The following is a 233,175-nucleotide window of genomic DNA, read 5'->3' on the forward strand; positions in this document are numbered from 1 at the left end:
ATGAATTTTTCAAAGCCTATAGCCTTAGTTTTTGATGAAAAAACGCCATGATATTCGACCCCTTTCTTCTTTTTTGCTTTTCAAGATACGATTCTACTACATTGACAACATCGTTTTTATCACAAATTCCATCTCTAGAAGTCATAAAATTGATCAAAAATTTTTTGTCAAAAACCATGAATTTTTCAAAGCCTATAGCCTTAGTTTTTGATGAAAAATCGCCATGATATTCGACCCCTTTCTTCTTCCTTGCTTTTCAAGATACTATTCTATTACATTGACAACATCGTTTTTATCACAAATTCCATCTATAGAAGTCATAAAATTGATCAAAAATTTTTTGTCAAAAACCATGAATTTTTCAAAGCCTATAGCCTTAGTTTTTGATGAAAAATCACCATGATATTCGACCCCTTTCTTTTGCTTGCTTTTCAAGATACCATTCTACTACATTGACAACATCGTTTTTATCACAAATTCCATCTATAGAAGTCATAAAATTGATCAAAACATTTTTGTCAAAAACCATGAATTTTTCAAAGCCTATTGCCTTAGTTTTTGATTAAAAATTCACCATGATATTCGACCCCTCTCTTCTTCCTTGCTTTTCAAGATACGATTCTACTACATTGACAACATCGTTATTATCATAAATTCCATCTCTAGAAGTCATAAAATTGATCAAAATATCTTTCTCAAAAACCATGAATTTTTCAAAGCCTATAGCCTTAGTTTTTGATGAAAAATCACCATGATATTCGACCCCTTTCTTCTTCCTTGATTTTCAAGATACCATTCTACTACATTGACAACATCGTTTTTATCATAAATTCCATCTCTAGAAGTCATAAAATTAATCAAAAAATTTTTGTCAAAAACCATGAATTTTTCAAAGCCTATAGCCTTAGTTTTTGATGAAAAATCACCATGATATTCGACCCCTTTCTTTTGCTTGCTTTTCAAGATACCATTCTACTACATTGACAACATCGTTATTATCATAAATTCCATCTCTAGAAGTCATAAAATTGATCAAAAATTTTTTGTCAAAAACCATGAATTTTTCAAAGCCTATAGCCTTAGTTTTTGATGAAAAATCGCCATGATATTCGACCCCTTTCTTCTTCCTTGCTTTTCAAGATACCATTCTACTACATTGACAACATCGTTTTTATCACAAATTCCATCTATAGAAGTCATAAAATTGATCAAAAATTTTTTGTCAAAAACCATGAATTTTTCAAAGCCTATAGCCTTAGTTTTTGATGAAAAATCACCATGATATTCGACCCCTTTCTTCTTCCTTGATTTTCAAGATACCATTCTACTACATTGGCAACATCGTTTTTATCATAAATTCCATCTCTAGAAGTCATAAAATTAATCAAAAAATTTTTGTCAAAAACCATGAATTTTTCAAAGGCTATAGCCTTAGTTTTTGATGAAAAATCACCATGATATTCGACCCCTTTCTTTTGCTTGCTTTTCAAGATACCATTCTACTACATTGACAACATCGTTATTATCATAAATTCCATCTCTAGAAGTCATAAAATTGATCAAAAATTTTTTGTCAAAAACCATGAATTTTTCAAAGCCTATAGCCTTAGTTTTTGATGAAAAATCGCCATGATATTCGACCCCTTTCTTCTTCCTTGCTTTTCAAGATACCATTCTACTACATTGACAACATCGTTTTTATCACAAATTCCATCTATAGAAGTCATAAAATTGATCAAAAATTTTTTGTCAAAAACCATGAATTTTTCAAAGCCTATAGCCTTAGTTTTTGATGAAAAATCACCATGATATTCGACCCCTTTCTTCTTCCTTGATTTTCAAGATACCATTCTACTACATTGACAACATCGTTTTTATCATAAATTCCATCTCTAGAAGTCATAAAATTAATCAAAAAATTTTTGTCAAAAACCATGAATTTTTCAAAGCCTATAGCCTTAGTTTTTGATGAAAAATCACCATGATATTCGACCCCTTTCTTTTGCTTGCTTTTCAAGATACCATTCTACTACATTGACAACATCGTTATTATCATAAATTCCATCTCTAGAAGTCATAAAATTGATCAAAAATTTTTTGTCAAAAACCATGAATTTTTCAAAGCCTATAGCCTTAGTTTTTGATGAAAAATCGCCATGATATTCGACCCCTTTCTTCTTCCTTGCTTTTCAAGATACCATTCTACTACATTGACAACATCGTTTTTATCACAAATTCCATCTATAGAAGTCATAAAATTGATCAAAAATTTTTTGTCAAAAACCATGAATTTTTCAAAGCCTATAGCCTTAGTTTTTGATGAAAAATCACCATGATATTCGACCCCTTTCTTTTGCTTGCTTTTCAAGATACCATTCTACTACATTGACAACATCGTCATTATCATAAATTCCATCACTAGAAGTCATAAAATTAATCAAAAAATTTTTGTCAAAAACCATGAATTTTTCAAAGGCTATAGCCTTAGTTTTTGATGAAAAATCACCATGATATTCGACCCCTAACTTCTTCCTTGCTTTTCAAGATACGATTCTACTACATTGACAACATCGTTATTATCATAAATTCCATCTCTAGAAGTCATAAAATTGATCAAAATATTTTTGTCAAAAACCATGAATTTTTCAAAGCCTATAGCCTTAGTTTTTGATGAAAAATCACCATCATATTCGACCCCTTTCTTCTTCCTTGATTTTCAAGATACCATTCTACTACATTGACAACATCGTTTTTATCATAAATTCCATCTCTAGAAGTCATAAAATTAATCAAAAAATTTTTGTCAAAAACCATGAATTTTTCAAAGCCTATAGCCTTAGTTTTTGATGAAAAATCACCATGATACTCGACCCCTTTCTTTTGCTTGCTTTTCAAGATACCATTCTACTACATTGACAACATCGTCATTATCATAAATTCCATCTCTAGAAGTCATAAAATTAATCAAAAATTTTTTGTCAAAAACCATGAATTTTTCAAAGCCTATAGCCTTAGTTTTTGATGAAAAATCGCCATGATATTCGACCCCTTTCTTCTTCCTTGCTTTTCAAGATACCATTCTACTACATTGACAACATCGTTTTTATCACAAATTCCATCTATAGAAGTCATAAAATTGATCAAAAATTTTTTGTCAAAAACCATGAATTTTTCAAAGCCTATAGCCTTAGTTTTTGATGAAAAATCACCATGATATTCGACCCCTTTCTTCTTCCTTGATTTTCAAGATACCATTCTACTACATTGACAACATCGTTTTTATCATAAATTCCATCTCTAGAAGTCATAAAATTAATCAAAAAATTTTTGTCAAAAACCATGAATTTTTCAAAGCCTATAGCCTTAGTTTTTGATGAAAAATCACCATGATATTCGACCCCTTTCTTTTGCTTGCTTTTCAAGATACCATTCTACTACATTGACAACATCGTTATTATCATAAATTCCATCTCTAGAAGTCATAAAATTGATCAAAAATTTTTTGTCAAAAACCATGAATTTTTCAAAGCCTATAGCCTTAGTTTTTGATGAAAAATCGCCATGATATTCGACCCCTTTCTTCTTCCTTGCTTTTCAAGATACCATTCTACTACATTGACAACATCGTTTTTATCATAAATTCCATCTCTAGAAGTCATAAAATTAATCAAAAAATTTTTGTCAAAAACCATGAATTTTTCAAAGCCTATAGCCTTAGTTTTTGATGAAAAATCACCATGATATTCGACCCCTTTCTTTTGCTTGCTTTTCAAGATACCATTCTACTACATTGACAACATCGTTATTATCATAAATTCCATCTCTAGAAGTCATAAAATTGATCAAAAATTTTTTGTCAAAAACCATGAATTTTTCAAAGCCTATAGCCTTAGTTTTTGATGAAAAATCGCCATGATATTCGACCCCTTTCTTCTTCCTTGCTTTTCAAGATACCATTCTACTACATTGACAACATCGTTTTTATCACAAATTCCATCTATAGAAGTCATAAAATTGATCAAAAATTTTTTGTCAAAAACCATGAATTTTTCAAAGCCTATAGCCTTAGTTTTTGATGAAAAATCACCATGATATTCGACCCCTTTCTTTTGCTTGCTTTTCAAGATACCATTCTACTACATTGACAACATCGTCATTATCATAAATTCCATCTCTAGAAGTCATAAAATTAATCAAAAAATTTTTGTCAAAAACCATGAATTTTTCAAAGGCTATAGCCTTAGTTTTTGATGAAAAATCACCATGATATTCGACCCCTAACTTCTTCCTTGCTTTTCAAGATACGATTCTACTACATTGACAACATCGTTATTATCATAAATTCCATCTCTAGAAGTCATAAAATTGATCAAAATATTTTTGTCAAAAACCATGAATTTTTCAAAGCCTATAGCCTTAGTTTTTGATGAAAAATCACCATCATATTCGACCCCTTTCTTCTTCCTTGATTTTCAAGATACCATTCTACTACATTGACAACATCGTTTTTATCATAAATTCCATCTCTAGAAGTCATAAAATTAATCAAAAAATTTTTGTCAAAAACCATGAATTTTTCAAAGCCTATAGCCTTAGTTTTTGATGAAAAATCACCATGATACTCGACCCCTTTCTTTTGCTTGCTTTTCAAGATACCATTCTACTACATTGACAACATCGTCATTATCATAAATTCCATCTCTAGAAGTCATAAAATTAATCAAAAATTTTTTGTCAAAAACCATGAATTTTTCAAAGCCTATAGCCTTAGTTTTTGATGAAAAATCGCCATGATATTCGACCCCTTTCTTCTTCCTTGCTTTTCAAGATACCATTCTACTACATTGACAACATCGTTTTTATCACAAATTCCATCTATAGAAGTCATAAAATTGATCAAAAATTTTTTGTCAAAAACCATGAATTTTTCAAAGCCTATAGCCTTAGTTTTTGATGAAAAATCACCATGATATTCGACCCCTTTCTTCTTCCTTGATTTTCAAGATACCATTCTACTACATTGACAACATCGTTTTTATCATAAATTCCATCTCTAGAAGTCATAAAATTAATCAAAAAATTTTTGTCAAAAACCATGAATTTTTCAAAGCCTATAGCCTTAGTTTTTGATGAAAAATCACCATGATATTCGACCCCTTTCTTTTGCTTGCTTTTCAAGATACCATTCTACTACATTGACAACATCGTTATTATCATAAATTCCATCTCTAGAAGTCATAAAATTGATCAAAAATTTTTTGTCAAAAACCATGAATTTTTCAAAGCCTATAGCCTTAGTTTTTGATGAAAAATCGCCATGATATTCGACCCCTTTCTTCTTCCTTGCTTTTCAAGATACCATTCTACTACATTGACAACATCGTTTTTATCACAAATTCCATCTATAGAAGTCATAAAATTGATCAAAAATTTTTTGTCAAAAACCATGAATTTTTCAAAGCCTATAGCCTTAGTTTTTGATGAAAAATCACCATGATATTCGACCCCTTTCTTCTTCCTTGATTTTCAAGATACCATTCTACTACATTGACAACATCGTTTTTATCATAAATTCCATCTCTAGAAGTCATAAAATTAATCAAAAAATTTTTGTCAAAAACCATGAATTTTTCAAAGCCTATAGCCTTAGTTTTTGATGAAAAATCACCATGATATTCGACCCCTTTCTTTTGCTTGCTTTTCAAGATACCATTCTACTACATTGACAACATCGTTATTATCATAAATTCCATCTCTAGAAGTCATAAAATTGATCAAAAATTTTTTGTCAAAAACCATGAATTTTTCAAAGCCTATAGCCTTAGTTTTTGATGAAAAATCGCCATGATATTCGACCCCTTTCTTCTTCCTTGCTTTTCAAGATACCATTCTACTACATTGACAACATCGTTTTTATCACAAATTCCATCTATAGAAGTCATAAAATTGATCAAAAATTTTTTGTCAAAAACCATGAATTTTTCAAAGCCTATAGCCTTAGTTTTTGATGAAAAATCACCATGATATTCGACCCCTTTCTTTTGCTTGCTTTTCAAGATACCATTCTACTACATTGACAACATCGTTTTTATCACAAAATCCATCTCTAGAAGTCATAAAATTAATCAAAAAATTTTTGTCAAAAACCATGAATTTTTCAAAGCCTATAGCCTTAGTTTTTGATGAAAAATCACCATGATATTCGACCCCTAACTTCTTCCTTGCTTTTCAAGATACGATTCTACTACATTGACAACATCGTTATTATCATAAATTCCATCTCTAGAAGTCATAAAATTGATCAAAACATTTTTGTCAAAAACCATGAATTTTTCAAAGCCTATAGCCTTAGTTTTTGATGAAAAATCACCATGATATTCGACCCCTTTCTTTTGCTTGCTTTTCAAGATACCATTCTACTACATTGACAACATCGTTTTTATCACAAATTCCATCTCTAGAAGTCATAAAATTAATCAAAAAATTTTTGTCAAAAACCATGAATTTTTCAAAGCCTATAGCCTTAGTTTTTGATTAAAAATTCACCATGATATTCGACCCCTCTCTTCTTCCTTGCTTTTCAAGATACGATTCTACTACATTGACAACATCGTTATTATCATAAATTCCATCTCTAGAAGTCATAAAATTGATCAAAATATCTTTCTCAAAAACCATGAATTTTTCAAAGCCTATAGCCTTAGTTTTTGATGAAAAATCACCATGATATTCGACCCCTTTCTTCTTCCTTGATTTTCAAGATACCATTCTACTACATTGACAACATCGTTTTTATCATAAATTCCATCTCTAGAAGTCATAAAATTAATCAAAAAATTTTTGTCAAAAACCATGAATTTTTCAAAGCCTATAGCCTTAGTTTTTGATGAAAAATCACCATGATATTCGACCCCTTTCTTTTGCTTGCTTTTCAAGATACCATTCTACTACATTGACAACATCGTCATTATCATAAATTCCATCTCTAGAAGTCATAAAATTAATCAAAAAATTTTTGTCAAAAACCATGAATTTTTCAAAGGCTATAGCCTTAGTTTTTGATGAAAAATCACCATGATATTCGACCCCTAACTTCTTCCTTGCTTTTCAAGATACGATTCTACTACATTGACAACATCGTTATTATCATAAATTCCATCTCTAGAAGTCATAAAATTGATCAAAATATTTTTGTCAAAAACCATGAATTTTTCAAAGCCTATAGCCTTAGTTTTTGATGAAAAATCACCATCATATTCGACCCCTTTCTTCTTCCTTGATTTTCAAGATACCATTCTACTACATTGACAACATCGTTTTTATCATAAATTCCATCTCTAGAAGTCATAAAATTAATCAAAAAATTTTTGTCAAAAACCATGAATTTTTCAAAGCCTATAGCCTTAGTTTTTGATGAAAAATCACCATGATACTCGACCCCTTTCTTTTGCTTGCTTTTCAAGATACCATTCTACTACATTGACAACATCGTCATTATCATAAATTCCATCTCTAGAAGTCATAAAATTAATCAAAAATTTTTTGTCAAAAACCATGAATTTTTCAAAGCCTATAGCCTTAGTTTTTGATGAAAAATCGCCATGATATTCGACCCCTTTCTTCTTCCTTGCTTTTCAAGATACCATTCTACTACATTGACAACATCGTTTTTATCACAAATTCCATCTATAGAAGTCATAAAATTGATCAAAAATTTTTTGTCAAAAACCATGAATTTTTCAAAGCCTATAGCCTTAGTTTTTGATGAAAAATCACCATGATATTCGACCCCTTTCTTCTTCCTTGATTTTCAAGATACCATTCTACTACATTGACAACATCGTTTTTATCATAAATTCCATCTCTAGAAGTCATAAAATTAATCAAAAAATTTTTGTCAAAAACCATGAATTTTTCAAAGCCTATAGCCTTAGTTTTTGATGAAAAATCACCATGATATTCGACCCCTTTCTTTTGCTTGCTTTTCAAGATACCATTCTACTACATTGACAACATCGTTATTATCATAAATTCCATCTCTAGAAGTCATAAAATTGATCAAAAATTTTTTGTCAAAAACCATGAATTTTTCAAAGCCTATAGCCTTAGTTTTTGATGAAAAATCGCCATGATATTCGACCCCTTTCTTCTTCCTTGCTTTTCAAGATACCATTCTACTACATTGACAACATCGTTTTTATCACAAATTCCATCTATAGAAGTCATAAAGTTGATCAAAAATTTTTTGTCAAAAACCATGAATTTTTCAAAGCCTATAGCCTTAGTTTTTGATGAAAAATCACCATGATATTCGACCCCTTTCTTCTTCCTTGATTTTCAAGATACCATTCTACTACATTGACAACATCGTTTTTATCATAAATTCCATCTCTAGAAGTCATAAAATTAATCAAAAAATTTTTGTCAAAAACCATGAATTTTTCAAAGCCTATAGCCTTAGTTTTTGATGAAAAATCACCATGATATTCGACCCCTTTCTTTTGCTTGCTTTTCAAGATACCATTCTACTACATTGACAACATCGTTATTATCATAAATTCCATCTCTAGAAGTCATAAAATTGATCAAAAATTTTTTGTCAAAAACCATGAATTTTTCAAAGCCTATAGCCTTAGTTTTTGATGAAAAATCGCCATGATATTCGACCCCTTTCTTCTTCCTTGCTTTTCAAGATACCATTCTACTACATTGACAACATCGTTTTTATCACAAATTCCATCTATAGAAGTCATAAAATTGATCAAAAATTTTTTGTCAAAAACCATGAATTTTTCAAAGCCTATAGCCTTAGTTTTTGATGAAAAATCACCATGATATTCGACCCCTTTCTTTTGCTTGCTTTTCAAGATACCATTCTACTACATTGACAACATCGTTTTTATCACAAAATCCATCTCTAGAAGTCATAAAATTAATCAAAAAATTTTTGTCAAAAACCATGAATTTTTCAAAGGCTATAGCCTTAGTTTTTGATGAAAAATCACCATGATATTCGACCCCTAACTTCTTCCTTGCTTTTCAAGATACGATTCTACTACATTGACAACATCGTTATTATCATAAATTCCATCTCTAGAAGTCATAAAATTGATCAAAACATTTTTGTCAAAAACCATGAATTTTTCAAAGCCTATAGCCTTAGTTTTTGATGAAAAATCACCATGATATTCGACCCCTTTCTTTTGCTTGCTTTTCAAGATACCATTCTACTACATTGACAACATCGTTTTTATCACAAATTCCATCTCTAGAAGTCATAAAATTAATCAAAAAATTTTTGTCAAAAACCATGAATTTTTCAAAGCCTATAGCCTTAGTTTTTGATTAAAAATTCACCATGATATTCGACCCCTCTCTTCTTCCTTGCTTTTCAAGATACGATTCTACTACATTGACAACATCGTTATTATCATAAATTCCATCTCTAGAAGTCATAAAATTGATCAAAATATCTTTCTCAAAAACCATGAATTTTTCAAAGCCTATAGCCTTAGTTTTTGATGAAAAATCACCATGATATTCGACCCCTTTCTTCTTCCTTGATTTTCAAGATACCATTCTACTACATTGACAACATCGTTTTTATCATAAATTCCATCTCTAGAAGTCATAAAATTAATCAAAAAATTTTTGTCAAAAACCATGAATTTTTCAAAGCCTATAGCCTTAGTTTTTGATGAAAAATCACCATGATATTCGACCCCTCTCTTCTTCCTTGCTTTTCAAGATACCATTCTACTACATTGACAACATCGTTGTTATCATAAATTCCATCTCTAGAAGTCATAAATTTGATCAAAAACTTTTTGTCAAAAACTATGAATTTTTCAAAGCCTATAGCCTTAGTTTTTGATGAAAAATCACCATGTTATTCGACCCCTTTCTTCTTCCTTGATTTTCAAGATACCATTCTACTACATTGACAACATCGTTATCATCATAAATTCCATCTCTAGAAGTCATAAAATTGATCAAACATTTTTTGTCAAAAACCATGAATTTTTCAAAGCCTATAGCCTTAGTTTTTGATGAAAAATCACCATGATATTCGACCCTTTTCTTTTGCTTGCTTTTCAAGATACCATTCTACTACATTGACAACATCGTTTTTATAACAAATTCCATCTCTAGAAGTCATAAAATTAATCAAAAAATTTTTGTCAAAAACCATGAATTTTTCAAAGCCTATAGCCTTAGTTTTTGATGAAAAATCGCCATGATATTCGACCCCTCTCTTCTTCCTTGCTTTTCAAGATACGATTCTACTACATTGACAACATCGTTATTATCATAAATTCCATCTCTAGAAGTCATAAAATTGATCAAAATATTTTTGTCAAAAACCATGAATTTTTCAAAGCCTATAGCCTTAGTTTTTGATGAAAAATCACCATGATATTCTACCCCTTTCTTCTTCCTTGATTTTCAAGATACCATTCTACTACATTGACAACATCGTTTTTATCATAAATTCCTACTCTAGAAGTCATAAAATTAATCAAAAAATTTTTGTCAAAAACCATGAATTTTTCAAAGCCTATAGCCTTATTTTTTGATGAAAAATCACCATGATATTCGACCCCTTTCTTTTGCTTGCTTTTCAAGATACGATTCTACTACATTGACAACATCGTTATTATCATAAATTCCATCTCTAGAAGTCATGAAATTGATCAAAATATTTTTGTCAAAAACCATGAATTTTTCAAAGCCTATAGCCTTAGTTTTTGATGAAAAATCACCATGATATTCGACCCCTTTCTTCTTCCTTGATTTTCAAGATACCATTCTACTACATTGACAACATCGTTTTTATCACAAATTCCATCTATAGAAGTCATAAAATTGATCAAAAATTTTTTGTCAAAAACCATGAATTTTTCAAAGCCTATAGCCTTAGTTTTTGATGAAAAATCGCCATGATATTCGACCCCTTTCTTCTTCCTTGCTTTTCAAGATACCATTCTACTACATTGACAACATCGTTTTTATCACAAATTCCATCTATAGAAGTCATAAAATTGATCAAACATTTTTTGTTAAAAACCATGAATTTTTCAAAGCCTATAGCCTTAGTTTTTGATGAAAAATCACCATGATATTCGACCCCTCTCTTCTTCCTTGCTTTTCAAGATACGATTCTACTACATTGACAACATCGTTATTATCATAAATTCCATCTCTAGAAGTCATAAAATTGATCAAAATATCTTTGTCAAAAACCATGAATTTTTCAAAGCCTATAGCCTTAGTTTTTGATGAAAAATCACCATGATATTCGACCCCTTTCTTCTTCCTTGATTTTCAAGATACCATTCTACTACATTGACAACATCGTTTTTATCATAAATTCCATCTCTAGAAGTCATAAAATTAATCAAAAAATTTTTGTCAAAAACCATGAATTTTTCAAAGCCTATAGCCTTAGTTTTTGATGAAAAATCACCATGATATTCGACCCCTCTCTTCTTCCTTGCTTTTCAAGATACCATTCTACTACATTGACAACATCGTTATTATCATAAATTCCATCTCTAGAAGTCATAAAATTAATCAAAAAATTTTTGTCAAAAACCATGAATTTTTCAAAGCCTATAGCCTTAGTTTTTGATGAAAAATCACCATGATATTCGACCCCTCTCTTCTTCCTTGCTTTTCAAGATACCATTCTACTACATTGACAACATCGTTATTATCATAAATTCCATCTCTAGAAGTCATGAAATTGATCAAAATATTTTTGTCAAAAACCATGAATTTTTCAAAGCCTATAGCCTTAGTTTTTGATGAAAAATCACCATGATATTCGACCCCTTTCTTTTGCTTGCTTTTCAAGATACCATTCTACTACATTGACAACATCGTTATTATCACAAATTCCATCTCTCGAAGTCATAAAATTAATCAAAAACTTTTTGTCAAAAACTATGAATTTTTCAAAGCCTATAGCCTTAGTTTTTGATGAAAAATCACCATGATATTCGACCCCTTTCTTTTGCTTGCTTTTCAAGATACCATTCTACTACATTGACAACATCGTTATTATCATAAATTCCATCTCTAGAAGTCATAAAATTGATCAAAAATTCTTTGTCAAAAACCATGAATTTTTCAAAGCCTATAGCCTTAGTTTTTGATGAAAAATCACCATGATATTCGACCCCTCTCTTCTTCCTTGCTTTTCAAGATACGATTCTACTACATTGACAACATCGTTATTATCATAAATTCCATCTCTAGAAGTCATAAAATTGATCAAAATATTTTTGTCAAAAACCATGAATTTTTCAAAGCCTATAGCCTTAGTTTTTGATGAAAAATCACCATGATATATTATTACCATGATGATATATTATTCAGCCTTGCTGCTAAAGAGATTTTATTGGTATTGTTGATCAAAAATAGATATTTTTTACCAACACATTCTTGAGTGGTTGAACTTCTAGTGCATTTTTGATTGCAATGTGATTTTTTTGTCTTCGAATGTGAAGCAGGGTAGAGAAACTCAGTGATGACCGTTTTTGTTTTGTGACAGAATCAGATAGCAAGTATTCTGAAATGCAAGGTCTAAAAAATTTATAACTTTTATAAAAGATAAAACATGAAACAGTCTAAGAAAGGTAACAAATAAATGTCTTCAAATAAAAATCACGTAACAGCAACTAAAATTTGTGATACTTGATTACATGAATGTTCGTATGAGATCTAAAATGTGACTGCATCTGAGAACGAAATCTTTTAATCTCTAAAGCTATTACAAGCATACACAGTTGCTGGTGGAACCGTCATTCATCGTGCTATCATCAAGTCGGCTGAGGTATGTCAGGGCATAACACTGGCAGGGCCTAACAGTAACTTGGCCTAGCAATAACTGGGCCTAACAATAACTGGGCCTAACAGTGGCAGGGCTCGAAATTTGTAACTAGGCCAATCTTTAAATAGCGAAGAGGAAAATACAGAAGCAGGACAGAAATGGAAAGACTTGCAAACTTTCTGTAAAAGTACCAAAAAAGATCTAGGCATAGAGTAACTGCCACTACAAAATCCATCTAAGTAAGTGTTTGTAAAACTACCTGTTTGAGTTACTAGCATGAACCGATGTAGCAAGAGACGGCCCAGAATCCAGCTTATTGCCCAGCATGACACTTTTTTGACTCGGTATAAACTTGCATTAAAAAATTAAAGCAAGCCTAATTTGTGAAAACACGGGTACATTTCTGACCCTATCGGATCTTCTTACTTTACTCACCCAGTTCTTTGTACACCATTCGATTTAATTCTAGATATTTAACGCAGCAAATAATATACTTAGGCTACGGGCCCACAACCCTTAGGCGTTTGTATTTCATTTCGATGCAGCCGAGGTTGAGAGTGTGGGTTCTTTACCATCAACAACATTGTTACTGCTAGCGACGATTGGACAGTGTCCCCGCTGGCCTTGATTTTGCGAACTTATGTACAGAACAGTAGAAGGAGCTGCATCACTTGAAGCAACGGATGGGCAGGATGTTACTGTAGGAACAACAACAAGGCGCGGATGTGCAGGCAGGATAGTCATCACTGAATTTCTGTAGACCACGCGATCACTGGCATTTGCTACGTCTTGCCTTCCCGTCAGTTTTGTAGATGTTTTAGTGACGCTTTCGCTCTTTTTAGCAGCTGCGGCAATTTTAGTACTAGCCTTAGGTTTTCGTGATGATTTTGTCACAGATGCTCTCCCTGGTTTGTAAATAGTTACATTTGATAATGACTGGCCATCACTTTTCGAAACGATCAAATCCGATGATATTTTGAATGTAGATGGAACGGGGGGCTTGGCCTCCCATGTTTGCAATGCGGCTGAACCGACGTGCCTTTGAGAGTGATCAACAGTTGCAGCTGTGCCCTTGGCAGATGCTTCGTATCCCGTGCCTCCCTTTGCCTGCCCGGCAACAGCAGCGGTCCCTAGAACTATTGTTTTCTTGGTCTGCGCTGCCATTGCCAAGGTTTTCTCTTTATCACTGCTCGGTACGTGCATTATTTGGTTGTAGGTCATTATTGGCGGGGAAAACAGCTTCGGTGATATTGGTAATGACAGATCGCTTAACAACACCTTTGTGCGCATTGTCCCATTTTTTAGTGCGATTTGCTTTCCTAATTGTTTTAAAACATTATAATCTGTGGCTGACTGCGCTGTAGAAACTCCTAAAGTATCCTTCAATACAGACTTACTTGCTACAACATCATTACTACCCTTAGTCATCGCCAAGCCTTGCTCATTGGAAGTCAAAATCGGATTCATAGTCGAGGAGGACTTTGGCGATTGTTGTGGTGTTGATTTCAACTGTCCCCTTTCAGCGACCTTGTCTTCTGTCAATTTCTGAGAAGCAAGAGCTGTATTTACAGAACTGCCTTGCACGCCCACTTTCTTGGCAAAATGAGGAAATGAGGAAATTGCCGACTGAGTAAAATAATGTTTGGTAGACGCTTCTGCTTTAAATGGAGGTGGCTTTTTCAATGCATGCGCAAATTCAGTTGGCCCTGACTGCTGTTTTATGCTATTGACTTTCGAGTTATGGTCGCTGCTCCCCTTTTTTATTTTGCTTGGCACGCCTCCTGCATTTGGAGTTGAAGATTTCAATGGATCTTTGAACGACCGTTCAGATTTCGTCACTGGCAAAGAGTGTGTCGAAGACGGGCGTCGTCGCTTCGAAGAGCTTGGAGATTTGAGCGAGTCACGTGTGCTGAGCTCTTCTTGTGACGAAATTGAAGCGGTATCTGTGCAGCTTCCATCAGATTGTTTTGATTCCGAAAATGCGCTTGAAGGTGCGGGGGCATCCTTACTGGTGAAAGACTTGGCAAGGTTTGCATACTGTTGCCAGAAAGGTGCAGTAGACGAAACCTGTTGAGGGAAACTCGAATTGAGGCTCTCAGAGTTGTTCGAGTTCATCTTCGCAATTGAATGGCCATCGCCATTGTTCATCTCCAACAACGAACGAGTAGCATTGTAAAAAGCACTGTTACCTTGGGTATAAGCACGGTTCAGCTCATGATCAAAGTAATAACCACGTGATTCAGGCCTAGGTAAGTCCTGGTTGTATGTATCAACGCTTGGATATCGGTCGAAAGGAGGCCCATGTTCTGGTTTGTAGCTATGAGTTGATATCTGGTCTTGATTTTGAGGATAGTAACGCAGCGATGACCGATAAACTGCATAAGCACGATCATCTGGCATAAAACGTGGAACATGAGGCGAATTCACGGGATAGTCACGATCGAAAAAGCGAGATGCCATATCTGGTGGAAATGAATGCCTATGGTTACTTATCTGTGTGGGTTCCTCTGATCTTTCTGGACCATGAAGAGGAGGAGTGCACGCGTCTTTATTTTTCCTTTTTTGCTTGCTCCGTTTTCCAGGCTGTGCGGCTTCGTAAAATACATCTGAACTGGCGGCGTGCATTCTAGGTGGAACTAAAGCAACAGGTTTCGTCTTGGCTTTATCATCATCAACATCCTTCTTTCGCTTTGAAACAGGCTCATCGACACCAACAGCTATCTTTCTCTTGCTGTCGCGATTGCCAGTGTGATCAGAAACCTTTTCCAGGAGGGACACTTGTTCTTTGACATCTTTAAACTCATCCAGTAAACTTCTTCTGTGATTCAACGAGTCAATAATTGCACTACAGAGCTTGGTTGGAAGATTTGCACCATCTGGATCGACCTACAGATGGAAAGTTCAATGAAGCAAAAGGAATACCAAGAAATTGATGTCACCTTAAGAAAAATATAAACAAGAAAATGTAAAGAACTAAGCACCCAAACAACAAAGGTAAATGGATGTAAGAAAAGTTTAAACACTAAGTTATATACATCGTTCATAAACCTTGTTACTAGGTTTATAAAAAATACACTTGAGTAAACTGTATAGTTGCTGACCAAAGTCAACCTGTATAAATATGATGTTATTATTATTATTATTTTTATTATTATAACATTGGTTAGACACAAAAAAAGAATCTGAAAGAAAAGCATACGCAAGTGGCTTACCGTATCTGCTGAGACCTCTGGTTTGACAACAAGACTATTTTCAAAGCCCGTGTCAATGTCCTTTTGCCGACACTTTGGGAGAAAACAAACACATCTCAAACATTGGAGACAGTACAACTTGAGGCTGAATGATAAACTGTAACTATATGGATCTCATACAACACCAAACATTTTTCAAGAGGTGACTGGGACAAATAGTTGCGAGCTATATTGCTGAATCAAATAAGCAAGACATCTTGACAGTGCTTTGTATACAGTTTGGCAAAGAAAGATTATAAACACATATACGGAAGATAAGTGTTTTGCTGGCTGAGGAAACCTACCCTGAGGCACAAAGACATTTTGTGTACTTTGAGTTAAATAATAATGACCTTTTCCTATCTTGCCTGGAGACCCTTCGTTCTAAGGATTTACAACCACATCAGAGTTTCGAGGACAGGTCGAAACAAGCTAATCAGAAGAACCACTGGTTTACCTCGATCATCACTTTGGCAAAGATCTAGTCCCTTTTTAAACAGCATTAACTTTTTCCTACCCGAAGAAGGAAGGAAGTCGAAAATATCTTTCAGTTTGGTCACAAAACTTTTCCAAACTTCGAGCAAGTATATTGTACAGGACTTCTTCTGTCTTGCTAATATCATTTAACATCTATATAGACTAACGAATTGTAAAACAATGTAAAATAATGTTTGATATTTACCATTTTCTTGTACTTGTCCTCGAGGAAGAAAACATCAGACTCCATCGCGAGCATTTGGTCTTGAAGGCTACGCTGTTTGACGGACAATGCTTTCGATTTATTTAAAAGATCTTTGGGAGTCTCTACTGCGATGTTTAACTGAAAAAGAATAGAGAAAAAATTAGTGAAGGTAAACAGCTAAATGTGGCTCTGACTGAAGAGAAAATGCCCCATGTAAAATCATTTGAATTCAGCACGAAACTGACAAATGTAAGATCGCTAAATAAAATTATAAAGGAACAATAGTTTGTTATGCTACGTTCCCACTTGTGTTAAGTTTAAAATTAACGAATTACCTCGTCTATTCTTTTTGTGAACAACTGTAGACCATCGTTTATTAGCCCTTGTACCTGCAAGAGAATCATTTTAATAAAACGTGATATCATAACAGTTTAATTTAAAAAAAACACTGAAAATAATTTTAAACCTTTTAAACAAGAAGTTATGTTTTCTAATTCCTACTTTTCGCACTTCAGCGTTGCATTGAAAAGCGGAAGAATTTTCATTGCCTAGCTTTTAAAGGGGTTTGGTTGGATAATACTGAACTACTCCTGTAGAGTTCGCCAAATATCCTCCAAAAAATGATCAAGATGGGATCATGCCATGCGAGCAGAAAAAATATCCACAAACATCTTTAAAATTCAAGCACCAAAATCTAAACAGAAGGGTTTTCTTTAAAAATTGCGCATTCATTATCTTCTAACGAGCATTGTGTTTTGGCTAGAAATGAAAAATGCAACTTAATTTGAAGACAATGTGAAAATGTCTTGCGCTTACTTAATGAGAAAAATGAAAGAATAACTCAAATCAAATGCGATTAGTTTGCATTTACTAGCTTAAAAGTTAGTGTCATCTAATTTAAAAATTTAGGTATCAGCTAACCGGCAAAGCTTAAGTGCTCAGTGACTAAACAAATTCAAGACTCTTTAAGTTTAATCGACTTTAAAACGTCAAACAAAACCTATATTATAATTACCTGACGTTCTGTTTTCGAGACTTCTTCTTGGAGAAGACTTCTCTTCATCTGGAATTCGAAAGAAACAACACTTTTAGACAAGAAGACCTTGTTAACAGGATGCGAAAAGAGGAATCGAGGAAAAATGGGTTTGTGTAATTTTGCCCTGTAACTCTCGTTAAACACTTTATTTAAAGGATTGTTCATCTATGTAGCACCTCTTTTTCTTAGAGCCAAAAATGATGGGGATAATGGAATCAAACTATTAAATGTACCAACGATGGCGCAAGATTCAACAACCAAGACAATGGATCGCGTGCTACTTCAACAACATAGTCGTACCAACATACAGTTTCGAAGCACAAAAACTATATCCCAAAAACAAGTTGATACATCAGATTAGAAAGCAACAGTTAATAGAGGATATGTATGAGAGTTCCAAAAGCATGTACCAGAAATTTGACATTATGGTACACTTGAAACATTATGAAAGAACGCAATATGGACAGAAAATGTACTGGAAGCAAGGCTTACTGAAAAAATTAACAAGGTTCATCCACTTGCAATGTATTTTTGATGTGCTTGTTATAACCAATATTAAACACTTCCTGTGCGCCATAATCAAATAAACAAGAGCGTGCTTGCCAAACGCTGAGTTAATCATTTGTATCTTAAACTTTGAGATTTGAAACGAAAATACGTTTGTTATTTTCATTTTGTTACAACGGTCTAAATAGATTGAAGTTTGTCTTCAATGAATCTTGTAAACTGTCCTTTTCTATTTGTAGTGTTCATACTGAGTTATTTGTTTTTGCTATTCATTCAGTATTTGTTTTGAAACACATAAATTACAAATGTCAAAAATATGGTCTTTATGGTATAATCACCATTTTATGCGTAAAAATCATGGTTTTTGAACGCAAAATCGTATGGCAAGACCCTACATAAGCTCGACTGGTATGGTAATAAAACTATTATATTGTACACTGCTATATTACATACTTAGGTCTATATTTTCTTTGGATGAACATATATATACAAACAATGTGCATAAAATGTCCTTTACAAACTATACCTTTTCGTATTCAATCATGACGCTGACTTTATGAGCATACTCTTTCGTATTCATCCTTTTGATAAACGCCATGTACTGTTCTTTCATTGATGCTGCAAAATATAAAATGAAGAATGAATTTTTTGCCTGCGTGGACCAACTCTCGTGACAGAAATGACTTTTAAGTCCAACTGTCAACAAACAAAGCAGCTCCTGTGTTTTGTAGGGGTCTTCTCTAGAATATAAACATTGCTATTTGCTCAATGTACGATTTTGTGCTGTAAAACGCGGATGCCCACCGGAAGATTCAATTGAAAGGGACAGTTTATAACCAGTAGCAAAACTTGAAATTAAGATGTGCCGCAATTTAGCAGATGCTGAGCATTCTAATCTAAATCTTTGAAGAACAAAATTTTTACACTCACCAAAATACTGATCAAGGTCATCACTTATTGTGCTTTCATCTATGGCCAGCAATTTCTAGGCAGAGAAAAGACATTTTCTTTCAAATATCCATTTCTTTCAAATTTCTTTCACAAAAAGTAAGTACGGCGTTTGCATATTACATTCTTGCACTTTTACTTTGAACTTAAGAAACTAGACTATCAAAGGTGGAATAATTCTTCCATGCCTTTTTTATGTCAAATGTTTTTTGTGTCTCGCATGAATTGCTATTACATTGTACATGAGTAGTTATAATAAGAATTTCTGGGCAAACAATTTTCCCCAAAAAAACATTTGTTGAACAAATATCATCATAAATGTCTAAAATATTCACATTGCTCATATTAAGCATTAGGAAAATATCTAGCATTTTTACAACATTTTCGATGTCCCAGCATTCGCTACTCCAAAAATATAATCCAATTTTGAAATTAATATACTTGCTATACTTTTAATTTACTTCAAACCGTGAAAGTTCAGAGACCAAGGTTTTCTAAATCTGAGTTCACCTTTCATCATAAATTGGTCGAAAAATTGTTTGGTACACATTTGAGCAGTGAGACTGGAAATATTGAAAGACGAAAGACATTTCGTCGAAAGATGTATTCTTAGAAAACTACGCGATGCAGTTTTTAAGTTTGCAAGATGAAACGGTTCTATTTGAAAAGGAAAACTTGTTATAAATACAAAAACAAAATAAACATTGAATTCAAAGTTTTCAACAATCAAATTTCCAAAAACTTAAATAAAACCAAAACATGTAATAATTACGAGGCTTTGAGGAAAATCATTCGAAAATGTGTGACTTTCGCAACAGAATGAAGAAACTTATTACATACCGGACGGCCAACTGGACGCTTTTTAACTTCATCTGGTTTTCTCTTCGATGGCCTTCCAGGACCGGGTTTCAAGTGCGAAGGATTCTCTCTAAGTATTTCTTTCTTTCGTTTCTGTTTCTCGTATTTCTCGATTATCTTTTTCTTCAGTTTCCCTTGCTGCCAAATAATTTTAAGTATATGAAAGCGAAGAATAATCAAATAAGCAGAAAATCACAAAAAGAGCTACATTGGCTTAAAATTAAACTTTTCCAATAATGGAGATGAGAATCATATTTCACCTTTTCTGTAATTCTTACTAAACCTAATTTGTACTTTAGAAAGTGAGAAAACTCAATGCAGACGAAAGTATAATAAAGTCTTACCAAAGAAAGGTTAAATAAAACTTGAAGAACAAAAACATGAAAACATGAAACTTGGAAGCAGAAATGACAAATCAGCTGAAGATGGTTTCAAAGATTTACTCAAACTTACCAAATTCTGTGGATGACTCCTGTTCAACTTCAGCAGCTTCTTATTAAGTTTAATGCCTTTAGACAATTCTAAGTCCCTCTTATCCTTTGCTTTCTTCTCCGCGTGTTCCTTTTTGCTTGCAGCAAGGGTTGATACAAGTACTTGCCACTGGTGCCTCGTCGTGGCGCCGAGGTACAACGCATCTAAGTTGTCTTCTAGTCTCTCAGGCTCATCGGTCCCATCGACTCCATTTTCAAACATGCTACTGTTGTTTGACTCAGAGCAAATTGATCTTTCGTCATCGTCAAGCGGAAGTCCTTGCTGAAAATTTATTAATAAAAAACTATTGATGCCTTGAATTGATACGCAACGCAGCCTAACCGAAACAATACACGAAGGATATGGGTAGGCTGCATATATAGAGGTCAAAAATCAGGTTATGCCTTCTTCTATCAAAACTAGTCACGTGGCAACATGTGCCTATTAATCAACTGCAATAGCAAGTGTACAAGCATGTTTGAGGAAAACTGGCGCACAGATTTAGAAATATCATAGATACGATTCCCTATAGGCAGGTCTTCCCATCCGTATCAACACTTTTTTTGCTAAACAAGCCTCAAAACACTTTAGATACTTCCCCTTTTAGATTTCATTTAAATTCAATGCCAACGTAATTATTTGTGCGTATATAGAGCGGCAAAAAACTTTAAAGGGGAAAAAATAATTGAAAATACTAATTTTGAATGGGTTTTACATCTTAGGTTTTATACATGTAATCGAAGTAATCTCATTCAATTCGTTTCTTCAGTACTATGATAACTTATGCAAGGGCTCCGGCATCAAAGCGGTGATATGTCATGAGTAGCGTTTTAAATCTTTCGATGACTGAAGAAGATAAAGCCAGGATTCTTCATGATGTCACCAAAACATGCAAACATAAGTGGAAGTTCTCTTTACTTTGTTATCGATACCAAAGCTTATTTTAACAAATCATTCCTTTTGGTGTTCTTAAAGAGCAAGGAGAGCAGAGAGAAGTTACATACCTTTTTCTTCTTCAATATACTGAAATATTTTTCAAGCTAGAAAATAAAAAAGTGCAACATGAATACAAAAACAGAAGAGACAAGCGGTGAAGATTGAAGACCAAAATGAGAGCAAAGTGAAACAAAAAGTGGAGAACAAGTTTGTTGTGGAAAGAAAAGGTTAGAATAGGGCCACAGAACCATCTTCTTTGGCCATGGTTCTGGCCTAAATTTTTCGTTTCCATAACAAACATCTTTCTAACGATTGTTTATCTTTTGTTTCCGAAAAAGTGAAAAAACGTTAAGCATGGTGCAGTAAATGTATGAGACTCTTAATAACAAGAATTAAAAGAGGTGTAATTACATTGAAAGAGAGTTTTAAAGAATTTAAAAGTATCGAATGTATCGTTTAAACACTGATAGATTTCAAAACACTGAAATTAACAAAAAACCTGGTTATGAGTGGAACCATACTGGGAACAGCCAAACCCCCAGCGTAATATTACCGACTACAAAAGTATAATCAATAAATACAAGTGTTTAGCAATCTCTTACAAATATATATATGTTTAGTTCATACTCGTCTCGGTGTCAGACATTATTTTTCTTACCCGTGTTCTGTCTACGATGTGCAAATAATACGATACGCCTTTCCCAGTCCATGAAACAGAGGCTGACTGATTTCGAGGCTTGAGTTCTGTGACTCTCATCATTGCTCCTAGCTCTACGGTAAATAAAATCGGTTTTAACTTTTAAACAATGTATGAGTCTAAGTACGCTATCAAAACAGATGGCTTCAAGTCTTCTAAATCTATATGATATATCTTGAATAATCGAACATTAAACGAGTAAAGGATGCTATTTGACTTCAGTTTTCTATATGAATATACAAACAACTTTCCATAAGTTGAAATGTCGTCGGCTTTGACGTAATTTGACTTATACATACACAAAACATACAATTTGAACCTTTTTTCAAATAATATTAGTGAGAGAATGACTGTATATTTAAATAAAGGATAAGATACTCGACTTAACTTACTTAATTTTGTAGTGTAGATAATAATTGGACTGGTACATGGAATTTTATACGAAGCAGCCAAAATTCGACCTTCTCGGGTAATACAAGCATAGATTTCAATGAATGTAAATAAAACAAAAGGTTTAACTTTGATATGGAGGATTTTTGTCTTCAAGGCACAATCTCTAGACATCACGCCAACAGTAGGCTTTGTGGCATGACTAGAATTTGAAAACTAAATGGCGGGTGTTGATTGGAAGATTGAACATCAGTCTATTGTATAACTTACCCAATGAGAATTTAGATGATTGCCGAAATTCATCACGACATAGCACCGTCAAGCGACTTAGATGCAACGTGTTCATATTAAAAATGGATACAAATGAGCATTCATGAATGAACAAAACTCGATGGTTGGATTTTAACTGGGGTGTTCTTCTCTTTTTCTTTCTCCTATAAAATCGTAATGGAAAAGCTCCTGATGAAATAGAGATAAAAACCTGAAAGATTCCGGCTATTGAATTTGAAGTTGATGGGGCAGAATTCACGTGAAGAGACAACTTTGGCACCTAAAAGCAGAAAAAAAACACACATTCAAAACTCTGCAATATTAAAAGAAATTAATCAAAATCATTCAACCTGTTGCTGAAGTGTTTAATATACACAATTGGTAATGCTTACCTTCCTTTAAACTTTGAAATCGAATTTTGAGTTGATGGTCGACTTTTGGGCCGAACGCAAAGTTGTTTACAAAGATCACACTGCAATTCAGATAGAAAGAATTATAGCAATCTAAACAAAAAAATCACATGGATGTTTTATGATGGTTAACTAGTGCATGAGTGGTCAAGGATAGGTAAAAATCAAAGGCACTAAGAAGATAGCTTGTGTAACAACCACACTTAACAGTTGGTAAAGTAACTAAATGATAGTTCGAGGATGGCACAGTTGTTAGAGGCGCTGACTACAGACCCAAGAGTCCGTGGCTCGACCTTGGCATGACCAAACTTTCACCCAGAGTGAGGAGAGTTGCCAGCTCTCTGTAATTCCAGGCGTGGGAATCACGAGGTGTGGTCACATCGAGAGGAAGGACCAGAACACTGCTCGATGAGCATAAGCTTCTCAGTGTCCTAAAAACTACTTTTGGCTGTTAGGTAGAAACAAATACAACAAACACTAAATATACAATGAAATATATATACTCAATATGCATTCAAATGTATATTATATGCACAGCTAGAATCATCTGCTTTAAAGAAAGAATACAAAAATCTAAACATACTTTGTCTCTACAATACGAGTCTTTGTCTCGTCTCTCAAGAAATCGCCTTTCTCAAGCTGAAATCAAAATTTATAAACATTCGTTATATATTCAACTGTGAGGTATAACCAAGTCGTCAGTGTAATTAGAAAACCAAGCAAAAAATGGTTCATCACTACCACTTTTATTTGGCAAGAAAATATACACTAAATTTATGCAAGATAGCATAATGGAAATACTGAAAACCACTTACACATGAAAAGTCATAAGAATTTTATTCGATTATTAGTCGCTTAAAGATTAAGCAATAGCTGATCATTTGAAATTATTTGCAAATTATGTAACTAAGCACAACAAATTCAACACTCATTACAATTCTTAAAATGTTTAGTCACATGATTTAAATGTTTCGTACTGTTCTTCTTTATTAATTTAAAAATTACTTAGAAACAACAAGCGTATTAACTACGCGCCATCCATAGTGGGAAATGACTTTTGGTCAGCGAGTTCCCACTATGTATGACACTTACAATTCAATTTAAACTATTCCAAAACAGTTGTAACAGCGTCATCGTCGCAATTGTCTTCGGTACTTAAGGTTTAACGAGCAATATCGAGAACTCACAGATACACAGTCATACACCCTCCGAGGTCCAGGCTCAAGCTAAAACGTTTTTCAGTACTTGCCTTGAATGGAGAATAAATTTTCCCAAACCAGCTCATCCACTTTTTGAATTCTTTTTCCATAGCAACAGCAAAGTCTGCCGGTGTGTCAGCCTTCTCGATTCCGTAGCATTCTTTGCAATTTATTGACGCAGCAACTTGGAGCACAACTTGACCAACTCCTGGTAATTTCCAAAAAAAAGAAAATTTTATAAAAAATGATAAAATTATATTAATGATAATTTTATCATTAATAAATTTTTTAGACAAGAAACAACAAATTTTATGGGGGGTTTTTACAAATTTTTGTTCACTGATCTTTCAAAAAAACTAGATGCAAATTTGAAAGCTACGTTAAAAATATTTAAAACAATACACAATATATATATATCAGCTTCAAGTTTTTAAATCTCGTATCAAATCATCCATGACAATAAGTTTTACTGTTCACGAAAGGATAAGTAAAGTTTACAAATTTGAAAAAAGCAGAGTTTATGCCCTTCAAACCTGACATCAACAGAATATGCAGGGTAAAGAAAACTGGGATTTTATTTCTTAGTTGGTGGATCTGCTTTTAATAACAGTAAGGTGGAAAAACATTTTGGACATACCACTTCCTAGATCCATAAATGTGTCTTGAGGTCTAATATTGGCTTCATCTAGCATTTGGCAAATCATGTCAAACGATGTTTCACCATATACCTAGAATACATTATGCCATAGTAAAGATCATTGAATAGGCCGCTGTGTACGGGTCTTGACAAGTAACATTATTTAACAAATAGGTTGCCAATACTCTATCAATAACTGGGAATTATCAGTGTAATTCCCATACTATCAGGCCTTGCCCGGAAAGGCGCTGTAAAACGATATTGCCACAAAGTAAAAATTGTTTTGAAATAATGTTGATCAAACTTAAACCATCTTCTCAAACTTGACCACAATATTATCATTAATAAGACTTGTACAAGAGTTTATACCACTAATATTTTGTGCTGTTTTGTATACAGAATTTTGTAATCGATTTTATATCAGGTTCCTTTAAGGCCATGTCTACAAGAATACGTTTTCAAAACAAACGTAATTTTCCATGCTTCGAAAATACAAACGTATAAAAACAATTTGAGAGTTGAATCATTTGAAAAAGCAATGATTTTGAAAGTGCTTCATTTCCGTTTGGATGCAAAACGTTTGATTTGTTTTCATTAAGAAGATACACTGAATTTACCCTCTCCCCCGACTGTTTCGAGTTTGCCACAACTTTTGTGCGTACAACCTGATAATACATTCACGCAGGAGCCAGAAAATATCAGGGCTGCTTTGCTCTACCATGGGTAGGGGTATCTCGAGATCTAAGCTTAATTCATGCCAGTCTATATTAAAACGTATGTGTGTAGATATCGGCGGAGACTTGTTCACATGATACTGTATACAAACAAATACCATATGATATCATACCAACGACAAAGGGGTGTAGTGCTATGGGAGCTCAACCCCCATTATCAATCCCAAAAAAGTGCCAGTTTCTAACTTTGCTACTATTTTGCAACATTATGCACTTCTCCTAATGATGCATTAAAGGCAATTTTATTTGGCTGCTTGACAAAAAGCGCGTTGAGTTTTCTAGCAGCGCATTTTATGGAACACATTCATTTTGCTTAGAGCAAGGCAGGATATCATCTGCAAAGAAATATGTTATCCGCTAAACAACAATGCCTTCCCAAAAGCGTACTTTATGTTCAACCAAAACAGCGCAGATTTATATTTCAGAAAGGGAATTAACATACCTCAGGTGAGAACGGTTCATAAATGTTCAGTTTCTCTGGTTCACAAACTGCATGATTATAGCACAGATTGATAACATGCCTCAGGAGCTCTCTTCCAGGTCTTTTGAACATCTTCGGGGGTGGTGCCCTGCCTTTCCACTGCAAAAAACATCAGGGTGCAAAAAATCATTAAAAAATAAACAAAAGCAAGCACCTATTCAACCTGTCAATAAAAAATGTTCAATGACAGTTTCTAGCCTTTATACACTTAGTTACATGGTTTATTTTTTGCTTTTTTGCTGTAGTGATTGACTTAGCAGTACAATTTTGATTTTGAAGCATAATGCAATAATCATTATAAAACGCAGCCTACTTGTGTCTGATGTGTTTGTGTTTGTTTACAGTGTGTTTGTAAATTGGTCAAGATATGGGAGATCCAGCATGCATCTGCCCACATTCAAATGGCTTTGCAAGAACAAAAAACCACACAGCAGCACAAGCTGATGATGTTGCTTATATTTCACATTTTTTGGTTATTTGTTTTTAGAATTAATTTTTAAGTTAGACTGGTTTCTTTCACGATATCTATGTTAAAATTAAGTAAAAATTAGGATTTGAAATGATAAATGGAACTAAGCTGAAAGAGTGATTGGATTAGTAGACCCTTGGTTTTAAAAAAGACAGGCAACAAAGCAGAATGCTCACCCTTTGTTTTATATGGAAAAAGCTACATAATTGGTAGAGAGAAAGCAGAGGAGATTGTTGGAACATGTTATTAAAGATGAACTGGACACTGCCTTTATCTCATTTTAAAAATTACAAAGTACAAATTGAAAATCAAAGGGCAAAATCAAAATAAAAAATTTATAGCTTTGGTGCTATAAAAACAATGGCAAACTTCTTTCCTGAATTTGTAAAAACATTGAATTTGTAAGATGGTTGTGACCTTCCAGCATATATGAAGCTGGCCTTTTTATGCCACATGTTCAAAATTATTTAAGAATACTTCAATTAGAAAAACAAATCAACAACCATTCCCTTCTATGCACGATTATTAACTGACATTATAAACCTGTGTTGACTGTAATTTTCTTTGTCTAGGGGCTCCCTTTTTTGATTTATTGCTAATTTATTGCTGGTTTGCCATAAAATGTTTAATTTTGTTTCATATAACTCAATTTTGCAATAAGGGACCAACAAAATTATGATCTGAGCAGAAAAGATAACATATTTAACTGCATTTCATACTTAGCTTTTTTGTTAAAAGAGAAATGAAGCAAGATTCTATTGGCAGATAGATTTGTGTGTATTTAGAGTTTTAAAAAAAACAATTAAATGAATCCCAAATCTTCATTAGACACACTCAGTTCAGTTCAGTTCAGTTCTATTTGTTTAATTTTAAAATTCTGCTACAATACAATTTCACAAATATAACTTTCAATTAAAAAACAAAAGCTTTACAAAATTTATAAAATACAATTCTGCAAAACAAAGTACAATACAACACAAAGTAGGGATTTTCATGTAGGGAATTTCTTACAGAAGGAGCTCTCTCACTAGATAAACTAAGTGAGGAGAGAGCACCCCCTTAGTTAAAATAATATTTATGTTTGGAAAAAAGTGTGCATCAAATCAATTTGCAGAAAGTCATCACTTGAAAATATGAAGATCTTGCGACAGATATTTGATGGAAAACAAATGCAGTTTAACTTGCCGACAGAAGGTAATAATAGAATTGGCTTGTTTGATCAAGGTACGGATGCCGTTCCAAGATCTTGCATCTGCATTATCTGACAGATTTTGAGCCATATTGAAAAGTGTGTCAGAAAAATGTCACTTTTACAAGCCTGCCTGGTATCATGTTGATGAACATTGGAAAGTAAATAAAAAAACTCATGAAAACAATAAGAGGAGATCTCATTTACAGATTCATAAACGAAAAGTCAATAGTTTCAATTCAAATAAATCCTGCAGCTTACAAAGTTGGAGAGTGTAAAAAAATAGGAGAAGATTAAGCAGAACAATTTGCAAAGGCAATAGCTCTTACAGCTTTCTTTGTAGGATGAAAATCAGTTTAATGTATGAATCACAAACATTCAATGCAAGCTTGTTTGCATCAAGCCACTTCTTAACATACTTCATTTCGTTGTTTACAACCTTTGAAGCTGCTCTAAATTGCATCAAACAATAAGAACAAACGATTGATTTTTAATAAAAATTTACTAAAATATATATTTGAAAGTTTGTTCTTGTTTGATTGAGAGCATTTCTATTAAAAAAATGTCATTAATCAGCTGCCTTTTAAAATCATGAAATCAAATAAAATCAAATCATAAAATCATTTTGATAAAGAAAATGCTGTCTACTTACCAATTGCAATATGCTATCAATTGCTTTGTTGTATCTATTACAAAGTTGTGTCATACTTTCGAAGCTAAATAGAAAATAAATTCTCATTAAGGATAGAAAACAGGAGCTTCAGTATGTATTTATATATTTCTAGATCTAGAAAAAGATAATAAACATAAGCCATGAAAACATTACAATACGTACAAAGTGAATGAACAGGAACAATAAAAAGGGGCCCATGCATCACATTGATTATTCCAGTGCCTTCTTGATGAGTAAACAAATGTGGAAAACTGTATAGCTTGCCTAGCTAGCATTGCTATTTAGGATTGGTTTGGCATGACCAGGGCAGTTTTTAAAATCCTTACATTTGAGCTAAAGTTAAAAAGCTGCAAAAAACTGTCTGTTGCTATTTTTTGACCTAGCCACAGCAGCAATGATTATTATACTGAGACCTCACAGTGGAAGATGGAAAGAAAGTTGCACCTTACTAGTTAACCGCTTACTTACTATTTATCTAATTGATTTAAGATATCTTTTTACAAAAACAGAACACATTGTTGAAAACATAGTTGGCTGCAATATGGAGACACCCTCTCTCTAGGTTTCAAATTATGTCACAACATTAATTGCAATGTTTCAAGGCCTGGGCAAAACTTTGAGAGGCCAGGCAAAGAAGATGGATACATTCGAATTGAATTCAGCTTGATTAAATGTATCCTTGGCTTGTAGTTTAGTCCATATATCAGCAATTGTTTATATATCCGGCTAATTAGACTCCTGTATCAGCAAAACTTACATTGTTAATATTAACCCCTCCCACTTTAGCTGCTGGCATGTTTTCTATTTTCTTCATTTCTCTTTCGCTGTAGATGGAAAACCCGTCTGGACTGAATACGTAGCCCAGTTTCAAAACCTCTTTTGATATTTTCCCATGCTCCTAATTCGTTTTCATATCTGATCATTGCACTTTGATCCAAATAAATGTTTCTTTATTAATCTCCAGCTTTTCCCTTCGGTGTTGAGATTTTTTAGAATTTCCATAAATGTTTCATATTGTACTTTGTCAAATGCTTTTATATAATCAATCATGCAGACATAAATGTCCTGTTTCATTTTAATGCTTCTTTTGATAGTGTTCTCATCATGTAAATTGCCTTCCGAGTTCCTTTCTCTTGTACAAACCTGCATTGGCTGTTCGAGATTTCTGGCTTAATTTGCGCACTTCCTCTTTTCATGAGAATTCTGAGGAGCATTTTTGTTGTGTGGCTCATCAAACTAATTGTTAGATGGAGTTTACATTCATTTGCTTCTATATACCAGGAATTGTTCATAGTGTAAATGTTATTAGAAAGACTTTGATTATGTAATATATATGTACAAGAAAAAATTTTGCTGGGGTCAATTCAACATTACAAAATCTCATTATTAAGTGGGAATTATTTGTTGAGCCAGCCAAGTTAAAGAAGTGAACTTAGAGGTAGGATGGTGTGTTATTCTAAGGTCGTAATGTTGCTATTTTGAGGAATGGTATATCTGTTTTGTGGTGTTGTGATTTCAATTTGGCTGTTTTGCAAAATATCTACCACCTTAAATAATTTTTCTGCACATTGCTGGGTATTCCAACTTTAACATTTTTCATTACATCATCTGCATAACTTAACACAGGTTTGGTGCTCTAATGCCAGTTATGTAATGTTCAGATTCAAGCATATTTTTCATGTACTTTTTACTATTTTGAGCCAATTCTTACTGATTTTAATGTTTATTTCCTTATTGGGTAAAATCACACCACCCTCTATATCCCTCACATATGCTAGGTCTTCAACACCAATAACAATAACTAAGGCAAACAAAAGACTTATTTTTCTGACTTTAGTGAATCTCATTCTAAAGTTGTTTTTGTTCATTTTTTCATCAATAGAATTATAACATTTGTACAGGGGAACCTCTTGATAATGGTTACCTCTGTGCAATAACAACCAACAGATCTGCAGCCAATGGAGAAAGCCCCTGCCAATTTTATTGCTAAACTCATCATCAAAAACCTCTGCAATCAACGACCAAATGGCCAATTTGGAGTGCCCCAATGCCTAATTTTACCCCCATTAACATTCAAGTAGGTAACATAGGAAAACAAAAATACAAAAAAATTGTTTCTAAATTTAGAAAGTATGTACAGTGTTTTAAAAATCATTAGTTTTCCAATTTTTCAGGTGAGGTCATCAACTTTCAAATTTAGCTGGCTGTTTTTTCTAGCCACTGTATAGCCTTTTCATGTTCCCTTGCTTGATACATCACATGTCATAATCTACCCCTGTGATTTATTTGTATTCAGTGACAGTCACCTCTAGAACAACAACCACTAAGCTTGTTAGATGTCCCATTGTTTTTGGACTTGTGGTGTTGTAAAGTTTTCTTAGAATAACCATTGATAGTGATGGATGACACGTACAACAAAGTATTCAAAAATAGAACTTACCAGCTGGAATCATATTCCTTCATGATGATGTTTTGAAAGGCAAATCTCAGCTCTGGAAAGTCTTCACAGACCCACCTGGAAAATCAATAAAACATTTGCAAAATAGGCCAGTTATTAATACATTATATAGTAATTTCAGATACAAAACATGCTTCTTATGAAAGTGCTTCTTAGGTCAAAAATTCATCACATCACTTTTTGCTTGCAACTTATGTGAAATGAATTAAATGCATTCAATGAAAGAATTTGAATATACTGTTAAAAGGCTAGGAAAGTTCCAAAAGCAAAGCAAAACATCACCTAGTGATGTCAGAAGATGTTGCTTATGTTCATCTCAATATGTTTTAACCAGGATTATAAAGCTGCCCTCATAACAAACTCTCTGCGACAATGATTTGGCCTAGCCTACCCACTTAAAAAAAATGATGATCATACTTAGGGGGCAATGAGTGAACTGTGCTTTTTTTAATAACCTTTATTGTATATATATAGCATCTCCTAGTACTTTTTATCCATTAATCTATTATTTCTTGCACTCTGAGCATTATACCGATACTCTGTCCTGCTCAGTATCGATGTAGGAGTAGAAATGTTTAAAACCCATTCTCCAAATGACACATTGGCAGTCTTTGGAAATATATGCCTGTCTTTCTTTCTTCACACAAAAATTCAAATTTATCAGAGCTTAGAAGCTGAGAATTGTATCTGCTTTATTTTTCAAGATTTTTGTGGTCAGAAAAGATATTAAAGTTCTATGTTTTGAACCACTATTAATCTAGGTCAGATCAGCAATGTTGCTTTGCTTTGCTTTGATGAATCTTTCCCTTGACATTCTTTTTTATTAGAAATGGTGACATGTCTTCTAAGTGAATTGCATCTATGTCGTGCCTTTGGTCCGAAAACAACAACACGGAAATATTTCACGCTACCCTGCGGTATCTTCATAATATATGCATTTAAATATAAGAGTTCAATTGGTAAACAGCATTGTCAAGATGCGAAATCAAATAAGGGCCACAGAAAAATTCACGCATCATCTGACTGGTTTGTTTTGGATTCCAATCTATTTTCAACGCGTTAAAATGGTAACCAGTCGGCTCCCAAAATTAAAAACTTAAGTCTTGCACTGAGTTATAAAATGGTTTGAATCAAAACCTTAAAATTCAACTAAAGTAACTCAAAAATTGGTACCGTATTTGTTCTTGTTGAAATTTTGAACAAGGCCGGTGAAAGTACCGAGCTCCCTAAGGTTAGCCCCCTCCCTATTTTCTATAATGTTTTAGGAGACACGGCCTGACATACGATGTGAACTTGATTTATATAAGGAAAAATATAATTGCAAGGGCACGGCAATAAATGAAAGGCCAACTGCGGCAGCCCAAGCATAATCAACATATTTATAAGCTGTGGGCCTAAGCCACCATACAAAAAACTAAATCAGACCTTATAGATTCGATTATTTCAGCGGCTTCATCGCGTGTATTCTATGAAGAAAAACATTAATTCTTTATAAATTCATTTATCATAACAGAGTATAGATCATATGAACGAAAAATAAATAAGCAAATTCATTCAGATAATAAATTCCTCTGAAGAGGCAGAAACATACTGTTATAACCAGCGGCCATTCATAATAGATTGGATCCGAGCCAGCCGGACTATGCAGCTTCAAACACTTTTCCATGATTTTGTTTCTTGAGATAATATAAAACGCAAGAAGTTATGTTTTATTTCTCATCATTGCTTCCTTGGGAAGCGGCCGTCGGCTTCCATCTTTCGATTTCCCTCCCCGATCGAACACCCTGTCACCTCGCCGCGCGAGGCCTTTGTTGTTGCTACACCACGTGACATAATCATCGGGTTGACCACCAAAGGGTTTTCTGGTTGACGCTGTTTGCTTTGAACATAAAAATTCTATAGCTTTGAATTAATCTCAGTGTGCTTCTTAGATAGACATAAAAACAACAAAATATTGAATTTCCACAGGGATATTGTGCTAGGGGGCTCAGGGGGTGCAGCCCCTTTTGTTACAATTTTCAAGAAATTGGGGGCTCAGCCCCTCTCAACGTTTGTGCTTGGATACAGCCAAAAATCATGCAATGCAATCTGTGAAGAATTGTTACCTCACCACAGGTCAGCCATTGACGACTAAACCAGAAAAAGGAAAAAGAGGAAAAACAGACAGATTTAAACGCATTGCAAGTTTCATGTGCATGAAAATGTACACAAAGTTTGACATATGCAGATAGAAAATTTTTAAACAATTTCTTACTGAATACGTTTAGTTGCAGTTTTGTATAGGGTTGTTTGTTTTTATTGTTGCATTTGTAAATTGGGTTAATTGGCTGAATCTACAACCGGTTGCTATTACTTAACTGTGACTTGCCTACTTTCAATATTTGATGCACTACACTTTCTTTTAAGAGCAATACAATTTTTGCTAACGCTCAATGTTCTTATTTTCGAATAATTTTAGGCTCGGGTGTTCTTGATGTTGTACTTATTTCAAACTTGATTTGTCTATATCTGCAAGCTATGAATTCTTTCTAAGTCCACTGAATAAAATTTTTGCATGTCATTTCGAAAGGTTATTTCAAAGATTTTTATCACACCAGACTGCGCCACAAAGTTAAAATGAGTTTCTTCTACGGCTTTAGCAAGGCAACTAGGCTACCACATAGTGGTCTTGAATTTTTTTGGGAATTTTCTGAAAAATTTTGACCAGTTTAAATGAAACTAAAAGCATAGGTAAAATCGCTTGCTAGTCACCCGACACATTTAAAGTTGCTGGCATTTCCTGAAGCAGCTAAGAGAACGCTGATGAGGCACCCCTTTTCCAGGAGCTTTTGTTTATACTGTCGTAGGAAAGAAAGCGTTGTAGCCTTGTACGGGAAAATTTTGTCGTTAGCCCCATCTTAATGCAGAGAGCTGCCTGGACTTGCTACCAGTCTCCCTTTCTCTCTCTTTATTTTTAAGATTAATAAATAAATAGAGAAATAGAGATAAAGACTTGTAGAAACTTCAAATGTGTCCAGAGTCGAGAGATTTGAGTCACTGAGCAATACCCACCCCCCGCCCTTCTCCCTTCTTCATTATCTTAATCTTATGGTTAAAATTTCAATGTCTTGAACACCTGGTGTTTCTGTACATTAGTGAAGCGCTTTTGTTGATTATTGACAGAAAGACCATTGCATTTTTGCCAAAAGCGTTATCTTGCTTGTGGAGGTGATAAGGATGGGTCGTTGATATCAACTGTAAATATATCTATCCAAGCAAACAAAATAAAAAGTACATATAATGGGTAGCACAAAATCTTTAAAAAGATTTATTTGTCCAAATAACAACATTCATGGCCCATATTGTTTTCATTCTCTTTCAGTGTCTGTTCTAATCTCAATTATCAATAATCTCAAGAGATATCTGAAAGAAAAAAATTCTTATCTAGCCTTCGAGGAGCTATTTGGACAGTCCTTGTCACCTAATAGTTGACAAAGCTGTCTGATTTTTTAGGCGAGGGGAGTTGGTGTTGTCAAAAGTGGGCATCGATATAAAGACTAACATTTATAAATTCAAACCGTTACTATTCTTGCAAACAAAAATATGCAAGGTAAAATTTTTGAGCATTGAAAATTGCTGTTCATTTCTGTACCTAGAAGTATACTTATGAATGAAAAAACTTAATTTAGATTTTGTTCACGCCTGATCTAGCCTGTGCTCCAGACACCTAACTCTACTTTCATGTTAGGGGTCTGGGACACAAACTAGCCTGACCCTACTTCGTTTCTTGTCTGTCCCGTCATCTTAAAGATGTTTCCTCGCAGTTGCCTTTCATCATATCATATAATGTTTCTTTGATTTTTTTATGAAACCATCAGATTAACGGTTAAACAGAATCCAAAGGCCACTAATTTGAATTTAAGCAGATTGTCAAGGAAATACAGTATAACTCACCTCAATTCTTACAAGACGAGTACGAAAGATTGTCGTAAGACTTTGCATTTTGACATCCAAATAACATCATATATGTCAAAAATACGCCAATGCCATTTTCTAATTAGAGAGTACTGAAGTGATGACGTTACAAAAATCTTTTTTTTAGATTTTTTTAATTTTGATCATCCCAAAACCGAGAAAAGCATATTAAAATACCTCTAAATATGCAAAATCAGTTATATAGGTATAATGAATTGGCTGAGATATAGCCACTTGAGCATAGGCTCTTGCCCCATCAAACCTCTGTTATTTAGTCCTTCATTTCTTTATGAACCAAGCTAGAATAACAGTAATCTGTTAGCAAACTTGAAATCTTTCATTGCCCATATCACACAATTTTGAATACATCTAACTGATTTTTCATATGGTGAGGTGTTTTTTGGCGTTCTTTCACATCATGTTGTCAAATTTAAGAAATTCTAAAAAAATATTTTCGATGATGTCACACTTCGGTACTGTACACAACTGTCTCCTGGATATATTATTCGAATTTTGCACACACTGATTCTCACTTTTCTTGATTTTCGTGCAGCCAATGAAAACAGAATGGCATTCCACTTTTTATTTCAAGGACATTAAAAAAGGAACCAGGTCTACTTGCTATCTGGGTTTTTTGTCAAGAAAAAGACTAAGATATAGTATAGAATTTGATAAACAGTTTTCAATTCCACCATCAACAAATACTACTCTAATGAAGTGTTACTGTACTACAAATTTTTTCCTTTATATATAACAATCGTCTCTGACAAAGAAGAAGACCAGGGGGCATGCCCCTCACATTTTTACAGAACAATAATACTTTTATCGAAATATTTTGTCATAGGTGTGAAATTTTGCTTTTAACGTCCCCTTCGTAATGCCAAAGAGACAGAGTCCCATTTTTTAAATTTCTCCTTCAATAAAAAAACCCTCTCGTCTAAATTAGGCATTTGTCAGAGGATATTAAAGACATACTTTGTCTCCAATAACCCAAGAAAATTATTCAGCACTTCGCAAAGCAAACCTACTCAGCGATATATACAGTACCCATTGTGGTACGACAACATGGAAAAAACTAAATATGTCTACATTTTTCTACCTAAAAATACTTTGACATTGCCAATTATAAGATCATGCTAGAGAAACTAGAGGCATACGGGATAAAAGGCATCAAAGGGTTTTGATTTACCTCTTACATTAGCAAAAGGAAACAGTATTGCCGTTCAATAGTCCAATGTTGGCAAAATGACCTGTCATCTAACTCATGGATCCTGTCTGGGCCCATTTCTATTCATAATGTGTTTGAACGACTTCGAAAACTTGTAGAGCTCGTAAAAGCTGCAGTGTATGCAGATCATACACGTAACTTTTGCATTAATCAACATTGAAGAATCAATCCAAAATGCATAAGATGAATTTGGTAACATTTTAGAATGGATAAAGCTAAAAAAGTAAGTCTTAATCGAAAGAAAAAAATTGAGCATCCGAATAGAATTAATAAAATTGGGATTATCATACAATGATACTATATGAATCAGAAAAGAAGGGGACTGGAAAAGACCATGCCTTTTGGGAAATGATGATGAATTTCCCAAGCAAAATGACCTGAACGTAAATCTTGGTACTGGATAAGCCTGGAATTTCTAGAGCAAATAGGTCAGCCAATTGTATGATGCCGATTTTGAACGGATTAAGAATGAAAACAGTGAATATAATATTACATGGCCGTTGACAAACTTAATAATCTTCATGCAAGTCCAAACTGAAACTAAACTTTCAAATGTTATCAATCCTTTTAAGCCTTTCCCTAGAAAAACGTCATGGGTCAATCTATATTTGGGCACAGCCCCGCTGCAGCGTCAAAGAGATAACTGTGTCAGCCAATTTATCCCTTAACTCTGTCATTTGACCCACTTTCAAGTTTTAATTTGATGTATATGATTTAATTTGGTATAAGGATATGCCTTGATTGGTACTGAACCAGGGGTGCCGTGAAAGGATCTCGGGGGTCAGCTCCTCTTAACATGCCAGTATTGTTTGGTTGGGCTAATTCCTTACTTGACAATGTGAGCTAACCTTTTACAAGGCTATTGGTTTTCCATCACTAAGTAATTACAATCAATTGTTTACAGTAGTAAATAGTTTGAATGATTTCAGATACATAACAGAGAATCTTAAACACAAAATGCAACGGTATTAGGTGCGACCATGATTGTGCTCGTGGGTGTGGTTGTATCAGTTGTCATCAGTCCAGCCCCCCTTACTAAATTTTTAGGAGGACACCCCTATACTAAAGCACATGCATAATGATGAATCGGTACAACCAACGCCGTGATTATTGGGGTCCTAAACCAAAGTCTTGTAATTAAAAAGAAAAAATAGCAAATTTAGAAACTTGTTCAAAGATGTATGTTTCTGGCCTTTTTCTGGTATATTTCCCATTAAACCTGCTACAAGAGTGATTTCCTCCGAATCACAGATGCTACCTTCAAACTTTGAAGGAACCACCAAATACAGGCCTCTGTCAGAATGATAGAAAACTGTCACAGACGCAGCGCGGTCGGATCAAGATTTTTCTACACAAAAGCTATTATCATGATGCAGACCATCCAAGAGAATGCAAGCTACGATACAAAAAGTTTGCATTATTGTGGTGCGGTTTTGGCTGTAAAATTCAATGTTTGATCTAAATATGTTATAAGATATTCATAGCTTCGAGTTATCTAAGGTCCTAAAACCAGAACCTGAAGTTAGTGGGAAAAATTGGAGGCGCGCGCGTCCCAGTCAATTTGCGTTTCTGTCAGAAAATTTGGGCTTTAAACACCTGATAGATTGTAAAGTCTGTCTTTTTGTTGAAAAATCGTGGGCCTGAAATCCTCCCAAATGAAACCGGATTCTCAAACAACTGGTAATGACTTAAAATCGTCAAAACTCTCTCATTCATAAAAGTCTTGAAAAACGTTTCTGCTCTGTCTGAATTTTTCCTCGAAATGCCCCCTTTTCAACGAATATATGTCCAACAATTACAAGCTATTAATCTGTTTCATAAATATACTAAAATGCGTGCGGTACAATATGATGAATAGAAATAACGATCAATGAAAGTAAATTGTACCAGGAAAAAAATTTTGTTTTGACTTGATAACGGGCTATGCTCGAAACGTCGTTAATCATTTTAAAAAAATTTTCCTGGTACAATTTACTTACATTGGTCGTTATTTCTATTAATCTGTTTGCCAGAAAAGTTACGGATCCATGTGAAAGTAATAGATAAGAGCAATGTCAGTCTTTTGAGGTGACCCTTCTTGGATTCCAAATTGATAATCGCTTGAAATTTGATTCACATTTCGATAAACTCTGTGAAAAAGCTGCTTTGCAACACAATTGTCTCAATTGAAACACATTTCTATTAGGTCATTTTAGCTATTGCTCTATGGTGTGGTTATTGTGCAGCAATGAAAGCCCTCTCATGTGATTCCTTGAATGACATTTGATCACAGTACATTTACCCTAGTACACATGCATTCAACCAACCTTAAACTCTTGGGGTGTTGAAAGCTGTGCAAAATTTGATCCCCAAAATCATATTTCATGACCTACCTCTGAACAAAAACCTTTTTATTGGTGAAACTACCAATTGCAGTCGTAACAGTGGTGGTGCCAGCCACTAGATTATGTGGGGGGGGGGGAAGCAAATTAGAAATGTTTAGGCCACGCCTACTTTACTGTCGGAAAACGCCCTTTGCTAACAAGGAACACCCGTGACTAACTTTTGGCTACGTTAACTTTCAAAATCTCAATATTAAATCACCAAAATATATCGCTAAATTATTATTACGAATTTAGACGAATTGCAAAACTTATCCTACCGAGAATGTGTCCCACCAAGTATTCCAAACCAAATGGTGCCACAATTGTGTACCCTGTGCTCATAACCCCTACTATCAAGTCGCTTACTTAAGTCCAAAGATCTGGAATCTTCCTCCAAACAGAATCAAATCATCCACAAATATAAATGAACAGCAGAGGATCAACTATTTCTTTTTCTCTCGGTGTTTTTTGGTCAACAAAGCAGTTGACCTTTTGGTACAACTAAGGACTGTAGACCAACACTTCTACTCTGACACTCTCGCTAAGGCTATGAAATAACACGGTTAAGGAAAACTGAATTTACTCTTCTCATTAAATCAGGTGTCAAAGAAAACAACTTCAATATTTACCCACTTTTTATTCACACTATTACTGACTTTAATTATCCACTAGATAATTGCTTAATTTTAAGCACTAATGCTTCAACGCATACTTTTTTCAATAAAGTTTGGGTTGCATAATAAATAGCGTAATTAAAACACTCTTTCAGTATACATACGCTTATCAAACAGTGGCATGGTGATCGGGGTATTTAGTTTACATAGAAACCAAGAAACTACGCGAAAAGCCATGATTCATTTACACGAAATAAAGTTCTCTCCAACTCTAACTAAAGAAAGAAAGAAAATGAATTTGTCTTCATTTATTGTATTGGTTTTGGTCAGCTTTTACATCACTGTCAGGGGCGGCCCCAAGCCCCAAAATAGTGGGGTGGACAATGAAGGGGTGAAGCTGATAAAGGGGTCTGGGTGAGAAACCGGCGTAACACCGTAGAGAAATCGCTCTCGTTATTGATAACCAAGTTTGACAAATTTTGAAACCCTCAATAGAAGAGTTAAATTTATAGGCAACAGTATACACACATGAAATTATTTCAAAAGCTCATTTCAGAGTGGTATTCTTTAGATAGCAATGATTTTAAACTTATTAACGAGGCTTCTTTTGTCTATTCTATGTGCCATATCTCGATCAACTCTAATGCAATGAGAGCAATGAATGCAATGTAAACCACAATTTCGCATATTTGTACAAAAATGTCCTTATACTTAATTTGCTTCACAAAATATTTACCTTACTTCTAGAGCTGACATATAATAACAAATACCTTTATTTATAATGAGCACTTTAAAATATGTCAGGTGTTAATAAAGATTAGTCAATGAAACATGGTTTAAGCAAGGTACACACACAGTTAACGAAATGATTTCATGGGACACTTTAATTAGCCTCTTGGATATTTTTAAATGTTGACTGAGACTTTTGTCTTAGGCTGGATTGAATTTTAATGGAAATTTTTCACAGCACTTAGTAAAAAGTTACATGCATAAATATGATAAACGTAATTACACTTAATTTTCTGTGTCAGGGCTATTGGTTGGTTCAGCCCATGGGCTTTGTGACAGCTTAATTCTGGTTGCTTCATTCTTCCCTTGGGCTATACGAAATCTTTATATGCTTTTAAGCTTATGGTAATAAGTTTGTGGAAGATGATAGGTGGTTTCCCAATTAAATTGATACGAGACTTTTCATTAATTAGCGAAAGGTTAATTGGTGCAAATACCACAAATTATTTCGAAGTTAGCAAAATTAATGGCTAAAGAAACCAATTCCTCGTCTCCAGGTATCGATCCAGTTTCATTTAAATCATTACCAGAGGAAATCAGAACTATTCATGTCCAATAGAGGTAGACTACGAAAGCTTGACCGGTCTGTATTTGAAGAGGTTTAAAACTGGCTTTGACTTTCAGGGCCGTGCCAAAGAGGCTGCCTGGGAGCAGATCCACTAAGGGTGTGAACAGGTACTGACACCCAGGGACAACCGATCAAAATATGATGTAGAAGAGGGTGGCTTAAGAATTTTCAAACATGAGGAGAGCTTAGGCCATATTTATTGATAAGATAGTTAATGTAAATTCTAAAGGCACTAATCAAAAGCAAACTGCCCTTGCTGCCACAATAAGCTTAAAAATTTGGATCCTTTTTCCTGAACATGATAGTAGAGGATTTATGAGCATACATTTGCTCTGAAGGTGTTTGTCACAATCTGTCCAAAATAGTTTCAAGATTAATACCAGGCCAAGATGCTGACATCGGGTGATGAGACAGAAAACCCACCAGAGTTATTTCCATTCAAGTCATAGTTTACCATAGAAATAATAGGGAACTTCGTCAGATAAATCACAAACTAGTCAGTTGACAGCTCTATTTCCTTCTAGCTAAAAGCAAACCTTATATGTGAATGGTATTGACAGGTTTGATTCTCGATCGTGTGCTTGTATTTCATCGATGGCTCAACTGACGAACTCATTTGGTCTTAGACGGCCAATTAAATTTATTGGAGAAGACAAAGACATAAGACCAAACACAATATAGCATCGTATCATCATATAAACAAGAGTAGGTATTGCTTTAATCAAGAATTAAAATTCAATAGAGATGTGGATACTTGTTTGCGTAGCCATGGCAAAATCTTCAGCTGTTAAAACCTTGCCGGATACCAAATCTAATGCAAAAAGATCCAAGCAAGGTTTGCTATCGTTCAATATTTGATTTAGAGCTGGATGTAGAATTCTCAATTACTAAAAATTTGTATTGTTTACAGACCCTAAATAAATACGTTGCTCATTTGACTAAGCTCTTGTTGATTTGAAAGGGCATTGTTGAGCACATAGCAAATCTTAGCAACCTCTAGCATACAAATAAAAACGACATTCACAAATTCTCCGTTCCAAAGCCCAGCCCCTTAATAAGAAAAAAGAAAAAAATCCAAGAGAAATCTACACAGAGATATACGTTGATGAGTTTACAAAACTAGCTTTACATTAATTTTCAATTGGTTTCCTACAGAAGAATAAAATAGGCAAGGTGTTGGGGCATTCCCACCTAAGGCTTTTAACGACTACACGAAAATTTCAAAGCTTTTACATACTTATATAAGTATAGATATACGTCATCGTTGTCACAAGCGGCAAAAGAAATTGACTGCATTTTAACTGAGCATAAGACGCCTTTGTTTGGATATTAAGCTCATTTACGGGTTATACATTAAGCGCAAGATTGATCAAAAAGTAGAGTACCACAGGAATCCATCTTGGGTCTATTTTTATTCATCACCTATAACCTATATGTCAGAGCCCTTCAAAACGAGTATGCATCGAAAACAGGTACCCTTTTGTATCAAATAAGAGATTTTATTTCAATTCTAAACACAGCGTTCTAAATATTGGCAGTTGATTCAAAGCCCTGAAACATTACCATCAAAATACTAACATTACTGAAACGACACCCTTCAGGGTATACATGTCGGATAGTGACCAAAGAAAAGCAGAAAACTTGTATCCAGGTGTGGATCAAAGGTAATGTGAGAGGAAGAAAGACGCTTTCGATTGGTTCTTTTGCTTTTTACCAATCATCGACCACAAACACCTTTCCTTTCTTTGGAACCACACCTGGACATAAATTTCCTTTAGTCAGTATCATACGTTTATACTCTGAAGAGTGTCGGACGAAAAGTACTTCAGCATGCCATGTTTCCATTATTTCGTGCCAACTTCAAATTTCGAGTTACCAAAGCCTATTTAATTATGACTCGGCTTGCATTCACTTGTAGGTAATGTGTCCAGCTATAGCAAGCGACTCTGCGGGGGTTTTTAGAAACATGTGATTTTTCATGTCATCGCCCCAGCCATTACGGTCGTTCTGTTTATCTATCCTGCTGCGAGGTCAGCTTTTCATGTGAGCAGTTTTGCAACGCAAGAATACTAACCAATCGCAAACTTTTATTTTGATGGGTGGCTTGACAAGTTGGGTATACGCAGTCCTTTTATATGGACACATTACCTTTAATCTACAGCGAACAGATGCAACTCATACAAAATTGATAGCCTCGTATTCAAGCATAGTAGCCCAATTGTCACCTTCATTTCGCATAATGTACGATATGCCAATAGAAAAATTGGCCCTGAGAAATTTATGATAGAAAGGTAGATAGATAGATTTGCTTTTCTTATGCAGTCACATTGCTCGTACAAATGTTGAATACTACACGAGTTGCTCTATGTATAATTTTCCGAAAGTTGAACATTATAATGGCTGATAACACCTATAACACCTCTTGTTTAGCAAATAAAATTACATTTAACAAGCTGAATAAGGTAACGTTTTGGCGATTTGATTATCATCATCCATTTTAAGTATGTAAACAAAAATTCCAAAATATCCAAAAACTAGAAGAATATATTAGAATTCAAAATATGATGAAATCTGTGAAATGATGAGCTTTTGTAAAATGATGACGATTGTAGAATGATTCAACTATTTTTCGAGCTAGTTAGCATCGTGTTATTCTGTACATTTCTTTCGAGTTTGGTATTCACTAGATTTATCGTTTTACCATGGTAATCAGCCCTGCATCAATACAGATTAAACAAAACGGGCTAATGAAGACACTGGCAAGTTGGTTTCATCTTTTGTTTCAATATTTCATGAAAGCGCATTCGTGATTATTCTTGTTCTGTTTATGCGATAAATTAGTCATTATGTGGCTTTTACTTAAAAAAGAAATGCTTAAAATTCATTTTAAGGCGTTACATCTGATTTCAAATGCATTGCTTTGGAGATAAGGTGGAGTGGAAAGGAGATTAAAATATTATCTCAAACAGTCTAAATCTTTAGGATCTTTTGTTGAATGCTAAAGCTGATTTAGTTGTTTAATGCTCCTATCTGCTTGGTTGGTGTTCACGACAAATGACGAACTGTGTTTTCTATGGCGCCAGTTGTGAGCAAGAGGAGTGGATTATGATTCTTTTTAGCATAGGATAAGAGATTACAGACAAAGGAGGGGGTGTGGGATCACACCCTAGACAGTTTTTGAAGCGGCCATCGGTTATTTTATTGTCTGGACGGTAAAAGGTGAAATTAAGACCACGTGCTGTCGGTAATTTTCAATAATTGTTGCTGTTATACTTTGAAGTAATTAAGAGACTTCTATGATATATAGCCAGGCTGTACTATATCAATTCAGACGTTACTCCGCTTCTCTATTTCTCCGCTCTCCCGCTTCCCCGCTTCTCCGCACCCTCGCCTCTTCGCACCTCTCTTCTATTTCCACACTCCAACCTATGTGGCTCTGATACCCATGTTATAATGAACTATTCCTGAGCAAGACTGTTCCGTAGATTACCATGCCCAACTCTTAGTCAGCGATTCTCAACTGTTTCTCGAGCTGGCTGAGTTTGACGCGAGGCTCACAAAAATATCATAATTATGTTTCATATCTTGATGTTTCAAATCAAGTGTTATCAGGAAGGTGACATTTTTCATGACCTTTCACTGAGCTGTTGGGTCGTTCTCAAAACCGCATCGCAGTATAAAAAAGGGTTTGAAATTTCAAAGCAAAGAAAAATGAAATATCAAGTCTTGGGACGAATTTTGGAAAAAATGAAATGAAGCCGTGCGTGAATACACGATCAAACTTGCCATCCACATTCAAGACTTTTTTGTAGATAGGGTGAAATTCTTCCATAAAAATGCCCATGTGCCCATCGACCAATTTTTAGTTCATTAGTTGATTTACCACGTGTCTGTCTCGTTAAGCGGGCTAAAGTTGCTTCATACAATATGCAAGAAATACCAGCTTTGCTTCCTGGCTTCCATTTCAGGTGGAGCTCTTATTGATTCCATATGATAGTCAGATTCCAATTATCGATTTTTTTAAGCTTGGGGGTTGAATGACTTCAAGGTTTTGGCACACGGCACAGTTAAGAGTGTTCCAGTCATTGAAATGATTAGAGAAATTTTGAAGTTTCTAGGAAGTTTTGTATTAACTGTGGACTTCGCTTGCTCTTTTGACATGTAATGTGATAGAATGAGACTTTTCGCCTTTCGCTTCTACTCAAATTAGCAGGGATTTTGTGTGGCAAAAGTATTGCTTTGAAACTCCTGAAGTTATGAAAGAAAAACCAACTAGGGGGGGGCACTTTGTGCCCCCCCCCTAGTCTGGATAGGGTTAAACTTGACAAATCGATGCATATTCACTTTGTTAAAACCTTCTCTTGAAAATCAGAAACAAAAACAAAAATATTCCTTATGAGATTGTCCCTATAGCAAAATTTTGGAGGAACATTGATCTTTGTATGATATAATTTAGCAATATATTCTCAACCAATACAATTTATTGTTTATTCAGAAACTGCGACCTTCTCTTTCTGCGAAGTTGAATTAAGACAAAGTAGTGTAGCAGTTGAATTCTGTTAAAATGCGCAGCACTCCACCAGGTCCGTTGCGCAGCACCCAACCAGATCCGTGAAGAGCCAGCTCCGATGCGGTTGACACCCCAGCCACCCACTCTAGACGCCTCTTCATCCCACTTTCCCAGTCAAGCTCTTTCAGTAGCAAATAACACCACAAATTACATTAACTTGAATGAAACTTTTGTCATTTCATTTCTTTTCAGTATCTTTCAGTAACTTTTCAGTGAATGTCATTTCTCTGATTCAGTAACGGCAAAATGATGTCTATAATGACACGACAACGAATGAACTGGCTTTATGCTAGTCCAATGTGACGCAGAGGTAATCTGTCTTGAATTGAGGAACACACTGAACTTTGCGTTACAAAAACGGTAGGATTTGATCTTTGGAAAGCGGGCAAGGATTCAGTGCTAGCGGATACTGATCTTTGAATTCGCCAAGATTATATCTCATTCTAAGTCAACTGTTCGGCATAAAAATTGACATATCGACAATAAGGGTCAAGGTGTTTTCGTCGAAAGAATTCAACGGTTATTGCTATTTTTGCGTTTCGTTGCATTTAACAAGGGAACTTTGTCACATGAAATTGGGACAACCCCTATTTGAATTGAACAAGTATTTTACAATGCACTGATACACAGATAGAAACGCAATTAGACGCTGATACTTATTCATATACAGTTAATGTTTAACCTTTGTTTAAACGATAATGAATGACTGATTCATTAACCAAACGCTGTTACGTAAACCTGATAACTGTTAGCTAAAATTGACCCAAAAGCTATAAGACCTATTTTCACTAAACAGACATTCTATGATAAGATCTACTTAGGCTCATCCAATGTTAATAAACCCATTGAGCTACTACATCGAAATCAAAGAAAGCATTTTAAACAAGTGAATTGAATTGGGGCTCACTTTGGGCAGGCATACAATCAAACAACGGCAGCATGATTTAATGTGCGTACGCAGACATGAGGGAAAAAGAACAAGGTCCAACCCAACCTTTACCCATATCGCGAGGTGGGTTATCTTTAGTTACAAGATACATAAGTCTTAGCCTGGGTTCGTTCCAGTAGTGTCGTGGTGATATTGTTTATCAAAGAAAAGATTTCAGCAGAAAAAATCAATTTTCAGCAATAACTATGGAGGATTTGGATTTTAATTCTTATTCTAAATGGATGCTACGAGAACTAGAAAACTATACACGTACAAATTTTGAAAAGAAATAAAACTTTTGAAAAGGAAACCTGATAAATGGGTGGAGAAGAAGAATTAATTCTTAATTCATCGATATATGATTTCAGTTACACCCAATGAATAACGCTCAAATACAAACAAGATACATCCTTCACCTTAACCAACAATCCCTGATCACCTCTTAACCCACTCCAAATGCCTATTTATTGTGACGTATTTCAACAAAAACCGAGTTTCGAGTAAATTTCCAAGGGTCCGTTTTCTTGAAACATTCTGCCCGGGGGTTCTCCCATTAAGGCCTGACAGAGGGGTCCAGTCCGTGAGGGTCTTACCAAATGGCTACCAAATGGCCTATTTTCGATAATAACTGAACTGCTCAGTTTAGCTTGCGATTTGTTATAGATAATGAACAAGATTCATCTTTCCCGAAACAACAACAATCAATTATGAAGAAGTTTGTCAAAAAAGGACCAGGGGAGCACAAAGAAATGGATGCTACCAAGGAAGTAATTTCGGTTTCTATGCTACCGTTTGAGGGGTTTTGTCAAAATGTACTACCATTTGAGGACAATTTTTTTAAATTTTAGCGCTGGTCCTCTTTGACCCTGACCGGACCCCCCTGTCAGGCCATAATGGGAGTAACCCCCTCCCGGGACATTCTGCTTCAATCATTAAACGAAAACACATTTCTTAGAAGGCAATAGCAACTTCACTGGGCTATTTTATGTCTATTTGCTGTTTTTCTACACAAAAAGATGCGTATCCAAACTTCAGACTCTCTGATCAATCCCGCTTTGTTTGTTTCGGTTTTATCGCAAAGGAAACGAAGCGTTTTCTCGGTTAGCCACCTGTTATATCATTTATTCTCCATCGATTTTCAAAGAAAAACAAATTCGTAAATAGAAAACATATCCAAAAGGGGGGAATTTTCGCTTATTAGGGAAGCTATATATGATACATACATACATATGAATAACTTCATAAAGTTGATGTTCCTTCTGTATTGATTGGATGGCAAATATTCTACAGCTTTTGTTCAAAACGACGTGTCTTTTGCCTCTTATCAGTGATTGTGTGCACAAAGTATGCTAAGTTCCAATATTTTATAAACTTGTGGTGGCTAGATTAAGTAGAAATTAAACCATTTTACGAGCATTTGTGCATAGAAATTAAAATTGTCACCAAAGTCTCCTTTCGTCCATGCTTGGAAACACAGCATTTCAAATATCACACAAACCGTTAAATTCTCTTAAGTAAGTGGGATATCTCGGTCGTAGGTCAACTCTTGAATAATTTCTTTAGCAATAAAACCGTGAATCAATCGCATTCCTCCTACACTTAACATCCAAGTTGTGTTTACTATCCATCAAGGTCCGAACGGCTAACAATTCTTGCTCTTAAAGGGGTCTTATTAATATCAAGACCAGCAAAGGTCGATTCTTGACAAAATTAGATTGTCCAAAACGAAGTCAACCTTCATCGCGAGATTTTCGAGATTTTCGCCTTTCTTTTTTCGATAACAAAGTAGAGTTACTTTTCTTTTCATGGATTTTCGACATTTTTCTCGACGCCTTTGCTTTTTCCATTTTATCGTCTTGTTTTGAATCGTCCCGTTTCTCAACGCCATTCAAATCATCCCCTGTGGTATCCGAAAATGTCACTATTTTAGTTTTTTCTCTTTCTTTTGGTCTCACGAAGCCTTTTCGATAGGAAGGCGATTTCTCCACAGAACAAATTAGATTAAAGTCTACAAGTAAATCCTTGTACGTATTTGGCGAATCTTCGGAAAACTCTCTTCTCGCCATAAATCCTCCCTTTGAAAAATTTCTTTTTACAATCAGTCTTCCTCCAGCTTTTAAGTCTCCGGTTACTCTAGGAACAGTCTTACTTCTTTCCCTTTTACTCACGATCCTTGTTGTTAAATTCCCAATTGTCAATTTTGGCAGTTTCGATCTTTTCGCATGGGTTACGTCCTCGGTAGATGAGCTCATATATCTTCTTCCGCTTGATTCCATTTGTATAAAACGATTTGAATGATCTGCTAAAGTAACTGTTTCCGCCAGCAAATCGCCTTTGACGCAGTTATTCGTCCTTGTAAGGACTCTTGGCTCATCTTTGAATGCAGCAGAAGCTCTTTTCGTACAACAATTCAATTCATCATTACCTGCTGTATATACACACTGATTCAGACCTGTGACTCTGTTTACTAGTGCTGCACATGATCTGTGCCCAAGTTTTAAAGCCATGTCAACCGCTGACATTCCTTGCCTGTTTTTAGTCTCGACAACACCCCCGTTCCGCTTGTAGGCTTTGCAGATGAATCTAATGAAGCTACAATCGCCCGAACTGACGGCATGAAATAAAACTGTGTTCCCATTGAAATCTGTACTGTTCAGATTTAGGGGTTGGTTACTCCTTAAAAAAGCATCAACGATTTCTTTTTGCCCCCTGGAACAGGCCCAATGCAAAGCATTCCGACCATGCATATCAGTGTCACAAATGCAGGCGTCATTTTTTAAGAGTGTAGTAACCATTTCTAAACTTCGTCTCTTGTCACCAAATTTGCATGCCTCTATCAAGGCTGTTGTGCCTGTCTCATTTTGTCTTATATCAAAATTGGGATTCTCGATGACTAATTTTATGGCTCGAATACTCCCTTGCTTTACAGCCTGAATAAGGGCCATTGAAATTACAACGATGAAAACATTTACTGTCTACCTTTTGGCGAATCGAGAAGTGTTTTTTTATTGCTATGAATGCCCGAACGCCGTAACCATGGAAACAATCGACTCAAAATGAGGCAGCGAGCAGAGTCATCAAAACGCCGGACTAAATGTTGATATCATGGCTGCTCGATTTCGGGTTACCTTTTTGATGAATCTGTTTACTCCAGCGTCGATAATCGTGAGGTACACTTGATGGTTTAAGCCATGGAGACCCTTTTAAGACAAGAGCTTATACTTGACATGCGTGTGCTCAGGTTTACATCAGGTTTGATGGGTTTTGATAACCTCGAAATCCGATACGACAAAAGCAGCTTTTTGTGTCACAACCAACACTTTAAAACCTTCTACAACTCGACAACAAGATACAGTATGCTCGCCTTACCTCAGTAAATTTAGTTCCCAGTTAAGCTACAACACGATATGCAATATGCGAATTTCCTCTTTCTCTTCGGCATCAGAATTTTCAATTTTAAAGCAATGATAAGGATTCCAACATCAACCACATTATTTGTATTGTTGTTGAGCAGCATGGGTTAATACAACTCACATGGCGCAGAATGGCCTTCTCTGTCCTCTGATAGTCAAGTTTATGTCTGTGTGCAATGGAGAGGCAACGTTCTCTTTGTGTCAAAACAAAAGAGACTGTAAATTACGATCTGATAGAAAGGCTGTTGCGTTGCTCCGCATTAAACGAGCTGATGACTTGAACATACAACAATTCAGTATCTATGTCTTAACTTGAGTGTCGATTAAAATCTTGAGCCGAAGAAATATAGCGCTCACGAGCACCCTGCCCACCTAATGACCACAGTTTATTCAATTCTATTGTCAAGGCATTAATTTTACGCAGTTGGCAATGTGACTTTCTACACACTTCTTTATGAGCTTACTGCTTGGTTGCTGTTTTCTACCGTTTGTTTTCTACCGCAGACCATAGTTCTTCATTTATAGTTTTGTAGGGCTGCGTGGAAAGCATTCAATGAAAATAGTCACAAAAGCCTCATTGTACCTTTGTGTAGTCATAAAAACCTATATATGCCAGTTACCTATTATAAAGTGAATGAGGCAGGTTTCGAAAGAGAAAAAGTTGAAGTTGAACCGTCAAAGCAACAATGGGACTAACAGAGATTTTCTACCACAATATTTCTTGATGAAGACAGTTAAAAACAGAATTCAATGCCCCGAACCATTATCACTAGACAAGACATGACCCAGTCACTTGGATTTTGTTGGCATTACAGCTTTAGTAAAGACGAGAACTTTTATCTAATTTCATTTCAAACTGAAGCAAAACCTGCTGTCAGAAAAACGATAACATCTTCATGGAGAGTCTATCACACTACTTTGCAACACCATTTGAGGATAAGGTGAAAAAGAGTAACCATATCAGTGATCCTGGAACAAGGAGGCAAAGGGGGCAGAGGGGACAGAGGGGGCAGATGGGGGCAGAGTGGGCAGAGTGGGCAGAGTGGGCAAAGTGGGCAGATGATCCTTGTGCACTTGACGAGAAATGTCAAAAGGGGGCAGAAAGTGACCAAAGTAAATAGAAAGGAAGAACGAAACATGTATTTGCTGAGTAGCCGGAGGTGAAAGAGGAAGATGGACATTTATTTGAAGAGCCAATATATTTTACAAACACTCTTCGTGTATAAAGCAAAGAAAAGAATGATGATAACATTTTCTCCAAAGCAAACGACCTAGCATTTCTGCTATATTTTACATTTATGCTATCATAGAGGTCCCTTGATCATTGGGATATTCGAATGACCTGACTTCTTGATTTATTAAGATTTCCTAGCTTTGATAGCTGTTGTTCTCGTGAGGTATCGAAAAAAGTTGCTTCTGTAAAAGATTTGAAACCTTTCTAAGCTCTGATTACAATCTCCAGTATGAATTTCACAATTAGTAAGATGATGTGTCAATTACAACTTGTGCATAATCAACGAGCACCCCCCCTCTCCCCTCGTCAAGAAACTTTAACAAGTTCTGTGTAACCTCTTCCCCAAAATGTTTCCTTTTATGGGTAGAATACAAATTCGAATATATATTTTTATTGCTATGTGTCGGTTTATTCATATTTTGATAATCCGTCTTGGGATCTGCAAAGTGAGGACATCGAACAACATCAAACAATTGATAGTCACGAGAAACCATTCTTGTGGAACTGCAGCTTAGTTTTTATAAACAGTAGCTTCAAAAATTACTTGGTTGAAAGAAAGGCAAAGCACCTGTTGATTCCCATGTAATGCATACATGTAAACATAGTTTGGCAGTAATAAGGAATTTGCAGCCCCTAGGCCACTATCGCTATGCGACCTTGTCGATTGCTTTCTATAACCATGCTATCAACACTCTTTGAAACACCGAGCAAATCGACGGGGAAGGGGACATCCGTAAGAAACAAACACAAGAGAGAGATGAAGGACCAAACTGCAACGGTAGCGCACGTCATTTTAGCTTGCCATGCTGATCTGTTGCTAGGGACGTTTCTGTGAGTACTTACAATATGACTCATAACAGGGCAAAAAAGATGGTATGGAAACTAGAATCGTTCTCTTTGGTGCTGTGTGATGCAATTTCTTATTGGTTCATGACAGGAAGATCTTATCACCATCAATAACTTGTAAAATATTTTTTTCGAGGGTTTTGGCGTATATTGCGCTTTTAAATCTCCATAATCAGATTTGTGCATAATGACAAATGTACCAGAGATCTTATCAAAGAGGGCGAGGGGGCTTGCCCCCATATTGTTAACACTTAGAAACTACGAACTCAAACTCTCATCTTTTAAGATTTGGGGTGGTCCTTTTGTGTATTTTTATCTTTTTGGGTTTGCTTCATAGTTTCTTGTTTTCATAAGTTTGCAAAAAACAAGTCTGGAACGTTTACACATTTGAATGGTATCCATGAATTTACTGTTACTATGTCTCATGAATATCAGAGCTATTAGCGAGACTCAACGCTCAGGATAAGATTCAAAGTAAGCTGACACTGGCTTCATTTTTCAAGATAAGTTTGTCCCATCTAAAAAACGCGTAACGAATCGCATGGTATAAGGAAGGTCAGATCTTGCCCTTGATTGAAAATCTATTACAAAATAATATCAAAATATAAGAATTGGATCATATCTCCAAGAAAGGAACGTTTAAGAGTTGGAGAGAGTCAAGGAGATGAGATTGTATTCCTGATTAGAAATTCATGGCATGGTAACAGACCGACACAAGAATTTTTTCAAAAGATGCACCAGAAGACTGTCTAACAGTTTGCTACGTCATCAGTCCTCAGTCTGGTATTCAAACCCACACAGGCCTCAGTCTGGTATTCTCTACGTCATCAGTCCTCAGTCTGCTATTCTCTAAATATTTTTACACTGTTCTGCCGTGGTTGTTAATATATTGTTTCTATTGTGAACTTTTGGTGGCCTGCGTGGGTTTGATAACTAACCTTGAATCCCCTTGTTACCATGTGCGAAGAAACTTTCTAAAAACAGAAAACCCTTTTGATTATTTTCTAAATTTCATAAAATCTCTGCGCTTGAAAGGATTGGATGCTTTTTAAAGCAGGGAAGCACAGTTAACAACGTGGGAATTACCCAAAGTTTCCCCTACGTCTATGAGAGAATCTTATACGCCATTGTGGTGTTGGCTAGACAAATGCAGAAGTGAAGCTGCTGATGCAAAACACTTCGTTTGAAGTTAACATAACTGCATTGCAAATCTTGTATTTACTCAACTACATGCAATTCTTTTAGCTAATGCAACAAATTTTCCGGATAAATGAGCCCTGAGGGTCATGATTCCTCAGGTTAAAGCAAGCCAATCACCAGAGAGTGTCAAGAAATGGAAGTAACCTTGTGATTAATTCCATCATCAGTAGAATATTTAGAGTTACTTTCAAGAAAACTGAGCGATTAATTAGCTAGTTAACGGCCTGCTTCTTTTAATAAATGTCAGCTTCCAATTAATCTTACGTTATAACGAATGCTCAACACATTTAAGTTAACATGGAGACTTCTGATTTTGATTTTTACGGTTTAAAGGAATGGAATACCCGCGTTATGTAGTTTAAGAAGTTACAGTATGTACTGAAAGAATTTTTCGGTCTCTGATTACAAGGCAAAAAACCAACAAATTATGATAGATTTTTCGATCCTCAAAGCCATTGAAATTCTGAGAGTATCATGCTAAATGTAGCAAAGAGGCTACCCCCTTGATGCATAGAAAGGTAGTCTCTGACAAATGCGTGAATCTCCAACTCAGTTACTACCTTAGAGGTGTTAAGACCCACAAAATATCCAACAACGGGGAATAATAAAGGCAAGACATTTTCTTGGATATACAACTGACATTAACTATCTCGACTGCCTGCTATTTCGAAAATTTATTGTCTCGGAAGTCAGACTTTTTTCTTTTTCCCCTCGTTTTGAATTAAGGTTATATAAGAGTTCGCTATTTTGAGAAACACCCATAAATTCAATCGAAATTTTGAACCTACTCGCAATCTATCTATTAAAATTCTACAAACACCTTATGTCAATCATACAGCCATCTTATCAATGTCCATATACGTAGACTGTTTTTTTTCCCAGAAGTGGCTGATTTTGGATAAGAAAAGGAGCTCGTACTTTTCACAAAGTATTGATCATACATTTGAGTTTCAAAAAAGACTAACGAATTAACACAATGTTTTTCTTTGCAAGTCTTACTGGTCAATTTCTCATTTGTCACATTTCTTAAGTATCCTATTTTCAATTATTTTGATAAACGCATTCCACTAATAAACGCCACCATCACACAAATGACACATAAAACATTTCAGAAGCAGGAAGGTCTATTGGAGAAGAATGGTACGTATTTAAAATAGGCAGGAAAGTAGCAGGGAGAGAGAGAGCTTGCAAACTGTCACAAAATAGAGAGAGAAAGGGGGTCTTTTTGGCCTGTCCTCTGCCTAAGTTGTCTTTTTTGTACACGTTCAGTGCCGTCGGAATGAAATTCATATTGGGGGGCTGCCCATTGTTCTCTTTCTCGTTCAGTACACTGTTATAAAGGAAACATACTACAGTTCGACAATTATTGGGGGGGCTCCAGCCCCCCCCAGCCCCCGGTTCTGACGGGCCTGACGTTTATCGTATTGTGACTGAGGGATCATTTTTCCAGGCCTTTTTCATCACATATATAAGGTTTGTAGATGCTTGAAAAGATCGCTCCACCCATTCACTTACTTCCAATATTGACTTTCTTAAGAATTTTAGCCTAAGAGTAATTGCTTGAAATTCGGTCAAGTATCTTTCATCGTATTTCACGAGTACCCTCTTCACCCCTCTTCCAATTTTCTACAAGATTGCTCCACGTATTTATTCTACTTTTATTTGACTGAGTGTCTGATGCATATTTGAAGTGTAAATAGCTCATCATTTCTAGCATCATCGACCCCGTTTCTAGAGAAACAATTTCAGTACCTCACGTTTTGCTGCCTACATCTTTGTATTGAGACACTATAAAGATGGCAGTTAGCAATATCAGAGAGCAAAGCATTATTTTAGAAAGTGGTAACTCTACAGAAATGCAGTTTTCGTTTGAAGTTGTAATCAGATTCTAGCACATTTGAAGCATCGCATTAAATCAAATGTAAACATGGGAGAACAGTAATTATCAAGTTTACTCAGCACCGAAAAGAAATAAGCAAATATCCATTAGATAAAATAAAGACTCACATTAATAATTTTAGTCCCTTTGATGCAAAGTACCAAATATGTTCTTGTCTCAAACGAATACCAGTTAGGCCTTGGTGGTGTTACGTCTCCTCTAAAAACGGATGCATTGTTTGCTGGTTATATTTTGAGACCGACATAGGACTTTCCATGTTAGCATTAGGGAGCAAAACGGATTGTCTCCTTTTCTCCAGAGGAACAGATGCACGCTCCCTTTCTTTTCAAAGGTCCTATCCCGCCATTTGAGACTTTTTTGTGTAGAAACTTTAAAGTACGGCGAATTTCATGGTATTATTATAAATAAAAATTCTGGGACTACAAATTGGGAGTTTGGGCAATTTTCAAAATAACCACTTAGCGTAAAAGACCCACAGTGAAAGTTTCGAACTAGCAAAGTTGCGACGGCCGTAGTAACATGTCTTAACGTGATATTGAGGCATCAAGTGTCAATTCATCGCATAGTTTGTTCGCCAAAGTTAATTTCGAGATTTTGCCTTCGAGCTCCTTCCTCTCTTTTGCGGCATTCACTGGAGCAATCTATGAGCCATTCAATTAGTGTCTGTTTTTCAAGGTAACGGTCAAAGAATTTTCCCGGATCTGAATTTCTATTTGCCTGAAATTTGCCTAACAAGGCGATCGATAAACAGAATAGGAAAAAGAGAGAACAGGGTAAAATATTTTATATTTTCTCATTGATACCAATTATTATACAGTACGTGCCTGCTGACTGTTTAAAAGAATAGCAACATTTATTTTTTATCATTGTAAGTCACTTACAATTTTTGGATTGCGATGGAGCAAGAAGATTCTTTTTGCATTGCTAATTCAAAAAGAATGAATCTTATAAAAAAAAGCAATAAGGAACTCCAGCCCCTATTACCCAGTTAAATCCGTACATCTATTGTGTCTATCTGAAATCTTGACTAGCTAAACTTTTGAAATTTCATCTGGAGTTGGCTTGATAGAAGGCTGACTAGTTTAGCTACTCAGTTTAGGCCTATATCCCGACTCAAACTCTTTGCAATTTCCCTAGCTCTGAGTAGTGCATGCCCGCAGCGTTGCAAGATCTATTTGCACCGTTATCCTCGAATAAGCCCCCGGCGGCTTGTTTCTTAAAAAAAATTTGGCTTGTTCAAGAGAGGGGCCTATTTAGAAGTATCCTGGTCAGTATGCTTAAAATGCTGATACCTATTTAGATATTTGGATATACCTATTGCTGTCGAGGCATATCTCAGCAAATGTGCGCCTATTCGAGGGTGGGGGCTAGTTTTGCAAAAAATACTTTAGGGTTGGGGCTTATTTCGCAAAAAATACGTTAAGGTGGGGGGTTTTTCGAGGGGAGGGGGTTTATTCAAAGGTGGGGGCTTATTTACGGACTTCTGGTATTGGAGTATGTTTCTTACGACAAATTCGAGTAGCTGTAAGTATTGCTTTATTTCAAATCACAACCTTTTGAATTTTAAACTTGCTCTGTCGCAAAATTTTACCATAATACAGATACTCAAAACATAGAAAAACCTGAAAATATTCTACATATACATGTTGCGCATAATAGCGACAGCTTTGTTCAACAGAAAGGCAAACGATTGATTTTAAACAGATACGTGTTTATGCGTTGCAAGTCCGCTTTACTCCATTTGAGCATTTTGCATGTTACGAGAAACAAACATATACCAATTTATACATTAACAAGGAACATATGCATACGAGACTAAAAATTGTAATTAAGGATGGACAGTTTGCTGAGAAAATATTTCTGTTTGGTAAAGTGCTGAAATAGTTAGGGCTTTGTCTGGTTATGTCACAGACCCAATGGAAGCAGCTACAATGTATTTTAGAATAGAAACACAGGTTGGACTGGATGAGGGGGCCCGAGTAAAAGCAATAAATTAGGGGGATTCGTTTATTTTTGTCGGGTCTGCCGTCCCTAGCCTGATCTCGCCGCATTTGCACAATTGTTAAAAAGAGATGCCAAAAGTTGTACGTCCCTCAAATTTCGTTCCTCCTTTTGTCTCTGTCCATCCTTGTGAACGATTTCATACATAGTAGAATCAATATGATTCAATTGATTGTAGAAAAGTGCTTCCCTTGCGTCCCTTCAGAAATGATTACTTATTCACGTAGAGGGAAACATCTATTTGCGTATAAGTTGTGTGAGATTCCATCTTATATAAGCAGTTGTTGTATTGTATTGCCAGTAAAGGAAAACATTTACATTCTTTGGAAAATTTCTAAACGCATGTTTTAGGTAACCGTTATCAATGCCTTTTTGGAACCAAAAACTTGTCATTTCAAGTCAACTTTATTCGAGTTAAAAATCTAAAAGTCAATCCTAAGCGGAACATTTCCCCCGAAAATAGGCAGAAGCAGACCTTATACGCTTGGGAGGGGAGTCTCCTGCGCAACGCTCTTGGTATTCCATTCGTAGCGTCTCCAAGGCTCTAAAACATTGTGAAGACTGTTTGATTCAAACTTCCGAAGCATTTTCCAAAGGAACTGAGCCATTGATGCCTTTCTTATCGGTTTTGCAATCAGAAAACAACTGACGCCCAATAAATGCCAGCGATTTAAAACGGCAGACTTTTGATTTTTTAGTAGATTTCCCATACATTGAGGAAGCATCGGTACACTCTTTGGCGATATGAAAAGCATGGCATCGCAAGTCTCTACGCATGCCTCAGCTGCCACGATCTCAGGAAAAGTCAGTTCTTTCTCGTTGTTGTTATTGTTCTCGTCTTGGTATGGAACTTCTCCAAGCTGACGAGCAAGGAGATATTCGAAAGCTTCGGTATCTGTAAAAACAATTAATTCATCAATCATCATTATCATTATTACAAACAACATCATCTTCGTATATCATCGTCATCGTCGGCTTCCCTCGCCTTCGCCCTCGCCCTAGTTTTCGCCATCATTGTCGTCATCATTATAATCGTCGTCATAGGACGACAAATTTAAACTTCATTGCAAAGAACCGGGTTTCTTCAAAATTAAGCAATTTCAAAGATGATTTTCTTTCTTTGAATAACATGCTGGTTCTCTTTGGCTTTGAAGGGGCTCTGGAGATTTGCAAGCCCCCTAAGGGAGGTTTCCTTAAACCAAACAAGTGACTGTGAACGCTGAGTAATTACTTGATGTTTCACATTATGACTCGCTGGATTAGCATATTAATAGAGGAGCGAGTAGAAAAGAGAGTCGCTTTTATTTCAATGCAAATCTGAAGGGACATTCTTTTTCCTTGGGGGTTTTTAGACCTTGTAATTGGGCAATCTAAAAATAAGTATTGTGAACAATTTTTACATGGAAACGTGGCCACTGAGGCTTATCTGTTTAGAAAAAGTTTACTGGCATTGCAATAATAATTGCATTTAGAATTAACCATAGCATAAGCATTTTAAACAATTATCTAGATTTCAACGAAACAAAGACATTAAGAGAATTGTTACTTTGGAATACATTAAGAATATAATGTAATTTGCAAATGCAGTTAAAAACACTTAGGTTAGAAAATCGGCACATTTTCGGCCTAAAATTATAAAGACTGGCAACAAAGGACAAAAATACTTAAAGTAGTTGCAAATCTAGTGTTTACCATAAAAAATACCCAATTTTAAATCATTCAGTTCCTCTCAGGCTTTCAGAGGACATAGAGAAATAAGGGTGCTTTTTTATGACAAATCTAGAAGGAGCAATACAAAATATTACTTTGCGGATAATATGTGCACTTTGGTTTAACAATGACCAAATTATCTTAACTGTTAACAGCCAGTTTCTTTCAAGAAGTACGAAGTAAACAAAAAACACAGACCAAACAAAAACGAGGCCACCTTCGGGGAGTAAGTGAATTTTCGCCACGATTTTTTTGTGAAGGAGGCTCTAAAAGTCCTTCCAGGTGTGCATTTAATGCTTAGACTCACAATTTTTGCGCACCTCTAAAATACTTCCCAGATCAGACTAGATGAAGAAGAAGAAAAATAGAATAATGTTGTGGTGATTACCTAAAATTGTAACTTCATGACCATGATCAAACAATTCTTTGCTAATTTTTTTTACTATCATTGAAGATCTTTTGAAATCCTTTGTGCAATCAACGAACAGCAAAACGTGCATGCCAGCCATTATTCTGTAGCAATTTTCGATGTTGCAGGTCCACTCGACAACTTCCCAGTGGTGAATGCAGTTCACGCTTATCAGCTGTTCCTTCTTATGTCTCGCACTGGCCAATCATACGAAGAAGACAATCGCAGTAGCTGAAAGGGGGTCGCGCGTGCACAATAAACATTTACTGCCTGTTTATAAGGGACCCCCGTTTCTGTATTTGCTTTTCTTGCGTAAACATAAGATGTTTACAAGAGTAAGGGCCACAAGGGTTTAGACTTATTCATGATTAAAATAGGAAGTTGCGTCAATATCAGATGCTTTTTTAGTATTTATAGAATTCTTTGAAAGGCAAATTGTGATTGACAAATAACATGCCGTTTTGAAAAGTATGTAAAAATAAATCCAAAATATGTTTTTGCGCCAAACTAGAACGGCCAATTTAAACCACTTAACATATGAAAAATTGCATCTTTCAATAATATGGCCTTATATTCTCGTGCCTAGAAATTCATGCAGAAATAAGAAATATTGCATCATGTTGAGTGAAAGTGCCGTACAATTTTAGCATCATAATACCTGTAGTAATGGGAAAATTATCTGCAAGTTTGCTTAGATACTTAATTGGAGAAAACATAGTGATAATTAAATAAGCAATATGTTATTTTTAACTACTAAAATCTTGATGGAAGTTGAAAAGCCCGTTTTCTTGGTGTCCGCTATAAACATCACGAATTTAACAGCTTTACAGCAAACAAGGATATCTTTGCTAGCAAAAAGTTATTGGCAACTATAGGCATACTAACGATATACAATAAAAAATGATAATCATAAAAGGCAATAGCAAGCAAATTAGCCACTACGTATAATCTATATTAACGCTGGTCCTAAAAGTTCTAACTTCCAGTTTAATATCAAATTTTTTTTATAAGAATATTTTCTATACGATTATTCTGGCTCAGAAACATCCAATTTTTAAGAATAGTCTAAGAAAAGTGCTGAGCCTCAGATCGCCCATTTCGTCTCAATTTCCAACAGTTGCCTGTTTAGAGATTTTCATTTAGGAGCATCGCACGATTGACATCTCGTTACTCAAAAAGCATGGCTTCTACTCGAATGCGGGCGATTTTTCCCTGAAACCATATCAGATTTGAAAACAGTAAGAGCAATTTATGATTATATTGAGAATCAAAACGAAAACCTCTTAAGAATTTCGAGGCTGGACAAAATTTATAGTACCCTTATAAAAATAAGTATGTCATAGTTTTGATTCTAAAACTGCTGTTTTGTTTGTGCGAATGAACTCTTGAAGAGGTTTAACAAATTCCAAACAGAACAATAAAAAAACATGACAAAAATGAAAAATTTAAAAAGAAACTTTGGAGCTATTTCTAAGAAAGACTTAAATAGCGAAAGATGTTTAAATAGACATAAAATTTAGTAACATTAATATCCCTTGCTTTCTGCACTTTGTTGATTTAATCTTAAGTATTGATTCATTCTACCATGACGGATGGACACGGTTGGATTTTCCTGCAAGGTTTCTGCGAAAACAAAAAGATTTCCAGGGATCTTCAGATAAGAGGAAAGTTACCCAACTAAAGTGTGCAAGATTTTCATGGAGTGATTTGCTGCCCCAAAGGGTTTGTTCACTGCATAAATTATAACTTCATCAATTATATCCTGCTTATAATTTGTCCTTATTCTAGAAACTTGATCCTAGAAAGAACGTCTGATGCCATTTATGGGTTTAAAAAAAGGACAAGACCATATTGGAAAAAACCCCTGTCAGTAAAATGTAGAATATCAAGTACATAAATTAAATTTACTTAAAATGATTATGGTGTTTACCCCCGTCAATATGGCATGTCACGAGGAACCATTTTGTTTCACTCGTTCCGATATCACCTGGAACAAACGGAAAATGGGTGATAAAAAAGGCAGATTAACCAGTGTCTAAACAATTCTCAAGTGACAATTATTGCTGGTCTCTGGAGAACGCATTGTGTCTGACTAAATGCAACCCCGGCTGCAAGATTAAAAGAAATTCGAAAAACAGGGCAGTTGATTTAGTAAACCTGTTAAACTCGGTTATTGAAGCAAAACAAAATAAGCCAAACCTAAATCTTTTTTAGTTAAGCTATGCTACTCTTTTATAGAATTTTCATGTTTGGGTGATGTCTTGATTTAAAAACAATTTTCAGTTTTCATGTGAGCTAATTTGACCAAGTTTATTTATGTGAACTGAAACAAGAAATTTTGGCAATACCAAATAGAAATTGAATTTACAATCGAGCTTATCAAGCTGTAAAAAAAATTAGTTTTTAACTATAAAACAAGTCGTACTTTCTGCAAGGAACTTGAAAAGCCTTATAAAAAATAAATGTTAAGCTCTTGTACACTCAGTTCAATAAGAAGCTTAAACATCGCCGATTACTAAAAGTTTCTAAACTATTATGCGAATTGCGTATTCAAAGAATTTTAAGTTTCTTAAACTTTTGGGTTACCGAGAACAATCACAAATTAGAAGTCACACTGAAATGGAACTGGTTTACGTTTCAATCAAAGCATGTTGAATCTTCAAGATCACCTGCTAACAAATTTTTCTATTTTCCTTTTTTGTTTTGCCATGCTGCAAGTTCATAAAATGTATATACAAAATGACATTCAGTCAATATATTAAGTCTTGGAACACTACATCAGCTTTTAAGGGCAAATTTAGTCATCTCTCACTCACCCCAGGGAGCATGTTGGTATACTGTGGAACGATGTAGAAAGTTAGGAAGTACAATTTCCCCGTGACTTGTCTTATATTTATCTTAGCAATCGATATTGCTCTGGGGGAAGGGGGTGCAAAAGGTAGTAGTGTTAAACCCACCGTACATGGCAGAGTTTCGTCTTTGAAAGACGAAGATTTTTGCCTTCACATATTCCGCACATGACAGATTTTCGTCTTTGAAGCAAAGACAGGAAGGGAAGTTTCAAGAGAACATCTTCATGTGATCAAAACTTAGTCGCTTATTGGCCACTCAATTTGTCTTCGAAAGATTTTTGTCTTTTGGGTCCGCACACGGCAGAAATCTTTGAAAGACAAAATATTTGTCTTTGACAAGCGCATATGACAGATTTCTGTCTTTGGAACGTCTTTTGACAAAAATCTTCGTCTTTCAAAGACAAAGTCTGCTGTGTGAGCTAGGCTTTAGGGAAGAAGAATGTAGAAACTCAACTCTAGCTACTGGATGTTCCAGTTATTTTTAATATTGTAACTGAGAAGGAAACGGTACTTCATAGGACAAAGTCGCCAGCTTAATATTTCTTGATAAAGATAACTGGGCGCTTTTGTTTAAAGTGCAACAACAGGTGCTATAGAGCACCATTGTTTATAATATTTGTTGTTCTAGAAGCCTAAAAGCTGTTGGGGTATAGCTATTGTGTTCTCTAAAATTAACTTAATCGCTGCAAATAAAACTAAACAGAACATGCGAATCGTGCTGATGCAGAAGGACCGCTCTTGACACTTCAGGTAATTCTGTATTTCTTAACGAAAAAGTGTCAGCTTGGAGTGATTCTTGTGCATTTCACGGGAACAATAGATTGCAGCTGCTTGACGTAACATGCTTTTTATTAGTTAATTCATCAGTACATCCCATCAATTTCTAGTGATAAATTTATATTTAATACTCTGACGAATGTTGGCTGAAAAGTCAACTTAGTCATGTGGTTATGTTTCCACCTTTCCGTGCCATTTTTGAAAATATCGTAACAAGCAATGACTTGGTAACACGATATTGTCTGGTAGTCGAGGCACATCGAGGCGAAACGAGGCGAAATTAGGCGAACCAATTTGAAGCATTGCTTTCAAATCAAGATAAAAAGTTATGTGCGGTTTACGTTCAAATCGTCAAAATCACCTTGAAAAAGAGGTTTACAGCTATAGAGAAAGCATGTACATCGATTCACTTTATTAACAAAATATTATCAATTACTAGATTTACAGTGTATCTGTTAGTAGAGTCAAAAACGATATTTGAATGAACGGTTATGCTTCAAAAAGATCGAGAAAAATTTTTACAGCGTGATTGGTAATGATCAAACAAATAGGGGCGAAAATTCGTCGTCACATAAGACGTATTGAATCAAACAATAAAGCTCACAGTTAAAGCAAAGTAGAAGGCAAAAGGAGAATATGTTCTCAAAGGTTTTTTTATTTTAGGATGTGAATTTGCAACCTGTTTCAGCATTGTTATTGAGCAGGTGCTACAAAATGACTAATAACGGTGTAAGGATGGATTTCCTAGAAGGGCTGAGGCAAAGAGAAATATAAAAGGGGGTTGGACAAACCCAATTGATGCTGGTCATCTTTTTGTACAGGTGGAATAATTATTCATTTTCAAATGATTCGTTTGAAATAATAAAGCAAGTAACTTAATGAATCATTTAGTGAAGAGCTTAGAATTCGAAAAAAAATATCATATGCGGTCATCAAGAAAGTACAAGTTTCTAGAAAAACTTCTGTACTAGAAACATGTTGCAGGGTAATGATAAAAATAATGGCAAATTTTAAACAGGTTAAAAACTACAAAAATTATTCAATTGTTGCTATCGATTTATTGTAATCGTTTTGGTCTTGAAATTGGAATAATAATATGCGAACATTTCAGCAAAATTGAAAGCTAAATGAAAATTAAGCTATGCTAAATGTTAGAAGTTCATAAACCTTAAAACGTTCAGAAGCATTAAAAATATATCTATTAAATTCTATATTAGAATTGTTTTCCCCTCTTTACTTTAAAGTTACGAACCCTAATAAAATATATAATAGCAATAAAAAAGTAATTTATTAGCTGATAAAGATCTCTCCCTCTATCTATGGTCTATTTTTTGAACAGTTCTACTATACCTTTGGCCAGAGAACTGCTGGCCTGCAGAAAATCGGCTGCTGATATGATGCATTGGCTTGCTGCAAAAGATGATTAAAGAAAATATAAAACAATATCTACGTATCGATTAATAGAGAGGCCAAAACCATGGGAAAAAGGGGATACGATGGCAAAAGCAAATTTAATGTAGAGCGTTATAAAGAAGCTACTTTTACGTTTTAAGCTCTTAAAGGTAGGCTTTTAAGATCTCCAATACAAATTCTAGAGTGAGTGGTTGTTAGTTTTTCTAAAACAGATATCATTTCCAAGGATGACTGTGAGCCATGCCCCCCCCCCCCTATTCTTTTGCAAAGATTTAAAAGAAGTCAAACTTTCATATATATAAACATGCAAATAACAATAAATATATTAAACTAAAATCCATAGGTAAGCAAAAATTTGGCCATGAAGGGGGTTAGGATGGTGTAAATGGGGAAATTTCTCTACTTTTCACAAAAAGACACAGAATTGAAGATGTCCAAAACAACTCGAGACACTCTGATACAAATATGAAGCACTATGAGTAAATTAATTTTCACCTGCAACCATTAACTAAACATCTAAATGTTCTAAACTAAATCTAATATAAATTTTGGTCATTCTACGATATAAAGCAGATTCTCTTAAATTCAGTTGAATCGCAATAGCCTATCCACAAATGATTACATGACCGAGATAGGGTTACAAAAAACGAATCTTTGAAGAAAGTTTACATGAAAACACCAAATTTTGAAAACATCATTGTGGCAATGGGCGTTCCTTTCGGATGATGGCTTTTTAATTGGATAACTTGATAGAAACATAGGTGAGTTTTCATTGGACTTGCAGCTTACAGAAATTCAAATTTGATTTCATTAGAGGGAGTTGTAAGATAAGAAATTTTTCAACAAGATGGGCGTATTATGGAGACGTGACCTTAAAACAAAATTCTCGGTGAAGCAAAGATTTGCTACATTTGCCAACGTTTGTAGAAACACCATTTCACTCCCATCGAAAAGCTATACAAAAGAAGATAATAAAACGCTATAGCTGAATTTTTAGAATGACAAACCTGTGAAACGACTCTGTTGGGTTAAACGATGCGGAATTTTGTTGAAAACTCGTTTGAGATGCTTCTGCTTGAGATGCGAATTCGTATACGACCAAGAGGCACTCTCTACATAGTTGCACCACCCTTCGGCAACAGTTCATTTCAAGCTGTCAAAACAATAACATGAAAATTAAATCGCTTCAGACGTACTGTTATGCTCTGGTTGTATAAAAAACTATAAATAGAGAATAGAGAAAGCTATAAACAGAATGACGAATTCTGTTTAAAATATTGCTCCAAAAGGACTCAATTTTAGACTCCTTTCTTTTGAAAATCTGTTGCTACTGAGTGATTCAGGTTCTAATGCAAGTAATCAAAAAGATCAAACGGCTATAAAAGAACCAAATTCATTAGGTGTGTGTACGTTCGGCAATTAATCTTTGAAATTATAATAAAGTTTACTGTAAATGCAGCCTCAAGATAAACGAAAAGAGCATAAAAAATAAGAGAAAAATGTAGATCAAACAAATTGAGGTTAAAAAATATTCACTGTCAACTTTATTATATTCATGAAATATTCAAGATTGATTTTTCGAAAGAAGTTCTTGGAAAAAGATTTAGTTTTTACTTCAATTACTTTGTGATGCAATTAAATATGATGGCAATTTGGCTTTAATGATAAATTTATGCTAAAAATCTCGATGATTCAAAATCCTCCTGTGATTTTAAAGGACCACGCAAAGATCACGCAAAGACCCCGCAAAGACCACGCAAAGAAGACGAAAACTTCAAAGACGATGCTTTCGTTTAAACAGAGCCCTTAGATACAACGTAAAAATGACTCATAAGTTTGGGAGAATAGGTCCTTACCGTTGTTACACTCTCTGTTCCCTTGTTTATTACACTTTCCCAAGAGTCCCTAGGCAAAGACAAAATAATATCACTTAAACAGTGTTTATCCACTGCGGTATATCTTTGAAGGACATCAAACATAGATTTTCGCAGTATAGCCTTATTACATGAAAGAAGTCCCTACGCCTCCTTCAGTATAAAGCTGAATAGGAACTATCAAACAATTTCTCAGTTGTAAACAATACTTCATAATAAGGGCGATTCAAATGTGATCTCAAAAGAAGACTACGGCGATTAGAAAACAATAAATCTCAATAAAGATGTACCCAGGGAAGATATAATATGTATGACTTTACGTACAGACGTGGTATCAAAATATAAACAGAAAACAACCAATAAGAGTTGTATGTCTGTAGTCTCTGAGACCATAGGGGGGCCAACATGCAGAAAGCTTAAAGTTTGTCAAATAGTATCAGCTTTTTCAAAAATCGATTTCAAAGAATTTGAAACATTGAAAGGCAAAGCTCACAAGTGAACAAGAAGTGAAGATCAACAAAAATGGTTGAAAGATAAACTTGAAAAAAGAATGTGTGGCTTTATTTCTAAAATGTAGTTTTCACAGCATCTGGGTGTTTTACAAAATTTTTGATGGGATGCTAAAGACACGTTTGCTGCCTATATGGCACCTTCCGTCCCTGCTGCTTATAAGTCCCTTTTTACAAAACTAAATGAAAGTAGCATACCCATTGGTGTTGAAACAATTCCATAACCCTTGTCCATGATTGGCAAGCAGCCTGTTCATTATTTTGTTGAACATTCGACAAAGGCGCAAGGAATCGACATCTGGAACCCTCCAAACTCTTTGTATTATAGCACGGACATTTCCTTTGACAATATCGATGACCTGCAAATGTCACGAACAAGAAAGTTCATTAACAAGAAAATTCAGTGGCACTTTATCTTATACAAGTATTTTATCATCTCTGAATAAAACATTTAAATACTTGAGAAGGCTCGTCTGGGAAACCTAATTAAGAAGGCATCATAAAACAAGTAAGACATCTAGTAGTTTTGACTGAAAAGAATGATAAAAAGAAGTTTTAAAGCAAATGCACAAAAATGAGATGCAAATAAACTGAATACAAATAAGAACTCCTCAACTATAACCGTGATAAGACCTGTTTACTTTGTGATTAAGATACCTTACACTTAATACTGGTAATAGCAGTGCAAGAAAGTGAAAATAAAAGTAGAATAAGATGAAATCTTTGAACGCACAAAAACTAGCAGCTACATATGTAAAACAACAAGAAAAGAATATTTATAAAACTTTATAAGCAAACTAACTGCAAATAAAGAAACATCGATGCCACAACCTATCCCCTAATAGTTATTCATAAATTCATTCAAATATATTAGCGGTAGTGTGAAAAACTTAAAATGGCTTCGGTATCTTAAATGGCATGAAGCTTCGAGCAAAAAGCATCTCTTATTATTCAAAAATAGCACTCCACAAAAATAAAGATTAAGTTTGGAGTTAAAACTCAATCTTATAATCAGTGTTTCAAATTAACCAAGATCCTTTTCTGATTTTAGGATTTCAAGCAGATTGTGTAGGATGAAGTGTGATTTCTGGAGACTATCAAAAGTGGAATCAGCTTGGTTCAACGAGAAGCAGACAAAATACCACAGAAAGGGACCGAGGGATATTCTACAGGAGAAAACAGCTTTATAAAGCTACTTGAACCTACGTTCGATTAATGGGAAATCCTCCACTGCACGCACATCTGATTATAAGTGAATATCTGCAAGCAGCTAAGTGGTACAGAGAACACCGCTTCAGCGAGGGATATAGTGTCTTATTCCCAAGCAAAAGTAATTAAAAAAGGCAAATCCAGGCAAGGATTTCTATCGAAACACCAGAATTTGAACCAAGCTTACTTTTATCTCTGTCTAGATGAAAGTAAACCAAATATGCCTCTGTTGTCATTGGTGACAATTGCTCACTTGTACTGTTGTTGGGTGCTAAGGGGGTGCCTCTAAATAAAGTTGGCACAGGTAGGCCCCTTGCTTGAAATAAGAGGCATTAACAGCATTTCAATCATAAGAGCATAGACTGATGGAAGCCCAGTTTGCCTCTCGTAGTTTGCTTTCAACTCCTTTTATAGGCCCCGTTTACACGAGCCTGGGTTTGCTGCCACCACCCTTAGAGGGTCAACCCGTCTACGCTAAAATCTCCTTCATCCTTTACATGCCTTGCCAGGTAACCCTTCTCGACAGTAGGTTGACCTGTTGTGACGGATTGCCTGCTTTTGAAGTTTTCTCATGCGAAGTCGGGTCAGCTAAACCCGGGGTCATGTAAACACTTCTAAGCTAACCCGGCTGAGGTCAACCATCTACAGAAACCAGCTAACCCGGGCTCACGTAAACGTTATTTCTTACTGCAGCGTGTTCACCTGCCCCGGAGTGTAATCTAGCCGGAGATCATGTAAACGGTGCCATAGTAGCGTTGGGATAGCAGTAATATCTAGACGGTACAGTCACTTTTAACCTGCATGCAATTCAATTGAAGCTGCAACGAAACTAAAACAGTAGTTAAAATAATCCTGCGCACCCTCAAGCTCATCTGATTGGGACATCTTGCAATGGGCTGCTTGATTTTATGAAAACACCATAGCTACACAGAATGGTGCTAAAGTACAATATTTTGGATTACAATGACGCAAGCATTTGCGTTCATAACACGAATGCTTTCTTCTCGATGAAGTGAGAGGTGCAAAAGCTTTTGACAGCATATGTGTAGCATGCAGTACATGTTGGCAAATCAGACGCTTTTGGTAGCAAGAAAAGATTGAAAATTGATTGATTGATTGCCAAAATAAAAAAGGCCAACCGTTCTTTGTAATTTCGTAATAATCTGGTTGAAGGCAGTGGTGTCAACGTTTTTTAAAATTCATCTTGAAAACAAGCTAAAGTGCTAACATTTTAAAAGGCAGAATTTTCTAAGTTGTCTAATGCTTGTTGATCTCCGATGTAGTAAATTGCAGTCCCTCCAAAACATGGGTACCAGATTCAACTCAACAGGAACGTATATCATTGCGGTGCTGGGGGGGGGGGTTGGTGGTGGTGGTTGGGTGTCACACTCTTTGAAACCCTTTCAATTAGTCGGCAAATTAAGAGTAATCGGGATCTAAGTCGCAATTCCCGAGCTTATTAAACTCAGAGAATAACATAACATAATGTTAATGGCGAGTAATTTCTTAATGCATAAAGGAATATAGATAAATTTCAGTCAAAAATTTCGTAACATTTAACCTCCCAAAAATATCCGTGAATATATGTTCCTGCAATTCAGTCTTGGTAAACAACTTGTTTTGCTCAAATGCACGCTTCAATGTACAATAATAATTCAGGACACATTACACCCTCAATCTTTGAAACCACCTGAATAAAGGGCGATATCCACTAGGCGAATTCTTTCGCGCGAATCGAATTTTTGGCAATGTGAGCATGCGTGGTGTATTGTTCTCAGAATTTGCAACAACAAAATTCGATTCGCTGAAAGTAGATCACGGTCCTACTCTATCGCGTCGACTATTTATTCGATTCACGCGGAAGAATTCGCCTAGTGGAAATCGGCCTTAAGTCGGCTTTGTGAGAGTAACAGAAAAATCTAAGTCGCAATTCCAACATTTATTTACGTCAGAGAGTAATATAACATAACGCTAATGTTGAGGATTTTCTCAATTTAGAAAGGAAACGACCGAAACCTGTAAGATTAATGTTTCGCAAGTAACGGCTCAGTGCAATTTTAGTACAAAATAATAATTGGATGAATGTCAGTCTGAAATATAACCTTCCAAAAATATCCGTAAATTTACGTTCCTGCAACTCAGTCTTGGCAAACAACTTGTTTTGCTCAAATGCACGCTTCAATGTACAATTATAATTCAGGACATTTTACACCTGCAAGAGAATACGGTAAAAAATACGGGGCAAAACAACTAACCTTTTTGCGCTTGACGGAATCAAGTTTCACTAGCCAATATGATGCAACTTTTGGTTTGTGGTATTTCCAGTTTTCCATTATCTGAAAATAAAAATAAAACTTCATCATATTTCATTCTACAATGTTTGCCTAAAGTACTGATAACACCCGTGCAGTTTCATTTAATTCTTGATCTATTTTCAATTCACCCTGTAAAAAAACTGAGTTGGCCTCTTTCCCTCCAAAACAATGTTTGAAGTATACCCTAACCATTCTGGGATCCAAAATACAGTTGAGATCGAATAGTGTATTTCTTTGAAGAACCATCAAACATTGTTTGAAAGGGGAAACAGTTAATGTGAATGACAAAAAATTCTGTTGGTGTTTCAAGACATATGGTAGACATCATACCTGCAGAAAGGGATTAATAAATGCACCTTAAAGAATTTTTGCAACTAAAGACTTTGCTTACTGACACAAATTCGTTCGGGTTTGGGAAACGTATTTTTAAATTTGGAAACAAAGTTAGTCTCAAAAGGCAAAAACTTACACTATCAAGCAGTCTGGATGCCTCCTCATTCGACTTTCCGGGAAACTTTATCTTCATATTGTTAAGGGCATGCAAGCTTTCTCTTGTAAGTTCATTGGCATCACCACAAAAGCAGTTGGCTGAAGACTGATCCTCCTGCTGCATAGATAGAGATGAGAATTTTAACATGGTTCAAATAACTTATTCACATTACAGAATCCGTTTAGAGTACTAAAATGATGATATCACAAAAATCTATTCTTACATTTTTTAACATTGAACAAATAGCCCGAAAGCAAATCATAAAATACCCCTAAATTTGAGAGGTTAGTTAGATCGGTTACAAACTGCCAGAGGTATAGACACATGAGTACAGGCATTTCCCCCATCAAACCACTTATTTGGACCTGGTTCCAGTTATCCGTTAGCAAACTTCAAATCTTTAACTAGCAATGTCTCATGAAATGCGTAGTAGAATTAAATGATTTTGCATATTTAGAGGCATTTCACTGTTTTCTTTCTGCTCATTGTCAAAATATATTTTTATGATGATGATTTTCTAGAAATATATCATTATAAACTCCTCGCTTTGCCACACTGTTGTATTTGTATTTTCTTACTTCTTGATTTGACCACATCTTGTGATTCCTATGCATGGAAAAATTGAGGGCTGGCGACTCTCCTTACTGCAAGTGACAGATGTCATAACAGGGACGCTAAACCCAAGACCCTTGGGTCGATACAACGCGACCACTACTTTCGGGCAATCCTTACACTGAAAATTCACGTATGGGAAGAAGAAGGGAGATGGACAGCTCCTGGCTCAAGTGTCAATCAATCTGGATATTGTGAGTCAGGAGCAACTAGAATATCTTCCACTGTCACATTACTTAGATTTCAATCATATCTCTCAATCACGTGCAAATTGGAAAATAAAGCAACATGATATACGTGTTGCCGTGATGATTCTTTGTATCCAATGCTTGCATATAATAAATAAATATGCAAACAACTCTAATTAACGCTAAGAAGAAAAAGGCCTTATGCGTACTTTCTGCGCATCCAGGGACAATGACGACATCGATTTACTAATCCCTTTATGCTTTGCGAGTGCATGAATCTGTCCGCACCGAATGCGGTCGTTTGTGGACGAGTACGGTCGCTTAACTTGCGGCTTGCTTTGCAGGTCTGAGACACTTTCACTCCGTGCAGGAGGCTTTGCAGAAGGCATTGACATCAAAGGCTTAGAAAAGAGAGATTACCAATTAGTGTATTGAGAACATTAATGTACGGTATCCTAGGCAAGTTGTCATGTAGGTTATATAAAAGGCTATAGTTATGTCTTGTAAATAGAGCAATATAGGCGAGGCTGCTGGAAAAACATCGTACAACGTACAACAGTTATAAGAATGACTTTATATGTAAAATGTTTCAACATTTTGGATACATATACATACTAGCAAGAAGCATCAATAGAGACTGCATTTTTAAAACAATCAACTGCAGGCCGATAAAGCGTGTTTACCTTCACGAAACCAGTTTTTGATTGGTACGTTAAATTGATGCACATTTAGATGATTACATTTGGGCAGGAAGGAACTTTACAATCTTAGCGCCTAAATCTATATATCATAATAGGTAATTTTTTAACCTGAAGAATTTAGATAAAGTTTTTTTGTAGGAAGGAGTTGGTGAGAAAAGGACGAAACGTATAGAAAATTAACAAATGGGTGTGCAGACGGAGAGTGAAGGTTGAAAATGCAGGCTAAGGGTGCAGGCGAAGGGTGCAGGCGAAGGGTGCAGGCGAAGGGTACACATGAAGAATGCAGAGATGGGCCCACGAGGTGGGGATACAGGCGGAAATTGAGGGAAGCGGATAAGATTTGGGTTGGGAATGAATGAAAGCTCTTCCTTCTTATCTTACTGGGTGCAATGTATCACAAGATGACATCGCTAGAAAGTAAACCTTATTCTAATCCTGGAAAAAAGTATTGGGTAGAACTTCAAATATACATAGTCCACTAAAATCTTTAAAATAGACTTTGGTGCTATGGACAGCAACGGAGCATGAAATAAAAACTGTTTGAGAAGGGTAATTCAAATTTAAAAGAAAACGAAGGATAAAATTATTATCAAGTAGTTTTGGTAATGACGCATGACGCAAGGTCACGAGAGAGCAGAGATTCTCGAGCCGCACGTGGGTTGCATACGTAAGTATAGGTATAGCAATATGCAAGATCATTAACATAACCTTTTATATGCAATTAGTGAACCATAATAGCGGTATATATTCAGACTGAAAAATAATAGTATCACGTTACGGATACGTCTTCCTTTCTTTGTTACAATTAATAATTAAAAACCTGAAATGTCATGCAGAGAAAAACTAAAAGCTCTCAATTTAAACCTTTCGTAGCCGATTTAATCTTTAATTAGGTCTTTAACAGTACATTACAATACATTAAAAATATCCTGAGAGAGAAGATTGACTCGTGTGAAGGAAATAAGGACAATTCATTCCAAAACATTTCTCCTAAACATGGTTTTACCATTATTAATAGTCAGAAGGTTCAGTTGAAATTACATCCAAAATTAGACCTTTCGTAGAAATAATCGACCTTAAAAACACAAATCTCAATTTTTTTATGCAAGAATGTTTGATTTCCTAAAACGTTTTCTTGATAAAGAAACCAACAGCAAAGGTCTGCACTTTCTTCTTAAAAATGATTTATGAATAATTTTAGGCCCAGAATTGAAAATTTTATAAGATTATCGTTGTTTAGCAGTAATCATAGGCTTTTTTTATAAAAAAGTTGGTATTTCGTTTTTTGAGTTGGTAAAACAATCTTAAATTTTTGCTTATAATCACTTTTCTTTTTCAAAAATACGACCTTGAAAGTTGAAAACACTATTAGCTATATCAAATGTCACGAAAAGGTAATTGACTTCGCGAAAACTCGAGCCAATATTTTTATAAAAGCCAGTTTTGTTTAGATAGATTTTTTTAAATATCTGTAAAATGGATATATGTAAGAAACGAATACTATGTAAGGACCATTCAAGGATTTTTGGTGTATATAATAACATATATATAACAAAAAAGCATATATATATTAATATATAGGACAAAATTGGGGAATTTCAATATTTTTCCTCTAGAGACGGTAGAAATTTATCTGATTTCGTTTCAATGTTAATATTTCGATTACGTGCTTCACCGCAAAAATCCAACAGATTGTACTATATAACTTATTCATGAAATTTCTGGATTGCACGACGCTTCGTGAGAACATACTTCCTGCATGTCGTAATCTATCGCACGGCTCAATATCATCTCAACTGATAAGAAAGAAACATTTACCTTTGGCGGCTTGACGGAGATTTCGTCGAGGTCATTGAGAAGCAGCCTTTCATCGTCATCTTCTGCCTGCTCTAACAGCTCAATAACTTCTTCTTCCTAGCCAATATAATTCAATGCATTCTTTATCAACTTTCCCTTATACAGTTGCTTAAGACAAAAACATAAAGATCCCCGCAGCTATACATACAGTACTTTGCATTTCAAATTCGTCTGTGCATAATAATGCCAAACAATATAAAGAGCTCCGGTTTGTCAAAAGCATCCCCTTTTTTTATTTCCTATATACAGCTAAAAAATATTTCCTGGTTGATGATGAAACATGTAAAAAAATTATGATAAATTGTCTTCGAGTAGTCAAAATGTAGCCATTCAAAACTGTAAAAACAAAACAGATACTAGCTTTGTAATAAAAAATGATGGATTTTAAAGTATGAGTATGCACCTTTAGGAATATTGAAAATATACAGTCTTGGTTCAGGAATGTGTGCCTTAGGCCTATGCGGGGTGTCTCACTAAATTTCACTGCCTTGACTATCTATCGTGTAGTCCGTGTCCACAAAAGATCTATCTAAAATTTCTCTAGCAAACGGAAACGCATCTGGCAGTTTGTTTAGAGTTGGTGCTGGATGCAGTGGGGTTGCTACTGATACAAGGTGACAATGGAAATCACCTTGAGAGGGCTAGATATAAGAAAGTTTGTTTTGCTTTGTGAAAGTGAGCTGAAACTATTCGCTGGTTGTCAGTTTATGAACTGATCTACGCTTAGTTTTCCAATCGAAGATGTTTGGATTCCTTCGAGATAATTAATTCAAAGAGGTTGGAAATTAAGAGTTCAAGAAAATCAATACTTTAGCTATTTGCTAAAAAACCACGCTTCTGCTCATAAAATGGAGTTTTCAGGTCGTTTTCCCCTACATAATCTCTCATATGCTTTGTGCACTTACACGCAAAAAAAATTACAATTATTCTATATAACAACTAAGAAAGAAATGATTTGTTCTACCTTTAGAGAATGAAACTGTCTTGCAGCCTCCTTTTGCAAGTAAGGTCGACCTGAAAAAGAAGCATATTTAATATGATCACGTCATTAACAACTTATCTAAATGCCAAGCGAAGCCTAAATTTTAAAATTCCTTCCAAAATACTTCGAGCACCAACAATTTTTTTTTTACTTTCTATTTCCGTATACAACGACTTCTCTAACCTTCAATCCTCTGAAATGTCGATAGCTTAGGGAAAAACCATACAAGTTAAATGAAAAAATACTGGGTTGTTTTTGGCATATAATTATTTCAAAGAAGAGAAAGGGTGGCTGAATTTTCCTTGCAAACTGAGGTTGATGTTTCAAGATATTAGGCAGGAATGGTAGCCCGAATGGATAAAACTGTTGTTACCCTGAAAAAATTGTCTGTATGCGCTTGCAAAAGATACCGGCAATCTTCATCATCGATTGCAATCTTCATCATAAAAAACCTTCGCGATAAAATTGTTATCAGGTTCCGAGCAAGAAGAAGGGGAGCTCGGGCGATCCTGGTAGCGTCACGGCTGGGAATAGGGTCCCTTTATTTCATAATCTCCCTTCTTTCAGGTGGCAGTGAGTTTCTGATTCCTCCAAAATAGAGTGAAAATTTTCAACAGAGGGGGAGAAGGCAGTAACAAGGTCTTTGGGCACATCTGACCGTATTACTTTCCCATTGGGAAATACAGTTTATATTTATCATTGAAGCTGATGTTCTTATACATTTTGCATTTACTTCTGTACAAACAACTTATCCACAACTGGATAAATATTTTTTATCGTGTTCTTTCGGAACTTCATTCTGACGTTTTATGCCCTTCATTCTGAGTGTCAGTCGAAAAAGCTTTTAGTTAATATGTTTTAAAATGTTTGCTTTATTCAAAGCCATTTTCAAGTTCTGTACCGCCAAAAAACTGTTCAAACGACTTTTCATTATAAACTTATCATACGAGATGAAATCTTAATTGCTCGTGTCAATTGTATCCATATTTAAGGTTTAAAAACTGCAGCATCGCTAAAGCTACCAAAATTACTTAAAAACTAGCTAGTTTCGTGACTAAATGTAAACAATTAAAATTTAAACGTGGCAAAAGGAGAATAACGAGACAGAAAATTTTTAACGATCTGCTTAGTTTAGTGGAGGTGAAGTGGACAAGACCACTAAACAAAATGTGTGCTTGGAAATTGAACTTGCTCTTTTAACCTAATAATAATAAATAATAATAATAATAATAATAAAACCATATTTATACAGGTTAACTTGTTCAGCAAAATAATTTGCTGCTATCAACCAAGGACCTGTTAACCTAGAGTTCTTATAATATTTTACAATAATAAGTTCATATAATTTTACAATAAAAATGTTTTAAAATAGTCTAAATATGTTTTAAAATATGTTTAAAATATTTTTTACAAAAGAAACAAGCAATGATAAGTCTAAAGAAAAATGCTAAAAGTCAAAATCAAAACCCTTGCAGAAAGTCTTGAACTTTAAAATTGAGGTTATTCCGTCCTGCTTCAGATTTCACTTTTGGAAGCAATAAGCTGTGTTCGTTTCCACGAGTTGCTTTACAATGTTTAATTTTCTGAAAGTACGTCATAAAGTCAGGCGGTGCATGGCCATTCAAGCATTTAAAGACCTCAATAACTGAGTTGCAGATTAAAAATTACACTATTGAAGAATAACTTGTCAATTTAACAAAGTAGGGTTTCAAGAATAACACTCCCCTTACTCCTTTAAGATAATTAAGCCCCACTTAGCCTAGCATATGAAAGCAGAATTGAGTATATGCATTTTTTATAAGCAGAAAGAGATGAAGCAACTGGTTCGCATCTGAAACAACTTCAAAACATCCACACAAGTTAGCAAAGAAATAATTGGTCTAATTAAATGTCAACTAAAATCTCGCCCTGAACGTGACAAAAATCTTGCATTAGGAATGAGCAGGATAAGCATTTGCAGCTTCGCTTTTACTTGCTTCGTAAAAATTAGGCCGGGCATAAAACATTCGGAAACTTACAACTTGAAAAAATCTGGTCACTTATCGAGCATACTTCAATAGTAAAGTCTTTCATTTCTTGAGAAACATTTAATACAAATATCTAAACTTTTCTGCTAATAGCTTAAAGCTAAGTGTATCGCTATATTATAAAAAAGGTTGTGCAGGTTAAAGAGCATTAGAAAACGTACGGCCCGAAACAACGCTCGATTTGCTCGAAACTTTGACAGAAAACTTAGGCCCGCTAAAAAGTTTCTTGATAAAGCATATCAGTGCATTGAGCTATGAATAAATCAGCCTTGCAATGATACATTCGACGATGTAATGAATTAGTGCATGGCTCCTTTTAAGGTGACTAACAAGGTGCTTCTCATCATCAAACCAAACCGAATACAACAAAAGAAAAAGATTTACTTAACACCCCGCCAAACGTGCGTTTTCTCTTGCTAAAGTCGTTCATGATGCATCTCCATTGATATGCGAAACTGCTAGCTTAATTCATTGACAGACATTTGTAGTGAATTTTTATAGAAAGTGCAGCTCTCAGTGACGATTAAACCTTTTTGACAGAAATACTCAACGTCAAACAAGCCTGATAACCATTCAACAAATCTTGATCCTTTCGAATAATTTTTGTTTGTTTAACAATCTTCAATTGTGTTTCAAGAATAAGTCTTTTTTAATTTAAAGATTACTGAACTTCTTTGATGGTTCGGCTTCAATGAAGCTATAAGAACCATGTTAGAGTTGTTCAATAAAACCATGCTGACAATAAAATCGAATAGAGTGAAATAGTCGGCGTTAGGTGGTTTGCATCTAAAGAAAACCTGCTAAGGAACGTAGTACTAAAACATATTTACCTAGGCACCAGTACAAGTAATTTTGCAAGCACAAAAGAAAGAAAAGGAAAGCAAATATATGCAATAAAGTAGGTCAAAGCTGAGAAAGACAGTAACTGATCGAATTTCAATAATAAGCGTATAGAATGGAAACAGTTGGATGTAACATGCACGTTGATGAGATCGGACTGGGATTGGACATTCGAGACAGAGCAGTTTTATGTGCTTAGCTGACAGTGACAGGTGTAAGATACTTAAAAACATTGCTTGCAGATAATCTCAATTGGGATGAACTAAGGCATCTAATATTGGAAAGGCTATGGCATATTTATGTACAGGCAGGGGCGGACACTTGATCAAATATTGGGGGGCAAGCCTATTGTTTTAATAAGATGACGTCATATTTCCCATTGTTTTGGAACAAAAGACCATTGTCCTCTAAAGTATTGGGGGGCGGTCGCCCCCCCAAGTGTCCGCCACTGTGTACAGGCACCTGTCGCATAACAAAGCCGATGGTAAAGAGCTTTGAAAATGGATTGCTTTTTTTAAAATAGCTTAGATTGTTCGATTACTGTACTTCCTTCTGTTTAACAAGCAGCAAATTGGACCATGACGTATGCAAGGATGATAAATGCCCCGGGGTAAGTGGCAATAAACAATGCCCCGGGGTAGACAATGCTACGAGTGGTATCATCATCAGTCAAATAGGTGCATGCATGTTTCGATGCCTTTAGGGTATTATCCTTAAAAATCTTATCCAAACTTAAGTGAATACCTCCTAGCCTACAAGCCTTTATGCTACTCTAATACACAGTTTTTTCAATACATAATTTTCTAATGTCCTAAAAACAGAATTGGATAAGAAGTCCAGGTTGGAGGTGATCTTTAAAGGAGGATTTCGTCCAGGCTGTTGCTTCCTGTGATTATTTCATTACAGTTACTGGTTTGGCCTCATACCACAGAGCTACCACAGAGCTATTGTAAATAAGCGTTGTAAATAAAAAAACATTATTGTATTGATTAAGCTTGCAATTTTTGGCCAATACCTGTAAATACTTTTGCGGCAGCTTCTGCTAACTTTTTGTACCTCGTATTCTTGACGTTGTCGTTTGATGGATAAATTCGTATAAAATTCCCCTGCAAACAAATGTTTGTCCTTTTTATCAACAAAATGACAATTGTACTAGGAGATTGGTACAACCTTCTACACACAAGGACATCTTTTGGGGGAGAGGAGGACAAGAGGCCAATGAACCGGGACATGGGATCGAAGTAATATATAGAGTATAGGGACAGAAAAAGAACCCGAAGGGCAGCCAGCCTGTGGTCCAGATCCTTCTACTTTCAGGTTAGGGGGTTGGGGGTCTGGATCACATACCATGGCAAGGCAGCTTTTAGAAAATCTTCAATCGGTCTTTGCCAATCGCATGTCAGAGTATTTGAAATTAAGAGTTACGATATATTTTGGGACTTCTAACTCACCATGTGACGATTTTCGTAATCTTCCTTGGCAGCATCCCGACGGAGTTCGGCAAGTCTGACTTTCTGTTAAGGACAAGTAAAAAGAGTGACTAAAGGGAAGAGTATTCTTATCATCAAATGACAGTTCGTGTCCCCATACGAAATTGGCCTAGTCATATGGAGGTATACTCGACACATTGGCTTGAGAACCGCAGACCCAAAAGCAAAACGTATCTCGTTAAAATCTTTATTCTAATGGTTTTGCTTAGTGACCCATTAATTATTCAACTCTAAAAGGCCAATAGCTTTCAGCTACGAAGCAAAAGAAATTTGATTTGGGGGTAAGAGGGGATCGGGGTTGCAGACCCTCAGATTTTCCGACAAAAATGGGGTTCTCAAGGTGTGACTGTTGGACAGGGTTCCACAATTAAAAGCGATTAGAAGATGTGTCTGCTCCAGAGTTTAAATTTCAATAAGGTCCAAGATTTTTACATCTAAAATCCCAAAAACCCAAGCTATAAAATTTACATATTTAGTCATAAGAGGAATAAATTCCAAGTGAACTTTTAAGTTTCCCAACTGTAATTGAATTTTCCAACCATTGGGGGGCATCACGCCCCACGCCCATTATTATTTACGTGGCTGAGCTCCCGTAAAGCTTAAATCGTTTATCAAATTTCAGTAGCCTGTGTTCCAGACCTCTTATTTGCAAGTAGAGGGGCTGGAGCACAGTACAGGCTAAATTTCAGTACAACTGTTGTTCAACACAGGGCCGTAAATCCCGGGGGGACGGGGGGGACTGGACCCCCCCAAAAATCTGGAGCAAAACGATTCTTTTGATAAATTATCATCATTTTCTTTGAAAGAAACAAATCTCTGGTAGCCGGGTTTGAACCAATTACGTTTTTATGTTTTATTGCAACAAATATTCAGCCACTAAGTCATGGTGTCAAGTGCAAGTTGACTTATGCTGATAGCCGTTATTTTTGTAAGCAGAGTGATTTTTATCTGTTTTTTACCATTTTTTACCGTTTTATTTTTGAAAACAGAATATGAAATAAAAAGAAAGCAAGCTGATATTTTATTTGACCTATTTACCAACTTATTTACGCATATTTCTATTATTTGTTTATTATTTGCTTTTATTTAGTAAATCACTTTCTGTATCATTAGAATGTATTCATTTTTGATGTGTAAACATGGCCTACTTAAAACACTCAAAATAAGGAAGACGCACATTTCTGTTCAGGAAGTAAAATTCTACCAATCAATACAACATCATCCCTACTTTCCTCAACGTCTGTCTCTAGAGTTTAAGCATGGCTCTTGCCCTACACAATTTCGCTCAATAAACAATAATTTGTGTTCTTCTGAGAAACGTTGAATTTTCTATCCTGAGTTATCTAGTATTTTATTAAATTTAGTCTGGAGGTGCTTTTTTCAGCCTTTCTAGAAGGTATAATTTCAAAAATTTTCTTTTGCGTCGGACCCAACCATGGTGGGTCCTCCTACGTCACTAAACTTGATTCTAGCTCCCAAGGTTCATATTCGTGGGGCCGAAAATTTCATCTATCAAATTATACACACACAGTCAGATGTACTAAGTCTTAAGAAATCCCAAAATCTTGACTTTTGTTTTTCAAGTCATTTGCCCCTCGACTGTTTTCATAACACATACCATAAATTGCTTGGTGGTGCCATGAACCACGGCACACTTTAAATTGATTTGCTCTGCTGACCCCCCCCTGTTCACATGACAGATTTACGGCCCTGGTTCAACATAACCCACTCTGTTTTGTTAACAAGAGTGAAAATTTTAAAAATAGAATATTTTCATCTTAGGAAGGGCATGTTTTAACGCTGTTTTTATATTTTTGGAAAATCGAGCCTTGGTGCTCTTACAAAGTGTTGTCTTTTAAAATGGTTGTAGAAAGAAGGGAAGTGGCCGTTTTAAGTTACTAGCAAACATCTTGTCAGACAATATATTGTATCTGTGTATACCCTACCAGCTCACTGCGTTTTTGTTCTATTATCTGTTTCCTTCGATCTTCTTTCTGAAAAGGATGGAAAAGAAAAGTGTAGAAAAAACAAAAAAGCTTAGTAATGCGTAGCATATAGAACAGGTTGAACTCTTGCAGATTGGATCCTGTCTCTATGGTTGAACTTCACTGCGGTGGAGGCTTTACATTAGATAATGATTAACGTGGAATGCCAGTTGCTCCAAGGCGTCGGTGGTGTAGCGGTTAGCATGGTTGCCTTCCAAGCAATCGATCCGGGTTCGACTCCCGACTGACGCATTTTTGCCAACTGAGCAATTTTTTCTCTTGAAACATTTTTTACCTTTTCAATGAAATTAAATCTTCAATATTTGAATATGACTTTTGACAAGGAATTGTTGGTAGAAAATGAATTTTTAGTATGAAGTTGTTTATTACTATACTTAACTGCCGTTTTCTCACAAAAACAGTCTTATACTCTTAGTTGCTTAAATGTATTGTAACAAAGTAGTGAAAGGTAGAACAAGATTTTGAACTCCAAGTTTTAGATTTCGTTTTTGAGGTAAAAATTATTTGCAATCAAATTTTTTAGAAAGTGTTTTAAGAAGATTAATTTTTGAATTTTCGACCACTGTTTAATTTGGGAAAATCTACATTTGAAGACTTGGGTCCTCTGAGAGTCTTATTTGATTCTTCACTTTTCGAGCTTAAAATATTACTTTGTAAATTTTCAAGCCCAGATTACTAGGAAAAAATTTTGAGAAGAACTCACCGAAGAACTTTCACTTCTTTTGACTGGCCTAAGAAGGCGTTTGCGAGCTTCTCTTTTTTCTTGAGCAATGCCTCTTCGCCTGTCGCTTAACCTGTGGATGTGAAAAAGAACGGCTAATAGATATCACCGAAAATTGATTTTGAATCCTAAGAGAAGATGGCAAATTCATTTTGTCCAACGTCAGAAAAGTTCCAATATAGGGCAAACAAATTATTGATCTTGGAAGGGACTATCAAAAATACTAATTGGAAACTTGAACATCATTAGGCAAACACACATCAAATAAAAATTAACAAGCAGTAGCACAAAACATTATTAAATCCATATGATTATTTTCATCACTTGCCAAGCTGTCAAAATGGTGAGATTGACAAGGTCAATGATACATTATACACAAATCGTATGCATGTGCTCTACATGTATTTTGATTCAGCCAAAGTAGAGAAGTACTGGAGAGGATAATACCTTATATTCACCAGTTTGAAAGCATCTCGAAGCATATTTCGCTTGATAGCATAATCCAAAGGCTGGTCGGTACCGAAACTTGGCGCTCTGTTAACCTATATATAAAAGAGTGAAATAATAAAGAGCTGGGGTATAGGAAGTATTGAAGAAGGCGAAAAGAAAGAAGGAAATACTCATAGAAAATACCAGAATGTATAGTGAAGAGAAGATGAAAAAGACTTGGAAAATATATCAAACTGTGGGATTTCGTGGAGACAAAAAGGCTCCTATTTCTCATAAAGATACATAGATCACGTGTGATTTTAGAGAATGCGTATTGGTTAGAAGACTGATGATGAAAACGCCTTCCCTGCTTTTGTTTTTGAGTATAAATATGGCCAAACTTTGTTCATCATCTATCATGTTATGCTGAGAAAATATGCAACCAAAATATTTAATGAAGAGAGGAAGCCTTACAAACAACGAATGAGATTCTGAATATCATATAAAACAAGAGACACGATATATGTAGAGCTTCTTACGGTAGATACAATCTGATTAATGTAAAAAACTCACCTCCAGGACCCACGGTTTTAGCTTTTTGTCTATGAGAATATCAAATCCCAGAATTTCAAAGCAAACGCTTTCACTTCCTCCGGGATCGCTTGGTCTTGAGACATGGTAGGCACGATAAACATGGGGTTCAGCTACAAGCAACGTTTTTACGACGACATCCTGAAAGAAGCGAATGAGTGAGTAACAAATATTGACGAAGCACAAAGATGGCTACCATGTCCTTTTGCAAGACGGAAAAGGTTTCCGAGGCATCTTACAAAATATAATAATTTTCTAATAAATTTGATCAACAAATGTCACATGCTAAATGATGACCTTCATGACATTTCAATCATGACAATCCTTGATAGCTAAACTTAACCAATAAAATACCTACAAAATAAACAAATAACCCATTTAGAAAACACTGACTTTTACGAAAAGAAGAGGGCTTTAAAAATTGCTGAGCTAGCCCTTGATTAGAAATTGCCCAGGAATTTGTAGGCTCGAGATAATTTTGTGCTTATAAATGTATTGATGGAAAGGGAACACACATTGTCTCATCAGAGGGCAAAACACAAAACATCGAAAACCGGAGTATCATTTTCATATAAAAAAGGCATCTATCTTTGCCAAGTTCTGAGATCTCGTAAGCCAGCTGCTTTTTGCTACACAAGCTACGAAAGGAACCCAGTGGATTTTGGTAGAATGACATTAACTTGGTAACAACTACAGTCAATCGCAATATTACCTGTATACTGGACCAGACAAGGTCAGGATTCTTGTCTTGCTCTTTCAACCATTCAAAGAAGAATTTCAACGTCCTAGAATCCAATTAAATGGTTCTTTATTCGCAAAAAGGATCACTTAAATTTAAAATAGACTGTTTTTGCAGGCCATCAAAATCTAAGCTACAGAGTCTTCTGAAATTAAAATACAGCTAACAGCATGCCTACAACAGATACGCACATACATACATACAGACTGCACAACTGACCCTTGCTATAGAAGGAGCTAGAAATAGAAGAAGCTAGAAATAAAGACGTTACTTTTGATCTTAGAGTGCCTAAGATTATTCTGTGTCAAATAAAACTCCTATTATCAATATCTATGACGATACACAAAATTTCAAATTAATCGAATACATGGTTACGAAACCCTAGACATTAGCTTATTGCAATCACATACTTAGTCAACAACCTTGGTTTTACCTAATGTGGCAATTCAAGACTCCCTAAAACACATTACGCCGATAATTATACACCATCAAAGCTCTATTTTATCAAGGCCAAACACTTTAGAGAGTCTACCTAAAAGTTGCCAGTTAATAAACATTTTACATGAGCGTTTGAAACTCAGGTTATTGTTTTACAGAAATGTTTTCACAATGTCTTCAATATAATAAGCTTCTTACAAGCTAATATGTAAAAGTATAACAGTGTTTTGATATTTTTAATGATAAATTCCAATGCCCTTTTGATAATGTTGCAGTGACAACGACAAAAGTGGCCTATATAATCCCTTTACCGTGTCCCTTCATTTGCAAGCAGCTTTAGTTACAGCTGCATTTAGATCACCATGAGCCTTTTCACTTCATAACACAAAACCAAAAGAAATTGCTATTTACCTTTTTGAGCCTTGGTCTTCACTTGACGTTTTGACGAAGGCATCACTGTATTTATTCACAGAATAGTTCGTTAGATGCATAAATTGGCAAGTCTGCAATGAAAATGGCATCAACGTGATTGATGTAACCTTGAAGTTTACAAGCTCCTCAAATTAGCACATCATAGACGTTTAAATAATCTGTATCTTTAATACAAGCTTGTAAGTATGAGGTTTATTAGAAATAAAATATACCTTGTTTTAAAGTAGAGATTTTCTAAATTCAAAGAAACTTGTACCTCTTTCCCCTTCAAACACGACTAGGAAAAATTCCAACACTCTGCAAGTATGATACCAAAAAACAGCGCGTACAAACATGAGAAATGGCTTTTCGAAACACCATGAAAAAGAATTTTCAACGAAAGGATAGACAAAAAATGAGCCCTATGAAAATTAAGTTAAACAAGATAATATTTTTACAGCTATAATCCCAAAGTTCAGAGCCGATACTCTAGCATACGAAGCATACACAACAACAACATTAAATGGAAGAGAGAAAACCAAAATGGTTCATATATCAATGACACCAGACATGTGCTGGGTTGCTGTCTCAATTGGTCTGGCTAGTGGTTTGTATGAGGTCCATGATTGTAATTAGACATTCTATCCCTACAAAAGGGTTTGTGCTCAAAAAAGGCCTAATTTGCAAAAAGAATAGACTGCGAGACGATTTCAAAATACTCACAATGTTTGCATCAGTTGGAGCCGAGTATTCGACTGTGCTCATTCGAACCTGGAAGAGTTAAGAAAACCGGCAACTATTAAATGGGGAAGAAAATTTATCTTTGTTCAACAGGATAAAGCACAACAATCCAAAAGAACCTAAATGTCACTTGCAAGAGAGAAATAAAGATTTCTGGGTGGTGTTTGCTATACAGTTTATATAACAATCAAGAATGAAGGTCTCAATAACATTGTTTTATTGATCAACTCCGTTAGATTATAGTAAGCTCTTATGGTACAAATAAGCGTATTTTCTAAGCAGGCAGCTTGGAAGTACGACTCAATTTTAAAAACGCCCAGCAATTCCGCACAGCATACTAAGTTGTTAGGAAGAATTTACTGTTTCTTTTCTTGGAAATATGATTTATTATTCAATATAAAACTGCCACCATATTGACATTTTTAGAAAGGCTTGCAACAAAGTTCTTGCATACTGTTGTCCATAAATCTAGTTTGCTTGTCCAAAATGATGAAAGAAGCTTTGTCAAACACATAGAACTATCCCGCCCTTTTCTTCATTTTAGAGGCTTTGGTACGATGATACTATGGTCAATGATCATAATATCCAAAGCAAAGGATAATCAATTAAAGGCTTTTTGCAAATTGAACTAGATTTAGGCACTTACTAATCCATCGTCATATATGAAAAGCTTGAGTGGGTCACAGGAAAGCACCAAAACGTAGATTCGAAGATCAAACTTGAAGTTATCCATCAGTAGGGGCTAAATAGAAAAAGCATCAAAATACTGAGATAAAAAGTTAATTTAAAGATAAATGATGTCTTTACTAAAGCTTTTTGCTGAATAAGATCTCTAAATTTGAACCCAGGAAACTTTTATCTAAACATGAAGCTATACCAATTAAACACGATTTACCCCTGGAATAACGTCATCATTGTGAATTATTTTTGGATTTTATTCACTTGTGAACAGGCAACGACAGAGAAAAAAAAGTTGACCTGCAAATTGTTGTTGATAGTTTGTTAGGTAAGCCAACAAAAGCCATACTCCTGAGGCTATAGAAAGGCACTACTTTAATGTCTTTGAGGATTAGGGGGTAACCAAGTTTAATAATTTCAGTGGTATGATAACTACTTTCTAGCAATTGGTTGGCCATTCTCAGCAAGTTTAAATCTCCTGTTAGAATCGTACTTATTTCCTGCATCAATTACGATAAGATTCAAATCTTAGCAAGGAGGGGAACATTTTGGCATTTTGCGTAGACCTGTTGCCATTGGCATCGACAACTTGCAGGAGAAATCAAGCTCCTATATGAGCCAGTGCAGGTGAAATCAAGCTGCTGCAGCCCTGGGTACGCCACTGCCCACGGTACCTTAAGAAAAAAGCAGAATACACGAGGCGACTTTTAAAGTATGTTGGTGAATACTTTTAGAGTATTTTAGTCTACGTACCTTTTCAATGTATTCTTGAACAATTATATTCTCATGACTGTGTGGAAGCAGTTTATCAGCACTTCGCGTAAGTTTGATTCTAGAAAAACACAGAGTCTGTAAAAACAAAACAGCATACAAAATAAGCAATTCAACCAATCGCAAATTAAAGGGTTAAAAGTAAAAATTAGCAAATCAGCTGGTATCAGGGTTATGTTTTTCTAAGATAGAAGTGTCTTTTCGAATTGCAGTCGCTTAACTATCACAGCATATTTTGTTCCATGACAAGCCACCCTGGTTCAAAACGCTGTCAGGTTGTTACGCCCCAACAAAAAATCTCAAAGCTCCGGTTTGCACTTACTCTGAGCTTTCAAATATTTGATTTTGATATGGGTGACCCAGAATTAAATGCAACATAAAGGAGTATCAGCTTGACTTCAGCGTATGGGTGATTTATTTTGTTTACTTTTTAGTGCATTTTATCAAATGAAGACAAAAAACATCTAACTAAAAATTTATCCTATGTTTACGGCCCACCATGATCGTCTTTTCTCAGGTGACGGTTTCGGGCTGTTGAGAAAGCAAACTTTATCACCTGTGGATAAGGAAGTACCTGGTAAATGAAAATGTAGTAATTCCTAGTGTGCAAAATGCTTATAAGGTATACCCATTTCCCATAGCACCATTTGCAGGCTTGATGATAAATGTTTTGTGTTTCTTTCTCTTTTTCAGGTCCCTGAGATAAGACTGGAAGGCGGTATATCTGGAAGTGTTTAAGGGTGAAAACAAATACTTTTCTCATAGTTTAATAAGCTCTGTATCAAAATAATACTTGAGAAATTGACCAAATATCACTGCCAAACAATCATTGGCACAGCGAGAGTTAATTCTTAGTAAAGAGCTGGGCTAATTCCAAACGTTGAGCATCTCATGAAATTCTCTTGAGCTTTGTTACGCATTTTGACAAGGTAACAAAATTTCCGAATTTTTTCTTAGAAACTTTAATACAATGACTATCAGCGACTAATAAAAAATCAGAAATTAAATTATTCAGAGTTTTATTCACTTTCTAAGTGAGGGTTTTGAACTTCAAGGTCAAAGAACTTTGAATCAAGTTTTTAAAGCATATAAAGAAGCAATAAGGATAGAAAGTAAATTGCCATTTTGGTTACACTTAAGAAGATGGTTTGGTATAAATGCAAGTTATTGTTTGAGATTCTAGGCTTGAATTGAAGTACATTAGAATGCTAGACTGGATTCACCAACACTTCAGTCTGAGCTGAATTTTATTTTCTAGATCAATTTCTTTATTGGGCAGTGCCAAAGCTCATTAATAGCAGAGAAGCATATTGCAGGAATGTATTCAGCCTCTTGAGGCAATTCCTATGAAAAGGATACTCTCCAGGAAAGTTCCAAGTTTGAGGTACAAAGTTGAATTCATCTGGGCAGTCTTTTTGCATTCTAGGAACAAAAGAAAATCAATTTCATTGATAAAGAAATCAAACTTCTACTGCAATATTTCTGGTAACTTAAAAATAGAGAGTGATCTGGGGCATTTACAAACAAGTCCATATTTTTGGTTCTTCTTTTTTCAAAGGTCTTATGTCACACAAGCAATCCTCCTATTTTGAAATATTTCGAAATTAAATGAATTTCCTTTGTAAGTAATACAAAAATTAAAATGTTGACATAATAGATCAGAAAAAAACGCTGTTTAATGATCAGAAGAGAAACTCCATAAACAAAATGACAACTTTTCAAACTTTGGAATGTTTCTCATTTTCATTAAATGATAATACTTTGATATTAGTGTTAGGTTTGCACAGAAATCACCATTATTGCAAAGACCAATAACACCATTCCCGATACAAAGAATGAAATTATAATTACAAGATTTTATTGTCTTCTTCAGGGCTGCTAAAGGTTCATAGCAGCAATTATCATATTGCAAATCAGAGTGCACCAAATAAAAAAGAGAACAAGAGAAGGTTAACAAAATTAAAATGATGAAAAACCTTATATATTCTGCTATAAAAATACTTACTTTGACATGTTTCTAGCCAATGTGTCTTTACGTGAGATTTCGCACATACCAGGGAAGTGGTTTATTTTCTATCAATGCAAAAACCAGAAGCAAAGCATGTTATAATTTCGCAAAAAGCAAGAAATCTTGAACAGCTTTCAAATAATGCACCAATTATTAACTTGCATAGGATGGCTTTCTAACTTGCTATGAAAAGAATATTTTGCTTTTGGGAAAATGTGTTAAGTACAGTTAACAATGACCTAGATTCAGTAATTGCTATAATTTACATTTCCAACAAACAATACACCTAGGCAAGTTTATACTCAAATAAGCTGAGTATTTGTGCTGCAACACTTTTGATATAAACTTGAGAGTGATGGCATGAAGTTGCCTCATATTGATTTTGAAAACAGGTTTTGTAAACAGTCAATCAATGCCTTTTATCCTGTTGTAAAAAAGGGTTTTCTATGAAACTGGTTCAGATTCTGTTAAAAAAGTTTCATTTTCAAGCCGAATATGTTCCTTTCCCATTAAAAAAATGTTGCATAAAAATACCTGAAAAAGTTTGAGGTCCACAATCCTATCAATTGTGACAGGAGAATCACTCCAGATGAGCATACTAATAAAAAAGGAAGCAGAGAAAACTTCAATTTTATTGCATTCAAAGAATCAAACACACAGGGTTCTGGCACTGCATGGTCAAAGAAGCATGAAAGTAAAAAGAAAAGGATTCCTAGAATGTTCAAAGCCAATACGTTTGAAACACTCTGTGAACAATCTCTGATACAGTTAAATATGTCTTACTTGTCAAGTGCTTAATTTTGAGAGATAAGACAAATTCTTTTTCAATTTTCTACAAAAACAATATGTCAGCCAATTTGTAATACCTTTAACTGAATTTTCAGATTTAGCTGTATTTCATGATGCTCTTACAGGTTTAGAGATCAAAAATAAAAAATTCGAAAAAAGATTTTTATGACGTCATCACTTCGATACTCTATATCCATAAACTTTCTTCAAAATATGGTCCCACAGCCGTTTGAGGCAGGCCTTATTTGGGTTTACTAAAAATTTGCCTGATTTAAAAAATTTCCTGAAATTCCTTACCTGCTTAGACCGTCCTCCACAATACAGTGTTTTGATTAAAGAAAATTAGCATATAATAATATCAGACCTTCCAACCTTTTAGATCTATAAACTGGAAAAAGCTGAGATATAATTATACTGTCTGAGATGGCACCATGGTTGCTGCCAAGGGAAAAAGAAAACTTTCGAAATTTAGATGCTTCCAGTTTTTTGGTTAACGCACTTTTTGAAGAAATTTTTAACAATGCAAGATTTCCCTTAAATCGGTTTCTACAGGCTGAAAGCTATTTGATAGTTTTAATCAATATTTTTGTGTCGCTGTTAAATTTTTTAGCTTATGCAACATAATTTTCTTCAGGTAGGGACATAGTCTCTCAGCTTTTTCTTCCTAGCATTTCTTATTATTCTCTCTCCCAATAAGTACCCTCCCAATAATTTTATGAAACGGAGCCTAATCTGGACATTCACTGCCAATCCCAACAATATCAGTGGATTCCTCAAAAACACCTCCTACCTTAGTATGCCCCTCCTATCTACTTGCGCAAAAATTACTTAGATTTAGCGTGCAATCTTGAAATGGTCTTTGACAATCGTTGTTAAGCACATCAAAGTTAGTAAGAAGAAAGAGCTGGTATGTTGCAAGGTGATTCTTGTTCTTTTTGCCTTTAGTATTGTTGGGTTCTTTTATGTAAATCTTCCTCGCATGCTAGCTATTTGGCAAGCGTCCTTTGGCACCCCTATAAAGTGAAGATTCATTTTGGCACCCCTGATAATTGATCCCCCTTGCCCCCCTCTGCCAGCAGGCAGCTGATGCCTTGATGCAATGCCACTGAACAACAGTGTCAAAAGTCAATGGAGGAGGATTTAATGTTAAGAAAAAAAGTGGTTTGTTAACATGAAAAGAACATAAATCAAAATCATGCAAAAAAGCAAAATTTCCTTACCAATCTGGGCTATCTGTATCAATAACCTTCATTCCCAAGTCACTACAAACTTTTCTTACTAAAAAAGAAAATCATGGCTCAATGTATTATCTGAAAAATAATCTATTGAACAAAGTTAAAAAAGCAAAAAAAAGTTATTTTTAGCAAAATTCATTAGGAAAAGGTGTTTCTAAAGCAACTGACAATTTTACCCTTAACACATAGTCAGAGCTTGACAATATTTCCAAGAATAAGAGGAATCTTCAGATAATATTTGGAAAGGTTCCAACTAACAAAGTATCTTTAATTTTTTCTTGGTATCATTCTTTAATTAATCACTTAGAAATGTTGAACTGCTGAAACAAACTCTATGATTAAATTGTGGTGAGTAAAAAATGTTCATACCAATTGAAAACTTTGTGGCTGCCAAATTAGCAAGAATGCGAGATCTTTTCTTTTTTGTTGGTTTCTTTTTCTTTGAACCAGATTTCACTCTAATGCCTGACTGGGTTGAAGAGACCTGGCTTGTTATAGAGCTTTTGCCAGTTAAAGGAACTGCATTGTCAGATTCACTATCTTCAGTTTCATCATCCTCCTCTTCTTCCAATGATTCATATACATTATTTGATCCTTGATGGACAACGCCATCCATTTTGAAATCACTTCTTAGATGCAACTTTCATCACCATCTGATAAAGGAATTGGATTAATTTAAAATAAATGGAGATATTTGAAGAATTATACAAAAATGCTCTTCTATTTCATTTTTGTTTTTGAATCTCTACTTTTGATGCCCAAAAATAATAAATTATTATAATAAATTAAAATGAGAATAATTTAAGCTTTCCAGCTTCCTGCATTATGAACATAAAAATGATAGAACCTATGTCAAAATCATTTACTTTTCAGTCTTTGATGCATAACAGCAGCTATGTAAACTGATGGGTATTTTGAATGGGTGATGGATACAACATTTCTGATTGATGAATAAGCCAATTGTAGTTTTATTCTTAAGTTATATACTTTCAATACCAAAACATTGTGCTGTTCTGTCGATTCTTTTTGGGTTATTTTTAGGCGATGTTAAGGCCTAAGCTATGTTTATCTATTCAGAAACTACATTTTTCTAATCAGCCTTGACAGATAACCTTTTGAACTCTGGGGTCAGGCAAATGAAAAAGGCCAACATATATCAAGTTGCTCTTGCAGAAGCCAGGAGAAAGAACACCACACAAATAATCACTGACTTAGATGCTTATTTTTTCTCCTTTTCATTCTGTCGTTCAGCTTATATGCTCTCACAAGAATTAGTTAATTTAATCTAAAGATCAATTCTGTTTTCGTAGACGTTTCCATGTTGAAATGAAAAGACTAAAATTGCCATTAGGTTAGAAAAATAATGGCAAAGCCCATAAGCCCTTATCAGCTAGCACGACTATTGCTACTCTTCTTCTTGGCTAGACTACGACAATTCATGAGATGAAAGACTTTCTAAACTTTTTGAAGCGCTTGCACACGTCCGAAATTCAGCATCAATGCATACACAATTGATAAAAATTACTAAACCTCCTAAGACGCACGGATAAATAACATTGAAAATGAAAGAGCTATGAGTACTGTTGAACTGCCTTTTACAAATCCCATGGGTACTTTGGGTGTTTGCAAATCAATATGATGTACAACACGACACGAGGACCTTGTCGACGACGAGCTGTGTAAAAAAATTATTGGCGATTGATCCTTTATTAAGTGAAAAACTTTTGCAAACGGGTATCATAGCATTTTCCCAAACTGAATTAGCAAGATTTCTTTTCTTTGCATGCAAACAAACATTGCACTTTGTCGGGGGGAAATCAATGGCCTAAATTTCCAGGTAGCACGAAAGTACAAATAATTAATTTACCTCCTAGTATTCTGAAATGATAGCCTCTTCAAGATTCCCACAAAGCATGCCATTATCGAATAAACATTATCTTAAAGACTGTTGCCATGAAACTACAGCGTCCCAACATTTGTTTACAGTTTCACCATTTGCATGACAATCGTTGACCTTGGCAAGTGGTACCGAACAATATTTCTGTTTGCCTTCTTTATCTTATTGGTAAATCTCGTTTTGATGGAGAGTTTGTTAGTCGCTCTAGTAATCGCCAAGGCAACAACTTCCTATGAAGATAAACTTTAGGTCGTCGTCGGACTTGCCGAACCGATTAAAGTTAGAAACTCAAAAGCTGTATGTTCTGAACTCTTAAAAAAAGTCGCTTATTTTACATTCATTCTATAATTAGAGTTAACTTAATTTAAGGTAATTAAAATTTGGCACGACTATACTCTAGCGACCCACATTTTCGTCATTTGTCAGAAGTTGAATTCCTAATTTGTCAAAAGTGCAGACCAGGGCCTAAATTTTATCATTGTGGCCACAAGTAAACTGGTTTTTACGACTTCATTGAACATGTACAGAACTTTGGCCTTATTGGTGACTAAATGAATATATCTTGCTAGCTACAATTCATATATGTTGTTATTGATTAATACTTTACAGTACTTTAATTCTTGTAGGGTTTTTAATACAGAAAAGAGATCTGAAAGGTCAGAGTCTCTGCAAACATTCTTTTTTCTTGTAATAGAGTGTTCTAAAGGTTTGCTATCTAAAGATGAGGCTATCTGTACACAAGCCACTAAAACAAATACATACTGTAGACTTTCATGCTTTTCTGATTTTGTTTATTTCACCTGCTACCAGCAAAAATCTCTTACAAATGAGAGCAAAAAAGCTGTGTTTTATATAAAAACTGCTTACACACAGGACAAAAACAGAAAAGACAAGCTAAGATGTACCATTGACTTTCCTTCATGAAAATACAACAACTAAGTTATTAATCTATGTGAGCATTTCTGGGCGTTCTACTTACAAAGTATACTAAAGTCCCTTTTCTTGTGGAAAAGTAATCCTGTTCTTCAATTCCACCATCTTATTTTAACAAAAAGACCTAGCATTGATTGCTAGGTTGCTACAAATAACAAATTTTCAACAAAATAACTTTATTTCTACAATACATCACTTCCTTGACAGAAAACTCATGTTCACATGTGGTCAAAGAAGAATCTGTAAAACCCAAAAAATCCTTCAAGCAAATAAAATCTAACGTTTTTATGGTGCTTGGGGATGAAACAATTTGCAATAATGATCATATGAAAACAGTATATATGACATTCATTTTGAATCGTTTTAACTAGACAGCAACCTTTCAATACATTTAGTAGTCTTTGGCTATAATTCATGCATTTGAAATTGAAAGGGGGGAGCTTGCTTATGAGAATGTATCACGGCTAGTAGAAACACTAACTCTGCACAAATGTAATGTTTTTTAGAGTAGGATTAAATGTCATCTAGAATACATAACCAACTGGTAAACAAAACTTAAAGCAGATATTGCAACAAGAAAGGACTTGAGCACATACTATTCTTGAAATCAGAATTAACAGATAATCTCATTGAAAGGACTTAACTAAAACTGAAACTAAGTCAAGTATACTGTTAACATACCTATGGTTAACATACCTATTACCTTTGGCTCAAAAAAGGAACTTCAACATTGATGAAACCTGCTGTTAGCTACTTCTCGCTTTTTAAAAGAAGAAAAGAGCTTGATATCTTTAAACTACTTTTCAAAGTTTCCATAAGAATTATTACTTAAAGGCATATTTGCTGGCCATTCAATAATGATGAAGATTGGTGATTAATCATCAATATTCTTTCTGGCTTAGAGCATGCATAAAAACAAAATTATTTTGGAAAATTTAACACCTTAATTTACCATACCACTCTAGGAATTGTGAAGTTCCACCAAATTCTCAAGGAATCTGCATTGGACTTGAACGTGATTTATATGAAAATATATTTAAGATTTGCACAAAAGCACCAGCATCCCCTGCTTGAAACCCTTAATTCACCTGCTTGTGCTCCCTTAAAATATCCAGATACTCGATCAACCACAGATACTTTCACCATAGTCTTGTAGACATTTAGACAGGCTGGGATATTGACCCAATCCATAAAGACTTCCTTTATTCTAACATCACATATGGAAGAATTGACAAACTATGACTATTCTGAGAGAAACTTTCTGACCAAGAACACCATGTACCATCTCTATCATAGCAACCATTAATGCCATCAGCTTCTGCAACTGGATCAAAACAATCTTCTGGCAACTGTTTTCTTTCCACAGATAAACTTTCCTCTGGAATGTCACAAGGGGGTTCAACAGGAACAGTGCTATTAGACAATGCAACAGATTCTTGTTTAGATGAAGTACACTCAGGAACTGCAATCCAATCATCTTCTTGTTTACAATTATCACCATTTTGACATTTGATAGCTTCAGGTGCTGAATTTTCATTTTTAAGCCTATTATTTTCAGTTAACATACAGTCTCTTGGAGATGAATTCTGGACATTCACTTTAATACCTAAAGCATTATGCTGTCCATTTTGAAAACTTTTGGCAGATTGACAACTTGATTCATCATTTATTAAAATTTTTACCTCCTTTAAACTACCATCATTGTTTACCTTTTTTGAATTATCTGATTTTGCAACATCTTTGTCACTTAATGGGGAACTTTCAGCACTTACACTTGTGCGCCTTCTTTTTATACCTTTTTTCGTTGGAATTTCTGTGCAAGATTTTGGTCTTTCTTCTTGTTCCCTAATAACACCATTAATCTGAGAGGTTGGTGTGGATTTTCCACTATCTCCATTTCCAGATAACTCAATGGATTTTGCCAAATTCTTGAAGTGGTTGCTGACAAGCTTTTGCCATTTCTTTACAAGCCTTTTTGCTCTTTTTGCCAGATCCTCATTGTCTGTCTTTTTTCTCATCAAGTTTATGACCCTTCCTATCCTTGTGGCCTGTAAAAATCAGTTAAGATATAAAAAATTTCAAAAAAAATTAAGTATCATTTCACCAATAGACTGAAAAACCCTGTTTAATACTCTATGCTTTCATATGTTTTTGCTGTACAGAAATCCTGTAATTTCTTTTAGAACTGTGTGATAAATGATACAATATAAATTATTGTTGTTGTCATGGAATATTGGAATAATAATAATGATGAATAATAATGAAGACACTTTGATTGTTAAACAGAAAGGGGGCAATTTGCAGACCCCTCTTAGAGAGGCATGTAAGCAGTAGTTGGAAGTAAATGAAAAATAATTGAGCTGATCAGGAATAAGGAGTTGATAAAAAAATAGCAAGGTTTAAATAAAGGATTAAACATTTTTGAAAAAAATAACACAGAAGATACCACAGTAAAAGAAGCATACAAAGTTAAATTTGGAGTTGTTGTTAACAACCCTGAAAATGTGAAATCAAAATATGAAAATGGCGTATTGTATAAAAAATGGCAATAACTGAGGTGGATGGCACATCTGTTTTGAAATCAAATACTATTTTATAAAAAAAATAACACAAAAACTTTTAGCTGTAAAAATTAAAAATTGCCTTCTATTTATATTTTAATATCAAAGCGAAACAATATTGCAAGAACATGGTAAGCTCTAAATTACAAACAAATAATTAACAGGTTACGTAAAGACTTTCCCAATCAAAACTATCCAAAATCTCAGTATACATGGTTGTCTCATTTACACTTTAAGTTGCAATTTATTAAACATACAAAAATAAGGAAATCTGTGTATATCTTAAGTCAAGAATCATAAAAAGTCATGTATTGTATCACTTGGCCTAGTAATTTAGGCCATATGGCTCGGGGTTCCGCGACGACTACGATTCAATGTTTAACGACATTCATGTCTTACATTCAGCTTGAAGGAACAATTAAGCAAAGAGATACTATCATAATACTATGTAGGCTTAACTCACCTCTAGTGCTTCCTTTGTTATTGATATTTTTTCTAGAACAGACACGATTTCCAACACTGAGGCCATATCCAGCACCTATCAAAGATGGCGAGGGTATCATGAATCAGAACATCCAATGGCAAATCGCACTTTCAATACCGATAAAAATGATGGACTCATGAAAAATACTTACATTTCCTTCCTGATCAACAACTTTATCTAGCCGTGCCTTTATTTCTTGGGGTGAGGGCGGCATGAATGCCTGCAGCCAATTTTTCTTCGGCGAGCATCTAGCTCCAACTGGTTGAGGCGAGTCATGACGCTTGCCAAAGTCTTACTTCACATCTTATACCCTCGCAAAAGACAGCGGCACTGGGACGAATACAGAATCTTTGCAACACGGCGCGAAATGCATTCTTGGACCGATACAGGGGCACCCTGGGAGAAACAAAGTGCATTATGGGATGGAAAAGTGCGCGATTTTTCAAAATCAAATAGGAACTTCAAAAGTTGTTGCTTCACTCGCGACATAGTTTCAACCTAAGTATAACCCCTTACTTACTAATGAAATATGAAAAGCTGCTGATTCAATGTTGAAAAATAACTCCGTGCAAATTACCGTTAATAATTCATTGAGCAACATCAAACGTTACATAATTTTGCATTTTATTTCTTGTAAGGAATGTTTTCTTGGAAATTTGTTTATCACTTCCCAGTAGTAGCAGACTGTTTGGGTCAGGAGCAAGCACGCAAAAGCCAAGGGGAGTGGGTGTGTTACTAACCCCAAATCTTTGAAATTATTTGTTTTAGTCGGAACTTTCAAGAATAATCGGAGCATCTAAGTCTTAATACGATTGCTTGCGTACGTCAAAGAATAGTACAACTTAACTCTAATGCCGAGAATTTTTTCAGTTCAGAAAAGAAATGCGCAAACAGTTTAAGGTTAAGCTTCTGTAAGTAGAGGCTTAGAACTTTAGTATAAAATTACAAAAGGCCTATCGTCAGTGGGGAATTTTGTGCTCTTCACCCTCCCAAAAATATCCGTCAATTCACGTACCTGGTTAAGCGGAATCGAGAAATAGTTTGTCCGAATTATCCGTATTTCTCTCTTTGTTTTAAAGCAAAATACTTTTATACTGTTCTTAGTAAATGGCTTGGGAAAAAGCAAACATTTTACAACATATTGGCTAAAAGCTTTTTCATCTGGCACTCCTCAGAGCATAAAACGTCAGAATAAGGGACCGAAAGAACACGCTAATAAATATATACCCAGCCAATATGTTGTAAAATGTTTGCTTTTTTCAAAGCCATTTTCAAGTTCTGTACCCCTAAAAAACTTTACACTGTTCTTAGTGCTTGTTTTCAATTGTTGCTAATATTTTGCAATGTTTTGAAATAACGGCAAAGCGAAACAATAAGTTCTTTCGAAACAAACGACAGGCAGAAGACTGGAAGAGAGCGAATGTTCGTATACAGATTTCATCTCAATTATCACCTAAATTCACGAAATTAATCTCTGATTTGAATATAATGTCCAAATCTTATACGCCCAGAGAATGGGCCAGACAAGCCACAATGGAGTCTGATGGAGGTAAAACGTAAACTAACCTGTATATAATAAGTCCTGGTTGGTGATGACATGTTACAGTAGGGTTTTCATCGAAAACAAAGCAACAGTCACTCATGGTTGAAAAAGTGCTACAAATTTGTGAAGAGTTACCAACCTAACATCGAGTTTTTCAAGTACACCTTATTTTTTACTTGGTACATATATTCAGCAAAATAGGCTTTAAATAAATATTTCAAACATGCTGGCGAAGGCTACATTATTTATTGAGAAGCAAGTGGGCCACGTTTGAGTGAATGTGGTGCAACAAACATGTTGACAATTTGGGTGTATATCATACTGCCTGCAAAGGGCATCAGAGTGAGAGATGGGTTGCTAACCATGTACAGTGCCTATTGAAGAACAGTTGTTTAAAAAAGGCTTAAATACCTTTCAAATTTTATTTCCTAGCAGCAGGTTCTGGTAATTGACATTCAGATGTGAAATATAATCTTTTTCACGACGAATGTTAGAAATACCTTAAATCAAGATTGAAGATTTAATTCTACCATTACTCGTCAACAACTTTGTAATGTACACCTTAAAATACTACAAAAATATTGCAAACTGTAGAGAAGCATGATTCATGTGAACAATTCAAAGCAAATCCATACTATAAGGCATATCTAGACGATTCTTAAAGAACTAAAGCTTGGCCTAGGTTTGGAGAGTAACAAGGGGCAGTAGAGATTGGGAAGGGCTAAATTAGAAATGAGCTCGCAAGGTCTTGATTCATCAGGTCGATTCCTTAGAGAGGACTAACTACAGAAAGAATTTTACAACGGCATTATAACCCTGTGCAGTGACAACATTAATCATCTTCAAAGATTGTTTAACTCACTCCGTGTTGGCTCACTCCCTGGGATCTTCGCAATGAAATTACAGCGATAAAAAACTTTCGGCTACAAATTTCTCATATAATGACGTAAGACAAGACTTGGGGACATCAATAGGCCTAAAAAGCCCAGGAAGGGGGGAACCCTTCGTCTTGAAAGTTGGAGACAAAATAGGTTTCATCAGAAAAATTTTTGTACATGCACCCCAGACTGTAAAATATTTTTCCTGTTTGGGGGAAACATTGTACCAAAAGAGGCCTCTATCTAATCATACGCAAATAATTCTAGAATGACAGAAACTATCCATACTAACGATGATTTGAAAATGCCATATATATATTGTCATCATCCTCTATATATCGAATTGGAAACATGAGTGTAGTATCTAGAGATGGGTTGTGCATCTTCAAAGACTGTTTGTGGTAGTGATGTACTAAAGATTTCAGATCTACGTAGATGTTATATGGCTCAGCGAATCCGTACCCTCGTGGTCCTCTTTCGATTGGAATATGCTTGATTGACTGATCGTGCCTAAAAACAGGAAAATTACAACCTTCAAATTTTTGTGATCTTCAATCTAGAAAACATCAGAAGGTTTAATTATCTGTAAAAGAGTCTAAAAACGTGGTCAAGCTTTCTCAAACTAATAAGCCTGAATTTCGAAAACCCTTCTCTGAAAAAAAAGAAAACATGGGGTCGTTTGTGAAAAATAACAAACAATGTAACGATTTGAAACATTCTTCTCTTTCTTGAGGGAGCTGGCGCGTATTTAAAGAAAATTTAGCAAGGCTTTGAAAATAATCGTTTTGATATTGGTCACTGAGCTTGTTCTAAATTTAGAGAGTGAAAATCTGAAACGATAGTTAAAGCTATAGTTATAGCTTTTGATATGAAAAAAAAATTTGAAATCATACAATTATAAATATTTTCCTTAACATACTTACACTAACGATATGACATAGAACCCAGGCCTCCGCTCACTAGCTCTGACGAAAAATGTGCCATCGGGCTTTCCATTGAGCAAACGGCGAACTTCATCCCTGTAAAGAATGCAAAAATAAAGATTACATATTCAACAGAAAAATAAGGAAGCTAGACATCTCACAATTTTTGACACACATTATCTTAAAGGAGATCACGGCAACGACCAAACTTTGACTAGTCAAACCAATGCGATGCACTGCATATTATTTTTCGTTGTTTTGTGTTGCTGTTGCTGCTCATTCGCTGCTTTTTTTGCTTAACATAATCATCCGTACCAAACCATTCTCGTGGCATGCCATAATATCAATTGTTCAACGTGGCAAGTTGTTGATCACGAAAGACTGCAATTTATTCAATCCAATTCAACTTATTTCATACAACGCAACCTTAAAAGCACAGCTAAATTGGCACAACATACAATCATACAAAAGCGAAGCTTATCAAGAATCCAATATAAAAGAAAAAAACCAGCTAAAAAAAGACAACATACAAGCTAAAGGCAGCACAAAAAGTATGGATATAGGAAGAATTTAAACGATAACAAATTTAAGTTCTAATCATAAAGCATAATTAACTTGATCGTAGCAATATAAGACAACGTCGATATAAATCACACGGTGTCAAAATCATTGTTGTTATGAAATAATAGATTGAGGTTTATATTATGAAACAGGCAACCCATCACAAGGTACAATTTGCTCAGATCCGCGGAAAACAGGTGTCATTCCAGTTTTTAAAGGGCAACCAGATTAAACGCCAAAGATGCATTTTGATGAAAATTTGCACGGACTTTCTTATACCCATGGATTTAGAGGACTGAAGTCCTTGTTCCCAATATCAAGGCCATGAACAAGAATAAGGCTACTCCCTAGGACGCACTGAAATTTATTGATAGCAAAGTATAATTGGCCTGTAAACTGTTACGGTAATGAATAACGCCAACCAAAACAAGACAAACCCCCTGAAACTGCAGTTCTTTTATGATAAATCTACTCTCAAGAGGTATTATATGTCTTTGTAATTAAACCTACAGCTAAAAACATATTCAAACAAAATTAATTTCCCAATGGTTTGATGGGGGGGGGGGGGGGGAGAATCCAGCGTGCTTCTCAATGCAGATTAAAGTGAAACTCTGACCTTGTCACTTTTCCAAGTAGCCAAGAATCTTGAGGTAGCTCTTCTATTTCCCGTTGACAACTCAATGCAGGGAGCTCATCGTAAATACTATAAAAAACAGGAAGTAGAAATAAGAGATAATTCCTGAACGAATAAGATAATGTTTATGCTTTGCTGGTTTCCAGCTTGCAATTTCCTAAGATCCGTACGAAACACACACGACGATCATCGTAAAAACAGAAAGCTGTATCCATGAAAGTTCATTTACAATGATCGATGCTTTTATTCTTATCATCAAGTGTTTAATCAGACTGTGATTCCCACTTAGTGTTGCAATATCTACAATTGTAAATTTGTTCCTTCGTCGTCCAAGCAAAACAAAGGAAATTGTCTTCAAAGTCGAAGCGGTGGTTGGAAGCGCAGCTCTAATTGAAACTTCAACCAATATGAAAACCAAAGCAAACAGTATTAGGAGTTTCATTTAAAAAAAAAACAAATCAAGTATTGTTTCAATGAAAGATAAAGTAACACGTAAAGTAAGGATATAATACGCAATGTTTTAACAGAAGGGGATTATTTTAACTTTTTCTATGCTGAATTAGATTACGTTGTTACGTTATCAAAATTAGAGTACGTTAAAGCCTGGTTTCCATATAGCCGAAAGGCTGCCTGCGACTGCCTGCGACTGCTTTCTGCCATCTTCCATCTTCCACCCTTACAGAAGCGCCGGCAAATGGAAACGTTCTGTTTTCAATTGCCTGCGGTATCGGTAACTATGCCGGTAACTAGGTAAAGTTTGAGCGGGAAAAACTGGCGGGCAAAATTCAGCAACAAAGCCCTGTTTCAATTGGTTCTTGCACATCACATGATCCCTTTGAACAAAAGAATGCCGCAGGCAAGGCGTTTCCATTTGTAATTTGTCTGCCGGTGGTACCGGGAGGCTGCCGTAAAGCCTGGTTTCCATATAGCCGTAAGGCTGCCTGCGGCTGCCTGCGACTGCTTTCTGCCATCTGGATCTTCCATCTCTACGGTATCGCCGGCAGATAATTTTTTATGGAAACGCTTTCTAACGGTACCGCAGGCAGCTGTTTGAAGTGCCGTAAGACTGCCGGGAGAGCCGGGAGAAAGTTGAACGAGTTCAACTTTTCCCGGCTCTTACGGCAGCCTCCCGGTACCGCCGGCAGACAAATTACAAATGGAAACGCCTTGCCTGCGGCTGCCTGCGGCATTCTTTTGTTCAAACGGATCATGTGATGTGCAAGAACCAATTGAAACAGGGCTTTGTTGCTGAATTTTGCCCGCCAGTTTTTCCCGCTCAAACTTTATGGCTTGAAAAGGTCAGATATTGATTATTCGAGAGCGGTGCATGATTAGGCTGCGATCAAAACATGAAACTCACCCTTCATTTTCCTTGTCGTGAAACTCTTTGGCCCGATCTGGATTACTGTCCATCAATTTACTAAAAAATAAATTATTTATTTAGATAAGAGATAATTTTAAAAGTCCATTCCAACAAAGAAGCTGCAGTGTAGGTCCATAGAACTTTTAAAATGGAAAATTTATGATACCCAGTCATTCAAAATGCAACGTGTAGGGAAATGTTCACAGGGATCGCCCGTCTACAGACATAGACTTGCAATCATAAGCGAGCTTTTTAAATGTAACATAGGTCGCTCTTGTGGAGAAATGGATAACAAGTTTGCCCCTCGCCAAAGTGGCCGCCTAGTTCTGGGTTCTCACAGCATTAAAAAAGAAATATCAAATTGAGATCAGGTTAGGGGCCAGAAAGGCCTACATTCATTGTCAAAAATGATCGCAACCGAGGGGCAAATCACTCCAAGAAAATCTCGTACACCTTTTGTGAAAATTCTATTGTTTTATCTGAAAATCCCAAGAAATCCTTTTGTTTTAGGGAAAATCTGGTACGCTATTTGCAAGAGTGAATTGCCCCTCGGTCGCAACGCTTTCGTCTGACGGCATAGAAACATATAAAAAAGTCTAAAACTCCCTTATCAATATATTAAAGTTGCTTCCAAAACTTTGACCCCCTCCTCTGTACAATGTTGATTTATTTTCTCAATACCTTCGTACAGCTGTCAGTGACAGAATGTTTACCTTCAAAACGCCAAAATTGAGCAACACTGTAATGGGGAATGGGGGGGATTATTCAAAAAAGGTCTAGCTTGGAGCAAGTGTTCCAACTTGCAATTTTGGCAAGAGTTTTAAGTACCTGGAAACAAAATTAAGGTGCACTTTAACACCTTAACCAACAAATCCTACTTCTCATATTCACTATACCTTCTTGACACTCTCCGTTTCCCTGCCGTGCGACAAACTGCATGGTCAAAAGCAACAAAAAAATGAACAATAACAAAACCTATACCTTTGCAACGCATTGTATCTCTTCTTGACATCGGAAATATCATACTTCATATCATTTAAGGTCTTTTCAATGGTCGCATACTCGTCACTTTTTAATCTAAAACATTCGTCTGCCTCGCGCAACGCTCGTTTTTCTAATTCTAGCTTCCCATTCAAATGCATTGCCGTTTTGTTCAACCTGAAATACGACAAAGAAGAAATAAAAATGAGGTAAAAACAATATTGCTTTACTTAAATTTTTATACGATTGTTGCTCACAACAAATTACTCTTGTCAATAAATAAAGGGAAACAGATTTTTTCAATTATCCAACCAACTAAATTTTTTCTTAATACCGCATGCCCTACATTTTCTAAAGAAAACTCTCTTAACCAAACCTTAACCAAAACTCAAAAATTAGAATTTATTTACAGCAAATTGGTTATTCATTTGGAATATTCATGCTCCAGCAAGCAGAAAAACCAAAGAAACGTGAAGTAAATGCCTTATAGCAATGGTCCTGGGTATTCTTAACTTTTTGCTAATTTATCGTCCCTATAGTGTAGTAAAATAGTTTGTAAGTAATGTCTTAGGAAATTCGGTATCATTAAACATTTTGTAAGCTTCGCTGCAAAGCAATATAGAGAGCCCGTGTGGAGCCCTACCCAACAGATTCCTAAATAAATTTCGCGATGCCGGTCAATTTTGGGACATTTAGCTTTCTCGAATTCAATAAGAATACGATTTTTAGCAGTTCCAGTCTGGTTTCTATCATTTCTATCATCAACTAAAATTTATCTTCATGACACATATTTCATGCATAAAACGTAAATTAGGAATCTTAGTTTCTTTAAAAAATGAGCCAAATGTGTCTTTGGTGTCTACCGCCCTGTTAAAATAGGCTTTACCTTTATCAAAAACTAAATAAACACTTTAATCTTTCATTAATACAGTATCTAAACTGGTTGAACATGCCCGACATCCACAGGTCATTCAAGAAACAACTGTTAAATCTATTCACAAGCATTAGCCTATCTGATGGACGATGTCCAATTTTACAATCTATTCGTTCTTGATTCATTCAAATAATGCATATATAGAAACATACACGCTTCTGTCCTCAGGCGCCACTTCATCAAATAAACCGTGAGTTAGACTCAGCTGGTCTTCTATGACGTAAATCACTTCAGCCTGGGCATCGAGAAGTTCTTTAGAATCTTCTAATTCCTGAAAAAATAAAAATATTTTCAATAGATACTCTATGTGGGTGACAAAAAGCCATTACATAATACATACTCAAGTTTTATTTGATATTACAAAATAAAGGGAAAAACCTGGGATAATGTAAATCTTCATTCCCGATCAATAAACCTCGTTTGAAGTTGTAAAGAATCGGACATAAAAGCTACTAAAGTAACTGAAATAAGTAGAGAGCTATAAACAATAAAGGAAATCAATATTAGATAGCAAAAACTTACGGTATATCAAGTCTATCAGACCTTAATCAGTGCATTTTTAATTTTTACAGTATTGTCAATGTTCTCTAGTTGATACCAACCTTGTAAGTCTCATTAAGTTTATTCTCAAGTGCTGTGAATCGTCCCAATTGAAATGAGACTTCTTGGAGCTCCTGTTCCAGCTGACTTGAAGGAATATCAGGAAGGTTCTGCAAAGGCAAATTGCTACTCGATAGAATGCAACCAAGAAAAAGGCATCATGGCCCAGGGGTGTGAGGTGTTTTGTGTGCAATGATCTGAGTCCTGGGGCACTGCATTCTATTTTATGGCTCATTCCTCTTAGCAGTGAAAGAGTACCAAACGTAACAGATGGATGTATGGAAGGGGGCAAGCAGTTTGGCTCTCCCTCCCAAATGCATTTCAACCCTCACATTGTGACGATAAACTACCCTAGCTTACAGTACTCAATACGGCTACCTACCTTACCTATGTTCTTACATAGAGCTACCTACCTTACCTACGTTCTTCCATAGAGCTACCTATTTTAGCCTACAGCATTCCATAGGGCTAACTTCCCATACACGTCGTATTTTTTTAAAGGAACCTAAGGTCCGGTGCTAGTAGGCAGTTTCTTACATTTTCTGGCCATTTGCTATCAAAAGTTTTTTCCATGTTTCTTAAATTTCTTAGGTAATGAATTTTTTATGTATAAATGAGCATCTTTTTTCAACGGACCTTGATGTATAAATCGGTGGTTGAATTTCTTACGTAATGTATAAATGAGTATTTTATACAGCTAAGTATCTTGATAAAGCTTGGAAAGTTTAGCCTTCGAAAATCTCAGGTTTGGAAAGGCACAACCGCAGATTTCTGAAAACGTAACATTACCCATTTAACAAAACCAAATATTTCCCATTTATCAAAAGGTACCAAACAAAAGAAATAGTTTTTTGAACAACTGTCACTGACAAAGTTTCCTAATATTTAGAAAAGCACATCCAATAACTTCCGTTTTTGTGTAATGATTTTAAGTAGAAATTGAGGGATTAGATTTTGAAATGATAACAATTTCAGACTCACAAGACAACACGACACATTCCTCCACTCTTTCAAATGACAAACAAAGCAAAACCACTTGATATGGAAATATTTATGAATAATAAAGAGAAGTTACCTCATATTTCGAAACAGGATAAAGAAGTTTGGTGTCCAGGCTTAAATTGTATTCTCGCAGTGAATGGGTAAAGTAATATTCGATCAGAGCTTGTAGCGAAGGGAAGGTAGTTGAGTCTGTGAAACCAACTTTGCCATCCTTTTGGAAGATTCTTACCAGCTTATTACCACCACCTTTCCTTTGAGAAAAATGACGATTCCTTGATTAAAAATTCGCAAAGGAACAGAGATCTACGATTCACAGCTCCTCTTCACAGTAAAAGCTTTTGATGAAATTAAATATCTGAATGAGAATACACAGATTATATCAGTTGATAAATCAGCAAATAGCTTAGTCCATCTAGGTTTACTGTAATCAGGCACCGCAGAGCGTTGAGAAAAGTGGGGGGTCTAAGAAAGGGGGGGGGGGCTAAAACCGTATGAAAAGAGGCTTTTCTGGTAGTTTGATACTTACTATTTGGCTAAAGACCCCCCTCCCAGCCCCCTGCGGTGCCTGCTGTAAGTTACTGTAATTAACCAGTTTTTCAATTATAACGATATATTCCTAGATATATAAACGCTTGCGTTTAAGGATGCGAAATTAAATTTAATGTGATGCAAATTCACTTTTAGAATATAACAGTTGTCAATTTTTAACTAGAAAGTAACTTTCAAACGATATGTAGAAACATCATGTTATAGAATGAAGCTACTTAAAAATCAATTACAAAATACGATTTCATATCATAAAAACATATACATTAAATTGACAACAATTTCTTGTACTTTAGTTGAGAAAAAACCAGTATTATTTAATACAAAAGTATAAATATATACATAAACATAAAACATGTGGTTACTTTTATCCACATGCTAAATCTGGATGCGGCGATAATGTGCCACAAGAAGTTTCGAGTGTTTCCCTGTATAACTATTGTATTCATGTACACGCGATGCACAAACTCCACGATTAAATTCAGTATTGGTCATTAAACTGCCTCATTTCTATAAAGTCAAGTATATTGGTTTTATTGCTTATTCATTCTAGCCTTTGTTAGATAATTAGGGGGTTTCCTTGGGTGAAGCTACAGTGTGTTTATAAGTCGTTAACTGTAGCATCGAAAATCAGTGTAGAATTATAATTCGTTCGTGTATACTTACATCAAAAGGGTTGTTAAAATAATAGTAAGATCAGAGAAATAGGCTTACCTAAGTGTGAGCGTGTATTCTCCTTTGTTAGTTGAGTCTCTCACCAAGAATGTGCCATCTGGGGTGTTTCTTAGTTTTTCTGATGCGACTTCCCTGTAGATTAAAAAAACAATAATTGAGCAGATCACGTATCATCAAGGATCGGTTTTCTTATTCTGCTCTGCTTTAACGCGATTATTTTACGAAACAAGATTGTCCAGAACATTAATGTGTGGGTGCTTTTTCGGTGAATATTCAAATTTGTCAGCAAATTAAGGCTGTCTCACTCACTTTGTTGGCAAATGAGGCCTGAGCACCTCCTTAGAGCGAAAAAGCTAGCAATAGCACTGCTTACACCCTCTTAATTTAAGAACAAATTAAGAACAATCCAGCCTCAGATTTTCGAAAAAATTAAGAACAGTCAGCCTGAACTGAAATTTCTGGTTCTTATAAAAAAAGAGTGTAGGACATCTCTTCCGCCTAGAGGGATCTAACATCATGGTAAAGTAAACGAGGGATGAGGACGAGGATGAGGAAGTAAATTATGATTAAATAGGAAACGGCATGGGGAAATCTCAAGCATAGATACCTGGATATTGGTCCCCAGTACCATTCGGCTGCATCCAGGTTGGAGTGACGGTCAGACACAAGGCTCACCCTTTTTGTTCGGCCTGAAAACAACACAATGGTGCTTATCAAAGAGGGAAACCCCTAATACTCAAACTTCAGGTGGGGAAACCCCACTTTTCAAAAGGCTAATAACGATGATAAATCAGAAAAAGTTAAGCTACATAAAACATGATATTTTCAGCCTGGAAGATTGCCAAGAGATTCCTGAAATTTTGAAAATAAAAGCAAGAGATCTGAATCTTTGAAATTGAACTGAGCATTCAAAGGAAAAAGCGATCGATCAAAAAAAGCAGTTAACATAATCACGATGACGGCGATGATAACGATGATCGTGATCATGGTAATGATGACGATTGATGTTGATTGTTTATGATGACTGATTGATTATCATAATTGATTATGGAAATCGATGACGGTGATCGATTATTGTCAAGTTTATTATTACTGTTATGATAACAAATGCCAACGCCCTTTTTGCAATGTCAAAGAAAGTAAAATGCTAACATGCATAGAAAAAATACCTGGTACGGCTGGCTTTGGGTCAGGGGTTTTGCCAATTAGCAAGGCCATCACGGTTTTATGATGCTCCAAGTCGACAACAAACGTCCTAAATATCAGTGATCGAAATTAAAATGGTGCGTGAAGGTAGTTACCATCTTAAAATAAGAGCATTCAGCGATTCATCTGTGAACAGCAATTAATCTTGATAAACACACAAATCATTTTGCTTGTTATTTTTCCTCTAACAAGCTGGAAGGATGTGAGCTTGAAAACGGCGGCAACCAGCTTCCTTGATTGCATTTAGCCGGGCATCATGATTGACTTCCTGAAAACATTTCCTTGTACGCAGAATGAAAACTCACACGTGACTGTTTGAGTTTGAATTCAGAAAAAGTATTCAGCATCCGATCAAATTACAATTCGTCCTTTAGCCAACAAAAACCAAATTAAACAAGCTGTGGGAAAACTAAACAATGCCACTGTGGAGAACCATGCTCTGGGTTTTTAAAGAGGTTATCTTTCATGGGAATCTCCGTAGTACAATGTACTTCCCCTGCAGGCTCTTGAAAACCACAGAACCATAAATAATGATGTGAGAGGGCACCAGCAGTCTTGCTGGAAGAGGGGAAAAGAAGGGGAGGGGGTTAGCTTCCGCAAGGCAGGTCAACACCATTTCTTTAAGGTAAGTATCTTTTTTGCCATATTCAGCACTGTGGATTCTATCATAAATACTTTGGGAAAAATCATTATACTTCATCTATGTATGACACCGTGTGGATAATGCTGTGGATATCGTTGTCTTATCGCTCCTGCGTCCATAACAGTGAGAATTTGTTACCTATGGTAGCATGTAAATGATTTGCTGTTGGGCATAATCAATGCTTCAAAAAAAAATTACCCAGTGAATTTTATTGGAAAAAGCACAGCCTGTAAAAGGGAACTTATCGGCCTATTGTTTTGAAGTTTGAATACATTTCTTTGTTATTTTGTGTAGCAATGGAACATTTGTATGAAATAGCTACTGACCCTTGTCGAATTGAAAACTTGGAAACAAGATGGTTAGACCCTTTAACACCGAGATAGATGGCTTTAGCCCTTTTCAGAAGACAAATAAAAGCTTCAGAAATGATTAACGAAATCGACGATGCCATGTTCTACTCAAGACTCTTGAATAACACTGACTTTTACTTCGCTGATACTCAATTCCTTTACAATTTTTTAACTTTATTCAAGTCAAACAGCTTCACATCCCGGATAAGCCGGACATTTGCTAACCCCCCCCCCCCCCCCCCATCCCCCTTGAAGGTTCGAGTTAACGTAATTCAACTGTATCTATGATTTTTCTTCGCTAAACAGTTGTCAATGAGAAAGAGAGAGTGAAATAATTTCTTGCAAAAAATTCAAGCTTCCGCAAACCAGAACGTCTCTCAAAAGCAGTACGACTTATGTAAAGCAAATAAGAAATCATCTATTTTACACTAGCACAAGTTTCACGGTTTATTTTAGTAGATCAAATTTGTGTTAGAAAAAAACCTCCTTTTTTGCACAGAGCGACAAGATGTATCCCACTTCACGTTTCTAAATTTTCCAAGAGTTTCTTTGTCTTAGCACATATTGAAAATGTGAATAATTTGTAGCAACTTCGATAAAATGAAGAATCTGGTTTCTCACCCTGCAAAGTTTTTCCCATGTCTCCAGTATAGATACCAGCCAAAATGTATTGGAGGGGCAGGGACTAACGGCATCAAATTTTTCTTTCAAAAATAGGACCGCTGGAGTAAGTACTTTACCCAACACCAAATCAGATAGTACCAGAACCAAAATCATCTCAATTGAGTTCATGTCAACTGAATCAGTACAACAAAATGATTTCACTTCGATACACAAATTTTTTTAGGGAAAGATAAGGGGAATGCGGCCTTTGGATAAGTGATGCCATTCTAAGCTTTTTGTTCTGAAAGTTCCTTTTCATCATTCCCGTCGGAATTAATGGGCCTTTTTACTTGATTTAAAAACGCAAAACTATAAATTCTAAATAGGATAATGAAAAAAATATTTAGCAGAATAAAAATACACAAAGCTTAAGGAGACCTTCTTAGTCTACGACATAAATCTGAACTGTGTTTTAAAAGAGAACTAGCTTTATGACGAGGCTTTAACAATTGCCTGATCATCGCATTGTGAATATAACTAGGAGAAGAAACTTAGAACCGTTCTGTTCTACACCAAAGAAGCATGCATAGCTCCATTTATGCGGCATGGAGCACTTCATAACAGACAGGTAAGAAGTAGCTTTCACAACTGTTAGTTTAGTTGGTTCGAGCTGTGTTAACGATGAAAATGCTGTCAAAAAAATCGTGTTTTTTTCATCTATTTTTAAAAAACAGTCAACAATGATAGTTAAATATTCTTCACTAGAACTGATTCGAACGAGGGAATGTGCAATGTGTATAAAGATGCTTTAGAGGAATGACACAACCTACCTGGCATTATTATCTGATGGTCGCAGAATCAAAACACTAAATACTGTAAACATTTTTTCTAGAGTAGAAGCGTCGCAACTCTTGCATATTCTGCGTTGAAAGAAAGAAAAATTACAAATGGAGGCATAGTGGGTTTATAAAATGAATTTTCTATACTGTGCTTGGCCTATCTGATCTACGATGGTCATTGTGGAAACAAAAGCAACGGGGGTATGAGCTGGGTTCTTGGGGCAAGATTATAGAAAAAACTTTTTTGTAGGTTTTCTGCAATGAATAGTCTTATTTTCAACGACCATAGCAATGTCACTGAAAACAAAAGAGAAATATGTACACCAAAACGTTTGCAAATATTCTTCTGGAAAATTTGTTGAAAATTTTGTGCCTAGAAAGGTTTAATACATTGATGAATTATACAATATTCAGTAATGGTTTACGCGCAGCAATTTGGCTGCAATGGTTTACGCGCAGCTTAACGGAATATGCTGGAAGGACTTTTGCCTGAAAAGCTGGATTGCAAAGCAGTATAAAAAAATAAGAGATTGCATAACAGAAGTTGGTTTACAACAGACATACTTGATTAGGTGCCTTTGAATAAATTCAAGGCATTCTCGATTCCTTTTTGGCAATTTCTGGATCTTGCCATGAAGAAGGTCTTCACCACTTTGCAATGATTGACTTAACTCTGAAAAATTGATGGAAGTCAAAATCACTCCAAATGCCGAAATAAATGTAGTTGACAAAAAGAAGGCACGTGATTACGCTCAGAGAGGAATTGAATACATTAAGAAAATAAAACATTGTACCCTTCCCGTAGACCTATCAACTTTAAGACGTTAAAATTAGATAGTCAAATTAATTAGTTAATACATATGATATACTATTCTAAAACACTGCATTGGCCAGAAAATCACCGTGCATTGGTACAAGGAGGGGTGTCCAGTATCCGGGGTGTAATATCAAGATCAACTGGCAACTATCCATTTCTATTTGACAGTCATGAATACAACAGAGCTAATTTAAAAGCCGAAAACATTAGATGGTCATTTTCATAATAATCACATTTCTGATTCTTTAGGCTCATGCTGGAAATTCCTGTTTATGAATCTAGGACAAAGGGAAATTGCCAAGATCCTTTATGATTAATTCTGCATTGTGTAATACCCTACATATTATGGGCATGCTAAGAGACTCCAAAGACTTCAAATTGAGAAAACCTGGAAAATACATACTCGCAGCGAGAATGAAATCTTCGTGAGATTCTGGTGGTATGACGGACAAAGGCATCTCCAGTAGGTACTGCTTTAGCAATGAGGCCGCAATGTACGGGTTTCGCCATTCCGAACCTCGCATGTTGACACAGTTAGGCGCTAAAATGGTGAATCGATTGTAACATTACAAGGTCGCCCCAGTATATTGTTGGATTATTTCATTGAGGCAGAGAAAACAGTTAAAAATCTGGGGCTCGCATCAATGTTGTGACTGACGGACTAAATAAATAAAGTGATGGGCACAATGTATTCTGCTGTATTGTTAATGTGATTTGTTACGATATTGATTCAATAAAGCTCTACATTTTGCAAACGCACGTGACAGCATTAGAATCACAGTAACTACAGTGATTCAAAACTTATCCAACGAGTCAAGCAATCTAGCAATTCACTGATTGCAATTTGGTGGATTTGACAAGAAGCGTAATGCTGGGGAAGATAGTAATTTGGACCTACTCATATACATCGATGTTTGCATTTCAAGGAATGTCAAATACCGAGGAAAGTAATGATGGTTTGCCCGGAGCAAATCACACAACAACCTTAGAATATATTCATCATATAGCAAGATTTTTGACTGACCTAGCTTTTAATTATGACGGGTCACCCATCGCCTTTCACACATGCAAAATAGCTATTGATATCTTAGCCATATTGTTCTGCCGGATACTCTATCAGCACAAAACAGTGTTATAACTGAGCTATCATATACATGTGTATGTGTATTAAACTCATGAACAGAGGCTCTAACTGATCCAAATCTCATTACAAATAGCGTACCTTGATTCAAAGCATTTCTCAGAGAAAGAAGTTCCAAGAATGGCACTCCTGTTAAGTACAAATCCTTTGTTGACATTCCTTGTTCTTCAATTGCCATAACAAGATTTTTTAGCGTGAGAGGGACGCTTTCGTCTAAATTTGTTCCAAATGACGGCTCTAGAGCAATAAATAGAACGAATTAACTGAAAATTAACCCTACATACTGTCTACAGTGATGTGTTTCTGTAATAAATCCCCTAGAGAAGTTGAGATAACGGTCATCATTATTTCAGGCAAATGCGCTATAAGGAATATACCGCGTTTTAGAATATGCATACGGTAGGATGAAAATAATATACTACACAGTCAGTTCATCTTAAGACGCGACGATATGGCTGTTGCTTTTCTGCGGAAGATATTGCAAGCACAAGATCCTGCATTCTACTCTACGGGGTGAGCGTGCTTGCTCAAAGCCATTAGGGCTGTGTGTGAAATTGCCTACAATATCCATGAAGGCAGACAAACAGTTAACTTCGATAGCATTGTCATCATTATTTTCTCAAATACCTTTCGCTATAAGACAATTTCCAACGGATTGTTAAAGGGAATGGATTATTCAGTTATCACTATTGCTACAAAAGATAAGTAGATCTGGGAAATATATCAGATCTTGGAAAGATTTCTAACGGATTGTCCTTTCATACTTTCTGGCTGTTCTTGGTTCGCCACTCAGTATAAAGCTTTCAACCTTGCATAATTAAGTCTTACGTTTAATTCTCTAATGACTTATGACTACGCTAGACTGTAGTTTCACAGTGTCTGTGCACTACAAAAGAATTATGTAACTGAAATGAGCCTGGGACAAACCTTGAACATCACTTGATCTTCGCGAACGGTAATACTTCTGCTTGCATGTCGTCAGACCATACTGGGCGCAGTATCGATGACACTGAATTCCACAGGCTGTAAAGCAAGAAAAAGCTGGCTGATTTGCACGCGAGGATTACTGTACGGATGCTATGAGGAAAACTCAGTCGTAAGCATAGCATAATCATTATCGGTTTTTTAAATTCTTCCTTTGGATGCTGGGTAGAAACAGAGAGAGTACAGGTGCAAGGCTGTGCCCGCCATAACTGAAAACGCTTCGACAAAATCAACTTTACATATAGTAGAGAGCTGGTATTGCTTTTTCTAGCAAACGACCGGCCACTCCACCCTGAGCTTTATGAAGGCTATTTCGATTGCCAGTAACACTTTGTTGTGTATCAGGACGTCTCATATTTGATCATGAAACAACAGCCATACATACACGGCATCAGTATCCGGATAGAATAGAGAAGCTACTTGCAATTTCAAGTAAATTTGTTTCAAAGTGGGGCTATGATGAACAGCGACATACCAAAATACTGTTTTGTTGTATTGAACACAAGGCAGGATGACATGACTGAATATTTTAGGGCTTTGAGCCCCCACTAAACGATTTTTTCGCAACTCCAAAGTGCTATGATCCTTGAACAAAATCTCTCTGAGGATGGCTGTCAAGCATACATGAAATCTGCGTCTTTTTCCTAATCAAAATTCATTTGTACATTTGCAAGCACCTGCGTTCGACTTTGCGATATTAACTGATTTGTGCATTGAAAATCTACTTAATTTCCATGCTGCATTGCGATTAAATGCAGTTTAAAAAAACCAAAGGCGGCATTGGTATATCACAAAACGATTTGCAGAATTGTATTAATTTTGCATAAGCAATAAGGAAACGAGCCGCATCAACTTGTTTTCAATGCATCACTTTTCAGGTTGATTCTTTATTTGAATTAAAGACAAAGACTTGGCTGAAACCTCTCAGTTTATACAGACTTCAACTTTACTATGCTTAATAAAACCTCACCTGTACAAATGAAGCCCTGACGGACGAGCCCGAACATAAATTTCTGGCAGATATCGCAGGCTTGGATTGTGGTGAAGGTATGCTCTGTCATGACGTGGCTTTGAATGGCGTCTACGGATATAGAAAACTAGCAATACAAAACAAAGAATGTATCAATAACAAAAGCTGGCAATCAATGGTGATTTACTGAGAAGGCAAGCCTTCCTTATAAAGTTCTACTCAAGCCTTCCAGCTATACGACAAATATTTCTATGAATTTGGAAATTAATCAGAAGACATCATCATGAAATACATCATCACAATATTTAGTCTGTGTTCACACATGGCCCGGATTCATGAAGCCTAATATTATTTTCACGAATATTCTGATATTTTCTTTGTTTACAAAATAAATAGAAATTTACACTTACCTTAAATCCCAACTAAGGAATATTAATTAGAAGCACATAAATAAAACTAAGATTGATAATTTCTATAAATAATTAAGGGTTACCTCTACAAGCGTCTCTGAAATTTTCTTCTGGCTCAGGCACGTATGGATGTAATGGGTTGGCAAAGTCAATCTAAATCAAGTAATAAAATCTATAAAAATCTGGTACTGTAAAGTGCACCTTAATGACATCATTACTACTCAGCATGCCATCAGAAAAATTAACATAAGATACCATACAGTTTTGCGGTGGCATTTGCCATTCAAAATCCAGTTTGGCCTCTGAACATACCGTACATGAAACTAGAGATAGTTAGAATCTAACTGGAAACCAATAACTGAGATTCATAGCAAAACATATATTTCCAACATCTATCAGCTCGAAAGCACTCGAAAGCGACTGAAATACAGAAAAACATGATAACCTTTGTACATATTACACTGTACATACAAAAGGGTAGCGGCTGGAAACACAAAAAAACTTGGCATTACATTCACACATAGACAAGACTTTGATGCAAATATGTGTCAAGGCCTAAAAAAGCAATATGGAAACAAAACTACATCAATGATATCCCAGCTCTCTCGCCAAAACTTACAAAACCACTTTAAAAGTCTTCATGAATCAAACTGCAAAGAATGCCAATTTAAAGGATTTAACAAAAATATCTTCATCTCGTCACTTGGGAATGTTGCATATATACGTTTTTTTGTCAAGTCCTAGGAGAATGAAACCTTTGTTGTCGCCTTTTTCGCGTTAGTTAATGTGCAAAAACATTAAACAATATTTACCCTCTCACTGCCCCTAGTGAGCTCTTTTATTGAGATTAGAAGGCTTCTTATGTCGAAATCGTGAGGAATTCCCAGCACCTGGAAAAAAGATACAACATGATGACGCAAAATGAACTTGAAAACTAAGGATCAAAAATAAGCTGGGTACTCGAATGCAACAATGCTAATAATTCACTGCATTGGCTTGCTTGTGCTAAACGAAAGAGACGAGAGTAGTTTGATCATACCAATAAACGCTTCACTGAAACTGTTACATGTAGTTGATGTAGTTGCAAAAACATGAGCACATTGTCTAGAAATCCATTATGAACAACATCTTTAATAATCTATGTTTCATTGCTATCTTTCGAGTGCATACCAGCTTTCTACAGCAGCAATGGTGGCGTCACGCCCCCCCCCCCTTTCTCCCAGTTCTTGGCAGGATGAATTTTGTATCTTGTCTAAATTCGACAAGAAAATTTTAGGGAGGGGTAAAATTTTGGCAACGTACTTCTTGTGATGTAGCCTTGTGATTTTGAAACAGCTATACGTAAACAAGGTGAGTCATGGGCGTTCCCTTCAGGTAAAGTTAGCGTTCTTTGTTGGCAAAAGGGCTTTTTCTGGCGGTAAAAAGGGCACGGATCATTTGCCATAAAGACATAATAAACAGAGTCGGCCAAAGAGAAAGATGACCCCAACAATATTAATGGCAATATTTTAGCTTTTTTTATTCAAAGCTACTCATTTCCAAAAATCAACACGGTAACAAGTGGTCATCCTATACAGTAAAATATTTTCGAACTCAAATGTTCTGTTAATCAAATAATAAAGACACTTGCTTTATAACCTATCCAATGAATCTACAAATCTGGACAAGAATGCTAAAACAAATGCCATCTATTCTTCATCTTTGGCAGTTTTCTAAATTTTTATTTCTCTTTGCAATTTACCTTAAAGGACAAGTGACACACTTTTCACCCTATCTTTTCTTTTCATTAACTTATAGATCATCTTTTAAAAGTAAGTTTTTCCTGGTTTGGAACAAAAAATTCTAATCAGGGGGCGCAGGGGGCGCGATTTTGCTTTTTATCACGTGACCCTATGACGTACATTGTGATAACTCAGAATCTTCCTGTAATTGATAGAGAGTTTACGAAACACGACGCGACAGGTCCAGACGAACTGTATTCGTTTACAAGCGTGTTGTAAACGTTAATATTGCACTCTATACCAGTAGCAGCAATAACAAATTATCACAATCTACGTCACGGTGTCACGTGATTCATTTCCCGCCATAATTTCAAATGGGTTTTTAAGTGGGAAAATGAACTCAGAAAGGAAAAATATTTCAACAACATTCTCATACAGCATTTTACCTTAAGTTAAAAGAAAAAAAACATTTGGGGCCAAAAGCGTGTCACTTGTCCTTTAAATCTGAATAACAAACATACAAACCTTTTTAAGGTAGGATTCATCAATCTCATACAAAGCAGCACCATTGATGTTGGCTGCTTTGAAACTCTGCATGTACTGATATGCTCTTATGGCTGCTAGCCACTCTGAAACATCTAAAACATCCCACTCTTTTACTGGCTAAAACAGAACATACATAAATTATCAATATGTTATCAATATATTGGCATCAAAAGAAGGATTTGTGATTTAACAACTTGGATTTGTCTTGGTTTGTAGATTTGTAAAATTCAACACACTTTTATGTTAAAACAGCAAAGCATGTACAGGTCCTTTTTTATTGCGGGGCCTTTGACAGGTTTGCAGCTTTACAGTGCCAACCCTATTTCTAAGTGTAGCCTACGGAATTGGCAATGGGTATTCTAAAGATTGCAGCTTCAGCATAAGATGAGTACTGCATCTTTCAGTGTAAACTGGCAATGGTTTGTGGCTTTTAGCACAATGCAATCAATAGAGGCTGAAAAGGCTTGGAAAATGCAAAAGCTTGTTTTGTGAAACAGAGTGAGAACCAGAAGAGCTTGTCGTGCAGTTACTTTTAGCAATTCTTTAATATTTTTGTAACTGAGTAGTTGGCTTTTCTTGAGGGTAAGCTTTTCTATTACGGCTGTGTCTTAGGGCTCTATTGTGCGTTGCGGCTGTGGTCAATATTTCATGGTTTTGTGGCTTTTGGACCCCCTATAATAGGCCCCCTATACGGCATGCCAGACTGCCAAGCAGTAATCTTAATTACTGGGAAAATTCAAATCAAATAATAAACAAATAAAAAATCATTTATAGAAAATTTGGCAAAACATACCAAGAACGTGATGTTGCTATCAAAAAATTAAAAATCAGTTTCAACTACAACTTCCCATACATTCACTTCAAAGTGCTACACAGACATAGCTAAGTTATCTTCGTATTATCTTGGTGACTTAATACATACTCCATATTAGAAACTCACCCTCAGTAAATCTGTCTTTTGATAGTCAACAACAACCTTACGTTCAGGATCACAGTTTGTGTTGCCAAAAAGGTAACTGCAACTAGTATGGCTTGCAAAACAGCACTCTGCAAATAATACATGAGCAGTCCATCAGAATCGCAAAAATACAGTACACAAAGCAGACATTTGTAGGACAAAAGTTAATGTCTGTCAGAGAGGGCAGAGGAGGTGAGTTGCCTCTTGGGCCTTGTCCACCCACAAGACAACCTTTCCACTGAGCATAAACTGATAGTATATGGTAAGGACATTGACACTGTTTCATGCAAAAATAGCATAAGTTTAATGCGCTTACATAGAGTCAAAAGCATTGATTTAACATGATACAATGCTTATGCATTGAAGCTATCCGAGGAGGCCTTATCTATGATCCCATTGTCAGTAAAATGTAAATGAACAATTTTATTTATAGCTTTCTGTTTAATTTACCTACATCTTTGTGTTTAGAAAGAAATAAATAATAATGAAGAGACAGAAATAATATGGCATTGTAAAAATTTTCAAGTTGAAATCAGCAGTCAGAGAGTTTGTTCCCTTGAATGCAACATGGAACAGAAATAAGAAAATGGCAGCCAATCTTGAATTAGAATTATGTTTCTTTACTAGAAGTTGTAGCAAATCATGATGCTGTGGTCAAAACATTTGACCAATTCTAGAATCCCCATATGGTCTGTCATTTCACCCATATAGGCCCCAGTCTTAAATTTTGCTCCAGGGACTGACAAACCTCTCATTGGCCAATACAGGATTCAAGTTTGGAATGAATATAACTTAACTAGAATGAAATCTATAAAACTTAACCAGAATTAAAATCATTTTATAAAAATAAAATGCAATAACTTAATAAGAATGTTATCATTTGTTGCCAATTCCAGTTAGGGTAAGCAAACTGTCAACTGGTAACAAACACTTTTTGATACTTAAAATAGTAAAGGCTCAAGAAATCAACCAAATTGTTGTTTGAGAAAGAACATACCATTGCACCAGAAGCAAGATTTGTTGAATCCCCAGATGTAATCATGACCTTCAATTAAAATATAATTAAATTATTTCAAACTGGAAGAAAAATATGTTATAGAATTTTTACTTCCAATTTATCTTTTAGGTTTTTATAACAGAGTTATGATATATGGAAAAAAGTCCACAGGCTTTCAATTAATAAAATAAAATGATAAAGTATATATAATGTTCTGATCCTCATGGAAGACCTGGCATATGGACAGGCCTAGATTGAACCAGAGTGTTACAACCCTGTCAAATTACTAGCATTATCACTGACCAGAACATCCAAGGTATATGCATTTAGAGTACAAAAAATCATTTAGCTTTAAAATTTCTGTCAAGCAGTGTCACTTACACTGTGTGCACCAAACAGGTTTACCAAATACAACTTTTTCCAAATCATGGTTATTTATCTCAAGACTTGACCATGCTTGAGCTGAAAAGGAATATATAAATGAAAAAAGGTAAAGTGGATTACTAGCAATGTAAAAGGGTTCAGATCGCATTAGAGATATGGGCATTCCGAGGTTCTTTAAGCCCCAAACCAACTTTTACCTGTTTGCTATAGGGTGGACAGAGAGACATTGTCAGATTCTATGGAGAGGCTGGGATTGAACAGGAAACATTGTAAAAAAAGCTGCGAGCTTAACACTAAGGAGGTGTACTAGCCTCTTGCAACTATGCAAGCTACAAATTTTTACACCACAACAGCTTCTGAAACATATTGACAGAGGTGCAAGTTCAGATAAAATTAAGTTTGCAGAGTCTGAATTATGTTTCCTTAATGATTTGTTGTGATCATAGATTGAATACTACAGGGATGTCCTAGAATCTATGGTCTCTCTCTGAGAGGTCACAAATCATTTGTTATATAAATGGCTAGATCATAACTAAAGGTATTTATAAGAAAAATTTTAAAAGAAAATGTCTGCCTTGATTACCTTTCATCATTGTGGTCTTGGTTAGGTTTGCAGGTTTTGGAGGTCTTGGAGGGGGAGGTGGTGTGTAGTCCTCCACAATGGACACAAATGTCCCTGGAATCTGCCCATAATCACCTGTGTTTTTATTCGTGCCTGTTAGCCATCCACAAGGATCTATGATTGGCTTTGCAACAACTATCAAATCTCCTTTCCGTAGGTCAATTTCACCTTCATCTTGAGGTTCATAGTCATGCTCTGCCACAAACGTTACAATGCCAACATTGCCTTCAATAGGTGATGACATGATTGAGGTCTCATGGGGATGAGTGTTGGTATACTCAGGCAGCCTTTTGCACTTCAACACAATTCATAGAACATAATAGTATCATCTTTATGCCATGCTTTAGAGGAAAAGACACTATTTTTCACAAAAATTTTTCCTTTTATCTTTACCAGTCTGATCAGCATTTGGTCTGAGGAAATAAAGCAAATTTAATTGCATTCAAGGCCTACTAATTTGCATGTTTCTCATATACTCAATGCTATCACCATCTATGTCAGAAAAGGTCATAACCAAAGACAAAAACTAAAATATGATTGTCCATAATAACAATCAAATTACACCAGGAGCAGTTTTTAGGCATTGAAGGTAAAAAATAAAGACAATCATAAAAATGGAAAATCAAAAATTGAAAAATGAGAAAAAAGGAGATAGTCACTACCACCTGGTTACAGCCTCAAACTCAAATGGGGAATGATTGTCAGTGCCCCTTGTATATTTGAGCAATTAGCTTTAAAAGTGCAGAAAATGATAAGAAAGCCATTCATCAGCAAGAAACCCACGAGGGACATTTTGGAGCTTTTAATTTGGTATGTCCATTTCTTGCAGGCATCCCTTGCAAATGTAAGAAAATACAGATACATGGTGATATGCTGGCAATGAACATAACTCTACACCAAATACAATTGGGCATTAGTATTGAATACACACTGGTGGATGAGTGGGATCAACACAGAAAATGACTAGGGTATTTTAATTTTCTCCAATACAAAATATGCAGGCAAAGCTTTTTGAGGTGGAAGTGACTATGGCTGAAACTGCTTTTTTGACCCTTAAATGTGTGTGTAACTAGGAGTTTCCAACCTGTATTACAGACAACACCTAGAAGTTTGATAGTCCCCCAAAACTATAGGTAAGGAACAGGTCTACAGCATTTAAGGTCTACCAGTCCTCTTCATGTTACACAAAATACCTTCACAGGAAACAGATTTAAAGGTATAATTTTGAAGCATTTTTCTATGGCCATCAAGATTTATCCAATTACCTTAATAGAAATATATTACTAAGAACTTTGCAGTTGATCTGTGAACCTGGTTGATTTGCTTAAGCTCATCACAGGCTTTTCTACATGCCAATACCTTGCCTTTTTCTTAGTATTTTTGTATATATAGTATAGTTATATGCATTTGAATATTAAAAGAATGGTTCTTTTTTATGTTTTATGGCCCTGGAGTAGACACTGTGTTTTGCTTCTTGTGGGTATCGCCCTATTAGCGCTGTAGATTATATTTTCCTGTAAGTAATATTCTCCATTCTGTGTTGAGGTCATTTATTTTGCACCTCGCTATCTACAGATCTTTCTCAAGCAGATTTCAAATCATCATCTTGAAATTAGTCTTTACCTGAAATCTTCATGTCATGTTGTGTCAAATTTGAAATGTTCGAGCCCATGTTACTTCAATATGAATATTTAGATATTTCTATAGATTTGACCGAAATTTGCTGCTGTAGTGAAAAATATTTTACTACAGTAAGAAATTCCATTGAAATGTATATATAGGAAAAGCTAAATTTTGAAAATGGGGTAATTGCCTACACGATATGAAATTTTTGACACAGACTAATTTCAAGACGAAAATTTAAATTCTTTGATCCATTTTTGGCAAATGAGAGTTGCCCGGAACAGATCATATTTTGTAACTTACATTTGTACATTTTTAATTGTGGACTATATAAATACAAACGCCTTGACCTATATAAAGCGGTAGGAATGCACCAAGATAATATTTGTTTTAATTAATCTTCCAGCACATTAGTTTGTTTGTTTGAGACCATCTTTAGACAATTTGAAATAGTTGTTAAAACACCCTTGTAGCCTAGTACGACGTGCGAGTTAAATCCGGAAGCTGTATATACGGATGGGCCTAGCCAATCATATCGCTGAAGGATACTCCTGAATGCAAACGGACAAGCGACAAAGATTTGGATTACAAAGGATTTCAGCCCATTGAGCTGGTTTCTTATTTGATTGCAGAAGACTTACCTTTAATTCCAAACCTGCTCTTTCTAAATTCAATTACTTGCCGCTGCTACATTTACAGCCTCATTTTATGTCCCAACTTGTTACCTTCTATTTGCGGCACCATTTTTCTCGCGGGTAAATTTTGCACAGAGGCAGCACCTTCCGTAATTAGCCGCGGGTGTCCCGCGTGTTATCAGAAACGAAAAGTAAACGTCGCGTTTTCCAGGAATCCAAGGCAGCGAAATTCATCGTACAATTCCACGCAACTCCGTCCAAGGAGCCTCAGCCAAAAATAATCGAAATAGTTTTCGTAATTTCACATAATTTTCGAAATTCACAAAATTTTACGGACCCGATGCTCTTGGTCGAGTGGTATTGTCCCTTGCAGCTTAACGGTTGTTTTTGAGTGGAAAGAAAGTAGGGATGCAACGTTAGGCAATAAAATGTGGCTTTAGGCCACCATATCAGGCAAAATTTATCGACTTTCAGGCCAATTCGAGCAATTTTATCTCAATGAAACAACATTATTCGGCCCTTAATCAGACCTTAATCAGACTAAAAGTCTTCTCTACACCCATGCAGAAAATACGCTTTTTACAGAATAACTAAGAAAATTTTGAATTTGGATATGAAGTGGACTTTGAGCATGCATTTTCTATTATTCGACAGGGGTTTCATTCCAGTTTCTAGCTTCAAGATATCGTTAATTGTCGGATTCGAGCAATTTGTATCTTTACATTTGGCAAAAAAGGATAACAGAATTGGAACCTTCATGTTAAAATTAGTCTGTGCCAAAAATTGCAAATTGTTTGGGCCGTCAGCCTGCGAATTACCCCATTTTCAAAATTTAGCTTTTCCTATAAATTTCAATGGAATTTGTTGCTTTTTTCACTGCAGCAAGTTCCGGTCAACTCTAAAGAAATATCTAATTATTCGAAACAAAGTAACATGCGACCGAACGGTCCAAACAACATGAATTTTTCAGTATAAACTAATTTGAAGATTACGATTTCAATTCTGAAGTCCATTTTCGAAAAAGATCCGTAGATAGCGAGATACAAAATTGATGGCGTCAACTTGAATCCATCAATAATACAATCCAAACTGCTGGCTGTCTATACGCACTGACTACACACCATTATCTTATCTTGAATGATACTGATAAACATTTGAATCGAATCAAGCAAAAAGAAATTATCAAAGAAGGTAAAGCTCCTCGAAGTAAGGGTTAAATTCACACAAAGAGTAGAATAACAACAAGATATAAATAAATGAAGCTAATGTTTGAGATTTGCACTTTCTCGTTGTTCAGAATACTAGAAAAATTTATGATCATATTTACTGGATCAAGAGCCCTGTCACACCTTTTTCTTTTCTTCGCATTTTGTGGGAAACTCTCTAAATTCTCACACGGTGTGCACCTTTAAGCACAAAACTAAGGGCCCCCAAACATTTAAGCCCTGAAGGGGCCCCCAAGAAGTTTCTCGAAAAAAGGGTTTTTGGATGAAAGCATATGTTTCTTAGTAGCAATCACAGCAGCATTGAAATGATCGTAAGACTAAATATGATTTGTGAGCAACCACATAATAATGATGTAAGATAAAGCATGTCAATAGGCTTTCCTCTAATGCACACCTATGTTATATCGTTATAAAATTTTGTATTTAATTTACAAGGATATCACAGATATCTAAAATCTATTTGATAAAAATGTCTATCTTTCAAGTCTACTAATGTTTTCAAATGCATCGATCAATGTTCTTGCTTTCATTTCACAATGTCTTCCAATCCATAGCGTGTTTTTGAATCTGGTGCGAGCAAAAGAGCCGAAATGAAAGGTAAAGTTGAAGAGCTGCTACTACATCAAACACAAATAAAATTTTTGCTATTTTTTAAAAAAGCAAAGATCAAAATCTACCCAGCTCAAGTCTCCCACCGCAGGGAGAAAACGGTTAGACAAAGTCACGAGCCCTGTCATTGATGAATCTTCTGAAACTCCTGAGAAGAACGACGAAGGTGCGAGTCAACCTATAACTCAAGCCAAATCATGCAAGCTTGATTTTTCATTCAAAGTCTTATCTAACTGATCGTGGTCATCTTTGTGAAGATGTGCTTGATGCTGATCTTAAAAGATTGATTTTGCAGCATGGGTCATCTCGACCAGGTGGTTCATTCCCGGCGGGCTCATCTTGAAACGGACATAGGACATAGGACATAGGACATAGGGGGTTGCTTTCTACCTAAGTCAGAGGAACCACAAAAAGGGTAGGAATTTACTGATATGATTTTACAGATACTTTTTTGGGTAAACCAATGCCTTTTGAATTACCATAACATAAGTTTAAGAAATAGAATGGTTCTTACAAGAATTGGTTTCAAAACACTTGCTCAAGCTTGGATATTCTCAGTGAAAAGGGTTGCAAAGTTTTCTCAAAGTCAGATAAAGGGTACATTTAACGCAACCCTGAATCCAAGATTAGAGTTCAGTTTCTACTTTCAGGAATAAACATGATGTACATTGGATCAGCTGACTGAGCCCGCTAGGGGTTCATTCGAGTTCACAAAAGAAGATTTCTACCAAATTTAGTGCTAGGTATTATAGTAAAGATATTAAAAACATTTCAGCTCCAAGGCTATGGCTCTGTTATTCGATCCATGGAAATCCGGGCAAAGCTTAGATGAAGACCATAAGAAATATCTTAGACGGTGGATCATCCCTTTATATGTTGTGGTATATTTTTTTCTTTGGGCTTTTCAGGAAACCCCAAAAGGCGAGTACATAGGCGGCTCTAAAACTTGACTCAATTTAATTAAGCAGATGGGTCCAAAACACTTCTTTAGTAAGGTCCCATACTGTACCGTTACGCCACTGTTTGGTGGTCTGACATTGAACAGCCCGGATTCCGGGGTAAGAAATCGTGCAAGTGTGGTGTGATCGTTACCCTGGGTTCCAGACTCACTCTACATAAAATCTCTTATTTTTCATAGAGTGAGTCTGGTACTAAGGGTACATGATCGTGAAATCCTTTTGTACTTATCTGGGTTTTCTGTCTCGAGGTGTTGCTCCGGATTACATAAAGGACACACGGAGAGGGCGTTAAGATTCCGCAATCCTTTACATACACATCTCATGTACAGATTTCATTTTGGTCTTGCTCATACTGAAATTGAAGTCCTTGTCCAAGTAAGATTCTTTTTCCTTCGTATGTTAAAAATATGATATCGTAAAACCATTCCTCTATGAAAGCCGGGGCCGTCGCTAGCTGTTGTGCTAAAGGAGGGTTGCCGAGGTGAGTTATCCTTTAAAGACCAAGAGGATTGAAAATTCGTCGTCTAAGAACACCAAGATGACAAAAACTCCTCGTTTCTGCAACGGATTTCCTTTTTAAACGTGGGGGGGGGGGGGTGTTACATCTCACGTCCCCTATAGCGACGGTCCTGTAGAAAGCCAAAGGACCATGCGTTATTCCTGCACCACATCGCGTGGAGTTTAACAAACATAAGCAACATATTATCTTTTTTGACGAATGCCAAACGCTGCTCGATATTACTAGGTAAAAATGGCCATATATTCGTGGAAAGTTGAGACAAATTGCTGACTTCATTTCATGGATTAGGGATTTTAATGAAAAAATCAAGAAGCATATCATACTTCCAATTGTTACCAGCCTTGTCATGTAGGAAAAGTTCCTAATTTAATGCCATAGCAACAATGTCCTACCAGGATCGTGATTCATGATTTGAGCTAGCGACTCGTTTTACTCTAAGTGAAAGTTTGGCAATGTCATGGATCTGAACCACAGACATTAGGATCTTTAGTCAAGGAGGCTAACTACTGTGGGCCATCCTCACACATAAAAAACTAGTGAGAGGACCTTAAATCACATCTTGAGATTACATTTTCTAAAAATTACTCAGTAATAAAATACCAATTCACACCTTTTTCTGTACAAATAATGTTTTACAAACTATGCTCTGCTATTATCTTTTAATTCTTGTGCTCTTTTCCTAAATTCAGAAGACTTCTCTAAATCTTTCTCCACACCATCCCCCATTTTATACATCCTACTAACATTTGCACAAGCCCAAGGATGGCCTAATTCACAAGCTTTAAGTGACAGTTCAAAAGCTCTTGGCAGGTCCTTTTCTGCACCATTTTTTCCTGTAAGGTAAATACAGCTCAGATTGAAGCAGCCAAGTCTATGGCCTCCAGTGCAAGCTTTATCAAAATTGCCTATAGCTTTGTCCATGTCCATTTTAATGTTTGACTTTTCATGGCCACTTTGGTAAATCATTCCAGCATTATTACATGACCCAATAGAGTCACCATTGCAACCACGCTCAAAGTATTTCAAAGCTTTAACAATGTCTTTTTCTGGAAAGAAATAAAATCGAAATGCACTAAAAATTCAGAATAATCAAGATAATTTGCTGGCTTAACAAATAAAATTGATCAATAAAAAAAATTTGATAAGTCATTTCTAGTCATTTAAGAAACCTTAATATCAAATTTTGATAAATGAAAAGTTCATCAGAAAACTTTACCTTTTGCAGTAAAAAACAAATATCCTAAAGAAAAACAGCTGTGAGCATGATTTCTTTCCTCGCAATTGGTCTTAAATATATTCTTTGCTTCTTCTACATTTTGTTCAACAACTTGATAAAATTCACCAAGTTCATGACATCCTAAAAACAAAGAAATTATGTCATTAATACTGAGCAAACAACGATCTTCCAAAAAATAAAATGTAGATATAAACAAAAAAATCTTGTAACAAACTCTATCAGCTTTTTGGGTTGAAAATCTGGAATCTTTCGCCAAATGATGAGATGAAATTCTTTGAGCATTATGGCAATGGAATTACTTTATGTGTGTTGCAATTGTGATTCTCTTGGCTCTAAGACCAAAATGAACAGTATGAAATGAAACTCTTTATAGATGCTGGAATAGGACTCCTATTGATATAAAAAATTACCCTATTTTATTAGAGTTTGTTGTAAACTCAAAAGTTTCCTCTTTGAAAGTAATTACAAAAATTGATCTTAGAATAGTTGATACTAGAAGGTCACCATCTCCCCTAGTCACACTCTTAATTGAAGTAATAAATTTTACATTAAATTATATTAAAATAGGGGGTGCTCACGTACATTGGAACATTGATCAATATAACCACTAAATTATCTATCCATTGACTAGTGTTGTTTCCAACCCAGCAAAACCCATTTAACAAGTGATAAGAGCACACAGCAAGATAAGAGACAATGTGCTTCTTGCATGTCTTGATTCTAACTGAACTCTAATCTGAACTCAACTTGCTTAAAATTAACATACTCATACGCAAATTAACATAATCAAAATACTGACTAAAGATGAAATAGGTTGAGGCAGGGGCACCAGAGCCAGGGGGCAGTGGGGGGGCAGCTGGCCCTGTTACCCTAGTGGTGGCAATAAATTGAATGTAGTGGAATTTGAAATAATGAAAACTGAACTGAACTGTCATTAGTGTTTGCAATTGACATTATAATAAAGCATAAAAAGTAGCATTATTATTTAATCGTTAATGGCCTTAAAGGTTAAAAGCAGGTTTCAAGTGAAAAAATACCTGCGTAACATTTTTTAAATATTTTCCAAACTGTTGTTTCGCTTCTTGGGCCTCTAAGAAACCTTCTTTCTTTATAAAATGATTAAAGGGCCAAGATATAACTCATGTCGTAATGTTTAATCTGGCTTTAGTTTTTTCTGTGACCTAGAATTAGTGGAAACTTGAGGACCAAGAGATTTTACCAAAAGATTTTTCCAAATTCCGCCAATCTACCTTTTCAAGTTTGGTGTTGATTCAACAGCCATTAACCTCATTATCAAAAAATTATCAAGTAACTATCGAGATTAGATTTTTCATATCAGGCCTACCTTCCTTCTTGCCTCTGTTACAGTCGTGTGTTAAAAGCTCTCGAAGCTGCTCAACATATTTTTTGGTTTCCTCTTCTTCGCTACTTTCGCCAGAAAAAAACCTCTTTAATTTCTCCATTCTAATAAACTTGGTTAATAAACTTATGCAATAGAACTGACTTTGGAAAAAATAGTTCCCCTTACCGTTTTGACTCGTAATAAAACCGTGTAACCTCGTTCTGATGAAGGTAAAATGGCCGATGTAACCTTGTTGATAAAGTGTGCCAATTTTGCCGCTATTAAACACAAAAATCAACGTCGAAAGAACTTTGAAAAGACGCCCTATATAAATCATCCTATCGGTGTTGCAAATATTCTATCTGATGAAGCCGATGTTGCTGATATAGAAGTGCTAGCTGCCGCTATTTTACACGATACGGTCGAAGATACCGACACTACATTTCAAGAGATTGAGGACAGTTTTGGGGTTGTGATTCGAAGAATTGTGGAGGAATGCTCAGATGATAAATCTTTGCCAAAACAGGAACGGAAAAGGTTACAAATAGAGCATGCTCATATTTGTAGCCCAAAAGCCAAGCTTGTTAAATTGGCCGATAAAATTTATAATTTGCGTGATTTGAATAAGGAAGTACCGGAGGGTTGGACGGATGAAAGGGTCAGTGAATATTTTAAGTGGGCTGGCAAAGTGTTTCAAGGACTGAAAGGCACAAGCAAAAAACTTGATACTTTATACCTTGATTTACTCAAAGAAAGGGGTGTTGATCTTTTGTAACCCAGTCTGCGTAACCTTGTAGTAGTGTAACCCAGTCTTCCCTGCCCTCTACCATACATACTGTATCGTCTTTCAGCCACACCAGCACCATATCTTTGTAAAATCTTTACCACATCATTTTTTTCATGATTGGTCAAGTGTATATAATAAACATGGGGGTAAGGACTTAGACATTTGGGGGCCCAGAATTTTTTTACCAACATACCGAAATGACTATATTAGAAATAACGTACAGAGGTAATGCTCAAACATGTACAAATCAACTCAGTCATGGCAGAAGTGTGTTAAGAGGCAACATGTGCTCATTTTCAAACTCAGTACGGTTTGCAAACACTTTGGTTTGGGGACCCTCTAATATTGGGGACATGCCCCTGCCCCCTCTTGCTACTCCCTGCTGTAAAAGGCATCAATTTATACAAATGTAAAAATTGGATGGTCTTAAGATTTTACCTGCTGTTATAACCCCTATCTCCCCCTTCCTGTTCCAGTCAGATTTTGCTCTAGAGCTGTGCCTCAATTGAGCCAAAGCTTACTGTAAAATAGACTTTCTGAAGGCACAATGAGGGAACACAGACTGGTTTTTAGTGTGAAGTTATTCCTGTTCTTCAAAAGTCAAAGAAGTGTATTATTCTCTAAAGTCAAAATAATTAATAAAAACCTTGACAATATAACCAGCCAGATGGGAGATATGCCATAATTGGATTGCAAAACTGTATTTTTTTTTCTTATTCTTAACTTGTAAATAATTAACACTTGGTCAACTTGACTTGAATTGTAAATCACAAAGACGTAGTTCATCATTTATATTATATTGCTAGTCATTTTTTGTCACTGTTGATTCCTCATTTTCTATCATTTACTTGCCATTCCATTTCAACTCATGAATGGCACAAATGAAGCCCATGAATAGCAAAAAGTATTCCTAAACTGGGTAAATGATTGTAAAACGAACTCAGAGACATTGGAATTGGCAACAAGAAAAAAAAATTACCATGAAGATGAAGAACAAGCAATTGGTAAAAGAGTGAATCAATGCCTTCAATGATGTATTGCAGGTTGTCATATTAATGAATTTCAAGAGGTAAAATCCAAAAGTGAAGGAAGTTCGTTTTATGTCAAGAAAAATGTTATATTAAATTGATACTAAGAATGCTATGTATATACCAAAGTCGTTCTGCTTAAAAGTAAAACCGTATTTATCGGCGTGTAATTCGCGCTTTTACGTCCGTAGAATACATATGAAAACGTTTCACTTATATGCCAGTAAAATGTTTTTGGGAAAATTTGCTTTGTCCTCGTTAGCGAGATTACAGGAAATTTTGGCAGAAAAAGATTTCCGTTTGAACAACTTTTGGCAGGAGAATGTATGCTATGGGTTTTAAACGTAAAATTATTTCTCTCGCAAGTGTCGTGATTTTTGTCGGTCAAAACTCAATTAAATATTATTTATTTCCTTAATTAATGTTGAGCGTTCGCAATGGAAGAGAGAAAGATTTATGGGTCGACTTATAAGCCGGGTATTGCTAAAAAGTCATAGAAATCTTCAGCTAAAATTAAAGTGTTGACTTTCCCATCGGGTTGACGTGTACGCCGAGAAATACGGTAATCAATATTGTACCAGTTCTTTAAAATCTTTGTCACAAATACAGCCAGTCAATATAACTTTTCAAAACTAAAGTAGAGAGGTGCAGCGCTAATGGCGGCTGGGGTCTTTTGCTCCCTATACTTTCAACAAGATATGCTTCGAATAAGTGACAGCAAACATTTCTGCTCTATCACCTATCCAATGTGAAGTACATGGCACAGCCTGCCATATGAGCCGACCAATGTATCGTATTCGTAAGAATATTAAGGTACATATATGTTTACATGTCCCCTAGGTCGACTTCGACTTTCTGCAAGCTTGTTATTGCAGACGCCTTCCACGTTGGAGTCTTAACCACAACAGCTTCTTCCCCTTCAACTTCAGCCTCTTGTATTTCTTCCTTCACAATGTATTCTCCGATTTGCTCGCTTCCGTTATCAAAGAGGAATCTGAAAAGATGAAAGTAAATAGCATAATAAAAAAACATTATACGAAAAATGCCTTTGCATAAGAAAACGGTAGGAATCAAGTAATTAGCAATTTTTTCATAAAATTTAGGACTCATTGGTAAAATAAGACGATGCAAAATTGAATTTTGAGCTTTGGAGGTCTTAATAGAAGCAAGAAGAATATTAAGAAGATTTGGTGCAATTCGCAGGAAAACTCGATTAAAATTAAGCCAGTGGGCTACTACGATATAGAGTCTTCTCATGTCATTCTCCCTTTAAAAGTGCAACATTGATCTCATAAAAGACTAAACCGAGCACTTGAGCCAGAAAGCCTCCATCAGACACCTATATCTAACAACCCTTTATATCCTGCTCAAAGCATAATGGCCTAAATAGCAAAAAACGGTGGAGCAATATTTGCTGCACAAAAAGGAACCTAGGTTCGAGGCAGTCGACTGCAGATGGATACCAAAGAAGTTAATGCAGATACCAAGGAAGAATAAAAGCTTCATTCAAAAGCAATTTTACAATAGTATAGTTTAAGTGTTGAGCCTAATTTTTCATATACAAAACCTATTTCGAAATCTTCTCAACCATTTCGTTCAAATCTTATCACAACAAGGCCAAACCTAAAAGACTAACAGTGTACTCTATTCGCAAAAAACAACTCGAAAAGGTCCAAACAAAGATGGTAGGAGTTGGTATCGACATCGCAATATCTCAGTCAAGTCTTTTTCTAGATCAGTGGTCCTTTAACATGCTTACATGTTATCAGTTACTCGCTTATCTTTTACATACAGATTCACCTTTCATTTAAAGACTGGGCCTGAAACGAACCATTAGCTTCATAGACACATTACTAGAAATACTAACCTGCCGGATCCAGTTGGCAGACTTTTCTCGTAATTTCCAACAAAGCGGTAATTTTGGTTTAGAAACTCTCCAGGGCCTTCGAGCTGGCCAGCTATCCAGCGACAACGATATTTTGAACCTAAAAAATATTTCAAACATACATTCAACAGGTTGATGAGGTTGCATTGGCTTAAAAACTTTCTATGGAAATAATATGTTGACTTTTCGTTAACGATATTGTCTCATCGTTGGTAACAGCAACACGCATATTTTCAAAGATACTGTTTTCAAGAACCATGACATAGAGCTGTCACATAAGGATACTTAAAAAACTGCATTTAAGCAATTTATTGGTTGTTTTATAAGGTGACAAAGAACGCATGTACGTATGGTCCATACGCATTCTTTGCAATGCTGGTCGTTTTCTGAAACCATCTTATCTGAAAATCTGCCAATGGCACATTACCTTCATACAATGGTAAATTATCGGCCATTTCAGGGCACTGTTATAGTTGAGAGCGGTTACTACAGCAATCACTAGAACAAACCTGAAAACACGACATTAACCTGAGGGATCTTTTAACAGACAAGAGAGGAAATTCCCACATTTGGGCTATTTCCACAAAGGTTGGCCCTTCATTTTCCACTAGTAATTTTCGTCTAAAATTTTTTCAAAATTCTTTTGTGAATTATTTTCTGCAGCTTTTTTGCTAACTTGTGCGAGTTAACGTAGTTGCTACGTTTTCACAGCCCCGACAATTATGGTCATCGAGCACTGTACCTTATGCTACATGAAATATAAATCGATAAATACAATTATTGATCAAAACCAAAGCATCAACCCGTTTCCGACTTTGCCATAGCCCTTCGCAACTCGTTTATACGTCAATACACAGAGGCATACCTGTTGCTGCGTAGGTATAAATGCCCTGGCCTTCCTTTTTGTTGTCCACCCAATCACCTTCATAGATATCTCCGTTCACGTAGAAGTAGGACCCATATCCATTACGTGCGTTGTTTGACCACGACCCTTCATAGCGGGAGCCATCAGGATAATACAGTGTTCCTTCTCCTTGCTTCTTTCCATAGGCATAACCACCAACGTATTTCCCACCGTTTTTAAACCTAGAACGATGAGGTACTATGCCTAAATTCCAGGTTACATCAAATTCTAGAAGCATCTAACATGAGTAGAATCAGTGACCAAATTTTCTAGCAGATTCTACCACATAAGCAGAATCAGAACTGAACGCATGCAAAACGTTTGAAGAAATGTTTTTCAAGATGCTTTATTAAGAAGACGTAGACATGCAAACGAATTTTGATACTAGGAGTTATACTGCTCTTTGCAGGTGGGGATACAATGAGGGTATGGTAGGGGGATGCAACTGCCCTTCCAATTAGATATGACTCTGAAAATCTAAATCCGGTATATCTTTGGTGAGCAGATGTGAAACAGAAAAAAACGGGGGGTCGAAAGCAAGAAAAAGTTTGAGAAATTGATAAGCGGGAGGGGGGGGGGGGCGTTTAAGAGCATCAAAGACATTTAAGAGTATCAATTCTTTGTTGTTAGTAGACGGCATCGATTCTGTATCTTGCTATCTACAGACCTTTGTTGAAAAAATCATGTTTTTGACAGTCCGATCGTGAGTTACTACGTTTTGAATAGTTAGATAATTTTGGAGTACATTTCACTGCACCGGCAAATTCTCGTGAAAACAGCCATAGTTAATCTCAGTATTAATTCACAACTTTGTTGTACCATGTTGTTTGCCAAATAGCTCATTGTTGGTATTTTAGAGTCCAGATTCACTCAGACATAGGGACCAACACTGTAATTAAAGAGTCTAGGCCAGGGCTGCAGCGCCGAGAGGTGGGCAAGGGGGAAAATTGCCCTAGGGCTTCGAGGTGTTGGGGACTCGTAAAGAAATTAATTCTGTTAAAAATATAATTAATTGAAATTAAAATAATTATGCTTGTAAATGGTAAAACATTTTAAACGAATAAACGAATTAAGGCTTACATAAAAGGGCGTGGTCGCAAAGTTTTTCTGCTCGTTCGTTTCTACGAGACCTCATCGTCTGCTTTTTGCCCCAGGGCCTCCAAAATCTTTCGGCGGCCCTGGTCAAGGCCCTACTATTCCTCCTTCATCAATTGGTGCAGTGATGATCAACAATGTGCTGTATAAAATTTCTTACAAGCAGAGAATAATCTAGCAAAATTTTCTTAAATTTGGAGCCTGTTGAACTTGGCTTCTAACAAAATTGTTTCCTATGAAAAGTAAAGCTACATCAACAACATTTGAAGATATCGGAAACAAAGGTTTTATTATTCATCTTGTGCGTGAAGTGATTTTTAGTTCCTGTTTAATCAAAACTACTTTTATTAGGGTAAGCTACATCCCCGAGGGGGCAACGGCAAACCATGCCCTTCAAGGCCAAGCCACACCAAGCCTTGGACACTATGTCCCACAATTCATGAATGAAATACATTGCAGGCGACCAGTCTGGTCCAGATAAGGGAAATTGATCATCTGTCAGTTTTAAAAACATCAAACACCCCTTTTAGGCCTATATTGCTTTTACTCGCCAAACCCTTCCAGTTTCAAATTGAAAAACATCCAATATCAAACCGTAATGGAGAGGTCAACGCATTGGTCAAAGTCAAATGAACAAATTCTGAGAACCTATGTTCCAAAATACAGAAAAGTCGATTAACTTACTTATAAATTCCTTGACCGTGTCTTTTTCCATGTGCATAATCTCCTTCGTATGTATCGCCGTTGGGAAGTTTTGTTTTGCCTTTGCCATGTCGCTCATCAAACTCGTTTCGGTCACCTTCGTATTCTCCAAGATATGGCCCTACATCTTCATCGGATTCGTCTTCGGAACTCGACATTTTTTGTCACTGAATTACAAAAATTCTGTGTCTCTCTGGCCTTTTCTCTTGGGGTTCTGGTCCTCTAATCTGTTTGAAACAGACCTGTTACTTCCAGCTTTGCTTGTTACCTTGGTGACTATGTTCGAGTCTCTCAGCACTGGTCACCTGATCAGTCTATTTGTAATACGACTCTACAACTTTGCTTTGCGAACAAATGACAGCAAACATCCCATCACACGCAGATGAACCGCGCGTAAAAGCTATTGATCGGAAGTAAAAAGTTTCCGGCCTAAAATCTAACATCTAGAGCTTTATTCACAGTCTCGTTGCTTGGATTTGTAAACTTTATCAGGGAGATGGAATCAATACAGAAATCAAAAACAGAAAATAGAAGAAATAAATTTGTTAATTTAACCAGGGAAGGGGAGGTAAATAGCAGTGCTTTAAACAAGAAATGGAGGTGAATATTATCTGCGCGCACATTTGTAACATTTATTTATAAGAACAATTTTATAAGAACATTAGCCTCAAAATTGGTAAAATTGAGACAAATTAAGAGCAAGATGAGGCTTAGCTACTGTAAAATGTAATTTTGAACAACGTTTTTCTCACAAACGAGGACTTCTAGCTGTGTTTGGGTGCTTTTCGGTGCATATTCAAACTTGTCGGCAAATGAAGGTTGTCTCACACACTTTTTTAAATTCAAATATGAGAGCGAAAAAGTTTCTCTATTTTTTAAAAAGGTAAACAAAGGCAATAAAAACTTCCTCGAAAATTGTAAATTGCATAAACTTCATAAAAGTGATGAGAGCATAACCTAGGTAGCAGAGCCTCGTTTGATATACACAAGAAAGAGGCAAAGGGCGGTAGAGGAAGGAGTATACTTGTCCGTTTTTTCTCTTGAACTCACCGCCAGGGCTTCGAGTAATAATGACAACGAAAACCCTGAAACGGGGGCCAGAGCATGTCTGGAAGACGAGCATGGTTCATCTCCCGAAGAGGAAAGTCGAGGAAAACAAATGAGTTTAAACCCCGTTTACACGAGAGTGGATCCGATCCGGATCGGATCCAAAAGAGTACGGATAGGCCTTCGTTTACACGGGAACTGGCGGATCCGTATACTTTTAGATCCGCTATCCGAACGTTGTTGGGATCGCTTTCAAAGGTGATACCGCATGGATCCGATCTAGACCGGATCCCATGTAAACGGGTGGATCTGGTCCAGATCGGATCCGTCTACGTTATTTTTCGAAAGTGAGACAGAATATTTTTCAATTCAAGGTTTAGTGTGCATCGGAAAATCGATCAATGCAGTCAGTAATATTTCCATCCATCGACTAACGTGTTATTTCCAAACCCAGCGAGTCTTATTTTACGTGCAGAGAACACGGAGCCAGAGAGAGAGACAGTGTGTTGCTTGATTGTAACTGAGCTCTGAACTGAACTTACTTATTGATTAACATACTTATAGTTATATATACAGAAATGAATATCTAAAATTAACACTAATGCTGTGAGAAAAACAAAGGATAGGAAGGGACCCTTTTTAGCGTTACCTCCCTCCATTTTCAGGTTGAACTGTGTTTTCAAGTTCTGAAAACATCAAGTGCGCGCCAATATTCGAAAAGCGCACGCGCGTAACCTTTTGAATTCATCTGGATCCGTTCACGTGTAAACGCAAATGGTTCTGGATCGGATCCCGTGTAAACGCATTGCTATTTCCGGGATTGGATACAAAAGTATCTGGATCCAGAGGTCTCGTGTAAACGGGGTCTTAACGTTCTCCACCAAGACCTCGCCTTGATTTGTTGCTTTCAGGAAGAATTTGGCCCATTAGTCAAGGAAATATTAAAAGTTATCTTGAATAAGACTAGGTTACTGATAAATGATATGAATCTACGGAAGTAAAAAGAGCCTATTTAGATTTTTCAATTTTTTTAGTTCATTGTTTTCAGCGTTGAGGCCGCATGGTGCCAAACATGTAAATATATATGCAACTGGGCTTGCGTTATTCATTGAAGCAGGTACCTGTAAACATTGTCTTGAAGCAAGGAATGCTAGTTCTCAAGAGCAATGGCTTTGCCGTTAACAGACGCTTCTAAACAGACCAGGGCTCCGGCAAATGCAGATATCTTCAAGAAAGAAGATTTTGGATTTGAAAAAGTTAACGAAACAGTCGCTAAATTGCAGGAAAATCTAAGACAGAGCCTGAAGAACAAGAAAGATAGAGATCAGATCTACAAATGTTACATCGACCTAGGTGCGGCCTACTATCGTTTGTTTCGTTACGAAGAGGCGGAGACATGTTGCTGGAAGCATTTGAATATGGCAAGGGAAAAGAGGTTTTTGAACGAGGAGCAAGTAAAGACAGCACTTACGAATCTGGGTTGTGTTCTAAGGCAGAAGATGCTGTACGACGAAGCTTTGAGACATTATAAAGAAGCAATGGAAATTGCTGAGCGGATCGAGGACACGCGTGCCTATGCACGAATTCTTAATAACATGGGCAACATCTATCAAAGCACTTTTGATTTTGACTCTGCAATAGAATGTTTTGAGAAACGAGCAGAACTTGCTTCTGATATTAAGGACAGTGATGGGTTGATCAAGGCGTATGGGTCTCTAGGAGGCATCTTTCATTTGATGGGAGACTTACGAAAGAGCATTCTTTACTACGAGAAAGTAATTATTCACGTGCGCATGAAACTAGGTGCGTTTAGGGTGGTTTGTTTCTTTAACTTTTTGGATTTTTATAAGAAAATTATCAATATGGAAAGCGAAGAAGTATATTCTAAGGTTGTTAACATGCGAGGAGATGCAAGAAAAGCTAATTTTATGGTAAATATCCAACGGAAGAAAGTTATCGTTACATAAGTCCCGATGGGCATTACTATAAGGGTTCCGTACGAAAACAGTCTCCTAGAGGTTGTCATATCTTTTGTAGTTATGGCCTGTAACAGATATTAAGTTGCTTTACCCTTTACCTGGAATAAGCTTATCGGAAATACTCTTTTTTGGGGGTAAGGGAGTGCAAATATGCTTCGAAAATGTGACGCAAAACCAAATGAATGTATGCAAAAATGTATGTGAGTTGGAAAAAAGGGTACCCCTTCGCTAAACTTTTCTAGGAGGGCGTTGAATATGTAGAACTTTACAAACCGGCAGGACCATTTATCCTTCAGACTGGTTTGCCCCCCCTCCCCTCTGAAGTAAAAGTGTGATAGTATTTACTCTTTCAGGGCCTCCGACGAAGGGGGGGGCCGGGGTGGCCTTGGCCCCCCCACATTTTTGCAAAACAATAGAGTTTTTTTCAAATTCTTTTGTTATGGGTGTTAAATTTTTCCTTGCCCCCCCCCCACTTTTGAACCTTTGTCGGAGCCAATGTCTTTAAAACACAATTTCGGGGATCCATTGTCTAGAACTTAAGCTTGATGTTTAATCATTTCCAAATATGCTCTATTTCAGTGAGACAGCAAGCCCTAGCACAAAGAGAAAAGGAAAAGGCGTTGAAAGAGGAAGAAGACAGGCAAAATGGAATACTGCCACCTCCGGTTAAAAAAGACATTGTGATTGAAAGCGAGGAACCGCAGCAACCAGATCAAAATGGCGGCCTTCTCGGTATTTTTAAATTATTTGGAAAGTCGAAAGAACAAAACAGTTGATGGGCGAATTAATACTTTGGTTGTTATTGAGAATATTCATAGGTGAATGGGACGTACGAAGTGCAAGTATTTCAGGAAAATAGGTTTTGCCGCTTAATTGGTGCAATCAAGAAGAACAGAAAGCAACAAATAGTTTGAGTTTTACAAATGTAGCAGCTTGCAATTTACGAGTAAATTCCTTAAACTCCATTTAGTAAACGAAGTAGATAAAACACACGGATACAAACTATTACAAAGGCAATCAGACAGCTATTCCGGACAATAGATTGGAGCAATACGCATATTATCAAACTACATCCATAACATTCTTTTATCCTACATCCAGAAGAATTTTCACCAAAGGAATCTCAAATATAAGTTTCATAGAAAATTGCAGTGCTTATAAATACACATTTTATTAAATTTACAATGTAACATTGAAGCGCAGTTCAAGATCAAAATCCAGGCGTTTCCTCCTCAAAGGTACGCAGCCCAACCAATGTACATTTGTGATAAATTTTCAAGACTTGTTGCCTCCTGAAAGAAGTTAAACACCTTTAATCCTTTCAGTTTAAAAATTGATAAGCATTCAGTTATATATAAGATTCAACTTAAATAAAATATTCCTGAAATATTTGTTAAATGAAAAGAAAATATTCTGCCCCACTCTAATGTGTTTAAAAAGAAGCAAGAACTGGACCAATGATCACTATTTTGGGGTTTGAAAAGGGCTGGAGACCTAGACCACTCAATATATGTAAATTTAGAACTGTTGATAAGTTGACAAGGGATAACTCTTCAAAAATCTACTTTAATCAGATTTTTGTATGCATTAAGTTTGAGGCATTCGTACGATACAGCAAAGTAAATTTAACATGCCTACTACATCAAATTTCGCGCATACCCAGTGGTTTGTTTAGCCTATATCTTAATGCGTACCTCATTACTGAAGAGACAGTATTTACAGAAGAGTGGCTTTCTGCGCAAGCAGAAAGTTTGGCAGCCACAAGAATAAAACATAATTTAAAAAATGAGCTCAAATGAAACGATTCTGCTTTAATTCCTAGTTGGAAAAAGTAATTCAGCGTTAGTGATAGAGAGGAGCTTTGCAAACCTTGATTAGCTGATGAACCTGGCCCTCAATCGAAAGATTCAGTCGCAAATTCTTCATGGAGACACAATAGCCCGCAAGTCGATCTTCAACGTTCCGCAAAATACTCATCGCCTGAAAAATAATTACCTTTTCTTTTATTAAGTGTAGCATTAATAGTCCTTAAATTGGCAAAACTTCGATTGAATTTGGATCCTGATGACCAACTTTATATGTAAACATTTTTTAAGAGTTGAATGATTCCTGACCAATATTTTTGTTCATATCTCTTAAAATTTTTCATTACTGCAAATCAAGTAGAACATTTTACAGATGGCAGCTTTAATAACTGATTGGCTGAGACAGCGGTGTCTCAAAGTCAAAACCGACTGAAACAGCGATGTCGCAAAACTGGATGAGACAGCGATGTCGCAAAACTTATTGCGAAAAGAGACAATAACATCATTGTTGTAAAGACCACAGCAACACATGAATTTACAAAAATCCTTGGAGTGTTTTGTTAATTTGGAATTTCAGACTGAATATAAATTGCATAAATCAATTACAACTTAACATATTTTGCATAAATTAATTACAAGTTAATATATTATAACTACAGGTTAAAATAATTTGCATAAATTAACTAAAATCTAATAAAATTTGCATAAATTAATTAAAGCCACACTTCTCTTACGTGAATACCCACCTTCTCGTTTGTATTTTCGCCAGTTTCTACAGACTGCTTCCGCCTGTCTTTGGTCCACTCGACCAATGGATCGTAAATAAAAGTGTTGAGAACACTGAAATAATCAATGCCATTTTACAGCAAAAACAAACCAACAAGGTTTTATGGATAATGATAAATTGTCAATACATTGAAAACTTCAGCAGAAGTGGTTTGCTAACGGTACTGAACTTGTTTAAAGATTTTCTCTTTGGTGAAATGCATATCAGAAGCTGACACTGAGCTCATTCATTGGTCTTCCCCAGTAAAACAATTACTCGATATGACTTCAAAAATATATATCTACATATGTTCCTTATACCCTATCAACGTATTTGTGTAGATTTCTCAAACTGGGTTCCAAGGCCATTTTTAACGCATTAGTTTGTGAAGATGTCCAAATTGTAATACTAATTTCAGAAACACAGCGATGTTTCTATCAGAGTCCTTAGCTCCTACACAATAAGTTCCCAGTATGTAAAGAAATTCATAAAGATGATAAAATTGTTTATACGAAAAAAGCAAGGGCAGTACAAAACTTAAGGAAGTATTGTGCAATCAAAACGAGGGATAAAGATAGAACAAAATTTATATTGTTATCGTCACCTTAAAAGTGAATCTCGCTGGGTTCTCATCAGTTTCATAGTGACTTCACATGATCTTCGAAATACACCTTCGTAACCAAGAGGTCCCTGAACAATCCAGACAACAATGAAGTGTTACACAATCGCTGTTTTATGAAACTGCGAAAAATTGTAATGAGAACAACTAGAAATATCTTGATTATGCACTCCGTTGACACAAGCATACCAGTCTGAAGATTTCTACCATTCTTCGTTTAAGACCTTCTGGCTTCATTTTGCATCAGTAAAAACTATCAGTTGAAAATCGTTATCAGTGAAAATCTTTTATGGGTATTTTTTGTAGCTGTCTATTTAACTTAGGTTTAGTTGTCATGGTATCTTGCAATCAATGGTAGCGTCATTGCAGTGTTGCATATGATACATCGTAGATAGCTTATCAAGTAATGTGTATTTGTAAAAAAAATTATTGAATATATAAAAAACCAAAAATTTTTCTTCGTTTTGTACAAACGAATACCCGTGGATAAGCAGAATAATAAACACAACTTGAAAAAGATAACTTCTCACAAAAGAAGAATCTCACCATGGCAGAAACTAGCTGATTGGTCAATCGAAACGGGACTCTTTCAGGACATTCAAATGTTTCTCCCTTAGAAGAATGAAGAGAAAAGCTTAAATTTTATTTTCTTTTAATCTTCAGTACAAAAAAATTAAATGCTCTTCAAAATATTTTAACAAAAACCAATAATCATCAAAATCCTAGACAATCCACCGATTTACGTGACATGAATAAAAAATCGAGTGGGTAGTTCTATGTAAAATAGTTGTTCAAAGATGGTTAGTTTAGAAACCAAATGCTGCCGAGAAAGCGTCTTTCTTAATTCAAGTAAAAATGGTTCGACAAAGCTTTAGAAAAATTTAAAATGGCAAGCAGTATAAAGTCAGCAGAGCCGTAGCTGCTTCTGTTCTTTAAGGGAAGGAGGGAGGAGGTCGAGCCTCTCCAAAAATTATAAAAGTCATTTTTTTCACATAAACAGCCTATTGTTGCTTTTCTTCACAATAAACAGCTGCCCAAAATCTTTTCTACAACACTGGTTAGTAAGAATATGCGTATGCTAATTAAGCTGGCAAACCCTTGAAAATGACAGACCTTGTTAAACAGGCAGTTGAAATCCACATGAAAACAGTCTCCCGTGGTAGAATCAAACAGAATATTTTCACCGTGGCGATCACCCAAGCCTAGGATGTAGCCAACCATTGACATCACAGCAGTGGTTCGGCAATACGCCAATCTTGCCATGTACCTAAGGTAGAAAGAAAGCTTGTTTGAAAGACGCAAACCCTGCTCGAAAAATTGCAAGTTGACAACAATCAAATACATTTAATGGCAAAGAACACAACTCTAACTATTCCTTACGGTTTTATCAATATTGTATTGTTAGAGAATAACATTTTGCATTGTATACCAGATATGATAACACTGTGTTCCAAAAGCGTACACTTTTTTAAAAGACGTACTTAAAGGTCATGCAAGTAGATGTGCTTGTTAAAAGACGAAGATGCATAACCAGTTGTAAGACTGAAGTCATATTAAGAAGCCTAAGGCTTGAGAATGTTATCGGATACTCAAAATGATTCTCTGAGAACCCAGTATAAGTTAATACTGATGATATACCATCGTCTTTATCATAGTCAAGGATGCCTTGATATTAAGGAACAATCAATACCCTTCTTAATAACAGGCACTCAGAAATGTATATGCATGGACGAAACAAGTTTCAAAAGAGAGCTCTACTTGAACTTGGTAGAGGATTGTCACGCAGTTAAATATTGAGGAGAGTTTACTGAGGTGATAAGGCTCTAAAAGACTTGCCATTTAGATGGGTTTGGAAACGTTCGTAGGAACCATTCTTGAAAAACAGGAGGATACCTAAAAACAAGCATTTTTCACTCGGTTAGCTTGGATTAAAATCGTTGAACGATACTACATTGAAAATATAAATTGATACAAACATTAACTGACAGTTAGAAGTGAAATCATTCCGAAATAAATCTAGCATGGCAACAGAATCCAGGAAGCATTAAAGCATAAACAAGCCTTAAGTATGATCATCAAAGAAAGACCTTTAACACAAAACACACAAAATCGTAGAGAATTTATGATACACAAAATCGTAGAGAATATATGATACACAAAATCGTAGAGAATATGATATGATGCATAGGAATAGCATAATCATAAATAAACCTCGGCAGCACTTGGTTTTTGAACATCTCCATCTTTGTTCTACGAAAAACAAACAACATAAACAGTTACTAGAAAAATAGCTTGAATGAAGAACTTCCTTCAATGGTTACTTTACTATGAGGAGAGAAGTTAGAACAATAGAAACACGCTTTGTATACTAAGAGTATATATTTGAATGAAAAAACTTTTATTATCATTCTTCATAAAGATTCTTAATGTCATTTCATGCACGCATTTACATCTCTTTGTACAAATATCAAAGGCAATCTGTCACGACGTTGATTGGTTATAAGAACAAAGGGATTTTTATTGTTTCCAGTCCCCCTTTAATTTATCGCATTGTAAAAAATATGGCGAAGCGCTGGAATCGTGTTTAGGCCATTGCTCCAGCTATTGTTCTCGTTAACCAATCCACAACGAGACAGATTGCCTTCAAAGATATGTTTCACTATATGCGCTATTAGTCGTCATCTGAAATAATAAAGGCGCTATTGGCTGTCATATTGGTTTTGACAACACGTGAGTTGGTCATACATTCTAGACTCTAGCTAACAATTATACAGGGTTGTCTAACGTATATTTGTATGGCATGAAATAAAAATTACAGAAACAACTTACCTTAAATCCGAAGTAGTCATGTTGTTGTAAAGCCTTTTCAAATCTTGTATTTTTGGTAGCATATTCTTTTCTCTAAAATATAAACATGAAGATTCTGATTCTCACTCAACCCAAAAAAATTTTTTTCTATTATAAATTTTTCTAAAGTATATAAAACATACAGGGAAAGGAGAAACGTCGCACAATAAGTTCGCTGTAAACAAAAAAGTAATTCAGAGCTCAGGATGATTTGACTTTTTCTTGATTGTCTTAAATTTCATTCAATGGCGTGAAAAGTTATTGACATCAAACATGGAAAAGTAAGTAAGGTAAACAAACACTGAAGAAAAATTACAGTGTAAAACATGTTACTATCAAAGTAGAGAATGAGTAAAAAATATGTCATTAGATACGAAAAAGGTTTTATCTTACTTGAAAAGATTGTCAGTGATTTGACGAAGTCCTGCAGTGTTTGATACCCATTCCAAGATTCCGCATTCTTCACTCAATGGAATGACCGCCTATTTAAAAGGACAAGGAAATTTGGCATCACAGTGGAAAATTACCCACAGAAAAAAAGTTGTTTTTTAATAACGCGACAACAGTTGACATGTGCAAAAATTATATTCTGGTAATCAAAATGACGTTAAAGATGATATTGAAAACAAGATCTTTCAGCAGAAGTTCTTAGAAAAAAGAGCAGAAGGAATTCTAAGCAAATCAGCTTTGAAGGTTCATTTACGGTTAAGTCTTCAGCAGTACGTTTTGGCAACTTACGTATGTGCGTATATGCAATTGTCTTCTTCGGCATTCGGTGTCTTTTTGTAGCAACTTGTAAGAAAATTGGAATGTAATTACATGAATAAAGCAATTAATTGGTAAAGCTTATCGCTGTTAAAATATGATTCGAGGTACGCTTGTCTTGGGTAGTTTTTAAGAAATTTCATGTCGAGAATTTCACAGTTATAATACTACTCCATTAACTCAAACTTCAAGTTATAATACTAAGTCCATTAGCTCAAACTTCTACCCGAAAAATCCTTCGATCTTGCATTACATAAAAATGAGCATCATTTATGGTGTATACAAAAGGGTCATCGTAAAAATTAACAGAAAAAGTTTTTGGCGGTTCGAAATTTGAAAGATCATTCTGACGTTTTATACTCTGAGAAATGTCACAGGAAAAAGCTTTTTAGAATTTTGTAAAATGTTTCATTTTTCAAAGCCATTTTTAAAACTATTTGATCAACTCAACATATGCACTACATTAATTTTCAACAAAAGTACAAATTGATGGTCCAAACTGCATTGATATTATTTTACCAAATGGCCATTTTGATAACATTAGAATTTTCTGTTAAATTTTATATATTCATGCTGTCGAACTCCAGAATTATTTATAAGATAATCCTTTCATACATTGAACATCCAAGATATCTAATAGATGTCTATTGGTAACATTCTCAATAGGCAAGCAGCACTGATTGGTCAACCTATACAGTCATGTGCTCGTGTTTCTGATTGGCAAATTTTGATCCACAACTGGGTATATATATTTCCTAGCGTAGAGTTTTCGATCTATGTTCTGACATTTTAAACTCTGAAGAGTATCAGACGAAAAGCTTTAGTTTATTAAATGTTTGCTTTTTTCAAAGCCATATCTAATTGTATGTTTCTATCTGTATATCATAGACAAATATTTGCATAAGAACCGTTAAAATTTTCCTCACCTTGTTGACAAGTGAATTGAATTCCATTAACCTGCAGTCTTTACGAAGATCGTCCTGGATAAAAAGATTATGCCTCAATACTTTCTTCCCTCTACAAATGTTATTTAATTATAGAAGACATATCGATACACGGATACATCAAGACTGGGGATGATAGACAGATGAGTTTAAAACACCGATAGATGGGGGAGTGGCACATACCTACTTTGATGATGGAGCAATCATGATCGCATTGTAATCACAAAATGCATCTCTAATTAAATGAATGAGGATAGATTTGATTATTATCCACGTTGGCACTAATCACAAAGAAACTACCTTCGGCTTGCACATCATTGGGTACCTCTTTCCATCACTACCAATAATAACAATCTTTTTAGGCTTCTGTAAAGAGCGCAGAACATCGACCTAGAGCCAAGAAAAATAGGAAGAAAGGTTACATTTGTCATCCAGAGATGTCACCGTAGAAATTCTAGGGTTGGCTGTGCAGTAAGCATCAAAGCAAAACCTATTTCCATTACAAAAGTCAGTTCATATTTAAAGCTGACAAGTAAGGAACTCGTTGAGGAAAATATACGCTTGTTTGAAGGGGTTTGTGGCCCTCCCCTAAAAACCTCCAGTAGTTTTAATAAGAGTGCACACCATCTACACTTTGGTTCTCCTGGAACCAGGGTGAAACAATAACAAAATAACTTTCTTACTTTGAGCGACCTAAAGGTTTAGGCAACCTACCGCTTCATCAAAGCCAGCAAATGTTGGCAAGGAGTCTGGGAACGGGTTGTAGCTTGGTTGTGCGCTTTGACCGGATGGCAAAATCACCGTCATTGTTGACTGCAGAGGGATTATGATGGACGAAAAGTTCCTGAAAAGAATTAGATTCAAGGATGGTAGAAAGTTGATGGTTAATTAGAAAACAGGAAAAGCAGACACCATGGTACCCGCTAAACAAAAAGCTAGATCTAATGACTTTTCTTGGCAAAAAGAGCCACAAAGCTTTGAAACAGCCTCGTTTTAGTCACTATCAGATTCTATACTGGAGGTTATCGGTTCTTCAAGACAGAAAACTAATACAACGAACCATTACAGTTTACTTAGATGCATCGAGAACAAGAATGGTATATGAAACTGATAATTGATGAGATCAAGGGCCTTAAGAGATAATGGAATCAAACACTAGATGTTTATGGAAGTAAATATAAATATGACGTAAGGTGAACATACGTGTCATTTAATAATCGCTTCAGACTGGGGAAATCTGCACTAATAGTTAGCTTTGTTTCTTTGCGACAAGGCTTATTGCAGACCTCCAGCAAGCGATCAGTCAGTCTAAGCCCATGCTGAAACAAACAAGAGATTAGATATTGATAGTGCAAATCAAAATACGGTAGAGGGTAGCACGAATCTGCGCGAACAGGCAACTTAGACAAGTTGATATTGATATACGACTTGTGTACAATACAAGTTTAACTCTCCAAGCTGCTTTGAGCATTATGAAACAGCCTCTTGCTGATGTATTATAAGTCTAAGTATCATTCAATGAAACAGAAATAATGAAAAATGTTATTGAGAAATGCAATGACATATTTATCTATAGGATGGAGCGACACAGTGCAAGAATTACAAATACCTCGATAAATTGCCTCATGGTTTTGTTTCCCATGCTGTAGAACAGAATTATCAAATATTAGCAATAAAAAGATAAACGACGAATGATATTCAAATGATATTTCATACTTTATAAAAACACATATTGGCATTTGGAAGTTATCAAAGCTTGTACAGCTCTGCTTAAAAAGCATCTAGTGACAGTTAACTTCATTGAATAAAAAAAATTGAACTACAATAAGCCAAAGAACAGTAGATATGTTCACAGCAATAGGCTCTTTAAAAAGGCACTTCCTGTCATGTTCCTTTCATGATATGTTCCTTTCTGTCAAAGGGTATTACTATCTAGGGTTTTCGAATTTAGAAGTGTCCAGCAGATTAATTATGCAGAATATTCATGTTATTGAAAAAATTAATGATTATGTTGTGACTTTCGTTGAAGACATTTCGTATGTGATATCTTTGGAATATCCTCAAAAGGAAATAAAGAAAATAGCATCCAAAAAAATTACACAACAGACAACAGATATTTGAAGAGCTTACCAAATACGATTGAATAGCTCACTGCATCTGTCTTTTCTTGATCTGAACGAAGACTGAAATTCAACGAGAGCTGATAAACATCAAAGAGTTAGACCAGACAGATGATAAATAACACCAGTAGTGAATTAAGATATTGATTTTCTTTTAAAAGACAGAAGATCAGCATCAAAGCCAAATGAGTAGCATCACAGGAGCGTAGTTACTATGGTTCTTGGGGAGACCCATGCCCCCAAAACAATTACAGCAGTCCTTTGTTTCCAGCGAGCAATCCCCTTTGCTCCTATTGTTCTCAAATAATGGAATCCCCCAACAATTCTACCCTTCCTACGCTACTACATCAAAACTTGTATCAAAACTTGCTGTAAAAGCAGAAACACTATTCTACACAGCTTTCTAAGGGTATAAACGCAGACTGAAGGTGTTTATTTATTTGGTCTCTTCAGAGGTGGACGAATTCAATGGGCACCGACTGAAGTATCGTTTGTTGTATGAAAAACGAAACATGTATTCATTGCCAAAAAAAGATGCCTTTTCCTTGCATCCCAGAGTATAAAAGGCTTTTTGCTAAAATAGCATTTCATCAAAGAATTTCTGACAAGTTTGTAGATAATATTGACATGTCATATGCATGCTCTTAGGCCAACTTCATAAACTCAACTGTAAGTCACTAAGTCTTGAGGAAACAGTAAAAGAAACAAAGAAAAACGTTTAATCTGATGTGACTTGCACTGCAGTTACCTAAATATTATCTAGAAAACCTGAATACTATTCAATTTTCCAAAGCCTTTACTTGCCAACAAAGTAAATACTTTCTTTGCTGCTACCAAAGACACAGTATGTTGCTATGAAATTGTAAGAAATTATTTGACAGTTGAGTTACCTTCGAGACAGCGACTGTTTTCCAAAACGCTTGATCTTTATAGGCCAGGAATATTTTGGAAATCAAATCCTAGGTTGAAAACGGATTCTTGATAACTTGAACGTAGTGAAGAAATTCGATAATGGGTATGTGAAAAAAGGTTTTTTTAGATAACAGTTTGAGCTTGTTTTAAAGGAGCACGCGTAGCACGGTGCATCAGTTTTCAAAGGCATAGCTTAGGACGTTAGTTGGATAGATTATCAGTATCTTTACAGCCAGAAAATTTTTAATAAAAATAATCAAATAAATTGTGACGAAAAGTATGAAGAATAACTGCATTATTCCAAAAAATAGAATTGCATTCACAATCAATTTTAACGGGTATGCAGTACCAAAAGCATCGTCATCAACGAGCATCCATGCATTGCACCGGCATTGACAAACTATTTTTATTTGGAAGCAAAAGTTGTCAACCAGAATGTAACAGGGTCTTATGTAATCAATGCTACTTCTAAGAAAATCATGAGCATAATGTCAGCATGATGTGTTATGCTGTGAGAAAAAATTAATTCTCAAGTCACAGTTTACAGTACATATACAGGTGTCAGAGAAGCAATAAATAATTCCCATAGTTAAAGTGTACAATAGGCGCTATTTGAGCAAGAGGTGAAAACTTTAGAGCGCCTGAAAATATCAAACCTGTGAAGGATACTCGAGGTTGGGAATAGAGGGGAGTAGGACGTTGAAAGAAAGCAGGGTACAGGGCTAAGTTTGGACCAAGTTTGGACTTAGTTTGGGGGTTTTAACAAAGCTATTCTGAACGGAATACGGTTTTGAAAGTGATTGCAAGGTCATTGAGGCAGCTGAGCTAGAATAAGGGGCAGGGGTCTTCAAAAGACACGAAAAAATAAAAGGGGGATGTTTATTTCCAACCTCAGAGTAAGGCCTATCTAGTGTTGATGATTAACATACACGGGGTCTTGAGCTCACTCTCGATTTCGCAGCCTACATCAGATGGATTTATAGAAGCTTCAATAAAGAAGCGAAAGAAAAAATTCTTCGTTCTGTGATATCTTACCCCAAGTATCTCCCAAACTGATGGGCTCGGGTGGCAAATACGTGAAATAATCTGCGAGAAAGCCGTAAGGAACTGATAAGCAGGTAAACTTGACGTGAAGTCCTTGATAACCTGAAAAACAGAGAGGCATTGTTGTAGAGATGCTGCCTCTAATTTGAAAGCAAGGCGAGGTTGTGTATTGGAAAACGCAAGGATCACAAATCAGCCTTTTTCGTTTAGCATTTATCGTAATATGAAAAGTTGGATTGTCGCCAGGAACGAACAACCTATATACCCTTAAAATTGATGGAAACTTAGGGAATTGTAGCCGGATCAGAAATCGATACTCCGAGATGAAGAAAGAATACATCATTTAGCTTAGCGCTGATCAGGCGAAATTTCATTTTGTTAAAAAATTCAAGAAATTAGCTATAACTTATTTTAACAAACTTTGAGAATAAACGTTGTCTAGACAGTGAAATTAATTCAATAAAACAAGGGCTTCAATTTTAATGAAAAATGTCGAAATGTTATCACTTATCAGTTATGATTTTTCTAATTGATTTTGCACAATATTACATTTTGTAAGATTTGCTTTAACAATTATTAAACAGGAATGTATTATTTCTATCGTCTTATTCGTAACTACATCATGTAACAAGAATTATAAACGTAACTCGTAACTATAAAAAATATATCACAAATATCCAGGTTTGTATCTACAAAGCATCTTTAGTCTTATAATGATAGAAAAGCAAAGATTATTTCAAATATAAAAATACACTCAACAAAGGCACAATAATGTCAAGGAGAAATTATGCTACAAAACAATTCTAAGAAAAGGCTTTTTAGAAGTTTCCCGAGGACATTTCTTAAGCGGTTGAACGTTGTCTTAAGATTTCACTTACACATAAGCATCTACATAGAAACTTAAGTAATGAAATAGGTTTTTTCATATCTGAAACAAGCATCAACCATTAACTTTGTACGTGGAAGGGATGACGTGTTTGTAAAAATAACATAAAATATAATAAAACCATCGCACCTGATTCACAGAATTCAGTCTGTCTCTGTGCAAGGCCTGTTTAGAGTAGTTGCTTTCTTTGTCTAGGTAAAAAGAGAATTAAGAAGGACGGTGAAAGATGTTTCTAAAATCAGTTTGCCTGATCTGATCATGATGGATTACTGTAGAAAGCAGGAGAGTCGCAAAGAATTCTCAGCAGCCTTCTGTTGAAGACCAGATTGCGCTAAATTGTTTTACTCCACTCAAGTGGAAATTAACTTGGAAATTCAGCTTGGTCGTCTAAGTCTTGCAGGCACTTTATCTTGTAGAATAAGGCAGAAACGAATACAGTTTTATCAGGTATATTGGGGCAGGGAGCTATTCCCAAAATAACCATGACCAACAAACGATTAGAACTCAGGCACTTGAGTGTAAGGAAAATACCTTGTTGGATGTTGTATGCTTTGACTCCAAAGTCAAGCCATAGTGTGAGAAGGGTTGGCATCGATTGGTATAGATATTTGCATCCATATTGAAGAGACGAAGCATGGTGTCGTATGACAAAGGGTATAAAGTCACTGCAAGCAGGAAGAAAAATAAACGGAACATTGGCAAATGACGTGGTGAATCTTTTTTCATTCAAGACATCACAAAGAAAGTTCAAAGCTAAATCTAAGTTGTGAAAGGAGCACAAGAAAATTGTGCACTGAAAATTTTATTGAAATTTGAATACAAAGATTCACACCACGTTTTTCTTAAAAAATTATAGTCCACGACACAAGTTTGAAATTTTGTTTAATATATTAATGGGATACACAGTGATGTATGTCCTCAAACTCGAAATGTGAGCGTCATGCATGAAGTTGAGTGACGTCTTGCAGGCGAAATTTCATCTTTTATCTAAAGCTATAGCAAGAAATGAAGCAGAATCAAATTTCTCATAATTTTAGCAGGGCTCAGTGCCATAGCTCGAAACAAGATAAAACCAAACTTACGTTACTTTTGTTTTTGATTTGTCATCGTAAGCGTTCATGACTTTCTCGTAGTATTTTGCTAGAAAGAAATGCCCTTTTTCCCAATCGCCACATTTGTTGACGACGTCCTAAAATAAATTTCATTTTTCATGATAGAGTACTGTAATGAAAATTGATACAAAGGTTGTCGTTCAAAGTTGAAAGGTTTTAGTAAATGGCTTGTAAGGCACTGAGAGTTGTTCTCAGTAACTCTTTTTGACAGATTTAAGATCACTATGACACTGAGAACTAATAAGGGCAATATGCATCATAAAAATACTTGATAAAGGAATACTGTTTGCTTTGGAGATGGAAAAATGCTACAAAGCTGTGTAGAAGAGTGATGTTAGCCAGTTATTCGGATTCAATCAATCATTAAAAATCTCCTTCTGTCTTCGCCACCCTTACCTGTGGGGAACACTTTCAATAAGTACAGGAAACATTTCATGCAGGTCAATACACAAAGAAGCGCGTCACTAAATGGAACAGACACACAATTGCAGAAAGAAATATTTAATATTTGATTCGTTGTTATCAAACCTTGTACTGATTCAAAATTGGTTGCGGCTCATGGCTTTCCGTCTCCTCCATCCATCTTCCAACGAGAAGGAGTACCTATGTCAAAATAATGCAAACATTATTTCTAAAGCACACTTGGGGGGGGGGCGTTAGGCATGAAGCAACAAATGTGAACTAGATCACTGTGCACAAAGGAGCTGCAGCTAAAACCACCAGACCACATCTTTTTCACTTATTTTAAAGGATTTGAGACATCTAGCTTATTGGTTTGGCTCAATGGTCAGAGTTGGGATGAACAGTTGCCTGGACTCTGAATCCTAGCGGGAGAAAGGTACATTGACATCAATTTACAACGATGTATTCTTATAAATGAAATGTGCAAATTAAAGTTAGTCTGGTTTCCTGCATATGACGCAGATGGCCCAGCGTACCAAAGATATCTTTGAAAGAACCTTTTTTCGAATTTATTTCAGACTGCAATCCTTATGATTTGAAATAAATTTCTCCTCTACAAAATCGCAATAAGGTATAATTACAAACAGAACAATTGAAGGGCATCAAAACCAACCTTTGCAACATTTTGCTTCGAATATGTAGATCCAATGTCCTCACGCCCTTGACAACTTTGTATGTAGCTAGAAAAATATGATACAGTAGTGACTAATTTTTTAAAAAAAATAGGCAGTCTAGTTTTTCCCCTTAGAAAATGTTGATACAACTGACAAATCAAAACCTCGTTTCCAATCAGAATCAGTACTTTACCTAGCATCCTTTTCGAGGCAGAGAAGCGCTTTGTGTCTGTCCCCCTAAAAGCGAAAACAAAATAGCTCACTATTGAGATTCGACACTATGTTCTAATATATGCAATGATCTTCAATCTGAAAATTATGCTTCATTTGTTCATCAGACAACTGGACTTTAATACATCCTGTATTTGCCAACCCCACTCGAATAAGCATCCGCCATGGAATTGAAATCTTTTAACAAGCCCCCACCCACGACATACAACGACATACAACAGAAAGTTACACCAATCTAGTACAGGATTGATAACACATTAATATGGCGAATGAACAAACTAAATAATAAGACGTTGACGAAAGTACAACGAAATATCAATGTCAAAGTTAAAACTACTAAGACAGATTTGACAACATACTTGTATTAGTACTCTTAGCTATAAAAACGTAGGCTACCTGCGACCAAAGCCACTTGGTTCTTTCTATTATAGTGTCAGTCCTGTTGGTTTCTCTGACATTTAGAAGTGAGCTGTAAGCAGTCTGGATGTGACCAGCCCTTGAGAAAGAGAAAGAGACATGCAACGCTTATACGTAACAGTAGCAAAACGCCGGCAAATACTGCACTGGCGGATCAAACTCTTATAAAAAAAAAAATATTATACTGTCTAAAAAAGATGTCACCGGGGCGGGAGGAATGTTGGAAACTATGAGGGGAGGGGTTGAGCAATCGCTTCCTCAAACTGAAAATGAGATACTATGGCATTGGAAGTAGAAGAGAAAGGATAGTTCAAACAAAAAATTGGAAATTCAAGCAAGTTGTTTGCCATAAATAAAGGCCAATTTCGGCTACGGGCTGTGTGATTTTGTGTAGCATCAACGTAGATGGTTCGCTTGGTTCTACACCCAACGTAGCCCAAAACAAAAGATTGATTTCATCACTACTTACTTCCTGGCAATCTTTGCTATCCTTAGCCAACAGTTGTCCTGCTCATTAATGACAGCATTGCTGTGACTACGATTATAAAGAAAAAATATTATAAATCGTAATAGAAGAATTTTGATGCATCCACATCAAAGAAAGGCAAATAAAATGAGGCCGGGACAAAAGAATTGCTGAAAAATTCGTCTAAAAATGATCAAAATGCAGATGCTTTACCTCGGAAGTAGATCAAGAAGAACTCGGCGCAATGAAAGTATTTCTTCGCGGATTCTGTATGATGCCTTCAATAAAAAAATGGAAAAAGGTTTTTTGTTGTGAGGATGTGAGTAATGAGAGACTGGAACGAGAGTTATTGTTGTTGTGAATAGTGAGCGAGAGAGAAGAGACGGAAGTTGAAGCGGTTGAAGCGGTTGAAGCGGAGATATAGGCTGGATGGGTAGCAGAAGACGTTTTAAAATTAAGTAAGAGAATGTCGAAGATAAAGAAAAACTGAATTATCGTTTATATTTGTTTTCCTACTTGCATGCTTCGTCAGACTGTATTTAGCTAATATTTCGAAGGCAAAGTGAAAAGACTGGATCATCTGATCTATGGGTAGTTATTTGTGCTTTTTGTAGCAGTTGGCCTAAATGAGATTAAGAAGGAGCCCATATTAAAGGAGGAGCTTTATGTATTTGTTTGATACTAAGAGCCCATATGTGCTTTAACCAGACTAGAAGGTCTATACCAAAGATAACATTTACTTGCAATTAAGAATGTGGTTTTAATAAGCGAAAAGGTTGCTGTATAATTAATTCACTTAAGAAAAGCATGTGTGGCAGTTAGTTAGGAAACTGACTTTAAATACTTAGCTTTTCAAACATCTACAAAATACAATATGATCTAGATTTTTATTCGAAACTGAGTATAGCCAGCAACTCTAAATGAGTTGATAAATAACTTAAATAAGATAAATTGCAAGGCAAAGGATCTATTTGAATGGCTATGGTTTGCTCTTTTGATATTAATGGCATTCTTTATTCGCGACTTCAATGACTTCTCCTCAGGCGACAAGGTTCTCCATTTGAGAAATCAGAAATGGAAGTAATGGTAACAAATACGTAGATTCATTGTGAAATAATTATGAGAACCTGCGTTGACTGATATCTTTGTTCCCAGGTTTTTATTAAATCTTGAGTCCGTATATCCTGGGAATTTCTCTTTATTAGCAACGTTGCAAACTGCTCAACTTCTTGTAGCATGTGTAACCTGAAAAATAACATATAGCAAGCAAAATAAAACAGTGAACATGATGTGTGGAATTTTTGAATTCATTTTCGTCTAGGCTTTAATAGGAGTGATACTTTCCAGGAACAACTACAGATTGCAAGGTGGTGAAAGACGAATTATATTTTAGCTATTTCTGTAACAAGTGCAATTTGAAGGTGGAATGATATAAAAAATTCAACTACACATAAATGAAGACATACCTTACAATGCATTCGTATGACTTGTCCCCCAAGTCGAGGCCAGAAGCAGAAAGAGGCTTCATCTGTTCTTGTCTTGCGAGCTGTAGATGCTTGTGAAGGTCATCTATTCTCTGTTTGAAAAATGACATATCGAGGTAGAGAGTAGTTTTATGAGTAGGTACAAGGTAGTTTTATCAGTAGAAAGGCTGTTAAAGCTGTTACAGATTGGGTGTGAAAACTGAGAAATGGGAAAAACAGTGGTAAGGTAGAGAAGGCTTATTGAAGATGGAGGGGATTTTGAAATAAGGAAGCCCGGGAGTTATGGCATCAGCAAAAGGGAGAACATGAAACCTATACAATTAAGAAAAGAGCAACGTGAAACAAACGTTACAGAAAAGAATGAACGAAACATGCGATGATATGTGCGATGAATAAACGATTTTCCAGAAAGATTAAATAATGAAAGAATAGCCTTTCAATGCTACCGAAAATTGGTTTCTATTGCTGTTTCAAAAACCCAAGTCTATATTTGATATGCAAGTGGATTTAATAAAAAAAGAGTAACAATTTTAGCTTCAGCCATGAGAAGTATAATCAATCTATAAGAGAGATTAAATAGAGGAGGATCTATTATATTAATTTCTAAAGTGAGAGGTATATAATATGCAATAACCTACTTGATCCTTAACGTAAACCAACAGCTTTCCGAGAGAGATACTCCAGTTATCAAATTCAGAGACCTGAATAAAAAGAAAAAAACTGGAAATATAACACACTTAAGGGTATTAATGAAATATAAGAACAATATATACATTTGTCGAATAGGCAAATAAGGGTATGTTCAGATGTAAACAAATCGAGATACATGAAACATAGCTAGAGGGTGTAGATATGGGTATTAAATAAGTACATGGGTATTAAATAAGTGGTGAAACAGACGTAAAAAGCCAACTCACTCCATCAAGATTCTCTCTAAGAGTGTCCCATTGACCTAGTCTCCATGCTGCCTCCGACTGATACGGTAGAATATCCTTCTTCCAAAGTGGCCTGCATGGGCAAAGTGAGCTACTTACAGATATAGATCAAATATAGGGAACAACTGCAAAAAAGAATGGCTATTGATCTTTGTTGGTTTCAATAGAAAAAACATCTGTAATATTTCCGAACGACAGACAGAAAAACATTGAATGAAGGTATTTGTTTTCTACTTTTTGTTATTGCAACTTCTCAGCAAAGATTCTTGCATCGTGGCCTATCTTCAAAGTTTATATCCCTGTGATACAGCCTCTTTCACTTCATTAAACTTGCAAAACGAGAAGAAGTGATATTTTCTTGCTAGCGTTTCTTCGCAGGTTTGCAGCATTATGAATCTAGTTGACAGAATTCAATTGCCACTTAACATGCAATTATAAGTAACACTACCGTTTTGTAACGATTCCACTTGCATCCATCAATGCAGTGTTGAGCTGTCCCAAGCGGATCAGGCACTGTAGCAGACCCTGTACCAGAATAATAAATTCATTAGTCACGGGAAGATTAAATGAATAGTCCTGGAAACAATGTTGGGAACTCATTGACATGCCTCGTCTTGACTCTCCTAACCGAGGGTGGGGGTATCTAAAGTAAGCTCTAGACAAAAAGAAAATAAATAAAAGAATGCCCCCTTTTATATTTCTCTAGGGAGGGGGCATGAAAGCTGCTACATGTATCAGAGAAAAGAGAAAACCAGGAAGACTGAAAAATAGTTGCAGAATCATTCGAAAATACCTGGTGATGAGTAACATCGTTCATTTCTTGTTGTATAGCTTTCTCGTAGCATGCAGCAGCGTCCCTAAGTCTACCTATAAATGAGAAAAGTCTTCATATGGATTAGTGCTCGCCACAAGGTTTTAATACACAAGGTTTTGCGTTATTCCATTTACTTTTTCACCAACGGTTGTTCGTGATGGAAACATAGTCAAATCAAGGCAAAGGAAAATTAAAGAGTAGGGCTGATAGACAAAACGCACCTAGTCTAGGAGGCAATGCATTTTCATCCAGGGGAATGTTCATGCTAATGGCTTGGTTTCTGCTTGCAAAAATCATTAAAATAAACCACCCCAGGCATTCATATGGAGCAGCAACTATGCATTTCTTGTATCGGGTTGGACATTGATTCCAAAGGAAATAAGAAGCTCAAGAGTCCACGATTTGGACATCTGACGTTATCATCAATGAAAGCGTCAATTTGTGGCAGGATCAGTGAAAACAGCACGAAGAGGTTTAATATGTAAAATTTGATTGCAGTATGATTTCACAGTTGACACAGACAGGTTGGTGAATATATTTTGCAATATATAAAGATTTATATACACTTACCAGAACTTTCATGATCCAAAATCTGTTCTTTCAAGGACACTTCTACTTTCCTAGCCGCAGCAACACCATTGATGCCGTCAGGCTCATCCAAAGCGTAGTAGATCCGTTGTAGCATGTCCAAGTTCTCTTGCAACTTTTCGTCGTTGTTATCAATGTACGATTCAAGATACATCAGAGCTCGCGGCGTCGCCTTGCAGGTGAATGCCACTGACGAAAGAAGTTTCTGAAATGCAGTTCAAAGGCACATTTACAACGCAGTGGTAGACTGCTGTGGACCAGGGATAAAGGTATACTAGAAAATCAGCAATGAAAAATGCAACAATACACTACAAGGCTCTTTTGCTTTATGCGAACTCAGGCAGACTAGGCCCTTTGCTTGGAATGTCAATTAGAATGGCTAACAGCTAGACTGAGTAGAAAACTAGCAGAAAATGATACAGCAGAAAATGATATCAACGAGAAAAAGTTCTTTTACCAAATGGGATTCTTAGTTGCAACCATGTGGGAAATAGTGTAAAGGCTAACAATGTAACTTAACATAAATTTTCGAATTGCCGCCCACCTCCTCCAATAAGCCACTACACTCGAATAGACAATAAACCCCCAGCCTCGAATAAGCCCGTAGCCTCGAAGTCCCAAACCCCCACCCTAACATTATAGCCCATGGTAACTCACATATTCAGCGGAAAATGGAAAACTGTAACTTATTTCAGAATGTTTTCGTTGTCAACATTGTTTTGCGAATGTTTCGTTTTTAAAAGTGAACTTCAAAATAAACCCTTCCGGGCTTACCCGAGGTTTAACGGTGTGTTACAATTTACAAAAAAAATGCACGAAGGGCATCATCTCCCATATTTCGAGGAAGAGATAATATAAAAACATCGAAAAATAAGAAATGCATAAAAATAATACCTTAGAAATTCCATTGATGAATTCAACAATCTTCTGTTCGATTTTTTCTTGAAATACACCTGTAATCGATTAAAGGAGAATATAAGAATATCAAAGTTAAAGTATGAGTGCCAAAGTACATGCGATTGAAATGCCCAATAAAAAGTAAGTATGTACAATGCCAAAAGTATTCATGACGGACAATGCAAAGTTGCTTCATGATGATCACATGTACGTTAAATATAGAAAATAACCAATATAAACTCTTATTGCCTCAGATACCTATATATCAAATGCCCCAGACAATGCTTCAATTATACACCCATAACCTCTGACGACATACGGGGTTCAGAGAAGAATAAATTGACAGTGGGAAATTTTCACATAAATAACATTGACAAAAAATGCTGCAAACCGATCAAAAGTTTTGCAGGGAATAGAAATCATTGTATCGTAACAAAACATCCAGCAAGCTACCAACAGTTTGCATTTAGACAGTTTGCTACCTGAATAAACTTGCCCCGAAGCTTTGAATCTGGCCTGTCTGCCTTCGTCAATCCACGCATTCAAGAAGTCCAATAAAGAGTAGATTGCTTGAGCGCTCATTGTGGCAAAGCCTTTAAATAGTCAAACAAGATTAAATAAAACACAGGCCTTTAAAAAACCACAAGCACAGAAAATTAGAGCAATCTTGGGGGGAGTCCCCTTAAAAAGTCTTGAGACTATGAAAATGTCCTTCATTTATGTTGTTCACCAGAAAATGGCTCTTTTAATTTTTCTGATTTTCCATGTCCGTTGCAATTTGTTACAATTTGACATTCTACGGCAAGTACTTTATGAGTAGAGAGCGAAAATATTTGAAACAGCCTTAAAACTTGAGCAGCTCGCTATAGCGCGCTTTAGTCTCCCTTTATTTTTACAATAAGTTGATATTTGAAATACTTTTGGCGAATAATTACTTTTTTAAATATTATATTGAAATAAATAAGCTGATTCTAAAGGAAATGATACAAGCTAATAAATCTGCAAAAATCAAATTTCAATACAACCAGGATGACACTAAAACTGTACCTATATATTAATGGGTCAAACTATTAAACAGCAATAAACAAATTCATCAAAAGAATCGGAAAAATTGCCAAAATACGTACCTGGCTTCTTGCCCAATACAGCATGAAGCACAGTTTCAATTTCAGAAAAAACCTGGAAGTTTAGTTAATAAAATATTTCAAGGATAAATAGTTGCTGAACGATTCTTGATTATATATCTAAATAAATAAATAAATTAAAACTGTCACTTAGGTAAAAAGCTTAATAAGGGCTTCTAAAATAAAAAACTGGCCTCCCGGACAAAATGTTTCAATGTGCGTCAAAATATCAGTATATATTTGGAACAAAATTAGAATATGTGTAATACTTTCTGGTGGGGACAAAGCAGTAGCAATGAGAACCTTCTGGTGGGGAGAAAGCAGTAGCAATGAGAACCTTCTGGTTAGGACAAAACAGTAGCAATGAGAACCTTCTGGTGGGGAGAAAGCAGTAGCAATGAGAACCTTCTGGTGGGGACAAAGCAGTAGCAATGAGAACCTTCTGGTGGGGAGAAAGCAGTAGCAATGAGAACCTTCTGGTGGGGAGAAAGCAGTAGCAATGAGAACCTTCTGGTGGGGACAAAACAGTAGCAATGAGAACCTTCTGGTGGGGAGAAAGCAGTAGCAATGAGAACCTTCTGGTGGGGACAAAGCAGTAGCAATGAGAACCTTCTGGTGGGGACAAAGCAGTAGCAATGAGAACCTTCTGGTGGGGACAAAGCAGTAGCAATGAGAACCTTCTGGTGGGGAGAAAGCAGTAGCAATGAGAACCTTCTAGTGGGGACAAAGCAGTAGCAATGAGAACCTTCTAGTGGGAACAAAGCAGTAGCAATGAGAACCCTCTGTATGACCGTTTGCATTTCATTTATAGTCCCCTTGAAATGCATCTTTGCAGATACAAAACACGATTAGTTGTCGTAGCCTTAAGTAAGTTCATTTGAAAACAACAAAGTGAAACAAAAGACACATCATACCGAATAAAACAGAAGGGTTGATTATAAATGTAGTCCAAAGGTGAGAAATACCGAAGAAATCTGCTTTTCTGTGTCACGACCCTGCATTTTAATGTGATTTGAAAACTTCTGATACTAATTCTACAAATATTTTTCGATAGTGAATTGCTTCTTATGTTGTTGAACTATAATACAAACCTCTTGAGCAACGGAATCATTTTCAACTATGGCAAAAAACGCAGCATGTGGCAGGATGAAATTGGCCATTTTCAGGTCATGCTAGGAAGGTAGAAATTATGTTGTGTCAAATCGGATTAAATCCGAAACTTTTGCTACTAATAATCAAATTACATACTTTATTGATAGCTTTCGTCACAGGGCGCTTGCATTAATAATACTACTAAACTGCATAATATGCTGTAATACTGATATGCTGTAATACTGATATACTGTAATACTAAACGCTACCTTATGGACTTCATCTGCTCTACTTTCTATACTCTGCGTTTCGTTCATATTTCGTATTTTGCTTATAAGATTTAAACAAAAGGAATTTGTACCATGTACCATAGAGTTACGTTTTGCACTAAGTACTCTGCACTCTGCACTCTGCACTCTGCACTCTGCACTCTGCACTCTGCACTCTGCACTCTGCATTTTGCAGTGTACATTTTGACAATGAATTTTGTACAGAAATTCTACCTTTTTTTTAATAACCAAATAAGTAAATATTATGTTGAAAATGATTAATGTTTATCGGCTTGTTATAAAGTTCTGAATGCCGTATAGACCTGCATATGCTCTGGTAGGATAGCACACCAAAGCGTAATATCAAAATGATATATAATTTCTAATGAAATAGTACCTTCACAATGGATGTACAGGGACGGAGGGCACCAGATACTTTTTTATCTGAACTCTAGGAAAATAAGAACATAGTGGCGAGAAAGGTAAATAAACAATATGTGAAGAGTTGTTTTAGAAGGATATCTTTAAATGTTTCACGAGGAAGGTTTTTAACTGAAATTCTTTCCGGAAAGAATAAGACAGGTGCTCAATCAGTATTTGTTGAAAAGTAACGAATAGATAAGAAAATATCTAGGTGAGAGCTCACTTTTGAAATAAGAAAGCCAACCCATGTGCATGCCCACTCCTTGAAGTTTCTTCCCTTTGAACTGCCGAATAGCGGGCGTGGCAAATTTGCCCAGCTATCAGAGCTTGAATGAAGGTACCTGGCATGCACAATTTTGAGTTACAAGTAAGCATCGAATACTTGGTAGTATGACAAAGACATTTTAAAATACTTAAGCATAACGATAAAATGAATGACAGAAATGTGTCTTCTTTTCTTAGATGCAAATGGCAAAACAAGGTTCAATATAGGAACACATATCAGGTTTTTCGATATAGTCAGTTTCATATAACAAGGCAATGAATAACTGTCATAAAAAAGTAAGGATATATATATTATTATGTTGAAACGTGGGATTTTCTCCCGAATTCAAAACACAAACAATACAAGCAAAAGGAATATATTTCCATGCTTCGTGGTACTTATGGAGATTTGTAAAGCTAAAGTGATTTGTCTGGTGTCCGGCAAACGGAGACTTATTACTGACATCAAAATGATTTGGAATCTACTCACTTTGAATGCAGATGTGGCCTCAATACTTCCTGGGTTTGTTCAGGAAACTTCTGCCAAATCCTACGACAAAAACAATGCTTTGGCATAATCTAAACATTGTAAATTCAAAAAATTTGCTTGAAAAATACTCAAACTGAGACATATCCCAGAAGATCAATCGCATTAGGATGGTAATAAATTTTGAAGATAGCAGGGAATGGCGAAAAATAACGACTTAGTACTTTCGTCGGATAAAATATCAGTTTTATTTTCTGTTAAAACTTCCGTGGGGTTTATAAATAATATTTCATGATAAGTCCTGCTGAAAGAATAATAGGTTAAGAATTTCTGCAATTGGAATGAGGTGATAGAGAGGAATTACTTATTGTGACTTGTGTCCGAGCAGTTATAGAATTGCAAAACCTCTTGAATTGCATATGCCGAGCAATCCTAAAAAAACAAAAATGAATTAAGAATATATTTACATGAAAATGTAAAAACCGCTATGTGTAGACAGAAGGAGTTGGCTTTCACCCAAAGACCTCATTGGTAATGTTGTCAATAAGCAAGGGGTACTGAAATGGCAACCTGCACAGTCGCGTGTTCGCACTTCTGGACAGCCTCTTCCGATTTGTAAATTAGAAATATATTTGCTAACTTAGAGTTTTCGATCAGTTTTCTGACGTTTTATAATCTGAAGAGCGTGCGACGAAAAGCTAAATTGTGTTTCAAAATGTTTCTTTTTTCAAAGATATTTTTAAATAGAAAAACTATAAGCAGGTATCAATAGAGATTGTCGAAAGGCTAAGTAATTTTATAGGAATATCATTAATAGGGTATCCAAAGAAAATGCTATACATGCTTTAAACTTCAATACTTTAAATACAATATTATAGAGATTCCTTAGCCTGCGTGCTGACTCTACTGTTTTTAACTCGGCGCCTCTGTTTTCTTTTTTCTATCTTTCCGTTGAGTTGAATTAAAAGAGACTCCTGCGTTCTTGTCTTCGCGTTTGTTTTCATTTAGTGGCTCTTATTGTAAATACATCATAAACATTCATTTATATTGAAAGTTTTTCTATTATAGAAAGCACCTCGATTCACAGAAGACAACAAACATGGGTTTTAGGGACGAGATTCTTTGGTTTAAGGTTGAGGTTAATCCACAACATGAACTATCTTGATGACAATCTAAATAGGACATCCAATCCAGGACAAGATGAAAAAATAGTAATGTTGCTTTAATCTCTGATAAATTAATTTCATGTGTATAGTGTTTTTTTGTCTCGGTGCAAGCAACAACTTTGGTTTGAAACGGAACAAAATTACGCTAACGATTGGCAAAAAATACGTAATTTTACTCCGACGGCCATACCTGTGCTCTCGTGTCACTTGCAGCGAGAAAAGCTCTGCATAGCTCATTGATCAAATCCACTGCAAAGTTCAAATCTTCAACCCCATTCTGGAAGAAATGACGTCATAGGCTATTTGATAATTTGCAGACGTTTAATAAAATGCCTTCGGCTCATTATCAACAAATAAAAATCTTCTTTGCTTAATACAGATGGATGTCTCTCAAATAAATGAACAAAAACAGATAGAAGAGGACAATAATATGAAAATGATGTTGTTTATGATGATGATTCCTAGGAGCTTAGCCGAAACCAATGAGTAACTGCTCATACTGTCACATGTTCACTTCACTATGAACCGTCGATGAAATTCGAATGCAGTTTTATATGATGGAGGAACTCTAGTAAAATGTGACAATAATAGCTTACATTTTTTTATAATTGGGTGACCTAACATGGACGGATAACTTCACAATAGTGTGATTAGAAATAGGTACTTCCATTAATTTGACTAAGCTTATTTTCAATTAGTATAAGCTTATTTTCAATTCTGGATTCAAAAAACACATCAATAAATATACAAACCTGAATAGCTACTTCTAAAGTATTGTGTTCGTAGAATATTATCTCACCTGATAAATTACATTATCACCACTAAAACCATCGCTCGAAATCTCTAGCCTACAAAAACAATAAGTGACTTGAACAAATGTTTTAACCAACAAAATATTGCAAAAATTATATTGATTACCCCCATACAATATTTAGTTGAGCTGACCTGAATTAAAAATGAAATCTACTTATTTCCGACCAAGACATTCAAGTCAGATTTTGGAATATTTCGAGCTAAGAAAGTTTTTTCATTAGTAAGTGGGTATCAGGCTATGAAAAAATGCTTGTGACACTCCTTTGGGCTTTATATAGGGCTTTTGGCTAGCACATCTTGAAATTTTCAATCTGTTTTAAAAAGCCGTTTCTTCCAAATATTTCCTTTTAAACATCCCTACGACTAATAACACTGCAAAACTTTGCAAAACTGCCTTTCATAAGTTGGGAAAATTCTTGAATATTTACATAGCTCCATTCTAACGGATTTGCCCTGAGATTGCGTTCGCTTATGAAATGATAACATTTTCAAGAAATCAGTTACGGATGGCAACAGTCTTCGTTTGGTACCAATAAAGTGACAAACCTTCCTGGATCAACTGCTCCAAGATGACCGAAGCAGACACCAATAAGATTTCTCGTCTCTTCATCAGCTTCTTTACAGCTACTCATGAGCTTAAGAAGAAAAACACGACGTATCAATATTGACGGATGCCTAAAAGAATTAGGGGATGGAAGATTAAGGTTGATGAGGAAGTCAGCGAGGTATCAATTCACCAGAAATTGCGATGTATGATAGAACAACTATATAGAGCGAGAAGAGCCAATAGAATGTATTATTGGCACATTTTGTCACTATTTCACATATCTATTTGACAAGTCTTTAATTTTTTTGGATAGAAGTAATTAGTAAGGTGTCTATTCTTTAGTGAACAAACATAATAAATAGGTTAGCCTTGCTGGGAGAGCAGCAAAGCTTCTGGTAACGCTTTATGCTGCTTTAATAATTTAAATGCCAATATTAAACTAGTACTGGTATCTACTCAAATTAATGGAACCTGCAATTACCAAGAGCACTGGAAAAGTAATAGCAAGACTGATTCTGTAAAAAATGGAGAAAATTTTTACCACACTAAACAGATTGATAACAGCTGGATGTACACTCTCAGACGACAAAATGAAGTCAAGTAAGAACGCCTGGAAAAGAAAGAAAATAATTTAATATAATTACTATAAGGAATCATTTGCTCTACGTTCTTTAAAAAGCCTGATTGCATGGTTACGGATGAGAAAACGACTGAGTGTCGCAGAATGACTCTTGTTCGTCGATTAACAGGCGCCATGGCAGGTGCATTAGGACGGCAGACAGCTCGGGCAGACGGATAAGTAAATCAAACTATGTTTTCATAAATTAATAGAGGCAGCATAATATGAGATACAGATATAGAACAAATACAAATAAGTTTTCATATCGAAAAACTTTTGCTGCGATAACGAAATGAACGTAAAACTGCCTAATGCTTGAGAAACTAGTCCCAAATTAACTCGCTGTCATATTTTAGAGGATGTTTGATAAAAACCTAGCATGCAGATAAGAGGCAAGTAAGAAATTATCTTCTTTTACACAACTTTTGAATAAAATACCAATGAACCTGATGCTTTGACAGAAGTTCAGCCAGGCGCTTCAGGGCGTACTTTTTAACATCTGCATTCTCGTGCTTCACACCCTCTGTTGTCAAGGCCAACTGGTCCCTAAAGTAGTCTCGCTTTGATCTGACAATCGCATTGCAAGAATTAATGACGTCATTCACTTCGTTCAAGACAGGGTTGTTTGGTAGGTAGTAAATGTCTTTGAAGAATTCTTTCATCACGCCCCTTGAAAAGCAATTGGGGCAAATGATTTTTGCACACAGAGACAATAACTAGGTATGTGGCGGTGAAAAAAAATAAGGAATCTGAAATTAGACGAAATCAACCAAGAACAGAGAAAATACATGAAACTTTTCTCTTTCGAAGTTTGTGTTCGTTTCGCAAGTTGTAGCCTCATAAAAGTACCCTTTGGATGCATACTGTAACATCAACTTTTGAACCACCCGTGTCCCACACTATTACTTGCTGTAGACCAATTTACAGAGCCCTTGCAACAATGAGGCTCCAAAAATCGCCGGAGGGGGGGAATGGGAGGTGGAGGGGTCTATCCTAAGGGAAATTTTCGCAACCATATCCCTTTTGTAGCATATAATCCCAACGTAGAAGTAACCCAATTTCTTGTCACTTTTATAAAGGACTGACTTGGTTAGTAAAAAAGCATATTCAATGGCCAGGGTTGCTTGCTCTCTTTCTATTGGCACAACTCTTGAAAATTACTCCAATAAGATAAGAAAATAAGATAAATTTAAATGTAACGTACTTGTTTTCGATGATCAGGTACTTGAAAATAGATGCAACTTTGTCAGAAAATTTATCCAGTAGAGGAAACAGAGTGACCACTATTTGTCCGAGAAGAGGTCCTAGCGTCTTTAAATCAACATTATGGACAAAATAGTCCCACCCAGAACAGCAAAGCTCCGCCATGCTGTCTCCTTCAATTTTCATCCCCAGTCGCAATATTGCCATAATCTTAAGTCGAACAACGGTCACGTGTTCTGGTCCCATTACTTGCATAAGTGATACAAGACTTTGCAATGCAAGTCGCTTCTCCTCCGCATCTCCATAAATGAGGACAGAGTTGAAGAACGCTAGGACTCCGAGAAGCCGTGGTTTCAGAAATATTGCCTAAAGTGGAAATAAAAGAATTAGATTTATAAATAATAAATATGTTTTATGATAATGATATCACTCACTTGTAACACATAGACAGAAAATAAAGGCCAACACTATCTTGTTTTTGAAATTTTCAGCTCTGATACAAAACATTTATTTAAGCAAGACTAGGGCCATTTATTAGTAAATTGCATTATTCAATTATTTCTTCTCTCTTTAGCAGATTCATGGCCATGTACGTAGCCCGAGGAGAGCATTGGATGCGGCGGACAAATACCCCCTTTATATAAGGTGAAGAGCGAAGAGTGACACTGCATAGAATAGCATGGTTACTGCGAAGCTTCACAACAGTATAATAGCTACAAAGCCTGCCAAAAGTACTTGGAACACCCAGCAATTTACGCTGCATTTGATATCTTTCATTCCTTTCATGAAAAAAAATTACTACTTCCGCCCCTTCCCCCTAAAACAATGTTGATAATTTAGAGAAATATTGTAGAAGAAGCGCAAAAGAAAGTGCTTCCTAAAATCCTAACCCGTTTGATAGTAAACCAACATTGTTCTGTAGGGGAGAGGGGGATGATTGATTTTGACCTTGGAAATTGACGTCAGTGTTCCAAGACTTTTGGCAGGCATTGTAGGACACTGCCCACTACTAAAATCCTTCTTTGGCGAGAAGATTGCCCGTCTGGTGAATTTCTAACTATGGGGCTTGTAATTTGGGGACTGGTGAATTTGCGCGGTAGCTTTATAATCTTTTAGTTCATTGATAATACAAACCATTTCTTGATCGCTTTTGATCTCCTTTGGTCCGCTATAGTTTGCATCATTATGTGCCAGGATGGTTAGGCCAGTGAAAACCTGCTCTTTGTTCACGCTTAGATACAACAGCAACTGGTTGAAAACATGCTGACATTCTGAGAGAAGCAAGCTGCTCAACTGGACATCGGTTTCAGTCTAAAAAGACAGAGTCCTTGCTTTTTTGTAACAGAAGTTGCCTGATAAACGCATAAAAGGATCTTGGGCAACCGGCATGCTTTGCGATTATAAGTCAATCGCTCTCCATCTTAAAAATAGATAATTTTAGAGATGACTTGAGATTTGTAGTCAGATAGGCATGCATGCTAACTGGGCTTACGTGATGGTCAAATAAATGACGACCTTGAGAAGTTCTGTCTTATAGATAAACTAGGAACAATTGATAAGATGGAATGACAATGACAATATTCAGGTATCTTTCAGGTGTCTTCTAATAACATAAACAGAAAAAGGATACCAGAAAGTAACCAAATAAAACGATAGTCTGATTGTGCTTTGATTTTTAATCTTTTTGCGACGATTTTTTTGATGCTAACGATATGATTTAATGATTTCATGGCTTGAGCTCGCACTATTCTTCGTGATCCTTCTAATGTCAACGTAATCTTCACTTATATTCATATGCCACACATGTTTTTTACGATATATAATGTCAATGATATAGGGAAAATATCACCGGATGTTGCGAGAGGTGTATTATACTTAACAAAGACTGATAAAAAAGTATAATCGCGCAGTTTCCAAAGAATGGGAAATCTGGCAATATTGCTCCCAACAGGAATTGCCAGGCCATAGGTCAAGAGTGATGGCTTGAAATCTTTTGGTCCCAGTTCTTCTTGAAGAGAGGATGAATCATTAAGAATTTGCAAGCTTTTACATACCCCTAGAAGACGTTTGCGGTTAAAATGCATAATATCGTTCTATGATAATTTCGTACCTCTAGATAATCTAAGGTCTTCTTGAGTTCAATACCAGAACAGCTTCTGACGAGGAATGAGAATATGAAACGAAAGTTGAAAAATAACATCTCTCTTCTATTTATTTCAAGCTGTTTTGCAATAACACGAAGAATTGTCGACGAAGATTTGCCCGGGGATCGCATTACCCTTGGCAGTAAAATGCTTTGTTGTTCCTGAAACGAAAGATTGAAATGCACCATATTAAGGAAATATTCAATAATATTTCTAGATTAAGCAATGGCAACGTCGAAACTTTGCAGCATGGGATTAAAACGTCAGAGTGGGGTATACGGCACAAGAGCTTAACGAGAACATGGCAGGGGGCATCACTACTAAATCCATTTGCTTCAATACATTCAAAATGCTTGTTGATTTCGGGCTTTGCAGTTTTCCTTAATCGATTTTTAAGATCACATGTAAATGCTCAACCGGACCCCCGTCCCTCAATATGTTTTATGCCTATGTCCCTGAACTACACGCATTACCTAGTGAAATATCCAGCGAATACATGCAAAATAAAGTATAGTGCACCCTCGGTTATCCGAACCTCGTTTATCTGAACACCGTGTTAAGTGTGATGTTTCATATCGGAACATAATTCACTAGAAGGAACTTAATACAGTGGCCTTTCAAAACAAAATGCCGTCGCAAAAACCAAGAGTGTATGTTTTTTTCGAAGAAAATTTTTACATATTCATAATATTAGCGTGAAATTTTAAGGTGCAGTTGTCCAGTTTCAGCAGTGTCGAAAACGTGTTTCGATGCTGGTAATGTTCTTTTGGGGTATACAGTCTTTCCAGCAATTCATTCTTGTGAAAAGATAGAATCTTTTAAGGTAGCAGTCTACCATGAAAATGGTCAGTTATGAAAATTTTGTCAAAATTCCTTTTTCCTTGGATATGATCAGGAAAATTACTGCAAAATTTGATTTTGAAGGAAGTTTTCCCGTAACTGTTGTAGTTTTTGCGAAAATTTGATTTATTTATCCCCTGGGTTGATCATCTTCCTTAGCAACCAAGTTTCTATCGGTTGCTAGGGGGTCTGTTGACACCCATGGGACCCGTTTTTGAAAAAAAAATATATTACGTAATCTATGGTCTTCTACCCTATCCCAAAATGCATTTATACCACTTTAAAAAGCACAGGGAACGAATGAAGCATAGTGTCTGTTTGGCCTGGCCGACGAAAGTTGTTCGAAGAGTCCTTCTGTTTATGAAGCGAACTTATCCGACAATAAACGCCATGAAAAGAGAGTTTTTAATCGAAAATTTAGGTCGGTAAAGCGAAGAAAAGAAAAAGATATGCTGGAAGTAGAAAAAACTATGTATTCGAAGCAATGACAAGGATTTGGATTACTTAGGCCAAAGCGAAAAGGTGATGAAGATGTACTGCCTACCTCGTCTTCACAAGCAACAACGGATCAAAGCAAAGAATTAGAGGAACACAGTGCTTCACTTTATAAACTCATGAACTCTTTCTTTGGTTCAGAAAACCTTAGTCCCATAAAAAGATCAATTTCCGGATAAAAGAAACGAAGGATGCTGCTGCTGGCAATATTGGCAGTGCTGACGATGGCTACAGCCTTATAGATAAGAAACTTTTGATGAATGCAATCAAAAAAATTGCTGTTTGTCGTACATGTAGGAATCCAAAGGCACAGTTAAGCCTGCTGCTTAGTTTGGCCCCTAGTTTAGCAATAAGTTTGGCCTTGCAGAGAAATATTATCTTGTATGTAGCCATTGTCATACAAGTTCACCACTTGAGACCAGTGAAAAGCTCAGTGGATCTAAGAGGGCAGACAAGAAAGGGGGACAGACCACATATGAAATAAACTGTAGATCAGTTGTTGCTTTACTAGAAACTGAATGTGCTAGGTTGGAGAGATCTTTTGGCTTATGAGTCTTCCAAACACTGTCTCAAAGTCACCTTACAGCAAACATTTAAAAAATCTTGAGGAAGTGGCAGTAAATGTATGTGAAAACATTATGAATGAAGCAGCTGCTAGGCTTATAGAGATCATTGAAAGAGAAGAGCATACAATGATTGAATTTGATAAACCATCCACTGGAATGAGTCCTTGCATGGTATGGTATGGGCATGATGTCCAAAAACCTGTCAGGTTTAGTGGTTAGAGATCAGTGATTTAGTGGAAAACGAAAAGTTACAATCGCTGTTTGCCATTCTGTTGGAAATTTCAATATTGGGCCATCATCAATTGCAGATGTTTTGAAGGCATTACAACTTAAATGTGGCCAAACAAACTTTAAATTATTTGAAAACTGTTGACAATAGAAGGCTGAAAGATGCTGCAAGGAAGGTTTCACAGAAATACAAAGATCGGAGACAAAAATTACAAGCTGCCACCTTAAAAACATCACAGAAATACAAAGATCGGAGACAAAAATTACAAGCAATAAAGAAGCGAAGACTTGATGTAGCTAGGAATAGCTATTTATCAAGGGCTTTTGGTCTTTCTGCAGAGCCTGAAAACATTTCTAAAAAGGTAGTTGATGCAAGTCTAAAAAGGAAAAGAGGAAATAAGGAAGGAAAGAAAAAGAGACCTAGAAAGTCGACGGACCTGTCGAGTAATGAACATGGATATTTCAACCAGTTTGAGCCCCCAGTTACCTTTATGATGCCTCTAAACATTATAATTGACTTCTTTTAACATTTTTGGTTGTATCTATGGGTACATTATGTGTGATACACAACCAAAATTCAGTCAAGTTGCAAAAGATAAGAAAAATTAGTTATTCAGTACATCTCAAAACTTCAAATGCACTTTTCTCAAATCTCAAATACGGACATCTATTAAGCTTGTGATTAAGATATCTTTGGCTCTGTATAAGATATGAAGATGAAATTTTCAAATAATATGTATCTTTTAATACTCTATGCAATAAATACATAGATTTTTGATAGAAGAAATATTTCACAAAATATTTTAGAAAACTCAACTTTTCACAATAAAATATCTAGCTGACTTGGTATCATAAAACTGTGTGTTCATTGCATAGATTATGTAAGTAGAAACTTGTTGCTAAAAAATTTTCACCATAGCCTTTAGCATTCATGAGATATCATTTCCACAATTTGCAGAAGTTCGGCCTTTGTTTTTATGTTTCTATGGCAACGTCATTGCCACACCCTTCCAGACATCTATTTTTGCTTTTTAAATCTTACATTGTTTATAACCTGAAAGTTTCAAGCTTCAAGCTCAAGCCATTATCAAGTTTTGGCCAGTTTTCCATATTGCTGCTTTCAAGGTAGACTGCCACCTTAATTCATATCGAGCTTATACCGGCTTATACAATTTATGTAGACTTGAACATTTTTTGCAATTTATGTGAGTTATAACTTCACATACGTCAACTACAAGGACCGAGCCGAGATACCAGGGGGCTGGAGGGATTCCCCCCCCCCCCCCCAAAAAAAACTTTTCAACTAGCATAACAAAAATACTTTTATTTTGTAAAATATAGCTGTGTTACACATTTTATGAGGGTTGCCCCCTCCAAACAAAAGTTATATATCGGTCTTTATTTGTAATACGATCATGGAGATTTATTCCAAAAGCCCCGAGGGAATCTTTGCAAAACCCGCGAATTGCTCGCGTTCATTGTTACAGTGAATCATCGCGTCGGTGGTGTAGCGGTTAGCATGGTTGCCTTCCAAGCAATCGATCCGGGTTCGACTCCCGGCTGACGCACTTTTTGCCTTCTGCAAAATTGTTTTATATTTTTGGCAAGAGCCCAGCATTTGCTACCAGATAAAATTTATAAGAGTATGGAGTCTATAAATTGCTGAAATTTTGTATTATATAGTTAAGAATATTAGCCAGGCAAGGGCCCGCAATCGGCGGTGCCTGAGCCCCCCCCCCCCCAAGATGAAAGCTTGATTTTCCGACACTGGTGATATCTCTATGAGTAGGTAAGGAAGGCATCTGACACGAAGCACTTGCCAAAATAAAGATCCGGAACAAAGCAAAACAGCGACCCAGGGTGCATTCCATGTTAGACCCACGCCAGAGAAATTTCAACCTATTCTAGTTGCTACGCCAAGTGTAAAACATACAAGCTTTCGATTAATCTATAGTTTGCATTGCTTTTACTGTCCATATCAATATAATCAGGCTGCTCACGTATTCTGTACAAGTACCGTTCTTGCTACGCCGATCGCGAAAATTTATCACGTACACCAATGCGCCAAGGCTCGCAAATAGCAAATTTCACGCCGCTACGCCGAGGAAAAAGCTAAGTCCACGCCAGAGATCTCCGGCGTAAACTACATGGAATGCACCCTGGACGGCGACGAGAATCCAATGACAATCCTAAAAAGATTTTCAAACAAATTAAATGAATAAATCAAATAATATGCATTTTATTCAATTTAATTTGAAATCTATCTTATTACATTGGATTCTCGTCGCCGTTTTGCTTTGCTCCTGAACTTTATCTTCATATTTATACTCATTGCAAGATTCATAGAATCCGGCGGACAGCCTATCCTGCGGCTCCTTCCTTCTCACACACTTGCCAAAATAGCCTTCCAAAAATTTTATTGCGCAAATTGCGATAAACGCATACAAATCGGCACCACTACGCAGTTTGATATGCTACTGACCTTCTTTTAAGAAATACAAAAACGTGAGATATGATAATTAAATAGCTAGAAGCTCATTTTTCTCTTATCTATGGTATTTGGGAAGAAGATAGACTGTTTCGTGTATAGTGCGTGCACATTCCGTAGGATGAATTCAATAGTTTACAAACCCATATATCCTCACAGCTCGATGCTTGTCACACATAACTCTAAAAAGCCAGTCAGGCTAACAAGATTCTTGTAGCTACTCAGTGGTAAATTTTGTAGCTACTTGTTCAGATTTTGGCATCATACAGTCATGGCTCGTAAACATTTTGCTCTTAAACCCGAAATGCATCAGTATTGAAACCAGGCTGGATTTAGATTGAAATTTGACAACATGTCAAGGAAAACAACTTTTATATTTCCCGATGACACGGGTGAAAAGGAGAAAATGAAAAAAGGAGGCATGAAAACATTTCTGTTTTCGCACATTTAAATAACATACGAATAAAATTCCAGGCAATGAATTTATGTAGATTAAAGGCAAGAAATGATATACTTCAAACTTCGGCTTCTGGGAAATGTGAGATATATCTAGAGTTGGTTCCTCATAAGAAATGCATTCATGAACAAAAGTTTTTTGAAGGGCAAGCAATCTTAATATAGCGCATTACTTTCACGACCTCTGTCACTGCGGAGGAGCATCCCCTCCAAGAAGCCCCCCAAAAAATGCGTCAGCCGGGAGTCGAACCCGGATCGATTGCTTGGAAGGCAACCATGCTAACCGCTACACCACCGACGCTTCACATTAGTACATAATTTCAAGGCCATACAGATTTTAATGGTCTTTTGACCCTAATGACCAGTTTAATTGATAACCAGTCATCACACAGGTTTTGTGGAATGCATCGGTGAATAAATCTTGCCTCGAGTGAAAAACACAGGTCAGCATGTGGCTTCTTTTCTCAACTCTGCATCTATAATATTTTATACATACCCACCGGCCTTAGTACCATCTGTCTCATATTCTCACATAAATGGAGAAATATGGCATGAAAAGGTGAGCGCCCACTGTCTTGAAAATAGCAAAATGTATTTACGTTGCTATCAAGCCGAGTTTAAAGTGAGAGCTCTGTACAAAACCTATTCATATGAAAACTAAGAATTATTGGCAGAGGTCACCTTTTCACCAAGGTATCTTTTAGCAACGTGTGAAGCTCTGCATATACGGAATTGAGAACTATTTATTTCATTAAGAAACTGTGTACTAAAAACATGGCGCTTATAGGCAGAAATACTTCTCTTTTGCACTCTTAACATAACTTTTCGTTCAATAACTATCATCAGGTCTTATCAATTAGACATTTGTGCTTCTATCTAAACTTAGCTATGAGTCGAGGTATTTTACACGTGACCTTCCTTTCAAGCAAGTATCTTAAGAAACGGCTTTGAGTAATGATAACGACGCTGCTGTAGACAAACCTGGAACAACTTCTTCAAAGTAGCAAGGAAAAGAACATGATCTTACCTGTAAAAACGTCTTTGAATCTTTGATGTCAAACACGCTGGCAGTCTCAGCAATAAGCTCTTCCAAGCAGGCACTGTCTTTTCCGCTCTCTATTGCTTCCCTGAACTGGCTGATTAGAAACTCACACACTTGTGATCGGTACTTGAAAAGAATTTCACTGCATTTCAACTGATGATGACTTGCAACAACGTGGATCTGTTGAAGAAATGTCACAGATGAACTGCTATTAGCAAACGCTGTACGCTATCAACTTAGATATATTTATAACTCTAAATAAAAATCGTAACATAACAAAGACACATTGAAGTATTTTACTGAACAAGGAAAAAGGGAAAACAATATCAAATCACAACGGTTTGGATTCCTGTGACAGTTCTGTCGTTTAGCCAATGGGATTAAAAACACATCGCAGCAAAAAATATACACTCTATTGCCATTCCAATGTTTTTGCGAAAATATGAAAATATTCCTTCAAATTTCATGCGGATATCCTGATGAATTATAAAAACAAATTGTATCAAATATAAGTTTAGACAAAACGGTATACAGGAAAAATTAACTAGGTAAGGAACATACGATAGAACAAAGAAATATTAAAATTCATATTCATATTGCATTTTCGCAACTCTAACTTATTACTTCACATGATTTTAAACTCCAATCACCGCAATGTTTCAAGATATCCACGCAAATTATTTTCGTTCATTGCAAGCTTGGATAAGGTTCGTCTAGAATACTGTGTGGCGGCTAGAAGCGATGTTGATAATGGAATGACGAAGGCAAAAAAGAAATTCTCTTCTTTTGCAAGCATTTCGGTGGATTCATAATTGAATGAGGGTGATAAAAAGTGTAATGTTCTTAATAAGGCTTCTCATTTAGTTACACGCAGAAAGAGAACCAGAAGGGATCAGCCACGCTTTACATGCCGACAAAACATAGAAATGAATCACGTGGTTAACTACCTGATCATAAGCAGCTGGTCCAATAGATTGGTGCTGGGTTGTCAGACAATCCAGAAGACTAATCACAACGATCAGCAGCAAGTCGCCTGAAATACAAACAGTCGCAACATATGCTTCTATTAATCATTAGAGACTCCGTACAAAGTGTGCGGAAAGGCAAGACAAAAAAGAAACGTTACACGGTGGAGAAATAGAGAGAAATAGCGAAATATTACGAGAAGCGGATTTAGGGAGGAACAACTCTGGGCAATCACCCCTTACTCGACGACTGGAGACTGGCTTGATACTCATTTTATTTTAAAGACAAGAAATTTGAGCAATAAGCATATTTTTGGTGCTCAAAGTAAGGGCTACACGTTTTTTTCAAAATTTCAAAATTATATTCAGCTGAGCCCGTAGATAAGTAGATTTTCACAAGCTCGGGAGTCGGGAATAACTTTACTAAAGTGCCAAAGTATACCTTGCGCTGCCTGGCCTACACTGCCAAGCGTCATGACGATTGTTTCGAGCATCTTTGCATCCCCTGTTCTCGATGCTTTGCGAAATGAACTCTTCAATTTGACGAAAAGAAGTTGCTGGATGTGTACCAAGTCTTTTCGCATCAGAAACACACTGACCACTTGACTATGGAAAACACAATAAAGAACGTATACATTTGTGTTTTAAAGGCAAAACATTTGAATAATTTTTCCAGTTAGAACTTAAATAAATTGGGGAAGCTATCATTCAAAATTGGGCTTGAAACTCATGACACATACAACGCAATACAATAGCTCACCTGAATGCAATCCTAACAATAACATCGTCATCTTCCATGAAATTCAAAATTGGGGTCCACAAAAAGGTGGTTACCATAGAACTCTCTTTTTCGTGCGCCAGGTGTACCATAAAGTGTCTCAGATTCTCTACAAATGGCAATTTAACGTCTCTTGGCGAATCCGGCTTCAGCAACTGGAAAAACGACCTCAGCAAGGAGATGTCAGGGTGCTCTTTTGACTCAATGCCTAATGTGTGGAAACTATTTTGTCAACATGTTTAGCAGAAAAACATTGAATAGCAATAAGCCTTATACAGCTAAAAAGCCATTTGACACCATAAGTTCCTTATAGATCTTGCTTTAAAAACATTCTACTAACATTGGCCTAATCAAATTTTGAAATTTGCAGCACAGGAGCACTTCACACTATAACCATTTACTTCAGTAATATATCCTTGAATCCGCAATTTTCTTGTAGAAAATTAGCATGATATGTATTGGTGTAAAACGTAAAATTTACTTTGCTGAAAAACTAGCAACTTTGGGTAAGTATAAAATGTCTCTTCAAAATATTACTTCTTTGCTTTTACCTGGCCAGGCAAATATCTTTTATTTTATAACAAAAACTCTCATCACAAAAAAAACCTTTACAGAACAAAGGTCTCAAAGAACAAAGGTCGGAAACAAAAATGTTAGACTGCAAAATTTGGATATTTCTAGAAATTAATCTCTACAGCCCTTAGTAAAACAGTCCAACTTTTATTTTGGAAGATATCAAATGCAGGAGCAGCAATACCTTCTTTGCAGGTTTGACAAATTAGCTGAAAACTTTTGAATTGATCAGCGTCAAGTGACATTTCTCCTTCATCTTGCACAACAACCGCAAACTCAATGCGACAACATTTGGCTAACGCACAGACGACATCTCCGCATATTTTAGCCAGCTCGCTTCGTACAGTGGTTCTTGCGGATCTTATCAGAGAACTCACTTCTTCCGTTAGCAGGCAATATGACGATTCGCCGCCAATGGCAAGCAAAGCTGGTAGGCATCTGATGGCAGTTTTTTGAACTTGAGCATCTGGGTGTACCTGCGAGTCAAGCGGAGTACATCAAGATATTCTCTTGGGACTAGTACATTCTAAGTAAATATAAAAATTTTTTCTTGGGACTAGTACACTCTAAGTGGACAAGTAGATCTTATATTCCAGGCTATTGTACCTGCAATCAATCAGCTCCGCATTCGACCCTTGTTAACTTCTAATTTCAAAGTGGCACAGGAAAACGAAAGGTAAATTGGAAATCCAAGGTTGGCATTAAAAATAGCTTGAAAGGCTGATTGGTGCACTTTATTGACCCGTTGGGGCCTATAAATCCCTCAGATAGTTAAAGACTCTGTCCTCTTACATAAAACATCTTCTTTTATTTCATAAACCTATACAAATTTCATATATCTAAATAATATGATGACCTAGCTTGTCCGACGATTCGAAAATTATCCGAACTATAAGTTAAAACGCTGTATATTCATAAGCAATTGTAGGCATTTCACAGAAAAACCTTTTTTCTTTGTTTTATACTGCAAGAATGGCGTTTGAAGAACAGTTTTCTAGCATGGTTTACACGTCATCTCAAAACTTTCTGAAGACTAATGGCTTTTTTCTTCATTTCTGATTGTCACCGAATGAAACTGAAGCCATACTCACCAAGGCTGTCCTAAATATATGTACTTTCCATAGCATATGATCGGATATTGGCAACTTAAGAATCACGCTTAGAGCAGTTGTAATGAAACTTGTTGCTAAGCAAGGAGCCAAATTTTCTCGAACAGTCTTAATTTCATTTTCTTTGTGAACTTCTGGCTTCCAGTCAAACCATGGCGGATCAATGCTCTCGGTCCACGGCAAATAGACCACTTCAGCAAGAAAATTGTAAAGAGGAGCTGCCATCTTGACTGAATTGGAATTGAACATTGCTACAGCGTGATCCAAGATTTGAATTGACAGAATTAAAAGATGCGATTTCTGTTGAACTTCGTAATTGAGTATTTGTTTATCATATACTAGCGCACAAATTCCATTCGAAATATCTTCCAAACATGAAAGAAAGTCTGTAAGATACAAAGAGAAATTTCTGAATCTTATTTGTGCAACTGATAGTAAACTCTACAATTGTGATTAGGAAAAAAATCATCAAGTATTGCAAGAAAAACAAAAAAAATCTTTGAATATCAATAAAGCTTAGAAGTTACTGTGCTTGATGACCTAAACAAAGTTAGCCAAGCTACAGTGCTTGCCAAAAGTCTTCGTACACTAAAGTCAGTTTCCAAGGGCAAATTCAGCCGTTCCCCTTCCCCCTTTGAACAATGTTGGTTCACTACAAAACGACGTAGGTGATTAGAGAAAATGCTTTTTCTGCGACTTCTATGATATTTTTCTAAATCATTATCAAAATTGTTAAGGGGTTCCCGATAATTTCTGCGACACCAATGATATTGAGTGGGAGCGGAAATAGGAGCATCCGGGAAAAGAATTTAAAAATATTAAAACACAACGCAAATAGCTGGGTGTTCCAAGTACTTTTGGAAATGATTGTAGGCATGATATATGAGTGCATGATGTATGAGCGAGGGCGCTATGTTAATTCATATGATTGGCTAAATATTATTGCATAAATTAAGATGCATAGAATAAGGCATTTAAAAATGTTTGCATAATTAAGAGGACAAAAACTTGAATCGATAACCATTTTTCATCTATTGTGCGTAGGCAAAGTCAGGGAGCTTTAAAATCGTAATTAGTAAAATTTCTGGAAGTCTGGAAGAGTACATCAGAACAACCTTAATGGAGATACAATTCATGGGAGACAAAGAGGACATCAATATATGCGGTCTGAGAATATTTTCGATGGCATAACTAAAGCTTGAACTATAGCATAACTATATTGAATCTCTTTTTAGATGGATAAATGATAGACTTTTGCAGCTAAAGCTGAAGCAATAAATTGTTCTTATGTTGGTTTATAAGAAAAAAATTTTGTCCAAGGTTTTTATATTTAGCTATTCAAATAATCATCTCAGTTAGCTTTAGCCAAAAATAAATTTTGTGGTAAACGTAACTGAAAGTTCTATGGAAATTTTCCTCTTTCAATTAAAGGAACAACATACTCAAGGACCTCTCAGCGATCTAAATTAGAAAAGGAGACTTTATAAAAGAAATTATACGATTTATCATATGAGCAGTTTTCATGTATCGCAGCCTGATTCTATCTGCAAAGCTGGTAAAACTGTTTGGAAAACAGATATTTTACATAAAACTGGACCACATACTTCAGTTAGCCCTGATACTCAATATGACTTTAAACAAAATCAATTAAAACGCTTACCTTTTTGGCATTGACCATAGGAATTTGCATTACAGCTTATTTCTACGCATGCCTTGATGCCTCTCAGGTACATAATCAATTCGCAAGAATTCTGTTATAAAAAAGTACTACAATCAGAATACTAATACTACAAAAAGCATTTGGATCTATACGCAGATTCAAGTAAAACAATAAAATTACATTTTCCATACAACAAAGCTTTAAAATACCCGGAAACTATGAACCGGACAATGAGATTTCGAAGTTTGCCCTCACTATCAGAAACAGTATCTATCCCATAAACAAATGCTGTTACATAAGAACCAGTAAATTGAAGCTCAGGTTGGCTGTCCTTTATTTTTTCCAGACTTTGAGGCTGGACTGTTTCTTCATCTGTTCTTAAAATATTTTTGGGTTTTACTTCTTTAGACAAGAAACATCATTTTAGTACTTTCGATGTGTATAATGCAGGCAGTGATTTCTAATAACACCAGCAAAAGAAACTATCTGTCATAGAATTTTCTTACATTTTCTTACACTTCTAACTGTAGCGCAAAAAATGCTTTTTATAAATAATCACTGAAAAGTTTCTTAAAGTTTCTTGTGCAGAGTCTTTTAAACATATTTGTTCAAAATGTTGTTTAATAATTTAAGTTTAATTTTGAAGGACCAAGATTTGTTATCTTTTATTATAATTCAGATGTATCTCTTCCTTTTCACCAATTTCAATAAATAAATTAGGTGTTGAGTGCCAATAAAAATTTAAAAGATCGAAGAAAAAGGTTGACAGGAGTGGGATTCGAACCCACGCCACCGAAGTGACTGGTGCCTTAAACCAGCGCCTTAGACCGCTCGGCCATCCTGCCATGCTTCCCACGATCAAATAAATTGAAGTAAACCGCCATCAAGCCAAGCTTGCTTTGTATTAAATTAAAAAATTTCCTACTTACAATTTAAGGGGGCCAATTTAATATTTTTAAATATTAATACATATCAATTTATGTTTCAAATATTACTTTAATTGGCAACGAATACAAGATAATTTATTAAATAAAATACACAAGTGCAGTATACTGCTACGATTTTAAGGGAATTCATGTTTTTATGCAAATTTTGCCCGTTTGTGCAATGACTGTGTCTTCGGTTTGGAAATTGAGTGATAGATCTGAAAATCTTTACAGCTTTACCATTGTTCGAATCTTAATAATATCATAATGGTAAACTATTTGATGATTCCCCATGAAATGTCCCATAGTCACATAACTTGTTCCATTTTAGAACAGAAAAGGGGCATATTTAAAGTGAGGGACACTACTGAAAAATGGCAATGAGAAGGGACACATTGTGACTTGTACTTTAATGAAGAAAGGGCAATTATGATGAAATTAAGCATTGGAGAGCTTGCCTAGATAGGTCCAAAAAAAGTTCAGGTTTTTCTGAAATCTTTGAAATTTTCGAAATATTTAGGAGATTTTAGGACTTCTTGGCGATCTCGTAATTTTTTTTATTAGTTTAATCACGCCGAATTTAAATACCAAGCAACCCTCGAGAATATTTTTTACATTTTATCTGATATCATATAGGGTCAAACTGCACATGAACTGGAAATATTGCACTTGAAATGGCGGGCACATCAGCAAACATTATCAGAAGAATATCGTTCTGGGGTTTGACGTCATTACAATTTTTAGAATAATTTATTTTAGAAATACCTGACCTGAAAGACGAAGACCAAGAAATACCGTTAAAAAAGGAAAAGTTTTTAAACATGGCCAGATTCTGATTCGGTTGATAAAGTTCAGAACAGAGACCCAAATTGCAGTAAATTTATGAAAAAGGCCGGCGCAGGAACTAAGAGTTCTACAAATCCATGGATGCGGACTTCTGTGTATTTTTGGTTAACACCGGGATTTAGCCTAAATGATCTGTAAAGAGGTATCTCCTGATACGTATACAAAGATGATTAATATGAACACTAAAGACAAGGAAGAATATATAATTACCTGTACGCCCCTATCAAAACCAGTTAATTCAGCACCCAGCACAGAGATCTTCTTGAGAAGCATTTCACCGATTGAAGAGGCAACACGAGCGCTGCTGGAAAAGGGTAATGAGGTATTTTTTGGGGTCTGCAGTTCGATTAGAAAAAACTCATAGATCGCAGTAATTTACGATCGGTTGAAAGGAAAATACAAAAAAATTAACCGTATGCTGATATGATAAAATAATCTTGTGAATGCTAGCTAAAGCATATTAAGATCGAGATGTGCTTTAATACAAACTAATGCAAAAAAAGCCCCACCTTTTCAAATGAAGACGATCACTGGACTCCATGACAGCAGCCTAAAATAAATACTATGTCAATACTATATATACTTTTAATAAATACTTTTGTAAGAACACATTTCATAAGAATATTGAAGCTAGAGAAATGCAAGAATCGTTCCGCAGTTTATCGTGTTCTTAAACTAGCATTAAGTTGTATTCTGCTTTCCAAAAATGAATTGAGAGCAAGAGCTCAAACTTGATCAAAAGTATTTAACAATAATATTCAAATTCAAAGTAATATACTAGAAAAAGCTGATTATATTTCTTAATGAGTGCTAGTCATATTATACTGAAAGCTGCAAAAAATGTATACAGTCTTCTAAAAAAGGTTGATAAAATGAAACTCAAAAGATGCGTGTACATACCGTTCTTTTTAGAGGTGATTTGTTGACATTAGCTTCAAATACCTTTGCTATTTCAGTTATGAATGATGCAAATACCTATAATTGGAGTTTAGGAGCATATATATTTTGCAACATTCTGTTTATATACAAGAAACCTGCATGGCATTGGCATAATATAAACGATTATAAGGTATTTAAAATCTTGTGTATCTACTCGATTTGATTAAGTTTAGAAGTGCATATACTTTGCTAAATTACAGTGAATTATATATCAAATCACATCATATCGGATCAGCATCACATCAAATGAAATATATTTATCATATCATGTTAAGTTATATGCTTTACATCAAGACTAAAAAAGCATACAACACCTCTGGACTATCGCTGGCTCCAAGCTTTTCGATTAGAGACCTCGCCAAATCCTTCAAAACATTTCTAGAGACTCCTGTCGAATCTTTATTACACATTGTTGCTATAATTTTTCTTCCAACGAAACAAATGAGATCCTAGGAAAATAAACAATATTTCAAATACAAATTTGCGCATATTAATCATTACAATCACAACTCCAGTCTATAAATTGTTTGCGATGAAGTGGCAGACTGTTTAACCTAATAATTGTGCAAAAAACCAATCTGACAGCGGTTTTTGAAATTTGTGTCAAAGCATGCAGTAACGATGTAGACGAGAACACTATTTCAGGGGTTCAAAATTTTATCTATTTCGTTTTAAAACGGCCTAAAAAGGGTAGCATTTCGTGGAAAAGGGCCTTCAATTCGAAACAACTTAAAACTTTGGAACTTTTTACAATTGATTTGATAAAAAATTACAGTTGCTTGATTGTGGGTGTTGCGCAAGAAATTCAGAGCTGCAGCATAGAACCGCCTTGCTCTAAACACCAAAGCGACAATATAACAGATTGTTAAATAGTTGTCCTCGTTAAATAAAAAAAAGATAGATACAAAAAGTTGTCATCAATATACACCATCCTCGATCATATTAAATGCAAAATTCATATACCTGTAAGTGGCTTTTCATGGGTTTGTCCGCAATCCAACTCCCAATCTTCCAAACAAACGCTTTTGACTCCGGCAATGAATATGTCGAGGAATTACTTCGCTTATTAAAAATGCAGTCAAATGTGATTCTGAGTTCTTTCTCGAACAGTTTTTGTTCGTCTCCTTCCCTTAAGCAAGAAAAGCATAAAGGATTCCACAATAAACGTCTCGAGAATATTCCAAAACCAAATTAGTTAACTACAGTTAACATTGTTTACAGCAAGGGGTCAAAAACGCAACACCGTACAACGGAAATTAAAACTTGATACAATCTATGTGGACAAAAAAATTGCAGTGGCAAGCATGAAAGGGCATAAGAAACTACCAGACTTTTGAACTGTTGATCTGGGGTTCAATAGCAATATCCGGTGGTTAAATTGAACTCGAAGAAGCAATTTAGAACCGTTTGGTCTGAACAGAAAAGCCAGGAAAGCCGGAGCACATTTTTGAGTTGGTGGGAGGGGGGGATTCTAAGCGAGTTGGCAAAACCCCTATGGTAGGCAGCAAATTTTATCTTTAATTCCATCCATAACATTGATATCACACTTACGCATAAAAGTGGGGGGCAACAGCCTCAGCCCCCCCCCCAACCGCCCCTGTTTAAGACATCGAGCACTCTGTTGTAGACCAGCACCGCAGACTTGGCAGCAGACCAGCTAACATCATTACAAATAATTTAAACGAAGGGTTAGGTTGTGCGAGTCTTATGTTTGCTTATTGAGCGGGTCTGTTGTGATATCATAAAAGAATTCTAACAATTTCTGAATACTTGAGATTGTTATGTTTAAAAGAGCTGTTATGTTGTAAAAGTTATTTTTGTCCCAATGATTTTGAACCGTGACCGACCTTTCCATATTTCCTCGCCGACCGTGGTCGTCCAGAGTGCACGCCCCCTCCTCCTCCAGAAACTCTTAAAACCTTTTCACTATCCCATATGGTCGCAATTTTCCTCAATTCTGTAATGTACTCAAATATTTACACTGTATTGATGTTGAATGTTTCCTTTGAAATTGCGGAAACTTCTCCTTAAAATGTCACATCTATGGTCACAAAAATCAAATACATCAAAAACACAACAGAATACATCTTAATTGCTATTTTAACAACACGGTAAACTGCAGATAAACAGATGGCAAATTCGCACGGCAACACATCCAAACAAAGGCGTTACAACATCTTTATCATGTCTACGTGGTGTTTTACGAAACCTCTGATTACAGAGAGGAATCATATTTGTTCTTACATCTAACATTTGATTAGATTTAGTCTAATTTGTCGGTTATCAGTGATAATTTTCAGCTGAGTTAAGTATTATCTGGACCTCTTTTAAAAAACGCAGAACATACAATGTGTAGGTGAAGATTTCCTCTCGCCAAGAAAAGATCATCGGCACACTGACTATTCAAAAAAAATATTACCTTTCATCAATATTCGATTGATCTACAAGATTTCCTAAGCAGCACAGCATCGCAGATTGAATATTATCCAATGCAAACGGCATTAGTATTCCGCATGTTTTCAAAAGCACCCGAGTAAGTGAAACTGCCGTCTGAAAAGTGATCGAAGTACATTGATATAATTCATAAACAAATAAACGTGTACAACTACATTTATTCACACTAGTCTGACGTCATAAGCTCAAGTTCAAAACAAAATATAAAAAATCCTTGCGCTTACCTATCAAAGCAATGAATCGCTTGATTCCATTTAATTTGCGAACTAATTTTTGAAATATATTTAAACATTTTGCATCAAATTTTTGACCTTAAGTTCGGAATAAGGACTAGAAATTTAGTCGACGTGAAATCTTCATGATGCAAGGACTCGCGATGATAACTTTTTTACGAAATAAAGTTATCACCCAGATTGTCAGATGATTTTATAGGGCATTTGAGCGGGATAAGCCACTGCGTAGAAATAATTTAGAACAATTTTTGCAGCGAAATCTCTTATATGTTTTCAAATGTCAAATCTTCAATGCCAGCACAAACAAAATTAAGAACTGTATTTAGACTAGAAGTATATTGGTAAATTCTAACCTGATCTCTACTAAGGCTGCAATGAAGTCTGGAGTAACTTCAAAAAACGAAGCCTTCTTGTTGCGTGTAGAAACATAATTACTTACAGTTTAGATCATTTTAGCAACAGCCAAGAAATTTTGTTCTGGCTTTGCAAGAAAATTTATACTGCAATACTGCAGATCGTGAATAAAAAAACTCTTGACCACAGAAAGCCCCAAGTCTATAGACAAGCAGCCTAAATAGCAATGGGGACGGTAATAGCCGTGGTCGCTACAGATTTGAAATTTGAAGGGTTTCATTCTCTACCTTGATTTAGCTTACAGTGATATGATTGGTCGAATTGGTCAAACGTGTCAATCAAAAGCTACGGTGATAAAATAATGCTAACTCGTACAAATTACCAGCTTGAACTATGAGAACCACTTTATCTATCGTACATAAAACTTGCAGGCACAGTAAAATTACTTAGGGCCTAAATTCAGTGGCTGGCGGCTTATTTAAACAGTTGAATAAAGCGGATATCTGGAGCCTAGATTCCTATAACAGCTCAAATGCTGTACCCAAGTGAAAAACATACCTTTGGAAGTGTATCCAGTTCAAGTCGTAAACGAAAAGTTATAACATTCCAAAGATTCTCTAACAATGATCCACAATAAAGACAAAGTCCATGCACAGATTTCTCAAGAATAGTACTGTAAGGATAAATTCGTTTTTGCAGATAGGTAATAACCAAAAAAACATGGCATAAGGCAAAAATGAATGAATCTTTGATAACATCTTTCAATCATGAGCAGGAAAAATATAATTGTTTATACCATAATTTTAATGAAGACTTTTTTTGGTTTGTGTAAAGCAAGGCAACTTCGATAAAGGCATCTTGCGAAAAGTCATGGAGCAATAAAGGCATCAGGTATACAATGATTTTCAAACTATTTTCAAATTTAGCGATTTCAACACAAAGTTGTAATGAAATTCACTTGATTTCGTACGGCTGTCACAACGGATGTGCTTTCTGGGCTTTTCTGGTCCACGAAATAGGGTTGAAATAAAACAAACAGGAAAACTACAGAAAACAAAACTTATCCTGGCAATGATATGGCGAAAACGTCTGAAGTAACCGTTTAAAACCAAAAACACTTACAAGCAACAAGAGAGGAGCAAATCACATTCAGAAATGGTTTCAATTTCGATCAGCTTGGCATACATTGTATCCTCATTGTGTTCGTCCGACTCCTATTAAGAAAGAAACACAAATATGTTTTTGGTACCGAAAAACTTGAAGATTGCACGAAATACCGGAAACATAACATACTGAAGCACTTTTTTGTCCGACACTCTTCGGACTTTAAACGTCGGTTTATGACCGAAAGTAAGCTAAAAATTTATATCCAAGTTTGGATCAAAAGTAACGTGAGAGGACGCAAGATGCGTTTGGTTGGTTATCCTGTTTTTACCACTCAGCGACTGTTAACCTCTTACCTAGTTGAAGAGTCCAAGGGAGAAAACGAACATTTTTTGTCTTTCGGTGTCAAATTTTCAGCCTTCTTTTTCAACTCTATTTGTTTGAGAAATATTAAACTGGACGTTCTTTCTTACCATCATTTTCAATAACGACATGCACCAATAATTTTACAACATTGAAGCACTTTTATTTCAGCACCACCAACCACACCCCCCACATCTGCCTCAACCCTTCACTCCTACTTCCATTATCCGTCACCTTCTCTGCTGTGATGCATTCCCACCATTCCAAAACCCGCCATCCAACACCATCATCAATTGTTTTGAATTCTTTTACCAGCCTGTTATATTTGGTCTGATGAAGTCCGTTTCCCAGGGGAAATATTCTATACCTTCACCCTTTCCAAGTTTTGGTTCTTCAAATTTTGACCGATCAATATTGAAATGCACTTTACCTTTTCTTGTTGCCCTGGTCTATTGACTTATCACTTCTTTCTGGTGGCGAATGAATAAAAGCAAAATATTAACAGAAAAAATCACAGCCTTTTTTATGAATTTTGATTGCTTTTCTAATAAAAAAGCAATTTTAAGTACCTGGTTTTCCGGTAAACTTTGAACTTTCTGAAACCTCTCAAGACCAAAAGTGTTGCCCTGTAGTTCACTGTTTCCATTTAGAAAAACATTCTCCATCAGAACAGTCAAATCTAAATTTAAAAAAGAAAACAGAAAATGGAAATGAATAAAAAACCTTCAAGCAACAACCTAAAATACCAAAATACTCGCAGGATATACCAAAATACACTGTTACCTCAACAGTTATAGTAAATGTAAATGTGCCTTTTTGACAGTCAAGAACTTTGCATAACTTTTCTGTTTCAAATACAATGAAATTTTTTCAATTTTGCAATCAGTAACAACATAGTGACTATGTCAAATCTTGATGACTTCTGATCTAGCTAGATCAAGTTAATGTTAGTAAAAAAATGGCTAGAATTGCTATACCCATTTTAACCAGGAAGAAACAAATTTTGAATATAGGCATATGGTCAAATGATGTCACTCACCAACAGTCAAACTGATCAGCTCAGAAACCAGACGTCTATACAGTACAATGTCTCTTCCCATGTAAAGCTGATTTGAAAAAAACAATAAATAAGATTTCTTGTTAAAAGCTACCTATTCTTAAAAACAACCTAACACTCTTTAGCAGAATTGCAGGCTGAATGGTTTTGTGTAGCTTAATTGATAGGCTTAAAAATTTAACTTTGTAGAAAATAAAAATGTATAGCAATAAACTTGCATTGAAGTACAAAGTCTGGCTACAAGGTGGGAGGATGGCTTCAAGGTTAGGGTTGTGAAGTACAGATCCAAGGGCCTTTGAATCAAGTCACTGATATGACCATACTTTCATTTAGAGTAAATGGAGTTATTAGCTACCTGTTATTGCAGACATAGGAATAACAAGGTGTGATCAATTCAAGAGGGAGAGCAAGGATACTGCTTGATAAGCATAGCCCCTTAGAAACCTAAAACCTACCTTCTGAAGAGACAAATACAAAAACAATACAGCTCCATTAAGACACAATGCATGGGCTAAATTGATACCTTAGAATTTTCATTTTGCTTATTTCTATAATTTCATTCAATTGAAAACTATGTGTTATGTTACTTATCTTTCATATTGGATTTAGCAAAGCAAATTTTGGCACAGTAATAATTCAGTGTTTCTCAACAACAGTGGCCCTTTCCCAAGTACTTAAATATTCACATACATGAATGTATATTTATTTAATTATTTTAGATAAGAAACTTCTTCATTTCTTCTAAGAATGACAAACATATATGACATTGCAATGTAAAAGATGTAAATTAAATACAGAAAATTAAACCCTTACTTGAAAAATTGCGTGTATGACATCAATAGACTTTTCATGTAGTGGGGTGCACTGCTTTGATGACAAGATTCTAAGAAGTCTTGATATTAGCCACCTTGTAAAATCTAAAAGTACTTTATGGTTGAATACCACATGTCAAATAATAATTACAAAAAGCTGAGTCAATTATTTAAGAACGCCATAAAACTGAAGTTGAAATGTATAGGTATCAGCATAATAGAGCCAAAACCAATCTTGTGAGATACTTTTGACACAAATGTTGATTTTATCATATTTTCTATGCTAAGAGCAAAAGCTCATAAATTATAGGAATTATAGGAAATATAATAGATATTTTTCTTTCAAAATTCACTCAGTGATGAAACATGAAGTGTAAATTGGGTTATTCACTTTATGGTAAAGTTCTATATAAAAAAGTGCTCAAAAATGCTGACAGTGATAGTTTTTGCTTTTATAAAATTTATAAATTTAAATTTCTGAACTTACCTGTTGCTACATCATAAAGTATTTCTTCTATTCCATCTTCAGAGTGCATCTTCTCCAAACCACACTGTATTGTTTCTGTGCTGATATACAAGTACGGTTGAGCATCAACACAATGATGAAAAAACTGCAAGGCAACTTCAGACTGAGGAGACCCACCTGTCTCTCGTTTCAGCTGGGCACCAACTAGAAAAACAACAGTCTTATAACATTCTTTTTAAAAGGCTTGCCTGGTCAGATATGATAGTGTTACTGAGCTTCTTCCCAATTATCATTAAAAAACACAACTATAGATGTTAAAATAGCACAAGTTCAGAACATGACACTCTTTTAAAATACTTTTTAAACTAAAAAATAATTAAGTGCACAAAATGGTCAAATAACATTCCTCTACTGAACAAACCTGAAGCAAGATCTGTCAACAGATTATTGACACAGTTACAAATCATATCTCTTGTTGCCTGGGTTGACATGTTGTGTTCCTGTGTACTTAGACTAAAAGAGAATAAAACTTACAAGATACATCTAATAATCTGTATGAATAGAACAGTGGCGTAGCGTCCGGGTATTCAAGGTATTCAGTGAATACCCTGAGATTTCTCAGAAAAAATATTAATACAACGTATAATTGTAATAACTAAAAAATGTTTTGGGGCTATTGATTCTGGTTGAATTCGTTACCTTCGATATTCTACATTTTTTACAAGTACAAAATATCATCAAATTCATGGAAACAATAACGCTGCAAAGCATAGAGAAGCTGGGAGATCTTTGAAGCTAATTTTGAAGATTGAGCTACTTCATGTTGAATGGAGATCGGTCATGAATACGCAGTGAATACCCTAGACGGTACTTTAACCAATCGAAATGCTCCTTTCCATGAATAATATTTGCCGTTAATCAGCTAAAACAATGGTCTTGTACGCTGAGAAATTTGCAGCGTACAGCATCAAAGTTAGTTCAAAATAGTCTCATTTTGAGATCGATATAAACAATTAATGGACGTCGGAGCGGTTGGAGTGTTGGATCTTCATCGAAAAAGGTAAACATGACTTCATTCAAAAGCTATTGCAATGTCCGTATTACTGTTTAATAATCATTCTCTCATTTGACCCCTAATCTTAACCTACCAACAGCAAAGTGGAAAGGAAAGGTAGGCTTATACATAATGCTACACTGACTCAGATCTGTGCCTCTTGAAATGCCAATTTTGTTATTGCTTGTCAATCAGGGATGCTTCTGTTTGTATTATGTGATAGAATTAAAGTAAATGCAGATAGGCCTGGGTAATATCCTTATAGTTGCCTGGTGCATTCACCTATATTGTTGGCCTATTTTGTTTGCATTATTCGAGCCCATTTATTTGCTTTATTGTGCAGCTCGTCTCATTACCTTCGATTCTTTCAATCATTAACTTGTATTGAAAATATCACGATTAAGCCATGAAAAAAAAGTCTAGACTGCATCCACTGCATACCACAAACTATTTATAACTCGTGTAATGCCCTATGTGAATAATTTTCGAAAGCCCTTTTGTATTAAGGTATCAAGAGTAGGTGTTTACAGTTACTTCCTCTTTACATCAGTGCAAATGTTAGACGATTTATCAACAACTATTGGGACATATTTCGACTAGCAAAATTTTACTGACTTTCAATGTACGTTTTGATTTGAATTACTTTTGATAAAATGGTTAGTGGTATTTTGATGCAATGAATGAGTTTGAGAAGTATATTTGCGTTGGGTTCTTTAGCAAAGTATCGTTTTCATCATAGTAATGCCCTGACAGTGCAGTACTTGCCAACCGAACCAGAAAGAAAATTAGATAAATTGTCAATAGCTAGTCCTTTCAATCTTCCTATTATCCCTCCTATTTCCATCAAGCCCCATCAAGCCACACCCTGCCCCACCCTTTTGTTTAACAGAGAATACCCAGTTGAAAAAGTCACGCTATGCCACTGGAATAGAATAACATTTTGTATAAGCAAGGAGCAAAATGTGACAAGGACCAAACCCTTCAACATGCTTGGTAACCCCCTAGCATTAATAACAACCCCTCCCCCCTCAACACAGAACTAAACGCTGACTAATTTCATTGCATAACTAGATGCAAGTGGGCCATTTGGCACAACAGAACCTTCTTTAAAGCTTTGGTATAACGCATATTGTCATAGCTCTTTAATGAAGCTCCTCGAGTTCAAGCTCAGTCAGAAGATTGTCTCCTAATGCAAAACCTAAAAGGCAACAAAGTTTCCATCCAGCGCAAACCTTACCTATATTCTTCACTTCAGTAAAAGAGTCGAATCAAGTTTTCTTGCGAATATTTTCCACTAAAAATGTTTACTTTGGCTGGTTGCTGACGTTGTTTTGGTGATATGCCAGCCAGTTAAAACAAATTCAAATACACAATGAAACTCTTATTGTATACTTTTACAGAAAAAGGACTAAAACCATACGTATCGATATCTCTGTATTTATCCTTGAGCTCTAAAAGTGCAGGCGAAACTTTCAACTGGAATACAGAGCTACTAGATGTGGGGGTTGCGTTATCATCCATGTTTTCACTTTCCCGCCTGTTCACGTGCATCATAGTACTCCATGTTATCATAGCACAACACTATGCTCCTGTTTAGTGGCAGATTACTATGGTGGAAAGTTGTTAAAATTTTCTGCTTACCTTGGAAATTTTCCGACGTTTTTACTCTAAGATGACTAAAATATTCTTCCGTCCTATTTTTATAAGTTGATACCGTAATTTTTCGAATTAGCCCCCTGGGGCCAGGAGTGAAGCCAAAAAGATTCTTTCTGCGGGGTGCTGAAATGATCTTTGCCGACATAAATAGTGCCTCACACTTTAAGGGTGTGGTCAAAAGAGAAGTAGCTTTATGTGCTGCTTTTTTGCATTTCTACTTCAAAATTCATACTTTAGTGCCATACTTTGCGAGTTCACAGAAATGTTAATATGTTACAATTGTTGCAAAAAATTTCAAGTGTGAGAAAAAAAATTTCTTTTGCCCGGCAAAAACCCTTTATGTGCCGACGGACAAAGTGTTGGAGGGTACAGCGCTCCTGTACCCACTCATTGGCGACGCCTCTGTCTGGGGCAGATGCCGGCAAGATAGAGTGTGGACTTCTTCAAGAATAGGGCTTATTAACAATGTTTACTTCAAGGGAGGGGGTTTATTAAATGGGGCTAATATGAGAGGGGCCTATTAAAGGATTTACCATACACACGAAAAAAATTGGTTAAGCAGGGCATTGATAACTGAGGTATGCAGTATGGTTGATAATTGACAGGTCCACCAAGAGTTTGTGAAGGCCCTGGAGCAAAAGTAAAAGACGAGACCCCTGCGAACAAAGCCAGCAGAAAATTTTGTGACCACGTCCTTTAGAAAAGCTTGAATACATTCATTTGTTCAAAATATATTACTTTTTTAAGCGTGATTTTGCTCTTGTTAAGATGTTAAAACAGAATTAATTACTTTATCAGGCTCAATGTATCTTTTTTTATAAGAGTACTTTTATAAGAACACGAGCCTCAAAAGTGGTCAAAAGTTAAGAATAAGGTGAGGCTGAGCTTCTGCAAAATGCAATTTTGAACAACGTTTTTTTCAAAATCGAGGAATTTTAGCGATGTGTGGGTGCTTTTTCGGTGAATATTCAAATTTGTCAGCAAATTAAGGCTGTCTCACTCACTTTGTTGGGCCAAAACCCCTCCTTGGAGCGAAAAAGCTAGCAATAGCACTGCTTACACCCTCTTAATTTAAGAACAAATTAAGAACAATCCAGCCTCAGATTTTCGAAAAAATTAAGAACAGTCAGCCTGAACCTAAGTTTATTGGTTCTTATAAAAAAGAGTTTAATTATAAAGAAAATAGGACTATGGTGTTCGGGCTATTTACAAATTTCCATTAGGTAGGTACAGTAGATTTACTGGTCGTATGAAAAATTTCTCACTTAAAGTTGGAATTTTCATCCTTACACGCCCCTCCAAAATTAGCAACTTGTTTTTGTCCCTGGTTTTGATGTCAGGATGATTTGCACATCTGGATGTTTAGTTTAGGATGCTTTATGAAATATTTCATCTTTCAGAGAGCAATTTGTATAGTTCATTAAGCCTATTCAATATTTCTTACGGAGGAGGACAATTAACTTTACAAGAAAGAGGACGCATAACTTTACACTTACAATAGTTTTATACGAAGCCATCTTGCATGTGTAACCATTACTACAGAAGCACAAGGTTGGATCCTTGCTGTACACCACAATTAGCGTACCTCGAATAGGTTAGCAAACTAAGACTATATCTGATGACAATCCAACTTTCTAAGGAAGAAACTGCTTGTTGCTTGTCTCTGCTTGTCTCTTGCCTTTAATATACCAGGCTCTTATTTAGCAATCTCTGAAAAGAGCTGCTCTACAGAACGTTCGTTTACCTTCTGTCCGGCTAATGAACCGAAATAATAAAACTCTTTCAATAAGCAAATAAAACTTAGTAAAAAAAGGCATGGTCTGGATCTAGATGTTCAGTCTTAGGGAGCATTGTGGCGTAAAAACGATAGGCAAGGAGATTTGATTTACTACAGTTCCAGCCTGAAGAAAAAGTACCTTAAAGACTTGATTTTTCAATCAATTAAATAAACTTGAAAAACTTCAATAGCTAGCCGGCCTGTCAGAATAGTATGACAATGCTCTACAAGATTACACATGTCTACATTCACTTCAGATCGGTATGCAGTCAAAAAGCGTGCGAAACAGTTACAATTACAGTCCAAATTTGCTTGTTCGGCATGCACTTTTGGTTCGGTGTGCTGTGCAAACTAACTCAGTAAAAACTACCGTCTCCTATCTTGAGATAACGTATTTTTTATTTTGATGGTGCTTGACGATCAATTACAAGACAAACAGCAAAAAAAACAGCAGAAAATGCTTTTCCTCTAACTAAGCGATTAAAAGTTGACTCTAGTATAAATGATAAACAATTAGGTAAACATGTTTAATTAAGTCGCGCATGAGATCGAATGCAGAAGTTTGTGAGAAATGCTATTACATCGGGCGTCATCCAAAACAAATATTGTGGATACTGACAATTGGATATATGAATTCTATGTGCAACCAACTATTAATCACCTACTTTCAGACAACATAAACCTAGGATAATCATTAAGCAAATCACCCGGAAACTAGGTACATCGATTTTGTAAAGTTAACCGCAAGGTGCTTTCTTGCTTAAGAAATTTTGACTAGGATAGTTCGTTAAACACAGCAGCAAATGCAATACAAAGCTTTATTTTCTGACTTCTTTTCATGAAAACTATTGATTAAAAACATTTTGTTAATACCATCATCTGCTTTAAATCACATCTAACAGGCGGATTTCCAATCACGAGTGGCTAAGTACGAACCTATCGACCGAAATTATGATCACTTATTTCCTGGCCTTCGAAATTTAATCTATTGCATTACAAACCATGAAAGAAAACTTGATGAGAGCAGCTGATTTAGCAGCAAACACAACATCTTACATTATTTGGCAAAGTTTTTCGCAAACCTATTTAGGCATGCTTTGAATAAATATTTTTTGGAATAATTTAGGCGGATTTGTCATAATGATGAATGTTCACATCACGCTACAATTTGCATTGCAATATCAACCAACTTTCAAGCATTGATACTTGTGGCGAGAAATTCCCCGGAATAGTATTTACCCAGAAATAAAAATTTTGGAACAAAAGAATGTACACAAAAGCCAAATTCCACATCCGAAATTCACACCGTGAACCTTTTACGGATTAACAGCTTAGAATGAAACAAAAGTATTGATAAGTATATGAATCTTTTGTAAGTCTTCACAGGTGCTAAGACATACATTTGCTTTCATTCAATTCTTACTGTAGGTTCTCTGTGCCTTCATCAAGAAGGAATTAATGATAACAAGAACAATGTTATCAAATGTATATGACGCAAATGGTTAAGAAATCAAGTACAAAACGCAATAATTTTAGGAGTTTCAGAATCAGTATATAACAGTAAAACATTGTTATGTTCAAAGCAACTTGTTCCAAACGCATGGCATAAAATGGGTCGCAAACAAGGTTACAAAAAGCATAAAACAAAATGTGGCCATTGGACTGAACAATACTTCATCTGATAATAACTTTTTATTTCGGCTTTTGTAATTTTTAATGGGGTTGACTATACCAAAAAGCCTATTTGAAAGCTATGCTTTATAAGACGCTACTCAGAACAACAAAACCAGATGGATGATCGAAATGAAAATACAGTCGGCTCCGATGAAAAGAATAGAGTTGAAGGCAACATCTCAAACCTACTCAAATCTCAACTTTTGAAGAAACATTATGCGACCAGAAGTCTGCAATTTGGGAAAGTATAAGAAGTAACTGGCTGAAGCAACCTCCCACTGTCGACAGTGCAAGTGATACAACAATGTAAACTCTAGGACTCCTCAAAGATAAAGCAATTTTTGACAACCAGGCTTATGATTCTGGCGTTTATTTGGATAAAACTCTCTTACATCTTAATTGGCATTACGAGGGATAGCATATACGTTTTTATTAAGAATAAACTCAAGTTCATGCAAATTCTTAGTGACATATTTCCACAATCCTTCTTGAAGAGTTGTTTTGAGGGATTTTTCTCATAAATCGTACAGCCATGGAAGCAAGGTTTTACTTCCTAAGGGGGGAAGGACACTACTTGTCATTTCCATAAGATGTTATTAGCTGTTAAAAGCAACAATTTTGTTATACGATGTTCTGTAAGGTGTTCCAAAGACGTATCCATGATTGCAGTAACAAGGGCTCTTGATCCCACTTGAAGCTAAATTATGTATTACATAGGTGAGTAGTTTTGTCAGCTTCGTTGCGCAATCAACAACGATGTACGTTGGAGTGAAGATTAAGTGAAATAAGTATTAAAAAGCTCACAGACAGACTAATGTATACAGAATATCGACAATAAATCGCTTCACCTGCTCGTGTTTGTTTGCAAACGAGACAAGCGCGACGAGCATGCTCTGTGCTTGGATAGCTCCTGATTCGTGCTCATTTACAAAGACTGCGAGAGCGGGTAGCACGTTCAAGTGTTACGTCTGGTACTTCGTTAATACCATAGAAAACAAATGTATTTGATTAAATATTGGGTGATATAATTACGGCTTGATATTACGGTGGAAATGTCCATCCACAGTAGACATTGACGAGAAATGATTGAAATGAACCATGAAGTACGACCAGTAACTTGCAAAGGGATCAGTTTCAGAACATTGTTATGCAGAGGACTGAAAGAGGTAATAAATCCTTGATATATCCTTGAGCAAATATTCCCAAGACTTTAAAGATGGATGAGTGTTGATCAAATCAAACATTGACAAATACAGGAAAGAATTTTTTCTTGTATGAATCAAGAATCTTCAGAAACGAAACTCTTCATTCTTGATACAATATATTTTACACAATAAATTCTTGATACAATACGTCAATTGCGAGTGGAAAGATTAACTAATTCACGCTGACAAAGTGAGTAGAGTTGCTATTTTCGCTGATTACTTAAGTACAATTTACAAATTAGTTCTCTAAAAAAGTGAGTTAATATAAACTTGCTACATAAAATCTCAGTTAAAAATTTAAAATCCCTGCAAAGATTTTGGCTGCATACATTCTACATTCATGTGATGGGTTTTAAGGTAATTTCACTAATTAACTGATCCGTCTGATCCGAAACAACAGTTACAAGAAATACCTTACATTGTTAAAGCAGGGAAGGTTTATTTGATCAGCGGAGTCTTGGAAAGCTTTGGCTCTGGACAAACTCTTACGATATTGGCAGTGTAATGAATGCAGTTAACGCTGTATTACATAAGATACAATTGATAACTTCCAGCTAGAGCAAGTAACGGAAGACCTTTAGTCATTTGGAAAGTCAAGGAGATCAAGTTTTATCTCATGGATAAAGGAATGGCTATATAAGAATTCTTGCCAAAAGAGTAGATACCTTTTGAATTCATGATTCTGGCGGTGTTATATAAGACTTCATATTTATTTTATCATGATTGGCATTTGGCTTTAATGTTTACTCCTTAGACAACCGTGGATTGTTATTGGATAAAGACGCGGGCTTCAGCATATCTACATAGCGCAGACCGTATGTTTGGTGTTCTGTTAACAGTTTTGAAAACTAGTTACAAATAAGAAGATATAATTGTAATCACGAATAGTAATATTTACAGCTTATTTACAGGTGCGAAGTCAAGCAAAATGATTCAGTATTTCTGGAAGAATTAACTACGTGAATTAAAACCTTTGCAGCGCTGACTTGATTGTTAGCCTCTGGATCCTTGCTTTGAGCAACAGTGTGAGCAATCGGAAAATATTTGAGTAAAAAACATACAATTATCTCGGAATCGAGATACCTATTATCAACAGTATACAGAAAAACGAAGTTGTTTAGTACCATCGTATTCATGGTTGAGTGGTAAACCATTCACTGATCAGTTTAAACCATTGGCAATAGTCAGTAGTGATTAAAAGAATTTAGCATTTTGGATACGTCATGTTTGGGAAAGGACTCCAGAGCCATGTGCATTCGGAATATGATAAAACCAACTAGAACATTACTGAATACAAGGGACTGGAGTGAAAAAGGGAAAATAAAATATCAAATTAACCGGCCTGGAGGACTTGCGAGTTCTGAAGACATTTATGAGACAAATCTCGCAATTGCTTGTTGCCTGACAAATACATAGACAAGGAGTATATACAGCTTTGGAAAAATGGCATCAGTCTTAACAGATAAAGCAAAGACTGCATTCTCCATCACGGGAATATGCTTGTCTTTGACAGGTTTGATACTCAACATTGTGGGCATACACGCTCTTATAAAAACAAAACCACGTGGAAACAAACAAACATTACTACTGATAAACATAAGCACGATATCAGTGTTTTTATGCACGCTGTTTATTCCGTCGTGGCTACTCTGGGCGCTTGTTTCCTTTCCAGGGTCACAGAAAATCGAAGAATTTCTTTTCATCTTCGAGACAGGGTTTTACATGGCTTACACGACGAGTACAATCGTGTTAACAATCGATAGATTCCTGGCGGTTGCTGTTCCCTTTAAGCATCGTACAATAATCTCAAACAAGTTCGTCATTGGGTCTGTCTCAACATGCTGGTTCCTTGGCCTATCTAGCAGGATTCCATTTCTTATCCTGGACTATCCGAAAAAGATGATTCATATGGTTTATTTTGATATCTCAATCAACTTTATCAACATAATTTTCCAGCCTGTAACCTACGTATACATACTTGTTAAATGGCGGCAAAGACAGACTACGATCAATAGCTCAAGATCTCCTTCGATAAACACAAGGCGAGTGTCCATACACGATAAACGGGAGGCTATGATGCTGAAGATAGCATTAATGATTTCGCTTAGCTGTTTGATATCATCTGTGTGCGATATCATTTACGCTGCCATGGGAATGTCAACGCCATCGTCTAACACGACCATATTTTCTCCAATCGGCTTGCTGCTTTGGAACCTTGTTCCTACAACTCAGTCACTCTTTTACATCATAACGAAACCTGAAATAAGACAACTGTTGCTTAGAAAACAGCGCAACACACCAGAAATTGAATAAAGGAAGTGAATGACTCTTGTTTGTTTACTGCACAGTCCTTTCGGCTACCATAAAGATACGAGGAGAACTTAATAAAGAAGAACAAACTTGTGCCTATGGCGGAACATGAAAAAGATTTACTTTATGTTATGCAAATGTTTTTATGCATAAAAAATCTATAGAAGCACTTGTGACTATATTATATTCATTTGCACTGGTAGGATCGTATCTAATACCAAAACAAAACTCACATTCTAAGCAATTTAAAAAGGAAACATAAAAATAACAGTTAAGTTATTACAAGCTTTTGGCATTGGGTATGCATTTTGCCTTCAACCATAGGATTTTAGTTTAAGATTATTTTAAAACTGTGTTTGTAGAAAAAGTTTCAGGGATTGGAAAGAATAATAAAGTTGTTTGCCTTTTCAATTTACCTGATTTCACCTCAGTACTTTTATCTATTCTACTGAAGACATTGACTAATTTTCTGGACTTTCAATAAAGCATAATGCAATTCATATTATTAGGATTTGGAAAATGTAGGACATTTGCATCATAGGTGAGCATGTAACTGCAAGTAGTAGCATTAAATATAGAACTGAGCTCTATACAAAAGCAACATGTTATTGAAAATTAGTGTTCACTGACTCTTTGGCAAATTCTATGTCTTTGATGTTGAAATGATTAGATGACATTTTAAAAATCATTAAAAAGTTATATGCAGTTGTTTTGTTTGTTGTGATTTCTGATGTATTAATTCTTTATATTTAAGAAGAAGAGCTTGGATAGACACAACAGAAAAAAGTGAGATAAATGCAACATTAAAGTAAAACAGAGGGGGTCATGCACAAAAGAGTTATCAGATTACTCTAAATAGCCTATTTGCAACTTTGTAGAATTATTTTTAAAGGAAGTAAAAAAGTGACAAGCTTTATACAAAACATGTTTTGTTTGAAAAAATCAAAAAGAAAAACACAGCACTAAAATTATAAACAGTTTTTTGCCCACAGGCACTTGTGAAGAGAAGTGCACCTGAACAATTTAGATTCGATTTAGATTAGTTGTATGTGTAAATATCCATATATATATGTATAGCTAGAAGCAATATCGAATTAAAATAAGGTTACAAACAAACAAATAAACAAACAAACAATGCATAATAACATGCATCTTTCAGTGGTAACGATGTATGAAAGAAATGCAGTGGATGCAAGACTCAATATTGCATCATCTTTGATGATGCAGTCTTGATTGTATTTTGATACCATCAACATTACATAATTGGATACTTTCTTAAACTTTAATAGAACAAACCATGGTTTATGAAGAAAATACTTATCTTACCTTAGATTTCTTTCAGCTTCTCAACAGTCACATAGTATCCTGCATATATAACTAAACTCCATGCAGTCAACACAATAAGTGCCAGAATCTGGTGAGGAAGAAATACCAAAATAATACAAAACAAAATAGATATTACAATTCAGTCAGAATTATTTTGCTTTGCATTTGCCATGCCTTGGCATCCAAGGTGCTGAAGGTCCACTGGGGCATTTGCTTAGGTACGCTGAAAATATGGATAGTTAGTGAAACTGTAAATCTTGTAGGCAAGACGAAGAAAACTGATTAATAGAGAAAACTGAGATATATGGGTCTTTCTTTCATTCCTTTTTGTGTCAACTATGTATGTGGCTTCATGTTTAGCACTTCAACTAACATTACAGTTTTACGTAAGCCAAACAAGTTTTTTCGGGTTGCACACTGAATGCCGAAAAAAACATGAGTGTATGCTGAAAATTTTCAGGCCTAAGTACATGGAATGCACCCTGCAATTTGGTTTCAACGGTTCCAGGACAGTGTAAGGACAGTGCAAGATCTTAGCATAGAACTGTTCAAGTGCGTAATTTTCTGAATGAATGGTTAAGAACAAGTCTACAAGCTTTAAACAATTTTATAAACCAAAATTACACCCTAGAAATAAGCCAGCTCAAAGCTTAAAAAGGGATTTTTGTTGTAAATTTTCTGGCAAAAAAGCAACTGTTTATTTAAAACCCAGAATAAACCTGGTAGGAAAATCTCTCCTTACAGCTTGACAAACCACTTAAGGCGACTATTAGATGCAAAGGCATTCAATCTGGGCTTAATCAGTGCTGGTAAGTGCATTTTCAGCTACAATTCTCTGGGCTGATTGGTAGAAACAATCAAAATATAAGTGACCCGGTCAAACAAAGGCTTGATGGCTCTGTTCATCTAGTAACTTGAACTTGATTTCTTTTTGTTAGAAACTTGATTTCCTTTACAAAATGGGATCCAAGACTGTACCCAAAGCAAAATTTGGATGTAAAATTATATTTATACTCTGTATAACATGAAGATTCGCTTACCAAACCAAAGACAAGCTGAAAAGCTGACCTGGTCATAATTAAAGTAAGATTGTCTCGCGGACAACAACAGTACATGCAGCCATTTTGGAAATAATATAGCCTCTCATTCAAGTTCCAACTCATACTCAATTACTCCACAAGTCCATACCGAACCCTTATATTCCACTTAAATAATGAATTGATGTTAATATTGGAAAAATAAGCCGTCGTTCGCAAATTCCAAGCGTTTACAGTCGCGGTGCTTGCTGTTGTGTTTTCTGTCTCTTCGAAATTCCAGAAAATAATGATTGATCTGCTTTATAACGGATCCAGCAACAATGTTTAGCCACTCAACGCATAAATTTCTTAACACATTTGTACAAAGATGTGATTTAGTTACTTTTTCTTTGTTTGTTTACAGAAACTGCTATGAAATATCTAGGCCAAACTCTAGAAAAAGCCGAAAATAGGTCATAATTCAATGCTTGGATATTAATAACAGAATCTAAATATGGTAACCAATTTTTGATTTCATATAATCATTGATATTTTTAAACTATTTCAAAACGACACTCAGGGGCGGTCTGGCGTCAAAATCGCAGGGCGGCTAGAAAACTCAAGGGCCTGGTTTAGGGCGTGGCGGGAAAAATTGAGCCACACCCACTAAAATGTGGCTTAGAATACGATCACTTTGGGCTTTAGTCTAACTTTCAAAATCTGCAAACCACTTTACATCATTTGACACCTAAATATTTTGGCACCTTTTCAGAGTTTCAAATACAGTCAATTTGACTGAGAATCTTCTTCCCAAAGCAAATTCTGAAAAGAAAAGACATTAAAGTTTGGCATTTTCTGAATTTCCAAATAGGGTGATTTAAAATATTTTTCCGGGGACAACAGGGATGGCGCCACCTGGGGTGCTTGGGGGGGGCAAGAGCCCCCCAAAAAATCATTGAGCCCCTCCGTCGGCACTTTTGAAAAATTTTAAGCAATGTCGGCACTTTCATAACTTCCACTTCGTGATTTTTTTTATTTTTTTCATTGTTTGCTTTTTTTCACTTTTTTTTCATTTTTTGAACTGGAATTGCCACAGCGGAAATGGTGTGATATTAGATCTTTGTTGGTGGTTCACTCACTGTCGGCACTCTGACATTACAGACCCCCCCCCCCCCCGTGCATTTCTTTTCTGGCGCCATCCCTGGGGACAAGCCTCCGTTTTGCTTGCAATATATTTCCCCATTCCATCATACATTGCATGAGATTTTAAGAATGAATTATGACATAAATATACTAATTTGATAATGGGCTATGCTCGAAACGTCATTTATTAATTCGTTAATTTTTTCAAGTATAATTCCTAGTTTAATTGAATTATGACATAGTTTGCAGTAAACTGATTCCAGCTACACAAATTTGAGACACACTTTGCTTACCCGACATCTGTCCTGACCGTGTGCAAATTTTTGAGCCATTCGATTAGTTCCTTGGGTACAAAATAGCTCTTTCGTACCTGTATGTAGAGAAGTTGTAAGTCCGTAGAAAACGGAATTTTAGGCTGCGTTTACACGGGGCCGGCCGAATATTTGGTCGGTCAAATATTTGGTCACTTAGGCCTTGCGTTTACACGGGGCCGGCTAAACGACCTCAAATTAGGTCACTTAGGCGCGCAAATATTCGGCCACCTAGGAAAGCGTCCTTCTTGAAACTTGGCCGGCCGAATTCGCAAGCGGCCTCGTGTAAACGGTTATGGCCGGCCAAATATTTGCACGGTACCAAAAAGAGGGTGTCGATGCGTGCTACGGAGGCAAACACAAAATGGGAAATTGAAATTTTGGGGCCGAAATTAATGTATTGTTGTTGGTTAGAGTCACTGGTTAGATTTTGCGTTTGTAGCTTGTGCTTTGCTGAAAATATGAATGACTTTCGTCGAAAGACTCATTTTGAAATTAAAAAAAAAAAGCATAGCAAACATCGCAAATTTCCAATCATTGATAGCAGTTATGTCAGCCATCCTCTTTAAACAGAATTTTGTGAAGAGAGCCCAGGAGAACAGAGAATGAGAGAAGTTGTTTTGTTAGCTCTTTGTTCACAATAATTTTTGGCTTCAAGTTTTTGACACATTGCACAAGTCATAAGAATTAGGTCACTTGAGCGGCCCCGTGTAAACGCAACGCCTAAGTGACCTCATTTGTGGCCGGCTTCAAAAGCAGCTTTAAGATGAATAAGCCTGTTTGAATAAACACAGTCATATATTCGATCAAATATTCGGCCGGCCCCGTGTAAACGCAGCCTTACTGATCGCACTTGCAAGCTACACTCGTAAACCACAGTGATATCCGGGTCAAGTCACTTGAAGCTTTAAGATGAATAAGCCTGTTTGAATAAACACAGTCACCACAACCGCAAAGCAACGATAATCGGTTTAACAGGTTAAGAGATTTTCAGACCTCAACTAGTAGTTTTGATAAAGAAGTTATGGAAACTTCCATTTACATGGAAATTTTTGCATTTTCAAAACTTCTGCTAGTTTCAAACATGGTTTTAATTGTGTGTCTTAAAATTTCGGCTCTAGACGACACTAGCATAACATGCTCTGCAAAAGACATTGAGGAACTGTGCAATGACTTAAAAACTGAGGGTAAGAACATTGCAGAGTGGATGCGGCAAAATAAGCCTAGTCTGAATACCAATAAAACTGAATATATAGTCATTGGTCATAAAAGACGAATTAACCATATCCAGGGGGAGATAAACGTGGAAATAAATGGAGAAAAAATCCAACGAGCCCATGAAGTAAAATATCTCCGGGTCACTATCGATGAACATGCAGTACAAGGGGCTCAAGCGTAAACTTAAAAGTGGTCTTTCTTCGTTGAGGAAACTTAAAAACATACTCCCACAGTCGAAATTGGACCAGGTTTACAGGGCACTTTTCGAGAGCAATCTAAGATACGGTGATGAATTATGGGGAAGTCTGTCCGCTACAAAGCTTGAACATCTTCAGCGTCTTCAAGACAGGGCTCAAACATTAATTGAAAGTGCTAAATTTGAGGACGGGTGGATCTGTGAATGGCTTTTAGTTTCCAATCTAATTAAATATGACAGGGCCATAATGACGTACAAAATGATGAATGGTTTTTGCCCTGACAGCCTTAAAGGTAAAGTTATTACTAGATCAGAGATATCCAGGTATTCGACAAGGAATCAGCTTGATATTGACATCCCAAGGCAAAATTTGGAATTCTCAAAAGGAAGTTTCTTTCATTCTGGGGCCAAAACATGGAATGAGATACCAAGAAACATCAGAATGAGCCCCACAATTTCCATCTTTAAAAGAAACTTGAAAGGACTCCTGCAAAGTTAATAAACTCGCTAAACAAAACACGATCCCTAGGTAGAAAAGCAACACCTTTATTTCATATAAATTAAAGAAGTAATTGTAATAGAAGTAGCTATTTTATTCGTATTATAGCTGATAGAGAATTCGTGTGTAAAGATTTTTGAAATGAAATGAAAAATAGAAAGTGGTGAAATCGAAAAAGGGTTTCGTCCGGAAAACGTTAACCGTAACCTTAGAGTCTAATAGAAAGCACAAGCTGTGCGAAAAGATGCAGAAAGCATTGGCGCCTTTTCAATTCGCAACCTTATTCCGCATGCGCAGTAGAAAAGATAACCGGGCTCAACCCTCTTTCGGGTTAACAATACTTTATTTCAAACCAATTGAGTTTCGTTCGTCCGGCCGAGTCAGCCCGGGCCGAGTCAGCCCGGGCCGAGTCAGCCCGGGCCGAGTCAGCCCGGGCCGAGTCAGCCCGGGCCGAGTCAGCCCGGGCCGAGTCAGCCCGGGCCGAGTCAGCCCAGGCCGAGTCAGCCCGGGCCGAGTCAGCCCGGGCCGAGTCAGCCCGGGCCGAGTCAGCCCGGGCCGAGTCAGCCCGGGCCGAGTCAGCCCGGGCCGAGTCAGCCCGGGCCGAGTCAGCCCGGGCCGAGTCAGCCCGGGCCGAGTCAGCCCGGGCCGAGTCAGCCCGGGCCGAGTCAGCCCGGGCCGAGTCAGCCCGGGCCGAGTCAACCTGGGCCCAGTCAACCTGGGCCCAGTCAACCTGGGCCCAGTCAACCTAGGCCCAGTCAACCTAGGCCCAGTCAACCTAGGCCCAGTCAACCTAGGCCCAGTCAACCTAGGCCCAGTCAACCTAGGCCGCAAGGGCAAAATCATCCCAGATCAACCTTGGCTAAGTAACTTCGTGTTCGCACTACAGAAAATATTACTTGGGTTCACTTTACCCCTTACCCAGGCTGAAACAAGGTTCGATAGAATAGTGTAGACAAGACATTTGACATTCATGACAGGGTCATACATAAATGATATCACCTATAATTTAAAGACTTTTATGCCACCTGCCACCCTGTCTCACCATCTCTCTGAACCCCTCTATTATTTTGCCAATGACATCACTTCTCAAACCCCCCCCCCCCCTTCAGCCGCTATTTATTCATTTGGAAAGTAGAGCAAAGCAAAAAAGCATAATTTCTTTTTTATAAAATTTTTTTGCAGATCTAAAGTTGCGAAAACAATATTTTTAAAAAGTTGCGAACATTAAAACAACTCTAAAAGATACCTTCTTAAGCCTGCCTAGTTCGGGATTTCTCCAGGCTCCGAGTTTTCAGGAATATCCTTTATTTATGCTTCTTTTTATGCAAATTTTCGTCCATAGTTTTGATTCATGTTTTATCTAATTAATCAAGAAAATAAACAAAACTGATTTTCTCTACGATGTTCGTTGCTTCAGTGTTTAGTCTATAGAAACTAACAACTCTTACAAATCTGAACGCGTTTCCAAGATATGGTGAATTTTTTAGGCAGCTACTGCGATCGGAGAAAAATAACTCACAGTGCTGACTTACAGCTAAAATTTAACTGTACCCAAGAGAGGAAAATATTGAATGGTGTAACCTGTTATTAGAATGCATTGAGCATATTCTGTCTACGCAAAATTGAACTGATAGAATGACTGATAATACATTTACAAAACTACAATATGAGTACAAGGAAGAAATAATGTTCAAAATTGCTCGGAAAAGTGGAACAAATTCACTTGAACTCTTCGTCCGACGCTTCATGATGAAAGCAAGAGAAATTATTTCCAATCGAAAGCCCGGTTTATACTACAAAAAGCTCCCCGGGTTCAACCTTTGTTGAGTTCACCCAGGGTAAACTCTCTTCAATTTGTATTCTAAACGGAAAGTGGGTCTAAACTTGGTTTTCAAACGCAATTGTGAATCAGCCCGGATTGAGTCAACTGCCAACTCTGATTCTTTCTTGAATAATTTTGAAAGGTTTTCTGCCGAACGTTACGTTTCTTTTCACTTATATTTTTTACCTCCCCTTCCTTTCTCTTCCTGCTTTCTCCAATTGTTTCTACTGATTTCCCTCCCATTTCTTCAGCCTTTTCCATTTCTGCTGTTTGTTTTTCTTTAACTTGCTGGGATCAATGATGTATCAAATTTCCACCAGTTTTTGCTAATTCCTCGTAATTGTATAATTTATGGAATGGTTTTCCGAAATCTTCAAAAACGCCTAAGACTTGTGATTAACCAAGACTTATGACCAGCGCAAATTAGTTTCTTCACTTATGACTAATGCGAATTATTTCAAATGCCTGATATCGAATAGCTGAGAGGGTTCTCACTTTTGAAGCATTAACTGAGTACAATCCTATGTTCTTTCCATTCAGAATGGTTGTATCTGGATAAGATTATCGATGCGTTGGCAGTTGGGTATGGGAACGTTCACATATTACCTAATCAAAGATGGAGGGAGGGGGTTCACACAAATGTTTACGGTCATAATGATCAATAAATGATGTAAATTAGATGATAATTTAGGGGGAAGAGGATTTTTCCAATGTTGCCTTTGTTATGTAATTTGTGCATGTTCCTTTCTTGAATGATAATGCTCTTTCCAGGACCTATTTTAGTGTGCAGTATTACACACTTTGTGCAGTATTTATTTAAAAACGTGCAGTATTGATTTCGAAAATGTGCAGTATTGAATTTTGGGATTTGTGAAAATGTCTTTTTGCGGCTATCCCAGATTCCCGCTTTGTTCACAAAATGTGAATTTTCCTCGTCACTTCGATATAGAGTTCCATTTATTGTAATTCTCGTATAACCATCGGAAAGACTCTCTTATCAAAACTCAAAACAAAGCGAAATGCCCAGAACCAAAAACAAAACATCTCCTGTAAATCTCAGCATTGCAGTAAATTTCGTAATTTGATCTTGTCGAAGATAAAACATTAAGTAATAATTTATCAGTTGTCCTATGATGCTCTGGGCATCTAGCAGAAGCTCATTCAACTTAACTAAAATAAAGATAAAGAGCCTAAAAAAACTTTTTAGTTAATAGATCACCTTTCTTCAAACAGACCCAACAACCGCTGTAATGTATCGGTCGTAAAAATCGGTATTACAGACCACTATATGACATACTGTATTAGAAAATTAAACGCTAGAGTTCATGTCAATGACGTGAAATTTAAGATAGAGTCAAGCAGTTTGAAAAATTATGACCATGACTCTTTTCTTAATGACTTGCGTAGTATTGACTGGGAGATGGCTATGTCATGTAGATCGGATGACCCTAATAAGATTGCTAGAAATTTCTACGATTTCTTTCTCGCTGTCTTGGATGTGCATGCCCCGTTAAAAAAAGGACCGCTAAGACGGGGCATGCACATGTACCATGGATTTCTCCAGGCATCAAGAATTTGAAGTGCGAGAGAGACCATATTAAGAGACGGGCTTAGAGAGATCCAGCACTATGGCCAAGATATAAGCAGCTTCGAAACCAGGGGCGGTCTGGCGTCAAAATCGCAGGGTGGCTAGAAAACTCAAGGGCCCGGCTAAGGGCGTGGTGTGAAAAGTTGAGCCACACCCACTAAAAATGTGGCTTAGAATACGATTGATTCAATAAAAATTGATAATAAAGCAATACGCTAAACAGCAGCAGTATATCGACCTTACTTCGTAAATTCGGACCCAATTGGATCCATACCTTTCCTCTCGTGTAAACAGGCTTTAAAATCCCATGTAGAGTTAAGAATCAAGATCAAAACTTACTTAAATTCTCAGAGTTTCAATTATTTTCGAAGAAGTGCAAATGAATCAGTAAATTTGCCAATGACTTGCTCGTAATCAAATGAAAAGTTTTCTCTACTTTTGAAATTATCAGTAGCCCTGAATAATCTTTCAAAGGAAACTTGGGTGCAGCTAAGTGTCATCAAGCATTTATACGCGTTGTAGAGGGAAGGGTATGCTGCTAGGTGCATGTTGTATTCACTATTTTTTTATAAAAACCAGTAAATAGGTTCAGGCTGACTGTTCTTAATTTTCGCAAAAATCCGAGGCTGGATTGTCCTTAATTTGTTCTTAAATTAATAGGGTGTAAGCAGTGCGATTGCTAGCTTTTTTGCTCTTGGGAGGTGTTCAGGCATTATTTGCGAACAAAGTGAGTGAGACAGCCTTCATTTGACGACGTTTTCCATTCTGAACCCTATTGCAGCTCGCTTTTTGCCACTATTTAAAATGGCGGAAGTTAACAAATTTGCCTTTCTCAGCAGTACGCAGCATGACCCGAGTTAGACATCTAGCGCCTTCGGCGCTTCTATATCATTGCTCAGGCTCCTGCTAGAAAACGCGTTTGAGTACCTGGTTACCGTAACAGCTATTTTAAACAACCCCCCTCTTTTAAACCTCCCTTATCAAGCAAACAATTAAAATAAGCCACCCTCTCTATTAAGCCCCCCTTTTAAGTCCCTGATGTCAAACAAAGCCCGTCCGAAACGGGGAGCTGTAGCCCCCCTAATAATTTTCAAGCTGTAGTATATTTCTTTTATAACAGTGTACTGAATGAGAAGGAATACCATTTGCAGCCCCCCAGTATGAATACAATTGGCAGCCATCCCCCCAGTATGAATTTCTTTCCGATGGCACTGGGTTGTGTGCATTAAATGTGTGCCTTAAATCTAGAAGTCAGTTGAAACTTGTTTAGAAGATGTCCCAGGGTTGAGAACATTTGTATGACATTTTCATAACATAATAGTATGCATAAGGGTTTTTTGTAAAAAATTTTACATTGAATGATTAATACGCCTCCCTCCCTTTTAATTCCTCTTCTAGGATTGAAATAAGCCTCCGGGGACTAAATAGAGCTTTTACGGTATGTACGAAGATTGGGTACATATAGGAGTGTCTTAAAACAATTTTTTTTAAACATATTGCCCTATCAGTTTACGCTGTTATTACAAAGGATCATCCGAGTTTGCATAGTTAAAATAATGAAGGTGCTTGCATTTTTATCTTGATGAAGAATAAATTTTCTTTTTAAATTTTGATTAGTGGATGATGAAGCCATTTTAAAAACTTTATTTGTGAATTTTTCTGCTTTTCGCTTTGAACCTAATGTTGCCTGAGAAAGAAAGTGCGATCTTTTTATATAGTCGAATAATTACATGTACTGTAGTAGGAATGAGCAAATTGATCTCCTTTGAAATACCAAAACTATTCGTCTTTGTCTCGATAATGTATCCCAAAAGAGTATTATAGGCCTTAATAAAACGCGGGAGGGGCGGTTCTCATTGGTTTTGAAATGGCACTGTGTTTTCTAAAGCAAACAATTCTTATAGCCTTCTTAAGGGTTGTAAAAATGAGGGTCAAGCAAAGGAAGTGGAGATCAAATTAATTGCAAATATTAAAAAGGATATTGGGTGCGTTATGTCTCAGTTTAGCTAGGATGCCTAACCTTTAAGCTTTTTTAAAAATATACATGCAATTAGCCAGTGAGAAGTTTCAAAAGTTTGGAGTTTGCAACCTCTTTGGCATTTCAATGTTTTCATAAGGGTTCATTAGAATGAAAAAGGCTAGCAAAGAACATATCAAAGTTCAAGATATGTTGGACAGGCAAAGCGCGCCAGTCTAAAAGTTGGTTGGCTGAAAAGAGGGTCGATGAAAATTTTTAAGGCCAAGCCCTTAAAACGCCAGAAAATGCCCCTTTTAGAAAATACTTTCTTTTATTTCACCTCTTTTATAAACAGTCCGATTCAGAGAAGATAACAATTACTATAAAAATTGATTAAAAAAAATTAGACACCAAGAAAATAAAAAAAGGGTTCCGACTCAAGAGAACTGCTGTTTCTTAGGATCCATTAGAGTACTTTCCAAACTTCTAGAAAAAACTTCCTAAAAATTTTCTAACCTATTATTGCAAAAAAGTGGGGGAGTTATATAGGCCCCTGCTCTAGCCCAATGTCATCCTGCTAGCGCGGTGCCTGATGTTGGATGCATTTGAAAGACGAGTCCCGTTGTTTCCCGCTCTTTTGCTTCCTCTGTTATTATTTTCCTGTGCTTTTGCAAATTATGAAAAAGCAAAGCAACCTTTCCCCCATTCTCTGTTGTCCTTGTGTGAAGTAAGATAACAATTCAACTAAATGATCTACGTGAAAGATTTACAAGGTTGCCAGGTAACTGAATGTAATCGAGACTTGGCCTAGCAAAATCTCACCAAGGGTTGTTGAAGACTAAAGGAAAATGAAAAAGAATTTGTAAGTTGTCTCAGCTTCTTACCTAAAACTATTGCTAGGATCATATGGATTTTCTGTGATCTTGGTTTAGCGGCTGATTACCTTACCCGTAAATGAAAATTTATGCTTTGATACACGAATTCTCTCAGCCACTTTTTATGATTGATGTTGCCCAGAAAGAAAACTTGCAAGTTATTTGCGGTGATCCTGATGGGAAAAATTGAGTAGGATGGCCATGTCTGTTACATATAAGAAAACTTGCACTTCTTGCACAAAGCTTCTTTTTGTGGATAGTGTTTTACGAGGTTTTTGGTGACTCGTACATTGTTTTTGGTGACTCCAAATTGTTTGTTTTCAACAGTTTACACGTTGTTTTTATTTTTCAGTAGTTTACAAAGTTTGTTTTTAACTGTTGCGTTTGCCGTTTGATGAGTTTCTTCGTAAAAAATTAGGATTTCGATTTTTTCTCACGATGTTACAGAAAACTGAGCCGCAAATGTTTGTACTTTCAGCAATTTTGTACCATATTTGCTATGCAAAATTCCCTTTTCCCTTCAAAAATCCTCTTGTTAAACATATACTTGATTGATTGCAAATTCATACCTTGCAAATTGAAAAATGACAATTAATTCCTAATTCTAAAAGTTTTATACACCCTCCCTTCTTGTTGCAGAGGAAAAAGTACCTTAAGTGGCAAGAGAAGTGTTGGCAATGTTAGCATGGCTGGAAGCCAAGCCAGTTATGGCACACAAACTAAAATTGGTTTTAGAGCTTCAAAGAGTACAATGTATGGGACTGGAAGTCGAAGAAATGTTGCCATAGATGAGAGATCACAGAAAAGCACAGCTCAGAAAGCAGCAGTACAGGTAATGTTTGTCAGTGGCATGCATGAATTCAATGAAGTTCCATTATATTGATTTGTAGTCAAAACCAATGTTTAAGTATCCATTCATATCCATTAAAAAGTTGATATATTTCTTTAATCTGACAGGTTTAAAATATGACTGCTTGATTCAATATATTTTGCTATTCCATACATCTCTGTTATATCATTTGAAATGGGCTTTTCATTTAAAAATCAGGAGATTTATGATATGCATTCAAATCACAAACAGTAATATTTTAATATCAAGTGCTCACAGTAATATTTTGAATAAGTTATGCACATGAGTTGAAAGTACAGAACTGTTAGACTAGTTTAGCAAAGCTAAGGTATTTTTGTATAAGCCCCAACCCCTATTAAAATTTTCCTGAATTTTTATGTAGCTAGAAGTGATAATTTTGTCACTTAAAGCTGTATGAATCTATTTAGATCAATATTATCTAAGGGAGGGTGAAGGTAGTTCTGTCTTTCTTTGTCTATTTGCATGTTGTCTGATGTAGGCACTGGAGCTACTTCTGTAAAGATTGTAGTTATGAATGCTAGCAAATAAGGCTCTTTCTTTAGTGTAAAATATCTCCATGCATTTTGTAGGTTTATGATGAGCTAGGTCAAGATGTTACACCAAGGAGCCTTCTACCAGCCGATGTACATTCCCAAAGGTGAGATAACAAGAGCCAAAGCAATTCAAGCCTGCTTATAAAGATGTTTCTGTAGTTGTTTGCTTTTCAAACAATTTTCTAGAATTTTGAAAATATAAGGAGATATTTGCAGGTCTCTAAGCTTGCGATTTTTCATTGAACAGAACTAAAAGCAGAAGTACAGGATACAAAGCTTGTGTGCTAATCAAGTGATGTTAATGTCTTTGTGCAAAAACCTGTAAACAGTTTTATGATGCTCATCATCAAAACAAGGGCAATTCTTAACACAATTGTATCTGCTTGCCTAATTTGTATTTGTGTTATTTCAAAATATGGTATGTAAACTTGTACTGTCAATAAATTTTATATTCATTTTGCATGTCAATCTTTTTGCTTGCATTCAAAGTGATTTTATGATTTAATTGTTTTCTATGAAAATTATGTTTCTTATCTGTTGGCCTGTCTTTTATCAAAGTGCAAAAATAATTTTCAAAACTGATTTTCATAGGATACAATTTTTTCCTCTTTGCTAGTCAGTAAGAACATGATCTACCCATTTTCTACATCTTTGTAGGAAAAATCAAAGTAGCAACATGATTTTGGCTGATTCATCCTCTGTTGGCACTGTAAGAAACACACTCTTCCTTGTATTTTTCAATGCAAATTCTTACTATATCAAAATTTGTAATATTGTAAATGTTAAATGATATCATTAGAATCAACTTTTAAATATTGATAAGTTGTATAAGTCAAAGTTTAAAAGAGTCTTTTAGGCCTGAAATCCATAGGTTTGTGTTACTTTGTATTGCAAATAAGTTTAAAAGCTCCTAAACTTTTTTCTAGTGATATGTAGATATTCATAATTTTATGAGAAAGTGTTTAAATTCTGGTCCAATGGTGAAAAATTGTGGGTAGGGGTACATTCACTAAATTGTACCCCTGGGTACGCCGCTTTTTCTGGATATTTATTTATATAGATGATATTTGCTAGGATTTCCTCCGCACCCTGTAGTCAGTTGATAAGAAGATTGGTTTAGACAATTATTGTTCTGAAATGCCAATCAATCGCTTTTAGCCCTCTGAACTTGCACAGTCAATATATGGAACAAGTATGCAAACAAGCTATGCTCAAGGTTTTACAAGGTAAACAAATGTTTGTAACAGTATTAGTTTTCTGTATAATTTTAGTCATTCTTTAATTAAAGGGCAATATATTTTATCACCATCTGGAAATGTTTATTCAACACTTCTATTATTTGATTTACCCCCAGGAAAGTGACTCTTGGAAGAAAAACAAAAATTTAAGAAGCATTTACTTGCACTGTATGCAGTGAACAAAGAAAAGTAAAGCTTGTAGCCAATACTTTGTAGTCAATGTTTTTGGGGTATATGAACTTATGTACTGGGGTTTACTTATGTAGAGTGTATTTATTTCAGAAAAGGAAATTATTTCTCTTACTTCTATGAGATTTGCCATGATATTGAGATTCATCTTTACTGTTGTTATGGATAGGGTTTATTCTCAATTTATTCTATTTTATAGATCTATGATGGGCTCAATGATTGGAGGATCATCTAGAATTTCATTAGATTCAATAACAGATGAAATAACGGAACCAAGTCATACTCACGACTTTTCAACTGGGCTTACAGGTAAAAGCCAAATACATCCCAATGCAATATTTCTTCTGGTATATATTCTTTCATTTTTCACTTTTTAATGCATTGGGTCTGGTGTAGGCAACTTTTCTCCATTTTTTCACTAAAGTTTTCATATCTTGCAGGCATCTAGTGTGTTGTTTCAGTTAAATTTTTCAAATTAATGAAAATTTTTTTTATCTTTTTGTTTGTGAAAATAGTTTTCAAAAAGACCTAAAAAGTACCCATTCCATTATTTTCACCATTTTCGAATGATCGTTGCTTGTTTAGATATGCTAATAAATTTATTTATGGCCGGTTGCTTTAACTTTTTGCCAAACATTGTTCCAATTAGATGTAGTTTAATTTTTGTCTTAATTGAAGATATTCAGACGAGAAGAGCTTTTGTCAAAGAAGATTTATCTGAAGCTGATCTAGATAAAATGGTAAGTTCTTCTATATTAAACATCTATGACTGTAGAATAACAGACCATCTCAAAACCTAAATTATGCATTGAGGGTATTGCATCGGCAAATCTACAACTGATTTATTCATGTTGACATTATTCATCACAAAATGTTCATGGTAGTGGAAGCTTGTTGATATGTTCCGTGCTTTCACATTTCAGGCCTTCGTTCTTGGTTGATAGGCGTCCTCTGCAAAAGCATTCAACTTTTTGGCTCGTGGGTCTTATCGCTATATAGTTTATTTATGATCTCGGCAACTGAGCACGACTGGTTTCAAAATCAGTTCAACTTGGAGTGGACAGTCTTAAGGTCAAACATTGATACTAAAGCCTACCTGGTTCCCATATAATCGCAAGAGTCGGGAACTGGTTGCCGATCCTTTCTTCCGTCTTCCATAACGACCAAAGAGTGTTCCCATTGATTGGGGACAAGTTGACAACTGTCGGAAAGCGATAAAATATTCTGACAACAAAACCACAGGAAGCAAAAACGCGCCAAATAACTTTCCTATGATTGATTAATTACATCCAAGTGACTATTTTTTAAACAATAGTTGCGACCCTTTCTATGACCGTGTTCCCATTAAAGTTTGCATTTATCGGAAAAGTCGAGAAAGTTAAATTCAGATCAACTCTCGCGACTCAGATAAATTCTCGCAAAAATGTTTTCCCTTTAAAATCGGGAGACCAACGCAGACTATTGCAGACCGTCGTCAACCCTCTTCCGATCTTACGGGAACCAGGCTCAAAGGGTCACGTGATGAAGTATTTTGGGTGTACCGTCTCATTTTATCGTGAATCAATGCCTTTTATTCTAAAATTAATAAGTAGAACGATGCACCACTTAGTTGCTTTGCTTCAAGGAAGTTTCTGCAAACGTTTGAATGGGCTTTGTAAGGGGAAGTTGCTTTGGTTTAAAGGATATATGATTAATTTGAGTATAAGTATTACGATCCCACTGAGCCGACAGAGCTTGTTTTAACTCTATTGGCAACTTATTTTCCTATTGCAAAAGAAATACATTCCTATTTGGAGAAATTCAAAGAGGAATTTTTGCTGAGAAACATCAGCCAAGTTGGGCTTGTAGACAATGTCATTCAGGACCAGGGTTTGAAAAAAGAGTTTTCTTCCTGGCAGCAAAATAAAAGATTCAAGATTTCATGAGAAAGTTTCCAGCCACTGAAAGTGATATTATAGTTGCATGATTTACTTTCAAACATCAATCATTTTGTTTCTACTTTATTAGATGATCAAGGAGAACGTGATTGGGCAAACTCATAGTTTGTTTTCAAGGTTAAAGCTAGTAGATCTGAAAACCAAAAAAAATTAATATTGATTTAATTTCATATCAGTCATAGCAAACTAGATAGTATTGAAACATTGATGTATCTATTTATCCATTGATGTGTCATTTTCCAGCCCTGTCCATAAACGTAGTTATGATTGAATCACTCTTTTTGTAAGTTAAACCACAAACTTCTTGCATTATGATATTCAAGGAAAAAACCTTGCGTGTGTTGCTTGTTTGATGTAACTTCTAACTTTTTGTGTTGATGTTGTTTTTCAGGTTAACGTTAAGCTGTCAGAAACTGACACTATATGGCACTTAGATATGCCTGGTATTTCAGTGTCAAAAGACAGTGATATTGCGGAAGAGGTTAGGATGCGAAACAAGAAATACGAAGAGGTACAAAAATTGCTTTTAGATTCAGGATTTTGTGAAAAAGATTAGCCTGGCGTGAAATTTCAGCCCCAGCAAAAGTATACTGTGTACGTGGAAGGGAGAAAATTGATCAAAGTATATAGTATCTGTCCCAAAGGTAGTATAGCGTGTATCTGTCCCAAAGGTGGAGCGACATTTGCGTTACAACAGTGTTTTCTCTATGTTTTATGCTGTGATTGCTCTGCTTTAAATCTTCAAAGTCGAGTTCAGAACGAGTATGCCCTAATAAATTATGGCGTAACTATTGATTTTGTCTGCCTTGCAGCTACTGAAGAATCGAGCTGGAAATGACATGTATGTTGAGCGTGGTATGCAGACGTACAATAATGCACCAAAACAAAAGGAAGTGCAGACAGTGTACGTCGGTAAACAGGTCAGTTTTGCTCGTAAAACGTTTGATTTGGGGTGGTTTAAGGCTGAATCGAGACAGGCAATGGCTGAATCGAGTGCTGAATTGCAGTTCTTCAATGGAACCTTTATCCAAGTAAAAGGTTGATTGTCGATGCCAGGCTCAATTATATGCTGAGTTTGGTATATCGTATAGCTTGTCACGCGTTCCGACGCGTTCTGTTTCTTTAGAACCTCTCACATAGGTAAAACAGACCCAGGTTTAATTCCCATACTCATATAGCCTCCATTCCCCTGTTTTTAGAGAATGCAATGCGTTTTTAGGTATTTCATAGGCATTCTCTAGTTTTGGTAGTTCACTATCAAGCTACGTGAATTTTTTTCGCTTTAAATCCAGCCAGCGCACCTATTTACACTCAGTAATCGGTGCTTCGTAACTGATCATGCTATAGAAGTATGTATGTAACTGCTTAGATTCTCACTGTTCATTTCAGATTAGAATAACTCTTACCATGGGCATTTCTTGAATCTTGATGATAATGAGTATTCTTATTCCGTAGCCTATTTCATAGTTCTTGAATTTATGAAACTGATTGCAGGATTTTGGATGCATGGCTACGAATTGGGACCTTTACGACACGTTTGCCAAGACTGACCCGAAGAAGGACGGTAGGATGCTTTCAAATCCGTACATATCGTACACAACAAATTTAAACTTTTATTTAAGAGACATAGCCTGATAGGTATTGATTCCTATGACCTCAAGAAAGGCTGGTTTAATAGGAAGAAAGTCGAATTTAGATCATGCCTGTTTTCCACTTCTTTGCATCAGTTTCAATTATTTTGCCTTCAAGGTTCATAGGCATATAGACAAATATGTATTTGTCATCTCATCTTTCCATTTTATTTACGTGACTAGCATTAAATTTGTTAATGACATTGTGTGGATTTTATAAAAATGAATATGAATTTATGAAAATATTGTCCAAATATACAGATTTTTAACTAGTCATTAGATTGGATTGCTAGTCAAGAGGTTTTCCAGCACAAAGCAGTCATATTGTTGTGATTGCCATTCTATGCTCAGATCTTTTTTTTAAAACCCTGCTCGTGTTCTGGATTATTATAATGATTTATTCTCGTTCTTCACCGCTCCAACTTTTATCTGGTGCATTCTAGATGCAAAAGGAGATGGATTTATTGAAAGCCTCAGCAGACCGAGCTCGCGAGAAGGCAATCAAGAGACTGAGGCACTGCCTAATGTTGTGGACGGTGGAGATGTTGCGTTGACAAATCTTCAAAAGAGCACAAGCGTGCAGTCGTTGATGACAGGTGGGCGATTAGTTGTACAAAGCAAAAGAGCAAATATAGTATTGCACTTGGATAAAAATAAAAAAGTACCCTCATTTAAAAAATCTCCAAGCGTTTCACTGTCATCTATCGCTGAAAGCACGGACCCATATTGATGCATTGCGTGATGTCTACAGTGTAAAATTTTAATGGAAAAATTTAAGTGCAGTTAAACACGAACAGATGCAAGCGGTATTAAAGTAACTTAGCTCATTCCATGTTGATCATGCTCTCTTTTGTTTATTCTTTATTTTTATTCTTTTATTTGTTACAGATTTCTACTCATTCTGCATGATCTCTAGATTTTCTTTTTCTTGGTTTTCAGAAGTTATTTCGTATTCTGCTCAGACGATCCAATCTGAATCCATAAATAGTCGCCCAAACCACCCTTAGTCTTTTTTTTATAAATTTTGACTTCTAGACTTTTTTTCAGAAAGCAGAGCGAGTTTTATGACAACGAGTAATACGTCTGATGTTGGGGATCTGCAAGAAAGGGAGAGTTTGTCACAAGCCAATATCGATATGCAAGCTGAAAAAATCTTAAAGGTTAGTCCTTTGATTATGCGAAAACCACCCGATGGCTATTAACTCACTTGCTTGTTTTATCATAAGTAATTTTCTCGCAGCAATTTACTTTCAAACATTACTTTGAAATATAGACATGTTCTTGTGTATTTTTATTTATCATTCTGTTATATGATTACGATTTTGTGTCGTTATAGATTTGTGACTTTGCTCGCAGCTTCTGATATCATCGATATTGTATTGGTTGGGTGTGGATATATTTTAATGCATTTTCATATTTTTATATGATGGTATTATGATGCGTTTTGTTATTTTCGACCGTTTTAGTCAGAATCGATGAAGAAAAACCTATTTGTAGTGGAAAGAGCTGTCGTTCAGAATATATTCCATGCAAAGCAAGCAAGTTACAAGGGTCTTGTCGCAGTTACAGGTATTTCACTCGGTTTAAAAGTTTTTTTTAAGTAAAAAAGCCTAGGATTAAGTGAGCTTATGTACAATCAGTCTAGGATTAAGTGAGCTTATCTACAATCCGTACACAGAGGCAGTGTAAGGTATGGACATTTGTTGGTGCAAGTTTTAATATGCAACTTTGGATTTGATTAAGCTTATAGTCATATAGTTATGTGTTCGTCTGTTTGGAATTGAAAAATTGACATTTGGCATCAAAGTAAAGTTGCCTTTATCCTTTGGCCGTATACCTGTAGCCTCCTTCAACCGTTCAAAACTAGAATTAAACTGGACAATCTGCACATGCTGTTAGTCATCTTCTTTGTCTCGTTTTGTCAAGTTTGATGAATCTGACTTTTCGAATCCAGCTTTAAAATGTATTTTATGAAAAACTTCATATTCTACATATGGCAAGTTTTTGACATAATTGTATGTAGTACCTCAGTCATTCGCGGTTCAACCTTAAAGTTTCAAGTGGTATATTGTCAATTCTTTCCCAGATTCGTCTAAAGAACCTTCGGAGGAAAAAGAAGCAATCGAAACAAAGATTGGTCCAAACCTCACAAGGTTATGGGCATATTCCTGCAACATCACGAAAGGGAAAAAAGTTAACTGCATGGCATGGAACAAAGCGAATCAAGTGAGCATTCAAATTTTCTCAAAAGGAGGGGGCTGTTACGGTACTCACAGCTTTACCCTCATTAATGCTGCTAATAGGCTATAATGGAAATAACCAATTTTTCGCATGCTTGCATGCTAAACCTACTCGTTATCAAAGTCAAGGCATATTACCTCTTGGTTGTTCTTTGTTTCCTGGGCTGCAGACGATGGGCCGTCAGGGGGGCCATACCATCTCCTCATTTCTTCCCCAGAAAATAAGGTACCTAATTGAAACTGTTTTGGGATTTCTGTTTTCTTCTTACTTTTGCTCATTATCTCACGTTTTTTCTCTGGAGAGTGTGTCACGAAAAGTACTTTAGTGTGCTATGCTTCCACTTTTCCGTGCTATCTTCGAGCCCCTGATGACTGAGCAAAAAGTCATCGCAAAGTCAAAGCTAATTCTACGTTTTTCTTCCTTGTGTGAGTTAGCATTTAGTTTGACAGTCGTGTCAAATTTAAATATGATATTTCTTCTAGAGACGGCAAGGTACAGTAGCAAGTTTGTTCATATCAACGATCCGAATTTTGTTAATTGTCTTCTTGATTTTATCAAAAAGTAAGAATAGATGGAAGTGTCACTCTATGTTTGATATGATTCTTTAACTTACTTTAAATATCTGATATATATGTTCATTTCTATCAACAGTTCTAGTGGCATATCAACAATTTTTCAACGTTTATAACTACAAATCACAAATTCACCTAGCGATGGTACAATATTTCCTAACACATTTTAGTTATCAGTTTCAAATTTTTCTATTATAACTTCAACATTGAAGCCCAGACTAATTAGAGGATAATCTGAATTATAGGATCTTTTGGCAGTTGGTTATGGCAATTTCGGGTCAGATTTAAATGAAGAGGGTCTTATTTGCTGCTGGTCATTGAAGAATCCAGAAGTAAGATCGATTTATTTTCTTACTGTTTGTCTTCGTCTCGCTTCATTTTATGATTTCTTGGCACAAATTTTTTTCCATGAAAATAGCTAAACATTTGATAATCTTTTTTCACCCTGTACATTTTAAATCATAAAATAACACAAAAGTTTGATTATGTATGAAAATGGTCTAAAATGTCGCGTTTAATTTCCATATATATTTGTTCTTCCTTGCGATTTTATTTGAAATCATAGACGCATATTTTATTAATCAATGCTGAAAACTATCAATTATGATTATTTATCTCCTTTAATGCTATGTATATCTACAAAAAAGATTTCGATCTATCCTGATGATTTTCTCGTACCCTGACGATTTTTCTTAATCATTCAAAATAGTCATTAATATGCTAAACAAAAATGTACTTGAAATCTCATTGAGACCCGTCTTTCGCAGCCGTACCCTCGAAATAATTTTTTTCATTGCCTTTTTCAAGTTTTTTATTGATCTTGTTCGCTCGCTCACGTCCATTGGATTCGCCATCTTGCTTTTCACGGTCAGCGTTTTCCTGTGCAAGATCAAACATATTTCGTTATTAGCCACCGAGTATTCGTTTAATCGATCGCGCTTCTCTTCCCATGATATCGTCGCTTTGAAGTTTCTTCCATTGCCGAGCTTGATAGTGAAATCTTTCCAGATGGTAAACAAATTTGGATTAATGCACGCCCATCCTTGTGTGATCGAATCAAAATCGAAATTGGATATTACGTTAGGAAGCAATTTTAAATCTTCTCTTGATTTCTGGCTCCTTGGTTGTTGCATTTGAAATACATCACGAATGCATTGCACCCTCAGCCTCGTATTTTTCAGGTATCTTCCCCCCATGCTTGCCAGCTTTCCAAGACAATAGATAAACCCATCACAATTATTCTCGCGATTAAGGATTTCATGTCTCTTTCGCTCTGTTTGAAAATACTCAATATTAAGTCTTTGACGACTCTTCCTTGCTTTCTCCAACGCGTCTTGTAATGTTTGGCAGTTTTGGCCCAGTGTTTGCAAATTGCTCTGAGCAATATCGACTTCGAAACCTTTCTCCATATTTTGAATGAATTTTACGAAAAAATCAAAAGTTATCTCGCAATCACAGTGGCTCAATTCCTTTTCAAACAGCTGAAATGCTGGACGTAGAACCTCTGGATTTTGTTCACCACAAAAATCGATTGCATCTTCAATACTAGTTCGTGATGTTTTTATAGGCAGCATTCCACTATCCAAAAAACCTCTTGGGTTGCTATCGTAAAGCAAGATCATATGTTTTATTCCGTGTCTTAAAACAGTTATTTTTACCTTGATGTGGTTATTGAATGAGCTTTGCTTGTCCAAAAGACTCTTGTACGAGACTTTGATATGCGAACCGTCTGTTAATGTAAACTGTAGCTCTTTCATGCTTACGTGACAAAAAGGCCAGACTTCTACAGTCTCATCAATATTAATCTTGTTCAATAAAGAAAACATCTCAACCGCTATTGCACCCATACTGTTCCACAATTTAGCAATGTTAGTTTCACATATTGTCTCGAGATTTAGTTGCAACTTTTCTGCGTTCAGACAAGTCTCATACATCAATTGAATGACAATTGCATCTCTCGTCTCCACAGCTTTGTATATAATTGCCTCGACTTTTTTCAGCATAACTTGGCTATTCCAACTTGAGTAATATTTCGTAACCTCGTACAACCTTTTGCAAGTTTTTGAAATAGCAAGAAACGAACTAATGTCCAATAACCTTACAATGTTTTGGAGGCAACTCTCGTTTAAATGTAATAGGCTCATTCCGGAGATTTTTCCTTCTTTTCTACACTTTTTCTTCTTGCTTGCCAAACTGCCAAACAACATCATCTCGGCAAGACAGGAGATCCCTAAAATGCAAAGAGAAAATTCGGTTATGATGTTTGCTTTGCTTCATGTTTGAGCAATACTCATTCCCACGAAGTTTGTTTTCATTTTGCCCGGTTAGGGCTCTTATCAATGGATCTCTGCTGTGCTCATGTAATATATACGGGGGTGCTGCCGCCAAACGTTATGAGTAGTACACACGGCTAGGTCAATTTGTGTATACAAATGCAGCCACTTTAAGAGTTTCTCAGAATTGTTTCTTCAAAAGGAAGAACATGAGAGAACGGCTTAAGCTACTTTTTCTTAAAAAGGGAGAGAGCTTGGCGAAGTAAAACACCTCTTACGGAGGGGGTATAAAACTAGACAATAGAAAAATCTTATCAAATCGAAAAAATATATTCGTTCATAAGAAGTCATGGATGTCACGCATAATAAAATGTCTGTAATAGTTATAAAATTCTCAACTCTTTTCAAACTGCAGCTGCTTGCTTTTCCCTGACCATTTGTGGTTCTATTCGGCCTTATTTAATATACTTTACTTTGATTTTATATCATCCTGCTGCATGGACAAATTCAAGTGTTTCATAGTTTCAGTAGCTCTTAACTTAGCATCTTCTTCGTTAAAGTATCGTATTCCTGAAGAAGTTTCAATGGCTCCAAATAAACCTTATTTTCAAGCTGGTCATACCATATCCTATAAATCGCTGCAAAAGTTAATAAACGGTTTCTTTAAAATAATATCACTAAAGGTATATACGCCTCATTACGTCAACTGCCAAGAATAATCGTTATGAACGCAGAAAGTCGTGTTCCAACTGCCCACAAGGTGAGAATACCAGTGAGTAGACTGATTGAACATTGTCTCATTCGGTGTGGGTAGATTTTCGTGAAATGTTTTGAGACCATTGCAAAGGGGCTTTGCCTGCTGATGAACGACATATGATTCTATGATAGTCTAGTGACTATTTACATTGCATCAGACTTGCATCAGACGACAACTGCCCCCCTGATATCGCTTCTTTTTACCAAAACATGGCTGGCAGCTTGATTGAGTCCATTCAGAACGGCAATTCGCAGAATGAAAATAAACTTTTACTTAATGGTTTCCTAGTTACGTTTGCAGCAGGGCACTCAGCATCTTTGAACAGTGGCTGAGGTGCCCCCTGGCTCACTATATTGAAGCCCATTCAAAGGTCTGCACTTGTGCAGCGCTCCTTCCCCGCGGGGCTACCATTCTTATATCGAATTCTACATAGTACATTCAGCATGAATATTTATGAGACGCTTTTCGTACAACAACAGTTTACGGTGCTGTGTTTTATTTCTCAACGATTTATTTGCTGGCAGGCCTATGCATTCCATTTAACGTTATGAATATTTTACTCATTATTCATTTTTCAACTTTATTTGGCAACCTTCAGTTCATTTCGTTCTAATATCACTTATTTCGTTCTAATATTTCTGTCGTATTCCATGTCTACATAGGCTAGGACTGACTAGGCTTTTTAAGACACCTTACAGAATATCTTGAGTGAAATTGTTAAAAAAATTAACTAATAAGGTTAACAATCTTCATACCTTTCTCCTGTCGAACCGAACTGCCTATGCCTTCTGGAAGATCAGAAAGGATGAACGCTGCAATTTCCATACGTAATCTCTCTAAAAACAATAAGGGCACACACTCTTGCAACATTATTCACACTTCTCTTTTATACGTGATACGCATTTTCTTTTTTTAATTGTCCATTTATTGCTAAGGTAGTCTAGCTTTAATAGCACCCTAATAACTAATTTCTTTCATTTCTTTATGATGACAAATCATAATGTTTCCTGGTGCCATAATGCAGCACGCTTTGGGTGATAATATTTCAAAAGAACTGACATTTTAATGAAAATTAAATTTACTACGGCTGTAATAAAACTTTTGTAGTAAAGATTTATGATCGAGAGAACAATTGTGTGATTATGACCAAATTTTGAATGATTTAACCACACGGAAAATATTTGCAAAGGATTTTTTTCTAACAATTTCTGTCGAGGGGTAAGCCACTCTAAAAAAACACGTACATTTTTGGTGGAAATCCTATTATTTTGTTTGAAAATCCCCAGAAATCCTTTTGTTTTAGGGAAAATCTCTTATGCTATTTGCAATAGTGAATTGCCCCTCGATTTCTGTTACTAGTTTGCAAAACTGAGCATGGCAGCCTCTAATTTTGGAAAGAAATCCTGAATTTTCCATTCAACTAAATTCATCTCTGGGAAGATAAATCGTGCCTGTGCGCAGGCTACCGGAGCATGGGTTAATGGGATCCAAAAAAGAATCAATATATTTACGTCACTGACCGAAACCCGTAAGTCTCGTTATTTTAACATTGACATATGAAGCGGCAGGAATTATCGTTTAGCATAGTAACCAAGAATTGTGTAGCAGTTAAATTTCTCCTGAATTATTTTGAAGAAACAAATTTCAAGGTGGTAGGGTCCTAGCAGTAGGAAGGTGCTCTATTGTACATTTTATGATTCCCATATCTCCGTATTCTCGTAGTCAGCTCATTTCATCCGAGGGGCGACTCACTCTTGCAAATAGCGTACGAGATTTTGCCTAAATCAAAAGGATTTCTGGGCATTTTCAGATAAAACAACAGGATTTTCACAAAAGGTGTACGAGATTTTCTCAGAGTGATGTGCCCCCAGAATTCTTCGAAGTGAGTCTTACCCTGTACTGTTAAAGTTTTTCAGCATTATGGAGATGTTAGGTTTGGACGGAGATCTACCATCTTTTCTGCTTGATATTTGGCAAATTTTATGAAAATGTCATATTTGTCAGAAACATTAAGCTTCAGCTGTGGGAATCGAGAGACAAATCGGACCCTGGGGCAAAAGGAGAAACAATCAAAATGCGTAATAACTTCTGCAGATGTGAAATTCCTTGAACGTCAACCCTGGAATTGAATCCGAATTAACCCCACTTCTTATCTTTCGACATTCCTGAACGTCAATCGGAAAATTTTTATGTCTGCTCAACCATTAAAAAATTGAATTTTCAACAGTGCCATGGACCGAAAACAATAAGGTAATTATTGAGCGAAAAAGTATGTTGCTCTGTTCCTTGAAAATCACATCTGTTCTCAGGAAAACTGTGTAGACCGTTAAGAAAAACTCTCAAAAGCCCGCTTTTCCTTCAGAGTAATTATCGTACATCTGAAAGCTGTTCAACAGTTTATCCCAAAATGTAAAAACAGCTATAATATACGACATTCCCCGATTCAGAAAATGATATAGCGATTAAAGAAAATGTGAAATCTTGCAAATATTAGTTACCAAAACACAGTGAGTTGTGAATGCCAATTCTTCACCAAGCAGACTATCCAGCTGCAACTCAAAATCCAGCTCCGTGCCCTCCAAATTACATTCAACATGAATTCGTTATTACTTATCAGTTTTTAAAGACAGTATCGAAAGCATTCGCTCGAATTTGCAATTAAAGTTTCCACAGCTGTCTGAGAATTCGGCCTGCCCAGCAAATCTTTATTGAAAATTTCGTAAGACAGTCGCATTTAAGAAGATATAGTCTAATCCTGTTCAGCGTAAGATTCCATATCTGTGGTCAGGGGGAAGCCTATGCTTGATAATTAGTCTTTGTCTTCTGCCTGTTTCGAGTTATAAGGCTGGATTAAAATGAGGTGACTCTAAAGCATCTAGGAGACAAAGTATATGCAGTGGTGTAGTGCTATCAAAAATAAAAAGGGGGCTCTTGCACAAAATGTTGCGAAAAACAATACCAAGAGTCAAGAAAAACAATATCAAAAGTAGAAGTTTTCCAATGTTGGGCATTGAAAAGGGGGTCGCCCAAGATTTTTTTTGACAATATTGTTCCATAAATAAATATGCCATACCTAGGTGAATGATGAAATCAATGATGAGGATTGGACTAAAGCCCTGGTTAAACGATCCAACATTTCACCCAATATTTCGCCCAACATTTTTCTTTTATGTTGGAATGTGACCTAACGTTGGTGGTCAAACGATCCTACATTTCACCCAACATTTTCACGCGCAGATCCAAAAAGGACTGGATCGCGCTGAAGGCTGCATAGTTTCGCGACATTTTGGTCCCAAAAAACGAGAAACAATCGCTGCCTTCTCTATTTATATTCTCTTCAGATATTTTCGCTGTCATCGCCGTCTTTCAGGACGAGCGTCGCATCCCCTATCAAGGCCGTGGCCTAAATTCGTCCCCCTGCGCTTTCCTGTAGCTTCTCTGTGCTACAGGTTCTTCATTGACGCTTTACGCCTCTTCTTTCGCACAGAATTTGTTATCTTTTGTCATGTTGTCCATAATTAAAGTGTAACTGATTGTCAGCAAATACGATTGTTGAAACGAACAAAACCAGCTCGAGAAAACAATAACGATGCGGTGATGAATTTTGGTGCTCTTTAACCAACTGCGCTTGCGCAGAGCCAACAATGTTGGCTGAGGCGGTCAAACGATCCAACATTTCACCTAACACTTCAGAACAATAGAATTGTTGAATGAAATATACGAGAGAAATTTTTATCATTCTAGTGTGTTATGGAAGGCATCTAATTTAGGAGGAAAATGTTCTGATTAAAAAAAGGATGTTTGACAAGGTGCAATGATCAAACTATGTGCCCCTCACTGATGCACAGTACCTTTTAATTCTAGATGCAGCTTGCACCAGGTAATCAGAGCTGACAGAATTCGTTTAGCGAAAACATATAGCTTCGAGACTAAACACACATATGCATAGAAGCTTTTTTAGTTTGACTTTGCCATGATCGTAGCATGGAGCTACACCAATTGTAATGTCCCCCCCCCTGATTCTTTGAAATGCTTATACTCGCGAACCTTTTTTTTCAATTTGCTTTTGCTCTGCCCAGAAGTAAGGTCTTTGTGTTTTAATCTGTCTTGGTGTACAATCACTGCCAAAATTACTTGGAACACCCAACACTTTGCGCTGTGCTTTTCTATTTTTCATTTGTCTTCCCGAATACAACTACTTCCGCCCCTCTTTCCCCCCAAAACAATGTTGAAAGTATAGAAAAATATCAGACAAGGCACATGAAAAAGCGTACTCCACTAAAAGACTGTATGTCTCTTTTCTGTGAAAAGTTAAAAATTTGAAACACGTGGTGATTCCTTTGAGACCTGGAATGGTTGCATTGCCAGATACGGACTTTTCATTGCAGAGTCTCAGTTCCTCGGGCTGTACTTTTCCTGTCGCCTTGATTGAAGGCCTTTGCGTATACATTGCATACAATTTTGCAGAATTATGTCGGTTAAACCCACAATTTCTCGATTATGCAAAATCTCCTCACGAGGAAACTGACACATTTATCTGCTAGCGGTATTAATCTGAGGTATGACACTTTAAAGCACTGAAAGAACAAAACCAGCTTGAGGTTTGACATGTGGACATTCCAACATTTTTCAGCGACCCAAATTTCTTCACTGCACGTGGATTTATGTTTGTAGATAGACAGAAAGATTAAGATTTGGTTTTCTTTTTTCAGTTTCCTGAAAGGCTTTATCATCTTCCTAGTGCTGTCACAGCGTTGGATTTTTCGTCTGCCTTCCCGAACCTTTTGGCCGTAAGTCTTTCTGTATCAAATGGTTATATCTATATTATCCCTGCCAAAGGATCCTTGCCATGTCTTGATACCAAAGCGTTATTATAAAACTTTGGCATTCGCCGGTAAAAGTAGCTGACCCCGTAACCCTTCCCCCATAAAACAATGTTTATAGAGTTACCTATCCTACTATAATTGATGGAACGAAACCGAAACTCCGTAGGTCATATCAAACAGCAATGAAATTATTAGAGTAGAATAGGAGGATGTTATTGTTAAATTAATTTACATCAATCGATGCTAGTGTACTAGTGTACGTTTGGCAGGCATCATTATTGGCCAACTTAAATTGAGTTGTATTTATCGTGTTATATATTCCTCTGATCTTTGCCATCTGAAAACAATTAAACCATATGAACTCATTCTTGGTGTTTAGCTATTGTGAGATATTCCTGAGACAAGTTTTTTGCAACATTTTTTTACCATTGCAGTTTCAAATAAGTAAGAATTTATTGCTTAGAATATTTTTAAATTTATTGTTTATTTTATTTGTTTACTGTTGTGTATAGGTGGGACTTCGTGATGGGACAATAGCCATATACAACGTGAGGCATACGACTGACTCTGCTGTATTGGACAGCTCGTAAGTTGACATTACATGCAGCATCGCCAGATCACTGTCATATTCACGATAGAATTCACTTCTAATTCACTGCATAACCTATATGTTCATCAAGGCTTCTAAGAGGGCATGCCCACTGAGATGGAAGGGGCGATTGCCTTGAGGCCCAGTGCCACCAAGGGTCCAGTATAAATTTTAACAGAAATGTTATTTAAACATGTTATAAAGATTTAAACAGAAAAAGTCTTTTTAAAATGAAAATTACATTTTCATTTGAAAAAGAAACATTAATGTACTTATCAGGGTTTAATCATATTTCAATCCCAAACTTAAATTTTTCATTATGTTGGAATAATCAAATCGAGGGGTCCTCTGAAATAATCAAATAACACCTTTGTTGTGGCTCTCGATGGACCTCTAAGAGCATATTATATTGATGGACTATAGAGTAAGCATGAATAGAAGGGCATCCACGTGATTATTTTTAGCGAATTCATTGTGAATATTGAGCATTGATAAAGGATAAGGGCAATGATCAGAAAGTTGCATAAAGATATAACGTATATTGTCTTTTCAATATAATTTGTCCTACAATTATTTTTAAGATGATACACAGCTTGTTCAATCTGAAATGTTCAACATGACAGTCCCATCAAACTACGTCTTTAAAATGTTTTAGTATCTTTAGCGTTACCTTGTGTAAGCTCAATGTTTAGCTAAGCATTGATCTTTTTTCAATTCCTTGGCCTATCGGCTTATAGTGTCTTGGCGTTAGGTGTCCTGTCCTGCGAATCGTAGCCAAGAATCGACATTTGATAAATAACAGTATGATTGCGAATCTCCTTTTTTGTAGAGAAAGTCATGGAAAACAATCAGGCCCAATTTGGCAACTTAGGTGGATCGACCGTAATAAAGGAACGGGCGAAGACAAAGGTGGCGAGGTTTTAGTTTCTGGCTCAGCCGATGGTCGGATAACCCAATGGTCGATACGAAAAGGCTTTGAATTTCAAGGTTTGTTATCATTCGATATTTTCCAGAAGGTACAGGACCATCAACTTTTAACTGGCCAAAATACTCTTCTTCCTTGTAGGTACCCTCCCCAGGATCCAACAAAGTCCTGTTTTCTCTTATTCAAACGTTGAACTAAACTGTGCAACATTGCTACCCCGCCCTTTCGTAATTCCTTAAGTTCGAGCAGTGATTTTAAATTAGGAGCTTTTTTTTCATACGCAAATAAACAAACCTGAAGTAGACTTATGAATTGAAACAAGTGTATCTACCTCTCCACATTTAATAATAAAGGCAGTTAAAAAGAGGAGCTTTTTGCTGTAGGGCAATATATATAAACAAGTAGCAAGACCCTTAGATGACACAGGGCCTTTTTAACATAAAAACTCGGGGGCTAATTGCCTCTCGATTCCCAGGGAATAAAACAATAGGCTATTGTCCTTATAAACAAATGCTTGACCCCCTAGCTGATTTCCCTCAAAATAAGCTATGAGATAACACGAGTAAGCCAAAAACATACGAAAAGCACATCTTAGTTTACTACAGTAGATTAGTGTTTTAGGAGCAAAATTTAATTATTTAAGTCATTTAATCACGAGTATTTCAGTATTTTATTTGCGTAGGCAGGAGCCACCTACAATTACTAACTTTAAAGGCCCCAAAGTTAGATTTTTAGAAAATGCATTGGGTAAAAATTTCTGCTGTTCCGTAATCGTGAATTTTCCTTGTTTCTTTATTGATTTAGATCTGATGAAGCTGAAAAAAATGAACGTAGCAAAACAAGCAGGAAAATCGCCAACAAAAGGAGACGGGAAAAAGGGAGACGCTTTAATATCGCGATATGTCGCTGCAATGTGCTTTGATTTTCACCCTGATGATGGAAATTTGTAAGTAATGTCTCATCGATTTGATTAACGAGTTTAATACCAAAAACCGTTAGAAACTGTGGCCCATGTAATTTATGTTTCCGTATGGTCTGGCTATTAGGCTCTCATTCATGTGCGGTAGTATTATTACGTTCCATCAAATTCCCCTTTACTTTCCACATCTCCCAGTTGAGGAGGTCTGTTCTCTGGATACAAAGGGAGATCACTGCCCTAGTATACCGATATCAAATTTTACCCATTTTACCCCTTTAAAAAATTTTTAGCCTCGTCGAGTTGCAGGAAACCATTTTCATTGTGTTTTTAACATCTCCTGTTAGATGATAACTGTAATGATTGATAACGAGAGTCACATGGGTAAGTTGGGAGTGATCCCTGCCTAAGTTACAAGTACTCATTAGAGTGTTTGGGGTCCACCCAGTGACAACAAAACCATTTGCTCTTTTCTTACGCCATCAGTTATCGATACCTTACACGCAAATTAAGAACGTATTTTTCAGGTGCTATCTGTTGGTATTAAAAGCATCATATTTCCTGTCGTTCAGGGCCTGTGAATAATCTCCACCCATGCAGGGAGAAAGCGAAACTCTGATGTTTTGATTCTATTTCTTTAGATACATTGCAGGGTCAGAGGAGGGAAATATATACAAATGCTCGTGTTCGTATAACGAGCAGTTCCTTGAAACCTATACCGGTCACACAGTGAGTATGGTACAGATGTCAAGAATTTTTTGTATATCTTTGACTTTAGGATTGCTTTCAAATGTACCTGCACTGCAAGGTTGTATCATTCGTGCTAGTTGATGAAATGTACTTACTTGATTTGTACTGTAAAACTCTCCCGAACAGCGCAGTTATATCATCAAATAGTTTTAATGTATGATACTATGGACATGTTCATAAAACAATACAATAACAATAACTTGCAAAAATATGCCACCTGAAATTTTTAAGTTTAGATTTAGTACTTTTTGCTGCCTGGATGAATAGGGACAAAATGCGAGAGCTTAGATACTGGTTATTGAAGCCTTTTATGTTTGAGTACTCAAGACTGAAGATAGGGTTCAATACATAAAAGTGTGTAAACATTGACATTTTGTTTATGTGGTTGTGATTTGTAATTTCTGGTACTAATGCAGTTGCAGTTTTAGTTGTTTATTTTCTGGAAAGGCTTTCTGAACTACATGGCAAGAAGCTTTTAGCCGTTGAATTGCGCTTTAAGGCAATTTGAAGCAACGTATTCAGGCCATGCGATTGTCTTAAGAAGTTCTCTTCCAATTCTATTTGTAAAGCAGCTCTAGCTGGTGCCGATGAGAGGGGGACAGCCGTGGTAAATTTCCGGGGCCTGGATCTCAAGAAGGACCTCTGGATTCAGGCATAAATTCATATCTGTTTTGTATGTCTCCTTCATTGCCCGTGCATCTGTGTATCTTTACGGCATCTACAATGCTACTTGGATTTTTGTATCAATTATTTTGTATAATTTTTTTCTTAGGGTCCAGTTTATAAAGTTGTTTGGTGTCCGTTTCTATCGGATGCTTTCATAAGCTGCAGTGCCGATTGGAGTATTAGAATATGGCACCAGGACAAACAGTCACCAGTTTTAACTCTGCAATCAGCACAGGCAAGTGTTGTTAAAAACGTATGGTTAATTGTTAATTCAATAGCGTTGCCAAAGAAAAAAAAATTGCTTATTCATCCTTCGTTCTACTTCTGCTCCATATATCATGTCAATCTGATACCCCATTTTTATACGTTTTTCGATTTTTCTATCTCAATAGCGCCTTTCGAGAACCTTCTTATTCAAATTTTAGCTCGTGTATATGTTTCGTAGCAGAGTTCCTTATTCTAAAAATTTGAAGTTCAAACACAGAAAATATCCAAGCTTCTGCCCCTACCCCCAATAAGCCATAATTCCAGACTAAATAAAAGAGCGATTTGTAAACATCTTTTAAAAAAACATCTATTTAAATGTTACATTCATTCAATTTTAGGAAGCAGTAAGTGATATTGATTGGTCCCCGCGATCCCCCACCGTAATTGGGGCTGTCAATGACACGCAGGTGGAGATTTGGGATCTCGCTTATAGCACGTGAGTTGGCCTTCATAGAGTGAACTACTATGTCAATATTATCTTTTGAGGACAGAGCCAAAAAACGGAGGATTCCAGAGACTTTTCATGATTTGATGTAGTTTTATTATGAAACAACAATCAAATAGCAATTTAGACTTTCTCAAAAGTTAATTTCGTCGATAATGGCTCATTCGCTATTGTGAGTGATATTTATTCATTATATGCCTGAGGTGAATTATTTTACAAGGAAGTAGGCAATGAGTTCAAAGAAAGTTTCGGAAATTGATGAGAAGGGGCACCAGGTATTGCCATGAGGTAACCTTTAGCGCTCTGGTCTAACGCTGGTAAGGACCCTCAAGTGATGCCCAGGTAGCCATCCCCTTACAGACCCTTTTTTAGGCAAAGCTTCTTAAAAGAGAAGAGCTTATTGCCAATAGTATGCAAAAATGCCTGCTTAAAAGGTTTCAGATGACCCGAAATTTAGGAATAGAATTTCAAAAGT

At 35.9% G+C, this 233,175-nt stretch overlaps 13 protein-coding genes and 4 non-coding genes across 21 annotated transcripts in view; 5 read left to right on the forward strand and 12 right to left on the reverse strand.

Annotated features, from left to right (window-relative positions):
- Positions 1-12,539: 12,539 nt before the first annotated feature.
- LOC135694888 (uncharacterized) lies at positions 12,540-32,929 on the reverse strand. Its single transcript, XM_065213765.2, has 21 exons — positions 32,702-32,929; positions 32,536-32,576; positions 31,093-31,167; positions 28,632-28,695; positions 26,283-26,420; positions 25,107-25,197; positions 24,520-24,677; positions 23,854-23,909; positions 23,253-23,332; positions 23,072-23,140; positions 22,162-22,274; positions 21,572-21,607; positions 20,550-20,849; positions 20,079-20,234; positions 19,221-19,275; positions 18,817-18,908; positions 17,763-17,810; positions 17,083-17,136; positions 16,748-16,885; positions 16,048-16,119; positions 12,540-15,721 (listed from the first exon to the last, which is right to left on the reverse strand). The coding sequence occupies exons 1-21, from the start codon at positions 32,774-32,776 to the stop codon at positions 13,367-13,369; spliced, it is 4,266 nt and encodes a 1,421-aa protein (XP_065069837.2). The 5' UTR covers positions 32,777-32,929; the 3' UTR covers positions 12,540-13,366.
- Positions 32,930-40,307: 7,378 nt separating this feature from the next.
- LOC135694691 (uncharacterized) lies at positions 40,308-50,015 on the reverse strand. The gene has a single exon (XM_065213522.2). The coding sequence runs from the start codon at positions 49,067-49,069 to the stop codon at positions 47,855-47,857; it is 1,215 nt and encodes a 404-aa protein (XP_065069594.2). The 5' UTR covers positions 49,070-50,015; the 3' UTR covers positions 40,308-47,854.
- A 5,131-nt stretch (positions 50,016-55,146) lies between these two features.
- Positions 55,147-62,716, reverse strand: LOC148959821 (uncharacterized). The gene is made up of 2 exons (XM_089109811.1): positions 58,817-62,716; positions 55,147-57,613 (listed from the first exon to the last, which is right to left on the reverse strand). Exons 1-2 carry the CDS (start codon positions 58,935-58,937, stop codon positions 57,195-57,197), a joined length of 540 nt encoding a protein of 179 aa, XP_088965937.1. The 5' UTR covers positions 58,938-62,716; the 3' UTR covers positions 55,147-57,194.
- A 147-nt stretch (positions 62,717-62,863) lies between these two features.
- Positions 62,864-93,182, reverse strand: LOC135694924 (tubulin polyglutamylase TTLL7). Its single transcript, XM_065213813.2, has 27 exons — positions 92,398-93,182; positions 90,900-91,183; positions 90,516-90,573; positions 89,041-89,104; positions 88,504-88,571; positions 87,858-87,920; positions 87,127-87,222; positions 86,481-86,559; positions 85,696-85,791; positions 85,032-85,079; positions 84,309-84,400; positions 83,433-83,505; positions 82,703-82,861; positions 82,148-82,242; positions 81,683-81,773; positions 80,920-80,967; positions 78,935-78,997; positions 78,499-78,589; positions 74,599-74,648; positions 73,596-73,691; positions 71,286-71,477; positions 70,256-70,393; positions 69,727-69,807; positions 66,461-66,621; positions 65,736-65,784; positions 64,887-65,032; positions 62,864-63,876 (listed from the first exon to the last, which is right to left on the reverse strand). The coding sequence occupies exons 2-27, from the start codon at positions 91,144-91,146 to the stop codon at positions 63,780-63,782; spliced, it is 2,541 nt and encodes an 846-aa protein (XP_065069885.2). The 5' UTR covers positions 91,147-91,183; positions 92,398-93,182; the 3' UTR covers positions 62,864-63,779.
- Positions 81,139-81,210, forward strand: Trnag-ucc (transfer RNA glycine (anticodon UCC)). The gene has a single exon. It is a non-coding gene; the product is annotated as a tRNA-Gly (tRNA).
- A 147-nt stretch (positions 93,183-93,329) lies between the features above and the next one.
- LOC135694937 (uncharacterized) lies at positions 93,330-96,742 on the reverse strand. The gene is made up of 3 exons (XM_065213832.2): positions 96,557-96,742; positions 96,385-96,459; positions 93,330-95,408 (listed from the first exon to the last, which is right to left on the reverse strand). The coding sequence occupies exons 1-3, from the start codon at positions 96,617-96,619 to the stop codon at positions 94,563-94,565; spliced, it is 984 nt and encodes a 327-aa protein (XP_065069904.2). The 5' UTR covers positions 96,620-96,742; the 3' UTR covers positions 93,330-94,562.
- Positions 96,743-97,834: 1,092 nt separating this feature from the next.
- On the reverse strand, positions 97,835-122,640 carry LOC135694922 (phosphatidylinositol 3-kinase regulatory subunit alpha). The gene is made up of 25 exons (XM_065213809.2): positions 122,501-122,640; positions 120,198-120,649; positions 119,612-119,692; positions 119,231-119,278; positions 118,216-118,322; positions 117,255-117,392; positions 115,821-115,898; positions 115,092-115,161; positions 114,599-114,709; positions 113,572-113,667; positions 112,726-112,881; positions 111,907-112,044; positions 111,251-111,359; positions 110,678-110,767; positions 108,215-108,300; positions 107,653-107,734; positions 107,085-107,177; positions 105,898-106,075; positions 104,825-104,932; positions 104,375-104,493; positions 103,289-103,465; positions 102,305-102,364; positions 100,927-101,013; positions 99,750-99,845; positions 97,835-99,336 (listed from the first exon to the last, which is right to left on the reverse strand). The coding sequence occupies exons 2-25, from the start codon at positions 120,478-120,480 to the stop codon at positions 99,114-99,116; spliced, it is 2,814 nt and encodes a 937-aa protein (XP_065069881.2). The 5' UTR covers positions 120,481-120,649; positions 122,501-122,640; the 3' UTR covers positions 97,835-99,113.
- A 3,807-nt stretch (positions 122,641-126,447) lies between these two features.
- LOC135694847 (cytochrome c oxidase assembly factor 7) lies at positions 126,448-128,508 on the reverse strand. Its single transcript, XM_065213723.2, has 3 exons — positions 128,391-128,508; positions 127,025-127,165; positions 126,448-126,854 (listed from the first exon to the last, which is right to left on the reverse strand). Exons 1-3 carry the CDS (start codon positions 128,506-128,508, stop codon positions 126,448-126,450), a joined length of 666 nt encoding a protein of 221 aa, XP_065069795.2.
- A 108-nt stretch (positions 128,509-128,616) lies between these two features.
- LOC135694944 (guanosine-3',5'-bis(diphosphate) 3'-pyrophosphohydrolase MESH1) lies at positions 128,617-129,979 on the forward strand. The gene has a single exon (XM_065213840.2). The coding sequence runs from the start codon at positions 128,623-128,625 to the stop codon at positions 129,160-129,162; it is 540 nt and encodes a 179-aa protein (XP_065069912.1). The 5' UTR covers positions 128,617-128,622; the 3' UTR covers positions 129,163-129,979.
- LOC135694943 (radial spoke head 1 homolog) lies at positions 129,705-135,064 on the reverse strand. Its single transcript, XM_089109810.1, has 4 exons — positions 134,771-135,064; positions 132,953-133,173; positions 132,070-132,187; positions 129,705-131,196 (listed from the first exon to the last, which is right to left on the reverse strand). The coding sequence occupies exons 1-4, from the start codon at positions 134,944-134,946 to the stop codon at positions 131,028-131,030; spliced, it is 684 nt and encodes a 227-aa protein (XP_088965936.1). The 5' UTR covers positions 134,947-135,064; the 3' UTR covers positions 129,705-131,027.
- A 1,870-nt stretch (positions 135,065-136,934) lies between these two features.
- Positions 136,935-138,590, forward strand: LOC135694941 (uncharacterized). Its single transcript, XM_065213836.2, has 2 exons — positions 136,935-137,638; positions 138,394-138,590. Exons 1-2 carry the CDS (start codon positions 137,002-137,004, stop codon positions 138,588-138,590), a joined length of 834 nt encoding a protein of 277 aa, XP_065069908.1. The 5' UTR covers positions 136,935-137,001.
- Positions 138,591-138,944: 354 nt separating this feature from the next.
- LOC135694920 (serine/threonine-protein kinase atr) lies at positions 138,945-201,603 on the reverse strand. 3 transcript variants are annotated; one of them, XM_065213805.2, is made up of 73 exons: positions 201,490-201,603; positions 200,450-200,537; positions 189,869-189,960; positions 189,469-189,651; positions 188,983-189,086; positions 188,152-188,218; positions 187,682-187,791; positions 186,768-186,859; positions 186,204-186,318; positions 185,024-185,154; positions 183,568-183,733; positions 182,919-183,053; positions 182,566-182,640; positions 182,175-182,215; positions 181,876-181,969; positions 179,894-179,984; positions 178,216-178,619; positions 177,309-177,600; positions 176,534-176,759; positions 176,216-176,379; positions 175,756-175,841; positions 174,794-174,988; positions 168,660-168,854; positions 167,684-167,860; positions 166,551-166,915; positions 165,793-166,015; positions 165,269-165,337; positions 164,727-164,815; positions 164,167-164,215; positions 163,558-163,644; positions 162,566-162,633; positions 162,205-162,264; positions 161,674-161,791; positions 161,425-161,478; positions 160,758-160,838; positions 159,670-159,721; positions 159,025-159,135; positions 158,540-158,598; positions 157,628-157,850; positions 157,037-157,110; positions 156,692-156,768; positions 156,226-156,316; positions 155,947-156,009; positions 155,291-155,400; positions 154,952-155,069; positions 154,038-154,102; positions 153,828-153,893; positions 153,338-153,437; positions 152,904-152,947; positions 152,710-152,776; positions 152,163-152,237; positions 151,605-151,711; positions 151,054-151,187; positions 150,652-150,713; positions 149,628-149,738; positions 148,571-148,639; positions 147,691-147,743; positions 147,170-147,203; positions 146,764-146,879; positions 146,275-146,404; positions 145,861-145,950; positions 145,543-145,596; positions 144,590-144,643; positions 144,245-144,333; positions 143,834-143,905; positions 143,216-143,254; positions 142,841-142,897; positions 142,118-142,271; positions 141,551-141,616; positions 140,990-141,075; positions 140,366-140,459; positions 139,684-139,794; positions 138,945-139,106 (listed from the first exon to the last, which is right to left on the reverse strand). In XM_065213805.2, the coding sequence occupies exons 3-73, from the start codon at positions 189,936-189,938 to the stop codon at positions 139,047-139,049; spliced, it is 7,713 nt and encodes a 2,570-aa protein (XP_065069877.2). In that variant the 5' UTR covers positions 189,939-189,960; positions 200,450-200,537; positions 201,490-201,603; the 3' UTR covers positions 138,945-139,046. The 3 variants fall into 3 exon arrangements, with proteins under 3 accessions (XP_065069877.2, XP_065069876.2, XP_065069875.2); XM_065213804.2 differs by lacking the exons at positions 200,450-200,537; positions 201,490-201,603 and adding an exon at positions 191,922-192,079 and having other exon boundaries at positions 181,876-181,966; XM_065213803.2 differs by lacking the exons at positions 200,450-200,537; positions 201,490-201,603 and adding an exon at positions 191,922-192,079.
- Trnag-ucc (transfer RNA glycine (anticodon UCC)) lies at positions 172,319-172,390 on the forward strand. Its single transcript has one exon. It is a non-coding gene; the product is annotated as a tRNA-Gly (tRNA).
- On the reverse strand, positions 173,996-174,067 carry Trnag-ucc (transfer RNA glycine (anticodon UCC)). The gene has a single exon. It is a non-coding gene; the product is annotated as a tRNA-Gly (tRNA).
- On the reverse strand, positions 180,657-180,738 carry Trnal-aag (transfer RNA leucine (anticodon AAG)). Its single transcript has one exon. It is a non-coding gene; the product is annotated as a tRNA-Leu (tRNA).
- Positions 201,604-210,950: 9,347 nt separating the features above from the next.
- Positions 210,951-233,175, forward strand: part of LOC135694925 (dynein axonemal intermediate chain 4) — a 24,187-nt gene continuing 1,962 nt past the window's right edge. Inside the window, exons 1-22 of the mRNA XM_065213815.2 lie at positions 210,951-211,061; positions 211,714-211,906; positions 212,515-212,582; positions 213,136-213,187; positions 213,637-213,704; positions 214,105-214,214; positions 214,584-214,645; positions 216,234-216,353; positions 216,655-216,762; positions 217,337-217,406; positions 217,917-218,069; positions 218,521-218,633; positions 218,940-219,042; positions 219,560-219,699; positions 220,532-220,618; positions 228,029-228,106; positions 228,655-228,728; positions 229,561-229,718; positions 230,461-230,602; positions 231,214-231,301; positions 232,095-232,227; positions 232,598-232,691. Of these exons, the coding sequence (XP_065069887.2) occupies positions 211,048-211,061; positions 211,714-211,906; positions 212,515-212,582; positions 213,136-213,187; positions 213,637-213,704; positions 214,105-214,214; positions 214,584-214,645; positions 216,234-216,353; positions 216,655-216,762; positions 217,337-217,406; positions 217,917-218,069; positions 218,521-218,633; positions 218,940-219,042; positions 219,560-219,699; positions 220,532-220,618; positions 228,029-228,106; positions 228,655-228,728; positions 229,561-229,718; positions 230,461-230,602; positions 231,214-231,301; positions 232,095-232,227; positions 232,598-232,691 (2,228 nt within the window). The 5' untranslated portion in view covers positions 210,951-211,047. The remainder of the gene's footprint in view (positions 211,062-211,713; positions 211,907-212,514; positions 212,583-213,135; positions 213,188-213,636; positions 213,705-214,104; positions 214,215-214,583; positions 214,646-216,233; positions 216,354-216,654; positions 216,763-217,336; positions 217,407-217,916; positions 218,070-218,520; positions 218,634-218,939; positions 219,043-219,559; positions 219,700-220,531; positions 220,619-228,028; positions 228,107-228,654; positions 228,729-229,560; positions 229,719-230,460; positions 230,603-231,213; positions 231,302-232,094; positions 232,228-232,597; positions 232,692-233,175) is intronic.
- Positions 220,269-227,050, reverse strand: LOC135694929 (uncharacterized). Of its 3 annotated transcripts, XM_065213820.2 has the most exons (3): positions 225,815-227,049; positions 224,072-224,152; positions 220,270-222,516 (listed from the first exon to the last, which is right to left on the reverse strand). In XM_065213820.2, exons 2-3 carry the CDS (start codon positions 224,139-224,141, stop codon positions 220,979-220,981), a joined length of 1,608 nt encoding a protein of 535 aa, XP_065069892.2. In that variant the 5' UTR covers positions 224,142-224,152; positions 225,815-227,049; the 3' UTR covers positions 220,270-220,978. The 3 variants fall into 3 exon arrangements, with proteins under 3 accessions (XP_065069891.2, XP_065069892.2, XP_065069894.2); XM_065213819.2 differs by having other exon boundaries at positions 220,269-222,516; positions 224,072-227,050; XM_065213822.2 differs by lacking the exon at positions 224,072-224,152 and having other exon boundaries at positions 220,271-222,516; positions 225,815-227,047.

Source organism: Rhopilema esculentum, chromosome 8 (assembly GCF_057945365.1).
Source record: "Rhopilema esculentum isolate cy_ngs chromosome 8, ASM5794536v1, whole genome shotgun sequence".
Lineage (NCBI taxonomy): Eukaryota > Metazoa > Cnidaria > Scyphozoa > Rhizostomeae > Rhizostomatidae > Rhopilema > Rhopilema esculentum.

Coding starts and splice junctions, on each gene's coding strand:
- LOC135694929 (XM_065213819.2), bottom strand. CDS start 224,186: ATGTTGCAAGAGTGTGTGCCCTTATTGTTTTTAGAGAGATTACGTATG. Junction 222,517..224,071: donor TTCGGTTCGACAGGAGAAAG/GTATGAAGATTG, acceptor TTTGCATTTTAG/GGATCTCCTGTCTTGCCGAG.
- LOC135694920 (XM_065213803.2), bottom strand. CDS start 192,073: ATGATAACATGGAGTACTATGATGCACGTGAACAGGCGGGAAAGTGAA. Junction 152,777..152,903: donor TGCCTCGAAAAGGATGCTAG/GTAAAGTACTGA, acceptor ATATTTTTCTAG/CTACATACAAAGTTGTCAAG. Junction 145,597..145,860: donor CAATGATGTGCAAGCCGAAG/GTAGTTTCTTTG, acceptor CTTTTTATCCAG/GACGATCTTCGTAAAGACTG.
- LOC135694922 (XM_065213809.2), bottom strand. CDS start 120,480: ATGTCATCACCTATTGAAGGCAATGTTGGCATTGTAACGTTTGTGGCA. Junction 115,899..117,254: donor ATGAATCCTACCTTAAAAAG/GTTTGTATGTTT, acceptor TCTTTTTTCCAG/GTGCTGGGAATTCCTCACGA. Junction 99,846..100,926: donor CTACTTGGAAAAGTGACAAG/GTCAGAGTTTCA, acceptor CATTCTTTACAG/GGATGAAGTTCGCCGTTTGC.
- LOC148959821 (XM_089109811.1), bottom strand. CDS start 58,937: ATGGCTGGCATGCACGTTTTGCTGTTCGTTGATTGCACAAAGGATTTC. Junction 57,614..58,816: donor TCATGAAGTTACAATTTTAG/GTAATCACCACA, acceptor TTGTTTTTACAG/ATACCGAAGCTTTCGAATAT.
- LOC135694944 (XM_065213840.2), top strand. CDS start 128,623: ATGGCCGATGTAACCTTGTTGATAAAGTGTGCCAATTTTGCCGCTATT.
- LOC135694847 (XM_065213723.2), bottom strand. CDS start 128,508: ATGGAGAAATTAAAGAGGTTTTTTTCTGGCGAAAGTAGCGAAGAAGAG. Junction 127,166..128,390: donor TAACAGAGGCAAGAAGGAAG/GTAGGCCTGATA, acceptor CTTTGTTTTTAG/GATGTCATGAACTTGGTGAA. Junction 126,855..127,024: donor TTTGTTTTTTACTGCAAAAG/GTAAAGTTTTCT, acceptor ATTTCTTTCCAG/AAAAAGACATTGTTAAAGCT.
- LOC135694888 (XM_065213765.2), bottom strand. CDS start 32,776: ATGGAAAAGTGTTTGAAGCTGCATAGTCCGGCTGGCTCGGATCCAATC. Junction 31,168..32,535: donor GAAATAATCGAATCTATAAG/GTCTGATTTAGT, acceptor TTGATTTTCCAG/GTGGGTCTGTGAAGACTTTC. Junction 23,910..24,519: donor AAATTTATTCTCCATTCAAG/GCAAGTACTGAA, acceptor TTTTGATTTCAG/CTTGAGAAAGGCGATTTCTT.
- LOC135694691 (XM_065213522.2), bottom strand. CDS start 49,069: ATGGCCCTTATTCAGGCTGTAAAGCAAGGGAGTATTCGAGCCATAAAA.
- LOC135694937 (XM_065213832.2), bottom strand. CDS start 96,619: ATGCCGCCCTCACCCCAAGAAATAAAGGCACGGCTAGATAAAGTTGTT. Junction 96,460..96,556: donor TTGTTGATCAGGAAGGAAAT/GTAAGTATTTTT, acceptor CATCTTTGATAG/GTGCTGGATATGGCCTCAGT. Junction 95,409..96,384: donor TAACAAAGGAAGCACTAGAG/GTGAGTTAAGCC, acceptor TGATTTTTACAG/GCCACAAGGATAGGAAGGGT.
- LOC135694943 (XM_089109810.1), bottom strand. CDS start 134,946: ATGTCGAGTTCCGAAGACGAATCCGATGAAGATGTAGGGCCATATCTT. Junction 133,174..134,770: donor CACGGTCAAGGAATTTATAA/GTAAGTTAATCG, acceptor TCATCGTTCTAG/GTTTAAAAACGGTGGGAAAT. Junction 132,188..132,952: donor TTATACCTACGCAGCAACAG/GTATGCCTCTGT, acceptor AATATTTTTTAG/GTTCAAAATATCGTTGTCGC.
- LOC135694941 (XM_065213836.2), top strand. CDS start 137,002: ATGGCTTTGCCGTTAACAGACGCTTCTAAACAGACCAGGGCTCCGGCA. Junction 137,639..138,393: donor TCACGTGCGCATGAAACTAG/GTGCGTTTAGGG, acceptor GCTCTATTTCAG/TGAGACAGCAAGCCCTAGCA.
- LOC135694924 (XM_065213813.2), bottom strand. CDS start 91,146: ATGGATGGCGTTGTCCATCAAGGATCAAATAATGTATATGAATCATTG. Junction 87,921..88,503: donor TTGGCTAGAAACATGTCAAA/GTAAGTATTTTT, acceptor TTTTGTTCCTAG/AATGCAAAAAGACTGCCCAG. Junction 65,033..65,735: donor GAACAGAGAGTGTAACAACG/GTAAGGACCTAT, acceptor TTGTTTTGACAG/CTTGAAATGAACTGTTGCCG.